General features: G+C 39.6%; 7 protein-coding genes across 9 annotated transcripts; 1 reads left to right on the forward strand and 6 right to left on the reverse strand.

Annotated features, from left to right (window-relative positions):
- Positions 1-34838: 34838 nt before the first annotated feature.
- On the reverse strand, positions 34839-45692 carry wdr3 (WD repeat domain 3). Its single transcript, XM_057336800.1, has 27 exons — positions 45591-45692; positions 45224-45413; positions 44692-44901; positions 44448-44566; positions 44174-44252; positions 43861-43956; positions 43593-43688; positions 43379-43480; positions 43175-43272; positions 42980-43081; positions 42651-42881; positions 42448-42541; positions 42091-42192; positions 41835-41920; positions 41602-41740; positions 40849-40905; positions 40650-40750; positions 40162-40273; positions 39783-39917; positions 38978-39028; positions 38832-38897; positions 38657-38749; positions 36998-37048; positions 36807-36850; positions 36589-36717; positions 36167-36260; positions 34839-36077 (listed from the first exon to the last, which is right to left on the reverse strand). Exons 2-27 carry the CDS (start codon positions 45395-45397, stop codon positions 35922-35924), a joined length of 2817 nt encoding a protein of 938 aa, XP_057192783.1. The 5' UTR covers positions 45398-45413; positions 45591-45692; the 3' UTR covers positions 34839-35921.
- A 450-nt stretch (positions 45693-46142) lies between these two features.
- On the forward strand, positions 46143-66741 carry gdap2 (ganglioside induced differentiation associated protein 2). 2 transcript variants are annotated; one of them, XM_057336442.1, is made up of 15 exons: positions 46143-46217; positions 46318-46356; positions 47837-48052; positions 48805-48944; positions 49113-49266; positions 49850-49938; positions 50083-50159; positions 50604-50763; positions 53115-53265; positions 54054-54130; positions 54973-55049; positions 56172-56311; positions 57823-57877; positions 60578-60721; positions 65424-66741. In XM_057336442.1, exons 3-15 carry the CDS (start codon positions 47856-47858, stop codon positions 65463-65465), a joined length of 1503 nt encoding a protein of 500 aa, XP_057192425.1. In that variant the 5' UTR covers positions 46143-46217; positions 46318-46356; positions 47837-47855; the 3' UTR covers positions 65466-66741. The 2 variants fall into 2 exon arrangements, with proteins under 2 accessions (XP_057192425.1, XP_057192424.1); XM_057336441.1 differs by having other exon boundaries at positions 46148-46356; positions 65424-66740.
- Positions 66742-70394: 3653 nt separating this feature from the next.
- Positions 70395-75882, reverse strand: tent5c (terminal nucleotidyltransferase 5C). 2 transcript variants are annotated; one of them, XM_057336810.1, is made up of 2 exons: positions 75822-75882; positions 70395-74534 (listed from the first exon to the last, which is right to left on the reverse strand). In XM_057336810.1, the coding sequence occupies exons 1-2, from the start codon at positions 75831-75833 to the stop codon at positions 73263-73265; spliced, it is 1284 nt and encodes a 427-aa protein (XP_057192793.1). In that variant the 5' UTR covers positions 75834-75882; the 3' UTR covers positions 70395-73262. The 2 variants fall into 2 exon arrangements, with proteins under 2 accessions (XP_057192793.1, XP_057192794.1); XM_057336811.1 differs by lacking the exon at positions 75822-75882 and adding an exon at positions 75513-75679.
- Positions 75883-82747: 6865 nt separating this feature from the next.
- man1a2 (mannosidase, alpha, class 1A, member 2) lies at positions 82748-189615 on the reverse strand. The gene is made up of 14 exons (XM_057335510.1): positions 188696-189615; positions 186729-187201; positions 154994-155252; positions 136040-136136; positions 108636-108754; positions 103184-103264; positions 93254-93348; positions 92442-92565; positions 92097-92190; positions 87324-87439; positions 87004-87223; positions 85966-86138; positions 83521-83636; positions 82748-83162 (listed from the first exon to the last, which is right to left on the reverse strand). Exons 2-14 carry the CDS (start codon positions 187037-187039, stop codon positions 83030-83032), a joined length of 1938 nt encoding a protein of 645 aa, XP_057191493.1. The 5' UTR covers positions 187040-187201; positions 188696-189615; the 3' UTR covers positions 82748-83029.
- A 4715-nt stretch (positions 189616-194330) lies between these two features.
- On the reverse strand, positions 194331-202381 carry trim45 (tripartite motif containing 45). Its single transcript, XM_057335511.1, has 6 exons — positions 201724-202381; positions 200696-201447; positions 197980-198109; positions 197641-197755; positions 197405-197531; positions 194331-197243 (listed from the first exon to the last, which is right to left on the reverse strand). The coding sequence occupies exons 1-6, from the start codon at positions 202185-202187 to the stop codon at positions 197092-197094; spliced, it is 1740 nt and encodes a 579-aa protein (XP_057191494.1). The 5' UTR covers positions 202188-202381; the 3' UTR covers positions 194331-197091.
- Positions 202382-207027: 4646 nt separating this feature from the next.
- On the reverse strand, positions 207028-210711 carry vtcn1 (V-set domain containing T cell activation inhibitor 1). Its single transcript, XM_057336325.1, has 5 exons — positions 210546-210711; positions 210353-210417; positions 209894-210250; positions 209392-209649; positions 207028-207896 (listed from the first exon to the last, which is right to left on the reverse strand). The coding sequence occupies exons 1-5, from the start codon at positions 210575-210577 to the stop codon at positions 207772-207774; spliced, it is 837 nt and encodes a 278-aa protein (XP_057192308.1). The 5' UTR covers positions 210578-210711; the 3' UTR covers positions 207028-207771.
- A 6341-nt stretch (positions 210712-217052) lies between these two features.
- parp4 (poly (ADP-ribose) polymerase family, member 4) lies at positions 217053-232853 on the reverse strand. The gene is given in 35 exon segments (XM_057336229.1): positions 217053-218144; positions 218223-218355; positions 218623-218725; positions 218821-218918; positions 219012-220491; positions 220639-220767; positions 220981-221076; positions 221203-221283; positions 221660-221740; positions 222565-222735; positions 222858-222957; positions 223054-223241; positions 223737-223807; positions 224057-224252; positions 224477-224614; positions 224712-224790; positions 227508-227551; positions 227662-227826; positions 227942-228028; positions 228111-228242; positions 228336-228478; positions 228912-229053; positions 229481-229664; positions 229787-229885; positions 230008-230139; positions 230236-230387; positions 230508-230666; positions 230747-230884; positions 230989-231147; positions 231244-231342; positions 231446-231524; positions 231643-231748; positions 231994-232192; positions 232293-232437; positions 232721-232853. Coding segments are annotated over 34 exon segments (5505 nt in total). The 5' UTR covers positions 232419-232437; positions 232721-232853; the 3' UTR covers positions 217053-218128.
- Positions 232854-259114: the final 26261 nt, after the last annotated feature.

The raw sequence follows: 259114 nt of genomic DNA on the forward strand, positions 1-259114 counted from the left end.
TTTTAACTCTCATGTTATAAATGCTTAATAAGTGTATTTATTCATTATTTATTTGATTCATTATTATCTTGATGTTGTTTGCAAAATGAGGCTGTCAGACGGGAGACTGTAGGGTGTTATGTTGGTTTTTCGTATGATTGTATATTTCATATCTTATGGCACTTTTCAAACCAGGTTGCTACCTGATCCGATTCGGATTGTCTTCCGGTGCCCTCCAGAATGCCTTCTGATCATGATCCTTATCCAAAGCAGTTTTTCCTGCTTACCAAGATCAATTCATCAAACTTTTGATCACTTTTTAACACTAAATGCACAAAGGTTGTCGTAAACTTAATTGTTTACGATGTTTTATTAATGATTAAATTACTTCACATAGTTAATCAAAACCAGAAAACATTTTACAACAGAATGCTTGCTCACAAGGCTACATCTCTGATGTGAATCATATATTTATAAGTATAGACAGCCCATGAAAGTGCACTTTAAAGAAAAGTGGATGCCTGTGAAGTATTCACATTTATTAAGTATTTATAACATGTGAGTTAAAAATGGCTCACTATTTGGCAGGTATTTCGTTTGAATCCCTTTTTATTTACGCAGATATATCTGCTTTATAATGCATTTGTAAATGCCTTATTAATCATTAATGAACACATTTACAAATGCTTTATAAAGGGAACCCTAATGTAAAGTGTTACCCATTTATTTATATCGTAGACAGTATAGACTGTTAGATGTCTGCTAAAGATCTGGGAAACATCTGCTGTGTAAAAACCTCTAGTAAACGTCTTTAAGATGTTTAAATCATAAACATCTTGAAGACATCTTCTAATTGTCTATATGACATCTGGCAGGAAAAACGTCTCGGAGACATACGGCAGATGAGCAAACAATCAAACAAATACATCTTGCAATAGACGTCTCTAAAATGTGTGTGTGCTGCTATCAGGGTTGTTTATACATTTTTCATGACAATATTCGGCCCCTTTGTAAAAGAGTCTGAAAACTTCTACAAAATCTACATAAATATGAAGGCCATACTATAGGTAATTTAAAACAAAAAGGACTTTGAAACAACACGTGCTTGAAGGGATATTTCACCCAAAAATGAAAGTTCTGTCATTCTCAAGTTGTTCTAAATCTGTATACATTTCTTTGTTCTGTTTAACACACACAAAAGAAACATATTTTGACAGATTGTGTTTTGGGTTAATAAAAAAATGTGAACGTGTGTGTTTTGTTGTCTTTCTGCAGCATGGGACGAATGTGCAGTCACCTCGCTCCGCGGCAACAAGAATCCCCGTGTCAAAAGGTATGAAAACAGGGAAAGCGGTTATAGGCCTGTCCACGACATCACGCTCTGAGAGCCAATCTATGAAAATTGAACTGAGGAAATCTGCGGTTTGCAGCTCTGTAACCGCAGGAGGAGGAAAGAGTTGAGATTGACTCATGCTAATGTACCACTGGAATCTTATAAAACACATCCATTCAATCATTCACGCTGAGCCTGCCACTTCTTAATTCAATCACATGATTCCTATTGTAAATATTACGTGTCATATCAATCTTTATGTACAGGTATTTACGTTCGGATCTCACATGAACGTGTTGCATCTCTGCACGTTTGTTTTCCTGCTCATTATCTCTAACCTTTGATCTTGTTTTCTTTGTGTTATATTTATTTTTTTCCATTTACAATTTCACTAATGTTTTATTTTGAAAAGCTGTTTGTGGAGGTTTCCAAATGGCTGAAAATGTAATTGTGTGATCCCACTAAATAAATCTTTTTCTGTCTTCAGAATACACAGATATCTTGTTATTTGGGCTTTTTGGGGTCGCCAACACATGCATCACAAGCACACACGTCATCATCTTATCAAAGGCATTGAATATTGATCAGGAAACCTCCATGACATGTGAATAACATTTAGAGCATGTGCCAACGATCATTCACAGACCAGAGGTATTTTACATTAGAGAACACAAAAGAAGATATTTTGAGAAATGTCTCTGTGGTTTTGTTTTCATGTAATGGACGTCAGTGGGATTCAGTTTGGCTTGGTAATCAACGTTCTTTAAAAGATCTTCTTTTGTGTTCTGCAGAAGAAAGTCATACAGGTTTGAAATCACACGAGGGTGAGCAAATGATGACAGGATTCTTGTTTTTGGTTGGACTGTCCCTTTAAATGATATCAACAGAAACGCTATTCATTTCCTTACAATTTAGAAACAGGTTTTCGTCTGTCTAGTTTTTCATAGCTAGTGCATTACTATAAAACATTTGTCTTTGTTTAAATGTGGTAACCTTTCAACTCAAACCAGAAACATTCCTTTAATGAAAAAGGTTTTGAAATGTTGCTTTGCAAAGGAGCCATCAGGAGAAATGTATGTCTGTCAGTGTGAGTAAACAAATGATAGAATGATCATTTTGGGGGGTGTAATGTTCATCTTAAACTCAACCGATTTGAGGATCAATCAGTCGAGATCAATGCGTCTCCTGAGATAGAAATGAAAAATGCAAACTTTCAAACCTGTGTGACATTCTCGAGCTGCTTTTGAATTCGTATGAATGAAAGCTTTTAGAAACGTGTTAAAAAGCAACTGGAGTCTTCACATGTGTTCACAGTTTTCCAAAAGTCAATGACGTGACGTGGCTAAGAATTTGGCACATGAATTTTACATTAGACTTCTTAAAACTTGTTCAGCATCTTGGTCATTCTTATATGTTACTGATGTTCTTGTGTATCATCATCAGCGGCTTTTTCATTCGATTAATTCCGTTTTCACCGCACTGCCAATAATGTGACTGTATTCATTTGCTAATCCACCCGTGTACAATAACACGCTCATGACAGCCTGCCGATGACATCACTCACCAGCGCTACAATTCTGAGAAAGCGCTCATAAAACCCTGCTGATATTTTCCCCGCTCGTGATTTTGGCTCCTCCGTTACATTTACACCGGTCTGAAAATGATTCTTTCCATGAAGTCAGCTGCTGGAGTTTAAGAGCTCATTGTGTCTCGGTGTGCTCACGTTCCCTGTTTTCATCCTCAGAGACTGTTGTGCTCCATGTGAATCGAGAGCCACGCTGAGATGTGTTCCAGCTTCACTATGATCCGGCTCGACAGAACGAACCGCTGGGAGAACATGAGATCCATCACACCTGTAGTTCGGTGGCATATGTGCATGTGTCCACAGCATACGATGATGATGCAGGAGAGTCGGCTTCAGAGTATTACAGGAGTAAAACAAGAAAGTGAACAGGATGTGGAATTGAGATTTGGAGAAAAAAGTGTCAACGTGAAAGGCTACAGTATGTTAGGAACGAGATGTTTTGTAAGGAAGGATTGAGACGTCAAGCTTTAATATTGTTAGACACGCTGGATGACATGCAACTACAGCTAAATTCACCGTGAAGTTCATTTGCTTTAAGTTTGCTACATTTTTTTAATCAAATGAATTTAAAAAGGGGTATGTTAATGGTAAACACATATAGAAGCTTTTACAAAACCTTTAATGCGTGAAAAAATACAACATCAGCATTGCTTTTTAAAACAAGAAATCTGATATCAAAAACATAAAAATACGTCACCAAACTTATCAGTTGAATAAAACATTTAAATTCTGAGTAACACTTTACATTAAGGTTCCCTTCATAAAGCATTTATAATTGTGTTCGTTAATGATTAATAAGTCATTTACAAATGCATTATAAAGCGGTTATAACTGCATAAGTATGAATGTATTTATTCATTATTTATTTGATTCATTATTATCTTGATGTTGTTTGCAAAATGAGGCTGTCAGACGGGAGACTGTAGGGTGTTATGTTGGTTACATTGTAATTTTTCCTACTATGGTAGTCAATGGTGGCCAAGAGCTGTTTGGTTACAAGCATTCTTCCAAAAATCTTTAAGAACAAAGACATTTATACAGATTTGGAACAACTCAAGGGTGAGTTAATGAAGACAGAATTTAAACTGCCCCTTTAGGTTTGCTAGTCCTGTCCTGTCATAATATTTTAGCAAATAAATTTGGTGACACTCAGGAGTTTCAGTACATGCTTCACAAAACGGGGGAGAATACAAAGGGTGACTGAACAAGAACCTTACAAATTGAAAGAGCCCCATGGAAGGAGAAAGGTGCCATGATATGACGTACTTTATCTGGCTACAGATTCATCTGTATCTGGCTATACAGATTCTTCTTCACTGCAGGATGCTAATGATCATATAAATATTAGTGAGAGGACCGTGGGCCGGTTACTGATGGTCACAAACCCATCTGAGAGTCTGGGGAACACATATTACTGATGATAGTCCCCACACACCAGAGCGGCTCCAAATCACTTGTGGGAGTCTGGGGTTCTATAGAATCCCAAAATGTGATTGAGCTCAGTGAGAATGACAGAACCTGTGGTGCATTTCGTTTTCTAATACTGATGCTGGCTGTCTCGGAGTTAAATTGGATCTCTCGTGCAGACATTTATTTTATCACACGCAGCCATTATTCAGAAGACATTGCCTACTGTAACTATTCACCCACACTTTACTTTGTAAGCTAATTAAACTCTTTCATTCGTTGCAGCATTGTTTCATTTTCTTCCTAGGTTTCTGTTTAATTTCCACAGATTTATTTGAATTCAGAATCTTGCAATTGAAAGTAGATTTTAGTGTAATTGTTATTGAAAGGAAATTAAATGTCAAACTTGAAATGTGTTGACGCGGTAGCCTATATTTTCAATAGATTAATATGAAGGAAATTCTCTAACTACACACACACATCAATCCTTTTGAGAGGTAAGAATGCTGGCAATGTACCAGCCCTGTGCATGTTATTGTTTTCATGTATGACATACCGATCTCCTCCATTAAGTCTTGTGTAAAAGCGGTTTCAGCCATGAACGGGTCACATTGTCTTTGTGATACTGTTTAAAATCACCATTCAAAGGGGAAGAGGGAATGTGATACCCGCCACATGCATTTTTTTGTCACAGAAACTGTTTTGGCAGGCCTGGGTTAACTTATGCGCTGTATGTGCCCTGATTTATGGGACACAGAAAGCAATGATGCCTCTCTGAAATTCATGTGCCCGCAAGGCTCTGGGCCGCTTTTATGTGCCACAGTGTGCAACTGTTGACCAGCTGTTTGGGAAGCTGCAGTTGTGTCCACAACATCACTTTGCCACAAAGAGGCTGTAGTTGTGTCAAGCAGACAGACATTTGCACAAACATCTCATACACGCCCACATTATAGAAGAGAAAGAGCTTTGAGGATGGGGGTGAAAAGAGGTCAGAGCTGTAATTCATATCTGCCGGTCCTTATTGATCATTAGTGGTTTGAACCTCATCTGATTTGTAAATGACCATGTGCTCATGGGAACTTCATGCAGTAAGAATCTCAGTGGAAGACTGCAACAAGATGAATGGAGATTTATGTCTCCAGTCTGCCAGTTGGAGAACATGATTAACTGAAATCCCTTCATCTTTTGCCAGTGTCTCAATCTTTTACTTTCCCAATGTTTCAGTGTGTTTTATAGGCATGAGAAATAATGGTACATAGCTTAATAGCTTATTGAAAAGCACTGTCCTGTGTGATAATTGTTATCACCTGACCCCGCCCCCATACCTGGCGTCACTGGCGCAAAAGCAAATCGTACGAATAAGATTGTACGAAGTCATAGAAATTATAACGTGGTCACAGACTTTGAGCATGCGAAATTCATTTGGACAGTGCTGCAAAAAATCAATGACTTATAATTGTACTTTATTTCTTAATATTAGCCTGTAATGTTATGTTATTGTTCAGATGCATAATAATAATAAAAACGGTGCCGCGAAAATGGGCAGGAACAATTCCTCCATCTTTTAAATAGGCTTGTTCGACTTGATGCAGCTCTTCGGCGCCGCATCAAGTCGAACAAGCCTAATGTCTGTACCGAGAGGTCACGTTGTGACGTTTTGACCTTTTATTGGTTTCACGCATTCACGTGACGTGAATTCGCAGGTCAGAGTTCACCAAACTTGAACTTTGCTACGCAATGAAATGCGAAATATCTTCAGACGGGCTTGCGTTTCTGGTCTGACGCATGCGTATGATTGGAAGTCAATCAAACCAAAAGTCTAGTGTGACCGCTGCCTTAGCCAAAATTAGCCACATCTTAAAGTACTTACGTTTTTGCCGTGAGATTGTGTTGTCAAATCGGGCATCAGCAGTTCTTGCCGTGTTTGTGTTTGGCAGTCTGGGATACCACTGCCACCATCACCTGTGTTATGGCTACAAGGGATACAGCTACCTACACTGGGCATGCGCACTTCAATATACCACATAATATAACCCTTAATTACAATTTTATTAGGTTTAGCGTTGGGGTAGGTGTAGGCATTGGCTAATACAATTTATTGAAATTTTATGGCAAGATTTCGCATCACTTCCGGCCGTAGCTGTATCCCTTCTAATACACATCACCTGCTGAATTCCTCTGCCCCTGCCCCCCTCACTCTCTCACTGAGCCACAGGTTGAGTTACACCAGATGTGGAGTCTTGCTGTTTGGAAGACTAATTGTTTTTCACTGCCGCAAGCTCATTGGTTTTTTTCACATGCGCATAAATGTATTTAACATTAGCTTTTGCTCTTCTTGTTCAGAAGTCCAGACTATGGCAGTCTAGAGGGGAGACTAGAGCTGACAGAGGAATGACTCGCTCACTTCAGTAGATGGAACATTTTCCTCTGCCAGGTTGGAGTGGAGCAAAGCCATAACCATGATAGATAGTCCCTGTGTGTGACTCTTTGTGAGTGTGCAAATTTTGTACCTGTTTGTTTGTGTACACGGCGTCCACGTACACACAAACACGTTCTGTTCCCGGTTGAATGTGCGCTTGTGGCCGTTTCAGACCATTTGTGATGCGGGGTGTGTAGCTTTGCGCTTTGCCGTGTGTGTGTATGCGCGTATGGGTCTCTCGGGCCGGGCCATAACGGTGATGGATGGTCCGTGTGTGTGGAGGCCGTTATTATTTGTTATGTGAGCGGGTGTGTGTGACAGCCGTTGTGGGCCGTACACCTGCTGTGCGAGCTGAGAGCCCGAGCGGGAGGAACAGCTGTATGCATTGATTTAGCGGCTCGCTCCGCGGTCTGCAGGAACAAATCAAGCAACAGCTAATAAAACCTGCCTTTATGATCACGCCCCAACTGCCCCCAAAACAACTGGCTACATCATGTGTTTCTCTAACACCCGCTATTCCTCAAAATTAAACCCTGGACCAAGGTGTCACTTCTGGCCTCGGCAGGTTAATGCGTTGGGTAATGAGTGTTTGTAGCTGATGTGAGACCGAGTGCAGGTTTTTAGTCATCTGCGTTCGCTGTCTTTGTTTTTTTTTTAATGTTTTGCAAAGTTTTGTAGTTTGTGAATGCAGTGGTTTATAGGCTATTTCAGTTCCAGCTGTCACTCAAGTAAAAAGTTTAATATTGAATCTTTAATTCCATCTTTAGTCTATAGTTTCATTTTAGATAGATTTCAGATTTTTCATGTTTGGTTTAATTGATAAATATATATTTTTTAGAAAATTATACACAGTTTATACCAGAATAACATTTTACTACAGGTTGTAGCCTATAACTGAAATCCTGAATTTTGAATGAATATATTTACTGATTCATTGAATGAATTGCTTGTTATTTTCGCAGATTGAAGACGATTCTAAAGCATTACATTATTGACACTGAAATAGCATTTATAGCGCCATCTCTGTTCCAAACATAAAATTGCAGGTTCTTTATGTTGGCTGAAGTCAAATGACATCAAACTGACATTTGCAAAATTGTACGGGACAGCTCAAATTATAAATAATTATTATAACTGCTGATCATTGCAAATCTAGGTCAAATGAGCAGACACCGATTTTTTTATAAACTTGTTTATTGACGTTTTTTTCCAAAAGGTTAAAGGACAGATTTCAGATTAAAATCACAAAAAGTAGCTTTAGGTAGTGCTTATACAGTAAGCCACGTTTTTTCTTCTTTGTACATAATTAATTTGAATACATGTACAGCCAACATGATGTTTTGACTTCAGAAGGTTCAATTGCAGGTGTTATTTTAAGAGCATATCTGAAGGGCATTGGCTTTCTGATAGTGTGTCTGTACACAGCTTTATGTATACGCTTTCTGGCCTGTGTTAGGCTGTGTGAATGTCAGGCAACAGTGGTTTCATTGTTAGTACCGCGAGCTATGATGTGCAGGCAGCAGAAAAAGGCATACCACCCGAATACCAGAAGATTGGACGTGGCTCCTGTTTCAGTGAAATCTACATTGGACACACACACAAAAACAAACCAGAGTGACACATGTAGTTAAAGCCAGGATGTTTGAGTGTCTGCACAACGCAAATCAACAGGACATGCTGCGTTTGAAATATCCTCACATTTTTAGGCCAGTTCACCAAAGCATTACACACACGTAAACATAACCGCACATGTACAAACATTGTTGCGGCCATTTGTTCATCTATCCCCACAATATCTACAGCCTGGTGACAACTGGTGATGTGCTGGTGCGATGCTGTCACAGCAGGATAACCAGAGGGTGAAGAACTTGGGCTCCTGTTAAATAGCCAGGGTGCTATACTGTCATAAGAACTGGAATATTTGACACACGGGGTGCTACAATGTCACAAGAACCACAATATTAAGAAGGTTGGGTGCGATATTATGATAGCCACTGGAGCATTGTGAAAGAAATCGCATGTTAAGCCTGCACAGGCCTCTAGTGCTTTGGTGTGAAGGTGTAAGGCTGGTAGACTGGCTGTGGCTTATTGAGCTTGACCAGTGGACAGGCTTGTTAGTAATACTGTGGGTAATGCCAGGGTAATACTAATGATATCACTCTTCACATCTGTTTTTGTTACTTATTGTTGCATAATTTTCTTTCTGAATTTGGATTATACTCTACTGAATTATTGCACTTTTACCAAATTTGCTCCTTCGTTCTTGTTGCTCATCTGATCAGTGTAAGCTATGTAAGCAACGCCAAGGTCATGAGTACAATTCCCTGAGAGCGAGTGGATGGAACTCTACTTTCTGAATGTGCAAGACACTTTAAATAAAAGTGTTTGTCAAAAGCACAAATGAACTTTAAATGTGACAGAATACTCCATATATATTTCAGGAGTGAAATATGGTGTGTGTATTGACTGTAATGTAATGTAGAATGCTCTTGACACTCCCTGAAACATTTGAGGTGGCTGTACAACAGTATAAAAGAAAAATTTGGTTAAAACTATGTTGCTGAGAGATCGACTCTGACAGCTCAGTCTCGCACACCGGCTGCCTGTGATATCTGTTTCAAAAGTCCCACAGGAAAGTTAGGACCTGATATGCTAAAATAATCATCCATCCTTCGGGGTGTGTGTGTATGAGAAGATTGTGTGAATGTATGTGTGTATTTTTAGAGTATAGCATGACCATTAGCACATGTGTGCATTCCTGTGTGTGTATTTGATGACTCTTAGCGTGTGCGTTTGTGTGCTGACCTACTGTCCTTACATGTATGTTCCTGTCCATTGACAGATATGGAAGTTAAGTCTAATACGTCAAGACCCATGCAGCATTTTATCTATCACAGTTGCATATGAAATGACTACCAGCTTTAATGGAGTGGAGCAGAGACTGCTCACAGGCCTCCCTACATGATCCTATTACCTATCCCATATTGTATAATATAATATAGTATAGTATAATGCACTTTATGTTTTATACTCCACTGAACACTGTAAACCATGATTCGCTATATACATAAGATCACTTTGCATAAGATCAGAACATAAGATCAGTAAAGCTCCTCTAATAAAAAGTTTAGAAATACCTTAGCCAAATTGGTGTTGTTATAATGCCTTAATTTATGTTTGCCCTAATGTTTGCAATAAAACAAATATAAACACTTAAAAATAATTATTAAAAATACTACTTAAAATATAATTATTTGAAAATATGCAAGATTTCTGATTCTTGACCAAAATTATACAATGAATTACACAAAAAAATCTTTGTTTCACTTACATTGTAATCTTAAACAAATTGCTAAAGATTTCATATAAACAATCAGACATTATTACCATTTTACTTTTAACCAGAGAAAAGTTTCTAGTCAGATGCACTACCCAGCCAGGAGGGCAGGTGGGCTACAACATGGAATGGCATCTCATAACTTAGAAAGTGTGTCAGTGAATGTCTTTCTTTTGATGTGAGCCGTGACATAGACAGCATAACAAACTGGGTCATTAGTACAGCACTTCGCTACACTAATTCATGCAATGAAGTTATTTCAGATCACTTTATTGAGGGAGCCAATGATATTTTTTAATATAGAACACTTCGGAAGATGTACAAAGCTGGTCTAGAATAACTTTTCCTGTTTCAGTTTCTTAACAGTAACGAAACGTTTGAACAAAATACCACCAACAGAACATTTATTATAACTGAATCAAAATGTTATATGAATTTTTGTCAATTTAGCTGTATATAAGATTTAAGCAGTAATAATAATTAAAAAATGAAGCCTTCTATAAGTACTTCAATGTTTACATCTTGCAAAGTGATCTATATGTTGAAATAAATGATAACACCCACTTTCACCAGTGAACAGCGTTTCTTGTGGTGGATCTGTGCAATTGCACAGCAATAAAAAATGTCAGGACCCGGGACTGAATCATACTTATGCCCATGGCAATTTAGGAACAGCCCTTAAATTATGCAAAAGGAAAAGGGCTGCCAGACAGAAAATTAAGGAGGAAAAAACTTTTCAAGTTGAAATATTCACTGGACACAACTTCTGGGCCCCAGACGTCCCTTTACGGGTCTAGTTTCCGGCTCATTTTTCCTGCATCAAGGAACTGTCTGCACCCGCATCCCACTCCCTAGTTTAATTATTGTACAGCAATTCATTTTAAGGATTCGATATACTGCGGGTTTCTCACTGATGTATAGTGCCGCTGTCAGGGCCCGGCTACAGGTATGAAGGCTGTCCGTCGGCATCCAGTGAACGTTCAGGGATCTGGCGGGGGCTCTTAAGTCAATTGCCATTTGTGGAAGCAATCAGCCTGTTTTACGCCTGTGACCTTCATGTATCCAAATGCTGTAAATATCCCAGCGGCCTTCGCGGAGGAGCAGAGAAGAGCACAAACACCGGCACAAAGCACCTTCCTATAGGCATAGACTAGCAGCCTCAAAAGAGAAAACATTGAATATTATTACAGGCCGAAAGGAAGCCACCATGTCTAATTTTCACACCTTCACTTGTTGTGTAAGATAGATTTGACTGGCAGTATTTCACTTTAAATCAAGGAACAGGTTAAAAATATTGAATAAACGACACCGCTTGTTTCAAAATGTACATTACAATGAGTGTAATATAAAAACACAGAGCTCTGTTAAAGCCATCAGCATATCTATTTTTATTTCTCTTGTAGTTAGATATGTTAGAGCAGCATTGGGGGAACTGGTCCTCTCATACATACAGATTTGGGTTACATGAGTTGCTGTGGTCCTGAGCAAGAATGGCAATTTAAAGAGCTCTGTGAGAGAATGTCTGGGAGAGGCTTAGTCAGGGCTGTGGTGAGTGGATGTGATACCTTACCACACAGGATGAGACCCGGTGTAAACTTTACAAGCATGTTTCTCTTTGTCATAGTCCAGCTTACTTTATCATCCTTTTGTGCTTTGTCTCTAATTAGCTGTCTTGTCATCAGCTCTTCCAGTCTCTAGCTATCACATATATAGTCTCTTTCTCTTGTTTTCATTTAATGCTTCCTGATATCATGCACTGAGAGACGGAGGGACACTGTAAAAAATATGTATGTATGAAGGAATTGTCCGTATTAAGTTTTTACAAGTTTATTTATCTGTATTTTAAATTTTGCACTGCATTGCGTTGTGTTTTAACATTAACGGAAATGTCCATAAAATAAAGGGATAAAGTACTGGCAGAAAATGTATTAATGAATTTCCCTGCTGGGGAAAAGCGTAAAATATTTTTTTGGGAAAGTAAACAATTCTTCTAAAGTATTTTACACCCAACTTGTGAATTTGCAGTTTTTTTCTGCATTTAAACATTTTTACTGCATTTCAAAAATACAAGAAAATTATGTAAAATAAAATTTGTAACGCTTTACTTTAAGGTTCCCTGAATAAAGCATTTGTAAATGTGTTCATTAATGATTAATAGGTCATTTACAAATGCATTATAAAGCAGTTATAACTGTGTAAATAAAAAGGGATTCTAACGAAATACCTGCCAAATAGTGAGCCATTTTAACTCACATGTTATAAATGCTTAATAAATGTGAATATTTCACAGGCATCCACTTTCCTTTTAAGTGCACTTTCATGGGCTGTCAATACTTCTAAATATATGATTCCACATCAGAGATGTAGCCTTGTGAGCATTCTGTTTCTACAATAAATAATAAATAAATGTTTTCTGGTTTCAATTAACTATTGGAAGTAATTGAATCGTTAATAAAACATCACGTTTACAACAACCTTTGTGCATTTAGTGTTAAAAAGTGATCAAAAGTTTGATGAATTTATCTTGGTAAGCAAGAAAAAACTGCTTTGGATAAGCATCATGATCTGAAGGCATTCTGGAGGGCACCATAAGACATTCGGAATCGGATCAGGTAAGCAACATGGTTTGAAAAGTGACATAAGATATGAAATATACAATAATAATAAAAACCAACATAACACCCTGCAGTCTCCCGTCTGACAGCCTATTTTGCAAACAACATCAACATAATAATTAATCTGCTTTTGAGTCAAATGAATAAATACACTCATTAAGCATTTATAACATGTGAGTTAAAAATGGCTCACTATTTGGCAGGAATTTCGTTAGAATCCCCTTTTTATTTATGCAGTTATAACTGCTTTATAATGCATTTGTAAATGACTTATTAATCATTAATGAACACATTTATAAATGCTTTATGAAGGGAACCGTAATGTAAAGTGTTAACATAAAATTTAATAAAAGTGTGCAGTATGCTGTCAGAAAAAGGTACTGTGAAGATACAATTTTCTTTCTAGTGAAACAAAACATTTAATTGTACCTTTAAATGTATGCAATAGGTACAACATGTTATGTTGTGTAGAGGTACAAAAAAAGAACTGGTTACCACTCCAGTGACTGCTATTGTACCTTAAAAAGTAGGCTACAGTTTTGTCCAAAAGTCTGAGACCACATAGAAATGACAAATATTAAATAAATGAAGAACAAATGTTCAGATTTACACCGTCCTTATTTAAATGTCAGTGAAACTTAGGTTTCATTACTCACATTGAAGCATTAGATGTGCAAATTTAATATATTCTGTCAGTTAAGGTGACAAAAGAACAAATTGTTTCGACAGGCTGAAATGCATGTGAAATGTTATCGTTTGTATTGTGTTAAATTACATACACGTAGGTCAAAACATTTACAGTATAGGACTGTTTAAAGTTAACCATAACCAAAGTTAAAATGTGCAAAACAAGTCACTAAAAAATTCTAAGATGGAGGGAACTGGAATTTTTACTGTGTGATTGTGATCTGCCGTAGACCAACATGCTTTCCACATGTATGGGAGTTATATTGGAGACTGTGTGTGTCCTACGTGTGTTCAAAGATTTGCAGAGGAGGGCAAAATAGTGTGTGCTTATGACAGCCAGGTTCCTGTCAGGATTCATATCACTCCACAGCCTTCAGTGGCACGCGTCTGTGCAGAGGTGAAGGCGTCTCTCACCAGCACATCTGGCCAGCAGGAGGGATCTTCCAATGTCCATTCTGCACACGCACAGGCACGCACGGCCAGACCGATTGTTTTGAAAACATACTATTAATCCATTACACATTTAGGGAATGTCATATATTACTTTGGACAGAGGTTAAGTGGGGTACTTGTCATACAAATCTAATGTGTTTTGACTTTTGAAATTTTCCTCAGGCCTATATAAGATAGAAAGTGTCACTAATGGGTTGTTGTTGTTGTTAAGAATGACTACATATCATATGCCCATTACTAGTTAACTGTTTTAAGACAATCTTCCTGACGGATGTGCACTTTTTATAATAGTTCCTAACTAGAGAAAAAAGGCTCTTTTGTTTCAGGACATAATGGCTTTAAACTCATTCGACCTATGACCTCTATAACACCGGCTCACGTCAGGCTGTGTTTGGATACGGAGACTGACAGAAAACAAATGTCCGTGGAAGTAAATGTAAATCATTTAAAGCTGACGAAAGCTGTGCGCTTTCGAGCGATGGAATGTCACAGAAGGCTCTGGAATGTTCTCAGATTTGAATCGATGCAATGAGACACTTAAGAAAGAGGCAGAAATCCAAACATGTAATCTTTGAATAAAAGAACAGAACGAGAGAATTTTACAGTGAATTCACGCAGACAGCTACCAGCACATGTAAGGCGACATTGAGCCAATTGAAGAAGCTGTAACAACTGCAGTTATCACTCACATACAGTTACAGTACACTATACCGGCTATAGCCAGTTTGAAGGAGCCGAGCAGATGTTTAATACGCAAGACTTTCACATGAAAGGTGAATTCAGAAATACAGAATGTAAGCTGTAAAGTAACAGGTTAGAAAGGCAAACATTATGTGGAGACATCAAGTGTTGGATAGTGTTTGAATGTTTTGAATGTTGGCAGTTGTTCTTAAGTTCCTCTTGTTTTAAACAGAATAATAATGCTCGGATCTTAATCTTTCTGATTCTTTCTAAGCTCATTCGTGCTCCCAGAATATTTATTTGCATTAAGCAATTATTTTCTGTTGCCCGTGAATGTATTGTATAGTCTGATTTATGTGCCCTGTTCTTATAGCATTCCCACATGCAGTTTCACTATTTTTAGCCCTTCGTTCTGTGGACAGTTACTTTGGACCCAAGCACCCTCTGATGCTGTCAGTCCAAATGATCTGTCAGGATCCGATGCCTGCAGACATCCTTGGGCGTGAGACAAAAACTTTCTGATAAGCTGTGAACAATGTTGTTGCACGTTAATGATCACTACTGCAGAAAGGTGACGGATGAGCTTACAGCTTTTTCCTCTCTCTCTTTTCCATAGTGATAAAACAGCCTTATTAACTTGGCCTGCTCACAAGGGTACAGTAATATGAGGAAGCAGAGATGCTATTATGTCTGACTCTGAACATGAGATAATATGGGGGATTGTTGACCAAATCTTTGTTGTTCTGGTTTGTGTGTAACACATGCTTGAGGCAAATCCTTATGTTTGGAAAGAGTGGCTAAAGTTTATTTATTTGATCGTTAATCATTTTAATCTGCGTAACATTTGACATTTATTTGTGGATTTTTTTTAGAAATGGTAATGAAAATCTAAGTTATACCTATTTTAGGCACAATATTTCATTAGGAAAAAATATTAAAGAAAAATATTTTGATAGTCCTGTATCTCTGTCATCCAGTAAAAATGTCATTTACTTATTTTCAAAGAAGCGTTCAGTCAAGGGAATGAATGAATTGAGAGTAAAAGTGCTCAATTTTCTCTTCTTCCACAGAAAGAGAAAACAGTCTGGGCCATAACTCTCACACACACGTATGTGAAGGCAGCCAGAGAGATGGATATATGAAATCAAAAGATGAGCTGCTGGACTCAGAGGAGAAAAGAACTTACGGAAAACTGTGATAACTGTAAAAAGCCAATCTCAAAGGTACAGGTGTTCCTCGGGCCAAAAATCACATAGTTATTGTAAATTATTAGAGGAACAAAATCTGTGCTGAATCATGAGTTAACGTCTCCAAAACCTTACTTAAATATATACAGTTGTCTTTTAAGTATATAGCTTTATTTATATATAACCTTTTATATGAGTCTTTACAAAATGCTTTACACCCTAAATGTACAGCGGAGGAAAAAAATTAAGAGACCCTTTTCATTTAATCAGATGTATTGTGGCCATTACAGTCCAGTGTTTGTTAAATTTCAATAAAATCAAACCTCAGGAGTGACATAAAGTCATCCAACAGCACTGTGAAAGACTGACAGCATGACAAAACTGATGAAAATCAAGGTTATCACATAAAAAAAGAATGTTTGAACTTTTCCTAAATACATGGACAAATATTACAGTTGTATTGCTTAAAAGAGAATATGAACTTGTTTTCTTTGCAGTATTTGAGGTCTGGAAGACTACTGGGCATCTCTTCTGTTATTTTCACCTGTTTCTCCAATTTTTGTTTTCTGCAAATACATGCAAAAACAAGAAGTCTATTTGAAATTTGGTAGAAATATTGTCAGTTGTTCAGAGAATGAAACGAAAATTATCATTTTACCTAAACACATAGTTAATTCAGAACAACTGAAAATAATTTTGAAATGGTCTCTTAATGTTTTTCAGCGGATGTAGGCCTATATTTAAAAAGTCATATTATGGAAATCCTCAACAGTCGTTGAAAGTATTTTTTTCTGCATGGATTACATCTATTTTTCTTTAGTTGTTTCATTTCTTATTGTATGAAACTGTTGTTTTCATACATTCATATGCATACACTTTATAAAATAACATTATAAAGTTTTAGAGAGTGAGCAACATTTATTTATGTTTTATATTCCAGTTTGAAACACATCTGTTTGAGACAAAATCTGACTTAGTTTATAGAGTCTCACGCAAAGAGTATTGTGCATTCATAACATCTTAAAGAATTACAGATATATAAACAAGTGAAAGCTCTGTGTCTCCGCTTTCTGCACTGCATGTGCTACTTTTACTGCCATGAAACCGCCAAACACTGTTAATCTGTGTATGAATGGGCAAAAGAAACTCTCCTTCGGCGTCAATGTGTATTAAAACCGTTTAGTGTTTGCCTTTTAATCTGCACATGGCTGTAAAATTTCTCAGGAAAATGTGATGATGGTTAAAGGGCCAGCTTTGTACAATGTTTGATGTTGTTGTTTTAAAGCAGTGGTTTAATGTCTATGTAGGCCGAACGTGATGTAGCTGTGCGTGGGAGTGCGTATATGGTTATGTACCGAGTCCTGAGGTGGTTTGTTTTCCCAGCTGTTAGGAGGGAAAATCCAATCCCATGTGACCTGTGTTTCTCCAGCTGTTCTCAGATCAGCCGCCCCAGTCGGGACCCTGATAAAAAGCTGTCTCGTATGAACGGGTTTGTTTCCTTCATAAGCAGGCTTATGTTCACCTCGCTCTGTGGAGAAGGAATTGATGGTTGCGCTGAGACTTCCTAGAGGAAGAGGGAAATGAGTCAAATACACAAATTTGATGAAAATGGAGTGGCTCAGAGATGACGCATTATTGTAAGCTAACCCGGAAGTAAGTGCCGCGCTGGTTTCCTGGCTCTCACTAAATCCTTGGTGTTTCGAGTCTGACGTCATCAGATCCGTGGGCGTGGCTTGTTGGTTTTGACTAAATCCTTGGTGTTTCAAGTCTTACGAAACCTTTACCCTAACCCACACCCTAACCCTAACCTTACTCTATCCATCTAAACTACATTTGAATGTTAAAATCGCCTAAAAAACACTGTTGCGCACTGTTGCGTGATGACGTCAGACTCAAAACACCAAGGATTTAGTGAGAGCCCTGGTTGTTCCTTCGAACCAAAAGCCGTCTGTGACTGAAACCGCTCCCTATCTCTCCTATATAGTGCACCATATTGGCTGTCCGCCATTTTGTAGTGGTGTCCGAAACCTGAGTGAACTACTTCATTCCCTACAAGAGTCACTCTTTTTTACCCACAATGTATTTTGATTTGAGTGTACATTCTATGTCTCGCTCACTCACTATTTCCCATGATACGTGACGATCGCTTGATTAGAATCGGCTGGATGAGAGTGACCGTTAATGCCACAAATGCACGTTTATACACTTGTGTTTGTTCTTGTTTGCAGTTATTTTCGTGTTTTTGAGAATAAACAGATTAAATGAATGTTATAGACAGTGGTGCTTTATTTTAAATATATTAAATAATTGTATTAAACATAATAAACATTAAAGTAAATAAACGTGGCAAACAGTTGTTTTGTTCTCTTTATTACTCATTTGTTTTATTGTTTTATTACTCTTTATCGCTCGATATCATCGTCACCACCACCAGTCCTCCGACAACTTTCTCAAACTTTATTACAAACGTGTTCCCTGGCAAGTAATTACTCCGTGAATGAATCCCCAACAATGATTTTAGACGTTATTTGTGAGATTTATATATTGCAGTAAACTTCTCTCTCTCTGCCTAAAAAAGAAGAGTGAATCATTTTACTTTGAGATCAAATTAAATTTATAGAAAAAATATTGGATGTCCAATATTGGATGTCCGATATTTTTGTTCTGCTGTTAGAATATTTTATTTTTGTGAAATAAATGTATTTTATTGCTACACTGTATTTTTTCTGCATTAAAATGTTTTAATTGCCTCAAGTCATTTCAACTTGCTATTTTACATTATTAAAAGTGCTTAATCGAATTCATCGAAATAACTTTTCCTTTTTAAGTTCCAACAATTCACCAATGACAAAAATTTAAAACAGTAAATTGAAATTGCTTTAAAATTAAGGCAGCAAAAGATTGTAGGTTTTTGGCTAAAAATAAATATTAATGACATAAATATTAACACAATTTCTGGCTGCAATACAAGATAAATCGTTCTACATAGGTGATCATAAAAAATGTAATAAAATAAAATAGTATGACAATTAAATATGTAATTATTTTTATGTATATTGAAAATTAATCCTTTAAAATTTAGTTGACAGCTTTCCTTTACAGTATAAACTATTTAACTGATCAGTTTCTATGTTCTAAATGTTTCTATACCAAAAGTTGGTACATTTATATATGTGTGTTATGAAAAAATGTAACTTCCCCTGATCTAAGTTGATCTTCATAGTTTTTTAGATTATCATTAGAATTTTCCATTTCAGGTATTTTTACAATGTACTGTACTGCAAAATAATGTTTCTTTGCTAACACTTTACAATACCTTTGTATTTGTTACTGTAAAAGAATTAGCTTACGCAAACTAAGCAATATAGTTTTATATCATATTGTTAATGTTGATGTTAATTAAATTGTTCATGTTAGGTCATTGTGCAATAACAGTTACACCTTGATTTTAAATGTGTATTAAAGCTAAAATGAACATGAACTGAGATTAATAAATGCTATGTGTTAGCTGATGCATTAGATATGTTAACAAATACAACCTATTGTAAAGTGTTACCATTTTCATTTATATGGTACTTTATATTTTATGTATTGTATAAATATAATGTTGAATTATCACAGGGCATTTCAAACAATTCAAACAATGATAAAAAACAGTATATACTGTATTACAGTACAGGCTATTTGGTTTAGATATTGTAGTGCAGAATGAGTATGCAGAAAAAAGCATCATAAAATGTGATATGGTGAAAGATGATGTACCCTTGAAAGTATACCTGTGAGGTTTTGACTGCTGTATGGAATATAATTCCTCCGGCTTTAAAGGGTTAGCGTGTTAGTGTGGCCTTTCCCATTTGGTCAAATGCATCTGTCAGCACAGCTATTACAATCCTCTCTGCCAGGGGAAAGGGAACAAGGCCAGTAACCTTGCAACCAACAGTGAACATTATTTTCCGCCTGCCACCCAAATTCATATTACTTTTAGAATTCATTTGTGGCCACATGTTTATATTTATGTATTTAATGCGAGCATGTGCATTGGTAATTCTATAGGTACCAAGTTAACACAAGTCTTGTTTTTTTCTGCTTTGACCCTTTAAGCTTACCACAATGTGATAATGCAACAATAGGTCCATATGTTGAGTGTGAAGATGTGTGACTGTTTATGTCGGTGAAAGTCCCTGAGGAGTGAAGGAGAGTGTTTATTTTGCTCCTCAACAAAGACGCCTTGTGGTACAGTTTGAAGCGCCACGTGGAGATTTGAGGAGGTTGCATTTTTTATTGAGCTCAACTCAACTCAACTCAACAATTTTCATTGTTACAAAGCAGCTGTACATGAGACATATTGACAAGCAAAACAATTAAAGTTATACCTGTAAAAACAAGAAAAAGGTGAAAACACAGAAGACAGACATACCCACATACAAAACACTCCACACACACAATATGCACACGTACTAACACACATAGACATAGACACACAGACGGACGCGCAGACGCGCACACACACACAGACAAGCACACGCACACACACACACAGACGGACACACACAGACGGGCACACACACAGACACACACGCACAGTGAAAGCACACATTTAAGATAAAGGCGAGAGAAACACAGGTCAAATATTAAACAGACTTTAAATTCCTATATGCGATATTAAGTATAACTTAAGAAAGTAGTAACTTTAAAATTCTAAATCTAATTCTAAAGCAGCCCCCCGGCCAGGCAAATAGTGCAAAACAGTATGCAAATAGGGCAAGGACCCCCAAAACTCCAATCGAGAAAAAAAACCTCAGGAGAACCCAGGCCCAACCAGGGGATTCCAGTTCCCCTCTGGCAAAAGCTGCTGCCTCTACACAAGCTCACAGCTTGCACAACAAGGCTAAATAAAAATAAATAAACTTACTAATAAAGTATATTATAGATTTAAGATTATCATTAATAATCTAATAGCATTTGAAATTTTGTAGTGAAGACGTGTCAAGTCGTGTGAAGTCCTTCTTTATCCAGCTCTATCATCTCAGCTCTTGTCAGGTCGCCGCTTCCCATTCTCCGCTCTACCATCAGGTCAGGCCATGAAGACGTGTCAGGTGACCGCGTCCTTCTTTATCCAGCTCTATCATCTCAGCTCTTGTCAGGTCGCCGCTTCCCATTCTCCGCTCTACCATCAGGTCTGGGCATGAACTGCATCCTGCTCACTGTGGTAACCTTGGAACAATGAGACAAGACTGGCTGAGAGTAGAGTAACAAGTACATCAGTGTTGTTGGAAGTGTTCCTGGTTCCAGGGAAGACTATTCCAAAGTTTAGGCGCTAGATAGGAAAAGGATCTACCACCTGCACTTCATTTTGAAATTCTAGGTATTACCAACTGACAGGAAGCCTGAGAGCGTAATGCACGTGAAGGACTGTAATACAAGAGGAGTTCAAGTACTGAGGAGCTAAACCATGTAGGGCTTTATAGGTAATAAGCAAGATTTTAAAGTTAACGCGATGCTTTATAGGTAACCAGTGCAAGGTTGACAGAACCGGGCTAATATATTCATACTTTTTTGTACATTTAAGAACTCGAACTGCCGCATTTTGGACCGGTTGGAGTTTTTGTAATAAGCCTGCAGGGCAACCACCTAACAGTGCATTACAGTAATCTAGTCTCGATGTCATGAATGCATGAATTAACTTCTCTGCATCTGAGATTGACAGCATATGACGTAGTTTAGATATATTCTTAAAATGGAAAAACGCAATTTTACAGGTGTTGGCGACAGGGCTCTCAAATGACAGATTACTATTGAATAGAACGCCAAGATTCTTAGCTGACGATGAGGGTTTTATGGAACATCCATCAATAGTTAAGCAGTATTCTTGGTTGTTACGTATGGCTGTTTTCGGTCCAATAAGTAACACTTCTGTTTTGGCCAAGTTCAGTAATAAAAAGTTGTTACTCATCCAGTTTTTTATATCAACTATTATTCGATGGAACTGCTGTGTTTCATGAGGCTTTGAAGAAATGTAAAGTTGAGTATCATCAGCATAACAGTGAGCGATAATAGAGACATGTTATAATACGTATGTGCCAGGAAGTACCAAATCAATTTAAAGATGCATGCGATCAAACTAACAATAGATACAATGATACAATACAACTTGAACTGAATTAAACTGTCTTGCTCAAGGGCACCTCAGTCGTTGCCCGCCTGTCCTGGGAATCAAACCGGCAACCTTCTGGTCACGAGTCCGACTCTCTTTTGTTAACATTAGTTAGCACCATGAACTAACATGAATTAGTTCATGTTAGTTAATGCATTTACTAATGTTAACAAATAAATAATATATAAATAAATAAAACATTGTAAAGTGCTAAATTTAATTGTTTTCTTATATTCCATAATGTATTAGACCTTATACAAAATAGATTGTGTGAAGAATGTGTATAAGATATTGTGCAGTTGTGTAGTGGAGATGGAAACTCAACAAAAACAGACTTTGAACAAAAAAAGTAAAAGTTTTTAATTTTAAATAAAAAATACTGCAGTTGACCACATTGACTGACTTTGAACTTTTTCAAGGTTTCAGCAGTCAACGGCTCAAGATGTGCATCATGACAAATTTATCTGAATATGCCTCAATATGCTAAAATGTTTTACATTTATTACAGATTTGGCTACTTTTATGAAAGGTAAAATGCGAAGATTAGATATAGCATTTTTTCATGAAGGCTTAAGCAGTTTTCACATTGCAAAAATACTTTTTATTCAATAATATCAGGGTTATCCATTTCTCTTTTACATCTTACAGACATTACACCCATTTTGACAAGTGTCATTCACAGGCCTATACCTACTTCATTCATTTATTTAATTATCAATGTCATTGTCACATAACAAAGATTATGATTGCTAAAGTTACATGTTGTTTTATTACTGGGGCAGTCCTGGTCTGTCACCTCAGCTGCCATTTTTTTTTACAGTGAAATACAGTAAAAAAAAATATTACAGAAAAGACTGCAGATTTACAAGAAAAACATGTAAACTTGTTTTACATGAAAAAAATATATTTTCATTTTTTTCTGTCATCCCAGTTTTTTGGGGGGGATTTTTTTACAGTGTTTTCACACCAAAAGCCATTTGTTTGGCTGTATGACACCGAAAACAAGAATGTCTTACTTTGCAAAAATAAATATTCTTGCATCATTTTTTTGACAGTGAAGAAATGCCTATCATCTTACAAAGACGGTAAAGCAGCTCGTGAGAAGTGTTGGTAAGAAGAGAAGAACACACTGACAGGCCCGTCAGACCAGCCTCTCACAAGCTTTAAGATTTTGAGTTAAATTTAGACGGAGGGATTGGATGTGCTCCTGGAGACATGCAGGCATGAACTGAGACAGTAGGGGAAATGAAGAGCTCTCCACTTGTTGGATCTTTCCAAACCCAAGCGTGTCTGTCCATGACGTGGCTGTTGGCACCTCAGAGCTTGGGCCACCATCATCTCACATCTTTCCTCCTCAAGCATGTCCAGCTTTTAGAGCCCTTGTTGGATGCTAAGTTCCATGTCTCTTCAAAAGAGCCACGGCAGATACAAGCTGCCACATAAATCAAACACCGTACACGGGCCCCCGGTAAGACAGACCTTACACTGTACACTGTGTGCAGTATGCTAAGTAAGTGTCTTTGCTTGTGTGGAAAAGTGAAGGTGAGCGCACTGTGCTAAAAATGTGTTTATTTAATACGTGTTTAATTGACATATTGCTTTCAAATAGCATCCGGGAACGAACAGTACTATCATGCACTGCCCCATTAACATTCTTGCCTTGTCATTTATCTCGAAGGTAAGACTACACCACACTGATTCAATAACAGGCTGGCGGAGAGGCAAAACATCGGAATAGCTGGTACAAGATGTACAGCTGGGCTTCTAGAATTTAAGTCATCATTAGAAGATGTTTTTAACTGTGGTGCATTGCTGCTGTTGCTGTCCCTCAAATCAGTGCCATAACCGATTCAGAACTCCAGCCAACAGATTGAGTCAACTACTGCAAAAAATCATTTACTTAATCTGTATCTTGTTTTCCAGTTGAAATATCTAAACATACTGAAAGCCAGATGAATTTCTTTGAGAAGCATAACATGTCAAGGCTTGCTTAATATCTTGAGTTAGGTTTACCGTTTTACATCATTAGTGAATATTTTTTGTTTTAAGCATAAACAAATATTTATGAAAAAATATTCTTAAAATAAGAAAAAAATAGGTATTTCCCCACATGGGAAAGGATGTTAAAAACATTCTCTAAAAATAAGTGTTTACTTTTCCCCTAGTAAGTTAAGGATGTTTTACTATTATATCATATTTATACAAACATTATTACCATTATTAATTTTGTTTATAATAATAGATGATTACTAATTTATATTTAATTGGTACATTAGTTATATTTAATTGTATTGCTAATATTAATAATATTTTATATTATTTTATATATTACATTTTTGATAGCCTGTGATGAAAAGCCCCCTTGTGGTTCAGGGTAAAACAGTGGTTTAAACCTAATGCCATCAGCTGTGGGTTTGGTGATTACATGAAATCATCATTGTCCCAAACTGCCTGGAGGTTTTAAATTGTATTTAGAGATCATGTCATTCAAACTCAGTGATTATGGCTAAGCTACATTCATGCCTTCCAGGTCATAAAAATGTCTCACCTCTGATCTTAAACGTGACACATGCAGCAACACTGGAGACTTCTGGCAGTAAAAGTGTGATCCTGGCCATGATTGTGCCCAGTCTGGGCTTCTGGACAAGTCATAAGCAAGGTTTTGCCTACGGTCTAATAAACATCACACTGGGATCTGAATGTTACTCGCTCATAGCAGCACCTGGAAATCAGTTTGTCAACAATTTGCCATTTGGCTAGAGCTTTTGAGATGTTTGCCAATGCTTTGACAGTTTGAGTAATTGTTAGTAGCTTGCTGATTGCATCAAATGGCCTCCTGATCGCATCAAACTTATTTGGGTGTGAAATAATTTTAGAAGGTCAATCAAATCTTCTAAATGATGGATCTAGATCTAGAGCTGATCTTTTCTCACTAGTATCGTATGTCTTGACTCAGTTCCTTTTGTGGTTCTCTTTTTGGTTGGCATGGCCATGAGATTAAGATCCAGCTGTCCTGGTGAACCTTATCGCACTTCAATATTCCGGTTTGTCGGAGAATGAAATAACTTTTCTGTCCCTGGTGGCAGTGTACGCAGCGGCTGGGACCACCTGACACTGGATCACCCCCATGGAATCCTGGGAATGGTGGTGTCCATTCTGCAGAGCCACACTGCAGGAGATCTGGCATCCCTGAATTGTGTTTATTTGTTGGCACCCTGTCGTGAAAATCTTCCCATCAACTGCATATTAATCTTGTCAGCGAATTTCTAAAGCTTTCTTCCTTTGCATCCACACCCCTCCCGGCTCAAGCCTCTGATGAATTTATGAACCTCTCCTCACCTCCTCACTCGTCTCAGCCTCACTTGTTGCTCCTCTGCCCTGTTCAAGTCAATACACGTGCTTACTCAAAAGTTCATACACATGTGCACATCCAGAAACCTACAGGCTTCTCTGGTTGCGTGTAGCTTACTGAGGTCACTAAATGATACAGTGAGAAGACACCTCTTAATCCTGCTAAGAGCCCATCTTCTGTTTCTGGCCAGTGGAGATTTATGATCTAACTGGAATTTGTGACTATTTTAAAAGCTAATTCATGTATGAATTTTAATTCTTAATTTGAATAATATGATTCGTACAAAAATGTACAGTTAAAAGGATCCTTGGGTATAGAGAGGTGTATGGCTTTATATATTAACAATGGCATTTTATAACTTTATAAATGTGAGATTAAAAAACAGTGTAACTGTCACAGTATTCATAAACCTTTTATTCGTAGGCTGCCATTTTTTTTTGCGGTTGCAACCTAAAGCTGTTCTCCATATATAACAGTAAAGACGTTTTCCATATATAACAGTAAAATATGATACATCAAACATAAGATCAGATATACAGTATAAGGGACAGTAGGTGGCGGTATGTCCTCTTGACCCAAGCCAGCCTGCCTGCCATAAAAGAAGAATGCGTTCAGTAAGCGTCTGTTCCGTGTAAACGTGCATTAAATCATAGTTTTAAACTACCGCCTTTAAGACATTTAAGACTCATGAGAATATACTGTTAAACACAATAATAAGATGCTTGCGGTTTGGTTATTTATTCTGTATTAGAGCACACGTGAATATTAGCCCCCATCAGCTAATGACAGAGAGTTGATAAATCAACATAAAAAAGTCAAAATCTGGATAAAATGCATTTTATAATGGCTAAAAACATCGTGTATATAATAAATTCGAAATGATTTTGGTTATTAATATGTATGTTTGTAAATTGTTTCTGACCAACAATATTAAAATGTATGAAAATACACCAAATAGCGTCTTTATTTTCTTTATTTATTATTTTAGCATTATATATATATATATATATATATATGTGACCCTGGACAACAAAACCAGTCTTATGGGTCAATTTTTCAAAATTGAGATTTTTACATAATCTGAAAGCTGAATAAACGTTCTATAGATATATGAGTTGTTAGAATAGGACAATATCTGGCTGAGATACAACCGTTTAAAACTCTGGAATCTGAGAGTGCAAAAAAAATCAAAATATTGAGAAAATCGCCTTTGAAGTTGTTAATCAGGGGCACTGTGGCAGACCATCCACTCACAAAAATAAAGTTTTTATATATTTAAGGTAGGAAATTTACAAAATAGCTTCATGGAACATGATCTTTACTTAATATCCTAATGATTTTGGGCATAAAAGAAAAATCGATAATTTTGACCCACACAATGTATTTTTGACTTTTACTAAAAATGTTCCCGTGCTACTTAAGACTGGTTTTGTGATCCAGGGTCACGTATATATATATATATGTGTGTGTGTGTATAACTGGTCCTACTCGCCCCGCTCTGCGCGGGCCTCGAACCGACGTCGGTACGGATGGGAGACGGGCGCTCTAACGAGGAGGCTAAAGACCGCAGTCTCTAGTGTCTGTCGCAGAGGTTTACACACTGCACAGCTCTTCACTAGCTGGCCTTCGTTACATATATATATATATTATCCTACAGCACTTATATTTACTGAAGAACTGATTAGTGTGTCGTCAAGTTTGGCTGCGTGTGTGTGCAACCAATTTACGTCATCGAAAAAGAACATGACGGCCTCCTTTTTAGGTTAAAATGAGTATTACATTTAGGTTTTGTTTAAAGAATAGAAAATATTTGATGTGTTTCTAGTCTGGTTTATAACGTCAAATGCTAGTAGTGTAAGGCTATACAAGGTATTAAGCCATACATCTCTCTATACACTGGGTTCCCTTTAACAGAAAAAAGCAATACGAAGCCCCTCCCCTAAACCTAACCGTAACTTTACAATAAGGTGTTATTTGTTAACAATTAGTTAGCGCATTAGCTAACATGAACTAACAATGAACAATTCTTCTACAGCATTTATTAATATTATTTCATGTTAATTTCAGCATTTACTAATACATTATTAAAATCAAACGTTAAATAAATGCTGAAAAACTAAATTGTTCATTGTTAGCTAATGTTAGCTAAGGCATTTACTAATGTTAACTAATAGCACATTGTAAAGTGTTACCAAATGTACAAATGAGATCATACTTACAACAACAAATTAGCTACGAAATTAGATAGTTGTGTTTTTATGAGATTGTGTTTATAATATTTTATAACATCAGCTTTGAAACATGTTTTTTTTTATTTCCTATTGGCAAAACATTAAGGAGTAATCTGAAAGTCTGAAACGTGCAGTATAGTAAGTAAAAAATGACAGATTTATCTTTTTTTAAATCAATCTAACAAAACTGAGGTTAACTTAAAGCACAAAACAAAATTATTTATTACTATTAAACATACTATTTATGGTTGTCACCATATCATATTTTCACTGCAGAATTATTGTGGACAAAATAATTTAAGTTAACAATATTGTTGCAATATCTTTTTAAAGGAATAAATAATGCTATAACTCAAATTCATCTTTAATTTAGTTTATTTTATGTTTTTTTATTTTGGCCGATCACATGTAAAACATGAATGTAGGCAGGTAAAGAGAGAAAGAGTTTGTAACCACTGTTATTCTTAAGTTAAACATTTTAAAGGGTATGAATAATGAATAATTTACAATATTATCATGTAGTTTTTGATTTTATGCTTACTGGTAAAACCAGCATATCTTGACACCCCTAATGGAGGCCAACTTGTAAAAAATATAAACATTTCCACCCTTAAACCACTAACAGTAGCTTCACAACCTAATTTGGTCTTTATATATTTTAGCATAGGATGAAAGTGTCCAGTTTAACTGCACCTTTTCTGTTGCTTCCCATCAAATTATCAGGTGCTTAATATTTGTGTTTAACAGGCTTTGGGTTGAACATGTGTGATGGGAATCAAGTTGCAGAGGTACTCATTTTAAGGGTCCAGTGAGAGCTGTAGTCAAGTGAAAGCAGAGCACGTCCCTCAGTACAGCAGTTAACACACATACTGCACCAGAGAAAACTTTTTTTAAAGTTTTATATATTCAGAAAATTACAGAAATTTTATACATAGATTGAGTTTTTAGTTGAAGGTTAAATGATGGTTGCTCTTCGGTTCTTTTTTTTGTATGGCCCATATATGGTGTTACAGCAAACAATTTACTGTGTAAACACCATGCAGTCTGGCTTGTAATACACCCTCCTGAACACTAAAATGACAGTCTGGGGAGTTAGTATGCCACTAACAACCAATCCCAAGCAAGGACCAGGGTTACTGAAGACGTTTAATACCTGTTCACCCTGGGACCCAGCTGCTTAGATTTACTGAGATGTTGAAATATGGGAAGAGGATATGGGTCTATCAGAATACACAGACGTACCATGATGGGTGTCACAGTAATGTCATACTTAGAAAGAGGGTCAGGGTGCTGAGAGAGAAAATATTATCGGCAAAAGGCCCCACACACTCACACTAGGGTTCTGAAAATGACAATTTATCATCATTGACATTAATCACCACATGTTGTTCCAAAATATGTTCTTTCTTTCACTGTTAAAACTGACGCTGTTGAAAAATGACAGCTGTAGTCCACATTTACATTTACTAAACAAAATATGCTATCTTGTGCAATGACATGAAGACATTTTGTGACAAGTGTGACTGACATGTGCAAAATCTTCTTAGAGCCTTCTTTAGGGCCACTGTATATTTTATTTCAAATGAAGAGTTGGTTTGCAAAAACAGATAACTCTTTTTTCACAAAGGTTTTACAAATCATGTTTGTATTGCAAGTAATGTCAATCAAATCGCATAATAAACTAACATAATAAAGCTCCGTTTTATCTGTTTTTTTTTTATAAACTCTTCAATTCTAAAATTCCCATCATTTCTCTTCTCCTTTCTGTTTTCCAGATTTTGGCCCATGCAGGACCTCAGTGAGGTGTGATCTTAAGTCTCTTTGAGCTTGAATCTTCATAAGAGAGGGCAGTTAAGTCTCTTTAGCACAGATGGTGGAAAGAGAAATCTCACTGAATAAATATTACAGCGTATGACAGTGTCCCAGTAAGATTCAAAATGGGGGTGAAATTAAATACTGGGTTCCACAATAAATACAGACTGTACTGTAAAATGTCAAATGGTTGATTTAAACCGTTTTCCTTTTATGAGGCATTGTAATAATGACACAACCAAAGAAAAAAAGCGATGGTGATGTAATTGAAGCATGCAAGACATTTTATTGCTTCGAGAGATTTATGGCCATGTGACACACGGGCCAGATACAACGTAACTCAAGACACCAAGAAAATGAGAGAAAGGCACCAAAACAGACGCCACTCGGAACCGCTTATCTTGCTGAACTGAATAGATCTTTGTTAACCTCTTGCTGACAAAACAACAAACGCACGTTTCAAAGAGATCGTATCTCTCTCCTTGGCTCTCTTCCTGCAAGTCTGGAGCAGATCTCTGGAGATCGGGCCTGGCTCTGTTTAGTCGGTGCTAAAAAGGTTATCTGTAACGTATGAAGGTGCTAAGCAGAGATCTTTCAGTGTGAGCATATGCCTCAGGGTGTGTGTGTGCGTGTGGGAAGGGTAAACCCTACGGTATGGGGACAAAATGTCCCCACAAAGATGGCAATATCCAAAATCCTTGTCCTGTGGGGACATTTTTTGGTCCCCATGAGGAAACAAGCTTATAAATCATACAGAATTAACTTTTTTGAAAATCTAGAAGAGCAGACAGTTGTGTGTGATTGTTAGGGGTAGGGAATATGATATACAGTTTGTACAGTATAAAAACCATTGCGTCTATGGAATGTCCCTATAAAATATGGAAACCCAACATGTGTGTGTGTGTGTGTGTGTGTGTGTGCGTGTGTGCATGTCTATCCTTGTTTGTGCAGTACTTCAGATGGGGGGGGTCTCTCCTAATAGTTTTATTAAATTAATCACATGAGTGAGAGATCAACCTTGGCCAGGGGGCTGCAGGAGGCCCGTCCTCCGTATCGCCACGGTGATGGCATGGCCATCGGAATTCCAGCGCTGAGCCATGAAGGAATAGACAACTTCAACAGGACCGTTCGTCCACACATGGGGAGAGAGAGAATCGGCGGTCCCGCTCTTTAACTTAATTAAACACTAATATGAAGCAGTCAGTGCATCTGCCTTTGTTGTAAGGGGCTGTTGGGAAGGTTCTGGGCCTCTTGGTGTGTGCTGATGCTGCGGTGTTGAGATGTTATTAGTGCAGGATTACACCAAACCCCAGGGCTCTCGGGGTTGCTCGCTTGGCTCTCAGAAGCGTGATGGCGGTGGAGGGGCCTCTGTGATGTGGGCCTGGCCGAGGTGTGATCACTGGCCAAAAGATTAGAGGGAGATCTACGTCTCAATCCTGTCGTGCTGACAGATGGAAGGGAAGTGGTGGACGAACCTTGAATCGTTCTACATTCACCTACTTTCTGGTATAAGACAATACGATCCTGAAAAGACCGCCATACGCTCTATGTCCTCACCTGGTTTCACCGATAGTTTGAGATTCAACCAGCATCACCACAAAGACCCATCCTCCGTATTGGTCTACAAGCAAGACCAAAACCAGACAAGCACTGAGCATCAAATACTAACTTGAACCTGCATGGAGATTCATTCAGGACGGCTGTCTGAAACATGAGAAAAGATGAACATTTTAGGCAGGTTGATGCGTATATATCCCTCGGTTTAACTTCACACCACGAATGTGGAATCTTTAGTGCTAATTTGAGAAAGTTTTACTGGGTAGTCTATGAAAATAAAGGCATGTGTTTGATGATTGACAGATCGCTCGCCGCTCTGGGTGGTCTTCGTGCCGCGAGCATGGGGGTGGGATGATTGTGACAGCTTGCATGCCTTTAAGACGTTTTTATTTTGTCCTCCTTCTTTAAAAAAAATAGAAGCAAACCTTAAAAGTACTGACCATGCAAGGCATGAATATCGCATCCCCAAAGGCAACTCTGACATGTGGAGCTCAGATCCCACATGTTACCAGTAAAGAAAAACCCTATAGTCTCTAATGAATCCAACCTTTCACTGACTTTTTTCTATAATTTGGTTTTTACGGCTCATTTTTGACATGGTTTACTTTCAATTCTTCACAGACCCGATAGATAGTCTCGTTGGCAATAAAAGACGTTTCTTGAAATGCCCTTTCTGAATGTTTACTGAATTTAAGCCTCACAAATATACTGATCCATACACAGATTCTTAGCTGTGACTGACATTGTCCTCTAATACTGTTTGGATGTCTCAGGCTTCCCTCACAAGGATGTTTACATAATCAGACCCTGGTGACCTGTCCAAACATCCAATAATTGGAGGTAATTACATCTGTTTCCAACAGCATACAAAATTCAAGCATATCGGTGGACAAAACAAAGAGATTCCCATGACAGGGGATCCCATTATCCACACTGATCCTCTCTTCAAAGTCACGGATGTTTGATTTTCGTTACCACACCTGTTGCAGGACAGCTGAACCCACCAGTGATATTCATAAGAGACAGGGACTAGTTGTCACACTTACTCAAGTGAATATAGGCTATATTAGGGTTTATTTTCCAATGCCGATTTTTATACAGGTTTATAGCTTGAAGTCTTGACTAAAAAAACGTTGCTGTCCTTCCGAACCCTCGGAAACCACTGAATGATTAAATCATGTGGGGTCAAAGTTGACAAGCACTTTTTGAAATTTTTTATTGGTTAGACATTTGCAAAAACCAAGTGACAAACATAAAGGGTGACTAATAATAATAATTTATACAAAATATGGAGAAATATACTGGCAGTAAAAAGTACTTTTCACAATTTTTTTACAGTACAGCAATTCTAAAACACAAAACTCAAAGACTATCTTGAAGAACAGAATTTGTATTCATACTTTTTCTGCAAAATTACAATTATTAAAATGCGACAACATTCTCAAATGACAACTTGCCCATCTTTAATTTGTTATACTTAACACATTTAGCATGTAGCCTATAAAGTTTCTGCATACATGATCTTAAAAGCCACAGGAGACATAAGCAATGTATAACACACAGCTGTGAGGGTCTCTATAGCGTTCAACCATTTTATTTTAGTGAGAAACAAGACAGTAAAGTCTTTTCTCACCATAGATCATTTGTTCTCTTAAGGTTTGTGCATCTGTAACTGAGCTCACATAGACATCTGAAACAATGTTTCAGGTCATTTGAGCTTTCAGGAACAACCCTGAATGATTCTCTTGAATATTTCTATAAGATTGACATTTATAGTGCGCGTACCTGACTTAAAGAGAAAGCCAGCCCTATAATTTTTGAAAAGTTGCTTTTACTTGGATCATTTTAGTTCTAAACTGTATTTATATACACTAATTGTGTTTTTAAAGCCCCATATTAGCCAGGCTATTTGTATTTATTTTTGTTTGGAAAACCTATTTGAACTGATTTAATTTAAGACAAAGTGGTGCTATATGATTTGCACTAAAGTTGTTGTCAATAAATGATTGCAGGGTTGCTTGTGCAGAACAGATTTATGTCTGGATATACAGTATTTAGGAAATGATGTAGATCCAACCTTTAAAAAACATGTCAATGACAGTTTGTATTCTTCACCCCGCTGTACTACCCACATCGTAAATCTTTAGAAATGTAAATCTTTAAAAGTTGTGTGCCATTTTAAAACTCTATTTCAGAACAAATCTGAACATTGTGCCTATAATCGATCTGTATTTATTTTCCTTCTTTAATTAGACAAATGAAGCACATTCCTCTATGGAAGTAGGAGCATTATTGTTGGGGGAGAATAAACAGAGAGCAGTCCAGAACAGATTGTAAAAGGGCAGAATAAACAGTGAACACTGAGTAAAGGATTGAATGTCTGTTTACAAGGCATATTATGACGTGCACGACTCTAAAATGACTAATTACATCAGCTGCGTGGATTTCTGCGAAAGAGCTCTTAAAAATGTCGGTGTGGGGGAAATCACGGTTCAAATGGAACTGACATAGCAATAGCCTATGGCAGTTTCAAAACCACAACCAGTGATCTTACCTTTGGTGAATCCATATAGCAGCCCAAATCAATGAGGGCCAATGTTGTTTGGTTACAAACGTTCTTCGGAATATCTTCTTTTGTGTTCTGCAGAAGAAAGAAAGCCGTACAGGTTTTAAATGACATTAGGATGAATAAATAGGTCAACTTTCCCTTGAATTCATTGAGCACAAGCATTGTACTGATTATTAGTAGATGGACTCAAACGCTGACAGAAACGTGGACTTTCTATGTTGATCTTATAAAAAAGGAAATCCTATCCAGTCACTCAGTAAAACATATCTCAGAAGAACATTTCTGCTTTTAACATATGGGTAGACGGACATGTCGCAGAGGTTTTAGAAAAGCAATGCTGCCACCCAGTGTTTCATTATGGCCATTTATTGTGACAGCGAAATATTCTTGTGCCTAGTTTTTAGGTATACACTATTACTAAACCAAGTCTGAACATTGTTAACATCTTGACAGCCTCCTTGAATTGATGAATGCAGTGGAACTAGCATCCTAAAGCAATGATTTTGTGTTTAGTACCGTAATAGAAATACAGTGCTTATTTTATAACCCAGAAGATGGTAGGCCAAAACTATCCAACGTGTTAAATGTTACATGTTAAATGGTTAAATGTTTAAACCTTATTGTGATGTGATCAAGGCAGTGTTGGGTGTAACTAGTTACTAAGTAATTAGTTACTGTAATTTAATTACTTTTCCCTTGAAAAGGTATAGTAAGGGATTACTCTTATTTTTTCTGTAATTTAATTAGTTACTTCTGATGTAATTGAACTAAATACTGTGTAATATATTCAATAGTGGAATTGACATCAAGTCTCCCTTTAAAATGCATGCTTTGATGTATCCTTCGCACATTTGTCAACTTTGGTCAGTTAATAAGAACAATTTATGTAGTTATTTATTATTTATTTGAATGAATTAAAAGAGCCGTTTCATGTCTATCCTTGAATCAATTCTAATCAAGGTTGATGTAGGATATAGAAAGTAATTAGTAATAAGTAATTAAATACTTTTTGGAGAGAGTAATTTGTACAGTAATCTAATTACACTATTGAATATGTAATTAGTAACTAGTAATGAATTACTTTTTCAGAGTAACGTACCCAACACTGGATCAAGGCTTTTGAATGTTAGTGACTGCAAAGTGTAGGCCTAATTTACATATTATAATTGAATTTGAATTTAAAATATATTATTTTGTCTCAACAAAAAATATAAATAAACACCAAGGCAATACATCAAGAAACACTTCACATGTACCTGCACACATCAGACTACCTCAAAACATTTGTTTTCTTCATAAAAATCATTATTTTCATTAAGGAGTGACACAATCACTGATTTCCAGTCAAAGTAATAAAGTAGAAAAAAGTTATGAGGTGAAAAATGGCCAGTAGATGTTTTAAATCAGCTAGATGACTCAAGTGTTGGAGAACTCTAGAGATGTCATAGACGTTTCATGAACACTCTCCATGCTGTGGATGTTATGAGGACTCTTTATTGCCATGAAAAATATCAGGCTCAATATTAAACAAAATTATTTCTGGACATAGTTTACAAAATTGATTCAGACCAGGATTGTTCTGCCTACAATTAAACGAGAGGTTAAGAGGTTAACCATAAATATCTATATTTCAAAGAATTCAAGTACATTTTATCACACCATTCAAACAAAATGGTGTACAGTTTACAGTGAAGGTAGCTACATGATTCATTTGAAATGCACATGCTCTATAAAACATGCCTGTGTATTATTAGCACGTCCTGTTAGAGGGGGATTAACGCAGAACGTGTTCTCTTGTGACCTTTTTCGGAGGAATTTTTAATATTGGTAGGTGTGACATTTATAGTTTTGAGAGCCGGACCGGGCTCATAAAATGCTGCAAGGCTTTTTACGACTTCATAAATACACACTTCATTTGCTTTTTTCATTGCTGCTGGGCTCAGATCTGAATAAAAGAGATCTGTTTCATTATTTTCATAACACTGATGATGGGGATGTTAACGCGCAGCAGGACAATAAAGTGCGAGAGGCAAGTGTGAATCTCTGCTAAGTCTCTGTGTCAGTGAAAGCAGTGAAATACAGTATGTGTTTGAATTAAGCCGCATCATTGTGAATTACGAATTCCACATATGCATGGGCTTGTAACTCTAAATTTAAGCAGGTTATGAGCTCAATAAAGTCTATGTGAATCTCCCACTGCTGCTCGGAGGTCAACATGGTCACTGCCGTACAGAAAGATTGAGCGAATTGAATTATTTTATCACTACAGAAAAGTCTTGTGTTTTTACAGGTTGACAATGATAGGTAGGATGAATGCCAGTGAAAATGATGTCTTCATGAAATATATTTTTATCAAAAGCATGACTAGCGATATTGGGCATTAACAAGGGGTGACGCAGGTAAATCCACAAAAGATTAGTTTGATCATATTTCAATGTTATAAAAAACAACATTCTCAGTCTTTAAATTCTAGGAAATTTGCCTTTATGGACTTCACACAGGTACAAATTACAAACAAACTTTTAAAACCTTTATGTCATTATGTCATTGTGACCTGCAGGTTTTATGTAAGGGTTAGAACAGCTCTTTCGCGTTTCTTTCTCTTCCTTTTCTTCTCCTCGAAATGGCCTGTGGCATCAGCAAAGAACATCACGTCCTCTTTGCTCTGGATCTCCCGCTGTAGGAACTGAAGGCCGGCGCTGTTAAAGCCCAGAACGTCCTGAATGGGCAGGAGGATAGAAGAGTTAGCTTACACGAGCTGAATGCGTAGACGGTGTGATCACAATAATAAAAGGAGGACACGCTGACCTTGATCTCTCGCACTTTGGAGATTGTGTTGGTTCTTAACTCATCAATGACAGTCAGCAGCATCTGATTACTGGTGATCTGACCAAAGTGCACTCTGGGAAATTATACATTAAAAACTATTAGTAAAGAGCAAAATCACAGGGGCCTTTGAAGATAATGTTTTTACTCAATGTCAATTCTGTGTTCATTATCAACATAATGTCTTTGATACACATTAAATGAACATAATAAAACTATCCAATAATGTTAGGATGGTTGAAACAGTCCGAGACCACTTGTAATTTACAATTATTAATTGCATCAAATTAAGGAAAGGTGTGCTTTAAAGAATCATTAAATTTAGTATTTATTAAGAGTATTATTTTATTAAATCTTAATGTGATAGTTGTATGAGGCTTATAAAAATGAATGTGCACGAGTACCTGAGTAGAAAGAAAAGACAGCGGCACACCAGCTCCACCTCCAGACCCTGCTGCACGTAGCTATTGAAGAGCTGCAACAGATCTGGAACATAATGAAACGGCAGCACCAGCAGAGACACTTCCAGCTCACTGTCAACAACAGAGATAGAGAGATGACGTGGTGGATAGATATATGAATGTGAAAAGAGGCTCTGATTGAGCCGAGGATGAGCTCTTACCTGGACCGGACCTTCTTTATCACTTCCAGAACATATCGAGAAGGCTGCAGAAATGACGACATGTATTTAGTAAAGTGTCTTGCATTTAAATTTTGCTTTTAGTAAGAGATTCATAATAAAAAAACAAAAATTTACTCTTTAAAGCTGCTTTTTATAAACCATATATCATGATTAAAAAAGAAAAACCTCACCGAGATATTTCCAAAAGCCATCAGTATGGGGTTGATCTTTGGAGGTGGTAACTGCAAAAAATAAAACTTTAGAAGTTCCAGGCCTGATACATAGTACTGTATATAGACGGTTTCACTGGACGCATACACTGGCCCAAAGTTAACTTCCGGTCTGTGTTCGGTTAAAATATAACCATGCATTTTACATTTAATTTATATTCATATTACACTGTATATTAATTCTAATAAATTAAATTAAAAGTACTCAACAGTCATTGATTCTTTGTGGAGGTCTACTTGGGCCCATTTCAGAAAGGAGGTTTAGTGAAAACTCTGAGTATATTAACCCTGAAATGAGGGAAACTCTGGGTTTTCCGTTTCAGAATGTGAGGTATGTCAAACCCGAGAAAGCGGGGTAACTCAAGCCCGTTTCTAAAGGAGAGGTAACTTATACTCACAGTCAGTAACCATAGTAACTTACTCTGTGAACCTAACCTGGTCGGGAGCAGGTTTTCTTTGGTAAACCCAGAGTTTTTTTCGATCTCCTCCCCCTTTTAAAGCGCAAGTGGTGTAACTCATTCATTCATTCATTAATACAGTCATTCATGGCACACATTTTGATCACACAGAGACCATCTCAGTGACTAATATGTCATACGTTCTTTTATAGAGGATACATGAAGAGGCTGCATTCATTCATTGGGATGTACTTTGATTTCAGCAATTTAGGACCCCAGTGGAATTTTGTCATTTCCCTGTGCATTTTTATTACAACTGTACCGTTTTTCTTTACAGTGAATTAGATATATCAAAATATATCTCATCCATCCTTACATCAATAACATCAGCCACCGTACGTGTATTACGTCAGAGCATAATTTTCTACAGACGATGAGAAATGACTTAATAAAGTGTATAAATAAAGTGCATGAATAAAGAAATTTATAAATGCAGACATGAAGCGATAAAGGTAATAAACAAGTAATTTTGACATGCAGCCATTCCAACTGAAATCTGCTCAGAGCAGGGTTCGAACCTGCGATCAGTCTAATTTTGCACGAGAGTCTGACGCCCTACAGGTGTCCTATACACCATGGCGTCTCATTTGCGTAACTAGAGCAGTCATGGCGAGTGAGAACATACGATTTTTTTTTTTTTTCTGTTGTTTCATTCATTTAATGATTAATTTGTTTGTTTATTGGTACATTTATCTATATATTAATTTAAACTTAAGTCATTTTTAGCACATCAGTAAATCCACTGTATGCAGAGCGGAAAGTGTGCCTCACTCTCAAGTGCTTTCTGCCGCCACGTTGCTTTTTTGGTGCCGTTGCCATGGTGAATCGTAATATCGGAGCTCCATTGATGATGGCTTTTTATAGTCGTGGTGCACATGCTTAACCCAGGGTAAGCCTACCCAGAGTAAACTGAACTAACTTAAATCAGCTGTTCTGAAACCAAAAACTCAAAGTTCTAATTTCTAAGTAAACCAACTCTGAGCTCAAGGTTCAACCTAGAGTTGGTTGAACCTCCTTATTGAAACGGGCCCCTGAACGTTTGCGCCACATAACGTTTGCTTATGTTTTTGCCGCTGAAACTGTCAAATAAAGCTGCATATCTGTCATTTCAGTTTTGGATGTTGTGTACATGTCTTATTCCAGTAATATATCACATTCACACCTTCTTCCCTGCAGCCTCACAAGTGTGTCTGTGCTCCTCCAGTCGTTTACTTTCCTCTCTATAAAGCTCTATAGACTCCATTATCCGCTCCGCCTGTAGAACAAGAACAGAGCTGTCAGTGCTCCATTGCTATAATAAGGATTAATTCTTTATCTCTGCAGTCCAGCAGATTTACAGCTTTGACTGTCTCAACGCTCTTCTTCCCAGCATGCTCTGCCTCTCCTTTAGTCTCGCCAGGGACCTGCAAGACACATGGATAACAATAAGACTACACAGAAACAAAGATGTGGCCGACTTTTTGGGTTTAACAGTGTTACTTACCACAGGTTCATCACCTTTGGCCAGGGACTCGTCAAATTCAGCTTCTCTCTCCTAAAAACAAAACAAAATCTGTTTCAACTGATTTATTTTAATGGTGTGTACAGCTGGGGGGGAATTAAGAGACCATTTAAAAATAATTTTCACTTTTTCTAAATTTACTATTTATAGGTATATGTTTAGGTAAAATGATCATTTTTGTTTGATAGTGGGAACTATCATCAATATTTGAAAATGAAAACTGGAGAAACAGGTCAAAATAACAGAAAAGATGCTCTGTAGTTTTTAAAACCTCAAATACTGCAAAGAAAACTAGTTTGTATTCACTTTTAAGCAATACAACAGTAATATTTTTACCTGTATTTAGGAAAGTTCAAAAAATGTTTTATGTAATAATCTGCATTTTTATCACAGTTTTCATGTGTCTTGTCATGCTGTCAGTCTTTTACATTGCTGTTGGATGACTTTGTCACTCCTGAGGTTTGATTCTGTTGAAATTATGCATACATAATGGGGGCACTTTTAAAATATGCTAATATTCTGGATCTTGATCTGAATATTAAAAATAAAATATATTCAGATCTTAATTAATGATTAATTTATTTTATTTAAAAAAATCTGTGTGTGTTTTATTTTAGAGTAACACTTTGATGTTACTCTTTGTTAATGCCTGTCCTACTTATATTACATGTTACTGTAATCTTAAAGGTACTAAGAATCTAATAATGTAATTCATCATGATTACTTATATAACCAAAAGCCAGATTTACTCTGTGCAATATTCTATAGAGGAAAACCAACCACTTACCATCTCCCTCTCTTCCTCCAGAATGATGGGCTCCCTCGTTCTGTCCCACAGTCTGAGGGACTTATCATGAGATGAGGTGACAACGTAGTCTCCACTGGGGCTGATGGCCAGGCACCATACCTCACGATGATGACCCTTAGAAACATCAAATCAGGAGTCAAATACTGGCAAGATCACAGAAAGTTGTCTAATGATTCCATATTTCCAATGAACCTTTGTAATTACATTGATTAGGACTTAAGTAAAACCAGACTGCAGCTTACGTAACACAAACATAACTCTCTATAAAGGCTACTTCCACCTTAACAACCTTTGGCAAACTCATTCAGGCAATGACAATATTACTACTGGTCAGAGTCCAACTATCAGAGATGATCACCTCCAACGTCTGGATGTGCTCAAATTTGTCGGCGTCCCACTGCTTGATCTTTCTGTCCTTCCCCGCAGTGAAGAACAGATGGGTTTTGGGTACAAACTGAAGAAACATGACACTAGAGAGAAAAGACAACAGTAAAAAAACATCAGATGACAAATAGCAACCATCTGGGCTGATGTCATCATCTCATTACAGCCCACAAGAACCAGAGAGTTGTCAACACTGTATACAGGTGACACCTGACTGAACACAGAAATCACTGCACTTGTCATCAGCCAAAACTGGATACATCATAACTTTCAATAACAATGTAACTGAAAACAACGCAGCAGCTGTGCGTCACTATCAGAATGAGCAGCGTGGAGTACATCATGAGAAAATATAAGGTCATCAGGACTATGGCCCTCCAGGAATGCCATTGACTTTGAGCAAGAAAGGTAAAAAGCACAACTCACATACTCTGGTAACTACAGGAGCACACTTTTTATTACCTGTCGTCATGTGCAAACATAGAGCGATGACAGTCTCCGAAATCCAAACCCCAGATCTTCACGTTTCTGTCTGCTGAGCCTGTGGCTATTAAAGTGCTGTCCTGCAGAAATGACACAGCAATCCACAAACACCAATTTAACAAACCTGCCATCAATCTAAAACACCTACAGGATGTGTAGTCTCAGGTAATACACTTACATGTGAAATGTCCAGGCACAGAACGGGCAGTTTGTGGCCATATAGTGAAAGGAAAAACTAGAAACAAATAAGAAAGAAGAAAACCATCACATTCATCATAAGTTACAGTTGTGTCTGGTTAACTTATTATATTATATTCCTTCGAAACACCCGTTTACATCATGTATTAACATCTATCTCATGTGATCCGATCACAAATTTAAGTGAGATATGTCATCATGCATTCATAGTCTTTAGAGATGCATTTGAGACATATTACTTCCAGGTTTAAACAGGGCCTGTGGGCATATAATATCCATTTTAACTAATGGTATGAAATTTAGTGGCACCTAGTGGTGAGGTAGGGAATTGCAACCAATGGCTCACTCCACCCCTTCCTTTCGAAGCAGTACTGTGGCTGACAGGACTAAGATGAGGTCATGTTTTCCCTTCTTTGCCAAAGAAGATGGCATATTTATGAAACGCGCTCTGTAGAGCAGTTTGACAGTTTAGGGCTACTGAAGAAACAACGTGGTGAATTCCTTTGTAAGGGGACCCGTGGTGTATGTACATAGAAATAGCTCATTCCAAGGTAATAAAAACATAACGCTTCATTATGTTAAGTCTTTAAACACCCCTAAAGTCATATTTGTGTTTATTATATTGCATTTCGATCAATAGATCCTCCAAAAACTACCCATTGTGGACCTTCAAGTATAAAAAAGACAACACCTTAAGTTAAATTAAATAATGTCTGCAGTGCTTGTGAATTACCTTTAGAGTATCCGTGTAAAATATTTTGACCGTACAGTCAAGTAGAGACACAGCCAGCAGTCTCTGGTCCGGGCTATAGCGCACACACAGCACATCCTCATCTAACTGCAGGGTACGCATGTGGTTCACCGTCAATCTCCTGTAGATCACAAAAAGCAATAATATATTAAAGCCAAGGAGACAACGATAGACTCAAAAGCTGGCCGAGAGCTCCTTTGTCTGTGAACACTCACTTGTTCTTCCCAGAATCTTGATTCTTTATCAGCTCAAAGTCCCAGAATTTCACGGTCTTGTCAGCACCCCCGGTTACAATCCCCCGCTGTACCAAACGACACACAAATCAAGTGAAAAAGGTCAGATGTGTTCACATAAACCTAAAATCCACATTGACAGTTTACGGAGCCTTTGGAATAGAGTCGGAAAGTCACAGTACAGAGATGGATGGTGTTTTGCAGAGATGAGTTGCTCGGTTTAAGATCAATATTTCACCTGATCTGGAGACAGACACATGGACCAGAGAGCTCCTTCATGGGCATCAGTTGTCTCGAGAAGGCTGCCTGAGGCCAGGTCAAAGATCTGAATCTTGCCACTCTGAGAAAACACACAACAAACACAATAAAGGCCCCCGAAGAAGTGAGAACTAAAAACTTTTCTAGTAAAGAATATGTTTTGTCTAGGACTAAAAAGTTTGTATTGGAGAATCATCGTGGTATCCAGGAAATCGTCTAATGTGGATAATCAAACTGGCATGTTTCATTTGATTACAAGCCGTGCATCAGCGTTTGATGTTAATTTTTGGCGAAACTTTTCCTTTATCACGTTAAGAAGTACATCAAACATATGTACCTTTGTTCCTAAGATGATCTGTCTGTCTCCAGGAACAAATAATGAGCAGAGAGCATATTCACATCCCATGGTACGGATGACCTGCAAGGTGGACCTGATAGAAGATACATTTTATCAGAAACTCAAAACCTATGAAGCCAAGCCAATGCATTCGTGTCTCTCAGTAAATTACAGATTATTTAGGATTGGGTGGCTTCACTCACCTGTTCCACACTTTAACAGTTTCTCCAGAGGCAGAAAGGATAGCTATGTTATCCGAGCTAAAAGCCAGCGTTCTAACATCTGTGCGATGACCGCTCAGCGTGAGCCGAGAGGTCTTAGTGCCGGTTGGATTCTTCTCTGTGGTCTTGATAGTGAAGGTCTCAACTGTGTTATTCTGCAGTAAGAGAGCAATCTTCATCTCTCCATTAGGAGAAAGAAGGCAATCCATTGACCTGTCAAATAAAATGTCATTTTTTTGTTTATTTGTCATGACAATTCAATTATCGGACTACTTTTGAATGATGTATTTACTGAATTCAGACAAACGGACCTGATTTTGGAGGAAGCTCTTATGTTTGCCAGTTTCTGGATCTCATCGGTCAGCTTTCGCTCCACTACCGGCTCAGGTACATCCTCTCCTCCTTCCTGAGACCTACAGAACATAAAGACCCACCAGATAATTATTCTTTATTAATAAAAGGATTGGGTCTTGTGTTTAGAACATTTTAAAGAGCCAGTCACTGACCTGGCTTTCTTCTTGGCTTTCTTTAGTTTTTTGTCTATCTTTTTCTGGATCTCCTCTTCGGAGAACACAGTAAAGACTTCAAGTGTAGCTTCTAGGCCCTGTGGAGATTTTTTTGAGCTACTGTATCAGAAGATTCAGGCTAAATTCCTCATCGCTGGTTTCACGAAAAATAATTGTGATTCAAAAAATATGAAATTTACGTACATGGCACGCCAGCACTTGAGCTTTGGCATCTGTAACCAAGGAAACAATCCTGTCTCTGGATTCCCTGAGAACAGAACCAGCTTTCTTACAGCTGACTATCCGCTGTAGACCGAAATCAGACCTTTGTTAAGCATTTGAGAAACACATTTTGCAACAAGTTTACTTTGCTATTACCGAAATGAATGTCACGAGAAGTGGACAAAGGAAATATGACCTCTTCTGAATCTTCATCAGGACCTTCTTCTTCCTCTTCATCATCTTCAAGAAGACTTTTGACTTTCTTTTCATGGGGTTCCCCAGCCAACTTGCCCTGTAAATAAATGTTAATGTCACTAAATTCATATTCGATATACTGACTGACATACAACGCATTGATTCAATGTATGTTTCATCTCAAGTGCCAAGAACCAGACAGTCAGAATGTAAGTCATAGTATAGGCCTACTGTAAATATTTGGCAGTTTACGTGTAAGATCTTATTACCTCTTCGATGTACTCAATATCCCATGCTCTGAGCTCACTGTCAGCAGACCCTGTGAGCAACCTGTTCTCTTGGTTCAGAACAACCATTCCCCAAACCTGCAGAGATTGAACAAAGAAGGCTGTATTTCTCCAGATATCTGGACAGTACTGCAATCACATTCTCCAAATATAAACATCGAAAATTCATTTTTATTGTAATATTAAACGTCGCTATAGCCCTGATTATTTTAATCAAAAACGTCCTAAACTTTTACTTATTTTAGCTATTAAAGTGACAAGAAAACACATTTCCATCAACAGCGATGCAAATTACCTCACTGCGATGTCCCACCATGGTCTTAAAACAGTGTTGTGTGCCCAAGTCCCACCACTTTACAAAAGTGTCCTTGGAGCTGTGGGAACATGACATACCCTGAATCAGACCAGGAGCTGCACAAACTTGCCAGTTAACACCCTGTTACTTAATGATCATGCAATGTGCTATAAAATGTTCTTTAGTATGGACATATTACATATTAAACGTTGATGTTCATGACAAAATAAAAATGTGGCTTCAAACTTTGGCATAAAATATACAGGTTGATTACCTTGTAATCAAAAGATTTTTGTTCTCCAAGAACAAAACTTGCGTGATGGCATCTTTGTGCCCTTTGAGTCTATACAAACCGGATTCATTGATGATATCCCACACAATCACATCTGTATCCTAGAAACAACAATAACACACTTATTAAATCTGACCATTCAAGTCAATTTCATTACCTGAAAACCAACACTGAACCACTAAAGTAGCAGTGCAGAATAAAGAGTGGGCTTTCATTTACGTCTCACCCTCGAGCCAGTGACAAGTCGAGCGCCCAGCGCATCATATTTAATGACGGAAACAGCTGATTTGTGTCCATTAAAGGAGATGTTGCTTTCCCCATTAAGCAGACTAAAGATCCGCACGCCTCCATCTTCATACCCCACTGCTATGTGTACACCATCAGGAGACGGGCACAGGTATGTCACCTCATGCTTTTTACCTTCAAGAATAAGAACCTGAGGAATGACAGAGGTGAAAATGGAGAGTTAGTGTAATGCTTTTATATATTGATGGCTATTGGCTACACTTTAATTTAATAGAAACTATAATGGTCTCTATTAAATAGTGTGTTGGGTTGTATTGGTTGAATGTTATCTGGAAACCACTATTAATAAATCTTATAAATCGATAAAATGCGTAAAACACACAAAATAAAATAATTTAAATGTTAACCGACGGATGGTTAATAAGGTGATTACTGACGGTAAAGGTATTTGTAAATAAAACGTTTGGATTTGTATTGTTTTTCAGCAGAGAAGTACAATGTTGTAGCTTTACCTTCTCAGCTTTGCGCACATCCCATATAAACACATGCTCGCAGGCACCAACAGCAACGTATCGACCCTTCTCACCACTCCTAAGGGTAACAAAAGCGATGTTGGACTTCTGACTGCCGATCACTCCGAACACAGCGCTCGCCACATAGCGCAGGTACTGCTTAGTCAACCCCATAGCAGGCCTGAAGTACCTAAGGACACAAATTAAGACTAAAAACAGGCACAACCCATGTCAATGCTATGCTGCACAGCAGCAACAACCCACATGTGCTTTGCTTTTATCATATGCACAAGCTGAGAGATGTGAGGTTAAAACCAAGTAATAAAGTTCAAAATCAGTTATTACGTTAATAAAAGAAGTTACATACGTGGTCGATGTTATTTATTTTGTTCTTTCAATCCTTTACATTAACACTTCTACGCACATTGAGAACTTCAACATGCTTTTTCTGTCACATGTGACACCGAGCTAAGGCGAATGTGGTAGATTGCCGAGTACATCTTCTCTAAATGAAGCAAATGCGGTTTTAGGATTTCTCTCTTGGCATTTGTATCAATTTTGTGTTAAAAACATATGATACAATTCTCATTTATTATTTCCAGTACATATGCGTTTTATTTATCTGCCTCTGTGCATTGTTTACGTACCATCGACTACTTTGGTCTATGAAGTCATGTGGCCGTTCATGCGGCAGAGGAAGTGTGTCGATATGTTTGAAATAAAAATAAATTTAAAATTATGCAATTTAATATTATGTTCGCTTTGCATACAAATTATTTAAATGGTTAATGTAGAACGTCGGATAAAATATATGATAGACGTGAAAATAGATGTGTGCGCTTTCTGCACAACGCGACTCCACAGCGACTGTCCCTTAAAGCAAACCCGGAAGTGATGATTTTTGATCTCGTGAATCAGCTGATCAGGAAGCTGACTGAGTGTTGCAAACAAGATGTGTTGACCACAAGCAACTAAAATCACTTTTTAACCAATGGTCGGTCCATTTAAAAGCGGAAGCTTGGGAATACAGCCGTGATCTTTTCCCTTTCTTTAACGTGAATATTTTTTCCTACTTGTCTTTTGTTGATGTATAGACAGGACTGATTAGCTGCACCAGTGGACGAGATCATCTGGTAGGTTTATGGTAGTTGTGATTGATGGCAGTTGTAATTGGTTTCATTTTTGCACATGTCGACATAGACATGGTGTGGCTAAAATTAGTATAGATCGCTGTACTTTTTTCTGTACTATGATCTGAACATGAACATTATATATATGTAATGTGTGTGTGTGTGTGTGTGAGAGACCCTGGACAACAAAACCAGTCTTATGTGTCCATTTTTCACAATTTATATTTTTAAATCAATAAATAAGCTTTCCATTGATATATGGTTTGTTAGGATAGGACAATATTTGACCGAGATGCAACTATTTAAAACTCTGGAATCTGAGGGTGCAAAAAATCTAAATATTGTGAAAATCGCATTTGAAGTTGTCCAAATGAAGTCCTTAGCGTAGCATAGGAAATTTACTAAATATCTTCATGGAACATGATCTTTATTTAATATCCTTATGATTTTTGGCATAAAAGAAAAATCGATCATTTTGACCCATAGGCCTACAATGTTTTTTTTGTTGGCTTTTGCCACGAATATTCCCATGCTACTGGTTTTGTGATCCAGGGTCACATATAATAATCGAGGTGAAGCATTTACCTTTACCAACACATCGTTATTGTTGTTGAAAGCTAATTTGGGGAATCAACCTTTACACCAACAGTTCATTTTAACTGAATATCTTATCTGTTCCTGGAGTTCTGTCTGGTTGGACTGATAAAGTTTCTCTGTTGTGTTTTAAAGTCAGTCAATTTTATAAAAACACAATTTCTCAGATCTTTAAATTGTGCCCGCCACATACATAAAGTATTGTAAAGTCTGAATTACTTTTATAATTGTAGTTATATTTTCTATAAAGCTTATGTTGTGGCTAGGGCCGTCAAACGATTAATCACGATTAATTGCATCCAGAATAAAAGTCTGTGTTTACATAATGTATGTCTGTGTACTGTGCATATTAATTTAGTATTTATAAACACATACATGTACACAAACGTGTATATATTTAGAAAATGTTTAAATTGATTTATTTATATTTTCCAATCATTCAAATTATATGTAAATGTTTATTAATATTAACATTTTATTTTTCTTAAATAAATGTGTCTGTTTTTATAAATACAAAATTAAAATGCACAGTACACAGACATACATTATGTAAACCCAAACTTTTATTCTGGATGCGATTAATCGTTTGACAGCCCTAGTGGCCTGTTAGGAGATTTTAATGCATTCATTCAAAAGCATCATAACAAATTAAAATCGTACATAAAAAAGTTTTATGAGTGGCCCATGGGTTTACAGAGTACATACTCCGTTACGTTCTGTTACATGAGATTTCTCTTTTTAACATAGTAGTCTTTTTTCTGCAATTCACTGCAGGCTGTCATTGTAATTAACTGCTGACATGTTTAATCTGATTTATGCGCCTTACTGTGTGCGGTTGTGTTATTGTTTTGATCTGACTCACTACAGCCCCTTTGTTTTGTCTTTTTAGATTACATCTAAAGCACAACATGGATCCCTTAGGAGCTCGTTCTCAGATCGTGGATGTCCAGAGCCTCCCCACGTGGGACCAGCCTCGGGGAATCCAGGATGAGGAGGATGGAGAGAACTGTTTTAGAGAGGATGATTGCAATTTGACCAATCAGATCAATTCTTTAACATCGCCTTTTGCTTTTAGACAAGACATCAACAGCAAGATTGTTCTCTTGTGAGTCTTCTTTACTTGACGACTTCTCTACTATGTTCTGCAGTTATTTAAGCCTTAATAGTCTAAGGTCCCCATCTGTTGTTAAAGATATGCTTTAAAAATATAACAGACAGGTCAAATGGCGTTGTTAAAATTGCAATGAATTCTGCTTAGTCATCTTTCATGCATTTCTTCGCACACTGAATTGTGAGATCATGTGTTGTGTATGATTGTGTAACATTTAACACCACTTGCAAGCAGCAGAATCTCATGCACGGTTTTTTCTATTTATGCCACATATAGTCATTCCCTCACGCATACAAATCCTCTTTATGCCACAGTCACATGACACTGTTTGGGAGGTCTGTATGAGTCTGACCAGTGTTTAAGGGCAGGGATTTGAACTCATGGTTTCTTTGTTATATAAAAGAGAAAGGTTATTGAACAGAAATTCTGTCCTTCTCCAAAAATGTAAATTTAAGGAGGAATTGAATTCAGCACTACATAAAGAGTTGTGTTTTTAGGATTTATTTAGTACATGGAGATTCATGTTGTGCGATTTATTTATGTCACAATAATGGAAATATCCTATAGCTTTCTTGTAGCCAGAAAGTTAAGGACGTGTTTGTATAGAAAAGATAAACGGAGAGAATGAAAAATAAAGTTAATTATGAAATGTTCTCTTATTTGTTCTCAAGCCACTTTTATAACTTAGCCTATATGAGGTTCTATGTATCTCATATGCTGAGTTACATTTTTTCTTTATTTTACAGTAATGGAGATGTGGCACTTTTAAACTGTACTGCAATCGTCAATACAAGTAATGAGATGCTAACAGACAAGAACCCAGTATCAAACAGCATTCACCGATACGCCGGGCCTGAGCTCAAGGACGAACTAATCAAACTGAAAGGTAGGGGGCACTAGCTGGCTACCATACAGAGGACTTTATTCTAACTAATCGTAAACAATTAATATTACTATTAGTGAATTCCTCTTTCCTGTTCTGAGTTTTGGAACAGATGTTATCGTCATTTTGTTTGAAGAGTTTCATGACGTGGGTGTGTGTATGTTATTCCAGGATGTCGGACGGGTGAGGCAAAAATAACAGAGGGCTTTAACTTGGCGGCACGCTTCATCATTCATACCGTTGGGCCCAAATATAAAGCCAAGTACAGGACAGCTGCGGAGAGTTCTCTGTACAGCTGCTACAGAAATGGCATGCAGCTCGCCAAGTAAGATGGACTTATGGAAGATGGTTGCACTGGATGCTAATTTTCTTATCGGTCACTAAGTTCAGATCACATATTAAAGCCATTCAGGTTGGCTTATTTTAGGGTCAACACCTGATTGGTTTAGCAATTCCCATAGCAACCGAGAAATTAGTAAAATAACAAGAACCTTCATGTGCAGTGTCTGATGATTATTAATGGTGATGTCTATTGATGATAAGAAGAGGCCGCATGTGCTTGTGTTTCTCTTTGACCTTGTGGGTGGTTTGTTGGAAATCCGTAGCTTTAAACTGGGAGGAAAGGGAATGATAGTAGATTGTCCAAATAAGATAGCCGTATGGTATCCTTATTTGTTATGTGCTCACTGTAAAAACACATCCCCATTTATCTGTCATTCGAGTTTACTGGGTGTGTCAGCAAGTGGTTTTGATATTTCAGTTATATGTCATCAAACAGGAACTACTGTCTGATGCTGTGTGAAAACCTTTATCGCAATCATTTCCTCTCATATATCTTTAAAATATTTACATATATTCAATTAAAATATTTTCAAATATATATTTGTGTTTTGTGTTTCTGTCCACAGAGAACATGGCATGGTGTCTGTAGGTTTTTGTGTGGTCAACACAGTAAAAAGAGCATATCCGCTGGAGGACGCCACGCATATAGCATTAAGTAATTTCCTTTTACTCATCTTTAATCTTGTGCTGTGAGTCAAGCACATGTGCAGATCTGTCCTTTCTTGTGAACTTCACAGGGATTCCACATATTCACTTTTCACTCATCAGAACGTGTTTTCCCCACTTTCTGTCTTTTCAGGGACTGTTCGTAGATTTCTGGAGAACCACGGTGAGAACATCGAGACTGTGGTGTTTGCTGTTACAGATGTCGAGGAGGTTCGCTTGCCGTTTCGTTTCGCTGTTTACGCAACAGCTTCCATCCTGTAACTCTACCATGTGCTCTCATTTTCTTATGAAACTCCCCTGTTTTTCCCTAAAGATCAACTTTGTTGTGTTTGTGGGTGAAACTGAGTTGTTTTTATGCTGAGGATGAGCTACAGTAATATTCATTGTAATACAGTATAATAAAGTTAGGGGATAGAAATATTAGAACAAAACCAGACTGGGCAAGAATTTGGTAAATGCTGCATTGACCCTGGATGTGCATTAAGGTGATAGTTCAGCCAAAAATGAAAATTCTGACATTATTGTATTGTAAAAATGTATACAGGTTTTGAACAATCTAAGGGTGAGTAAATAATGACAGAATTTTCATTTTTGCGTGAGCTATGGCTTTAAATCGTTCGAACACATTAAGTAATTCCTATGTCTGTTTTTCAGCCCTTGTATTTGAAGTTAATGCCGCTGTATTTCCCACGCTCAAAGAAAGAGGAGATGACCAGTCTTCCTTTCCTGCCCGCGGACATCGGCAATGCTGAGGGCGAGCCTGTTGTCCCGGAGAGACAGATCCGCATTGCAGAAAAGCCGGGAAATCTGGAGGGTGAGCTCAATATAATGCACATCTGATCTCAATTTTCAATGTTACATCTTTTCAGTGGATGTAATTCCGTCTTGAAGACCTCACTTGAAATAGCCCTCAGCCAAATAGCAGTTCATCCATTTGGGAAGCATTTGACTTGTATACAACAGAAACTGCAGTTGACACGTCTTCGAAGGATTTCATTAAATGTTTTATTTACTTCCTGCATTGTCATCACCACAGGGTTAAAGTTTGACTAGCTTGACCCTGTAATCCCCTGTATAAGCACTGAGGTGAACAGGCCTGTGTGAGAATGAAAGTACATTTGGATCCTCTGCTTGCCATGGCACTCAGACGGTTCTGTATATTTATTTGTTAGTGAGAGATTGAAATTGTATATTTGTATGAAGCCTGAATCGTTTGGACCGCGATCTGGCCGCGTTAAGGTGATCACCTCTCACTTGAGCTGTTGATCCAACTCAAACACACCGAGCATAAGCCAGGACCCGTATCAATAAACACTGCGCTGCCCTGCCTGCCTCTGAACGCTTTAATGCTTTAATCCAGGACATAGAAGGGCAGCCCAAGGTCTGTTACCCACTACTAAAACTCTTTCCATGTTCAGGTCGTTCATATTTCTACTTTATCAGTCTTGTTTTTGAGTGTCAGTTGATCCTTTTTCATAAGTGTGAACAAGGTTTGAAGGTTTATGCAGTTCACTCTATAATCAATCTATTATAACTTGTTTCCTTTGTCCATTTAAAGGGACAGTTCACCCAAAAATAATTATTCTGTCATTTACTCACCCTCGAGTTGTTCCAAATCAGTATAAATATATTTGTTCTGATGAACACAGAGAAAGATATCTGGAAGAATGCTTGTAACCAAACAGTTCTTGGCCACCATTGACCGCAATAGTAGGAACAATTACAAAGGTAGTCAAAAGTGACGCAGAACTGTTTGCTTTTCAACAGTGTTCAACAGACACTTCTTTCTGGTTACAAGCATTCCTCCGTCCAAATATCTTTCTCTGTGTTCATCAGAACAAAGAAATGCACATGTAAATTTTAATTTACATTTACATTTATGAATTTTTATTTTTGGTTGAACTGTTCCTTTAATTTCTGTTCTTAAAGGTATAGTTCACTCAAAAATTGAAAAAAATGTTTTTTTTCTTTTGTCATTTACTTACCCTCATGTCATTTCAAACCTGTATGACTTCTGCTGAACACAAAAGAAGATATTTTGAAGAACATTGGTAACCAAACAACTTATGGGCCCCATTGACTTCATTGTACAGACACAAAACCACTAAAACATTTCTCAAAATATCTTCCTTTGCGTTTATTCTCGCCACAATTAAATTGTCTATTATTCCAGTGGACTGACGGTATTAACTGAACTGCAGACGTGCATCCGTGTGACTGCATGTTGATATCGGGCGTACTGAGAAAGTCTTGCACATGTATATATTTGTGTTTTTCTAAACTGTTTGATCAGACCTTGGTATCATGGTACCTTTAGTTTGCTTGATATGACGCTAAGGATTTTCTTTGTCATGGATCTATTTGTGCAGTCATGTTTACATAAAATTTTGTATTTGGTTAGAATTAATCAAACAAATCATGTTTGTTCTACCACTGTTTGTTGATTGAACTTGTCCATTTTATGTGCCACCATAGCATTGCTCCTCCTCATGTCTTTTTCCAACACGTTACCGTCCATGACGCTAAAATTCTCCCGTAGTCCAGATACATTTCAGAAGCCTTACTAGACCGAGCGAGCCTGTAGATTGTTTAAGGGCCTTGTGTTACATTTATAACAACAACAGTATCTTCTCTGACCTAAGATAACCTTCAGGAAACAGCTGTGTGTAACCGAGTCATTGTAATGTCTCACTCTACTTTAATGTGTCCTGCTTGCAGCTGTATGTTTGCCTATAATCAGCTTGTTTAGTTGTTTCACTTTCCTTCGTGAGCGCTGGCTGAAGCTGAAGTATGAGGTAAATAAAGAAAGTTTGTTTGCCTGTTTGGACATCACTTTCCTTTTATTTATATTCAGAAATGGCCAATACTAGAGATCTGGCATAAAAATGTAAGCAGAAATAACAGGTTATGATGATGTGATCCATGTCTGACTGTAGATCACACAGCACTGAGGTTGGAGGTCAGGCCTTGTTGCTGTCTGAACCTGCTAATGTTCATTCCAAGCATGTGAGAGTAGACTGTACCGTTCATCGCAGCAAAATGCATTTGTGCCCGAGCACACTTATGGGCCGTTGCATTTTGGTTTTCTTCTCATATCCAGAGCTCAGTGTAGAGTGATAATACATGTTAATACATACACAAAAGTGATGTTCCTGTCATCTGTAGATGACTCTGGAGATGACTCGCTGGATTCAGACCTGGGGCTTGTGGGAAATCACGCCTTTGCTCGCATGGAAGGAGATGTGGATAAGCAGAGGAAACTCATCCTTCAGGGCCACGTGTCTGAGGCGGCCCAGCAGAAACAGCACCAAAGGAAGTAAGAATTCTAGTTGTCTTATGAGACCGTCGACTGTTCCACAAAATCAAACGTTTACCATAATGAATGTAACTGTTGTTGATGCTACTGGGAATTCATTGCTTAATATGGTATCTCCTTACAATAGAGTGTGTTTCACAACGCTTTTCTTGTAGTAACTAAATGGTATTTCATCATAAATTGTAAACTGTGATAACTGTAATCATTTTATGGGCAATTTTTATTTGATCTTTTTACAAACTTTACTATAGACTGTTTCAAAACAACAACGTAAACAAACGTTTATTTTTGATCACAAGCGAAATAAATAAAAAGTAAATTACATTAGCTAGCAAGTTAAAAGTATGTCTGACCAGTATTATTTGGGTTATCTGAAGCAGAACTTTTACTTGGCTTACTTAAATGTTAAATTCCATTCAACAAATTGTTTATTTAATATACAAAAAAATTAAACAAAGTGTTTATTTAATACTGTTATTAACCATACAATACAATAAAAAATAATATAAATGAAATAAAATATAAATTGTTATATTATTATCCACTAGCCAGACCGATCAACAAACACAGGCTGGAAGTTAACTTTGGGCCAGGAGCGTGCATCCGATGAAACCGTCTATAACAAACAAGAGAATTTATTTCCATAAATTAATTTCTGTTCATTACAGAAATGAGTATACAAACATTTTTGTTTATGTTTTGGGGTTTAGATTGAATACATATTCTTTACATTACTGTCTGCTGCTTAGATACTAAGTCTTATTTGTTTACTCTCTATTTTTCTGAAGCTATAACCGATGGCTGTGCAGAGCGCGGGCAGAGGATCTCTCAGACATAGCAGCATTAAAAGCATTATATCAAACCGGTCAGTGTTGTTGTGTGTTCTTGTATATAGCAGTGTGACGTCTGTTTTATCTCTCACATGTTTTCAACACATGCTCACATTTTGTCTCTGTATTTTTTTGTGCACATGTGGACTTTGCTTTCTCCATCTGTGTGTTTGCACTCTGGGCAGGAAACCTTTGTTCTGCCTCATTGAGCTGAACATCAGGGGGTTCTGTAATCCGTTTCTCTTGTTTCTGGATAAAAAATAGACACTACAGTAATGGTTGCTGTATCTTCAACCTCTTCTTGTTGTTGCATAGTTTTTGGATAGCTTTTGTCCTTTTGACCTCAATGGATACGTGTTATGTGCACCATAAAATGGATTATTATTGGAGCTATAATACATCTTTTACATTAATCTTCATTTCAGGAAATAAATTACCAATGTTGAATATAAGACACATTGTGTATTTTTTAGCCAAAGGGGGGCAGACTTTCTCCAGCTGTGCACCACAATAAGCTTTTTCAATGTGCCACGTGAGGATGAAATAAATAAAACGTTCATCCAGATGTTTCTTGTAATATGGTACAAATAGATATAGCCCACTCTTACATCTTTGCGAGAAGAGTTCATTAAACAGGGTGAGGTTGAAACATCTAATGAGTTCATCACACATGCTGTTTGATGTTGAATAAGGAAATGCATTGGGAGAAAGGTGCAAAGCATGTTGCTGACAGGCAACTGACCCCTTAATCCTGACCCAGCCTCAAAGTCTGGGCACACTGTCAGACGATATGCTGTGCACTCTTCTCCAGTGGGTGTGGATGAAAATGTCTTGATACAGTCCAGGTGTGCCATGATGCTTTCTTTCTCACACTCAGGTGTTGATAGATGTGGCAGGACGGTCATGGTTGTTGTCGGCAGGAATATTCCGGTTACAATCATTGATATGGAAAAGGTATAAAAGTAAATACACATTCATTTCGATTGAGGTTTATTTATATAAAATATAACAGCTTTAAACAAAAAATAATCATAAAAAGAGGAAAATATTAAATGTATAGATTAAATACAGAGAAGAATACAATACAATACATGGTATCATTGCAAAAAAAAATGTACTTTCATATTCCGTGTGTGGGAGTAATATTCAATATATTATATAGATATAGATACTTGCATCAACAATTTGGCATTTTAGACATTAAAAGAAGGTCTGTTATGTTTGAAAACACCAATTTCAAAACCTGCACATGTTTGTAAGCATTTTTTAAAATAAGAATCTCATTACCGCAACAGCCTCAAAATGTTCATTTCATAGCATGGTTTGTTAAAAAATAAGCTATGATGTCAACTTTTTATTAATCTTACCTAGTTAGACATTACTAAAGTATATTTTCTAGAAAAATATACATTAACATTTTTTTAAATGTGGAAAACTACCTGTTACGTAAATGATAACCAATATCTTTGTGTAAACAGTATACATTTTTTACTTCGAGAAATATAAAGAACATCTAAAACTAATCGATTCCTATGTTAAAGTGATGCTTTGTACGAGGTAAATTAAAACATATTATGCACTCAGATATAGCTGGGTGTGTTACGGTAATGAGATTTTCAGCAGAAAATGCTAAAAGAATTGTTTCCTATGTTAAAGTGATTCTTTGTACGAGGTGGCATAGCTGTATGTTGTACGTTAAATTAAAATATATTTTGCACTCATACATAGCTGGATGTGTTACGGTAATGAGATTTTACAAAAATAATTCATTCCTGTGTTAAGTGATTCTTTGTGTGAGGAAGAGAACAGAATGATCATTTTTGTGTTACTGAATTAAATGTTTTATTTTTTAAATCATTACTGCCATGATGTTTCAGTGGTTTCATGAGAATGCTCCACTCCGTTTTGTTTTGTCGTATTCAGAATTTCATAACAAACATAAACCATGTTTGAGTCAGATTAAGCCACAAATGTTGTACATTTTCACAAGATTTACCTGAATAAGTATTGAAAACATCTTTTGAGTAATATATAACAAAACTATCGGCAATGATCATTTCCATGTTTGTTTGTTAGGCCTTACTGTATTTCATCCATGTAATGGACCATATCACAGTGAAGGAGTATGTGATGGTGTATTTCCACACGCTCACCGGTGAACACAATCACTTGGACACAGACTTCCTCAAGAAGCTCTATGACATCGTGGATGCCAAGTAAGAACAATTTCTGTTTCGTCACAGCGAAACTGCAAACCACCCACATTTCTTCTTCTCTACGACCTTACAAAGATGACTTCACCCAGTTATAGTCTGTGAGCGCATAAATCTCTGACACGCATGGAAAATTTCATATAAATGCGTCATTAGTTTTTATGATCTGCTTTTGCCAAACAACACTATCTCCCTAAACCAAACGTAGCCAAAAAACATTACATGTGATATGCTATCGTTTGTGAAAGTCTGTGATTTGGTGTTCCGGTTCTTTGACAGCATCTGGAAGATTTATGAAGAGCAGCCGACCTTGCCTCACTGTCTGTTGTAGGTTGTGACAAGCTTGGAACGCACCATTCGAAGTACGGCCACACAATGCTGAGTCATATGTTTTACCTGCTCTGCTTTGGCACCCCACAGTATTGCTTTCCAAGTGGGTGCGAGATTGTGATGTTGCTTCTTTGGAAAGTAAAATGATATAGATTTCATTAATTATAGCATGCGGAGCATGTTGGGAAATTTCGAGGGGGATTTTGGTCATCAGGGTTAGAACATTGAGAGCGATTGCAATGGCCTTGACACCTTGTAAAACAGGGAAGAACCGAGGTCTCTGTGTTCTCCTGCATAGCCAAATAAGAATATGGCCAAACCACCACCATCACCACAACTAAAGCCCTACGAACAATGGATGTAGCGCCGTGGAACTAAATTTCAAAACATCACAAATGCATCTTAAGTATGTTCTTTAGATTGAACAGACCTTGCAGTTTTCCTGCCTTAGCGGAGGAGAGTGAGTCTTTGTTAAAAGTCATGTCCGTGGGAGGTGAGCGTGAGGTCATGTGTTCGGGGGACAACTCAGCGTGCAGGCAGAGGAAACCACAGTCTTGAAATAAAAAGCAGAAATGCTGTCCAGGTCCTGTCCCTCACACTTTCCGTACGTTGTGGAGATCGGTGACTCATAGATCTGAAAGCAAGGCCATTTTGTCTCGTGCCAGTTGTTATCAGGTATCACTAAGGCAGAGAACGAACAATAGAAATATGAACATACGAACATAATGCCACAGACAGGAGTGCAGGATTCTGTGATGTGTCTGTAAACAATCACAATCATGTGTACAACTAAGCAAGCCAATGATGTTATCACTCCCTATAACCCCTGCTCATGGTTTTGGAGCAGAACATCGTGGGAAAGAGGAGAGGTTGATGGATGTGTCCCTCACGCTTTTCAAACACCCCTCCGCTTCTGGCCAGCCAGTTGTCCAGATCTGTATTGTTGTGTGTTTTGTACGGCAGCGTGCGGCTTGGACGCATCCGGCCCATTGGACTCGATTCGCAGACTTGCTCGTTCCCAAAAAAACGCACGCTTGTGCACAAACTGCTTGAGTTTTCTTCCTAATGGATTTAATGTTATTGTTAATGCAATTATCCTTTCAAAGCCCAATGCGCTGGAGGAATTCACTATTTGTGTAATAAGTCATTCATTTTGTTGATATGCATTTTTCTTTGCGTTTTAGGTTTAAGAAAAACCTGAGAGCTTTCTACTTTGTTCACCCAACGTTCCGCTCCAAGGTAAATGGAATTCATCAACTCTCATTTGAGTCCATTAAAGTCAACGTTAGATGTTCATCTAGAATTGAGCGGCACCATGAAAGGTTTTCTTACAGAGATCCTACGGGCCCATGGTATAATTCACAGTCGTCAGCTTCGCGTGTTTTGCATCAGCTTAGGAAGGCCGCTTGTAATTGAATACGTTCAAACACATCTCCGAGAGCGCATTGAGATTCATAATGCGTCCGCACAAAGTGTGGCATAGTGTTCCACACAACCTATTCAGGTAATTGAAGTGCTTATGAGTACGTGTTGTCTTTGCCAGGCTTTGCTTTTATTCGACAATTATGCTCCGTGCTCTCCAAACGCCGAAGAACCCCTGCAATTAAGTGTCAGATAATTGTTTGTTTAAAAATGCATCCGTTTCACTCATAGAATGCTTGGCCATTGTAACATTCCCAGGTGTGAGTGGTGTTTGGGATTAGTCATTTGAATAAACGTTACCGAAGCTGAAAAGCTTTGGCGCTATAGTGTTGGCCGTAAACAGGGTAACAGTCGATTTGTGCATTGTACATTTAACAATTTTCTCTTTTTTTTAAATTGATCTCTTCATGGTGCATTTTCAAATTTTTTCTGCCCCATGAAAATAAGTCGTCCTGTCGACTAAGGAAGTTAACCAAAGCCTTATAGCAGCTGTTGGTTATTCTGTCTGACTTTCAGTGCCAATGGCCAATGTTTCTCGATTTTCGATTCCAAAGCAATGAAACACATTTGGGGTTCTATAACAAAAATGTTTTCATTAAAAGTGTGTTATATGTATCTGGCACTAGCAGGGTACAAATTGATGCCCCGTTATTTTACTGTAAATCAGTAAAGGCACCAATGGTCTGTACGCCAACCATTCAAATTAAAATCATACGACACTGGCTTTTTTACATAATCATTTTTGACATTTAATTCACTGTAATATAGAATGTTATATAATGTAATATAATAGAAAGAGACAACTTGAAAATGTACTACCTATAGGTATGCGTTTAGGTAAAATGATCATTTTTGTTTCATTCGTTAAATTACCAACAATCTTTCTAATAAATTTCAAATACATTATTTTTTCAAAATAAATCTATTTGCAGAACACGAAAACCAGAGAAACAGGTCAAAATAACAGAAAAGATGGTTTAAAAAAATATTGTAAGGCCGGTGCCAAGGTGTCCACACCAAAAGGGCGCCACATCCTGAGAAACACAGAGCTTCGCCCAATACAATGAACTCCCCACAGGGTTTGCATCTCCATCTCAGACAGCACACAACAATGAATGATTATTGCCAACTGGCACCTTCACATTTTATAAGAACAAAGAATCTTCATATGCATGTTTGGTGTCATTTGAAATGTTGGGACAATGGTCTCATTTCCATAGCAGTAGAGCAGATCATAACAGGTTTGAGGGTTTAAAGATATTCTGCACACTGTTGAGGGAGTTGTCTTCATGTAACTGCACATTTGTGGCCTGATCCGATCCAGGACAGAGTCCTTTACAATGTAAACTGTTGTTGTGTGGAGGAAGGGTATTTTGGTCTGGGTTTTTAAGGGAAGCTGGCATAATGTTCAGGGGGATTCTTACGAAGTTGAACCCCATAATGCTGTGTGTGCCGTTGGACACAGCACTATGTCTTTTTCCATTGCATCTTTTTCTACTGTCAGGTATGCATCTCGTAGATTAATCTTTGAGTATTTGATGTTTTGTTTTGTGTTCTCTGGATTGATTCTGTAATTGGCAAGAAACATTTACCTGACTAATAAATTGTCATGTTTGAATTTGTTCAAATGTTTGTTCAAATGTTGTCTGACCAATCTAAATAGGGTAAGTCTCAAACCTCTGGTTATTGTAATATTATTCTAACGAAGAGTACATAGGAAACAATGGCATGATTATATAAAGCTACCGTCAGAGGAAGTAAGATTGGTCTATTTATCTCTATGGAGTGGTCATGACCTCTGGTTGGAAATAATCGTTACTTTAATTAAGTTGTCATATGGGGACTAGATCAAATAATGCTTTAAAAATGAACCGTATAGGGACGGTCATCTGAGTATTACTAGTCATAGAACCTCTGGCAGTGACCAAGACTGACGAGTTTGTGATCGTGAGATCCACGTATAACGACCGGCGCGAGACTCTAAGCGACACTGAGAATCGGATGAACGAGTGTAATTTTGAATAAGGCAGAAGAATTAAACATTGACCCAAATTGCATGATTATTATCAAATACAAATAATATCATTCAACGAGGTTTCCCTCTTTATCTTTTGGAGTCAGATAAGATTACGCAATGTTAAACAATAATGTTAACAATAACAGCCCAGAGAGCCTGAAAGACAGAACGCACGCATGCCTTCGCCATGCCACTTGGACTCCGCCATTGGGCCAGTGGGTGGTTGGCGGTTCTTCTTCCCTAATATTTTTCACCACCTTACAATATTTTTTATGTGATTTTGATCAGTTTTCATGTGTCTTGTCATGATGTCAGTCTCTCACATTGCTGTTGGATAACTTTATGTCATGGCTGGATGACCTTATGCTTGATTTTGTTGAGACACTGGACTGGAATGGTCACAATACATCTAGAAATGCTGTTAAGCCGCTCTAAAATGTTTAGAAAAAGAGAAAGCTTTCACTTTAAGATTGCAACTTCTAAAGCTTTTTTTCTGTCAGGTGTCTACATGGTTTTTCACGACGTTCAGTGTATCAGGCCTGAAAGAGAAAGTCCATCACATAGAGAACCTGCAGCAGCTCTTCACCTGTATCTTGCCAGAACAGATCGACATCCCTCCTTTCGTCCTGGAGTATGACACACGGGTGAGTTTTCAAGCCTGGAATATACCTCAGTCTTGTCAAATCTCAATGAAACCCAGGTGTGTTGCCTTATTTACTCTAGGCTTCTGGCAAACTCTAAAGTGAACTCGGATGCTTCTCTGTAACAATCACAAATTAACAACACATCATCCGTGCACATGTTATGGTTTACAGATGACTAAAGAACACTCAATGTTGTTTCAAGTGAGAAAGCACATCTTTAATGATCTCACAACGACTTTATTTGTGGGTCTGTTTAGGGTAATTGTTCAGCTCCATTACATTCATTTTTAAAAGGCGTTTCTCAATGTTTAAGGTGCAACTGAACCAATTGTTGTGGCAATTTTATGCAATTCTGTTGCAAAATTCATTGGGGTGACTTGTATTTCAAGTACAGGGTGTCCCTGTATGACCTTTTCTTTAAATGCAGCTTTAGATATTTGTTTTATTTTTGCTAAAGCTTCTATATAAAATGTTTATTTATAGTTCTTAATGAGGTCCTTTTATATTTTGAGACGGGTTGTGTTTGGCTGGTGGAAAGGAGATTCTTTGGGTCAGCAGTTAAAAATAACTCTTAAGTATGGGTGGAGGAAATTCAGACTGAAAGAGCCTTCAGTCGTGAGAAATGAACCCGTCTGAGAACTCTGCTCAGACTCAACATGGAAAACAGCAGTTTATTCGCAAGATGACTCCACTTGTTTTGTGGTTTAGGGTGACAGTTTAAAGGAAACATTGAAGAAATATTAAGTTCATTTAGTTACGGGTGCATGTAAGGTACAATTATGGTTGTGGTTGTATGGCTTTGCAGAATGTCATAGTATCTCATATTTACCATTGCAGTGTTTTGTCTGGCCTTTCTACCCTCGATGCGCAGAACATTTTGGTCAAAAGATTATTGGCTGTTCCAACAAAATCACTCAGGAATGATTGATGTGCAGAAACTCAATACAAGATTTCTGCTTTAGCCAATGGTAAACCTTATTCTTCATTGTTAAGACCCAATGGGACTTGATGATATTCTTGAGCTCTTAGTTTTGTCACCATTTTTGTACCCACTGCACACGAGTGTGGGTGGTGTAAAAGCGTTTAGCGATTTAGGCTTGTAAAGCAGGGTGCTAGGAAATTATGGTATAGGTACTACCATAGATGGTGCTTGGGGGGTCCCGGATCCCCTTAAGAAAAAAAAAGAATTGTCCTGACACAATGTGATTTGTTTATCCAACATTAAATAATGACTTGATTTCCCATGATAAAAAATACTCATGTGTGCCTTTTTTAGTCTTGTGAGGCATTTACATGAGACAGGGTCTGACAGAAAAAGCTGTACTATCTATAAACACTCCCAAACAAGTTTTTGTTTGTTTTACAGCAGACTTAGCATAAATGCGTAAATTTATTCGGTTGGCCTTATTACACCCACATCTGTATATACAGTATAATGTGTTGCCATACGCTGCATCTTAAAGAAAGAATTGATCGTCATTAACTCTCATTCATGTAGAGTAAAACACAAGTGGAGCATTCAAGTGGCTTCAGTTTTTACATCTTTAGCTAATGCACACACCATTAATGGAGATACTTTATTGAACGCTCCTTTAATCTTGGAAGAGGTTTTATCTTTAAAGGGCTCTTGATCATGCCTGTGTCTACCAAAACATAACATAATATACTATACACAAAACTAATATTAGTTATGCTCCCAATTAATCATGTACATTGTGTCCATAATTGATTCCATAATTTTTTCGAGGCGTTTTTTGCTCGTGTTGTCCCTAAAAGGCTGAAACTGCATAGGAATACAGCTGCTCTTTCTGATCCATGTTAATGAAACGGCAAAGAGGGAGGCAAGGTGAAGTAGCTGTGAAGAATCGATCATGGCACTAATGTGTTAAATGGAAGCTCTTTCTCTTCGCAGCAGGTGCATGTCGTGGTGCACAGACTTAATTAAGAATACATTTTATCCAACAAGATGTGTGCGCATGCATTTGATTTGCATGAAAGACATTTTGTACTTGTGCTTTAATGTGTTAAGGCACACTGTGACATTTCAGCTGATTATCAGTAAACCAAAATTTAGTTTTTATTGATATTTCAGATTTGGTATTCATACCCATCCTATGTAAATGTAAAAGTCAGAATTCAACGTTATACTAAATGTCAAATGTTCGAAGACCTTCAGCTAAGTTTTTTCACCCTAGAAATGTGTCCCGTAATGAAATGTCTCATATGATTCAACTGGAAGCTTTAAAGCGGACCTATCATGCTATGTCATGCATTCTGACTTCTTTACAATGTTAAACGTGCTGGCTTCTCATGCTTAACATGGTCAACTTGTTAAAAAACGAGTTGGACGTATGACGTAGTATTTCTGTACTTGATACACTCCCCCAGCATTCCAAATTGTTTCGGAAAGTTTTTTCTAATTCTGGATCCCTGTGTCATCACAGGGATCCTATTCCTTTTATTGGCCAAAAGCAAGGCGAAGGCAGAAGAGCCCGCCCACGAGCCAACCGACTAGCAAGACCCGCTTACCATCAAGGTTATCTGCACTGCATCAAGATGGACTGCACTGCACTGCAGCTCGTTACTATTGCGATAGTGAAGTTTAGGTGTGTGTGTTTGTTCACAGCATTTCAGTGATGGATGTTATATAAACGGTGGATATAACGCTGGATTTGGAGATCGTTTGAAACTGATAGATGGCGCGGTCCCAGTGGTAAAAGATGCCGGACATGAACTGCACGCGTTAAGTGAAACTAAGTCATACATCTGTGTTTTGTTGGCAATCGGCGTGTACGTGCATAATGTACAAAACACGAAGGGATGATGTGATGTGTTGCTTGCTCATGCTGTAGTTCCATCCCACTCTCCCCACTAGTCCCACCTAGCAGCTCGTGTTTTTCCGGAAATAAACGTACAGCTGTATCTCTCTTTTAAATTTGATCAAACTAAATACTCTTTGAAGATACGACTTATGCAATACTGTATAGGCACTCAAGATTAATATGAGATTGTCAAAAAACTGCCTGTGATACGCGATCTTTAAGTTATTTGACTTATTTGAAATGTAGTTTAGCGTGACTCATAGTTTTATAGTTATAGTGCATAGTTTAGTTTCTTAAATGGTGACTTTTAATTTTGGAAACCCTCCTTGACTACCTTGCTCGAGTATTTCCTGTCATTCTTTGATTACACAGGAAGTTACCTAATGCAGTTGCACTTGGCTGTCTCATTTTGCCCATACGATTAGATGAGCTGCCGTGGCACAGTGACCTTAAATTATTCCACACAAACATTAACTATATTCTGCCTATAACATTTTATTTTTGACTTATGCATCTATTGTTAGGGGATTTTGCTTTTTTAATACATTTCCCGTGTTCCTTGTGTCTAGACTGTAGTAAATTGTTTCAGTCTTGAAATGAGTAGAATCTCCTTTTGTTTTGTATTTAACCTAAAGGTCCACTTCTGGTTCCTGCTAAATTCTCCTCAGCTTCAGGAAGTGAATTAACAAAATCGTGGAACAGAAAAGATGCACATGTCGCTATTGGAAACCTTGCATACGTTTTTCTCCAAGTATATCCTAGAAACCACAACCTTCACTAAATATTTGCATCCTTGTGGTTATTTAAAGAGAGGCCATTTGGCTAGAGGTCCATTTGTAGTTGATTTTCAATTTATCTTTGTGTTTAAGCACACGGCTGTATGTTGGTGTATCCTGGTCAGGGCCGGCCCGTGGCATAGGCGACATAGGGTGCAAAATAATGCAAAAATGCGACATGTCAACAGCTTCTTGCATCATGATGCTGATTAACTATGATTGATCATCTTAATGCATTAATTATGCATGTGTAACGGAGACCAGCTAGTGTGGTCTTTGCAGGGAAACTTCACTCCACAACTTCAAGAAATTACCTTATTACATATGATAGACTGTGGCCTTGTGGTTAAAGCGCCTCCTTCCCATTTGGGACTCATTGCCTGTTTTAAGTTCGAATCCCACTCGGAGCAGCTTGCTTATTTAGAACCATTTTACTGGTAACACTGACAGTGCGTGCTGTTTTTGACTGCTTTCAACTAAGTGAACTGCAAAAAGTGTTTACTGGCACAGTGACTAGGCCATGCCATTTATTTAACAAAATCCAAAACAATACAATAAGCTTTTATTTGTGTCCCTACAGCATTTGCTTGCGCATAGCTTTACAAAATGTTATGCATATGTTCTCATTGACCTTTATCTAAATAATAATAATAATCAAATATTTGTTTTATGAGCTCTATTTTTCAACTACAGTATTATTGAGAAAGTTTTTTTTTTCAAACAATGAGTACTTAATTAGAAACATTTTTATTACAAATATTTTTTAGTTGTTATTTACAGTATTTACTTCCTATTTATGTTGATCACAATTCATGTTATATTAAAATAAATATGAATTTTGCTTTTAAAAAAAGTTAATTTTCAGATATTTTTATTTATTTATTATGTATAGTAGGGGTGCAATCTAAAATCTTGCCTAGGGCACCAACAGAGGCTGGGCCGGCCCTGATCCTGGTCTAATAATGTGGTAAAAGTGGCCATTCAGCAATTCCTCATCAGCTTTTACAGCATTTAGTGCATGTCAGCTAGTCGGTGACCAAACGTAACTTTTACCACTGTTTGTTTATTCAACTGCGCTCATAAATGTCATCTTTGCTCCCTCAGGTTAACAGCCCATATTATACAGCTCACTCCTCAGGCCTGTGACGGTATCAGACAAACCCGGTAAAGAAGAGTTTGACAGGACCTGCCACTAAATGTTCATGCTCTAGGCAAACACACAACCCCGATGACCCGTCGATGTTGTTGGAGGCGTATCTCAGTCATTCCTGGGCGGCTGAGTTTTCTCTGTGACGCTTCGATCTTCTGTCTTTCAATAATGCTGTATAAACACAACCTGCTGAGACCTGCTGAACGTTCCACAGACTCGAAACCTTAATAGAAGGAACCGCCGGTCTGACTTAAGCTCTTTTAGGAAACTTCTGCAGACAGAGACTGAATTTGACAAAAATGCATAACAGATTATATTTTGTACAACACATGTATTGTGTATCTAGGTGAATAATTGCTGGAAATATTGTCATTTGTGCTGTTTTTGATTTTTCATGTCATGTTGTTCATCCATTAATCTCACAGCTATACTTTGCCACCTAAGTCTGTAATGTTTTGTTTTAATGCATTCCACGTTTTCTTGATTATTTGATTTTCCGCCGAAAATACATGTGCAACTTTATCTGAGGCATTAAACAAACTGTAAGATAGCTGTATGAAACTGTCAGTCAGAGTTGGTCTAGATCTCAGTTTCCCTTATCAGCACATATGAAGGACATCTGAGATATGAATTACTCTATTGTTTTCTTATTACAGTTATAATTCTGTGTAATTATTCTGTGATATCATTTATAGCAAAACTGATACCATGGTAACATAGTATCAGTTTATTTGCACTTTTTTTTTTTAGAAAAGATTCACTGAGATTTCTAAGTAACTGCCTTTTTACAAATTGTATGTTTACTCCGAAAAACTGGAGATGTTATCAAAATGGTACATCAGTGTTCATTTTGGCGGGTCTTTAAAACCTAAGGTACGCTAACATTTTAAAGAGCGCCAGGTTGTATTATATTCTAAACTATGAAAAAGATTTACATGCATGGCCAAAGTGAAGAACTGTAAATAGTTAATTGTAGATACTACTAATGCTGTCTATTACTATTCATTTTGGTTTGTTTAAGTTAGCCATTACTGAAACTGTGCAGGAATTGTGTTAAATTTTGTATCATTTTAAATTAACGAGATAAATCATGATAATGAAGAGCATATTTGAATAAAAGAAAATCTTGTAGAGGTATGTTATCATTAATTTTCGTTCGGTTCTTTTTAATAGCCACTATTTCCACATTTGTGTTGAAATGTGTTCAGTATATTTCATATGAAGACCGGTTTTAAAGTATTGTTCAGTACATTAGAAACTCCCCACATTTTTGTCTTTCTGTAATTTAGATTGTCTTTTATCATGCGTCATATATTTTAAAACACATTAAGGAAAACATATCAAATTCTGCTGTATTGATTTGTTCCATTGCACATAACAGATTAAAAAACAAGAGCTGCACATTGACAGTCATTGGGCGTGTGGAGTCAGAGCAGAGCGGCGGTTTACCGCAAGTGCTGTTTATCACATTTTTATGCATTAGATAGACCTCTAGCTAATTATTCTGCCATTATATAACCCTCACATCATTTAATTTACCAAAATCTGATCTGATCTTAACTGTTGATTTATGTGTTGCAGATGCAGATCATTCAGCTCTCATGTTCAAAATACCGTGGTGTTTTCTTATCATTAATTACTCCGGACATGCACCATGTGCAAAAAATGTGTACTGCTCCTTTTGAATCTAAATGATCTCGTTTTTTTCAGTCTATTTGCTGACATCGAAATTTATTGATGCGCTAACCAAAGCACTGCGGTGAAACATACCGAAAAAATCTGATGAAACCGAATGAAATGAAGCAGATCGACTGCAGCACAGTGATGAAATGAGAGAACGTATTGCTCGATGTCTTTTATCAGTGCTGGAACTGAAAATATGGCATTGATTATTACACCATCTGCTTATTGTACCCTACTGCTCTCCACAACACATTGCCTTGATGAAAATTCACGGAGGCAGAAGGGCACTGGGCAGTCACGTTGCCGTAAGTATTACAGCCAGTAGGGGGCAGCAATAGTCTCAAACATGGTTTTCTCATTGGCAAAAGACTCAAATGTTAGAAAATAACACGGATTTACTTGAAAAATGGATAATTGCAACAATACAAGTAAATGTGCAGAACAATTCGGTGTGAAGATGTACTGTATATTTAACGTAAATGTGAATAGGAAAACTTCAAGGAAGTGATGAGCAAACAGGCTGTTTCACTTTTACTGACTGGCATAATGCCTATGAGGTCGTAATTCAAAAGGGCAAAACGGATGTAATTTAAAAAAAAAAAACATTTTATAGGTGACGTTTCACCTATATGAAATATGAAGTTTTTTTTGTTAAAACTGAATAGCCTATCAATAACGTAATTTCGGGCACACATTGTAGTAAGGCTTTTACACAAGGTAAGATAACGCGACAAGTATGGAGACGTCTGAGCATGCGCCGCCTTGGACGCGCGCTCATCAAACAAGGGAAGCGCCAGATGAAAATGTGAGGCGCAATAGCATTTATGCTTCTAAGAAATTACAGACAGAGTTCACTCCCCCATACTCTCTGTCTCTCGTTCTCTGTTTCAGCCACAAGAACATCTGGCAACCCTCCCTCCAGCTCTCACCTGTTTCTCAGGACCTTGAGTTCCTATAAATGGCAATTCTTGAGAGATGTTGATGCACGTAGTTAGTGTTTGAGCAGCTTGGTTGTTTCCTGGACAGGAAAACAGTTTGCTTAAGCTGCTTGATTTCTCAGATAATTCGTGTTTTGCCACCTAGTCCTGCTGCTTATGTAACACCGCAAAAACATCCATTTAAACCCCCATCATCGGAGAATGGCGTGTTGTCTACTGAGAATGTCATGGGAATGTTTTATAAAGTTAAACGTGTCGTGTCACAAAGATAAGGTCACACACTTGCACGAATTCTGTTTGTTTCCTGGTTTAGCAAATATACACATTTACAGTAAAGTCTCTTTCGGGGAAACATAATTTTGTCTTTTGAAATTCCATTTAAAATATGTCTAACATTAACTTAAGCGACACACGGCTTGTTCTATGGGATTGTAGCTCCGCATCGCGCCACGTCCGGTATGGATAAAATGTAAAACTATAATGGGTTCTAACACTGGGTTCACACCAAACGCGAATTAAGCGTTTTGCGCGAGTAAATTACATAGTCAATGCAAATACGCGTATAGACGCGAAATCGCGGCAGGCGGTGTCTTCCGCGAAAGTTGAAAATATTTGTCAGATCGCGTCACTCACGCGAAAATAACGAATTTTTCCCGCGAGTAATAAAGAGCGTCGAACGCGCTTGTTCGCGTTTGGTGTGAACCCAGCATAATGCGTTCTAATGTCTCTTGTCGCGTCTCATCTCGCCGCATCCGGTGTAGACACGGTATTACACTTTAAGTGATTTGGATTTGAATTCAAATTAAACTGACGTACATTTTACATTTATGCATTTGGCAGACGCTTTGCGACTTACACTGCATGTACTATACATGTGTATTTGAGTATTTGCAATCCCTGGGATCGAACACTTGACCTTGGCGTTGCTAGCACCATGCTCTAACCCCTTGGCTACAGGAAAGACTTATAAAATGTAGTTGAAACGGTTTAAAATAGCTTTTTGTAAGTTTTACAAAAATAACTATTTTTAAAGTCTGTTTAATATCATTAATAATATAACAAGTTCAAAAGCTACCTTAAATTTTTTTGTTGAATGGACCCCACGAAAATTAAAGTCCCCGTGAACCGGAAGTTGCGATCGTTTTTACTTCCATATCTTGACGCATTTCCGAGTGAAGTGGAATTTCTAGTCTGAAAAATAGTGGGCGTGGCTTTCGTCTTTCTCTGCTATTTGACGATGTATAAAAACAGCCACTGCATTGTGAAATGGAACTGGCAGCAGACAGTTAAGGGGAGGGGTTATCGGATGCGCCGCCCAAGCCATCTAACGTACATAATTTAAGATGGATAGTCATTACAGGAAGGACGTGCATTATCAGATCTTAACTAGTTTATGAAGGCGCACAAATTTTAAAAAGAAAATTACCCACATTGATAAACTATTTACAATAAACACTGCTTTTTTTCTTGTAATATTGCATTCTAATTTTTTATTTCACTGGGACTTTAACTACACTTTTTTTGTGGTAGAAGTGAAGTAACCATGTTTTTTGGTGTGGTAAAACCATGGATAATTTTTGTAAGGGTGTGATTTTTTTAACCTAAAATAACTCGACAGAACTCTACAGTAGCATATAAGAAAACAAAACCGAAAAACATGCCAGAAAGCAAATAAAATTAAATGTTTAAAAAACACTAACAGGAAGGTTTGATGCATAGTTTATGTGTTGAATTGTATTAGCATCTGTAAAAAGACACTGGTTAGAGAATTATGCTATCTACGTCATACCACATGACAGCGCTTCAGAAAGAATTCAGATTTGTTTTACACTATACTTCCTGATAACCACAATACAATCTCACCATGAATGATGGAGGTCAAGTATCAAAGGTTTCCCATAAACAGATTTTTAATAGTCAAATATGCAATCATCCAAATAGAGATATCTTTAAAGAAAAAGGGTAACCGAATCTTTTACTTTTTACGCCATTGTATTGTCATATCAGTTTTACAAAGTGCTGCTTCAGGCCAGCACCAGAGACTGCTGATTCATACTTGTGCTTTTAAGGGAAATGGAGCAATGCAGCAGTGATGTACACCACAGGGCCCGAGAACCCTTGGGATTAAACACTTCAATGCACACAGATCATTCAAACACTTGACACTATCATTACTGGATCACACTGTAATAAAATGAGCCTTTAGACACCAGCACTAAACAGCTGACTATAAATTTGTGTACACGTATGCACACGCACACTTCAAATAGATAAATGAACAAAAGAGCATGAAAACAATTGGCTTTGAATACTTTATTTTCCTCCTTGATACACATTTTCCTTATTCTCAATTCCATCCAAAGGAAAATTATAGTGAGGTAAAAGTGCTGAGAAACAAAATGGCATAATAATGACAACCTACATCATAATCACCAAGCCGACATCAGAGTCGACATAAGAGGAACTACTTCAAAACAATATATAGTGCTTCTCATATACAGACTTATTCCATCTTTCACTTTTTCAAACTCACAATCATTACCATCCTCACAGAGATAAAACAAATAAATCACAAAAAAAAACGTAATCAAATTCTGCTGAAATCCACAACTCTTCTTGCAACATTGCAAAAGGACGTCAAAAAGCCCTCAGTAATCATTAAGACTTGCACTATAGACAAGCATGTCCAAATCCAAAAAACCTCCCCTGTGCTCGGTTACAGATGCATCCAGAACCACATTACAAAAGCTCCAACACCTTTGTCTACTCAAGAAAGAGGGAGTAACACTGGGGAATATGGAATTACAGCTGAAAGCAGGACAAAAAAAAAAAAAAGCACACACAAAACAAATTCAAAAAGCATGTTTTTCTATTTTCAACCCTCCCTTTTTGAGAATTATACCGTACACAGACTGTAAATGGTACACAGGCCAAGTCTCATCACACCAGACCGTGTCTATATGAAGCACATCTGGACAAGATAGAAATAAGCATACAGGCATGTTGGGGATTTTCATAAACGTGTTAAAAAAGGACAGATTAAGGTGAGTTTCTGTTGGCCAACAACTACAGATCTCATCAGTGCCCTAAGGGGGAAAAGATGAACCAGTGATGGTGAACGCCTTCCTAGTGACACTTGTTTACCTGTAACTGTAAATAGTAACACAATACATGTAGTTTGCAGCAAGTATGGCGATCACACAAATCCTCAAGATACCCTGTAGCCCTTTTCACTTCCTGACACCTCCCTGAGACCACTAACCTCGCGTTCTAGAAAAGAAACACTCAATTAGAGAATTACAAGACCGATAAAGTGCAATTCATTAACTGGGATATTAACTTAATTTGACCTTGAATATTACAAACTTTTTTCTGCACACTTTGGTTGGGAGTAAGAGGGTGACTCAGTGACATCATGACACAGAAAAACTGGAATGACTAACTAGGTTTGGGGGGACTAGACGTGATGGAGACCTGAGTGCGGAGGGATTAGCAAACAAACTACATTCTTATTCTCATCACAGCATGAGGTACAAGGCCTGCCCAGATGATGACAAAAAAGGCACCTGTGCTGCCGACTCAAGACATTGGTCCTCAAAAAATAAAATCCATTCCTGCTCAAGGGTGTAACCAGCCGAAAGGGGGTGTGTCCTTTCATCATGCTCTAAGAGTCTGTGTGACAGCAGATAAAAGATGGAATGTGGCTCTCGCGATTATCTACAGCATGTGCTTGTACAAGCAGAACCAGCAGGAGGGGAACTGGGAAGGGGGCAGCTGCAAGCCATTACGTAACACTAGCAGGGTACTAGTGTGGGCTAATGTTAAAAGAGGAACACATGACAGGTCAGGGGGAGGGCACATGAGAATAGCCAGCCATTCAATGTAATACTGTCCAACGCACAAACATAAATCACACTTTAACTGGTTCAATATAACTGACTACTCCTTTAAGCAAGACAGCAGACACCAAAGCCCAATAAAGATCAAGAGCAGCAACATCTTTTAGAGCCAAAACTGGAATGGAATCCACACAGAGGCGTGAGGGTTTCTGCAAAGGTTCCCCCCGGCTACAGCATTTCAATGACCAGAAAAGGGCGAGTCAGGAGCACGGCAGAGACAGTCGCCCCACTACAAATTCCATCCCACACGCTGTCCATTCAAGGCACATCCTGAGGTGCAGGGAGAGATAATTTTAGAGCAGGGTGACACCAGATGGCATGGCCGTAGAAGACTGTAGGTCTTGTTACAAAGTGCTGTGCTAAGTCTGTTAATGACTGCAAAAAGCTCAGGAGGGCTGATCCTCACGGATGGTCCTTGTATGGAGAACCCCAAGCGCTTCCCCTTCAAACGCACATGCACACATCAATGAGAGATTACGCCATCCTCTCTGTGGAAGATTTAACCATCATGTCCAACATTCATCAATTTAACAAACATGGCATTATAAAACTCACTCTTTTAGCTCTATGTGGGGGGAGGACAACCCGTCTTACTGTATGATGCAACTAATTTCAGTCTTGTAACAAGCTAGACTGAACAAAATTCACAAATAAGCCGTTTTTCAAATGTACAGTGGCACAGAAAATGATCTGCATACATTCACACAGCAAACCGAAGCACATTGCCATGAAAACGTGAAAAACATGATTCTGTTCACATTTCAGTTGAAGAGAACAAAAATAACTTTAGCTGCACACCAGTGTACCAAAAAACTCCTGATAACTTCAAGGCCTAAAGTACCTTCGTCACCTGTGCTCTATATCTTTCATGTCTTTTTGTTCCAAAATTTTCCTAAGTTTTTGTATATTTTTTTTCACCCCATTTCTAAGAACATTATTAATATTTTTTTGGCTTTTCTGCTTTTTTAAATGTAACATGATAAATACTTATTCTTTCCAATATCCATTTCCTTCATTTTTAGAGTTAGAGTATATTAAGGCACTACAGGAATTCTCTTCAATATGGAAAAATTAATCTCTCGGATCAGGGACAGAGATGAAAACAAAATCAAATCTGAAAACGTTGAATATTGAAGTAAAACAAAGGCAAACAAATGTACTTAATTCAAACACTAAAATATATCACTTTGGATCAGAAATGTCTTGCCACCTCTGTAGAAGGAATTTAAAAAAAGGAAAAGAAAACATTCATCGTTTTAAATATGCTTTATGCCTACAGAGGGAAATATCCATTTCGGCCGAATATCCTGCTTTCTGGCCAGCTTGCGTTTTGGATTTCAATGAACAAGCATAGTTTGGTCTCATAGTTACATGGCAACCAAGTTGGAATGGACTGGTTACAAGAGGCCACGTAGTAGTTGTTGAAGTTCAGGTCTCTGACATACGGAGCGGGCTGATAGTAGCAGGTGACACTGGACGCGTCAGGTATGGCATTCTGCTCCGCCAGCACCCGAAACGCCGTCAGTGAGATGAGGTTAAGTGTCTGCCGCCTCTCGTGTCCCATGAGGCACACTGTGCTCTCGTTCACAACCCGCCGCAGGATCATGAGGTAGTTGTACTTGTTCTTCTCCTCGCCGACAAAGTGGCTTTGCAAATAAGCCTCCAGTTTTCGCTGTTGCTCGCCAATGTCAGGAAAGTCAATAAAAAACCGTGAGCACATGTAGCGCTCCAGGGCCTTGAACTCCTCTTCGTCCGTGGGCCTGAAGTCCCTCACCAGGAGGTTGCAGTATTTCAGCAAACCCCCTCCCCGGATTTCCTCAGGTCTTTTGGTGGCAATAAGCTTGTTCTTGAGGTGGTCCAGAGCAACAGCAAAGTCGCCGTACACACTCTCCCCGACCACGGTGGGGTGGAAGTGCCGAGACATGGGGTTTTCTGAGATGTCATAATACGAGAGCACAGAGTCCAGGATGATCTGGAAAGAGTCTACACTGAACTCGAACTGCCTGCGGATCGAGTCCACAAATTTAAGTTCCACGTTGCGGCCATTGTTGTTGGATAAGGAGATGAGGGACCAGCGGTCCTGCTCCGTGTAGACTTTGACCAGCTTCTGGACATAGGCCTCCTTCAGGGTCATGGGAGTGATCTTCTCTTTGTTCACTCCCTCAGGCAGAAAGTCCAACAAAGTGCTCAAAACCACATCTTTGATGACCTGGAACTCCTCCTCCCGAGGAAGGTTCACCCTGAAGATCACGTCCAGGTCTTTGTAGCTCCAGCCAATGTCCTTTACCAGCACGTGGCTGGCTGTAGAACCATTCAGGCGAATGTCTTTCACTGTAATGCCCCTCAGCTCTAGGCGGTTTCTTACCCTCTGTACAATATCCTTCAGCCGGACCTCCAGGGTAGGAAAGTTGCCACGGCCATGAACCGGCACCGCCTCTGTTAGCACATCATTCAGGCGGCTCACTTGCTCCCAGGTAAGCACACTTTGAGACTCACTTTCACTGTTGGAGGAGGCTGAGGCCATGCTTTCCATTTTTGCAGTTTCCTGGGATACAACAGAAACACACAAAAAAAACACATTTTAGACCATGTATAATTATCAAAATGTTTTCAATCTTAACGTTAAAAAGCTTTAAACGTGTCAAACCGGTGACAATGTACAGATGTAAAAATGCTGTGCCTTAAATGAACTAAAACCAGATGGGCAACAGAGTCATTTAAAGATAAAGAAACGTAACATTAAACAGTTCACGCTCACTAGTAGCGGAAAAGTTAACAATGACTATCGGGCTTTCCAGAAGGCCAAACAAGCGCTCGAGAGCTCACAGCATTTACAAGGTTGTGCTGATCGAACACATGATTCATCAAAACCAGCTCAAACTTTAAAAAGACATCGTGGTACACAACGAGTCACTCAAAATGACTCCATATTAACCTAATTTTCGTTGGCTTAAAGATGCAGGTTCTCCACGCTCACGCGAAACTTAAATCGTTGAAAACTTTGTAAGTTACGTTAGAATCAACGCAGATAAATAAATACGCTCGAGAACTCGCAGCATTTATAAGGCTGTGCTGATCGAACACATGATTCATCAAAACCAGCTTAAACTTTAAAAAGACATCGTGGTACACGAGTCACTCAAAATGACTCCATATTAACCTGATTTTCGTTGGCTTAAAGATGCAGGTTCTCCACGCTCACGCGAAACTTAAATCGTTGAAAACTTTGTAAGTTACGTTAGAATAAACGCAGATAAACAAATACGCACGAACAAACGCCACGCTCCAAGCAATCGCAACGAGACATTTAACGTTAATCCGAATTAATTCATAAAACCCAATCATTCAAAAGAGAACGCACGTGATAGAACGACAGAGCCACGATGTACACTAGGACAAACAAGACAACATTTCTGAATTTAAGCCGAGTGCCGAACTGAAATGAAAACCCTCTTTATGCATTCATATCACACAACCAAACGCGCTTATTTGAAGTTATAAACAAGGAACAGCTTCGACCTACTGTTCTCAGTAAATCCACCTCAAGTGCTCAGCAACGTGGTAGGCACAAAGTAGGGGATGTCAAATGAGGTTTAGCAGCTACACCTTCATCCATCCGTACAGCAACACGCACAAAATGCCAGAGCTTCAGTTCTGAAGAGCTCACACGCGCGCGCCTCTTATAAGACGAAGAGCTACTAGCCAGAAACAACCAGATTCTCCAGACCTCCACTGCGCACTATTTTTCGCAAGCCTGGTCAGCAACACGTGGATTACGTATAAAAATATTTAATTGGTTTAAAAAGAACACATATATCCCCGTTGTACTTACCAACACTAACATACCAGCCTCTACAATATATGGACTGAGGATCTATAGAATTCAAAAACACACGGCGTTCTACTTGTAAGTATCAATGCGCCGCCGACGCTTGTGATTGGCTAAAGAGGTTTTTGTGTTGCCAGGTGACCGCAGGCACGTGGCGAATGTGACGTTCGAATTTTGCAAAGTGGCTGAAACGTAAAACTAACTAAAACAAGCGTATATCTATATATAACTTTTAAAGATAAGTTAAATTATTTCTGTCAGTACAGTGTCTGTTCATGAAATTTATTAGTTTAATTACCGTTTGTTGAGATTTTATTGACAATGACATATGGAAAACATATGGCAGATAAAAAGTATTGTTGCCTGATGAATGTCAATGACCTTAAATGCTGTTAAATACTTAAATAGTGTAAAATGCATTTATAATTATAATCATATATTAATATTACTTTACTTTAATATTACAGGTAAAACTTGTTATTCTACCCATGGGTTAATTATGCAAAAAAAATCCAAAATATGTTGTTCTTTAAAAAATCTAGGTTATTTTACGAATGTAGGTGTGCTGCAAAACAGTTTCCACACACAAGTCTTTTTTGTTAATAATAACTAAAAACATGCACAAATTAATACTATTCTTGTTTTTTTTAACAGTTAGATCTTTGAGATGCTCACTAATCATCTTTGCATCTTTACATGTGGTCTATAAAAAATTATTTACATGTGGTGAATTTGTGATTGGAAGGTTTGAGGGTGTAATGTAAGCACTTAAAAATGAATGATTGGGTGTAGGAGTAGTGCCTGGGGAAACTACAAGACCATAAAACTAACATAAGTACATGCTTCTGAGTAAATCAGACCCGGGGCAGCTTCCAGGGGATGTACGGGGAAATTTCTTACTGTTTGCTATTTCACCTTTCTTCTGTCTCTCAGACTGTCTTTATCAGTGAGGAGGATGTAAATTACGGTGCGAAACAGGACATTATTGCTTAATCGGATGTGAGAAAACACCAGGTTTATGTGATAGGTCTGAAACAGCATGACATTTGTGAATGACTAAGATAAAGAAACTGGATAGGAAAAACGTTCCTAACTGTTGTGTGTTAATCTAACATGACGTCAGTAACTTGCAGACAATTTCACTGCAATACCACATGTTACCCCCAATACATTTTTTACCCTGAAGAGAAAGTAAAATTCGACTTTCGCCTGAAGTAAAATACAGCAAAGAATGCTTGACATTCTCTTCAGTCTTTTGTGACAAGTGTACCATATTAAGATGTTGCTGCAAAGATTAAAATATTTATTAGGTGATAAACCAAAGTTTGTTCAAGCAGGATTATGTAGGCCTATTTACATAACACAAATTGGATGAAAGACGGGTGCTACTTAAGAGAATGAAAATGAGTTATGACAGTGTGTTTATATAACATTTAACAAGAAGGTTTATTTCCCTAACTCGTCTTTTTCTTAGTTGTTTTTAAGAACTTGCTGACCTTGTCAAAGATACACAAATTCTAAAGGAGAATATAATTCTAGCGCTCTTTCAAGAGTTTGTCACCACACAACACAAAATGGTCAGCTAAAGCAAAATTTTATTATTACTAATATTTCATTGTTTTATAGTAGATGTTTTTAATATTTAAAAAAACTCATGACAAATGCTATGATTTTCATGCCCAGATGGATATAATGGAATAGCCTAAATAAACTTCACAGAAAGAGCACTGAATTGAATAAAAATTAAGAGATGTTTTGTTCAAAGAGAATGCCATTCAGTTTGTGAGGAGGGGCAATGCCACCTGCTGCAGCTGGGCTCATTGCCAAGTGGAAATGACTCACTGTCAATGCCACGGATGGTTAACCTGCAGCCATTAACACATTAAACACACTGGAGGAGACGCACACACGCACATACGAGCCATTAACACATTAAACACTCCACTACGTTTGTGGACATCCACACAATTGTTTTTTTCCCCTTTCTATCAGCCTGATGACTCACAGTGACATTCATAATCCTCTCTTTCCCGTGACATCAGCAAGCCTCTTGGGATCTATTGATTAAAATTCTGAGCTCCCTGAAAGACAAAAACACGAAGCACAGGATCTCCTGCATCCATGGAGGGATTGTTGGGATGTATTTCAAGGAATGGATCACCCCAAAATAATAACTAAAAAATTGCCTTCGTTCCCTCACCCTCATGTCATTCTGAAACCACATTACTTTTTTCCTTATACCTGAGGAATTTGGACAAAATGGTCACACTGCTGCATGCAATAAAAGTATTTGCTGTCAAAAAATGACCTAAAAGCCCCCAAAACTGCATAATTATGTACTATGACAGTAGTATGACTCATATATTCATACATTATAAATACATATAATACCACTATGCGCATAAACATATTTGGTGTGTCACAATCACGTACGAGACAATCGGGAGACAACAACGCCATCAATGAAGTCAAACCTGACATACACGCTTCATTATTTCCTATTTTAATATATTAATGTAAAGAGATAATAATGAATAATTTTGGACATATACAGCTTTTGTATGACACTTGCCGTGCTTTTCATTTTTAGAGCCTGGGAGAAACAATGTAGACATACTGTGAGATTTCCTCTTTTCAGTTCATGGTTGATAAACATCATAGATAATAATTTTTTACTCTCAAAAAAGGTACCGTGACTCATGATATACAGTACAGTAAGCAGAGTGACCAAGTGACAAGGCTGTTTTGTACTGCAGTAACACAATAAAGCCTAACAATCACCATACAGTAAGTGAGACTCTGGGAAATACTATCGCTTCGGTCCCCTGGAGTGCCATTTACTTCCTTATAGATATTTACAGTCATGAAACGTGACATAGTTTCTTTATTTTTAGCTTTATTAGTAACTGTAGCTCATTATTTACAGAAACAGGATCGTTTGGCCTCTCGTTTCATTCTGCTCTCTCACCCTTCAAGACACGCAAAGCAAACAGCATTATTTGTTTTTTTAAAACAATATAGCCATTATAAAAAAATACTTTAAAGATGTCTATCCCAAGCAACAGCATGCAGTATATTCTGAACATGTGTAATTGATCTAAAACAACAATTATTGTAAAAATACGGTGAAAAAACATGTTTATCTTGAATGTTGAATTTTTTTAGTAAATATTGAAAATGGGTCTCACAAACATCAGTAGATTGATCACATTGTATAAATCACAATAAAGATCGTAGTTCTTTTTTTAATTTAGGACTGCCTTGAAGAAGCTGCATAGCATAACATATTTGATGAGAATTCAAAATAATAAATTTATGCAAAACGTTTGATTTTTAACGATGCATCTTAAATCTTTGAGCATCAACAACTGCTGGTAGGTTTTTGTGGGCAGGAGTCCATCAGTTGTCTTAAGTGGAAAATCTGGATGTCAACACCATTGACCACCAAGGGAAAGAGCTCAAATGTGTAGAGCATGCTGGGAAACAAAAACTTACAGTACCAGGAAAATTATGTCAGAAATACTGGACACTTTTACTCCTTATAATAAGCCAGAGACTTATAAGCAGAACTACATATTCAAGTACCATTTAAAAAAATATAGTGTCCCATTTGATCTAAAAACAATTGTTCATCAGCTCGAAGTAATGCAACATTAACTAGTAATACTCTCTCTCTCTCACTCTGTGCCTCTGTATAAATGGTTTGGTATTATTAGTACAAGTTGCCAATTGACCTACCTGGATCACAGTGACCTTGGCACGTTGTGTTGCTGTGCACACTTGCAGTGTGCCAGTTTCTCCAGCGTATCTCTCATTGCCTTCTAACAGAGTTGTTGAAACAGTGGCCTAACATGACCCTTAGCTAGTCCCCAAATTTGACAGGAACAATGATGATAATCCGTCTATAAAAAAATAAATGTAATATATTATTAAGTCTTTAAAGGTTCGGCCAATTGTTTACTGTTGACACATTTTCTGTTACTTGAAGACAGAAATGCAGAATTATACTAATGACATATTTACTTAAACCTAGCATTTACTAATAAGAAAATTATTGGTCACTAACAATAATGTTGGTATTACCATGCATTTCAGAAATGTACCATGATAATATTGTGGTATGTGGTAGAGACCAGGGACACTTTCAGGTACTAGGGAGCAACCATCACACTAAAGTTTAATTATATAAGATAATGACACTTAATGGGCATGTTAATTTTGAGAAAACAATCTGATAATTATGTCTCATAAAATTGTGTCTTGACAGCTGAAAGAATTATAAAACAAGTAACACAATGACTTCTTGTATTCAATTCAATATTGTGAATCTCAGTCTGTTAATGATACCTTTGGCACATTTGTTTGTCATATTAAAATATGACAGCTGCATCTATAGTGTTATGAAGGTAAATGTTAAAAACAGTTCTGGTCTTCCAGAAACATGTTAATACAATGACACATGCGTATGGTAACTATTCAGCACCATTTTATTACCGTTAAACACATCACTGTACCATGTCATACAGATACGGCACTACTTTGTAAATATTTGTATGTATATTCATTCATTTTAAGCATAGTCTCGTCACAGTTTACATCTACAAAAAATCACTGTCAGTCATTTAGCAATATGTATGTGGACAGAAATCAGTAAACAAGGAACTCTGAGGAACATCTGTTTAGCAGATGAGATGACAGGGTCAGATGACGTCAGCAGGGTTGCTGAAAAAGGGCAAAGGGCCCCGGTTGATGACCTCCTGAGTTCTGCTTTTGCCACCCGTCCATCCGGACCTGCTGCTGCTGTCAGACAAATCACCAAAGTGACAGAGGCAAACTGACAGCGGAAGACCACAAAACAAACAAACAAAAACATTCTGCATTCAAATCTGTTGTCTCTGCCAAAGAGAGAACAACAACATTGTCATGGGGTAAAGGGGTATTGTGTAATGCGCCAGGACCAGTTCACCACGACCTATATCAAAGTGTACTGCCAAGAGCCAAGGAGCGTGCGGGTCCTAAAACAAATATACTGTATGTAGACATGCTTCTTTAGATATAACTTTCCTTGGAAACACAATTTACGTCCTGATATCTTGGGACATTAAGATTTCTAATCCTCATGAACAGAACTGAATAGTAAAAATGGTCTTTAAATGCGCTAGTAAGACAAGACTTCTTTTATTCTGTTCACTTTTTGTAACATCTTTATTGAATTTGTGTAGCATTTTAAACATATATACAATTATTGTTTTTTTGTTCAGTAAAAATACAAATACAGAACACAGCTTGTCCAAACCCACCCAGCAACAACAGAGAAGAATGTTAGCCTGGGCTTCTCTTGTTATAAGTCAAAGCGATGTTACTGGGAGAAAGGAAAGCAATGAAACAGAACCAGCAATATACCACTGCTGCCATCTAGAGGAAAGGAGTTGTTTGGACATGATCAGAGTGATACAGAGTGAGAAGGTAAGAGCATGGAAATTGATGAAAGTATAGAAAATAAGCAACAGTGGAGGGAGGACCTAAAGCAAAAGGTTACGAACAGAAAGGCCCTTCAGTGGAGTCAATGACAGAGACACCCAACATCCATCCATTTGGTGCATAAACCAAAGGAGTGAAAGAGTTGTTCTCAAGCAGTTTCCTTCATAATCTGAGCATACATCATCTTAAAAAAATGTTTTCTTTTCATTCTCTGGTCTATTACATAAAATATTTTCGGACAAGGTTTGAAGATGTGCCATTCCCGACTAGGAAAAAAGTCTGAGCACGTTGTTAAAGTTACAGAATCCATAACCATTTTTATCAAGGTAAATGAAACAAAAATAGACAAGAAAGAAAACTGCTGCAGACTTTGTTGAATCAAACAAAATAACATGAATGCCCACTGTGTGCCAATGTATTTCAAACAACACACTCTGGGATCCTAATATGCAGCGCAAGAGTGTTTCCAGTTTGATGAATCCCACGACTGAAAACATCTGAGGGGTGTAAATCAGATTAAACCTTACGTAAAATATTCACATCTCTCTGCATTTGAATTTAATGATAACATGTCCAATTAAATGGAATGACAAGTCACAAAAAGGCTTTAGAAGTATCCCTTAATTTTAAACATCATTTTACAGATTTTATATTTTTTGGGGTTTCCTGGTTCATGGCACAGACAGTGTATTTTCTGAGCCCATGTATAAAAATCTTGATCTCTTGTTGGCTACGATGATTGTAAGAATCTGGTCTTTTTCAAGATAGTGACAACCTCATCAAATAAAAGTAAACAGTGAAAGTTGTCGGCATTAGCATCTAGAGCACATTTTAAAACTACTCTTGATATAAGTGTTACTGATTCAATGTCTTTTGTGATAAACCAAACCAAACACTGCACCTGTCCACCTTTAAAAGCCAAATGAATGACATTATTAACATGACTGATTCAGAATAGATGCAAAGAAAGTTGGGAATGAAAATGCAGATTCCTGGAATGAACAGATGATACAGGTAGAAGCTGATTCACAGGCAGCGACTGTTTAATAGCAGCAAATGTACTGTATGCAAATAACCAGACGGGTTTGGTTTATCCACTAACGTTAAACCAAAAGCACTACAACCTGATGGACATACAAACAGTGTGTGTTTGAGATACAACAGACTATTATGGGAGAAATCCTGGTAAAAGAGAAGAGGAAAGTTCATCCCTGGCTGCCTCTGGCCCAAATTGAACCTCAGCTGGAAAGTGATTTCACAGGAGGTCACATCCAACATCCGCTGTCTTCCAGAAGCCCAAAGCACTGCAGTTCCAGCTCAGAGAGCGAGTTTCTCCAAAAGGCAGTCTGTTCTGAGAGACATTTATCCCCCATTTTACTGTGATTTAGCACTGAGCTGATAACACAAAACGCTGCCAAAATGAGAATCGCACATCCATCCAGAAGGTCCGTTTTGTCAGCTAAACGATGGGATCATACCGATGTTGTTTGTTTGTCTCTGAGTCATGTGACCGAACGCTGTGAGCTGAATCAGCAGTATGTCCTTCAGAGAATATATGAGAGACGTAGATAAAGAGAGTCAAATCTGTTTGGGGCTCCTCCGTTCACTGCAGTCAGATCCTTTGCAGTCCAGGAGGAGGTTGTGGTACGTGGGGAAAGTTCTCTCCTCTCCTTCACCGTGGACACAAAAGGGGCGAGTGAGGGGGAGGGCGCCCCCTCGGAGAGTCCACTCTACCGCTGGGTCTCGCTGCCAGGCAGGGTGATGTTGCCCAGGTGCAGGACGGGCAGGGGGTGGGCCTCTGTGTTGAAGACCCAGTTCTCAAGAGGCAACAGCTCGTCGCTGGAGAAAAGTAGATACAGGTACCTACACATAAAGCAAAAATCACATCAGCCAAATACACTTACAAATTACAAGATGGACAGACTTAAAGACTTTAATAAACTGCACTGCCCAAATGCACCAGCAGGTGGAGGCAGTGTTCAATACGACAGACCTTAATGTCCATTTGACTCTACAAATCTTTGTTCAGCAGATAACTCAACTGTGCATTCTAATGCTCACCATGTGCTACATTGTCACCCTAACCATTACAGCACAAACACACCATTATTACATTGTTATTCCACGATTACAACCTAAGTACTAGTGTGATGGCCAAAAACAGTTGAAGTTACTATGGCAACGCAGCTTCAGCAGATGCAGTTTATGCAAAGAGCTTTACTTGAGAGTTTCAGCCAGGAAGAAGCTTTGCTGGACGTCATCGTAGGTGGGGTTGGACGAGTAGACGTCTTTCACGCCAGAGAATCCTCCACTAACCCGACAGTATTTATCAATGGCCTGTGGAGAGGATGAAGAAAGGGTTGTAAATTCACACTGCAATATAAAACATGCAGTTCTGGTAAAAAATAAACCTGTATGTATCCGGAAAAAAAAAAATTTTCCACTGAGATACAGTTAAAGATGTGCAAGGGGCGACAGATGTTTTCTGCTTAAGTAGATCGCATGTTTTTAATCTCAATCACATGCAACACTTACATCAGCAACAGCCAGACTGTCATTTTTACATCTCGATTAAACCGCACATTATCTTGTGGTTTCTAAAAGTTTACCAGCCAGCTGGCAACAAACTCCTTTATATTTACTCACCGAGCCAGCATTTGGCAAATGCTCATTTTGGCCCCGGTATACAACAACAACACAGGCTAGCAAAGATCCACAAAACAGATGCGCTATTCCGTGCTATAGCTCAGATAGATTGTCTGTATATCTGCAATATCAACAACAAAGCTTTTCTAATCCCCACTGCAAATCAATGTACAACTATACTGAAAATTACAGCGTTCCAGAAATAGAACGGGCTATATGAAGCGTCTCAATTTTTCTGGCGTTGTTCTCCAAGAACCAATATTGTTTCATTAGTGCTGCTCCAGCCTCTCCAAGCAGGACTTAAGGGGAGAGTGATGCAAGCCATCTGTGCCAGTAAAACACGGCATGATGTGCTCACTTTACCTGGAGCAGATCTGCTTTAAACAGCTGTGACGCTGTCGACTCATCTCGCATGGTTATAACACAACAGCAGCTGTGCCGCTCCTGCCTCCGATTAACCCATTCAGCGGAGATTTATAGACACTTATTCACCACAGATTCACCTTTAACTCAATCCAAGAGCTCTCAATTTACTAGCAGAAAAGTAGTTATTATAATACAGTGCCTTTGGGTTCAGCGTGGGGTTAAAAGCTTTTGTTCAAGAGCACGACAGTTATATTTCAAGGATGTTCAAAGATGTACACTGGCAGGATTTTATTTTTTCCCTTTCAATTTTAATATTTAAATGTGATTTTTTTATTTTAATTTAAATTTTTTACATTTCAATTTATTCTCTTTAAATTTAAATGTACATTTTCTTTTAATTTCAATTTTTAAAACATCTTTTTTTATTTAAATGTTAATATTTCAATTTCATTTTTAATATGAACATTTCAATATCAATATTTTAATTTTTCAATTTCAATTTTAATATTTCCTTTTTATTTTTATGTGAATTTATATATATATATATATTTTTTTAATTTCAATTGTAATATTTAAGTTTCCATTTTAATATTAACATTTTAAATTCAAATTAAAGTCAATTTTTATTTTTTATTTATATTACATTTTTACATTTCCATTTTAATATTTCAATTTTCAAAGATGTTCGCACTAAACCATCTCTTTGGATGTTTTAGCAAGCCAGTCAATCCAATCATCAAGACAACAAACTAAACAAAACAAAAACGACATTTGTTTACTGTAACCTCCAACTGACATTTCCGACGAGAGCCAAAAAGACATCTTAACAGATCCTTGAGCTAAACGCCTGAGACTTAACAGCTAACAGACACAATACTGTTTATCAAAGCCAAGAACAGAGCAAGAAACAAAAAGAAAATGGAGATGCTGAGAATCAGGAATGAAAGAGGAGCACAGACAAAGCTGAAGAAAGAGGCAGGACAGAAAATGATAAAGTTGGAAGAGAAGAGCAGATAGCGAACGCAGGAATTTGGGGGATGGGAGAACAAGTGAGCTTTAATCTGCCTTCTTCCACCTTTGACAAGAATTGGGAGAGTGAAAATGAAGGGAGAAGAGATGAATAGAGACGGATGAAGAGATGCAGAAATAGCACTGGCAACAAAAAAAGGTGGAGATGGAATGACTGGAACTAGAGGTGGATATCAAAGGGATGAGATATGAGTTTAGATACGCTGTGGAAACATTTGTCCAGCGCACACAGCCTGCCCTTATTCTGTCTGTGATGCGAGTCTGAACTCTGATGGCTGGAGATACTGTACCAGATCTGCGAGAATTGAGTTTTCGGTTTATGTAGGCAAGCATATTCAGAGTTAGGATGAAATATTAACAGGTATAAATAGAGTCAATATATTAGGGATTAGCGGGGTGGGATTAGATTAAGACATGATTTTATTTAAATTAGGATATTTAAGGGTCCTGTGTGTAATTTTGTGCGATAAACCCACACTTCGCTGGAGAAATGTGTTAAGAAGCACAAACACAGTACAACGCTGTTGTGGTGTAAACATACCGCCAAAATGCCTACAAAGTTTTCCATTTTTAGTTTATGTCGTACAGAGGGATGTGTGAGTGAGAGATGAAGAAAGATGCTGACCTGCACTGCCTCCCAGCCCCACTGCCTGTATTTGGGGTCGTGTGTGAACCTCCACATGTACCAGTACGTCTCGATGACCTCTGGTCTGAGAATGTAGTACTTCTCGTTCTGCCTCACGGCCACCGCCTCCAGACCGCTGTCGAATTTAAAGGCTTCTGGTCCGAGCTTCAGCACTGCAACAAAGCCAAAAAGTCGTGGATCTATCAGTCTGAGAGCTTGATGTGGCTGAGCGTTTCGATTAATCTCACTAGCCGGGTTTCCATCCAAAATTGCAAATTTATCTTATACGCAAAATTGGAATATCGCATAAAACATTTTCGAATAAGCACCGTTTCCATCCAACTAGTCAACCGTCACTTCCTAATAAACTGGCACTAAATATCAGTAAGAAAAGTAAGAGAAGCCACTTAATATAATAATTTTCATATATAATAAAACTTGCGCAATCCGACGATTACGAAACACAATAAATGCGTTGCTTTTGTGGATGCCTGCTGTTTGGGAAACACAGTCGTGACAGGTCTAAGAGGCAATTACAGAATACTTTGACGACTTTGCTCAGGCATTTAAGAATGACCATCACAACATTTCTCATGCTGTGTAACAAGATCAGTACTCTGGTTAGTCAGGTTATGCAGTCTCACAGTGCAGTTACGTAACTTTTTGGAGGAATTTATTCGGCAAATGCATTTCCATCTCCCATTATTCGCTTTAACCCTTTTTCGCAAAAAAGAAAAACCACCAAGCGAGCGTAAAAACGTGTTTGCGAATTAAGGGTTTTTAATTCGAAATTTGCCGTTTCCATTACTCGTTTCTGATGCGAAACTTCAAAATGCGAATAAAACCAGAGTGATGGAAACCCGCTTACAATCTCGTTATATTAAACAGAAACTGCTCATTCTCAAACTACTATGTGAGGTTACCATGGCAACGCGCTGCGAGATGTTTCTATTGTCATGAAGCTCAAAACAGATTTTATTCTTAGGCTGTCAATTGTGTCAATATTTCGAATCAATTTATCAGTCATTCTTCACTCACCAGTGCGATCGTAGCTTTCGTGGCAGGTGTGGGCGATCTCTGCTCCGAGCTGCAGATAGTGTCCAGCTTTATCATCCGGCGACCCATCAGCCCCCAGGGCAAACATGCCCCCAGCGAAGCAAGTCAGGTGACCCATCTTCCGCTCCAAATGGCCGTTCTTCCACTCCCCGATGAAAGTAAGACCGCCGTTTGACTTGCGGATGAGGTGACGCTCAATAGCCTGTTCGAGGAAAAGAGATAGTGGGGTGTGAAGGTTAACACAGACCCTGGTGCAGAGTGGAGAAACACTACAAGTTGTCATGGCAACCACAAGTTCTCACCTCAATGGCATCGTCGTAGGTCTTGCGAGCCTCTGTGTCGGTTTTGTCAGACATAAGCCAAGCTTTCAGCAGGTATTCATAAAAACTATCACCCAGCCCACCCACAGAGGTGTGATCTGCAGAACAAGACAAGAAAAACGAATAAACCCAGAGGTGAGAGATGTTGGTGGCACAGATTTGAACCTGGCGTGAAGGAAAAGAACTGTTCCTTTAAAACGGGTGGGTCAAAGAGCTTTGATATGACTCGAGTCCCAATCTCAAGTCATATTTATTTCTTTAGTTGTAAATCTAATGGCACATAATGTCTTTGTTGCACTTGGAAGGCAAATAAAACATTAAACACACATTAATTAGTACACCCATATTAATCTCGAACAATACCATAAATTAGGTGTCGGTTAACAAATCTCTCCTGATTATTCAGCTAGTCTAATTAAAATCACATTTTTACAATCTTAATACTGCATCAGTTCAACCGAAGCAAAGAAAAGCCAGCTGTGACTCTTGCTTGTTATTTTACCTGCTCAATTTTGTTTATTCTCTGTTCAAAGCTCAGTCTTTTAATGTCGCTATAAAAGTGCATTCAGCCTCGACACCGACCCTCATTACAATAAAAATGCGCTGAAGTGAGCATGTTTTTGCTTGCATTCATTCAGAGCGGACACACGCCAGCACACACCTAATCATTTATAAACACAACCATTGAGTGTGTGTTCCACTCTGACAGAGCTAATGACTCGGCGGACTGAGCGTGTGTAATGTGTGTGTGTTTGACAGGCCGGGAGTCATTTGTACTGGTAATGGCTTGTAATGGGGAACTACTACAAACCACGTCAACAATCTGTGTTTAGTTATCAGAGGGAGCTGCGGAGATTAGGACAGAAACGTTTAAGACATTGAGAGAAGCGTGACATACTGTATGAGGAGGGGAAGTAAGCTCGGGGCTTTGTGGTTTGCGTATGCATTTAGACATATGCAAGCTGTGGTGGTACGTGTTGTGTTGTGATGCCAGCCATCTGAATTCAAATATGCTTTACAACATCTCCAATTTAATAAAAGTGACAGAAAAAATAAAAGAAGATAATTACGTACACTAAAGGTCTTTGCCCATACAGTCCGAAATTTTCGTATGCGTTTTTTCGTATTTGGCTCTCGTTTGTATGCTGTCTCTGAATTGTTATAAAAGGCCACTCAAAATGCTTGATACGGATGAGAAAACGCAGAAAATCGAACCTGGTACGAATTTTTTATGACGGACGAAAATATCGGAGGCGGTGTGTAAATGTGATTGACACAACGTGAGGTCGTATTTATTTTTTAACGTGCGGAAATTTCGGACGCAAATTTCGGACTCAATGTGCTTATTGAGCACAATGGGCTTAAAGCTAAAAAAATTGAAGGTCACTTCATTCTTATTATTCATACATATTATTTTCCACATTTCTAAATAATAGTAAACTTAGAAAACGTACACAACTTTTTTCTGTCTAACTATGTTGTAACAATAACAAAACAAAACAGTTACATTTTAGAATCTTCAATGTAGCCTCCTAAAGTCTCTTAAACGGGTAGTGCAGCAAAAAATACGAATTCTGCCATAATTTATTCACCCTTATGTCGCTCAAACATCATTTTATGTTTATGACTCTTTCGTCTTTAAAACACAAATGAAGATATTTTGGTTTTGTGTCCATACAATGGAATTCAATGGGGGCCAATGTTGTTTGGTTACCAGTGCTCTTTAAAATATCTGCTTTTGTGTTGTGCAGAAGAAAGAAAGTCATACAGGTTTGGAATGACGTGAGGGTGAGTAAATGTCTTCAAAAATTATTTTATACATTTAAAGGTCCCGTGTATGAAATTTAGCGGCATCTAGCGGTGAGGTTGTGAATTGCAACCAACGGCTCACTCCATTACTCCCCCTCCCTTTTGAAGCACTACGGAGGCTGACACAGGACAAAGATGTCGTCACGTTTTCGCTTCTTTGCCGAAGGAGATATCATATTTACGAAACGCGCTCTGTAGAGCAGTTTGTCCATTTAGGGCTACTGTAGAAACAACATGACGAATTCCTTGCAAGGGGACCCGCAGATAGATATAGCTCATTCTAAAGTAATAAAACATAACAGTTCATTATGTAAGGTCTTTATACACCTCTGACGACATAGTTATGTATATTATATTGCATTTCTGTCAATAGATCCTTCAAAAATTACACATTGGACCATTAAAGTATATAAGGTATAAGGTGTTTTTCAGAGCAATCACAATGTGCTTTGACCTTCAAAACGTACATGTTTGAGTGGCATGAACAAGAAAGTTTGTTTAACCCATCTGAGAAACAGCCCGCAACCATGAAATTTTGGCAGGAGAACAGAAAGCGCAATGTGTGCAGAGCAGTCTATACTATATACAGTTTCATAGAGGGGCAAGGGAGGATCCCATTAGCACTGTCACAGTTCATATCTGTCGAGGCTAGCGAGATGTTGCGTGTTCAGCCCGCTGGGAAAGAGCTAGCACGGCGCAGGAGATGAGCTGCCAAAAGCCATTACAGACTTCTTCAGAGGAGATCGGAGGTGGAAGACAGATGCAGAGGTGATGGTTTTACACATGAGAGGTGTAAACACGCAAGTGACAGGCTAAAAACCGCATGCTTGGAATGGCTGGTTCATACACAGGGCAAGAGTTAAAAAATAGATGCAGCAGCGAGGCGAAAGAGTTCACGTTACGACAGATCCTTTAAATTTATCTCAGTATCTCTTTAAAGATGCATTTTATGCTAATGGATGTGAGGTACCGGCCTGATGGTGGCAAAACAGAGAAGCTCTTATGAATTATTCACAAGGAGAGAAAGAAACGGGGAAAGAGAAAATTGAGAAGTGATTTTCACAGTGTTGCTATGCGGTCTGCAGGTTGTTGCTGGGTTGTTTTGGGTGGGTGTTTACTGACCTTAGCCAAAAGAGTCCATCCATAAATCCCTATTGTTCCTATTTACACCTGATTTTAGGATGGATTTCAAGACTTCAGATTGCAAAAGGATCAGACATCAGGTGTGGATGCTGACAGCATGTCTGACAAGGTTACAACAACAGCGCAAGAGGAAAATAAATAGCACAGGAGGAGCAAAAGAAAAAGGAAGATAAAGAGAGATACACGAGGTGAGCATGTGCATGAGCAGAACAGAAAAGACAGCGGTAGAATTCATAATAAGAAGAAACTCTGTGATTAAGATGATGAATAAACAGCACATGCTGCTGCGCAATGAAAAGTGAAATAAAGTTAAGGAATTTGAAAGAAGGACTTCCATAAACCACCTGGGCCCTCATTTGACAGCCTCGCCTGGCACCACTGCCAGTCATCAGATGGCTGAATTTCACTTCTGCCAACCAGACGCAATTCCCTAGCGCTGTTTAAAATGAAATGCTTTTAAGGATTTTGAATAAAAAAGCAAGGTGAATACAATCAGAGATACAGGCAAGAAAGCTGTTGAGATGTTTTAACATTAGAAAGTGGGCACTTGGTTGAATGACAGGTTGAGCAGAAGATGATGTTGGGTGGGTGGGGGAGGAGACGGCCTGTCATTCATCATTCCGAAAACAGGTCTCTAATGCAACTTAATTATATTTTGGACACGCATACCCTCATACGGAACTGTGACATTTAGCGCGAGTGTTTGTTCGCAGTGGGTCGATTCAGATTTAGCCTTTGGAAGCGGAGCAGTAATTAAACCCTCATCTCTCTACGTAATTAAGACTTGGTTAAAACACACAGTGGAGTGTTTTCACTACACATAATTGCTAATTACATAAAAAGAAAGAAACGTCCTCGCATGGCATCATTATTAAAGCTCACTGATCAGTAAAGAGATGAAGATAATCTGCCATTCTGTCGTCGTTCACATTTATAGAATGCTAAACCCTGGCGGTGGAATTATGAAAATCATTTGTGTGCGCAAACAAAATTGATACAGCAGGCAGCACAGAATTTTTGGCTTCTTCATTTCGTTTGAGAACCTTTTACGATTAATAAGGACACCAAAAAATATTCCGGATCTATTTTCAGTCTAGCTTATTGATATACCATAATTATTGCAAATAGCTGTTCCAAATCCTCTTTGGACATTTTTGGCACACTCCTGATGTGAAAACTTCATAATCTAAGCCATCTAAGAAAGCTTGTTTTGGCCAAGGCAGCATCGCATATCCTATGACAGCATTTTATATATATACTCTTTTATTCAGAGTAAAAAGAGTATATTTACTCTTGTTCACTCCTTATAAATAGCTGTTTAAATAGTGAAATGAGTGGAGGCTTGGATCCCGAAACAGTATTCCTTATGTCACAACAAGCGTATTTCAGTCATACAGAACCGAGTTCTGTCTATTTAAATGGAGAAAGACAGATATCTCTTAAATCACTTGTAAGGTCTCAATAAAGCAACACATTCCTGACTAACACTTGAACATAGCATTGACTGTCCCATAAAAATTACGATGAAAAAAAAACACCTCTTCCAGTTGCAAAACTGTCTTGTCTAATCTGAGGACCTGTACCAAGCAGCTGTGACCCAGCTAGCAAAAAAATGACAGGACTCTTTGTTAATCACGCATAGAAATTGCTGGGTGGCCCTGCCCACTATGAACTGTGTTCATTGGACGAAAATGATGTTCCTCATATATACAAAAAAACAAAGCAAATGCATTCTTATTTGCCGATTGTTCAACAGTTTTGCATACAGTTAAAAATGACAAAAGGAAATAATTTGATACTCACGTTGGCCCCAGCGTCCCGTACGAGGGTTCAAATAATTGGGGTACAGCCCGTTGGGTCTGTCCATCTTAGCCAGCAGCTTGCGTATGTGCATTACCTAATGGATACAGAAAAACACATGTAATCCACAGAAAAATGGTTAAATAAAGTTATTAAACATACACAAATGAATTGATTACAAATTATCTGAAAAAACACTACCAGTGACAGTTATCATACATGCACTCTGTGTAGTTGCCATCCACATTATATATATAGTGCAGTCACATGTGTATATTCAACATCACAAATATCCCAAATTCTAAAAATGTGTTTTAAAATAATAGCAAACATCACACACATGCATACCTTCTGGTAGTAGGCAGGGTTTCCTGTCAGATATGTCAGGTGCACAAACTCCATGTGCAGAGTCCCAAACTCAGCCAGAATGCTGCTTCCAGCTGACGCCCAGCCCCAGTTCCGGCCCACACCACTGAAACAAACATGACATCTGTGTGTACACAATGTTCCAAACCAGCCTGCAGCAAACATCCGGCTTCATACATGAACCATGTGTAGACGATGAGGAATCACCGTGACCTGTTCCCTTCCCTTAAATAAATTCACTTCTACTCTTCTATCAAGCATAATATCCTCTGTTCCACTCCTGACTCATTTCCATTCACAACGTATCCAAAGCATTTACTTAGTCCTGTTTAGAGCATCTGGGTGTGTGTTGACTCCGAAAGCCTGCTCTACATGAATGAGGATTAATAAAACACAGTTGCTTTCCTTCCCTCAGGATTACAGACGCCCTGAAAAACACGGTGGTCCTGTCTGTTCCTGAGCAATTTCTTTTAAACGCCCAATTAATTCACAAAAGCCATGTCGGGTTCGATTTGACCCCCCTCCCATCCGTAACAAAAACCTTGATGCGTGTTCACAATGCGCAGATTCATTTGGCAATTTTCAGTTTATTCTAATGAAATTATGCAGAGTTAAACAAGAAGAAAGCCACTGGGGTCTTCACAGACACACAAGGTCCAAAAGAACCTTAATTCTGTTGAAATTATCAGTGGGAAAGTGTGTCGGAGAGAGAGAGAGAGAAATGAAAGAAACAAAAAAGACAAAGATGTGGGAATGAAAAGGTAGGTGTGTAGGGATGTAGAGATCTAACATACGTCTTCAGGTTGACCATGGCCCAGGGGATGCCTGTTGGGGTGTTGAAGGCAGGAAGCAGCTTTTCTGCCAGCTGGACAGCCTTCACCTTAAAAACCTGCCAGAGAAAGAGAGAGAAGAGAAATAAATAATGGAACACGTACAGTACAAAGCAAGACAAACAGAACGAATCAAGCCAGCAAAACTGCCAACTAGATTTTATATTCTTCTTTACTTTAGTAGACCTGCAAACTCAGAAGAGGTGAAAACGGTGACAGCCACACAACCGGGGATGGGGGGTTATTTGTGTTGGGTGCGGTGCGATGGGTCTGCGGGCATCCTCCCCATAAGAATTTGTCATTTTAACATGTAAATTATGCATTCTGTCACACCATGTTTGCTGTCACACCAACTGTCACACCAGCGTGGTCAAATTTTTGCTGGTCAAAGTTTATTTCTTCAGTCTTTTGGCCTGTTTTTCAAGTGCATCACATGACACTTATGGAGCAGAAGCTAATCACATGACGTATGACCTAGGTGAAGCTTATACGCAAATGAGACCCGTGCTGCTGGCATAATGAGTAGGAATGCGCACAGTAGGGGTGTCCCCGACTAAGGATTTACATAGTCGAATCAGAATTGTCGCGTCTTGCCTGATAGTCGAATCATACATGTGTGTGTGTGCACTTGGCATGTGGGGACGACACCAGGTGGTTAAGGGTACAGCGAAACATTGATGCACCAAGAAACAATCACACATTAATTTACAGAATTTGTTAAGAACAGAATATACCTTTATAATAATTAAAAATAAAAAACGAAATAAGCCAATGTGCAAAATAAATGTATTTAGGCAAAATGTCTGAAATGAAGGGGAACATCATTTTCAAAACACAAGCCACAAATAGTAAATTTAATAGACATTTTCCTTAAACATCACGTAACAATGCTGCGCCATACAATACTAGACCAGATCTCGCCTCAAAACTATTTTTAAAACTACTCGATAATAATGAATTATTTTTTACAAACGGAGGGAATACAGCACGTTCATTACCAATGAACTACCAATAAAGTTACTTTATATACTGCATGTCAAGGAGGAATACAATAAAGCATTTTACCATTTAAACAGTCAAAAAGTCCCTTCACCTTTTTTTCCTGAGCACTCTTTCTCCGTCCTCCTGACACGCACGCACTGACAAGCTCCAAAAGTCTGCGCCATGCTTGCTATATGCGGTGATTTTGGTTATTTTACTTTATTTTTTTTATTGTTTATCACGCAGCGCAAAGTTCAGTCTTACGTGCATTTAAAGAGAAGGTGTTAATTCATATTTAAATGCACTAACATTCAGTAAGTGACAAATGTTTGGAAACGGTGTACACATTCATTTGTGAGTCATCTGCGGGTGCGTGCGGAACGTGCTTCTCTATACCGGTCTCACAGCACAGAAGACGCGGAGAGACACGATTCTGTGCTGGGTCATAGCCAGACCTCACGCTCATATGCGCCGGGGGTTTCGGTACCCAACCCTAAAAATGTCCCATTCCTTTACATCATAAATAATATTTTTGGCGGCGCAGTGCGTGCCCGTCTGCTACGCCACTGCCCATATAACCAAAATGGCATGATCCCCATTGCATAACACCTCTGCGAAGATTCGACTGTGAGTTAGTCGAATCAGGCTCCTCCTATTGAAGCATCGGATCTTCGATGATTCGGGGTCACCCCTAGCGCACAGTATAATTTTTACTTTTACATTTTAATTTTAAGGCTACAGGAAAAAGAAGTGAAAAATAGGGATTTTGGTCAAATTTGAGATTTTCATAGAAAATAAGTACATTGCCCTCGTCTTGTGATCCCAATGCTCCACGTCGTAATTACAGCGAAGGGAACATGTTATTTCATGCATTCTGACTTCTTTACAGTGTTAAATGCGCTGGCTTCTCAACCTTAACATGGTCAACTTGTAAAAAAAACTAGTTGAATGTATGACGTAGTATTTCTGTGCTCGATTCAGGTTTGTACAGATTTCACAAAGTTTTTTTCAAACATGGATTCCCATTTCATAACACGGGTTCTTAGTCCCTTATTGGACAATTCTCCCGGAAAAGCATACCCACGCGTGTCAACCAGTCAGCGTGAGAAAGAGCACGCCCATCAATGCTGCTTCACTCAACATTTTATTTTGAATTTTCATTTTACAATTTCAATTTATTACATCAATGAAAAACATTGCATTATAGTAATGCAAAGGAGTGCAAAGGAGGATTTTCATGTAAATAACATCGCAATGCAAAACAACTTGGTCCCAAAGCTAGGCTTGACTGAGACGTGGTTGAAATATGAACTGGACAGGGTCTCAAGGTTTCATAAAATTCACGCTTTTGACTTTTCCTCTAAGAATCATATCACACATCGCATCAGAGAGAAACCAGCTGCGCATTCTCCCTCAAATAGTGAGAGATAGAGAGAGAGAAAAAGCACACGTGTTTATACACCAACTGTTGCAGAAAATCCAAGAAGCTGCAGTGAGGTTTGTTGCTCTCATAAAATTTGACTTAAAAACCTTTGCGGACAGCTGCAGCTTTACAAAAATACTGCAGTACATTAACCATCTTAACAGCAGAGCCTTTACAAAATAAAAGGAGAACATCTTTTGGTGGACAGAGCCAAATTCAGAACTCGTAAATGGATGGTTGATGTCTGAAAGAAAAGTAACTGAAAATTCTCACGAATTCACTTTCCTAATATGTTTCTGGTTTTATTGTGTACTTCAGTGCACAATATGAAATACTTTTCTTTTGTAAACTTTCTAGCAAAGCTGCATTCTGGTATAAAATGCTCACTTTTCATACAATTACAATAATTCCTGATGTATAAAATAAAATCCTGCGCTATATGTAAAGTGATAATATTAATAATATGAATTAATTAATAATTAATATTGACTTTGTTTCCAGTTTTACGATGACCCCATACACCTGTTATACCCATATCTTCAGTGAATAACTAATTTTCTATACACTTAGGAGTTCCACGCACATACCAGTGGCACACAAAAAGATCGACTTCACCCAAAGCAATAGTGCAATTATTATCTGATCTGTAGAGTAGATGTCAAGCATGCACCGATCAATAGTTCTCATTTTCCAGAGCTCCTCTGTGTCACCATCATTTCTTGGAGACTATCTGACTACAGCTCTGCAATCCCACTGGGTGCTTCTGTGCAGAAATGGCTGAAAAACGTCTCTTCCTTATGACTCAGAGAGAGACGGGCGTTTCGAAGTAGGGTAAGATCTGTTGCTCGTGTCAGAGCTGGAGTTGTGCAGTTGAGTATTGTTGTTTTTTTAGGGGAAGATACAATGAAGAGTGCAGAAAAAAGGCCTAATCTTTTTAGAGTTCATGCTGATGTTTCTATTTTCAGCCAGTCTAGCAGACGTTTACGCAGAGCCTATTAGAATGAGCTGAAACAGCATTCAGACAACAGAAATGCCACAATGCTGTGTTTACATGAAGGTCCAGCGAAATAAAACAACAATTTTGAAGAAAGGAAGACAAGGGAACAAAGAAAAAAAATGCTATTTGCACACCAGTGTATTTTATCGAGAAAATACAGTATGCTTTTATAAAACAACATGTGACGCCGTAGAAAAAAATCCATTCCATTCCAGTGTCTGCTGAATTTTAACAAAATCAAACATCAGGAGTAACAAGTCATCCAACAATGTGAAAGACTGACAGCAAGACGCAATGAAAACTGTGATAAAAATTTAGGTTATCACAATTTTTTTACTTTTCCCAAATACATGTAGAAATTTGACTGTTGACTTAAAAGTGAATATGAAGTATTCAGAACTTTGCAGTATTTGAGGTCTGAAAAAATATTTTTTAGTGCATTTTTTTCTGTTATTTCAGTTTACATTCTCTAAAATCAAAACAACATTTTTATTTGAAATTGGGGGAAAATATTTTCATTTTACCCAAACACATACTTGTAAAATAGTATATTTACAAAAACTGAAAATGGTCTTTGAAATGGCTGTATATATATATATATATATATCAACACAGGAAATAGTGGGGAGAGAAATGATTGACATATTGGAAAATGTCATAATTTGGATTGAATTTCAAAAATATTAAAGCCTGTTTGGTAGTTTTCTAAGATTCCACCAGACCGCAATGTTGCAAACAGCCAGTGCAATTTACATCTGGTACAGCAAAAAAAAAATGTACGGGAACAAAAAAAGAAGGTAGAGAAGACAGAAACAGAAAAAGTGAGCCGGACTGTGAGAGGAGCTAATTTAGGCTGAACGAGCGCTCCCCTCAGGATTACTCTCTGGACCGGTGTGTGTTTATGTGAGTGAGTGAATCTGTGTTATTCCCAGAATGCAGATCCCGACGCTGAAGTCTAATCTGGTTGATGCGGATCATAAGTGCCAGAGCTGATCCTGTTATTACACATATGAGGATCTAAGCCTGGACATTCCCTATGAAACCGCTTCTGAACTCCATACACACACACACACACACACACACACTAAGGTGCCCTCAGCCCGAAATGTTTCATAAACCTGTAATGGAGGCATATAAAAAGAGTATGGAGAACACATTGGAGATGGAGGGAATGAGTGTTTGTACAGAGGGTTTGGGGTTAATGTTGGATTTCTGTTCTCTCTCTCTTTCGCTGGCACTCGGTTTGTTTGTGCATCTGAAGCCTTTTATGACGAACCCCTCTTCCTTGTGTTTATTCTCTCTGTCCTCATGGCAACATTATCGGGGGCTGCCAATCAAGGCTGACACCAACACGGCCAATCCCACGCAAACGCATCCAATCAGACGGCAGCATCGGAGCAGACGTCTAATGAAGAAATTAGGATGCCGTCTGGGAGGATGTTTATGCGCTTTTAGCCGAGAGCGGCTCATATCCTCAAAGCAAATAGGGATCGTCAGTGCGTTTTTACATTTACATTTCAAACACATTTTCTGCCTTTATTTAAAATGATTTCTCCTGGTTTATAAATAAACCGCACAGCTTTAGAAGAGTATGCAAGAGATACAGAGTCTACATGGCATGGATATAAATAAGCATAAACACATTCCTCAGAACTCAGTGTTTACAGAGAATGGATTTTATATCTATTGCATAATTTAAAAATGCACAGTTGTATGCAAAAGTTTCAACCACGTAAGATGTTTCACAAAATAAATTGATCTTAAGATGGCCATTTTATGATATTTAATTCAGGTGCGTCAGTACAAAATATCAATGTTAAATAATAAATACAAACTATTCATAGCATTTATTTTTGAAAATATTACAGGATTTATAGGATTTGTTTTGAAACTTTACACAGTACTATCTATAGTATATTCTGCATAAAAAATGAATAAACATAAACTAACAATGAAAACAAAATTAACTATTACCAAGATTAATAAATGCTGCAAAAGTACTGTTTATTGATTTTTCACTGCATTAATGCTACATAATGCTTGTAGAATGCATCCAGAATGCAATTTGAGAACAAACGTAATGACCTTTAAATAGGCTTTATTCTCCTAAAATAAAACAAAGCCTTGGTTTAGTTTTCAGCTCGGACAGCATACGCTGTGTCTTATGTTACCTTCTGATGTGTGTGGCCAACAGAACTGCACCTGGGATGTCAAAACAAACAATTAATATCGCTGGTACAGCGCCAAAAACCAGCCGCTTATGTAATATTAACAGGTCATAAAACTCAAAAGCTACTTTCTGGCTATTCCCACAGTTTTCCTTGGACACCTTAAAAGTTTCTTATCTACCAACCAAGCAATACAGCGACACACCAAGAAAAAGGCCAGAGTGATTCGTACTCTAAAGGGGAATTCGACGGGTGACGGCACGACCAAAGTTTGTAGCACACCAAACATGCAGATAAGTAGCTGACAAACATTTTCTCATCCATCAAATCTCTGTCCTTATCCTGCCTCCGCTTGGGCCCGGGGCTGCGGTTCTGTTCTGCCTTTGATGAGATCTGTGTTTGACAACAGAAGAGTGTGCTGCTCCCTAATGTGACACCGCATATTCACTAGCACTGTGAAGATTATACAACAACAGGACAGCACATCTTCCGAGACTTCAGAGAGAGAGAGGAAGCCAGCTACTTCATTCTTACTGAGCATAATGTCTGAAGTAAACACCGTTTCCTCACCATCACTGCTCTAATAAATGTGCAAATAAAGATAAAGAACAAACATTTGCCTGTTGTGTTCGTTCACAGCCCATGATCTCATTCAGCTTGAAGTATTGAAATAAATCCTCCGTCAGCCCCGTGTTTGGGGAAAAGTACAGATTCACGCAGTAATTTGGCTGTTAAAGCTGAAGGAAACAAATGAGCCTGTCCTGTTTAATATCGGTTTAAATAAGAACGACCTAAATGTCTGAACATTTACAGTAGCAAGGAAAATAAATTTCACTTCATTTTCACAAAAAGATTTCACAGAAAGTATGTTTGGATTTATCTTATCTTATATGAGGGGAGAGACCCCCCTCATATGATTGTAAAGCACTTTGGGTGTACAGCAATCCACAGAAAAGCGCTATATAAATGCCTCATTCATTCATTCATCTTCCCAAAGGGTGAATGCACTGTGTAGACCCATTGGAAAAATTCTGTTAGACCTGACAGGAAGCGATTTAAATTGTTAAAAGAAAAAAACGAAAGAGAAAATGAGAAACAGAAAAAGCAAGATCAATAAAAAATGCAAGTTCCTATCAGAATTTATTAACAATTATTAAGGCCAGCCACTTTTACGATCATAAACTGAATCCAACTTTTCTGCTTGCTTGTTCAGACATAAGATGCCAAAGATCAGATGGCTTGAGGTGAACTACATAACAGAGCAGGAAAAGTTAAACTGCTGAAACGGAAAAGCCCCATTTTAATTTAAAGGTCTAAAAAAGAACAAATTGAGCAAATAAAAAAACATCGGCAATGCACAGAGAAACTCACAGTGCTCACATTCATCAGTCATGTGTCATGTGTCTCTCCTCTAATGATGACAGCTTGCTGAATGGACACCTTTGCTAAACTTTTTTTTACCATTCTCATCATCTCCATCTTCGTACTTTTCCAAAGCACAGTTGCTGACAAAAAAAGCCTAATTTTAGAGTTATTATCGTAATTTTATGAATCACCAAGGACCACCGTTTCAGACCTCTTCTTTACCGTTCTGCTAAAGAAACAATATCATCGACATACTGTGCATCACCAATATCACCTGCAGGAATACATTAACAACTAATTTTCAACTTAGAAAATAGCCTAATTTCCAAAATTCAGCCTAAAATAAAAATGGTGTCATTATTTGCTCAAGCTCTGCAGAACAGAAAGAACATTGGAAGAATGTCTGCAACCAACAGTTCTGGGGCACCATTGACCGCCGCAGTAGTTTTTTCCCTACTTAGTTAATGGTGCCCCAGAACTGTTTCGTTACAAACATTCTTCGAAAATATTGTTCTTCGTCTCCTGAAGAGCCTGAGGGTGATGACAAACGTTTCGATTTCCTTTAAGAGCAGAGATTCTCATCTGATTTACCTTCACAGATTTTACCCTGGACTGAGTCAACTAGTAGTGACACAACACTATCAAAATAGTCTGTGCAATCCTAACCAAAAGTATACCGAAAATATATTATTACAGTACAGTGAGCTTAACAGAAAAATAACTTTGCTCTTAAATTTTGATGGTTTTACGCCACTGACCATTATTCAGTCCACTTCTCAGGAATGAGCAGAATGAGATGCAGGTGAGAGGAGAGCTAGGGGCGTTTTCACACATAAGGGTTTGTTTCGGAACCTGGTGCGTTTTCTCTCTTGGTTCGATTCGTTTACGCATATGTGAACACGGCAATCGCGCTAGGATCCGCCCCAAAACAATCGCTCCGAGACCGCCTGAACAAGGTGGTCTCGACCCGATTGCAAACGAACTCTGGAGCGGTTCGCTAGACGTGTGAAAGCCATCCGACCCAACGGACCAACGAACCAGACTGTATCACAATGTATGATGGGTAATTATGTAAAGTTGCGTGACGCAAAAGGGATTGTTTTGCTAATGGCTCCCTGTAACAATGTTCAAAGTAAGGAAGGAAGGAGGCGGGAACCGGCGAACGTTAAACCAAACTTTTAATAAAACAAACAAACAACAAAACGAAAGTAAAGTGCTGACAGCTCCCTCACAGTCGACTGCCGGCCACACAAACACAATAAAACATAACATAAATCCAGGCCTGGTTCTCTCTCGTCCTTCTCCTCGCTCATTATCGGCCGGAAAATAAACAGATGCACTCTGACCAATCGAATGAGAGTTTACTCGCACGTGACTTTTATTAACAAAGTTTGGTCCGTTTGGAAATATTGCCTTGTGAATGCGAACCGAACTAAAATAAATTTAAATATTGTAGCGAATTAACCCCCGGTTTCGGAACAAAGCAATCGATACACAGGTGTGAAAACGCCCTAAGAAACAAGTTGAAATGAGATGCAGGAGAGGATGAAGAAAGAGAAGGCAATAGGATCAAACGCTTGTGGAGGAGAGGACAGAAAAGTAAACACCATCCATCACTGTGCAGGGGTTCTGCTGGAGCCACCTGACAGGCTGCAGTGAGAAGGATGGAGGATGTGCTCTTGCACAGGAGAGATAACCTACAGTGCTGATAGAAGAATAGACTTCTTTGTCTTCTTCAAATCAGCTTCTTCTGAGGAAACTTCACAACCTCCACTGCATCATTCAGGACACTACAGCACATGAGCTGTTTTTCATGTACTTCCATAGATCTTAAAATCTACTTTCTCTCCCTCATCACGTACTCCAAATTTCTGTCACACGGCTCACCGTAAATCTACCATCGAAGAGGTGTGACTTTTTATTCAATGACACTTGGCCCCACTCAATAATTACTGTTAATGTATACATTCCATTATACTTCATGTACATATATATATTTTTACATGTAATATATGTAAAGCAGCTTTGCAACAATGCAAAACTGTGAAAATCCCAATAGAAATAAATGGGAAAGGAAGGAATATACTTGCAGTACAAATAACTATATGCCAGCAACAACCAACCAACCAATTTAAGCAACACACATCTACATTATTTAGTGCATTAGGCCCTGTAGCAAAGGTTTAATAAAAAAGACCTCAGAATAAACAATGTGACCGCGCAGAGGACTAAGACATTAGGCATGTCAAAACACTTAACGGATGGAACAAAGGGTCACTAGGGGACAGAGACGCAGGCAGGGGACAGACAAGCGCAATGACTTAGTATGCAGGTGTGGAGAGTTGTGCGTCCAGTATCTTAACTCATCTAATGAAGTGTACGAAGCAGAGGAGAGGTCGTGCCGCATGGCTGCAGTTTAATTTCTTTGCATTTTCACCTTCAGACTAAGAGGAGAACATTGTGATATGAAATGGTAGAGATATGCAGCCCATTGATGGAGGAAAGAGAGAAGATGTCTGCCCTTCTCCATTAGTGTCTATAAGCAGATAAGGTGCTGGGGGAGTAATTAACATGGGCTGGAGAAAGAGATTTTTTCCTTTGAAAAGCCTGTTATTACTTCTCTGAACCAACAGCGCTGCCTGAAAACACACCAAATTTACATATAAATGGTACAAATATAAGATTCATTCATGAATAGTTCTTTTGATCAAGACTTTTTAATCAATCTGTTAAACCAGCTCACAAAACCACAAATCTGATTCAGTAGTTCTCAAGCCAACAACAATTCACAAATCTAAGCCAGGTTAACATGTCACAGTCTCATTTAGCACAGAACATTCTCTTCATCGTTTTTTTGTTAACAAATAAAGAAATGGGCCAGACAAATGGAACTAAACCATATCATACATGCAGCGAAGGAACACACAGACCAAAAAAGTTAATATGCAATGACAACAAACCTCCTGTCCAGATAGGTAATACGCAGCCAAAAGGCCTCCGATGAAGCGGATGTTGACCTCAAAGACAGATACTTCTGCATTCTGTAGAAACAGAAGGGAAAAAGAGATACAAATGAATTAAGAAGAAAAGGTTTAAACAAACAAAGCCGATAAACTACTATTCACGTTTGGAATCACTCTGAAATTGACTAAAGAAACATGCCACTGTTCAAAAAGCAAAGGTATTGAAAAACATGGTAAAAATGTTGTATTCTTCAAACTATTTTCATTAAAGAGAGGACCCTTAGGCATTCTGAAAGTCACTTTATTACATTATTCAGGTGAAATTTATAGCAATCTTCATGCATTTCTTATTAGATTATAGTGCATTTTACACAGAATGGAAAATTCTCTTCATGTTTGACAGTTTTAGGGCGTGTTCACCCTTGGCATCTTTAAAAAAAAAAAGGGGCAGAGTTGTGGTTACAAATAGCAGCCGAGGGCGTCTTTTGTTGCTATAACAACAGCTGCAACAGTAGCCGTCTATCTACCGGCAACTTCTCCATGGCTCCATCCGAAAGCTTAGGCAACAACCAATCAAAAGTTGTAAAAAAACTACAATACTAGTTTCTCGCTGGAAATGTAAATCAAAAGTTATTGAAATTGGAAATTAAACTTTAATTTATACAAAACTGTGCTCCAACCAGCAATTCGGCCGCCATTTAATTTTTTCGAGCTTGATCCTGCTCCACCAATCACCTCCCTCTCATGTTGTTCTTGTTGTTATGGAAACGACAGGTCTCGCTTGTCATTGGTCAGCTGTCACAAAGGTGCTTGATGTACAGTAGGGCTTTTTTGCAGAAAAGTTTAACTATTTTAACTTGAAAAGATGCTCTGACCTGCAGAAAAAGACACCGGCGGAGGCATTTAAAAAAGTGCTCAGGACTTTTTTGAAAACACGATTTACTCCATAGGATAATAATGTAAAGCAGACGCTGGTAGCTTCTAAAAAGACGCCAAGTATGAACATAGCCCTAGATGTGTTTTTTTTTTATCTAAACTGCCTATAAAGTCAGCATCTAAAAGTTTCCACAATGCTGATGATGAAACTGATGATGAAATTCAATGTATCTGCCGGCTGAACCCCAGTGACGCGTCTGTTCCTCAAACTCTAATGTCTTTTTGTTGTTGAGCTTCTCCCCGGTTTGTCCTTCTTAGATCAAGTTTGCTTTCTTTCTAGGCAGTAGGTGATGAAATAGCCCTCATTTCTTTAACTGGTAAATGTGCTTTCAACATTTAACATTTTTATGACAACTAAAAAACCCATCAGAAAGTGTAAACACTGTAAAAATATGCAGATTCTGACCAGCCAGCCAAAGCAATATTTGTATACAGGTTGACAGGTTTATACAAGGTGCCATAGAATGGAAACTGTATTTACCTAGGCATAGATGAATAATAAGAGGTCTGTACATGGAAATGACATATCGTGAGCCTCAAACACTATTGTTCCCTCCTTTTTGTGTAAATCGTAAACATGCAAAAGACCACTGAAAAAGAGGCCAACACCGACTGTGACGTTACAGTTGGGATGTACGCCCCCAACGTTGCATATACACGCCCATGTTATAGGCCAGCCAGACGTGAACAGCTGAATCATCGGAAGTTCTACAGGTATTGTGAGTAGGGTTGGGCGGTGTCTACCAAACTGGCATCGGACGATGTCTACATTATGAAGTGAGGCGCGTCTAGGCGCGAGCTGCGCAGAGACACATTTTCTTTATACAGCGCGAAGAGGGCAGTTATAAAGTCAGGCGTGTGTCATCTGTACAGTACAAGCTTCTCAGTTATAAACTCATGCGCGTCTTCTTTATACAACGCAAGCTGCGCAGCTTCTTTAAACAGTGCCAGCTGCACAGTTATAAAGTCTGACGCGTCTGATCGGTATCGTGAACGTTTATATGCCCCTTAAGCCTTTTTTATATTTGTTTACAATGCAATTTGAAGCACAGAGCAGCGTGAGTCACGTGACGAAAGTGAAAGGGACAGTTTTTCGAACCTGGCACAATATCAAGCAGGCTTCGCTAGGCGTTTTGATACTGATTTAAGAAGGGGGCAATTCCGACTATATTGCCATTAGAACCCCTGCAGCAAGCAGTAAGCAGTGATCTTATCCACTTCTTCCATTTCACGCCTGACAGTAGCGATCTGTTTGCTGTGTGAGCTAGTGGCATGAGAAAACAGAGAAACAGCCAATCAGAGCAGAGCTCAACATTAATATTCATGATCCTTCCAAATAAGGTAATAACAGACCTTTTCATTCTAGGGACAAATCCTGGGGTTGTAAATGGACATGTAAACCCGTTTCTGGATTATTTTGGCACTTAATAAAGCCACATACCTTCTATGTAGATATCAGAGAACAATTTAACATATTGTATCAATGAATTCTTTGGCACCTTTAAATACTTCACTTTTAAATGTACCAATGTTGTTTCTAACTACTAAATATAACATGCAATAACATTCTCATATAAACATAAATTTTACATCAGAATCAACTCAATAACCGCTTAAAATGCAGTGTGTGTATATTTATCAACGTCTAACATCTATATAGATGTTAACAAACAGCAACAACATAAACAAACGTTATGGCCCAAACTTAACTTCCAGTAGACCTCTGAAAAGAATCAATAACAACAGAGAAGATTATTTTATTACAATTGATATATAAACTAAAACATTAATATATATTAAATATAATACAAATAGTTATAAAGACTGATAAAAAAACACAGGGTGGAAGTTAACATCGGGCCAGCCGTGTGTGTCCAATGAAACCATCTATACATCTATCTTGTAAACCTCAACCTTCATTTGGTTAAAACAATGCTCTGCATGCCAACAAAAATCCCACATAACCAGCAATAAATCACACGAAAATACAAACCAAAAATCACTTATTCTTGATCAATGTAGCAAAGGAATGGTTTCAACCAACACAGCAAAACCACCTAAACAGAGGGAATTTACAAGGGATGGTTGTACAAGCTCCCTAAACCTTATTCAACCCTCTGACAATCCCATAATCCTCAATGCCTAAAACAGCACCTGTTTTTTTGTATGCTGCTCATGAATTATAAGCAGGTTTTCCCGTTCTGAAAATAAAGCATGTTACACTGAGTACGTTTAATTTGATAAGACAAGAACATGCTTTAAACAACCACTTTCACTTAGCATTCATTTCACATGTCTATTACTTCTGACAGAAGTGAACGTGAACCAGATTAATATAGATATGACCGTTCCCTGACCAAGGTACATTAATACAGTTTTTGGTTTAACAGCTGCGATTAATGCTGATAGCAGACAGCCTCATCCATCATCACAACAGAAGCAGGGACAGAGAGAGAGACCGAGCGAGAGAGAGACAGAGACTGAGCGAGAGAGATAAAGAAGTATGAAAAAGGGAATAAGCGGGTCTAGGAAATCCTAAACATAACAGTATGTTATTACCCAGTTTTTAACATACAAAAGGTGTTGCAGCTCTTTTCAACCGACTAAAACTAGACAATCTAGTTTTAAGTTTATTTATAAAATGACGATAACAGGTTCAACACACCAATACTTCGTGCTTTATATCTCTACTGTCTTCAATGTTATCAACCAAGGAGATCTAAAATACATAGCTCTCCACTATCTTAGCTCATTCAGGTCACTCTATAGGCTCAAAGGCTATGCCTTACACACCGACTTTGCAACTAGTCATGCAGAGGAAATGCGTGTATCAGGCACTTTGTGTCCACCTCAATCATCGCATTATGTGACGTATCAGAAATGATTTTATGACAAATGTACACCGTCAAACTCAACTAGAAGACATATGACACTGTGTCTAGTGACAATAAAAATGGAAAAAATAAAAATAATAAAAAAATGAACTGAACAACAAAGCATTCACATTTCTTGCGTCTGTGATGTGGCACCCTGTACCTGCCTGAAGGTAAAAGTTGATACCCAACTATAGTGGTGATATCTCTGTAGTAGATTTTAGTTCCTTATTAGAACGCTTTATGAAATAGATATACGCTTTCCTCAGTAGTCAGAGCATGGCACTAGCAACGCCAAAGTCATGGGTTTGATCCCAGGGATTGCACATACTCAGAAGCAAATGTATAGTATATGCAATGTAAGTCGCTCTGGATAAAAGCGCCTGCCAAGTGCATAAATGTAAATGTAGGGCTGAGAAAATGAAACGCATATTAGGAGTCTATTTAAAAGTGAAGCGTTTCATTGAGCCAATAGCATCAACAATTAGAACTGAAAAATAATGACTTTTAAACAGCTTTCAAACATCATTCATGCTTTTTTTTAACCTACCAAGATATTATGACTGATATATTTTTTTACAATTCTGAGAGCAAATAAGGCAGTACACTCTGAAAAACCAACAACATAAATTTGCAGACAATTAATAATCTCAATCTTCAAAGAAAGTAAATACAGTAGTGTACCGCTGATGTACGCTATTGCATGAACAGTTTACATGATTATTCCAAAATAAAATCGTCTATATAGATGGCCATACATGCAGACCTGCTTTGTTGCCTTATTATGAAAAGCAACAGCAGGGTGAGGAATTATTCTGTGGATAAACATAAACTGTCTTCCGTCGCCAAATCTTCTAAAAGACGCAGAGGCTGAGAGCAGAATAAAGGCTCTCCATATCTGATGGAAAAACAGCCGATAGGGAAATGGAGAGAAACTGGAGAGGAAGAAATCCCATTAACGGGTCAGGATGTGAATGCAGACACAGAGGGAGAGCAGGAGACACTGGGCCTCTGGGGCCACTCGCCCGCCCTGCTTCATTCTCTGACTTCTCTTTTGTCTGCCATTTTTTCCTCAACATCACCGGCTAATTCTAGAGGCACAGCTCTGCCGGTTCACATTGTTTCCATGGCGCCAGTCCTGTCTCCTGGATACCGCGATGTGTCACATCTATTAGTTTCTCAACAAACGTTATTCCTCAGAGCGCCACCACGATCTGATCAAAAACGGAGAGTCACGTACGGGGTGTCAAACTATTGTTATTACAGCTGAGTCAGTTGTCTGCCAAAATAAGCTGCTTACCACTGTGAAACAACAGCGTCCTGAGAAATAACTGTGTCTATAAACAAGAACAGACAGACTTGCCTCTAAACCTCTAAAACACGTCTCCAGGTGCTACATCATCTAAAAGAAAACAAAGGGGGGCTTATCCAAAGTTTTCAGAATAATTATTTGATTTTAACACAACCTCAACTACCAAAAGGTTGTGAACATTCCTTCGTAAAGAAATGAGGATCACATTAAATAAATTATTGATAAATAATAAATATTGATGTATAACAGTATCAGCTACAGCATCTTGTCCACCTTTGGAATTTTTGGTGAGCTTGTGTAAGCACTCCTATCACTCTGGTCCACTTACCACACTAAAATCCAGGTTTTGTTCGATCCACTCTTGGCCGTCCTTAAACTCGTCATGGAGGCCCATAATGTAGAGGGTGTCCAGGGCGTCTACTATGGTAGCCCCCATCTGGGAATTACCTGCAAAGAGATTAAAGATATAAAAACTTAGCGAATACTTATGTATTACAGTAACTACCAAACAAGCAGGGTCCATATGCACGTATAGCCAAGTCAATATTTTATATACTTTAAGTGAACTTGTACATGGCAAATAAATGCACAAGCATTGCTGACCCCAGCCAGTGGGAGGCACCATAGACCACAAAGTTTAAGCTTGGGTGTGCGATGACATCACAATAGCCCCAGAATGCACGTCACCCTGAGACACAACTTGAGTGTGTGGCATGTTTAACCTTGACAACAAGGATACAAGTCTGTGGACTCACACAAGCATGTCCATGATGGCTTGAGTTTTACAGACGTCCAGGCCTTCATTATGATACTGACAGCACTATCACACGCTCATCCTTTCCACTCAATTTCCCCACAAACTAGAGGAGGAGAGGCGATGGTCTCTATTAATGCACCCTGTCCATCTTCATGTAAGAGTCGAACAGTATCAATTTGAGCGAAATGGTAGAAAGGGAAATAACCTTAATGAAGATTTGAATCTCAGTGTTTAGAAAAAGTAGAAAACTGAGTATGGCAGACGCGTGTGTGGCACCGTTCCCGTTCAATTTGTGAGAGCTGCAGTGTTATCATAATAATTAATGTCAAGAGCTCTAAATCACTCTAAAAATACCCAGAAGCCCTCTCAGATCTTTTCAAGTGCCAAGATTGCCGTCTCTGTTAACCCAGCAGCACCTAGATCGGACGCACACCTTTAGCAAGATTTCTGTTTCTCATCCGGCATTTTACAAGGCCTACAGTCAGTCCAATCCCTTTATGTCAATTCTGACTATACCGTCTTTTCTTTTTATTGCCATCTTTTTATTCTTAACTATGGTTCCCTATCGATACTTCACTCGCACTGCGTAGCAGGATGCTATTGGGAAAACTCCTTTTTCTCCAATGACTGAAGCTTTTTTCCAATAACACAGTGAAACTGCATGGCCATAAACCAATGGCAACGAAGCTGCACGAACCTATGGCGATGGAGCCCGCCAATGGGGGCGGGGCTTATGGCTATATAAGCAGACACATCGCTGCAGTGTCCTCAGATCTCTTCTCTTTCAGGAACGACTCTACCTTCGCTACTCGAGACTGACTGATTCGCCGTCGAAAAGCATCTACAGTGGATTCGACCTCCTGCTCAGCAGCTTCGCTATTCAGCAGCGCCGGTCTTTTCCCTGCCGCCATCCGGCGACTCTAGAAGAGCAAATTTTCTTGAGCAAATTTCCTGCGGCGTAGTTTCAAATACCGTGCCATACCTGTCACTCTTGCTGGGGTTTCCTGCACGCTGCTGATAGCCACGGCGAGTGCATCTCATGCTTGGGGGTTTCCCACGCCGAAGACACACTCATTGCGAGAGCATGAGACTCTCCTCTCTGCGCTCGCGGATTGCTTTCTTTTCAGAGAGCGAATCCGCTCCTCGTGACCTCCCGCTTTCTTCCTCGCAAGAGGTTGTGAGAAAAAAGCAGCGGGGTAGAGGATCCAAGCACTCGGATAAGAGCGGGCTCAGGCTGTGACTGCGTGCCTCGACTTCTCCCAACCTGACCAGCGTCCCTTGGCCGCCGCCAGTGATATGGTCTTGTTGGCGCAAGCGAATTCGGGGAAAATGACAGTATGTCGTTAGCAGCTTCAGACACGGAGAAGCTGTCGAGCTCATCATTTGACACCGCCCCTTTGCTGTCTACAGAGCACAGCGAGGCCAAGCCAGGTGTAGACACCAAGCTCTATCGGGTACTCACCAAGGCTGTGGAGGAGCTGGGCGTGGAGTGGTCTTCTCCGGAAGAACCCGCTCGCGGCCGCCTGGATGAGTGGTTCCTGCCGGGGCACCATCAAGCCCCTCGTCAGCGGACTTCACCATTCTTTCCAGAAGTTCACAAGGAACTTACCAGGTCATGGCACACCCCCTATTCGGCTCGTCTACAACCCTCTTCTTCCTCCACTCTCACCTCGATTGACGGCGCAGAAGAAAAAGGTTACGAGAGGCTGCCTTTCCTCGATGAGTCTGTGGGCGCACACCTGTGTCAGACCACTGCCATTGGATAGACGGTGAAAGTAGCCCACCCGTCTGAGCGTGTGCTACTGATCTCGCTCCAAGCGCCACCAAGGCGGCAGGCGATAGGCAGATCCATGGCCAGTAGCGTGGTGCTCGAGCGCCACTTATGGCTGACGCTCACGGAGATGAAGGAAGCTGACAAGGTTCCTGTAGCAAAGCTCACTAAAACGGGAAGGAAGGAGGCGGGAACCGGCGAACATTTAACAATAAACTTTAATAAAAAATAAACAAACAATAATATGGAAGTAAAAGGCCGGCAGCCCCTCACAGACGACTGCTGGCCACACAAACATAAACACAAAACTTAACATTTCCGGGCCCAGTCCTCTCTCCTCGGCAGTCCCATCGCTCGTCCTCTTATGCTCCCGAGCTCCCCCATGAGGCATGCAGGACCAGTGCGCGTACAGCTGATACTCATTATCACTCACGCCACCGGCCCCGCCTTCCTGCCCCACGGCTCTCGTCCCGCCTTCCTCGCTACATGCCTCCATCGCCCATCACAGGCCGGGGGTACCACCGCGCCTGTGCTTACTCCCCCACAGGGGCCCCTCCTTGAGAGCCCCAGCGCCTGGGGGTATGCACCGACGAGACGAGAGAATGGAGCCGGGAGCACCCCGAGCGACAGGGACAAGAGAGGGGAGAGAGGGAAAAAAAATAGTCTGGTTCCCTGACACGCTGTTGTTCGGTCCTCAGCCCAGCCGAGAGGCTCTTCCTCGCGGTGCTATGCGGTGGTGCGGGACGCTCCGGGGTAGGGATGTAACGATTCACCGTGAGCCGGTTGAAAATCGGTTATAATGAGCGACGATTCAAATCGGTTGAGGCTTGAACTGAATCGCAATACATTTTTTGAACAGCAGGGGCTGCTATTTTCACTGCAAACCTAAACGTGGATGCTGATATTTCTTAAATGCAAAAAAATCCAAGAAAAGCACAGACAGTATTAGTTTGTTTATATTAAAGAGACTTTTTCTATTATTAATTTGTTATAAAATTGCAGTTTAGTTTTGTTATTTGAAATAAAACATTATTTTATCATACAAAGAAACGTGAAGCATTTAAGAAATAATGCAAGGGACGTTGTTCATTTCTAATTGGTTTCAACTCATTTTTTCAAAATAAATCGTGAGTAAATCGTGAATAAATCGCATCGTGAGATCAGAATCGTGAATCGCATCGCATCGCATCGTGAGCTGAGTGAATCGTTACATCCCTACTCCGGGGCGACCCGATCCTCCTCCGTCTCCTGGCGGCCGGCGATGGCTTCCCCCCGAAGGCAGCCGGCAGCGAGTTGTCCGTTCCCTGCTCTTCCCCCTTTTCCCGGTGGACAGCAGCAGGCTCCGGCCCACGGCAAACGGCCTGAACTCCTCCGCTCCCTTCTCTATGGCCGCCACCCCACCTCGGCCCAGGAGCACGGCAGCGAGGTCTTCGTCCCCCGTCAAGCTCTCTCTCTCCGGCACCACCGCTTCGGGCAGCCGCTGGCGGACGTCCTTTGTCTGCGCTGCCCAACTCGCTCGGCGGCGAGGGCTCTTTGACAGCATGTCCTTCCTTCCTCCCGGGTTTTGGCACCAATGTGACGCGGTTCAACAATACTGGAAGAAAGGAGTCGGGGTCGGCGTGGCTGGGAAACCGAGGTCAGACTTTATTAACAACAAATCTTAATGGTGCTGCTGCACCGTAACAAAATACTGTAAACTTCTTCAGTAAGCACTCTCAATACTCCAGTCCTGGACGCAACATCTCAGCGGCTTCTTCTCAGACACTTTCTCGGTTCCCAGCCGGTCTCTCTCTCTGCCTCCCGTCTCTGGTTGTCCGGCTTTTAACCGTCTCCTCGCCAATTACTACAATGAGAAGCAGGTGTTTTTAATATGCGCTTGATCTGCTTATTCACTGTTCTTCTCCCGCCTCTCCCTCTCGGTGCAGACCGTGCTGAACAAAGCCCCCCTTGCCACAGTTCCCTTCCTCGACGCTCCGATCTCTCCCACGGGCCTCTTTGGACCCGCGGTGGAGAGCTTCGCAGAATGCTTCAAGGCTGCGCAGAAGTCTTCGCAGGCCATGAAACACTTCCTGCTGAAACGACCAGGCTCCAAGTCCTCATCTACCCGGCCTAAGCCAGCGCCTACACAGCAGCCAGTGAGAATCACTCCCCCTGCTACGCAGACGGCGCCGAAAGCAGAAACCCGCCAGCAATCCCGCTCTGGAAAACGCTTCCCTCACCCTCAACGCCAGGGACCCCGGCCCAAGATCACGCTGGACCCTGCGCCTCAGGCTCCGCCCTGAGACTCAGGTGAGGAAGAGGAAGGAACCAGGTCTCGCCGCAGCTGGACCTCCCTCCAAACGAGCTCTATTCAGCGCCCAAGCACCCCGTTCTGTTGTCATGTTGTAAATGTTGGGCCCGTTCTAGCGCCCGCCCTGCAACCCGCTGTTTTAGCGGAAAAAATTATAAAACACAAACTTTGACAGAAAAAGAGCAATTTTCCTCTTACCACAGGAATCAAACCCCCAACAGGCGGTTTGCCCCCACAAAACATTCAACCCCTTGCCACACAGGCCGAGGCCTGGCAGGCCATCCCCGGGGTATCGGATTGGGTTCTGGGGATAATAGCAAGAGGCTATACACTTCAGTTCGCTCGCAGGCCTCCGCGTTTTCGCGCACATCCTGCGCACAGAGGTGAAGAACTTACTGGGGAAAGGAGCCATAGAGACGGTTCCCCCAGCCCAGGCCGAGTCAGGCTTCTACAGCCGCTATTTTCTCATGCCAAAGAAGGATGGCGGTCTCCGCACCATCCTCGATCTCAGACTTCTGAACCGCGCCCTCATGAAACTGCGTTTCAGAATGATCACTCAAACAGATCCTCTCGCAAATATGCCCAGGGAACTGGTTCTTCTCCCTGCATCTGAAAGACGCATACTTCCACATCCAGATAGCCCCCCATCACAGACGATTCTTGAGATTCGCCTACGAAGGGGCTGCTTATCAATACACAGTCCTACCGTTCGGGCTGTCCCTAGCTCCTCGCACTTTCACGAAATGCATGGACTTTGCTCTTTCCCCTCTCAGACGGAAGGCAATGCGCGTTCTGAACTACCTCGACGACTGGCTCGTTCTAGCACAGTCAGAGGATGAGCTACGGTCCCACAGGTCCCTTCTCCTCAGCCACTTAGAATGCCTGGGGCTCAGGATCAACTTCGCCAAGAGCGCTCTTTCTCCCAGTCAAAGAAATTCGTTCCTAGGAGCGGTCTTCGACTCTACTCGAATGACAGCCAGGCTGGTGACAGAACGCGCACTGGCCATTCAGAGACTCGCAACTAGTGTTGTCACGATACTGGAATTTCTAACTTCGATTCAATACCTAAAAAAATATCGATATTCGATACCATTTTCGATACCACAGGGAATAAACTGCCATAGCAATAAGGCCCCAACAAGCAATAGCAATATAAGCCTTTTTAATTTTTATTTGAAGTTAAATTGAACAAGACTAGACAATGAGGTATATATTTTTACATTATTTATTAATTGTTAATCTAATGTTAATTTTACGAATACATTTACTATTTAAAATCAAAGTTGTATTTGTCAGTATTAATGGACCAGACCCTGTTGAAAAAACCAGCCTATGCTGGTTTGGTATGTTTTGATGCTGGTTTGCTGGTTTGTGCTGGTTTAAACTGTTCATGTGCTGGTTTAAGATGGTCATATGCTGATTTAAGATGGTTCTTAGCTGGTTTAAGATCAAACCAGCATCGATCAAAACATACCTTACCCAACCTATACTGGATTTTTCAACAGGGGAGCTTACATAAATAGTTGTATTTTTTAACTAACATTTAAAAGAGATTAATAAATACTTGAACAAATGTATTGCTCATTCATTGTTCGTTAATGTTAGTTAATAGCCTACATTTTTATTTGGCTAAATTGGCTTTTATTCACATAGGCCCATACTGTAATCATTGATCAGCGCACATATAGACAGAAACGCAAACTTAAACGCAAGAACTGTTGCAGAGACTCCGCACTGGACATCTTTCTAACATTAACAACTTTTAACCGGAGCGAATGAGACGAGTGGATGAAATCATTGAACAGCGCACATACATAGAGCGCTATGGTAAACACTGGAGTGCAAACGTGTATCACACGCGAGAACTGTTGCGGAGACTTTACTCGCACCAGCATTATTTCAAACATCAAATTAACCGGAGCGAACGAGACAAGTGGATGAAATCATTGATGAGCGCACATAAAGACAGAAACGCGTGCATTAAACATGAGAACTGTTGCGGAGACTCTGTACTAACATAAACAACATATAACCAGGGCGAATAAAACGAGTGGATAAAATTATTGATCAGCGCACATACATGGATCGCTATGGTAAACACGGGAAGCATAACGAGCGTGCACCACGCCAGATGTGTTACTGAGACTGGCCATCTTTTCTAACATAAACACGATTTAACTGCCACAAACGAGTCAAGTATGTGAGAGGAGGCGGGGCTCTGTTGTTATGCGTTCACGTGCAGTGTGTGTTAACTCACTGTCGGAAAAGAGAAAGAGAGCGGGAGAGCACAGCTGATATCCATACGTGGGACATGGGTATTGGAACCGTTTCAGATTCTTCAGTATCGATACTTATAGAAATATCGATATTTTTGACAACACTACTCGCAACCTCTTTCGAGCTTGGGATTTCAAGCCCCTTCAAGGCGTTTCAGAGAATGCTGGGTTTCAGACTCAGTCTCATGGCCTCTGCATCTCCAGTACTGCAGTTAGGCATCCTTCACATACGGCCGCTTCAGTACGCTTACACGTCCGAGTGGATCGAGTCTACCTCGCCGCCCTAGCTCCTTGGAGGAATCCACTCTGGCTAGAGCAGGGGGTGCCCTTGGGCACCACATGCAGAAGGATGGTTGTCACGACAGATGCCTCCACACTTGGTCCAATCGGCTCCTCTATGCTTTCCCCCCGATCCCCCCTCTCATATCACAGCCGATTAGGAGGATCAGAGATCAGGCGCACAAAGTGCTGTTCGTAGCCCCACTCTGGACGAACCAGCTTTGGATCGCGGACCTGTCTCGGCTGCTAGTGGCAGCCCGTGGCTTATTCCCCTGAGACGAGTCCTCCTCTCTCAGGCAGGCAACACGATCTGGCACCCCCAGCCTGAGCTGTGGGCTCTGCACCTCTGGCCTCTCGATGGGAGCCTACGGTCCTCCCGGAGAGTGTCATGAATACTATCTCTCAGGCTAGAGCGCCATCCACGAGACGACTCTATAACCTTAAGTGGTCTGTCTTTACCGCCTGGTGTGCAGCCCGCGGCACAAACCCGGAATCTTGCGATGTATCATTGATACTGTCCTTCCTGCAGGAGCTGTTGGAAAAGGGTCGTTCCCCTTCCACGCTCAAGGTCTATGTGGCAGCCATTTCGGCTTCCCACGCCCCTATAGCAGGCCAAACGGTGGGAAAGAACAACCTCGTTATTCATTTCTTAAAGGAGTCCAGGCGGCTCTGCCCTCCTCGCCCCTCTACTATCCCTGTATGGGATCTTCCCACGGTGTTGAGAGCTCTGAAAAGCTCTCCCTTTGAACCTCTGCAGTCTGTGGACCTAAAAACAGCTCTGCTGCTAGCGCTGGCATCGGTTAAACGCATGGGCGATTTACAGGCGCTCTCGGTGAGCCCTGCCTGTCTTGAATTTGGGCCTGACAACTCAAACCGAGACATGGCTACGTACCGAAGGTGCTCTCTACCCCGGTTACGGCACAGGTAGAGATGCTTTCTGCGCTCCCCTCCTCCGAGCAGGACCCGGAGTTAAACCTGCTTGCACTGAAGGTTTACATTCCGGGGTAGTCTTGAGTTATCGTTCCTCTTGTAGCACGGCGGGATTGTATTGGTTCCCCATAGCGTCCTGCTACACAATACTCATTCCTGTATCTCAGGGAACCGAGGTTACGTAAGTAACTGAATACGTTTTTCGTCTAAGATTTGAAAATCTGGAAGGGAACGTTTGATAAGACAGCTATTTTTGAAAAGAATTCTCTTTATAAAATGGTCGAAACTGACATGGGATCTGGCATTTTTGACACCTGGCATATGGACATGCCAGCTTAGCATTCAACATATGCACATATTTAATAGTGCTAAGAATATAACAGTTCAACACACAATCACTTCGACAATTAATAATGCAAATATACATCGTCTTGTATTACATACATTCATTCATTTTCCAGTTTACTCCTATTTCTTTTTTCCTCATCTCAATTCTCTTTTATTTTGTGTGTGTAAAGCTGCTTTGCAAATAATACCATAAATTAGAATTAAATAAAAAGGGATAGTTCAGCCAAAAAATAACATTTTCATTGTTTACTCTCCCTCGTGTCATTCCAAACCTTTATAATACAAAACAAGATATTCTGAAGAACAGCCCCCATTGACTTTCACTGTACTGACACAAAACCACTGAGACATTTCTCAAAATATCTTCTTTTGTGTTCCACAGAAGAAAGAGTCATGTACAGGTTTTAAAGTGATACTTCACCCAAAAATATCTGTCATCATTTACTCACCTTCGAGTTGTTCCAAATCTGAATAAATGTATTTGTTCTGATGAACACAGAGAAAGATATTTGGAATAATGCTTATAACCAGATTTTGGTTACTACTATAATACATGCTGCATATCATAAGGTCGAGCTAGTATCAACATTTTTTTAATGAATATCTCACAGCTTTCTATTATTTACATCTCACTGACTGAGGTTCACCTATTGTATATTCTTTTGATGACAGTCAGAGAAGTCACAATGCAGGACACTTTCAAACTTCATAGCAAAGACAAATAATTCCCCAATGGTGAACCTGTCTATACAATCAAATTTTACCCTTTACAATTTGTCTCGCGACAGCAAAATCATTGGCATAATAACACGTGAGCACCAGGCGATGGATCCTCAATACCTCATCTGTGTGTTCACCTCAAACCAACAATCATCATTCGCATAGTCCCTAGTCTCGCATAGTCAACTTATTTTATACACTTTCTTTGGCCAAGGCCCGCCCAAGAGGCCATATGACTGACAGGTAAGCAACCAATCAGGTTTCGTTTTGTGCCGTGTCATGTTTAGAGGCGTGGTAATGTCCCCACAACAACAGACCGGCATGAAACAAGTCAATCATAGAAAAAAACAGCATTGAAAATCAAAGACAACGGAGAAAAAGCAGTAAGTCAGTCATTTGTTCACGAACGTTGCAAAAGTGTAGCAAAACCTCTTAGCAAAACACTGAGTAAATCGGTATGAAACGTATATAGACTTTGTTTACAAACCTTCAAAGAATCTAAAACTAACAAACATAGTCATGGACACGACTCCTCAGACAAAGCGGAATTTACAATTGTGCTGGAGGAGTTTGTTGGCAAGCTTTATGACACAAGTTTGGCGATCTGCACGTCTTGCCGAAGTGTACTAATGAAGTACAGTTGCGCTTCCAAAGAAGTTGTACGACTGAAATTGCATATAAATGACATGTGCAGTAAGACCAGGCAGAAACGATGCGCACCATCACAACAGCCAACACAACAGCAGAAGAAGAGCCTATGCCGTGAACTGCGCATACCTTTGAGAATACAATATTTAGCTGATCTTAATTAATGCTCATTGTCACACAGCTTTTCTTCCTCAATCACACGTCTGCGTTTTGTTTCCGGGCGGATCGAAAATAAACACGACATTCGCGTATCCCGGAAATCCGGTATAATTCTATCAATCATATGACGACTTCGACATTCCAGAAGAGTTTCCAGTTAAGTGTGCCATATGCATCAGACGTTTATGGTCCGTGGGTGTGATGTCTGAGGCTGAGACTGAGACTACATAGTCCGACCTGGAAACCAGGTCGCCTCATACTGAATGAATTTTGATTGGCATTTACACAGCCTGACATTCTAGATGCCAAACTTTGCTTGAGTAAATCAAATTGGACTCTGAAAACTAACGTGGGGAATACCAGTGGCAGTCCTCCTTTCTCTCTCCCTGCTTCCTGTAATCCATCTCTCGATTCACTCTCTCTAATTTTGTGGCGTCTGTGCCAGTTTCATTTGGCGATAGACTGAGCTTGCTCTAAAGGGAACGCACACATTGCCAGCTGGTAGATTTCCTTTTCCAAATTTAGTTTTTCTTCAGATTCTTTAGGTTGAGAGTAAACCAGAGTAGAGGTTTTCACGGGTTGATAGAACACAGGCCTGTGATTGTAACTGAATAAACTGACTTACCAAAAAAGGAACAGAAACTGCCAAAAGTGTGACTCATTCGACTTTCACCGCCTGCTCCTGGTCAAGGGCACAGAGTGGGGGAAAGAGAGGCGGTATAGCCAAACACAGTTTACAGCTAAAGGTTTAATAGTGTCCAGTAATTCTGCAAACACTGATCACTCATTAAAATGACCTTCAGAAGTGTATGTGTGAGAGAGAACAGACAGAAATAAAACACAAGGAAATATTCTTTGCTTTTTGGTGCCTAGAGGTTTCATCAACTAGCCAATTAGTTATGCCATTAAAGCACCGGCAATGTGGAATAGTCACAAATCGCATGAAAAATCTCTCTGTGCACATGCAATATCTTTGCATAATAACATGATAATAATATATATATATATATATATAAGTAAAAGCATTTTATATTACAAGGTTACAAAGCACATTCAAAGCAAACCGTGCTGCAAGCACTGCTAATATCTATTTGATACTATTTGAAGCCTCAAAAACTACAAACAATCGGAATATGACTGATAAAACAAGTCTATTATTATAATATAAACCATGCAACACGTGTGAGTTTCGTATTCTAGAGAAACAACAACTTTACCTCAAATTGTGTGGTTTGAGGAAAGGTGTCCCATCAACATAACCACGTAATGGCGATGACTTATTAAATCCTATTATTACACGGCTCGTTGGAATGCTTGATTCTGATTGGCCAGTCGACATTTGCAGGTTCGTTATTCCCAGATAACAACCTCTCAAAACTAATAACACACGGTAACCCGGACGCAACAAATAATCTTGACAGGTATTTTTGACAAATTAAATATAAATATGTCTTTTAATAACATATATGAAATTATATTTACAAATGATTAAACCAAATTGAATGTTCGTGACATTTGAACGTCGTTTCTTACCTTAAAACAGCTTTTCCTCGCGGAAGGTCAGCATTCAGTAAAAATGAGCTAATAAAATAATTCAAATTCACATTTCATGTCCAGTTTTTAGCCGTGTAATAAGCGGGATAATGTACAAGCAGCCGGCTGTTATCGCGAAATAAGCCCCTTCAGTGTGATTACAAGACCGTCCGCTTCGCGTAGGGTCCTGATCACACTGTCGGGGCTTATTTCTGCGATAACAACCGACTGCCTGTACATTATCCCTTACTTATGTTATTACACTCTAAAGATTCTAATCTTGGCTGACAGGATAATGTAGTACTACATTATACAGGGGTGTAACGGTTCAAATTACTCACGGTTCGGTTTGTGTCACGGTTATAGGTTCACGGTTTCGGTTCGGTTTGTGCTATGTTCAGGGAAAAGGGACTACTGACAAATAAAAATAAGAACAAATAATCAAGCTACAAGTAACAGCACCAATAAAACAACAGAGCAAAGCAGAAAATGAAATAAGATACCGTATATATACCTTTTAAGGTAGAAATGGATTAAAGTAATCAAATAAAACATAACATTGCATATGTACAAATTAAATAAAGATGAATCATAATTTAAGTTACAGAAGCTATTGAGTCACAGGCAGAGAGTGGTTTCCTTGACTTTTAACAGACAGCAGGAATAAGCTGCTGTCGCTTTAAGAGGAATGCAACAGATCCAGTACACTGAAACTGTAGACATGCGTTGTTTTTCGTCCGTTTAATTAAGACATAACCTACTATGTTTGTTAAGATACTCGACAAGAGTATGGGATTACTTTTGTGTCAATAAAAATGAATGCAAACTTTAAAAAAACGAACAAAAATATACAATGAGGAAGAAAAAAACACTTTGATAATGAAAACAATAAACTCAATTGCAAGAATGTGACATAATTTTCAAATAAACTGCTATTTTTCTTAACAATTTTCTAAGTTTCTTTTTCACAAATAATAGTTTTGAATTCACTGGTAGATTTTTCATATGCGCTTTTCGAGTTTTCGTTTACCCTTCTCAAGATTTTGTTCGCCTTTCTGGCACAAACCTCACGTGTGGGCGGGACTTATGGACACTTTACTCATTGGTTAGTGAGATTTGGATTGACAGCTCCCTGACCAGGAAGTCGATACTGTGCAGCGGATCAGAGAGCAATCTGCTTGTAGTTTTCTGTATTGTATTGTTTTAGTGTTTGTAATTAAATTACTTTCTTATTTTGTTAGTATATTAGCATGGTTGCCAACTTTCATGCACTTAAAAGTAGGACACGCTTCCAGGCTCTATCAAGCCGTAACAACAAGCCAACGTCGAGCAAATACAGGATAGTATTTCATATTCACATGCAACTTTACATGGGTTTAGAGGCAGTCTATAATTTATAATTACAATGATATCAGGAAAACGAGATGCCTAGTGAGTTTTGAGGAGATATACAATAAAGTGTTATGCTTCAAGTTCATATTTAGAGTTTATAGATTATAATCATGGTGGCATTTTATGTATTGTTTCTATCTTTAAATGTTTGTATATATTTTAAGAAGTCTCTCTTCTGCTTTTATGTAGGTGTGTAAATACATAATGAAATTGTTGTTTGCAAGAGGCAGACTAAATTAATAAAACATTCTAAAGGCCTCTAATTGTGACAAGTCACCCTCAGGTACATTTATGTAACCGAGATAATAAAATCGCTAAAAGTTTCTCTGTACAGTAACTATGCAGCAATGTTTTCATTTAGCACGTTAATTTCTCACAACCCAATAATCTGTAATGTGTCGTTATTGGATGTTATAATGCAAGTTGATTGTTCCTTTTTAAGAAAATAATCTTAATAGTCCATAAAATAATACCTGACAAAAAAAAATAAAGCACACAATGAAAGAGCTAAGTAAAGACAGAATTGCTACTGTACAGGAATAAAACTTTTAGCGATTTTCTTTATTATCTGAATTACATTCATTTACCTGAGGGTGAGGAGGACGATGATGAGGACGCTTGGATCCACAGGACTTACCAACTTCAAATACCAATTACTAATATACTAACTAAATAAGAAAGTAGTTTTAAGTACAAACAATAAAGATAACAGCATGCAGATCGTTCTCTAAAATTCGTTGCACTGTACTGTCTTCAGTATCGACTTCCTTGTCAGGGAGCTATCAATCAAAAACTCACTAGCCAATCAGCGTAAAGCGGCCATAAGCCCCGCCCAAACGCGAGGTTTGTGCCAGAAAGGTGAACGAAAACTTGAGAAGCGTAAACGAAAACTCGAAAAGCGCAAATGAAAAATCTAGCAGCGAATTCAAAACTATTATTTGCAAAAACGAAACTTAGAAAATTGTTAAGAAAAATAGCAGTTTATTTGAAAATCATGTCACATTCTTGCAATTGAGTTTATTGTTTTTGAATGAGTTTAGTTTAAACAGCAACATGTGCTGTTCAGGTCTCGCCTGCACTCGCCCGAGCACTCACAACACCCGGGTGATGAAAGCATAAATTACTGGTCGTATTACAGCATACATCAATCCTATTGAAATTTGTCTACGTTATTTGATTTGTTGTAGGTATTAAATGTGTATCCATTGACAAACATACATTAGCTGAACTTTGTCAGTCTGTTTTACGCATTATAATTTCTAACGAACCATATTATAAATGCGTCGTCAGATTTAAGATGAGCCGCGGTCCAACGCCGAACCGTTGGTGGAGAACCGTGCAGTTCAACATTTTACCGAGAACCGTTACACCCCTATAATGTACGCTATCATCATTTTTTAATTGCTCCTAAGCTTTAGACCACTTGTCACTAGAGTAAAAAAATTGTGAGGATTCATAGACAAACCCAGACCCCCAGAAAGACCTCCAATTAAAGTCCACGTATCAAATAGCTCCAAATTTACCCTAAGCATCTTCAAACTACAAAGCATGAAGCCTAATTGCTTGTGGCTCAATTCTATACACAGCATCTCTAAAGGAATTCTTTATGATGGCCAATTTGTTCTCCATAAAGTGCACCAAGACCTTGCACATAAAAAATCCTGTGCAATTTCCACAAATGACCCATGAGGCCGAAAGCAAAACACTGAACTCTGAATAAGTCAATGGTCGAGCCAGTGAACATGGCCCCTTTGATAGACTGTTTAGATCTGTCTGATACGAGCAAATCATGTACGGAAATGAGAGGTCTGAATCTGATGCTGGGTCAACCGGTGTGGGTGAAACTAAGTGTGTGCGTGCATTCTTTGGGTTGTCATCTCATACGCCACACGTGTTAGATATTGCATACTTTTCCAGGACGGACAACTTGCCTTTTCCCCAAGACACATCACTTTGCTGATTCTCTCGAAATGAAAATCCAACATTAATTTCAAGCTTGAGTGCCGTTAACGCTCAGGATATTAGATTAACTTTTTAAGGTCACAAACTTATTTCTGCATTTCCCAAGAGAAATGTGAGAAGCAAGTGAAGCAGAACGAGATTCATGCTATATATTCTAGATACAGTAAACGCTCAGAAGTGATCAACCTCCATCATCCCACCTGCCCAGTTGGGTTAACGCCCAAAGCCACAGTCCATAGATGCCAACGCGGTCTGTACTTTTGACTGGAAGCCTTTGGCAACTTAATGCATTTTCTTTTATTTCGTCCAGTCGTACGGCCATTACTTATCCTTTCAGACTCTACTCCGGCGCTACTGGAGTGTGACCGGAGATGTGAGTACTGCAAATGAAACTAGAGGCTCTGTGGATCTTTGAGCGCACAGTCACAAAGGCAGCGAGATTTGGTAAATATTGAGAGACCACTGGAGCGCTTGAGAGTGTGTTCGAGTGCGTACTGTGAATTTGCAGTGGATGAGAAGGTCTCTAGTTTATTAGAAGTGAAAACATCTCTCAACTGTTTCCCCGAACGGCATTTTCCCCCAATCCAGACTTGTGAACAGTTAATGCTATTAGCCTGATTTGTTAAAACATAGCAGAATAAGCCATGTTTTTAAATGCACTTTAAATGAAATTTTCGCTTAAATATGCACCAGTCCTGACCCCAGTTGGCTATGCAAACAAAAAAACTGAAAGTCTATATACACATTCTCTTATAACGTCAGAGTTTATTTTTTGAAACTGAAACATGGCTACTGTTTGCCTGCACTTTGTCAATAGTGTACATACACTAACAAAGGGGTTCCCAAAGTAGGGGTCGGGACCCCTGGAAGGGGTCGCAAGGCCACGAGGGTGGGGTCGCAAGATGAGAAAATCATTTATTATTATTATTAGGAATAACTTATTTAATTAACAAGTGTAACAAAATATACAAATATTAGTTAAGTTAAAAATAAAACCATGCAAATAAAAAGTCATCAGCCTTTGGAATTTCCTCTGCCTCGATCGTGACCCCTGAGGTGATTACGTCACATTAGAATCCGCATTAGGTTAGGTGCAGCAAGTCATACAGCACCACGTTAAACATTCATATCTGCAAGCAGATTATTTTTCAGGCTTTAAGATATTTGTATTTGTCGAAATTAAACGTTGGTTAATATCGACCAAAGACAACACAAGGGGCACAGTTGCGCGCAATGTTTGTATACTTTACCCACCTCCGAGGATAGTGAGGGTTTCGAGTCACTGTTATTTTGGGGGTCGTGGGCTGAAAAGTTTGGGAACCCCTGCACATTTACACAATCATGGTCCACATGCATTCGACTCGCAAGGGCACGCTTGTGTCTGTCTGTTCCTTATGATCTCCCAATAAATATCTGCACAGACATCAACGGCTGCATCCTCCTCTGCTTTTATATCTCTGCTCTGTTTGTAATTTGGTGTTTGGTGTGTGCCACGCTCGCTGTCAATCACTGTAAGTGGCTGATGAATATTTACTGAGGAGCAGCACTTTGATGAATTGCTGTAGTGGTGATGCTGAAAGAAACGAGTGATCTCTCAGACACACACAGAGTCATGCAACACTTTAAAGCACGCTGCTGCAGAGACGCACGGGGAATGCCATTTCTTCGGATGGTGCGACAGTGACGGAGCTGGTACGCTGCGCCTTTCGTTTTCCCTCCCTCAATCTTCTGTTGCTTTTTCCGCTCCCTCTTTAGTCTTTTTGTTTCTGGGTCTCAGTCTCAAAGGCCTACGTGAATTCCTGGCGGGCTGCGCGGAACCAAATCAGCATGATTTCCCACCTGCGCTTGGCATGTTCCCATCTATTAAAAATTTAATCCCCTGGGAAAAGCAGCAGGGACTGAGCTGGAATGAGTCAGTCAGTTGGGAAGGATTGGGTGTTTGTCAAAGCTCTTTAAAATCTGGAAACTTGAAGTTGGTTATGGTGATACACAGTGTGATTTTCTTTTCAATAACACAAGGCAGACTCTAGGTATAAGCAACAGTCAACTGTGCAATAACTGTTGCTGATGTCAGTCAGATTATACGGTACACATCTTGGCTGATACTTTAGTCAAAAGATTGGAAATCAGATGTTTTAAAGGGATAGTTCACCTAAAAATGAAAATTCGGACATGAAATAAGTACCCTCAAATTGCCCCAAACCTGTATAAATTTCTTTGGCACCATTGACTACCATAGTAGGAAACATTTTTAGGATAATCTGACGGGTAGGATGAAATTTCAGGACACCTGCAACATTTTTCTACTGCATAAAAGCTTTATGGTTTATATACGCGCTTCACCTGATGAAAGAAGTCACTGCAACACTGGTTTGTGCGCGTGGCGCGCCTGTGTGTGTGTGCACGCGTGCGTGTTTGTTTGGCACTTGGCGGGTCCGGAACGAATTCCCTCCCGGTCCGTATCTGCAGATAGATCGTCTGCACAATGTCGCATGAAGTCAAACACACCCGATATTATCAGACATCGCGATGATTTTAAAGTCGATTGTCGATAATTTTTTTAAACACATCACCCAGCCCTATTTTCAATCCCCCAAAACGAACAACCAAAACGCAAAAAGAACAGTGTGTAGTTTAAAACGTGCTGTAAACGGCCGCTTAAACACACACGCACGTTCATCATCAATGTTCTTTCACGGATTCTTTACAAAAGAACAATAATAAAAGACAAAGCAGGACCATAACTTTAAACATCTAACACTGTCAGAACTCGTTGCACCAATTCATTGCAAACGCAAAGAATCTGCCATCTGCAATCATGTCACACTTGGCACTCCAAAAATGCCAATTTCCCTCTACGATGAAAGAAATATTTTACAATGCACAAAGATGCAGGAATTAATCCTGCTTAAATTGAGCAGGAAGAAAATAATAAAATCACGGCACAGTGTGCACGCTTCTAAACTCAAAGTAAACTCAAAGTGACCACTAAACAGAACAAGAAATAAGTCGCTTTAGATTGGGTTATGGGCCCTCCCTCTGCACGCCTGCCCTAAATGCTTTAGACTGAACCGTGAATCTGCTAGAAGCCGCAGACAGCGGTGGGCTTCAGGAAAATGTAGCTGTGCAGGCAGATATGACGAATGTGTTGGTCACACACATGATGCAAGACACGTATGCACACTTACAGTCTGATTTATGAGTGTGTGCCTTGCGTGTGACACTTATAGGCTACATTTTGCACATATTAATTTACACACTGTGAGTTCTATTCTAAAAGAATCCATCAGCACGCCTCAGATGCCACAGCTGGCACGGCCTAACTTATTGGATGCGTTTGCTGATCGCAGGGAATTGTATATTGGCTGGGAACTAGGCTCGAATGCAATTTGCCGGTTTTATACAGCTTTACTGAATAATGTGGCCCTCATATGGCATGCGTAAGCAGCACAGCTCTACTCCTCCACACATACTCATAACACATGAGCATCGGTTTTATTTCATTTGCTCAATTGTTAGCCGTTTCTGTCCCACACAGCGCTTACGCATACAATCCAAAACAACCACTATACACAAAAACGGCAAAACAAATCTCCATTTAAAGGACACTTGCGTACTACAGTGTCTGATCTACACAAATCTATACAGTATCTATAATTAAATTTGTATTATAGAAAGCAAATTAAAAATGAATTGCATTATGGATGCTCTTTCAACAAAGGGCTAAAGGCTTAGGCTTAGCTGGACATTTCAGGCAGAATGAACCAAACTGTTTTGCATTAAAGGTTTTGTATCCATAATACACTTTACTGGTCAACTGAATTGTGCTTATTTCAAACAACGAATTAATGGAAACAGGAAAAAAAAGAAGTGATACATAAACATTGACAATAAAACTGATACATACACAATACCAAAATATTAAACTTAAAGTTTGGTTTGTTTCCTTTCTTTATATCTTATACCCATTTAAAACAAGCTTGGCATGATTTACACTGGATACAGACAGAATACTTTCAACACAACCAAGAAAAGCCTCAACTCTGGTGTCAAAATCTTTGTGTTGATGTGCATTCAGGTTTAGGTCCCCAACGGGATATAAAAACATGTCCGCACGCACGCACTCAACAAACTCAATTTTGGTCCCCACAGTGACACGAGTCCCCATGTGTTGGTGTGCGTTCAGGTTTATGTCCCCATCAGGATAAAAACACACACACACACACACACACACACACACGCACACACACACACATACACACACAGAGACACACACACAGAGACAGCACTAAACTGACATGCTGCGAAGCAGTGTATACTTCCCCATGTCCTCAAACAGAAAAATCACACGCGTCATTAAGAAAATATTAACCACCTAGGGAACACAATTTCATGGGCAGCACTGAGATGCATATATAATTGCAGATTTTGGCGAGGCTGGTGGCTGATGGGAATTAAGCAAATGAGGTCATAAATACAGGAAATGAATGGAGAAGTCAAAAGCGCTAGCTGAATGAGGCAACCTTCGCTCATTTGAATCAGTTTTCTTGACACAATTCTCTTAAACAGCTGTTTTCCTGGTCTCTCATTATTCCTTATTCTCCGGCCCCAGGACCAACATCTGCATCCTGAATGTGATCTGTATTTCTTGTGCATGCTCTAACAGTTGCTGTTTTGGGTGTGCCCTGTAATTCACAAAACTTTAAATATATGCAAATGAGCAGTGTCACAATGGGAAGACTACCAATAGGAGTGGAGACATGATGTAATGCATCGTGCACTGCTGCAAATTATATACAAATGCATTCCTTCCCAAAACAATTAGGAAACTGATGCCTTGTCAAAATATAAATCCACATATTTAATTGGCAAAATATCTCAAGCGTGATCAGATTTTCTAAAGCTATGGTTAGTTTTGCAGCCCTGCAACAACAGAGCACCCAGGAATTACAACAGGAACACCTGCCAGAAGCAAAACAGAGCATTTCATCGCTAATGTACACATTTTAAAAGACTTGCAATAACACCATATTTTATTATATATCAATATTTTTATTATTGTCATGAATATACATATTACTATACATTTTTTCTTTCATTTTTGTATTTAGGCAAAGAGCTTAGTTCTTGTTATCTTATATGACTCATTCAGACCCTGTGCTTCTATGGAAACAGACATGAGGGACAAAAATGACCTATTTATTGACAGCGGCCGAGCGACTGACATGCAGAGGATCCTCATCTGATTGGCTGAAGACTGGTTTGTATTGATTAACAAGAGCGCTGATTAAAGACTATGCGGTCTGGGTGCACTGCCTACTACAAGTCAGCAGACCCATCCTGAACTCAGTTAGCCCTGCCGTTGCTATGGAAACAACACTGGACGACGGCACGACGGCCACAATGGTCCATCTCTGGCTGCATGTTGAGAGCTGTGCATGAGCTAAAACCTACATTCGACTATCTCTCTGTTCACACATTAGCACGGGATTAAACAACTTCCAGTTTAACCTGTGAAGGGTTCGCGCTGAGGTTAAGCCCAATCAGTTAATTTAGTCGTGCAGAGGAGCAAAGTAATAAAAACACAAAATCTGACTCCTTAGAAAAACGGGAAAAACTCTGACTAATAAAAACCTTTTATGCTGTAGTCCCGAGGATTTATATATTACAGTCTAAAGTACTAAATTAAAGGAGAATCCTAGAATAGCACGTAGACTCTGCATTTTATTCTAGTATTGCATCATTCTATGCATCGAAGTGGCAGCTGGATTACGTGATTTAACTCTGGGGTCAGGTTCAAGCACACTCCCAGTAAACAGGGTGTTTGTCAATGTTTACAGATCAAAACTGCTTACTAACCAGCAGAGGTGGGTAGAGTAGCCAAAATCTTTACTCAAGTAAAAGTACAAGTAACTAGAGAAAATGTTACTCAAGTAAAAGTAAAAGTCACTATTTTAAAATTTACTTGAGTAAAAGTAAAAAGGTATGCAATGAAAAAACTACTCAAGTAGCTAGTTACTTAGTTACTTTGCCTACTACATAAAATTAATATTAACGCCAATATTTTAATATTACATTTTAATCAATATTTTTAATTATCATAAGCAGATATTGCAATATACTAGAGCAGGGGTCACTAACTAGCGGACTCCGGTCCGGATGCGGACCGCGAGATGCATCCGTCCGGACCTCAAAGCCTTTTGACATAATAAATAAATGAAATAAATAGTCTGTCCCGGTGTTCTGCCAATTTATGCATCCCTATCAAATTTTGCTACCTCCATACAAAACAGGACTAACCCCTCCCCCAACCCAACTCTTACACCTAAATAACCCCTCCCCCAACCCAATCACAACACGAGGGTAGCACAAATTTATGGGTAGCATAAATTGTCAGAACACCGGCTCTCTTCTCTCGTCGAGACGTCGACGTCTGAACGTGGCAACAGTGCGCATTATGTTAACTGTCCGTGGCGCCGTAGGACCCAAACTGCTACTGAGCGGACCTTGATGTGCCTGGTATAAATTTGATTGCATTATAAAATAATGTTAGGCTGCACAGCGCGTAGACAGATGTAACTGTCAGTGACTGAAAAACAATGTCCTTTTCAAAAGTTAGAAAAGTTGACGCTGAAAACCATGTTTTCCGAGATGAATGGGTCGAGAGATTTGCATTTATTCTTCCTGCATCGAGATGCACGAGACCGGTTTGTCTCATTTGCTCGGAGTCTGTCGCGGTTGTCAAAAGTGGAAACCTTAAACGGCATTATGAAATTAGACAGAGACACTTTGAAGAAACTGTCCGAGGTAAGGACACGGAAAATATATGAGCTCAAAGCCCAGTAGTAGCGATCTACATGAGTCCTCCCTCACTCACTTACCGCCCAACAACGAGCGAATGTTCGGCTAAGAATACAGTGGATCTTAGGAAAACATAACAAGCCCTTTACTGATGGTAAAATAGTAAAAGAGTGAATGGAGCCTGCGTGTGAAACACTTTTAGAAGGAAAATAAAGACATGAACTAAAAGAAAATATTAAACTAACCCCCCTTTCAGCTGCAACAGCCACAAGAAGAGCTGAAATGTTATCAGATGATGATCAGTCGCAACTTGATGTTGCTATTTGTTCATCTCAATTCAGCAGAAAACAACACTTTAATTTTCTTTTAAAGTTGATAATGTTGAAATGAATGTATGTTCAATGCAGGTGTAGAGATTATGGCATTTTGCACATTTTCCTTCATTATATTGTTGTCAGACATTGTTATGCCGTTGTATAGATATGAAAAGACATGTTTATTTTTTTGGTCTGCCAAAAACCATCAATTCATGATTTTAGGTATTTAATTGTCCGGACCTCGACTGGCAAGAAGGGTTTGTTTACTGGACCTCAAGCAATTTTAGTTGAAGACTCCTGTACTAGAGAGACTAAAGAATAGACAAACACAGAAGAGACAAGCATTTCTGTAAATTTCATCTAGTCCTGATGTCAATGTAGTTTACACAACTTATTTAGAATAATAGACATGTCAAACTAAAGTGAACCTGCAGAGTTTTGCGTTTAAAATGCATGAACTAAACTCAGAGCATTTCCTAAAATGATCTAGAACATCTGCAGTGCTATCTTAAATGAAATACACACTTTTGAACAAAGCTCATGTTTTCTCGTGCTGTGTCACGTGTGTGTTGTGAAACGCTCTTACTTGTAAACAAACAGTAAACAGTGAACCACACGCCCATCAACAAGTTTTCTTCCTTCTGTTCTTCAAATGTATATTTCTGCAAGCCCACGTCTCTGTGACTGACAGGTAACGCGCATGTTGCTGTGTCTGACGAACAGGTCGCGCGGGTGCGCGCATATGGCGGGAATTTATCATTGCAAACAATATGACACATTTGCAGTTTTGATTGTATAGATATAGATTAATATCCACTTCATCCAACGCTCTTTGTGTTCTGCGTGTTCTTAAGTTTCGCGCTACGAGGAGTGAGTAATCCTGATTCAGATGATTCAGATCGTGCTGCGAACAGAACAAATCATTTGAACTGATTCATTAGACTATTCAAATGGTTTTGCCCATTGTTCAATTAATGCTTTCAAAAGAATCGACTCAAAAGAATCGATCACTCGGGAATGCCCGTAAAAAAATGTACTGGCCATATTTTTAAATAAATCATGAAATACATTCCATTAATTTGATGAAAAATACATTACCGTGCAAAAGGGTCACTAACTCATTTTCTCTATTGATATTTTCAACCACATTTTCGAATAACAGTAAACTTTTAAAAACCATAGAATAACTTAGCCATAACTTAACTTAATTTAACCATGGGAATTATTTTGTTACTAAAGAAAATTAAAAATAAATCAAAACGTTTTATTTTAGCATGTTCAAAATAGCCACAAAATTTCCAAGAAATGTAGGCTATTCTATCTTGGTATATTGTCAACCATCTCTTGAGGTCTCACCCTGAGATGCTTTTTAAACATCTATGCTGGACTGATCACAAGATCCCTTTTGAAATTTAGTTGCATCTAGCGGCTAATTCTGCGTTCACACCAAACGCAAATCAAGAAATTTGCGCAAGTAAATTACATATAAAGTCAATGTAAAGATGCAAATAGACACGCCGGGTGACATAAATGACGTGAATCGGGCAGCGCGATTGTGTGTCAATTAGTGTTGTCAAAAGTACCGGTACTTCGGGTCCAAGTCGGTACCTAAAAATAAAAAAGTTGTCGGTACCTAATTTTCACAAGACCCGGTAGTACCGACGTACCGGGTCAACCGGGTACTGATGCTCTGTCTGACAGGTTGTTAGTCGGAAACTTTTTATAGACGCAATAAGACGTGATGAGCGGATAAGCGCGGCTCCGATCCACAAGAGATGCGCACAGAAATACTTCAGATTCAAGTCATATCACGAAGAAAACGAACAGAGTTTTGTGGTGAAACGAGGAAGCATCCGGATTTAAGTTAACAAGTTCAAGCCGTAAGTTTCAAATTATGTTCGCGTTTGCATTATGAATGTTGTATCATATGTTAAGTTAAAGGTTCCCTGTTTGCGTGTTAATTTGTTAGCGCCAATGCTAGTCAAGTGTACTTATTAACCATTTAATGCTTTTATAACTGTAATGGAGTAAAATTAATGGGAGGACAGGGTGGGGTTTACAGTACCTAGTATTTTATTTAGGCCTATCTGCAATCTATGTGCTAGAAAACTAGCATACTAACTGTATGACTAGCAATGTGTATGTCTTGGATAGATAACTCTATTAGGTTTAAAAAGCCACATTTAAACTAAAGAAAAATATATCTGTTGCATTTATTATTTTAATATACAGTTACCTTAATGCAAGTAATCTTGTGTAAATGCAGTATAAAAACTGATGTTTGTTTTAATATTGCATTTAATGCATGTTTGTTCAGTCAGTTGACTTACTGAAGTTTATTCTATTTGTCTTATACAGCAGCAGACTGAGGAGGTTGTTCATCAGCATGAAAGACCCCAGAGAGCACACAACAGTTTCAGCAACAATTAACTTATACTTCATGTATACAAAATGGCATTGCTTTCTATACATTTATATTAACAATGAGCTTTATTCATAAAATTGTGTTTCAATTAGCATGTACTTGTGTTTTGCTTTGGTACCGAAATTGGTACCGAGAACCGTGGAATTTTACTGGTATTGGTACCGACTACTGAAATGTTGGTACCGTGACAACACTAGTGTCAATCGAGTCTTCCGCTCAAGTTGGAAAATAGAAAAAGTTGAAAAAAGAGCTCATTGACACCTAATGTTTGACATGTCCGGACGCGTGAAGACACTCCCCTTTGTGCGAAAATAACAAACTATTCTTGCGAGTAATAAAGAGAGAGGAACGCAATGCTTCGCATTTTGTGTGACATAAGATGTCATCACGTTTTCGTTTCTTTGCTGAAGATGACATATTTACGAAATGCGCTATGTAGAGCAGTTTGTCCGTTTAGGGGTACTGTAGAAACATAACAACATGGCGAATTCCATGCAAGGGGACCCGCAGTGTATGTAGATAGAATATGTAAGGTACGGTAATAAAATCATAACGCTTCATTATGTAAGGTCTTTATACACCTCTGAAGGTGTATATTATATAGCATTTCTGTCAACAGAAATAACACACTGGACCTTTAACATATTTTACTAATTACTATTTTAATTTGACCTTTTTACTTAAGTCCAAATCTCACAAGAACACTAAGAAAAGTATCATCCCTGTCTCTAAAGCAATCCCTTCTAAATAACCTCCACAAAAACGAAAGCTAATAGATAATCATAAAAAAGATATTTAGATAGAATCACTAACTGATCGTAGCAACCGAATAGTCAGTTATGGCACAACTAGTGAACCCCAACAGTCAACAGACTGTCAGCAACATGAGCTTGTCCATTAATAATGGCTCTATAAATAGTTTAGGCATCATGCTAGCCAACATAAACAAACCGGGCTTCAATTTCATAACGCAAAAGCTTCTCCTATTCTGATGACTCAGGGGAAATAATCAAACAAAGTGACAACAATTAACCTGAAACTGTAATCTCACATCTTAAACTTCATTCAGGTATTCATGTCAATAAGCTTTTGTCAACACCATTCAATTTATACATGGGGGGAAATATGAAAGATCTCATCAGTTTAAAGGTGACGTGTGTAATTTGTTTGGTGTTGGAAATATATTTTTACATCATTGTAATATGCAGACACATACTTGTTTGTCCAACCAATCTCCGATGGGAGGAGGTTTGTGATTCTAGTAATGCAGAAACAGTGCAGTGCCATTAAAGTTCATTTAGAAGATCAATTTGACAAACAGCATTAGCTCGGAAATGTAAAATTCCCCACATTTATGCTCAGCCAGCAACGCAAACAATTCACACAACGCAAACAAAAGTTTATCAAGCAGTCGGAGCTGATAGCCTTGTGGTTAGTGCTCTGACATATGGCATAGGGTTGCACGGTGTACCGATGCTACGGTAGCATCGCGATGCTAAAGCTTCAAAATACCCGCGATGCCTCTCTATTTTTGAAACTGTAGTATCGTAGTACCGTAGTTAATGTTGCATATGCGCATTAATATTTATTTGAACACTTACATCTGCCTTTTTGCGGTGTTTATCTCCGAAATGAATGTGTGTTTTGAATGTCTCGGACAAGTTAATGATTCAAATTGGCAATTTGAACGAGTTGGTTAAATGATTCACTAACTCAGTGGAAAATTGACGCCACCTACTGGCCGCTTTAGTTCTGCATTTAAAGTAAGCCTAATATTTCCCTTTATAAAGACTGCTGTATCAATTAAATTTGTCCAACATATGAATTAGTTCCTAAGTGAAAAATGATCTAGTGTACTTTAGTATTTACTACAGTAAACTACTAAAACTCATAGATACTAGTGTTTTTGAGTCTTATCATAGTAAATACTTAAGTATACTACAGTATTTATAGTATTTACAAATGACTAAATGTAAATGTATTTGCTACAATTGATCCAATTACTACCGTTAATACAACAACATATTCTAGTGCAAAGTATAATACAGTTAGTTTACTATAGTAAATACAAAATGTTTAATCTAAATCTGTGTTTTTTGTATAGATTTGAATTATATGGCACAGCACCGTGATACTACTTGGTATCGAGATACTTCAGCTGGTATAGTATCGTAAGACATGTTTATGGTACCGTGACAACCCTAATATGGCGTTGTTGCGCTGCGGGCGACCCAAGTTCGACTCCGCCTCATGGTCCTTTCCCGATCCCACCCCCTCTATCTCCCACTTTGTTTCCTGTCCTCTTACTGTTACTGTACAAATAAAGGCAAAAATGCCCCCCCCAAAAAAAAGTTCAAGCGTCTTTGAAAACCGGTCAAATGTCTTCTACACTCTCCAGAACAGACGGCAGCACAGTGTTCTGCCAACAGCTGGGTGGGATGGAGGACGAGTTTTAAGAGGGTATCTCAAAGAAAAGCCTCTGAAGAACACGGCAAAGCATATCTGAGGAGTCATGCAGCAGCATCTCCATTCCCCACCAGTTTCTCTCTCTCAAACACACATACACACACAGATCAATGCAGGCGTGGCTGAGGAGACGCTTCATTCCACATGGAGTTTGAGGTAGAGACAGAAAGAGGCTTATTAAATATGAAAGTGAAATGTGAAAGACACTTCAGCACACCGCACTGCAGCATGCAGTCTTTCTTATTCTCCCTTATTCTTCCACCCTCTCTCTCCTCATCCCTTTGTTCTTCTGGGTTCTTAAAGGGAGAATGAATTAAACCTGTGCCTCATCCAACATCTTGGCCAGCTTGTGAGAAACAACATTTATGGTCGAAAATGTACACCTGAACAATAAGAACAGCAAAGCTGCAATCTGAACCTTGTCACACACACACAACAATTGGGTTGAGCCACACCATTACACACCACACACAAACATCACTGAAATTATTACAGGTGCCAAATTGTGCATGAGCACATCTCAACGTTCAAGAGCAAACAGAAGTGGATGAATATTGTCATGCGAGTCTGTCCTCACCGTCCTTGGCAGAATAATCCAGCGAGAGCATGTATTTACATGTAAATGAGACACCAACATGCATATTTGCTCTTTACTTACCGAAGATATTGGTGGAATGTCCTTTCTTGGCAATGGGTTTGACTTCATTGTGGCCCCAGCCGTATTGCCTGTAGCTGTCCCATGCGTGTTTCATCATCTAGAGGTAAAGAAAGGAGAGGACGTAAGCCTTGGCCATACGAAATGCTTTGGTTCCAGCTAATTAATATCTGCATTAGATGTAGTAATAATATCTTTGTGATATCATCTTTAAAGAGGCCCGAAAAGAACTACCGATTGATGTAACTACCAACATGAAAGCCCAAATGAAGCTGTTTGCTCCGATAACAACGCATCAGAGCTTTATAATGCACAACATCTTTGATGTCAGATATAAAGCATTCGCAGCCGAGATGCTGCTACCCAGAAGCCCCCGCTGTGGCCGTGACCCTGTCTGCTGCACTGTCATTCTCCTTTCAGGTCACTGGCCAGCAGCACTCTGTCGATGTATCTTCACTCTGTGCATGCGCTTCTCTTTTTTCCCCCACTAGGGAAAGATGAATGGACACAGTGTGTCTGCGTCTGTATGTGTGTCTTTGTTTCAAGATGTGTCTCGAGGCGACCTCTCTCCGAGCTGCCTCTCTTACTCTCTTCCATTAAACCACTGGCAGAGATTCAGCTTTGAGCCACTCCACATTTAGACATGTCTTCAAATATTACCACAGCAGAGTGAGTAAGTACTCACAACAAGTGTACAGAGTTTGCGTGCGCCTACATAGACAGCTGCTTTGTGTAGGAATCATTCACATAGGATGTGAGAAGTTAACGTTACTGTACATACTGAAGAAACTTGCGTCCCCAGATGCAAACATAAATTGAAAATATAAGGTCAAAATGCAGAGAATGCAAGAACACATCTGCATCACGCAACCTGATGTTGTAGGGGTGAAACGATAAATACAGTATATCAAAAGTGATTTTTCAAAATTGAGATTTTTACATAATCTGAAAGCTGACTGGCATTAGCTACGTTTCCATCCACCTATTTTTATGCGCATTTTGGACTATCGCATAAAAAAACCTTGGATGGAAACGCCAAGATGCGCATAAATTTTGAAAATGAGTAGGATAAACGTTTTATCTGATAAGAAAAAATGTGCATAGACTACGATGGAAAAGCATTTACCGAATAAATTACAGCATGCGTTTCAAAAAAGTCATTTGATTTTGCGCCAACAGATCACGTGATAACAAAAATGGCGGAAAGTGACAGGTATGTTTGGGTGGACGAAGAGGACCGAACATTTTTAAATGTCATACATGACAAAGAAGTAACGACCATTCTTGATGGAAAACATCAGTGGAACATGCAAATCTTCCAAGAAGTGCAAGCGGAGATGATTCAAAAAGGATTTGACAAACCGTGGACTACTTTGCGAAATAAATGGAAGAGCCTTAAGCAAAAGTACATGGCTCTGAGACGCGAGTAATTTATCATATACGACAAAAGGCCCACAGTGGCTTCTCCTAAACGCAGGAACTTCCATTTTTCTTTTTGAAATTTGGCGCCAGTTTATCAGGAAGTGACGATTTTGTTCTCTATGACTCATTGGATGGAAACGGTGCTTTATTCGCAAATGCTTTAAATATTCCAGTTTTGCGCATAAATTTAATTTGCATCTTTGGATGGAAACATGGCTATTGATGTATGGTGTGTTAGGTTAGGACAATATTTGGCCAAGATTCAACTATTTAAAACTCTGTAAACTGAGGGTGCAAAACACTCACAAAATCGCCTTTGAAGTTGTTAATCAGAGGCGCTGTAGCAGGCTGTTGCTAAGAAGAAACTTGTTCGTTTTAACTAGGGCTGTCAATAGATAAAAAATTTAATTGCGATTAATCGCACCCTTTTCGTGTGATTAACAGTGATTAATTGCACACATATAGTGAATTTCACATTTTATCTATTTAGAAAGTTCAATTGACATTATATATTTGGCTGCACATTTGTGAGTAATATGTGACAATATAAATATATAATTCACAGACACATACTATAGCTACTTATTTAAATTATATATAAACATTGATTTGTTTTAATATTTTAGATTTTTCTTAAATATACACAAACCAAAATTTATTCAGATACCTTTAACATTTCTCACATTATCACAGCTTATTCGCTATAGTTTAGAAAATCTAATAAAATAGGACAAGAACTCGAGAGTTAATCTTTGTCAATTTCATATTGATAATGCCAAATAACTTTGCTAAAAAGATCCTGTGTTCAATGAACAACACGGATGCAGTAAGCCGAAGTTGCTATCGAAGCTTAATGGATGTTCTGCACAAGCCGTCAAAAACTGACGTAATCAGAGAAGAATTGCCACTCTAGAGAGGAAGCACATTTTCAAATGACTAAAAGTTACAAAGACAATTTTAACTTGCATGAATGAATTGGTTTTACAACAAAACTAGTGAGCTAAAAAAAAAAAGTAAATAGGGTCCATTTTGATTCATGGGACTTGAAGTGTTGCTATAGACTGCCATCCTTCATTATTTTCCTCTGCTCTCAGCCTAGATAGAAAAAACCCAGTAGGGAACTCAGCCAACGAAAAGACGTCAATAATTTCATTTTGTTCTCGACTTCCAATCTTTCCATGACACGCTGTGCACACAAAAGATTAGGATTTACCACAATGCAATCTTTCCTGCAGCTTTCCTAAGGCTGACCGCTGATTAGGCTGATTGTTAAACACATTTACGGTAGAGGAATTAACTACAGGCCCCCAACGCTCAATCCCCTCATCGTAAGTTTTCAGACCACGTCTCCAAGCACATTTACAATCGCAGACTCTTGCCTCATTTTAATGCTTCTGATATCTTGATCAGTCCAACGTTTCCACTAAATGATCTCAAAGAGCTGCAAAGTCCATGAATCTCTCTTCCTTCCCTCTAAACTTCCACTTGATCATCTGTAACTTTCAATCGCTCTCATGTTTTATTCATGGCCTGTTCAGGGTCGTTCTGACTGTCAATTAACAGTTGTTTTGACTAAGTGGAGGCCTTGTGAAGCGTTGAGAGCACAGTCTGTCTAACACAGAGGGAACTTAAGCCGCCTGTTAAATTGAGCTGGGCTTTTTACCAGCCTATAAAAAAAACTATCAAACCAGTTCTTGACACTGTGCGCATCTGTCGCTATTCAAATCACAATATCACCCTGTGGACCTTTATAATGAAAATGTGTGTCTTAAAAGGATAGTTCACCCCCAAAATCATTAATCATGTCATTTAAAACCTGCATGAGACATGAGATATTTTGAGAAATGTCTCTGTGGTTTTGTGTCCATACTAAGGTTGGGCGATGTCTATCTAATTGGCATCGGATGATGTCTACAGTGAAACATCGCGATGGACGATGACATCGCCCTGAGGCATTATAAAGTGAGGTACGTCTAATTGATTAATTGGATCTGTCTTTATGGATAGCTAGCTGTATTCATGTCAATTCCCGATCATCTCCTCCTTCCCATCAATCGAAAAAGCACATTGTACAGAGAACAAAGAGCAATAGATGAGCCTTGTCGGGTCTTTCTGCTCGACCACTTGAAGGATGGGGCCCGTCCATTGTGCATTTCAATTACCATCAAGCTGCCAGAACACTTGTTTGAACAGCGATCAGTGCACATATCAGCCCTGTAGGCGGATCGGTTATGCCAGACAGGCCCCGTTTCCAGACTACATAAAAGTGAGGGTGCAAGAGACAAATGAGTTCATTTTCTCAGAAACTGTAAGCAGTAACAATGCATCTTTTCCCTGAGGGCCCAGTCACCTTTCCTGAAGCCGTTCCTCTGATTTCAGCGCTCAAATATGATTTTTCTTATTATCATAGGCCTTTTATTTTTAGAGTGCATGATTGCCAGGGAGCAGCGAAGCACTTGGGCGTGTTACAAGGGGCTCGCTGATGGTTTTTACACTGAACGCTGGGTGTAAAGCGTACGGAGGAGATCCTTTTAGAGCACGTCGCTCTGTCTGGAAGGATTCCTAGAGCAGAGACAAAGCCAACTCTAGAGAGGAGAGAGAGAAATAAAAGAAAGAATACAATAAGCCTCTAAAAATATAAATGGAGAAGGGGAACAGAGAATGGAAAAAACAAGTGTGGTTGTGCCAGCTCAATATATGGTTGCTTTCACGCTGCAGCTTTTGTTTGGCATAAAATTTTGAGTAAGCTCGTGTTTGTTTAGGTGCTGTTTTCCCCACTCAGATTCACTGATGTGACCAACTAAATAAACGGAATCAAAGCCTGATCCAGGCTTTTTGGTTTGTCAAGACTTCAGTACAGGTCCCAAATGTTAAAAAACACAATCCTGACCAACTAACCTGATGGTGTAGAATTTACGTGTTATAGTATGATGCATTTTTCACAGCTGCTTGACAATGCCAAAATTATCTTTAGTGAACAGCATGCAGTCTCATTGAATCTCACTGGTTCTTGCACATCTTGTGACTTGTCCTGGGATATTTCATCACAAATGTGAGAACCAACTTACCTATTTTGAGTTACTTATTCCTTTAAAGTTGCAATGAATTAAAACTAAAGCTCAACACATATAAAGGGCAATGTCCCCATCAGGGATTACATTAAGCCAGGACCAGGCCTTAGGTAAATTAGGACATTTAAGTAGTGTTTACAAACATGCCCTACAAAAACATTACAGGTGTGCATCTTGAGACAAAACAGTGGCACTAACAAGATACAGTATGTCAGTTTTACAATGTGCCAGTGCAAGTTATTTTCAGTTAAAGTGTGTAATTTTTTATAGGACCTATTGACAGAAGTGCAATGTAATATACATAACTATGTCTTCAGATGTGTATAAAGAAAGACCTTACATAATTACGTTTTTATAACTTTAGAATGAGGTATTTCTATCTACATACACTGCGGGTCACCTTGCATAGAATTCGCCATGTTGTTTCTACAGTAACCCTAAACGGACAAACTGCTCTACAGAGCATGTTGGGTAAATATGTTATCTCCTTCGGCAAAGAAGCAAAAACGTGACAATGTCATTGTCCTGTGTCAGCCGCCGTAGTGCTTCGAAAGGGAGGGGCGAGCAGTGGAGTGAGTCGCTGGTTGCAATTCGCAACCTCACTACTACTGTATATATTTATTACCGCAGTGCTGGAAGATACAGCTTTTAGAACAACCAAGACCAAACACGTAACAATGCCCTCTACGGAGTTACATTAATTAGTATTAAACCCCCATCAGGCATTTGTGGTGCATTCATAAATCTCTCTATGCAGAGAAACTGTGTCGAATCCACACAGAGGTCAAATAATAACGCTGCTGCCACTCTGAGAGTACGTGACAGTATGACCACAACTGGCAGTTGCCTCTGGTCACTGTGATTCTGTCTGAACTCCTCCCATTCTGTCTAAGATCTGCAAGTTATAGTGCTATAACTTTACACCGGCCATACAGACAGACTTCCATCTCACCCGCATTAATTATGTGACAATGGAATAGAGGCCAACAGAGGTAATAAATTGCCTTTAAGAGCAGTCTGACACAAAGACTGGGGAGAGAGAGCCTTTAGGCAAACAAAAAAGTCACACCCTGACATTACTGCACTACGATTTGATAAGTTAATATTCACCTAACATTCAACTAATTCAGTTGGTGTTCAAGTCCCCAGTGTTAAAAAAGCGTACTCTTTCGAGTGCTAAAAGCAAATTTTTACAGCATGGTATTCAAATGAATAGTTAGTCATCGGTCATCAGAAGTCTGCGGTAGTGCGTAAGTCTGCTATTTACCCTGTTACCTTGTCTTAACTGTCGAACTGGACTGTTCCCTGTTGTTAGTTAAGATTATTTGATCTTGTTTATTTAATTATTCGTTAACTGATTGCTAAGGTGTTAACGTTTTTGTTCTGTTGGGTTGTGTAACTGTGTTACTGAAGTCACTGAAGTACTGAAGTTTCCGTTAGCCGCTCGTTACGGCTAGACATTATAATTTTGCTCTAAAAAGCACAGAGCTAGTTGATCGCTGTTTGATCCATGATCCATTCAAGTCATTCAGGCTTTGTTTTGCTAATTGAGAAGGCGTGTTCCAGCTGTATTCTGTTCGTGCTAATCTCAACACATAGTTAAGCAGTGCGCCAGCCCTCGTGTTCCGCCCTCCTTGTGTGAAGACCGACGAGAGTAAAGACCTGCGACTCTACCTGCGCGACTCCTCAGAGCGAAGACACCGGCAAGGCACATCAGTATATTTAACATTCCTTTGCTTTCATTTAATTGTATACTAACATCATGTGTTTCCAGTTTATTCCTGTACTCCACCGCAGACAGTGTTCTCACCCAAGACGCAAGGCATGACGCGCTCACTCACACGTGCGTCCCATTCACACATCTCCCTTCTACACCTCTGTCTCTCTCTATGGGTCTCTGGAATTGCCAGTCAGCTGTGAACAAGACTGACTTCATCCATGCGTTTGCCAGCCAGTCTGACATTCACATTCTAGGTCTTACTGACACATGGATTCGTCCTGAAGACTCAGCCACACCCGCTGCTCTCTCCACAAACTACTACTCCTCTCATTCTCCCTGCCAAACTGGAAGAGGAGTAGGCACAGGTTTGCTTATCAACAATAATTGGAAATATTCCACACTATCTTGCCTATGCAACAACTATTCATTTGAATACCATGCTGTTAATATCCCTTTTCCCACTCAGCTCAATGTTGTTGTAGTTTACCGCCCCCCCCCCCAGGTCCTCTTCACAACTTCATTGAAGAGTTAGATGTGCTGCTCTCATCATTCCCGGAGGATGGCAGCCCTCTTGTAGTCTTTGGGGACTTCAACATCCACCTGGAGAAACCCTATGCTTCTGACTTCCACACCCTCACCGCCTCGTTCGATCTCACGTGCCTCGCCACAGCCTGTACTCACAGATCAGGAAACCAGCTTGATCTCATCTACACCCGTAACTTCTCCACAGATAACATTAAAGTCACACCTCTTCACATTTCTGACCACTTCTTCATCACTTTCAACATGCTCCTTCCTACATGCACTACACCAACACACCACCACCCGTTTATTTTAGAAGGAACCTTCGCTCTCTCTCCCCTAGCACCCTCTCTGCTAAAGTGACATCCTCTCTTCCCTCCAACATTGCATCTCTAGATGTTGACACTGCCACCGACACCTTATGCTCAACACTTACATCCTATCTAGATAACCTTTGTCCTCTGGCCTCCAGATCAGCTCGCGCCACCCCCTCCTGCCCCTGGCTGTCTGACATCCTCCGTGAACAAACGGAGTACACTCAGAGCTGCTGAAAGGAAATGGCACAAGACCAAGAAACCTGCTGACCTAAGGGACTACCTACTCTCCTCTTTCTCTGCTAGTGTTACCACAGCCAAAACGTCTTTCTATACCACCAAGGTGAGCAATGCACCTAACACTCGGCAGCTTTTCAAGACATTTAACTCTCTTCTTTGCCCCCCTCCTCCCCCGCCCACTTTATCTTTGACTTTTTGGCTGTATTTTTCACTAAAAACATCATCCATCAGCAAACAAATCTCAGCACCTCAGACCTCAGTACACACTACCCTCACTTCAAACATTGAACTCTCCTCTTTCACCCCCACTGACTGACACTGAAGTCACCAGACTTCTCTCCAGCCACCCCACCACCTGTCCCCTTAACCCAATCCCCTCCCATCTCCTTCAGGCCATATCCAGCACACTCACACCTGCACTCACACACATCATCAAACACCTCCCTGCTCACTGGAACTTTTCCATCCACATTCAAACAGGCCCAGGTCACACCCCTACTTAAGAAACCCACATTAGACCCCTCTACTACCGACAGTTACAGACCTGTCTCTCTCCTCCCACTTATTGCAAAAACACTTGAAAGGGCAGATTTCAACCAGGTGTCTTCCTACCTATCCCAGAACAAACTACTGGATGACAAGTAGTCTGGCTTCAAAACAAACCACTCCACTGAGACTGCACTGCTATCGGTCGCAGAAGCACTGCGGCTAGCCAAGGTGGAATCAAAATCCTCAGTCCTGATTCTGCTAGACCTATCTGCAGCGTTTGACACTGTCAATCACCAGATACTGCTAGCAACCCTGTCATCTCTAGGAATCTCAGCCTCTCCTCTCCGCTGGTTCATATCCTACCTCTCCGGCAGATCCTTCAGGGTGTCATGGAGGGGCTCGCTATCCACTGCTCACCACATGATCACTGGGGTCCCTCAGGGATCGGTGCTTGGACCGCTGTTTTTTTCCATCTACACGACATCCTTGGGACCCATCATACGGGCACACGGCTTCTCATATCACTGTTACGCTGATGACACCCAGATCTACATCTCCTTTCATCCAGACGATACCACTGTAGCAGCTGGCATTACAGCCTGCCTAGAAGACATCTCAGCTTGGATGAAAGAGCATCACCTCCAGCTGAACCCTGCCAAGACGGAACTACTTGTGTTTCCGGCACACCCCACGGTACAACACGATCTCACCATCCAACTTAGCAATACCACAATCACTCCTTCCAAAACAGTCAGGAACCTCGGAGTCATATTTGATGAACAGCTGTCCTTCAATGATCACATTGCAAAGACAACGCGGTCATGCCGATATGCCTTATTCAACATTAGAAAGATTAGACCCTATCTCACTGAGCATGCGGCACAACTCCTTGTCCAGGCCCTGGTAATCTCAAGGTTGGACTACTTCAATGCTCTCCTTGCTGGTCTTTCTCCAAAGGCTACCAAACCACTCCAGCTGGTTTAGAAAGCAGCAGCACGCCTCGTCTTCCAACAGCCCAAAAGGGCTCACGTGACACCCCTTTTCATCTCTCTCCACTGGCTACCGGTTGAAGCCCGTATCAGATTCAAGTCACTAATGCTTGCCTACAGGACTATCACTGGATCTGCACCGGCATTTTTTCACCCTCCTACACTCCTACAACCCATCAAGATCCCTGCGTTCAGCATACCAGCGGCGTCTTGTATTGCCTTCCCCTAAGGGGCTGTGTCCACCGAGGCGCATTTACGCGGCTGAAAACACCCGCTGCAGGCGCAGCGTTCTGCCCAAAGTTGAGCATTTTTCAACTCTGGGCACCCGGTCGAACGCCGGCACTGATCGTGGGAAAAACGCATAGCACCAGCGCTGAGCGCAGAAAAAAACGTCTCTGTGGACACAGCCTCTAAGGGCAGTAAACCGCTTACCCGTTCATTCTCATTCACAACTCCTTCCTGGTGGAACATTCTTCCTAACTCGGTCCGGTCAACCACATCTCTCACAACATTAAAAAAACTACTTAAAACCCATCTTTTCTGTGAATACCTGACAGACAAATGAAAAAAAAAACTCTCTAACCCTCTAACACTAACCCTCTCTCTTTCTCTCAACAGGTAGTGGTCTAGCTTTTGTTGAAACCAGTAACTTTGTATTGGCACCTATTGTATCATAAACTCTATGTAAGTCGCTTTGGATAAGAATTACACATAAATGTAAAGTCAGGTGATTTCTTGTGCTTTGCTCTCATGTAATGTGGGATATAATGTTAGCTGTGTCTTGTTCCATAACGTATATGAAGGCAGCATTTAAAGGCATCATGGGAACGCTCACACAAAGCCTGTTCCAAAAAATATGTTAATTATGCTTTAATCCTTTTAAGATATTGGTAGTAGGTATTGTGGGCCAATTCTAGGTTAGCACTGCATGTATTTTTAAACACACTGGAATTTTCCATCCCACAATACATTGTGGTGAGCTTGGTTAAATATATAATTGTGAACACAAAGAATAGGTACAAATATAATTCAATAAATACTAGCATAAACATTTTTTTGTGTTTTGCATTTATGCCTCCTGGGCAATTCAGAGTTATGGATGCGACATTTCAGTCAACTTGAAATATGTTTTCTTTACCATCTGTTAATATGGTTAATAATAACCCCTGATGAGTCCAGACATCAGAAAAAGATCAGTTTAAGCTCAGGTTTTCTATTCTAAAAGATGGAAAAATTCATGACTTATGCATGGGGCATAAAAAGACGCACCTTTTTGAGAGACAACGTACTTTGTAGAATTTCTGTGAATTAAAATGTACAAACCAGAAGCAATAATATGCAACAATTTGAAGAAGGGATGGCTCTTTACAGAACATAATTTTTTTATTTGGATGTAACAATTTTGTTATGGATGTGACAATTCACTTACCTGACCATGGAAAACTTTGCTTTAAAATCACAAAAAGGCTTTAAAAACTTCGAGGCTTGAAATGGGTATTTAAACAACCAAATATTGACATCTGACCTACCAGTATAACAAAAACCTTTCCCATGTGCTTCACGTGGGGAGCACTACCTGCATGAAGCATTAAGTTGCTGCCTATGTTCTGCATTGAACTCATTTATGATGTTTCATTTCAGTAAGACTGCTGCCATTACACTGATCTGCACATGTTGGCAGAATGCAGCTTGCTAGGTTCTGGAACAGAGTTGTTGTGTCAAGCAGATGATCCTTACATTTCACTTACTTTCTGTGACAGCTCTACACAAAAGCAGAATTCTTGCCTAAGTGACCTTGACTGCTGTGCACACATTCGCCTTTTCCCCATATCATCTTCTGAACATATGCGCAACTATGAACCTGCCTTCTGATGCTCTTCAGGTATCAGGCACCCTGCAGTGCTCACACCGACCTTGCCAACAATACTAACAATAACAGAGAAGCAAAGAACTTGCATTCTCACAGCAACCATAATCGTTGGCTAATTGGTCTGATGGGAAGTGAACCAGCTCTGACAACGTGTGTGGCTAAACGCTACTATTCGAGGGTCAGACACACTCTCCCAATTTAAATCTAGATTAAAGACACATCTTTTCAGCCAAGCATTCACTTAATGCATAATATGCAAAATAAATAAGCAAATTAAATAAAAAAATTAATGAACAGCAGCTACGCTAATTATACTCTTTCTGCCTTCCTCCCCTGCCTCAGGACACCCATCCCGAGGTAGGGAGAGATTACACCAGGCCCAGATGAACGTCATATGCCCATCCCTAACAAGAGATTACGCCAGCTCCATCTGAACATCCCGTGCCATCCTCCTGCGAGAGCCTGAGGACTGACTGACCATCCCAGCTCAGGCAATTCCATCCCCAACCAAGAGCAAAGACAGACTATTTGTCACATTAATGCTAAAATTACAATACTTAGTATTTGATGCTATGTTAAGATATATATTTGATGACATCACATGACAGCAGTTTGAAGTTATAACTGCACTCAGTTACATTATGCCACCTAAACAGTTTCAACAAATGAAATTTCCTAAATCACAACTAATAAGCTCTCCTTATTTTTCAAAAACATTTACTCAGTAACTTTTAATCAAAGTCACTGAGTGCAGCTGTGACACATCAGTGGGGAGACTGGTTTCTCCTGAGGTTTTTTTCTCCATTTATTTATCATTGGAGTTTGGGTTCCCCGCCACAGGGTCGTGTTTGGCTTGCTCAACGGGAGACTGCATTTATTAGATATTATTTACTATAATGATCTTGCTTGTTATATAAACACCATGCACTGTGCTGTGTTTTACCTTTTCTGTGTTTTTCTTATTTTCTCCTGTAAAGCTGCTTTGGAAAAACACACAATGTGAAAAGCGCTATATAAATAAAATGCAGGTGCCAAGAGTTGCTGTCCAGAACTATTCAATCTTCTTTCTAAATCTTTCCAAAGGTGAATTTCTGAATGAAACTGGTTACTTTTAGTTTATATAATGAAAGTTAATAGGGACCAGGGCTGGCAAGCTCCTCTTTTGAAGTCATGTGATAAGGAATAGACTGCAACATTCAGACCAGGTCCGTGAAAAGGATCAATCAATTCACAAAATAAATCAAATTTAATACACTGACTCATTCAACAAATTGAACAACTGTACACTGCTATTCAACAAATTGAACACTGCTGCTAATGGGTGTCTGGCATATCATACTATACTGTATACTTTGACCCGGCAGATCGCTAACAGACCAAGCAAATCTACTGGGAAGAAATACACGCTGAACCCTGACAGAAGTCACACATACACTGTGAATAAACCCTGTAATGTTTGAGTGCTATGGAGGAATGAACTGCCTGTCTTGAGGGCCCCTCAGACAAATCAATATACTTGTAAGCTTATCATTGAGTATTATAAGTAACTAGATTTAGAGAACTGTGTCAAAATGAGACTTCTGGAAGCCTATGGAGAACTGAAAGTTTATGGAGTTTATGGAACTGAAACACTAGGTTGGGTTAAATCACTTGAAATGCAAAGGTAGAAAACATATCATCAGTAAAGCACACTGAAAGAGAAAGCGGGAGAGATGCAACACCAAACGGACTTCACAACCTCCTATTCCTACCATTTTCATTTATGCATTTGGCAGACGCTTTTATCCAAAGCGACTTACATTGCATTGTACTACACATTTGTTTCTGACTATGTGCAATCCCCTGGGATCAAACCCATGACCTTGGCGTTGTTAGCGCTATGCTCTAACCACTGAGCCACTTTGTTGTTCCCCCTCCCCTCTCCCTTGTTGGTTATTTTTATTGACTCACCACAACCCAAGTGTTATGTTTGCTTGTCTGCCCCTGATTTTGTTTTCCATGTTTTGTTGGTTCTTGTCACTGTCACAGTCTATCTTGTCCTGTTCGTCTCCTTGAGGAGCGTCAGGGTATCGCTCCTTAAGGCGGGGGTTCTGTCATGATTCTGCCTCATCATATCATGTATTTCTTGGTCTTGTGGCAGAATCTTGGCAGGATCCCTTGTTTCATGTGGAGAGAGACAGTTTTGGTCCGCCATACTCTCTCTCTCCAAGTCTCGTCTCTGCTCCCGCACTTTCATCTCATTATTGCTTGTTAATTAGTTCATGCCCCACACCTGTCCTTTCTTGATTTGCCTTCCTTTATATAGTCCTCATGTTTCATTGTCCTGTGTTCGGTCATTGTGTTCGCTGCGTGTATTCATGTTGTGCTTACCGTCTCCTCATGCTTGTGTTCCTGTTGTGGATTCCCCAGTCTCATCGTAGTAAGTGTTGAGTTTAGTTCATGTCTATTGTTGGTTAGTCTAGTGTTTAGTTAGTCTTTGTCTCTGTTTATCCATGGTTACTGTTTTACCCCCACGTGGGTTCTTGTTTTGTGTTTTATCATTTGAATAAAGTCTTGTGTTAACCCCTTCATCCCCGCTGCCTGCAATTGGGTTCTTCCCCACCTGTTTCATGACATGTGCTGCCCTCTCAGGTACCTTCTTGTGACCAGACAGGAAGCACAGCATGCTATCTACAGTACAGTGTGTTTGCATCAAAGACAATCCACACTTGGCCATTTCTCAATTCCAAGAATGCAAAGAACGGATTCGGATGGATGCGCTGCAATGACTTTTGGGACTTCAGGCGGGTTTGGGTTTGCATACGATGCATCCTTGATATCAAGAACACATCCGAGTACTTCCATGCGCTCTCTGTTGTGTTCTTGAGTACTGGAACAGGACCTTTGATGGTTAATGATGACGTAGAGCGAGAACACAAGATTGCTGAATGCAAATTGAGAAACAGCCATTGAGACAAGCTCAATGATGCAAAAATTCGAAATGACAGAAAATTTTGATTTTGAATTTTTGCATTAGACAGCAATACCAGCACACAGTCTTTGTTGAAGCAAGCAAGGTGAGCTATTATAGCAACAGAGAATTTTTGGAGGCATTATGAGAGCATCTTTCCCAGTTGGCCTGCAACAGCTAAATGAAGTTAGCACTGTGCTAAATCAGCTAAAGCTCTGACGAAAGACAACAAATACAATCAAAAGGTAAGAGGTCAATTTGGTCTGTTAGCATGTGCGTGTGTTTGATACAAGCTAAATCTGGTGTGTTAACGGTTGGCGTGTAAGTGTGAGAGAAAGTGTCAGCATTTTGTGTGTATGTGTAAGATAGTGTGTGAGCATTTTGTGTGTAAGTTTAAGATAAATCTAGTAAATCTGTTAGCATTTTGTGTGTGCGTATAAGGCAAAGAGAGATAAATCTACTGAATTTGTGACAACTGTGCATGTATGGAGATGAGAAAAAACATTTAAGGGATAGTTTCCCTAAAATTGAAAATCATGTCATGACTTTCTTTCTTCTGCAGAACACAAAAAAATATATATTTTGAAGATATATTTGAACACCAGCGGTACCGATTCACTTCAATTGTGCAGACACAAAACCAATGCAAGTGAATGGGTACCCCTGTTGTCCAGTTACCAACGTTCAAAATATATTCTTTTGTGTTTTGCAGAAGAAACAAAGTCATACACGTTTGAAATGACAAGTAAATTATGACAGAATCTTCATTTTTGGGTGAACTATCTCTTTAATGTAAGCAGTTTTTGATGGTAAAGCACAAGCTATGTCCAACACGAAAACACCTAAGCAAATGCATAGAGAGAGAGGTCTGCTTTAGTAAAACAGCTCTTCTGTGTGGTTCTGAAATACACTAAACATGCAATATACAAACTGTCCAGTTTACATCATATTTCACTGACAGAAAAGTGGCAGGACACACACGCATCAAGAATTAAAAAACAGGGTTAAGCCTCGAGTGAACAGCAGATGGCCCTGCTGTGAGGCATCATTTGCCTTATAGCTGTTTTCTGTCCTGTAAAGCAGGGGTCTTCAACGTTTTTTGGGGCAAGGACCCCTTAGATGAGAGATGCATGGAGCAGGGACCCCCTTATACTAAATGTGTAATCAGTAATCACCCTGGTTAATGGCACAAAGACTATTCTAGTGGAGATACGGGTTTTCTCTGGATGCGAAAAAAATCATTGCAGATTTTACGCATTCTGTTGTAACAGCAGGCCGTTTCATTAAGTGTTATTCTTTTTTTTCTTCCGCTTCTCTGTGTGTTGCAGAACACACCGCTATTTTATAATTCTGAGCTCTGTTGTCTTTCTCGTGGATCAGCATTGTCGTGGCTGTTACCCATAAATTCACAAGTTTTTTCTGCAGAGGATCATATCAGACTAAGGAGAGCAACATGCAACGAATCCGCGTTATTTTTGGCACAACATGTTTGAGGTGCACCATCAGTACACGGTGCGTGTTTTGTTTATTTTTAACACGTATGATAGTTTTGTCAGAGTTTACAATGCAGATGAAGTGTGGTATCATTTTCCTCTCAAATTAGTGCTTAGTAGGGATGTAAAGATTCACTCAGCTCACGATGCGATGCGATTCACGATTCTGAACTCACGATGCGATTTATTCACAATTTACTTACGATTTATTTTGAAAAAATGAGTTGAAACCAATTAGAAATGAACAATGTCCCTTGCATTATTTCTTAAATGCTTCACGTTTCTTTGTATGATAAAATAATGTTTTATTTCAAATAACAAAACTAAACTGCAATTTTATAACAAATTAATAATAGAAAAAGTCTCTTTAATATAAACAAACTAATACTGTCTGTGCTTTTCTTGGATTTTTTTGCATTTAAGAAATATCAGAATCCACGTTTAGGTTTGCAGTGAAAATAGCGGCCCCTGCTGTTCAAAAAATGTATTGCGATTCAGTTCAAGCCTCAACTGATTTGAATCGTCACTCATTATAACCGATTTTCAACCGGCTCACGGTGAATCGTTACATCCCTAGTGCTTAGCTTTAACAAATTTTAACAAAAGTTCAGAAATATATGAGAATGCACTTTATTTACACGCATTTCCTTTCATGCGTACTCTGAACTTATTGGAAGGGAGACGATGAAGCAAATGTAACGTTAACTTACTTCTATTGCTTCTGCTGCCTGAATGGATGTTTTTGTTCGCACGCAGGTTAAAATTGCAATAAGCGGGAGCTTCAATGAGTCCGCGCGGCCGTGCACGTGCGCCGCTTAAAGAGAACATTGGTTGTAATATTTCTGTACCCATGCTTTACATATTTAACAAAAAAGTTGCCTGTGAGTAAACAGTAATTTGCGGACCCTTTGCAGTTCCACCGTGGACCCCCTAGGGGCCGCGGACCCCCAGTTGAAAACCCATGCTGTAAGGAATTCAATAAAAAGTCTCTAATCTGTAGAGGAGATCGAAAAAGATGCTTAATGTCCACATTGTCTGGCGTCTCCCCCTATACCGTTGTGACTAGCTGGCATGCCATAAGATTCTGCAGGTTATAAAGAGCTAGAATGAAGCAGATGGCACTGCCCACTGTTGATTCAAATGAGTTTTTTATGTTACCACTATTTAAAAGCTCCAACAATACATTTGCCTCAGCTTTAAACCAAACGACACTCATTACTTCTGGAACGTTACTTTCACTACCAATTACACACAAAAATGTAATTCCTAAAAGCACCAAAATGACGCAAAAGAAAAATACATTTATTTCCAGTTTGAAGGGTTCATTAGAGGCAAGCAGCAATTAAAATAGTAGCGAGCCAATGGAACATTACTGCTAACAGTACTGACTCATCATCTGCAGCCCACAGGCCGTTAAGCTTTATGTAAGAGGTCATAAAGTGTCATTCCCAAGCAAAACATGATCACAAACATTAAACAACTAGATTTTTACATTTGAGGAAAATGTGAGTAGTGCTAAACTCACAAAGTAGCACAAAGTGCTAGTGGTTGGTTGAATGGGGCACCGCAATGTGCATGCAAATGTATTCTGAGTGGTTGCTGGAGCATTTTGAAAGTCAAGAGTCTCTGATATTTGGTCATTAGTGTCTGTACCACAAATTGAGTTACTTGCTAGAATTTAAACACTGGAATCTGAACACGTCTCTAAATCTAAGTAATAGTGATGCTCGCTTGGCAAACATAACTAATAACAGGTTTCCCATCCCCTTCAGCTTCATTTAAGAACAGATCGACATGTGTCAGTTTTGCTTCACAAAATGGTCTGTTGTACATCTGGAACAGTCGAAAACTGCATTACGCCAGCAATAGTCATAGTGTTCTTAAGACATTCTGTTCCCAGTCAGGCACAAATCTCTCAGTGGGAGTAATTATAAAGTTATTGTCATTCAAGATAGGATCCCATTTTCAAAAGATGACAATTATACCTGAAGAGAACCCGCTTTTGTTTCTCATGCAACACAGATGAAATGGGCCAAAACTGTTCAAATTCAAAATTTATGAAGTAATCAACTGAGAAAGAAACTAATACAATTTCAAGCCATCTCAAACCAAAGAAAGAAAGGGTGAGTTTACACTTGGCATTAACATGCGATCTCGGTGATCCGAACAAGCAGATCGGATCTTCAGACAATCAGGACACAGCGCGTTTACACTTGTCAACAAGTGGCTTCCACATCTGGATAACTGATCAGATCTCTATAGTTTCCCGCCCATTATTTTAATAAGCCTGCAATTTAAAAATAGCCCCGGTGCAGGGAAATTTCACAAAACACGTATAACGGGGAGGATGAGCATGTTACAGATTTGATACGCAGCCATGTTGAACTCGAGGCAGCGGTGGGAAGTAAACCGCGGTTAAAACGATTAATTATCTTATATGTAAAGTATAAGCAGAGGACGTTTGTAAAATGACACAAGCTTTTGTACTTGAGCTGTGGCGGGTTTCACTAGCGCGCACACACACAGACTCTAACGGTGTTTTTAAACACATCATTTGTTTATTCATGTCACAGACACATAAAATAATCACATAAGTAGGCCGAAGTTCCTATGATCAAAAGCGACCACTTACATCGTTCTCGTCTATTTGGGTTGGTTCGGCTGAAAGTGACAGCGCGTCGTTTCTTTGGTCTGCGCCCTAAATAGCGTGCTTACTGACATCAGCTATTAGCAACACTATACAATCTTGTTTCTGTGTGTAAATGATATACGGTGTATTCAGAGCTCCGTTTCAAGCTGCCCGTCTGCCGCTTAATCTGTCTTCCGGGGACGGTACTTTCAAGTCAGATCCGTGGGCATGGCTTGTTGGTTTTGACTAAATCTTTGGTGTTTCAAGTCTTACGAAACCTTTACCCTAACCCACACCCTAACCCTAACCTTACTCTAACCATCTAAACTACCTATGATTGTTAAAATTGATGAAAAAACACGTTAGGGTGATGACGTCAGACTCGAAACACAAAGGATTTAGTGAGAGCCGTACGAGACACAAGCGGCAGCAGCCCTTGGGGAACCGGAGAGTTGATTACGCCATATAGGCTACAGTAAACACACACACGTATGTTAGAAACAAGCTGGTATAGTGTTGACATTCGTGTCTGTGACATGAAAATAAACAAATGATGCGTTTTAAGCTGGCGCTGTGTGTGCGAGTCAACGCCATTCATGGCAGTCACAAATACAGCGATGATACAGCTGAAGTGGTCAAGTAAAACATCTCGTGTGATTTGACATAAATCCTCTGTAGGTTAAAGTATCCATGATAATTTTGTGGGAAAATGAACGACTGTGCAACGTTCGTGAGCAAGAGTAAACTTTCCGCTGCATTTGTCAGCTGCTCCGCAGTCTGACAGGTTTCGGACAGACGAGAGAATAATGATAGCGGGGTGGGTTTTCTGTGAAATTGTACCTGTAAATGTAGATAAACTGTCTGGATTGCGCTTACATTACACTGAGATCCGATCACAATGCGTCCTCGACTACCTCTGGATCAGGACACGCTGATCGGATGACATTCCGATCAGAAGCGCGTTTACACTTGTCTTTTCAATGTGTATGTGGACAACATCCAGATACAGGTCGCATGTTAATGCCAAGTGTAAACGCACCCAAAGAAAGAAGAAAGAAAGAAAGAAAGAAAGAAAGAAAGAAAGAAAGAAAGAAAGAAAGAAAGAAAGAAAGAAAGAAAGAAAGAAAGAAAGAAAGAAAGAAAGAAAGAAAGAAACTATCTAAAGCAAAAAAGGCAGTGGCTAATGTTATATACTCAAACACAAGCAAATTAACCTTTTTGAGGCATGACAACACACACTCCTCTCACCTCTCTGATTTTATCCCTCTTTTCCTTGTTATCAGGGTCCCCTGGGTCACCATCGTTGACCCCCACAAGTTTGGGCATGGGTACTGGTGGCAGTGGTTTTGGCCCGTCTTTCTTCTTCAGGTCCTCAGCCACCTTGGTCTTCTCTGTCTGGATCTCCGCCTTCAGCTCCTCTTTGGACTTTCTGAGCTTCTCCTTGGCTTCCTGCAGCGCTCGCTCGTGATCCGCTCGGATCTTGTCACGAAGGCTCTCCTCCTCCTCTCTGCAGGGGTACAATGAAATATTAGGTCAGCAAGGACTACCTCAAATAAAAAAATATTTTTAAAAAATATATAATAATACATGAGGCTGACAGCTCATTGCTAAGAGTCACACGCAGTGATCACAGATGTTGCAAAAAAATCAAGATACTGCCAAGAACTCAGTTCTCAAAGCAATTTCATAATTGTTTTAAACATGTTAATGAAGTGAACCCAACCTACAACAAATTCAATAGAGAATGCCAAAAGCAGAGAGGATGCAAATCTCATGTCTTCATTACACAACATTTTCAAACACGTATAGCTTTAGTTTTCATCAATCTTCAGTCAAAGTGAACAAAAATGTGAAGATTTTATTTTACTGCAAGGACACTTATCAGATTTAATAAAATGCACGGCAACAAAAACAGAATATCTTTGTATAATCTCCTGCAATGTCGCTGTCGAATCTACAGATCTGAAGTCTAGGAACATGGGTTTGAATCCATCAGAGCTCTTACTGAATTAACATTTGACTCTCTTACTGAACCGCAAGTCATTACTTTCATTCAAGTCTGACCTGAAACAAACCGAAAAGTTACATAATAATATTTGCTTTTTTCCTATGAACATAGGACAAATTAGGGGGCAGAGGAACACTTTCCCGAGCCATACACAGATCATATACTGTACATATACATACACACAAATAAGGGTGGAGACCGAAGATCAAGGCTTGTGAATCAACAGGGCAAACTATACTACAGAGGGAGCAGTAGTGGATTGTAAAGAAAAGAGGTCAGGTGGATACAGTGACACAAACAGTGATATGCTGAGACGACATGGGTTATCTCACAGCAGTTCACCAATTGTTCACAGTCTAAAAATGTTTGCCATGTGACAGTCAGACTCGGTGGGGAAGTCATAACCTGGAAATAAAACTACTAAGTGAATCTCACTCAGTTATAGTGTACCTATTGCTCATTCATTATGCCACTAAAAACCGACACCCCCTGAACTACATTGGGTTAAAACTAAATAAAGGTGCTGTGTGTATTTTTTTGGAGAATCTATTGACAGAAATGCAATATAATATACAGTACATAACTATGTCTTCAGAGGTGTATAAAGGCCTTACATAATAAAGCATTATGCTTTTATAACCATAGAATGAGCTATTTCTATCTACATACTAGAGCTGGGCGATTTGGCCTAAAATCAATATTTCGATTAATTGAACATTTGCTCTCGATTACATTTACATTTAGTCATTTAGCAGACACTTTTATCCAAAGCAACTTACAAAGAGTTTAGGGAGCAATAAGCGATATGTCATTCAGAAGTAATAATACAATAGGTGCCAATACAAAGTTACTGGTTTCAACAAAAGCTAGACCACTACCTGTTGAGAGAAAGAGAGAGGGTTAGTGTTAGAGAGGTTTTTTTTTTCTTTTCATTTGTCTGTCAAGTATTCACAGAATAGATGGGTTTTAAGTAGTTTTTTGAATGTTGTGAGAGATGTGGTTGACCGGACCGAGTTAGGAAGAATGTTCCACCAGTAAGGAGTTGTGAATGAGAATGAGCGGGAAAGCGATTTACTGCCCTTATGGGAAGGCAATACAAGACACCGCTGGTTTGCTGAACACAGGGATCTTGATGGGGTGTAGGAGTGTAGGAGGGTGTGAAAGTATGCCGGTGCAGATCCAGTGATAGTCCTGTAGGCAAGCATTAGTGACTTGAATCTGATACAGGCTTCAACCGGTAGCCAGTGGAGGGAGATGAAAGGGGTGTCACGTGAGCCCTTTTGGGCTGTTGGAAGATGAGGCATGCTGCTGCATTCTGAACCAGCTGAAGCGGTTTGACAGCCTTTGCAGGAAGACCAGCAAGGAGAGCATTGCAGTAGTCCAACCTTGAGATTACCAGGGCCTGGACAAGGAGTTGTGCCGCATGCTCAGTGAGATAGGGTCTAACCTTTCTAATGTTGAATAAGGCATATCGGCATGACCGCGTTGTCTTTTCAATGTGATCATTGAAGGACAGCTGTTCATCAAATATGACTCCGAGGTTCCTGACTGTTTTGGGAGGAGTGATTGTGGTATTGCCAAGTTGGATGGTGAGATCGTGTTGCACCGTGGGGTGTGAAGGAAACACGAGTAGTTCTGTCTTGGCAGGGTTCAGCTGGAGGTGATGCTCTTTCATCCAAGCTGAGATGTTTTTTAGGCAGGCTGTACTGCGAGCTGCTACAGTGGTATCGTCTGGGTGCACTATGAATGAGATGTAGATCTGGGTGTCGTCAGCATAACAGTGATACGAGAAGCCGTGTGCCCGTATGATGGGTCCCAAGGATCAGAATCAGAAGAGCTTTATTGCCAAGTGTGCTTGCACACACAAGGAATTTACTTTGGTGTTGGAAGCTTCTAGTACAGATATTCAACACAATGACAATACAATATAATACGATTTACAGTCTAAAAGATTCTAAAATATACATATATAAAATAAATACTATTTTTACAGAAAATGGGGGATAATAACATATAAAAGACATTGTACAGGGTAGTATATAGTAGAATATACATATTAACAGATTGTATGTACACTTGTGCAAATGGATAGTGTAGTAAGTAGAGGTGGTGTTATACATGTGGAAATAAAATATAGATATAATAAGGCACTATAGTGCACACTATAGGAGTAGTGGAAGTGGAATATTGCTCTTAAGGAGCAGTTATCTGTTTAGGAGGGAGATTGCCTGGGGGAAGAAGCTGCTTCTGTGTCTGGAAGTCCTGGTGTTTGGTGCTCTAAAGCGCCGGCCAGAGGGCAACAGTTCAAAAAGTTTGTGTGCTGGGTGTGTGGAGTCAATGATAATGTTTCTTGCCCTGTTTTTCACTCTGGAATCGTACAGGTCCTGAAGTGTGGGCAGAGGAGCACCAATAATTTTCTCAGCACTACGAACTGTCCGTTGTAGTCTTCGTAGGTCTGATTTGGTGGCCGAGCCATACCAAACAGTAATTGAAGTGCACAGAACAGATTCGATGACCACTGAGTAGAACTGGGTCAGTAGCTCCTGTGGTAGGTTGAACTTCCTCAATTGACGGAGGAAGTATAACCTCTGCTGGGCCTTCTTTACAATGGAGTCTATGTGGGACTCCCACTTCAGGTCCTGAGAGATGGTGGAGCCCAGGAACCTGAATGACTCCACAGTATCCACAGTGCTGTCCAGGATGGTGAGGGGAGGAAGTGATGGAGGGTTCCTTCTGAAATCCACTATCATCTCCACTGTCTTGAATGCATTCAGCTCTAGGTTGTTTTGACTACACCAGGCAGCCAGCTGAGCAACCTCCTTTCTGTAGGCAGATTCATCACCGTCTTGAATAAGGCCAATGACTGTGGTGTCATCTGCAAACTTCAGGAGTTTGACAGAAGGGTCTGTAGAGGTGCATTCGTTTGTGTAGAGTGAATATAGCAGTGGAGAAAGAACACATCCTTGAGGAGCTCCGGTGCTGATGGTACATGTGCTGGATTTAAATTTTCCCAACCTCACTAGCTGCTGCCTGTTCGACAGGAAGTTAATAATCCACTGACAGGTAGAGGTTGGCACAGAGAGCTGGGTAAGCTTGGGCAGGAGGAGGTCTGGGATTATGGTGTTGAAGGCCGAGCTGAAGTCTACAAACAGGATCCTGACGTAAGTCCCTGGTCTGTCTAGGTGTTGTAGGATGTAATGCAGTCCCATGTTTACTGCATCGTCCACAGACCTGTTTGCTCGGTAAGCAAACTGGAGGGGATCAAGAAGTGGTCTGGTGATGTCCTTCAGGTGGGCCAGTACAAGTCTCTCAAATGACTTCATGACCACAGATGTTAAAGCAACAGGCCTGTAGTCATTAAGTCCAGAGATTTTGGGTTTCTTCTGTACAGGGATGATGGTGGAGCGTTTGAAGCATGAAGGGACTTCACACTGCTCCAAAGATCTGTTAAAAATATTAGTGAAGATGGGCGACAGCTGCTCCGCACAGACTTTCAGGCAGGAGGGTGAGACATTGTCTGGGCCTGGTGCTTTTCTGATCTTTTGTTTGCGGAAAAGCTGGCAAACATCCTCTTCGCAGATCTTAAGTGCAGGTTGAATGTCAAGAGGAGGTGTTAATGGTATAGCAGAGATAGGGTCAGGGCGGGTGTGAAGGGTGAGACTCTGCATTTCAAAACGACAATAGAAGTCGTTCAGGTCGTCAGCCAGTCGTTGATTACCCATAGACTGAGGGGATAATGGCTTGTAGTTGGTAATGTCTTTCAGGCCTTTCCACACTGATGCAGGGTCGTTGGCTGAAAACTGGTTCTTCAGCTTTTCAGAGTAGCTTCTCTTAGCTGCTCTTATCTCCTTTGTCAGTGTGTTTTTGGCCTGATTATACAAGACTTTGTCCCCACTTCTGTAAGCATCTTCTTTGGCCTGACGAAGCTGTCTCAGTTTCATTGTAAACCATGGTTTGTCATTGTTGTATGTTAAGCGAGTCCTGGTGGGAATACACATGTCCTCACAGAAGCTGATGTAGGATGTCACTGTGTCAGTTAACTCATCCAGATCAGTGGCTGCAGCTTCAAAGACACTCCAATCCGTGCAGTCGAAACAGGCTTGTAAGGCCCGCTCTGTTTCGCTGCTCCATCTCTTTGCTGTTCTTGCTACAGGCTTGGCAGATTTAAGCTTCTGTCTGTAGGTCGGAAGAAGATGAACCAGGCAATGATCAGAGAGACCCAGAGCTGCTCTGGGAACAGAGTGGTATGCATCCCGTATTGTGGTGTAACAGTGATCCAGAATGTTGCTATCTCTGGTGGGGCATGTGATATGCTGCCTGTACTTTGGCAGCTCACGGGAGAGGTTTGCTATGTTAAAGTCCCCAATAATAACAATAAGAGAATCCGGGTGTTGCTGCTCCGTGTCAGTGATGTAATCCGCCAGTTCTTGCAGCGCCGCAAGCATGTGGAGGAATGTAAACATTCACGAGAATAAACGAGGAAAACTCGCGTGGCGAATAAAAAGGTTTGCAGTTGATAGAGAACGCTTCTAAGTACGAAAAGCACATCTTCTTCAGTGTTATTATATCTCTGCACCAACCTTCGTTTATATGAAAACATAATCCACCACCACGCGTCTTCCCTGTTGACTCGGCAATGCGATCCGCTCTGAACAGCTGAAAACCCGGCAGATGTAACGCGCTATCCGGTATGGTGTCATTGAGCCATGTTTCTGTGAAACACAGCGCAGCAGAGTTGGAAAAATCTTTGTTTGTCCTGGTGAGTAAGAGAAGTGAATTTCGTCCGTTTTGTTGGTAAGGGAGCGGACATTCGCCAGGTGTATACTCGGCAGCGGGGTCCTAAATCCGCGTCGTCGGAGTCTGACGAGCGCACCCGCTCGCTTTCCCCACTTGCGTCTTTTAGAGCGTTTGTATAGAGCTGCCGCTCCTCTGAGTAAAATGTCCAGTAAGACGTCTGAATTTTAAAAATTAGGAAAAAGATTGACAGAAGGGCATTGCTTAATGTTAAGCAATTCGTCCCTGGTAAAAGTGATTAAAGAAGAGTAGCTCAAAACAGGAAAAACAAACAAAAAAGACATAAGTACTAGAGCACTCCAAACCGAGGCAGCCATCCGCGGCGCCATCTTGGATCTATCTAAGGATGGCATCTAAGGATGTCATGTAGATGGAAAAAAGAAGCAGTCCAAGCACCGATCCCTGAGGGACCCCAGTGATCATGTGGTGAGCAGTGGATAGCGAGCCCCTCCATGACACCCTGAAGGATCTGCCGGAGAGGTAGGATTTGAACCAGCGGAGAGGAGATGCCGAGATTCCTAGAGATGACAGGGTTGCTAGCAGTATCTGGTGATTGACAGTGTCAAACGCTGCAGACAGGTCTAGCAGAATCAGGACAGAGGATTTAGATTCCACCTTGGCTAGCCATAGTGCTTCTGTGACTGATATTGAACGATACGATTATTGAACGATTATTTTGTTTTTGTTTATTATAGGGGTGGGAATCTTTTGGTACCACAGGGTCATGATTCAATTAAAAATCGATTCACGATTTTTCGATTTTTAATAACGATTCTCAAAATTAGATGTGATACTGTATATGTTTATCCCCTTAACTGGCGCCGTCCCGTATCCGGGACAGCTGATTTACTTAAAGATTTTGCATGTGAATTCTTATCTTATTGTGAAAAACATTATATTGTTGGAAAGTCTCTAGAAAACATATTTCAACACCGTTTTATAGAATAATGTGTGTAGGAAGAGTAATTGCTTCTTTTTTTAAAAGAGTGGGCTTAAAAATGTTTATGTCCTTTCCCTTCTCACAGTATAGTTTCATACAAATGTATTGTTTTTATTTTGTTTCTGTGCTTGTGTATTTTTTATTGTGTCTGTTAATTGGAAAAGTAAAATTAAGCATCTCAATGTCTGTTGTGGTCAAATTTCAGATCAAGTGTTAAAACCAATGGAAAGCATATGGGCCCCCTAGTGGATTTTTGCAATATTGGAGCTAAAAAACTCACAGACACACCAAATTGGATATATCAAGACCAAATTTGATAGAACAATTGGTGATCCTTGAGACTTTGACTTATGAAATTTTGGGGCTGATCCATAATTATTTTAAATGTATTTTTTATGAAAGAAAAACAAAGCTTTTATTACAATAAATTAGGGCTGGACAATATTTCAATAACAATAACTATCGCGATAGAATTAATTTCAATAACAATGATATGGTTTTTAAACACATTTTCGATATTTCAATATCATTACACGTCCGGGTCTGAGCCCTCGCTCTGCTCCGCGGCTAGCCCCTGTATAAATCTCTAGTTTAAGCCCGTGTTCACACTTAACTTCTTTTTTGAGAAAAAAAGGTTGGCCAAGGCGCTTTTTTAGTAAAAAAAACGCTGGCAGCGTTTGGTTACAAACAGCAGCCAAGCGCCATGACTTCGTCGTCAGCGTCTGTGCACGAAGGCAGCCCAGAGAATCAGATAGGCAGCGTAACGGAAGTCTATTTGAATTACAAACAGTGTCTTTGCATTAACTAATCACATATTTAAAAACTACAATACTAATTTCTCGCTAGAAATGCAATCAGAAGTTGTTGAAAGTGAAAATTAAACTTACATTTATACAAAACTATGCTCCAACGGGCGTTTCGACCGCCATTTTATTTTTTCGAGCTGGAGCTTTCTCGACCAATCACGTTCCTCGCATGTTGTTATGGAAACGACAGGTCTCTGTCATTAGTTAGCTGGGGAAAAGGAGATTGACGTGGGCGTTTTTTTTCAGAAAAGTTGAACTTTTTTCAACCTCTAAAGACACTCTGAGCTGCAGAAAAAGATGCCGGAGCTGGCGTTTAAAAAAGCGCTCAGGACATTTTTGAAAACACGGTTTACTCCATAGGATTATAATGTAAAACAGACGCTAGCAGCTTCAAAAAAGAAGTCAAGTGTAAACACGGGCTAAGTTTAATATTGATAATTTTTGTCCATATATTCATTTACAAAACGGATCTGCAACTTACTAATGCTTGCTTTCGGAAAATAAACACGAGTTTAAACAAGTTTAAACAGTTCTCAATGTCAATTTCGAGGACAGAATGGCAAATTTCGTAGTTTTTTATAGCTAACTGAAGCACACTGTAGGGCCTTTAAAAGACACTGACACGAATGAAAACGGTTCTTAATGTCAGCTTGCAGGAGAGCATGGCAGATCTTGTATAAAGTTTTGACAAAAAAAAAAATGGAAATACAATCATACATAAAATTCAGTGGACGTTGATAATTGAAAATTATTAATTTTGAAGAACAAGTCGAAAGAAAAAAGTGTCAAGTAATGGGAGGCCTGTGCCCCTGTAGAGCTTTGAAAATATGCCAATGAAATAAAGCACATTTGAAGTTATGCAATTATGCTTTGAAGCACATTTAGAAAAGTTATTCTCAATTTTATTGGTAAACATGATTCTAATATTTGAAACTTACACAAGGTAAGGGCACAGTCCTATACAAAAATATTTTATTCTAATAATCATATGTAGCTTTGCACACTGCTGGCATCTAGAATGATTCTGACCAGCATTGTATTGTTCATATCAGAGGGCTCTCTCAACTTCTAGCTTACATTTTACTTTTTGTAATACTACTATTACTACATTTTATTTATAGGCGCCTTACTGACACTCAAGGTCACCGTACAGCAAACAGTCAACAATAACAACAATCATCATTAAAGACAATTAATAAAGGCTAAATACAAGTTTAAGTGCAGCAGATGATCTGAGAGTGCGAGTCGGAGTGTAATTGCAAAGGAGTTCTGCTAAGCAGGGAGGAGCCAAATTATTGAGTGCTTTATAAGCAAGGAGAAGGATTTTAAAGTTAATTCGATATTTAACCGGAAGCCAATGCAGGTGTTGTAATGTGGGAGTAATGCTCGGTTATAGTAGTCCAACAGATAATTCGTAATTATAATATTGTTTATATCGTTATCGGAATTATATCGTATTGACCGAAATGCATGAATATATTTCAATATCAATTTTGGCCATATCGTCCAGCCCTACAATAAACATAGCAAATCACTTACATTGTTTTTGTGATTTCTTTTTTTTTAGCAATAATCTGCTAATTTTCTTCTTTCAAAAAAAGAATTCATGAGTTACAACCATTTTAGTGCCAACAGTGGGTTTTCACATGTAGGCTTAAAAAGGGCTTGCGCCAGTGAAGAGGTTAGATTTTATTCCATTTTGCTGGAATGATGGCATTCGATGTGAGTCTTTACGTTTAGTGTTCTCAAATTACTTCACCTTCGCTTTACAAATCTTGCATATTGCATACGTCTTGTCAAGCTCCTTCTTACCATAGAGTTGATCAAATGCGAAGTATTTCCAAAAACTTGCCCTCGCTAAAAATGGGACGGGGTGTATTTCTTTTAGCCCCACCATCGTTGTTGCTGAGCTTAAGGTGTGCGGTCTCTCGACTGTGCGGGTGCCGCACCGCTCTCGCAAAAAAGTTCTGCCTTTTTTGTTCAGACAACATCACCAATATTATTTTAACTAGAAAATCGATTTTTGGAAATCTGTGAATCGATAAGAATTGCTAGAGGACTGAATCGCGATTCATACTGTATGTAAATCAATTTTTTCACCCACCCCTAGTTTATTATTCACTGACAAGGTTTGTAGTGTAAATATGCCCAACTAAAGGTGGGGTATTTTTTCTAATGAAACATTTCGTATCTCATGTTATTTTTAGATAATCAAAGAAAATGCAAAGTATTTATGGTTGCTTATTGAACATTTCGAATAATAGACATCTTTGTGTTATTTTTTGGAAACATTTTCTCTGCCACTGAAGACAGGAGAACAAACGCAACACAAATCAGCAAATCATCTGTCTGCATGTGTCGTGACAAATCCGGTGTACTTTAGGACCCTGCCTGGAGACACCAGTCCTGCCGCGAACTGTCACATGAAAGAAACAGACGGAGTTTTTAATAGTTGAACGGAGCTTAAAACTCATCAGTCTGTCTAAAGAAATATGTAGTAAATGTGTTTCAGTATATCTATATTTCTCACAATATGCACATTTTTGGACTAAAAGTCTTGTGATTACTAAACGGGAGCAGACCTGGAAGAATGTCTCGTAAAAACTGTACCTGTCTTTAACGCATATTACATAAACACAGAGTATTTGATTTCCATTTGAATCGGGTCATTTAAAAGTAGACATTTTAAGCTTTCTTTAGACATACGTTTCATGTTTGTGTGATAAGTATTTGCAAAGTTTTGGATCAGTGACGCATTTCAGACATTATGTATGTGAGCGGAGTGGAGACGGCTGATAACGCGCCCTGTTTATTTTCTTTATTTTACAAAATAACAACGCTTTGATATTATTGTAAGCGTACACACGTAAAAGTAGACAACTTACAGTTTCTAATAATGTCTTACGTATGCCATATTTTAAGTCTCTTTTGCTCTGATAAGAAAAAAATGAAGCATAGCGGCACGCGTCAACATGGATATTAAAGGGAAAGTAATCGAAATAACAGACATTGAAAAATTACATGGGTTAGAGCTTCTTAATGTCGGTTTCGATTAATCGCCCAGCCCTACTACATACACTGCGGGGACCCTTACATGGAATTCTCCATGTTGTTTCTACAGTAGCCCTAAACAGACAAACTACTGAGTGTGTTTCGCCTTCGGCAAAGCGTAAACATGCCAACATCTTAAACTGGTGTCAGCCACCGTAGTTCTTCGAAAGGAAGGGGTGGAGTGAGCCGTTGGTTGCAATTCGCAACCCCACCAGCTAAATTTCATACACTGGACCTTTAACTCATGTTTTAACAACAATTACTGACAATATTTTGTATTATAGTGCCTCATTATCTTAGGAGGTATATATACTGTAGACATTAACATTGTACTTCAGTCTTTCCAGGATAAGAACAGTAATCAATGGAAAGTAATACTGATGTGCTGATATGTGCATTTTGTTAAATACTAGTTTGCAAACGGCGGCATGCGTGAGGTGGAAAGATGTGGGCACTAATGGTTCCTTTCATTGGTAAGAGAGCAAAGTGCGCTATTAATGACAGTAAACAACAACAAACCGCATGCATTAGAGCATGTCTACAGTAACGCTCTACTATAATGGATTCCCCTACAAATCTCAGCCTGCAAACACTCGCCCCCTCTCACTTCTCTCTCTCTCAAAGCTGCAGTAAACACTGATTTCATGGAAGCCTCATAACGTCAAACATGCAATTTGGAGCATGTCAACATTTGTTTGAATCAATTAATCCAACTAATACAAAGTCAGAACTGGGCAAATCAAAGTGTGGCTGCATTAACACGCTCAGCTCAACCCATTGCGTACGGTACTACTTTTCATGAGTAACTTCATTTTTCCACCTATTATGTGATCCCACCTACAACATCCCACCAAGCTATATGTGTGATACTCTTTGGAATATAATGTTGCCATTAGATAAGCTCCTTCTACAAATCTTCACATCCAGCAAACATTAAATCATACCTGTCAACATTTGGGCACCAAAATCCAGGAGACCCGCGACGGGGCGGGGAGGGGGGGATGTGATGTGGGTTGCGGAGGTGTTGTGCCAGACAAATAAGGCACCCCTCTGTTATAAATCTTTTAATTACTTTATATCTAACATTCATGTCAAATTATTACATGTAAATCAATATACGTCTTCAGAATAATAAGACAGACAGTTTAATGCAGCTCACAGGGCCATGAATTCATGAATGGTATATCTGCAAGGTATCATTTTATTGTAATATTTACATTTTGCCGGAGATCTCAACGTCAGACATGAAATACATCTAAACGCAGTTTAAAAAGTTCGAACAGTTTGTCCCTTTACGCATCCCATAGTTCAGTTGTTTGTTTATTAGTTAGCAGAATGTTTTTATTTTTTATTTACATGGATAGATGGATTTACCAGTGTTTGCATATTGCAGTATTATTTGCAAGAACCGCTTATGGTCACAGTATGGGAAATATTAGAAAATCTCTGCAGAACACAACACTCGTTTCATAACACGTTTTTTTTTGTAAAGGCATAGAAAGTGTAACAACAACAGCTACTGTGGTGTTAAAATATGATATCGGTGTCACTAGTCTAATTAGGCAGACTTCCAAAAACACCGTTAAAAAATAAATATGACCTCACATTGTGTCAATCTTACACGAAGTAGTACACAATCTTACTTCTTAATCTGCTGTATTTAAAGCGATATTTCAGAGGCAAAAAAATGTCCCCATGTTTTACTCACCCTCAAGGCATCCTGACTGAATATGACTTTCTTCTTAAAGAATAATGGATTCAGAGTTATAATACCACGTATCAATTTCTTCCAAGCAGTAGAATGGGGGCAATTTTTTGAAGCTCCAAAAAGTGCATCCATCAATCAAAGAACTGCTTGACACAGCTCCGTGGTCTTAACAAAGGTCTTCTGAGGCGAATCGATGCATTTGTTTAAGAGAAATATCCATATTGACAGCGCTATTAACGATAATGTCTAGCATCCGTTATCCCTCGGCTGCGCATGAACCAGAGGCTTTTTTTTCCGGCAAATGACGGTGACGAAAGCTCCCGCACAGAGGAGATGGTATCCTATTGGAACAAAACCAAAAATTACGCGTTCGTCACCAGAACTTTCGATACGCCTGCGTCATTTGCGGGAAAAACAAGCCTCAGGTTTACGCACAGCCGAGGGATAACGAAACGTTTCCCAAAACCTGTCACTGTTTAGACTTAAGATCATGAACATATTCCTGTAAATATGCACAGTTTGTTAGCCAGACGGACGAGCTGGGTGCTCTGCACGGGACTAATACACAAATATTGGTAAAATAAACACTCTTTTAATGTATGTGTGTATAATGATTTTGTCATACGACGTGGCAATTCGCAGAAGTGACTGTCATTTAACATACAGCACTAATGAGTCGTGTTTTATTACTATTATGTACTTGTTTTAAGCCTGACAGCAGAATACGTAAATAAGAATGGCTTTACTGGGCACTTAAAATACAAATAAGTTACAGTTCTAAAGAATAGAAGCCAACGTACCAACACTAGTCTGACTCTGAGAGCAAACGTGAATCGATTCTGAATCAAATCGTGAGGGACCAAACGATTCACACCCCTAATTGTAATGGCTGAAATAACATTGTTGTTGGATAATAGACACAATATTCCACTGCCATAGTAACAGAAGACTGAGAAATTCAACCGAACTTGCCAGTGTGATGAGACAATCAAGCATTAATCTTATTACACCCTCCATGAGCAGGTGTTTAGACATCTCAGCTTCCATCAATCAGTTTTGTGTGTTTAAACCAAACACAAACTAACACAATCATATCCACCTACCCCAGCTATGCCTTCATGAAATCTTTGCTGCCACCTGACTGAAATCTTAGCATTGCACATACCAGTCATCCTCAATTGGTGGACCGCGGGCCGGGTCCAGACCTTTGCTTCGTTTCATCCGGACCACGAGACATAGCCTAATAAACCATTTAAAACATTTGACTACTTTAAAACATTTGCACTGAGCACCAAAACAACCAGACACAAAAACAGCTTCTTCCCTCAGGCCATCTACCTCTTGAACAGTTAAATGTTTTTACACACCGTGCAATTAATAACTCGTGCAATAATAATTAAGTGCAATATTAATTATATCCTCCAGATAATACACTATCTATTTTTATACAACTTTTTCTGTAAATTATATTTCATTCATTCTGCTTTATATAGCACATAGCTTGTACTACAATAGTCTTTCTTATTTTTTACTTGTAGATATCTACATACATACATAGCTTTACACTATATCTTTATCTTATGTTTATTGTATTGTATTTCTTAATTTTTTTATACCCATAGGCCCTTATTTAAATCATTGTGTACTGTATTCTATTGTGTTATGGTCTCTGTGTACTGTTGTTGCTGTTTCTGTGTTCTGGATGCTCCTGTCACCAAAACAAATTCCTTGTATGTGCAAACATACTTGGCAATAAAGCTCTTTCTGATTCTGATTTCTGACTATTTCGGTTGTTTAAATTGAGTCACGTCTACGCAACGGAGAATCACATCACAAGCGTAAGTAATTGATCTTTTGCCGCTATATCCTCTAATATCTAGCGCCAAGCCGCCAAACGCATTTTAACCCTTTCTGCTCAGCAGACACGTCCTTATTTTAACAACAGTAGTGCAGACACGCAGAGCAGGTAAACGGACACACAACAGTAAACTAAATGCAGAGGATCTGTCAGTCTGTTTACTGTTTGCTATATGTCTTCAACCTTTCAACCAGATTTGTGATATTTTATGAACCATAACATTTTTATCTATATTTATCATTAGCATTATTGATCAGAATGTAAACATTTGTGACCCTGTGAAAACCCAGGCTAAAGTCTCATAATCTAATTAATTATTAGATAACAAGCATCAAAGATTAATTTCAAGCATTAATTTCACTAAGATTTCAATCTTTAAAATGGCATTATTCAGTCAATATTGAAGATATTTTTGCTATATTTTCACAGAATATTCTGTAGGATGATTTTATGTAGAAAACAGTAAAAAGACTTTTGCTGGGTTTTCACAAGCAGGGTCACATTTAATAATGAACAACATTCTAACTTGGAAAGTATAGTTCTGGTCTGAATGGCATAGAAAGTCTAATTTAGTAAGTACATTTGTTTTCTGTTTATGATGAGAGCATTTTAATTGTTACATTTTACATTTGTTGTTTGTATGTCAGTAGTTTTTTATTTATAAATATTAATTATCAGACTTCTCTTAAGAGGGCATTCCCCTAAAGCCACAGAGCCTACAATACATACAGTACATACTGTGGAAATTCAAGTGGGCTAAATTGAGTAGATATTTATTTATTTTCAAAAAACATATTGTCTGGACCTCAGTTTAGAAAAAAATATAAAGACCGGACCTCTTGGAACTTTAATTGAATACCCCTGCACTATACTGACCATTGTGTACTAATGGGGTATATGCATACGGGTCGTGTATGGGATTATGTACTTTCGCTAAAATCTCAGCCAGGCTGTTACATCTGGCGCCACAGGGAACAATGGCATTTCACTTCAGGATGCACATAGGATTACGATCAACAACGTCTAATTATTCAAACACTTCACCAGACATTGTCAACCAAAAAGGAGAAGCACTTCAGGCAACCCGCTTCAAGGTACATCAACAAATATGAAAAAAAGCAAAGTGAACTTTTGCACTTACTAGAGGTATGATCACAGAGGTACTTAACAATACTCATCCGTAGTGCTGTTGGTTCACAGAAATTTGAACGTTTTCTTACTAAGAGCGGAAGTGACCTAGCTGGCTGAGATTTTAGCCGAAGTATCGTCCCATGTGCATATACCCCATTCAGGAGTCCAGGACCACTTTCCAAGCTTTTATCTCCAGTGTGTGGATCGCCGAGTGTAAAACAGGTTCTCATCCGAGTATCAGCAAATTAATTCTGAATGCCTCAGAGACCCAATCTGTCTCAGACAGCCCTATTCCTCAGCCCCATCATTAAGTTTTGATCAGGATTCATTTTCTGCCTTGCTCACATACAGAGAGACAGATAGAGATAAAGAGCAAAGGAAACACAGAATGAAGATAAAGCGGACAGAAATCTGAAGTATTTAATTCTCTTATCAAAAAGAGGATCATCTTAAAGGGATGCTGCAACGGTGTGTCATGCATTCTGACTTCTTTACAATGTTAAACGTGCTCTTCTCATTCTTAACATGGTCAACTTGTCAAAAAACGAGTTGGGCGTATTACGCAGTATTTCTGTGCTCGATACACTCCCCCAGCGAACGTACAGGTTTCGGAAAGTTTTTTTCGAACATAAAACTGTTTCGTAACAATTTTCTTAGTCCCTTATTGAACAATTCTCCCGGAAAAGCATGCGGCAGCAAGGAGAGCAGGAGAAGGAGCATGCGCAGACGTCACTTTCACTTGTGTGCAGGAGAGAGAGCATATGTTCGCGAAGTTCAGGTGTTTGTTTGTTCACTGCATTTGGGTGATGAATGTTATATAAACGGTGGATATAACACTGGATTTGGAGATCGTTTGAAACTGATATATGGAGCCGTCCCAGCACTAAAAGATGCCAGACATGAACCGCATGCAGTGAGTGAAACTGATGTCTGTGTTTTGTTGGCAACGGGTGCGCACGTGCTTTAGTTCAGCCTACCCCTCCCCCCGCACGCACTGTATGCTTTCGGAAAAAATCGTAAAGCTGTATCTATCTTTTATAAATGTGATCAAACAAATACTCTTCGAAGATACGAAGTATGCAATACTACTCTATAGGTACTCAAGATTAATATGAGATTGACAGAAACCGCTTGTGTTAGGGCCGCTTTAAAGGGATAGTTCACCCCCAAAATGGACTCTTCTGCAGAACACAAAATATTTTTTGAAGTTGGTAACCAAAAAACACGGCCCCCTTTGACTTCCATTATAAGACACATTTCTCAAAATATCTTCTTTTGTGTTCCACAGAGGCAAGCATAAAATACACGTTTTGAACGATATCAAGATGAATTACCAAATGTTTATTTTTATGTGAACCATCCTTTCAACCAGGGGTCTTCAACCGGGGGTGGAACTGCAAGGGGTCCGCTAATTACCGTTTACTCACAGGCAACATTTCATATGTGTTTAAAATCAAAGAAACGCGCACCGTGTACTGATGGTGCACGTCAAACAAGTTGCCCCGAAAATAACGCGGGCTCGTTGCATGTTGCTCTCCTTAGTCTGATATGATGTTCTGCAGAAAAAAACTTGTGTTAATTTTCATGTAACAGCCGCGACAATGCTGATCCACGAGAAAGACAACGGAGCTCAGAATTATAAAATATCGCTGTGTTCTGCAACACACAGAGAAGCGGAAGAAAAAAAAAAGAATGACACTTAATAAAACGGCCTGATTTTATAACAGAATGCAGAAAATCTGCACTAATTTCTTTCGCATCCAGAGACAACCCCTACCTCCACTAGAATAGTCTTTGTGCCATTAACCAGGGTCAGCCATCTCATTGAAGCCTTGATAAAAACTAAGGTTCAAATAAATGTTTAATTGTCCATCTCACAGTAAAATGAAAATGTTTGATGCTGCAAATCCCTTAAAATACTCAAGCAAAAAACAAAACCAATACACAGAAAAGTATTTAGCCTATGTGCAACAATAACATAATAGTGCTAATGTAATGTCTTAACATAATATTGCTGTGACAATAGGGTTGGTTCTATTTAAATAGCTCAGTTTACACATTTAGTATAAGGGGGTCCCTGGTCCATGCATCTCTCATCTAAGAGGTCCTTGCACCGAAAAACGTTGAAGACCCCTGCTTTCAACTCACCCACTGATAAAACAGCCTATAACATGTGGTCTAAGTTACCATGGAACACAGTACAGATCCACAGCGCTCGCAAATGTTCACCTGCATGCACAGTGCACACACACGCAAACCCCTTGAGAACAGAGCTCATTTTGAACCGAAGCCCACCTACACCTGCGGAGCCACGTGGCTGCTGGCCTATTTCACAGAGACGAGAAGAAATAAGGTCAGCAACTAATATTTTCAATACATAGCTTAGGAAGAGCCCTCTTCCTCCCCCTCCCCCATCTTTCCATTTCTTGCTCCATCTTGCCTTTTGAGAGTTCAAAGACACAACGCTGTGTGGCGGGTTCTCTCTGTATCATTCTCAGCCTGAAGCTTCTCCGGGGAATAGCAGCCTCCCGGTATCAAATGATGCATACAGGTCTGACTACTAACTTAAAGTGGGCAGCACTTGAGGAAAGCGAAGACTCTCTTTATTCCTTCCTACATTTTTCATGTCTCTTCTTAAAAACAAATCCTTCTTCTGACTTCCATGTTTTTTCTTCAGGTCCTTTTTGATTTGAGACTGCCACATGGGGATGGACAATCGTGTAGGGGATTCTCACAGACATTTTATCACAAAAGTAGATGTCGGCCTGTGAGAAGATCAAAAAGTGGGTTAGTAAAGACCACACCATCACTAACCCTTACTGCAGGGCTTATTGATTGGTGTCTGGATGGCCAAATGCGGGCCGTCAATTTTTATGTGGCCCCTCTCATTGATTTTGATCAAACTATGCTGCTGACGATACAGAGCTTTGTTGTACAAAGTTTGAAAAGTATTTACAGGGAAATTGGAGGCGGCCGCCTCCGTCAAATTTCGTGCCGCCTCAGTCTCTCGCCAAAATTATGTTGGGTGTCTTCACAAAAAATACTGCGTGTATTCTGACAACAGACTGTCATTTGTAACTGCAAAGGAGGAGCTGTTTTGTTATCAGCCCAGTGAGGCGCTGAAGAGTTGCAGTACAAGAGCTAATAGAAGCTGTATAGGGAGCCGCAGAGATGACGCGTTTTTGTAGGCCAACCCGGAAGTTTGCGCTGCAGAGGTTCCCTCGACCGAAAGCCTATGCATTTTTCCCATAGACTTTTGGAAGATCGCTAAGAATAAGTTCTGTGATTAACAAAGGTTTATGATGTTTACACGTTTGTCCATCAAAATCTATCTGTCTTGTGTCAATTTTTTTATTGTTGTTCATTCTCTTCCTTGCTTACTCCAGCTTTAATCCTCCTAGTAGCATGGCCATGTAAACTAACAGTACTGTTTAAAGTGTTGACAAAATGTTATATGCTCTCCTATTTGTAAGTAGCTTGGATAAAAGCGTATGCCAAATGAATAAATGTATGTAAATATAAGATAATCTTTACAAATTGACACTACATTTGTTCCTTTTGAAGTCAAAGTACAATCGCCAGAAGTAAAAAGCTAACATGATGCTGGAGGGTTTTGTGACACAGAATAAAACGTGAAAATATTTAGAGGTTTGTTAACCACAGACCTTATTTCAGGCGATTTACCAAAAACCCATTAAAAAAACCAACAGACTTTGTGGCAATGGAACCGGAAGTTAAAATGCTACGTCATCTCTGCGGCTCCCTATTAGCTGCGTTTCACGGCTTTTCAAGTGAATACTTTTTGTTTTGCATCCAAGTACGTTCAATTTCTTAAAAGGTTTCTTAAATTAACGTGGCATACATCATTGTATATTGTTTTAAGCTGTGCAGTTGGCTCGTTGAATCAGCGTTACACGGCGTCCTAACCAAACGTGACGCAGCGACACGTGATAAAAGGTATCTTTTCCATGTTAATAAGAGGTTTTGTCCCAAGCAGGCTGACAGCTCCGCCCACACAACGATCTCATTCGATATACTGTAAGTTCTGCACCTCATGAATATTACACCCAAACATGGATGAGGACAGTCTATATACATTTGATTACATAAGTTTAGATTCTGAAATTATAGCATAGCGTCCGGTGAGGCATCACTGAAGTCATGAGAACAGGACGCATCTCTCTGCATGTGCACTCTTCAGCTGCAGCGTGAGAGGGTGCGTGGACAGAGAAAAACTGTTCTGATTGGATGTGTTTTGTGATTGATTGTCGCATCCCGCCCCTTTTTCGCGTTCGGTATGGACAAACAAATTGCTTATCGCAGGAATATCATCGCGTCGTGTTTGGTTAGGATGCGGTGTTATACTATACACAGCGAGTTCGCCATTATGCGCGCATATTGCGATTAGAAAGACTTGCAAACAAATAACTCCTTTGAACCGATTAGTTTAAACTGTTGAAACTAGGGGTCGACCGATATGTGTTTTTCAGGGCCGATGTCGATTATTACAGATCAAGTAGACCGATAACCGATATTTTGAACCGATATATACTGTATGTCTGGTGTATAAATGAAAAATATGTTTAAAATTAAGAATAACAAGAGCTCTGACAAAAACTTTGCCTAAAAGCCATGGTTACTACACGTTTACTATAGTAACACCATGGTAAACAGTAAGGACAAAAAGAAACAATACTCGTCAGAAAGAATGCGCTCCACTTGATGCAGTCTTTACAATGAAACCGTTTATCCTCGGAGTTGTGATCTTTTTAAACGGAATGTAAACCTTTCCTCTTTCTTTTCGCAACGAAACACACAGCGTCTCCATGACATGGCTGCGGCGGCGACGATACAATGAGATTTACAAGTACGCCCACCTTACTTGCGAATAGATTTGGGCAGTCTTAATCAAGACATACCACAAACTGACGTTGATTTGTGGGGGTGTGGTTACACGAGGTGTTTCAGGCAGGTCTGGGTGAGCATTCGCTTTTAGATAGAATGCATCATTTGTTCCGACACTTTAATTTTTGCAATTTTACGTGTCTAATACATGCAAGGGAACACTCTAAAAAGTTTTACTGCCACTTACTCAATTTTTTTGGTGAAACAATTTACACAAAAAAAATTGAGTAAATGTTAAAGCTGTGAAATCAATGAATTATACTGTTTAAATTGAGTAAATGCATGTAAAAAATTTAAGTATATCTGAGTAACTCTATTATTTTATATGTAAAATAAAATTGAGTAGATCTACTCAATTTTATTTTACATATGAAATAATTGAGTTACTCAAATTTACTTAAATTTTTTACTTGCATTTAATCAAGTGCACCACATATAAGATCATAAATAGTTTTAATAACGCCAGGTTGGTAGTCCAAAGTCTATCTGTACTCCCGGGTTTCTTCCCACATCTGTGTCGCTTTCGATTTCAACATGGTGGCGGAAGGCGGAGTGACGTTACGTTAACGTTATTGAGCTGAACCCCGCATGTCTAGTTGCTGGACCACGGTTAACGTTACACAGGACGTTATACATTTAAATATCCTGGCTGTATTAATATTTGTCGGTTGAAATAAATACACAGTGATTCAAACGGTACTAACGTTACCCATTCCAAAAATAGTCACTGGTACTAGCTAACATACAAACGGATGCGCCAACATTTAGAAAACTAACTCACTGTTGTGTAACTTATACACGAACATACCGTCAAAGTTTAATGAGCTTTAAGTTTGCCAACATATGCAGTATTAGCTGACTACTTACCAGGATTTGCAAGAGAAGTCTTTTAAGTTAACGTTAGGTGGCTCTCTCGTTTAGCGTGGCTCTCGATTAGCCGCGAGTAGAATCAAGGTTTCTTTGTATTTTACATCAGTTTAAAAAAAGACAATTGATAGTAAATGCTTAATATATAACTATTGAATATAAAATTACAAACATAAGTATGATTAGATGACTAAATGTTACTTACCAAGATTTCCGAGGAGTGCCGAAGTCTGGTTAGAATTGTCGCTGAGGAAAGCAGACATGATGCTCACGTGATCACTTTAGCTGTGAATTTTACTCAATTTAATCAGTTGACGTTAAAAACAGAGACAATTGGTAGGAATTACTTAACAATTATAATTTTTAAAACTGATCAGTTCAAGTAAATAATCCTCAAATATTTCTATCAGAATTCACCAAAATATTAAGCGTATATTAAAAATATTATTTGTTAGTTAAATACTTATTTATTTTCATTAAATAAACTAGAATAATATATGTACATTTTAGAAAAATTAACTGTTTGGTTTTTAATCGATTTTTTTAACATGTCCCACTGAAAAAAATCACTTAAATGATGTTAAAAGATTTTTTTAAGTTAATATAGCTGTTTATTTTTGTGATATTTACTAAGCCACTGAATTATTTTTTAGAGTGCAACTTATAACACACAGAAGACAAAGAAAAACACGTATTCGTGCTATATGACACCTTTAATATGTAAAGTGTTTGGTTAAGCCACTTAAACGGCACCACCTATGCCTCATTTTGAGCCATGAAAAACCCTCAAAGAAATATGAGGTCTATATTTAGAGAAGACTAATGTGTTTGCACTTTTTCAAGCCGTAATGTAACTATTAGGGCTGTAGCTATCGATTATTTTAGTAATCGAGCATTCTACCAATTATTCCATCGATTAATCGAGTATTCGGATAATACATACTTATGAGAGCAATACTAAATATACAAGAGAAAATAAGACAGGTCTTTTAAAATGAACAACTAATTTGTTTCCTTTTTAGAAAAATTAACATATTTATTGCTGAAATTGCATACATTAATATCTGTGAAAACTGAACCCCTTTACATTACCGTACATTCCATTGCCATATTACATTCAAAATGCAATATAATACAAGTATATAAATAAGAAACATGAATAAAAATAGAAAGACAGACTATGACCGAATTCAAAAACTTAAGACTTTCCTGGAGGACATAGGCAGATACCGTATCCAGACAGGACTATTTTTCCCCGAAGAGGCTTAGTAAATGAGTGTTTCACAGATGTAATTGTAATTTCAATCCTGTCCGAAGATAACACGTCTGTGTTTTTTCCGGCACAATTATGGAACAAATTACTTTGCTAACTTCACCTTCCGTTGAGAAATCTAATGTGATTTTGTGATTGTAAATATTATATTTTCTTAATGCTTATCCTCATTCATTTTGACCTTTATCGAATACCGTCACTAAACCCAATTATCTCATTATGTGCAAATCTTCCACTGCATGGTGCACCTTCATTATGGACTTAGACATTTTAGCCAATTTTCTGGGTAAAATAACAGTTGGTGGTTCAAGTACTGCCTGCTGGCATCCAATCTAATGTAAAAATAAATTGAAACCAATTGAGTCTGACTGCGACTAGAAGCGGCGCCAGGCATACTCTTAATTAATTTTATCCTTTAATTATAAACTGTACATAGTAAATAATATGATTTTTTATCGGTTTCATGTGTCCAGATGACGCCCATATCCAGACAATAAATATCTTATGAATAATACATAACAGAAAATGATTACTGTGCACAGTTGCTGATTATTCAAGGAAACGCATTTATTGCGTTTAGGTTTCTGCAAAAAACTGTGCGCTTTGTGCAAGCGCATGTAAAGGTCACTGGTACTCATTCAAGCTGGCAAGGCAGAAACCAACAAGGGGGAAGACCCAGGTAACCCAGTGCATAGACTGATCCTGCACGTCACACTGACAGGAATAACAAGACACGAACTGGCGCGGATCACAGTGCCCCCAGGGGCAGAGGTGGATCAGACAGAGAGCTTGTGCTCGGCACCAGAGCTTGTGGCCAGGATGAGCTCTATGGGTCATGAGTAAAAGCAGATGGGCAGCAGCACCAATAAACATGATTCATTATTAATGAACAACAGTGACTCTGCTTCTTCGGATTTATCAAGACTGACTTACAGTTTAGGCAAAAACAGATGGAGCTTTTGGGACGAGGAAGCGACTGACTTAATGTCTCAAAGAAGTATGTTTGTACACAAACGGAACCCACTATTCTTTTAAAATTGAACAATGAAAGCTTGTTTAATAATTTGACTCGACTATCTTTCCGAAGAGCATTTCGCATTAAGTATCTTTTAAAATGACTTCAAAAATAATTGTGCCTCCCAACCTCCAGTGAGCAAACAAAAGGCATGGACAAAAAATCCTTAAAGATATTTATGGAGGATAAGAAACAAAATTGGAAAGTAGCTATGATTCAGCCCTTTTCACTTTGGCTAGCAGGCAAATATTCAAACAAATTTAAACAAACATAAATTGAATTACACCATGTCTACACCCGTCGCGCCACGCCCAGTGTGGACAAAATGTAAAATTATAATGGGTTCTAATGCTTTTCTAATGTCTTTTGTCTTGTCATGTCGCTCCGGTCGCGTGCGGTGTCGACACGGTGTTAGGGTTACAGGTACTTCAGGGACGATGTGGGAGATCGGCGGAAAAACTAAACAGAAAGAAAAAATACAGCTGTGGCAACACAGTGAGGCAAAGCATACGAATCATCACGGTACCTCGTACAATGTTTAAACACAGTACAACACTTTTTAAAGAACAAGTACCAGTACTGATATATTTTTTTCTGGTACTCGTCGATACCGATGACTGTACCTTTTCACAACACAGTGAGACTAATAAAAATAGAATAGCTTCATAATTACACACAACTTCACCTTAAACACATTATGAAAAAATAAATCATTTTATGTGCTCGTCACAAACTTTCGGAGAAAATTTCACAACAAATTTCAGTCAGTTCTGTCAGTTATGTCACAAGAGGTATCGGTCTTTGGTATCGGTTAGGCATGGGCCGGTATGAGATTTTGACGGTATGATAACCTTTGCCAAATGTGTCACGGTTTCACGGTATTGCAATTACAACACTAAATTGTGTTATTTTCAAATGTCTGCATATACAAACAACAACTTTTCAACTGGACACAAATACATTTGATTTTTAACCAACATTCATATAACATATATGTCAGATAAAAATAAAGCCTTAAAATTATAATATTCTTTCAGAAAATGTATTTTTGTCATAGCCCATATATTAGGCCTAAAAATCAAACATTGCATTACATGACTTAATTATGTATTTTTGTGTAAACACAGCTCATACCTTAGAAAAGGTATCACAGAAAATTTTTGTGGTTTTGAAACCTTGACTCTTTCAAACCTTGGTATACCTTGAAACTGGTATTCAGCCCATGCCTAGTATCGGTGCATTTTTAAGAGTACGAGTACATGAGCTTAGTTTTGGGCCTGAAAGGGCTATCGGTGCATCCCTAATATGTACATAATTTCTTGTCAGGTGGGGGGGCACCAGAAGTTTTATAGATTTTTTAATAGGTTTAATGGGCAATCGAACACCTGACATGAGGTAAATAAATGTTTCATCTAATGTAACACTATAATGAATGAAAGTACTTGGATAAAATACTCTCCCAAAAGTCCATGACCTGCTAGCCACTGCTAACCTATCCTATCCCTTCCACTGTGTAAAGCTAATGTTTTTTTTTACTGGACATCGGAAACAACTCTCGCTGTCAAATGTGCTGCTGTATGTTCCTGTTTGGGTAATAATATCCTTAATAGCAGACTAAGAAAAAGGCATAACATGCCATTTACGACAAAGCCTATCTGATGGGAAAAACGAAACAAGGAATATGCAATGCAGTGTTTCCCCTAGGTTTACGGCTTGGAGGGTGCTGCGGTCTCTAATTTTTTTGCGGCAGAGATCCGGACAATACTTTTTTTAATAAATAATGTTAAATCAATCAATCTAATGTTTTATCAGGCCATTTACTTTATATTCTGATAGCCACAGTCTGTATGAAACATAGAAGGTCTGGTAACTGAGAAAATGTGTTGTAGGCTCTGGTGCTGAAGCGAAGTCCCAGTGGTCTATTTTAATATTTAAAAAAACTACTGACAACAAAATGTAACAACTGAAATAAATATATCATGAGCAGGAGTACTTACAAAGTTACTAACAGCCTATCCATGCCATTTATACTAGAACTGATTCTAAATATTCTTTCCAATTAAAACATGATTCACAATGAAATGCTCTTAACATGCTGATTATTTATGCAATTAATATCATAAATGCTATATGTAGATACCAGACGTTATGTTTTATAATCTGTCACAAACCTATATAGAAAACAGTAAACTGACTGACAGCTAAAAATACTTTAATACTGCTGCATTTTCGTTTACTTAAGCGTTACAGAAAAAGTGTCCACTCCACTTATTTACCTGCTCTTGGTGTCTGCAGGTCTTTAATGCGACGTGTCTTTGACGGGAGAAGCAGCGGTCACAGAGCGGATAGATATTAGAGGATATAGCGGCAAAATATAATCAACGTAAATGTCCCTGAGTGCACGTGATGTGTACATCTCAGTTATGTAGACATGCTGTTTTTTTAATGGTTCATTGTGTCTTGCGGTCCGGATGGAACGAAGGATAAACTGGGTGAAAACCTGTCATCCGGTGGTAACTAGACTGTTGCTTGTCAGGGGGCAGGGCATGCGTATTTTCACCGCCCTGGGAGCGTTTAAAAACGCAATTTTTTATCTGCTTTTCAGTTGGTTGACGCGACATATTTTCCCACACGCGCTCTCTGTCCACTGGTGAAAGTGTGCTTACCTGTGTATGTGCACGCACGTGTCTGTGTGTGTGTGTGTGCGCGCGCGCATCGGGTTGGAACTCGATACAGAGAGCAGAGGAGAATTGTAAAGGCGCGACCACGTAGAACCAGAAATGACATGCTGCCATGTAAATAAGATAAATAACATAATGCTATTTAGTTTGTTTAGTATGAGAACAAGGTGAGACATGCTATATAGGTAACCTTAAATTACTTCTCGTGATCTAACGCTACATAAAAAATAACTTGACCTTCAAGGGGGGCGGGAGGTGCCGTTGGAGGGGCGGGATACACTGCAATGAGAGCACATACTGAACATTATAAATATATGCAACTACCTCTTAAATGTCAGGCCAATTTACAATATAGCATATGTACGTGGCATCACATTAAACAGCATTACAATGACAGGTTAAGATGAATCACATGATTATCCTGAACGCTGGGAACTTAGTGGTTGGCTGTGTGGTCACGTCCAGCGGCAGACAGGATCCCATTCACAGGCAAACCTCTTCAAAAACAGATCATCTGTCTCTTACACTTGTTGTGTAAATAAACAGCCAAAACGCATAAAAAGTTTTCCATTTTTAGTTGAAAACAGTCTCGTGTAGAATACATCACAGAGACTTGGATAGGATGTTAACTCTTGACCCAGATCTGCATGCAAGATCTTAGAAACTGCCTAACAACACCCTAGCAACCCCCTAGAATACCCTAGCAACTGCAAAGCAATGTGCTAAAAACCACTCAGAACACTTAAGTACCCACAAAGCTTGGCAAAAGCCCATAACATCCAAACATACACAACACACTGAAAATAGTGCCATCATTCAAATGAGCCCCACCCACATTTTCCTAAGCTTTCCCTTCAGGACCAACAAACAAGAAAACTGGCTTACAGTTAGGGCTGTAGCTATCGATTAATTTAGTAATCGAGCATTCTACCAATTACTCCATCGATTAATCGAGTATTCAGATAATATGTACTTTTTCTATTAAAGAGCAATACTAAATATACAAGAGAAAATAAGTCAGGTCTCTTAAACACACACACACACACTGTTTGTCGCAGTCTCGCGGTTGTCAGAGAAGAAATGAAAACCGGTAGATTTTTCTGTAATTTATTCTGCAACGTCTTTTGTGTTTACATAACTTGTCCAGAGTTTTGCGGGCTGTGCGTCAGTAATCATGGTCCGTGGGGAAACGCGGTGCTCCGTGTGTACTGTAGTTAAATGGATTAAACAAAGCCTTGACTCAAAAAATTGCCTCAATTTTTTAATTCGAATTACTCGAGTTACTCAAGGAATCGTTCCAGCCCTATTTACAAGAGGTGCACCGATTGACCGGCAAGAGATCGGAATCGGCCGGTTTTTCGTATGATCGGCCCGACCGGTGACCGGCCGATCAGTCTCACGTCTCGCCGATTCCAAGCCGATCTTGTTTCCCGTGATGCGGGCACTCAAGGCCGCAAGTAAACATGTAAACGTCGCGCACACAGCCTGTCTTTCACGGCTCGTTTATACTCGCATGTGGGTCCACCGGACCGCGAGTCTCAGCTGACTGACGCGCATCTCTCATATCCGCTGACTGCACGCGCGTGCACACGCACCATGTACTGTACACACTGTAGTTCATCTCTCGCTGTTCCGTCTACATGGGGTATGTATGCCAACAGTGATGCTATTAGCATCATGCTAAACTCTGACACATGCTAAACTCATGTTGAAGTCGTTCACTCTGTGTAAAACAAACGTAAATTCCATTCAACCTGATTCCTTGTCTTACGTTAAAACTGTGGTAACTTCACCTAGGTAAAATGACATTCAACACGACTTCTACTTGTTTTAAAAAATACAAAATATAAAAAATAAACCAATATATGTGATATATATCTGATTGATTTCTTTACTAACACAAAAAACTGCAAATACATATACATCTTTAGAGTAGAATTCACTCATAAGATTTTTAACCTTTTTATTGAAGTTGCAGCAAAAATCAACCCACTTCTTTTAATACTACAGACACAAGATAAAGACAATTTATTTTACATTTCAGAAAAAATGAAATAAATAAAGCAATGTTAGTTTCATAAACAGAAACAGACAAGAATAAAGTTGAAGTATTTTATTGTTATCTTAGACTTTTGTGAGATGAGTACAAAAATGAAAAAGGTAAATTAAGTGACATGTTTAGTTATATTTTATTATTTGTACTTCTTTTCAGTCACAGAGTTATTCAATTTAAGAGTTGTTTGGGAAAGAGAAGATTCTGTAATTTAATGCAGCTTGGAGAACTGCATTTAGGGAAATTTGGGGAAATTGTAATGTTCAATCATTTATTCAATGAAAATAAAAAAAAATGTGTATTGAAGAAAAGTTAATATGGTTTTATATACAGTATACTGTCAATTATAGTTTGTGGATAGAAAATCGGAATCGGCAGGTTTCACTTGTAATAAAATCGGAAATCGGAATCAGCAAAGAAAATTGCAATCAGTGCATCTCTACTATTTACAGTTAAACATTAATCAGCTCAGTCTAATGCATTCCTCCTTTCTCAGTGACTGTTTAACTCTACCTTAGAGACAACAGTGATATAAAACTGAAAATATCAATGTCATTTGAAGAAGTTAACATTTCATCAGCTAGTCACAGCTTGGTGAGTTTATTTTCTTTTTTTTATATTCTGCCTAACATTTTCAGGACGGTATATTCAGTCACACTAATACATCTGAGACGGAGTCAGCATTTGCTAAATGAGAGTCATTTCCAGAAGCGGTGGAAGCATGATGAGCAGAGAAAGACAGACAACGAGCAGTTATTTCAAATGTTTCCATCAATGCATTGCAAAACTGTTTATGGTAGTGGATGATGTCCCAGAACTGAAAATTGCTAACATTCTTCTAAATATCATTCTCTGTGTTCATTGGAACAAATAAATGTATACAGGTTTGAAACAACCTGAGGGAAAATGATGACAGATTTTTCATTTTTGGATGAACTATCCCGTTAAACAACAACTCCCCAGATGACTTATTCAAGTGTCAATTTTAACCAGGTATTGAAACGTCATTCACAAAGTCCCAACCACGGAGTCCTTTCAGATACTAAAAACAGTGTTGAATTCTCAGCCCTGTAACACATTCTCGCCTTGTTTAAATACGTCCCACTAAATTCAGTTATTCCTAAAATATTTCCACAGAAAATTTTTAAAAAGTGCAGCCTTGTTGCTCTCAAAGGAATAGGGTACCGCAGGGAAAACGTATTTTTGTATGCAAAACCCAGAAGTGAGTTAGCATTTTGGCACTTCCAGTTCCATAGCAAATGTTTTTTTCGATGGGTTTTTGGTTTAATATGACATAACACACCAGTTAACCCACTTGTGATTTTTTTAAAAAGTTTTATCGTGTCTTAAAAACAACAGTTGCTACTAGGACTGTCACGATTATTAAATAATCGTCTCATTGTGATTATTTGGCCTCATCGCGATGGTTTCAGATCATCGCAATTATTGCACATCTCTATAGAAGACACTAAGGGAGCTGTAGCGCCTGCATATTACATAGTTTAGTGTATTTATTGTAACTAAAGCATTGTAATACTTGTAAAATGTACCACCACAACACAATAAAAACTAAAGCATATACCATAAAAATAACCTGCAGTACAATTTAATATTATTTAAGCTAATCTCAGTGTGAAAACCAGTCTACCAAAATTTCATTAACATAGAAGTCAAATTTTATTTTAGTCTTGTAAGTGAGAAAAAAACAGACTAGAAGCATTTCTATGAGTGATAGCATTTTAATGGTGGCTTCACTCCTGATCAATTTACTTGATTTACAAGTATTTGGCGGTTGTATTATTGACAGGTAAAAGCCTAAACCTTAAATTATATGATAAACCAATATTTTCCGATGTATTTCCAAGAAAAAAAACATTTTTTTATATTCAGAACAATATGGTTGTTTCAAAGCTGAATCAAAAATGTATGAGAATTAAATGTCAAAGCTCTAAAACAGACAATTAATCGCCATAATCGCCAAAGCCCTAAAACAGACAATTAATCGTCACAATCGCAATGATTTACTAGACAATTAATCGTCAGCCAAATTTCATAATCGTTACAGCCCTATTTGCTACATACATACTTTGGCAGAGACATTAATCGTCACAACGCATAAAAAACTAACAAAAATGCAAAATGGACACAAATCTCTTAAAACGTGGATAGGGATTAATTCATGGAGCAATTATTACCCGGGGAACACATTTTTATTAAAGTTTGAAAAAGTTGTCAGAGGCTTGTTTGTAACGACACTGATATCGAGCGACCGTAGTGTAGTCTGTATACAGCCTCATGTAAGCTGTACTTCTGCCGATTGCACTTATGCTTCAAAAATAGCAAATATTGCATTAATTTATACAGGTTATCTTGGTACACAAAATGTGTAAGTATCATAAACCTTTGTTAATCACAGAGCTCATTTTTTGCAATCTTCCTAAAGTCTATGGGAAAAATCCATTGGCTTTTGGTTGAGGGAACCAAAACGCGCTAACTTCCACCATCGCTGCACCACTCTATTAACCTGCTCTGGTCTTCATACGACACATACTTCACCTGAGCCTGACATTTTTTTATTTCTGTATTTCCCAACACACATCACACTATTGTTTGCACCAATACAGTTCCCACACTTTTTCTTTCATTTTTTATTTTTGTTACTTGTACTGGGAAGAAATAAATCATCCCAATCACAAGTAAGTAGCACCTCACTAATCGATTGCTTGTTTCTAAAAGGGATACTTCAGCCAAAAATGAAAATTCTGTCATCATTTACTCACCTTCGAGTTGTTCCAAATCTGTATAATTTTTTTGTTCTGATGAACATAGAGAAAGATATTTGGAAGAATGCTTATAGACAGATTTTCCCCCTCATTGACTACCATAGTAGGAAAAAAATACAATGGTTGTCAAAAGTGGCCCAGAACTGTTTGCTGTCCAACATTCTTCAAAATGTTTTCTTTTGTGTTCAACAGAACAAAAAATGATAAAGTCATTTTTCCTACTATGGTAGTCAATGGGGGGCAAGATCTGTTTGGTTATAAGCATTCTTCCAAATATCTTTCTCTGTGTTCATCAGAACAAAGAAATTTATACAGATTTGGAACAACTCGAAGGGGAGTAAATGATGACTGAGTTTTCATTATCAGGTGAAGTATGCCTTTAAGACTGAAAGTATGAGGTGGAACTCAATGGGAAAGACACAAGCAACACTTACTGACAAAGAGGCAGAAACACTCAATGAATTGAGGTCCACAGTCTAAAGAAAGAAACACATGACCACACAGAGAGCCAAACCACTGCTTGTGTGACTACAACCGGCTCAGGAGAAAAGCCATTTATGATTTTATAAGTATTGCCTTGGGGAGAATAGAAAGGATAAAAACATCAATCGCTGAATAAGTAAAACACACAATACGGGGCAATTTTACTGTATTTTCCTAAATAATACTAAAGGGATGCCTATATACTGTATGTGTAGGAGTATTTTGATTCTCTGCATTGTAACTTTTGTTTTTTTCAAGTAGTTTTAAAGCTTCAGGATTGTAGGTTTGAATTGGTCAAAAGAAAGAACACAATAAAATATTTTAGGCTTAAAATCCAGGTTCAGTGCCACTGAAAAAGTATGAAAAACCCTTTCGAATCAGTTTAGGTCAGAGAGTCATTGACAAAAGCACTGACACTCTGTGAATAGCCTGTTCACACTGCCTACATCTTCATGTGTGCTCGGCCTGAAACGTATATTTGAGACTATTTGAGAGCAGCTTGGATTCTTTTTAGATTAACACTTGTTCAGCGTAAACAGATTTATTGCCACATACAAACACACACACAAACCAATGAAACATGATATATGACAGAGGAGACTGAAAAGCCCATCTTTGGACACTCACCTGTGTCGATACTCATCGTGCGCCCCCACACCGTGTATTACTTGTCTGCCGCTGTGCCTCGTCTCCTTCTCTGCCTCGATGTGCGGTATCAACACGTCCTCCAAACCGAAGTCAAACCGCTTGTGTTTGGAATTGTCCGGCAGGAAGAAAAACGCTCCAAAGCACAATGTGATGAAGGCACTGAGGATGAGGAGGAGTATGAACTTTTCTGAGAGCCGTAAGGTGGCTCTATGGTGGGGGAATGAGGAGGCACCTGGCGAGAGGGTGGGTATCCTACGTCCCGAGAGTGGCAAAAGAGCCGGCGTGGTCATATTTTGATAATAAGAACTGGAATATGGCGGGATAAGCGTCAAGGCTTTGGTTTTGCGTCTGCAACACTATCTCATTGTGGTGAACACGAGCTTGCTGCTGAACGTCTGTTCTTCTAGAAAGTGAAGTTGTTCCGCAGATCAGAAGAACTGATTCCTCTTAGTCTGAAAATGGAAAGGAAAGACAATTTTAGATATGGACTGTCATGTGGCGTTCAACAGAAGCTTGCTATTAAATGAGCTTCAGTTTCCATGGCGATTGTGTTAAGCAGCGGAAATGACAAGGCTCTAAACTTTATTGTGGAAAAGTTCAGTAATCCAAATTAATTTGTTAAATGATCAAGAATTTTATTTAATAACACACCTGCCATAAATTAGGGCTGTGCAAAAATATCGATACATGTAACTATCGCAATATTTTTTTTTTCGATAGTGTATCGATAGTGATACCTATATTTTTTAAAATATCGATCTTTTTTTTTAAATCATGTCGTATACATAAGGCCAAAAGTAAGTGGAAGCGAGCATGGCGAAAAATATAAGAACGCTTGGAGCTCTCAGAGCTGATGTGTGGGTGTGCTTTGGTTTTCAAAATAAGTAATGGAGTAATGAGTTATATAAAATAATGCTGTTTGTAGGTTTCGCAAGTCATGACACAAGTCACTTGGCTACTGCAGTGCATTAGGCAAAAAGTTTATTAAGAAAAGTAACAATGACATTTATTGTGCTTTCACGGATGTGACACCAGCACATTTACAGCACGGATGAACCAGGGGTTTTATACTGCCCATGTTCATTGTTTTAACTGTAATGCACCACAACAGCCAAGTGACTTGCGTGAACCACCTTATTCCCCTGTGCTACCCACTTGAGGGGCGCAATCCACAGTTTGAGAACCCAAACCTCTGATCTTAAGGTCCATGCATCGAACATCATGGCCACTCTGCAGAGGTAAGGGACAGAAAACCCCCGGTGGTGCACAGCAGGTTGTATTTCTAGCTCTACTTTTTACACTTTATATTTAAAGTATTGCAATATATCGCAAATGTGTATCGTATCGAAATACATAACAATATATTGTATCGTGACCCATCTATCGTGATATGTATCGTATCGGGAGGCACTTGCCAATACACAGCCTTACCATAAATAAGAACCACAGGATTTAAGTTAAAACCTATCAACGGTTTACATTTAGAAGTCATGCACCGGGATGTTAAGCTTAGCAGAAATACTGACATTAGGTCAATTGGTTAAAAATCATTTAAAATCAAATATAAAATCATTTTCTTTTGTTTTTGCTCTTGCTCGGACCATTAGCTTCTGGCGGTGCTCTGCAATTCATGTCAAACAGGTACCTCAGAGTCAAACATGCACAAAGAAAACCAGCTGATTTGTTTAAGCACTGAATTAGGGACATGCATATCGTATTAACAATAATCTTGTGCGCCAACGATATACATACACAATATGACGCGGTAGTTTTACGAGACAGACATTTGATGTTCTCATTACAATGTGACACCTGTACAATGGTTTTTAAAAGGCTTACAGCAAACCAGCAGGAGGTGCTCGTTTCAAAATTAAGTTTCATTCAGTCGCAGTTTTCACACACGTATGTGGATAAACGTGTCAGTAAAATCAAATGTGAATACATACCGTGCGGGTCTTTTTATCATTCTGATCCATGATCCTCGATTTGATGCAAACGCTTCTTGATGTCAAGGCGGGTTGGGTCGAGTCGTAATCGTCACGATAAATGGCGAGTCCGCCCTCGCCGCCCGTCACGCGTATTATTTATCTCAAACTAGCTACACACTGATCATTTATCGATACAAAATCAGCTTGAGAGGGCAAATGAGAAACATAAGATCACTAAACACAACGAAATCGGACAGAGGATAATGACTGATCGATAATGTTACAGTACTGTAAGTATTCTCTCCGCTCGTTCGTTTATGTTGAAGGTAAAAGTTTCCGTTACATTAAAGAGCAAATACCGTAGAGACGGTATTCAGCACAGGCCCGATCTGCTTAATGCCGTGGCAGCGTCTCTCAACCGGAGACGGCTAACATTAACGTTATCCAGAGCCAAACTGACCAGCCGATACAATAATGAAAATAAAATTGGTTAATCGCAACTACTGGCTGTAAGTTACACACTATGGACAGCGTTAATTTCCTCTACATAATGCGCTATTTTAGTAATATATTAAGCCGGCCTCTGCCGGACGTGTGCTGCGCCTTTTTTCCTCCAGTAAAGGCATTTAGCTGGCAGCCGTGTAGCGGACCGATCGCGTCCTGCCACCGCCGCATCACCTTGTCGGTGCCTCGGGATAAATCGGCGCCATGGACCATAAATCCGCAATTAATGCCCGAAAGAACAAGTTGGCAAGTTCATGTTAATGTCCCTGCCTCGGTAGACTGAATCCTTCGCGATTAACACCGCCTCCTGTATATCTTCGTTCGCCGTTATTTCTGTAGCCGTGTGCGCCGCCAGGCTCCAATATCCAGGATGTTGTTACTGCAACAGATACTCCTCCTCTCAGTCCAACGACATCCAGTCAGCGGCCGTTTGGTAAAGCCAGGGAGCGTCGCGCATGTACGAGTATTGTTCTTCAACGTAAAGTAAACGGTAATGGCAAGGTTGAATAACTTTAACCTTTCGAAATGTCAACACATAAAACAATTATAATATAATACACTTAAATAATACATATACATATACAAATAATACATATTCAAAAGTATACAAAAATGCAAAAATTATTTAACAGCTGTAATGTAGGTAACTACCTGTAACACTGTGTCTAGTGACCGGCGCAACGCGACCCGACAAAAGACATTAGAAACGCATTAGAACCCATTATCATTTTAAATTTTGTCCACGCAGGATGACCTGTCGCATTTTTATTTTGAAGTATTGAAGCATTATGTAATTTTGTAATTTTCAAAACTTATAAACAATAAAAATGAATTTAGTATATTTCTGTTGTTTTTATAAAGTGTTTAGTTTGTCGAAAATGTTTATTTGCTTCACTACTTTATCCAGTGAACCAAGCAAACACAGAACGTTCTCCTAATATTTGTTTTGGGTTCCGAATCCGATTGGCTATTTTTATTTATGTATTCATTTATAATAATGTTCTGGTAACCAAACACTAACATTCTCGAAAACTAAAAAAATAGCTGAAGAGCAAAACGTTTCTGTTTTTGTAAACTTAAATATGCATGATTTGTTTGTAATTTTGAGCTGTTTACGACAACAACAAAAAAACACTCCAACCTCAAAAAGTTGCAATAATTAATGACTGCATGCCTGAAATTATTTCAAAAAATTATTATTGGATAAATATTAGATGTATTGGTTTTGTTGCCAAATATTTAGGTTCGACCTGCAGGTAAAACCTTTTGTTAAAGACTTTGTTGTTTTAAAACATAAACTTATGATTTTTTAAGCAATTCAACATATTAAATCTTGATCAACTTTCAATCTTAGCAGTTGACTGCAAAGAAACAAATGTCTCCATTAAAGGACATGTTCACATTCTGCTGAGCGACAGAAAAATTAGACCATTTAGATCAGCCTGTGACTTAGTCCTTGAGCTGTCATAAGTGTAGTTCTTTTCTCCTGATTTACAAATGATTTAACCAACCAACAGCAGAAAGTGTCAATCCTGTTGAAGGGTATGGAAAAATTATGTGAGTCATGCTCAAGAAGTCAGCAGCAAATGGACTGGACATGCTATCACTCAGCTTAAGAGGCACACATCTGACTGTCAGGCAGAGAAGTTCCGCTCTGCTAGGTTTTCTCAGTTTTCTACAAGAATATGGCATGGATCACTGGCTATAAGGAAAAACATCATAAACCTCACACAGTGAACCCTGGATTAACAATAAACATAATTCACCACTTTGGTCAGCAGCTGTATCACCCTGTAGCCCAAGACTGGTTTCCCTCTGGAGCTAAGCAGGGCTGAGCCTGGTCAGTACCTGGATGGGAGACCTGCTGGCAAATCTAGGTTGCTGATGGAAGAGGTGTTAGTGAGACCAGCAGGGGGTGCTCACCCTGTGGTCTGTGTGGATCCTAATGCCCCAGTATAGTAATAGGGACACTGTACTGTCAAAAAGCACAGTCCTTCAGATGAGATGTTAAACCGAGGTCCTGACTCTCTGTGGTCATTAAAAATCCCAGGATGTCCTTTGAATAAGAGTAGGGGTGTAACCCCGGCATCCTGGCCAAATTTGCCCATTTGCCTCTATACATCATGGCCTCCTAATCATCCCCATAAGTACCAATTGGTTTCGTAACTCTGTCTCCTCTCCACCAATAAGCTGGTGTGTGGTGGGCGTTCTGGCACAATATGGCTGCTGTCGCATCATCCAGGTGGATGCTGCACATTGGTGGTGGTTGAGGAGATTCCCCCTTCAATGTAAAGCACTTTGAGTGCCCAGAAAAGTGCTATATGTAACAAATTATTATTATAAAGAAGAAAAATAACGATACAGTGAAAAGAGAAAGGACGGGTGATTGAAAGTTTTATCTCTTCCTTAAAAACAGTTAACTAATTCTCCAACAAGCTTGTATAATGAGCCAGGATGTGTTCAAAGCCTTTGAAGGTTGGTATAGTGAAAGATGACAGTTTAAACCCAGCATGCAAATGAATGCGATAGAGCTTCAACCTTGAGAAGTCCAGACAAGGACGAGTTGATTGCCTCTGCAGTACCAAAGTGTCTGTCGATTGCATATTCTGTCACCAATAATGTAGATAAAGGTGTCTGTGTCTGACATTGTAGTTAATGAAGTGACACAGTACTACTGCCAAGCAAGAGGAAATCAAGGAGTGTGGAGGTTCAAAACAGTGCAGAAAAAGACCCGGAGACTGAGGGGAGTTCTACAGCAGTGACAGAAAATAAAGGATCGTTTTATCAGTTGTACCTACCATAAATTTGAGTTGAACACTAGCAGTAATCAACATGAGTCATAAACACCAGATTTTGAACTATAATTGTAATATTTATTACAGTGTAATCTAAGATATGTGCAAATGAGTCACCAAATGGGGTGTGCACTACAGCAGCGTTACATAACAACTTACATAGCTGACTTTGTAGTTCATTTTTTGCAAACATTTGTCCATAACAGCACTGTACTATTGTTTTTCTCCTCATCTTAGTTCTGGTGTTTTACAGTCATAATAATAGAGGACACTGCCGTAACAAAGGGACTAACTGACAGGTTTGGTTCATAGAATCCAAAATATCAATTACAACACAAACAAAGAATAGAAATGTAAATTAACATTCTCCATGTCCCTTTCATTAGGTAAATTCCAGTCTCTTCAATTGCGCAAGTGAGCATCTCTCGCACTGTTACTAAAAATATCTGAGGTGCCCAAAGGGGACCAAACACTATGTTATGCAAGTTGTCCTGGAAACCACATTTTGCCTGGTGAATGAATTATTGACAAACTGCTAATGTTAACTAATCCGACTGAATAATTCAGTCTCGACACAGTGCCAGATTCAAAAATATCTGCAGCACATTTTATTCTCGCTTTAAGTGATCACATTGATGTGATGAAGGTTTTAGCCTGGGTTGTGATGCACTGTCACAACAATCTGCTCTCTGTATTCGACTTGACATGCTGACGAAGGCTGAAGAACAGTTCTCACCTTGCTAAGAATTGATGGAGTAATAGACGCAGGTGAAGAACACAGTTCAAAGCAGTCACATACTAATGGATGTAACAAAAGGAAAGAGTGTGTGCACCAGATAACTGGAAGCAATTTGTAAAAAGACATGTGGAGGGGGGAAAAGAAAGTGTCTGCTGAAATGAATATGTGTTGGAACATAAGTGTGAATGATAAATGAAGTTGAGATAAAGAGAAGAGACTGCAGAGGTTAAAACGCTGCCAAAAAACACAATGTGCTATACACAGACAGATGACAAATGAAATGAAAGACAGGATGAGAACAGAGAAGCAGCCGAATGACTGAACGCATCCAATAGACATTATAGTGAGCGGCTCTTACCCCATGAGGATTATGTAAAGATGTACACAGGAAAAGCGCACACCAAGGAATACAAGGTTGTGGCAAACACACAACCAATTTAAATATGTCGTCATTAGCAACTTCTTTTGGATAATAAATGAGTGAGCGTTTATGTCGTGTTTATGTTGGAAGCAAGTTAACCACATTACTATTAGACAAGAACATGACTCAGCATGATTTCTTTACATTTGTTGGCACACGCATTAGGCCTGCACCAGAATATAGGCCTATATTTTGTGTTTTTATTGTGAATAGGCCCTCATTCTAGATGTGTTACCCAGGTTGCGGTAACAATGTGATAGACCTTCCACACCTGTTCACTTTAGAAACAACTTTACACTCGGTGGGCCACAGCTCAGATATTTTTTTCTGTTTGAAGCACCAGATGGAAACAGCGACACTGTGTGAATTCATGTATTCACTTGACCGGTTTACAATTGAATTCCTGCTACAAATCACTACTGCCATCTAGTGCTACACAGAGATACCCAGTGTCTGGGACTAAACGCTCCTTTTCGGGCAGTATTTATGCTTTAAGTAATACTAACATAAAGATATGTAATATTATATGATTGAATATTAATTTAAAATCCTTACATTAAAGTAAATGCTTACATTGAATTTAATCGTATAAGAAGGTTAAACTAGGTGGTGGTCAAGTCCATACTCTGCAGAAAATCAAGAACCTGTCTTTATACGTAGCACCTAAACTCTGGAATAGCCTTCCCGATACTATTCGAGGGTCAGACACACTCTCCCAATTTAAATCTAGATTAAAGACACATCTTTTCAGCCAAGCATTCACTTAATACATAGTTAATGAACAGCGGCTATGCTAATTATTCTCTTTCTACCCTCGCCGGGAGAGATTCCGCCAGGACCAGATGAACGTCATATGCCCATCCCCAACTAGAGATTACGCCAGCTACATCTGAAAATCCCGTGCCATCCTCCTGCCAGAGCCTGCGGACTGACTGACCATCCCAGCTCCATCCAAGGCAATTCCATCACCACCCAAGAGAAAAGCGACCATCTGACCATCCCAGCTCAGACAATTCCATCCCCAACCAAGAGCAAAGACGGACTACTTGTCACATTAATGCTAAATTTACAATACTTGATATTTAATGCTAAACTTACATCACATGACAGCAGTTCTGAATAAACTGCACTCAGTGACTGTGATTGGAGGTTGCTGGGTGGGTGTTTGTGGGGAGTGGGGGGGGGGGGGTTGTTGGTTGTGGTTTTGGGCATTTCATTTGTTGGGACTGTGTGGGTCTGGTTGGTCTTGGTTTGTGGTCGATGTCGGACAACAGAGGAATAAAGTTAATTTATGCCATTACTATTTTTCCCTGGTTGTTCCTCTGTTGTCAGGCTTCCTGGGTCGCGGCTGGTGGGCTCTCCCTGTTCTTCGTGGACATTTGCTCGGTGGCTTTTGGTCGGGGTCACTGAGAGCAGCTATGACACGTCAGAGGAGATCTGGCCCTCCTGGTTGAGCCTGGTTTCTCCCGAGGTTTTTTTTCTCCATTTATTCATCATTGGAGTTTGGGTTCCTCGCCACAGCAGAGCAGTGCAGTGTTGGCTTGCTCACCGGGAGACTGCATTTATTTATTTAATTATTTTATTTATTCATTTATTTATTAGAATGATCTTACTTGGTCTATAAACACCATGCACTGTGCTGTGTTTTACCTTTCTGTGTTTTTCTGTTTTTCTTATTTGCTCCTGGAAAGCTGCTTTGGAACAACGTACATTGTGAAAAGCGCTATATAAATAAAATTGAATTGAATTTATCATACCCAAGCAGCTTTAATAGCAGGTGTCAGTCATAGATTTTACAATACACAGTATACACACAGTAAAGAAGATTACACTGTGAACATAATAAAACATGCTTATAATTAGAGAAGTGCCACTATTGCAAGTGGGGAGGTAAGTGTTGTTTGAGCGGAGGTACCAGGATTGCACATAAAGACTGCTGACAATTAAAATGAAATGATTCATAGATGCATAAAATACTAAAGCAGTCTTTTGAACAGAGTCACGCAAACATATTGACCATTATAGTGTTGGAACGATGCTGTTACAGGACATTGTTCATATCCATAATGTTGTGCAATATCAAAAACATGCTAATTATAATACAGTATAGGAATAATAACAAAATGACACAGATCCAACTGATCTTAAATCAGTTCTTAGTAATGCTTACAATACTGATACAAAAATGTTTTCTGATGTTTTAGGCACAGTGTAGGTTCAATTAAACATTCCAATTATCAAATGCTATTAATATTTTATTGCTGTAAATGCAAATGAGCACAAAGATTAGGCACCATTGAAACATTTAAAGAAACAGTTCACCCTCAAGTTGTTCCAAATCTGTATAATTTCTTTGTTCTGAAGCCGCCTTTTCACTGCACAAATTCGCCCCCTAGTGGCAGTCGTGAGGAACTTTCAGTTTGAACGCAAACCCACGCCAACACGGGAGAGAAGCTTATTCCAAAGCAGCGCGAGAGCTTTCATTCTCCCAATATCTGCCATCGTAAAATATATAAATGATTGCAAACAATAAACTGCTATGCATATATGACAAAAGAGTGCCAGTGTTTTGTAAGGAACAATATGGAGACTAAGATTAAAAACAACAACATATAAATATTAAATTAATAATTTGTTAATGATCAATAACCAATCATCTTTAAAGGACTCGCGTGTTACTGACAAAGTTAAACAAAAAAAGTAGTAATAATTTTCAGTTCACATACGGTAATTTGATTGGAGTACACTGAAATACATCACTTCCGGTTGGCGAGTCGTATGCGGTCTAGTCGCTCAAGTTCAATTTTTTGAAATTCCGAAATTTTCGCATCTGTAGATGGTCGTCACCCCATGCAGACGCTCTGCGACACTCCAGAGCAAATTAATGACTTCCGTTCATTCTTTGTTCTGTTGAACACAAAATAAGATATTTTGAAGAATGTAGGAAAGCAAACCGTTCTGGGGAACTTTTTCCTACTATGTAGTTAATGGTGGCCAAGAACAGTTCGGTAACAAGCATTCTTGCAAATATCATTTTCTGTCTTCATCAGAACAAACTCGAGGGTAAGTGATGGCAGAATTTTTATTTTTGGGTAAACTGTCCCTTTAATTACATGAAATATTGAGTAAGAAGTTGTTTTTAGGTTTATACTGTATTTATAAAAAGGAAACATAGAAGAAGGTATAACAAAGACCTAATAAACAAAAAAAGTGCTTCACAATGCCATAAAAGAGGCATTTGTGACTGAATGGATCCATAAAGGGCCTACTAATTCATCAGAACAAAGAAATTTATACAGATTTGGAACAACTCGAAGATGAGTAAATGATGACAGAATTTAAATCTTTGGGTGACGTATCCCTTTAACATCCAAATAAACTTTATTTAGATTATAAAAAGAAATAAATGGTTCTTATACGAACCTTTGAGTGAAAGGTTCTTTGGGAGGAATTAAAAACTGCTGGCATGTATTCATAAACATTAAAGAGCGTGTTAAATGGCTGGTATAAAAGACAAAAAGCTATTTAAACTCTCCTAAAGCAACAAGTCTATATAATAGAATACACAAAACCCTTTAATAACACTTCAATGTTTCACGCTCCATTCCAGTCGATGGTGTAGCCGCACCAGCAACTCGTTCGCCATCCACCATAAAACTAGAAGTGTTCACAATGTGGGAGGGGTTTCGCTGTTGGTCCTTGACCAAATGTCTGTGTTGCGTTGTGTAGTGTGCGTGCGTGCTACTACAACAAGAAGATGAAGGATGACAAGAAACCTTGTTGTGTAGTGTAAGCGCCATAGCAATTCAAGTAGTCCCGTAGTGTCAGCCTGGCTTTAGTGTATGTTAAGCAAAGGTATGTTTATATGGTGAATTTGTTGGCTGGTTGATAGTGTTTAGAGTGTGCAAATAGCTTATGGTAAAATGTTATTCTCTTTTCTAAAAAGGACACCTGCTCAGATCTCCACTGTCTTGAGGTGTCCATGAGGAGAGACTGCACCAAGGTTATGCAGAATACACTCAGACTCCTCCAGCACACTTCCACAGCATGACCAGTGGGGCTTACCAGGGTGTCCTTTATGTCCATGTCCACAACCCTGAAACCCACCTGTGTAGATAAAATACATTTGATTTGATGGAATGAACCATTAGGCTCGGCTGACACCCTCACACTGTCTTTAACAGAAACAACTCATCATCAGCCATTACAAATGTTTGACACAAACTGGTGTTTTAGATAATAACTTATCATCGGACGCTCTACTGTACCTGGCATGGTCCCAGCACAGCCACAGCGCACCTCTTTAGCACCCCCACTAGAGCAGAAAGAGCAACAATGGAATATGCCACGGTGACGTCTGAACTTTCTTTTCACATTTAGCACAAAAGGTGAACCCTAGAAAGCATGTTTTGTTGGAATGTCAGTCCCTGCATTAGCAAATTCTTAAATAAACCATCAACATGTTATTATTATAAATATCAGCAAAAACGGTTAAACTTGTTACCTGGACATGCTGAGCTTTAACACAGACCCACACAGAGTAGACTCCTGGTTCAGGTGGTGTGTATGAGATACTATAGGAGCCATCACTTTTATCAACCACAGCCGCCTCCACAGTGCTTTAATGTTATAGTGGGGAAAACACAATCATGACACAATGTATCAAAAGAAAGACTACTTCACATTTGTCTAGTTAATAATGTTTCTGATATTATGCCCACATATCACAGATTAAATTAGTTTTATGCTTTAGAAATGTGAAGATTTTAATAGAGTACTATGACACAGTTGTCATGTTCTGACTGGCACACATTTAAAGCATGATGGTGTTTATTATACTCACCAGCCCTTCCTCTCCTTGTGAACAATGCTGACCAGCACAGGGTCTCCACCTCTGCCCATCTGCTCTCCGGAGGAATCCCTGCACACCAGAGTGAACTCCCCTTGCTGACCTTCATGACCCCGCTCCACGCCTGTGAGTTATTTCCACAGATCACACACATGGCCTATACACCAGGGCTAGTCAACTGGCGGCCCGCCAATCATCTTTACCTGGCCCGCCTTAACATTTCAAAAAAGTGGAGAGACTTTAAGAATGGTGTGCTTTAAGAAATGCACGTCCTGAGACGCCACATATTTGAAAGGCCAAAACGCTGCTACATTCAATACGAAAGTAATTCCCGCGGCTCATAACGATTGACATCTTATAAAGGGATTTGATCGGTCTGTTCAAGAAACTTGATGTTATTAGCAACATTATAATCGGCAATCCACAGCCACAGGCAGTCAGTTTGCACACGCGAAAAGTCGCGTACAAAAACGCGTCTAGTGCCCTTGAAAGTAACTGCAGTACACCAAGTGAACTGTTGTCTCAGATAAGGGAAAAACTATGTTGTTTTTATTACTGCATTCATTATGTATGAACAGCTATATTTACGAAAAATAGCTGTTCATCTCCCTCCAGAACTTGCTCTTCAAATGATCTGCCCTTCTAAGTGCGTGGGGCACATGAATGTGATTGGAATTTACCCGAAGATGAAATAATAGCGCTCAGTTTCTTGCACAGGTCAACTGATTCGCTTTATAAGACACCAGTTTAACGTCAAGGGGCAGGGATTATTTTTTTGCTGAATGTATTACCGTTTTTGACTTTTATTAATTTGACTTTAATTAATTTAACCAAATACCTTCATAAATATGACGATTATATGACCTATAAGTAACAGCAACAAAAACATTATAAAAGGAACAAAATGCAATAAATAACAGAAATACAAGATAACAAAATACTGAAACAGACATTTTTTTCTCATGAGAGCCAAAATTAATAGTAGGACATCCATTAAAACTGTCATGTCTTTTTGAAGATCCTTAAATTAAATTTAGAATACAGAAAGGACTTTACACAAAGGTTTTTATAGTTTACTAAAACTATTAAGACATTTCTGTTAACTGAATTAAAAATAAATTGAATTCCAAATAAAAAAATATTATATATAAAAAAATGAAAATTAGAAATGTTGCCCTGGCAATAAACTAAAAGAAGTTTAAAAATTATTAACTGAAAATAAAAAACACTAAACTAAAACAGAGATAAAAATAAATTCTTCTTTTTATGTTGCTATGTAAGAATTAATATACAGGTGCTGGTCATATAATTAGAATATCATCAAAAAGTTGATTTATTTCACTAATTCCATTCAAAAAGTGAAACTTGTATATTATATTCATTCATTACACACAGACTGATATATTTCAAATGTTTATTTCTTTTAATTTGATGATTATAACTGACAACTAATGAAAATCCCAAATTCAGTATCTCAGAAAATTAGAATATTACTTAAGACCAATACAAAGAAATGAGTTTTAGAAATCTTGGCCAACTGAAAAGTATGAAAATGAAAAGTATGAGCATGTACAGCACTCAATACTTAGTTGGGGCTCCTTTTGCCTGAATTACTGCAGCAATGCGGCGTGGCATGGAGTCGATCAGTCTGTGGCACTGCTCAGGTGTTATGAGAGGCCAGGTTGCTCTGATAGTGGCCTTCAGCTCTTCTGCATTGTTGGGTCTGGCATATCGCATCTTCCTCTTCACAATACCCCATAGATTTTCTATGGGGTTAAGGTCAGGCGAGTTTGCTGGCCAATTAAGAACATACTGAATACTGATACTGAATTTGAGATTTTCATTAGTTGTCAGTTATAATCATCAAAATTAAAAGAAATAAACATTTGAAATATATCAGTCTGTGTGTAATGAATGAATATAATATACAAGTTTCACTTTTTGAATGGAATTAGTGAAATAAATCAACTTTTTGATGATATTTTAATTATATGACCAGCACCTGTAAGTAAAATAACGAAGACTCGACAAAATTAATAAAAAGTCACCTTAAAAATTGTAAAATAAAGGCTAATTTAAAAAACCTGGTTTACACTAACAAAAGGAGGTATTGTCAATAAAAGCAACATGACCATCCGCTATCATTGTAACCTGTAAACCTATTGAAAACAGCACTACCAAACACAGTTAGTCAGCCTTGCAAATAACAGTACATGCTTGCTATTTATAATTGGTAAGAAAATGTGCTTGTGGCTTGCTGGGACAGAGCGGACATGACCAAAGGGCACTCTAGCACCACCAATAAAAACGTCTCCATGGCAACCAGGAATGTCGTCTGCTGCTTATCCCAATGTCACACCCTGGGCTTTCTGGTGTGTGCACTTGTAAGTTTGTGGATGTGTAAGGGGGAAAGAAGGAATCGAATATCTCACATTTTAACTTTCAGATCCTGTCTCTTTAAACAAACATTTAATCTGAACTGTAGTTTATCTGAGGAATGTGCATTGAACCGTCGTGTTTGACAAACAGAGTTTAGAATTTCACAAAGGAGTCAGCAAACACTTGTAGAGTATGTGGTCACGTTTAAAACTGACCCAGTTCTGAAGGAAAATACTTTTTAGAAAAAGCCTTAGAAAAAGACAATAAAAGTACTGACAGCTTTAGTTATATCAGTCTCCCTACATGTGTCATCCCAGTACCCTGCTCTCACCTTCACCCTGGATGATGCACTTGCTGGGATCCACAGCCTTGGCATGTAGGACTCCTACCACAGGAAACCCCTCCACCTCCCCAGCACTCCCCTGAGGGAGGAAACAGATGCTGCTGGCATTGTCTTGGACAACCATCAAGGGGTGTGGGTCAAATCCTGATTCCGCTAGGTTCATCAGTCTCCTCATAGTAACCCCCTTAGCACTGAGGATTTCTGCATCTGAACCGCACGTGAGCAAGCGTTCTGCGAAGTCCACCCCGCCACGGACGTCAGACAGGGACTGCTGCAACTGAGCTTTCTGCAGATGCAGCTGGTTTCTGCGCTGCAACCTCAAGTCTTCCAGTGAACGCAGCAGAGAGCGGCAATGCGCCTCCACAGCGCTGGCGTAGCTCCGAGCAAATGCCCGAATCTCGCCCGCCAACGTGTCGGTCCGCACCTGCAAGGCCTCTTGGGATATGTCAACACGTCTCAAAGTTTCCTCCAAATGAGTGAGCCGAGGTCTTAAGCTCCTGACAACCACATCTCTGATGCGATCTCCATGGTGACTGATGACCTCATGGGCGGGGCTGCAGTGGTGGTCACGGTGAAAGGTGGCAGCACACTCCAGGCACACGGTGAGGTCACAGGGCTCGCAGAAGAGACGTAACTCCTGGCCGGGATGAAGAGAGCACAGGACGGGTCTAGTGAGACGACCCTGAGATTTTAGCTCCTGGAGACTTTGGATGGAGTGAGATGAGGTCCGGTTCTGCCTCCTGGACAAAGAGTGAAGCCACGGATGTAACATTCAAATAACATTTAGCCTTTGCCCACATTTCTATATGACTGTGCTGTCTGAATGTCATGGTGCTTTTATTTAGGACTTCACGATATACATTTACCTGTTTTTATATTAATTAGCTGCGAAATTAGTTATAAAACCACAGAAGAACGTAAAATAACATTGCTTTAGAAACGTATATAAATAAAAACAAGAACGAACTAAATTAAGACCGAAAAAATAAAAGTGCAGACATGCAACGCAAACTCACCTGTGTGCCTGACTGCAGAAGTCGCAGAGATTGACGCAGCACACCTCGCAACGCTTCTCCGCATCACCGTCGCTGCACAAGTCGCACAAAACGCTTTTTTCTAACAACAGGGTCTCTGCGAAAACCTCGTCCAGCGCAAGGTGGTCAGTGGTCAGCCCATCTATTCCCGACAGCGGCAGGTCCACCTCTGAATCGCACTCGGGACACAGAACTGTGGCGGAGTCTCGTCTGCCCGTCTCGTCTTCAGGCGTGAGTCGATCCCCGTTCACGCGCACAGCAAACGGCTCGAGCTGTCGAACGCAATCCGCACAAAACGTGTGCAGGCACGGAAGAAGTTTAGGGTCTCGAAACATCCGATTACAGACCCGACAGACCGCTTTGGATGCCTTTCCAGCGTCCCCATTAGTCCGAATGGTGCTTTTATTCAAGTCTTTATGAATCGATTGCTTTTTTTCAAGCGACATCGTAGACTTTTTCTGAAGATGTAACGAAATAGATCTAAGTTAACTTAACTGCTCTTAACTTTTAAACGTTCTTTACAAAACTCAGCATTGCTATCAGAAAACCTCTACTTTAAGTTAGCATACCAGTACAGCAACGTTTTTGTTTCCATAAAAAAAAAAGACTCACAGAATCAAAGTTTGCAGGTTAGTTAACTTTTTCGTTCATGTTATTTGAGAACTTGTGTCACTGACCAATCAAAATACGAGATCACGTTTAGGGGCGTGGCTTGAAACATGACCTATTCGAAGAGTGTAAAGACGTACCCACGCCTGTAAAGCGTAGAAAGAATATAAGCATCGCCATCTGCTGGCTCGACAGATTAAGACACAAGCGCAAACAACAGACATTTACCCGGTTTCACAGACAAGGCTTAAGGCTATGGAGGACTAAACCTGCAAAAATTATAAATAAATAAATGTATAAATAAATAAATATATAAACGAATAAATGTAATAATATGAAAATAAATAAAGGAATGAATGGTTTGATAAAACAAAATAATTCGTTTTAGCTATTATTGATCTTAGCTTTAACTTTTCTTTTCATTTTTTAAATTGATTTATTATTTTTTGTGTCCATATTTTTTCTTTTTTATTATTATTTTTTTATTATTTTAGATTATTTTATTTATCATTTCCTTTTATTTTTTTACATTTATTTATACGTTTATTTATTTTTATATTTATTTATTATCGCATGTATTTATTTCCACTTTTATTTATTTATTCTTGAATTTATTCTTACTTTTCTGTGTCTTGTATGATAATTAGATGGGTTGGTCTTGCCTACTATTGGTTCAGCGTAGATTGAAGCGTTTGATCGATTACTCTTGACTTGTTTTGGACTAACGTCACGTCACTCACTGATCGTTTGCTTCGTGTATAACGTTAAGAACTATGGCGGGCGCACAATTAGCTAGAGAGTTACAGCATTTAGCCAATGAAGTCGATAACCATGCATCAAATGACTATGTGTCATTTAGATTAGTTGCGTTTATTGATGTTTTATTACAGATTGACGGGAGATAAATGACAAAGTTCTTCCTCAGTTGTTAGCCTCTTTGCAGCACATTCAAAGTCTGTGCGAGTCAGAGGGTGCTATGGTGGTGTTACAGTTCAACTGGTGAAAATCATAAAGCACAAAATGTAATAAGGTTTAACTCACAGATGAGCTTGTAAACCGAAGTCGCAAGCTGAACGCTTTGTCAAAGTGATAGTTATAAGCAGCCTTTCGGTTAGAAAAAGCGTAAAGATTTAATGTAACATATAATATGTAAATGAATTGAGACATAGTGAACTTAAGTCACAGTTAACACGGTAGTAATGAGCATCGTTCTTTCACTACAGGGGCCATCAAATGGAAACCATTCCTTCTAAAAAGACGTGGTTACTAAACGGTACTCAGTAAACTACATTTCCATAAGAGATAAATAACACAGAGGTCACAAAGTTAAGAACGGGCATATTCCCTTGATTCATCCAGCTGCATATTGTTGTGTGACATCTTGATATTATTGCAAAGATCCGCAGCAGCTAGCATTGCGAAATAGCTTAGTGTGATTGTTACCGTAGTGACACAGCTGCCTCGCTTTATTCTGATGGGTACGAATCCCGTGTCAAATCGCTTTATTTATTTTTTCACCTCGCTTCAGCCGTTACGGGCGATCATACCAATAATTTGCAATCTTAACAAGAATGTCAAAATCATGTAACAAGAAAGTCTGTGTTTATTAGAATCTTACTGGATCTATGGTTGGCTTGAATCTTGTTAAATCTGCCAAGCCTGTAGCAAGAACAGCAAAGAGATGGAGCAGCGAAACAGAGCGGGCCTTACAAGCCTGTTTCGACTGCACGGATTGGAGTGTCTTTGAAGCTGCAGCCACTGATCTGGATGAGTTAACTGACACAGTGACATCCTACATAGCTTCTGTGAGGACATGTGTATTCCCACCAGGACTCGCTTAACATACAACAATGACAAACCATGGTTTACAATGAAACTGAGACAGCTTCGTCAGGCCAAAGAAGATGCTTACAGAAGTGGGGACAAAGTCTTGTATAATCAGGCCAAAAACACACTGACAAAGGAGATAAGAGCAGCTAAGAGAAGCTACTCTGAAAAGCTGAAGAACCAGTTTTCAGCCAACGACCCTGCATCAGTGTGGAAAGGCCTGAAAGACATTACCAACTACAAGCCATCATCCCCTCCAGTCTATGGGTAATCAACGACTGGCTGACGACCTGAACGACTTCTATTGTCTTTTGAAATGCAGAGTCTCACCCTTCACACCCGCCCTGACCCTATCTCTGCTATACCATTAACACCTCCTCTTGACACTCAACCTGCACTTAAGATCTGCGAAGAGGATGTTTGCCAGCTTTTCCGCAAACAAAAGTATCAGAAAAGCACCAGGCCCAGACAATGTCTCACCCTCCTGCCTGAAAGTCTGTGCGGAGCAGCTGTCGCCCATCTTCACTAATATTTTTAACAGATCTTTGGAGCAGTGTGAAGTCCCTTCATGCTTCAAACGCTCCACCATCATCCCTGTACAGAAGAAACCCAAAATATCTGGACTTAATGACTACAGGCCTGTTGCTTTAACATCTGTGGTCATGAAGTCATTTGAGAGACTTGTACTGGCCCACCTGAAGGACATCACCAGACCACTTCTTGATCCCCTCCAGTTTGCTTACCGAGCAAACAGGTCTGTGGACGATGCAGTAAACATGGGACTGCATTACATCCTACAACACCTAGACAGACCAGGGACTTACGTCAGGATCCTGTTTGTAGACTTCAGCTCGGCCTTCAACACCATAATCCCAGACCTCCTCCTGCCCAAGCTTACCCAGCTCTCTGTGCCAACCTCTACCTGTCAGTGGATTATTAACTTCCTGTCGAACAGGCAGCAGCTAGTGAGGTTGGGAAAATTTAAATCCAGCACATGTACCATCAGCACCGGAGCTCCTCAAGGATGTGTTCTTTCTCCACTGCTATATTCACTCTACACAAACGAATGCACCTCTACAGACCCTTCTGTCAAACTCCTGAAGTTTGCAGATGACACCACAGTCATTGGCCTTATTCAAGACGGTGATGAATCTGCCTACAGAAAGGAGGTTGCTCAGCTGGCTGCCTGGTGTAGTCAAAACAACCTAGAGCTGAATGCATTCAAGACAGTGGAGATGATAGTGGATTTCAGAAGGAACCCTCCATCACTTCCTCCCCTCACCATCCTGGACAGCACTGTGGATACTGTGGAGTCATTCAGGTTCCTGGGCTCCACCATCTCTCAGGACCTGAAGTGGGAGTCCCACATAGACTCCATTGTAAAGAAGGCCCAGCAGAGGTTATACTTCCTCCGTCAATTGAGGAAGTTCAACCTACCACAGGAGCTACTGACCCAGTTCTACTCAGTGGTCATCGAATCTGTTCTGTGCACTTCAATTACTGTTTGGTATGGCTCGGCCACCAAATCAGACCTACGAAGACTACAACGGACAGTTCGTAGTGCTGAGAAAATTATTGGTGCTCCTCTGCCCACACTTCAGGACCTGTACGATTCCAGAGTGAAAAACAGGGCAAGAAAAATCATCATTGACTCCACACACCCAGCACACAAACTCTTTGATCTGCTGCCCTCTGGCCGGCGCTTTAGAGCACCAAACACCAGGACTTCCAGACACAGAAGCAGCTTCTTCCCCCAGGCAATCTCCCTCCTAAACAGATAACTGCTCCTTAAGAGCAATATTCCACTTCCACTACTCCTATAGTGTGCACTATAGTGCCTTATTATATCTACATCTTATGTATACATGCATATAACACTACCTCTACTTACTAAATTATCCATTTGCACAAGTGTACATACAATATGTTTATTCTACTATATACTACCCTGTACAATGTCTCTTATATGTTATTATCCCCCATTTTCTGTAAAATAGTCTTTATTTTATATATGCACAATTTAGAATCTTTTAGACTGTAAATCGTATTATATTGTATTGTCATTGTGTTGAATGTCTGTACTAGAAGCTTCCAACACCAAAGAAAATTCCTTGTGTGTGCAAGCACACTTGGCAATAAAGCTCTTCTGATTCTGATTCTGATTCTGATTAATATCAAGTCGTCTTGTGCTTTCAGAATCGACGAATCTGCTGAGGTCGTTCATGCACCTCTTTGGCAGAGGACCTGTAACCGGAACTTGGTCACCACCTTAGCACCCCCTGACTCGCACAGATTTTGAAGAACTTTGTCATTTATCTCGCCGTCAATCTGTAATAAAACACCAATAAGCGCACCTAATCTAAATGACACACAGTCATTTGATGCATGGTTATCGACTTCATTGGCTAAATGCTGTAACTCTCTAGCTAATTGAGCGCCCGCCATAGTTACTTAACGTTATACACGAAGCAAACGATCAGTGAGTGACGTGACGTTAGTCCAAAACAAGTCAAGAGTAATCGATCAAACGCTTCAATCTACGCTGAACCAATAGTAGGCAAGACCAACCCATCTAATTATCATACAAGACACAGAAAAGTAAGAATAAATTCAAGAATAAATAAATAAAAGTGGAAATAAATACATGCGATAATAAATAAATATAAAAATAAATAAATGTAAAAATAAAAGGAAATGATAAATAAAATCTAAAAATAAATAATAATAATAAAAAAATAATAATAAAAAATGGACACAAAAAATAATAAATCAATTTAAAAAATGAAAAGAAAAGTTAAAGCTAAGATCAATAATAGCTAAAACGAATTATTTTGTTTTATCAAACCATTCATTCCTTTATTTATTTTCATATTATTACATTTATTCGTTTATATATTTATTTATTTATACATTTATTTATTTATAATTTTTGCAGGTTTAGTCCTCCATATAAGGCTAGTCCCAGACTAAAATGAATGTGTGACCTGTCTTAACCGAATATAACTTGCCCAGAAATATCTTAAAATATATTAGTGCCATGTTTTGTCTCAAGATGCACACCATTAATGTATTCTTCTAAGGCATTTTTATAAAAGCGACATAAATATCTTAATTCAACTAAGGCATATTCCTGGTTTAAGTTAAGCTGTGAAACCGGGCCTAAGTTGTTCCCAAGCTTCTCTATTTACATAAAAAACACTGACACTTTAAAAATGATACTTTACACTGACACTTTATCACTTAACACTTTAAACTACTGTAACATTATCATTACATGCACTGCATCATTATACTGAGTTAGTTGTTTTTATAGCATACAGGGTTTCATATTCATACTGTAAATTGACTTGCTATTTTATATTGTTTACATTTAGGGTTTGTCCATTATTGTTTGTTGCCATTTTACCAGTTCACCTACTTATTGATACAATTGTTTACACAGTATATAGTAGCTACATTTCTCAAAGCTATCTCAAACATTGCTTTCAAATGACTCGCACAGCCATCAAATGCACGGATACAATAAATACCCATTAGGCAACCATTACACAAAAACAATATGAAACTCTTACAATGGGCTTGTTGATTTGACCATCAACCAATCACTATACAGTCTAGAACAAAGTGAAGAAGTATCACTGCTAACAGCACATGCAAGGATAATACTTTTGTAGATGCACCACTAAAAATGAAGTACGTCCTCCCCGTCACTTTGTTGTCTGAAAATGAATAATCACATGAAAATGCTGAATCAATTAACTGCATAGTGTTGTCATTAGTTTAAATCAATTTAAATGTCTCATACAGAATGTTGTTTTAGGCTATTTGCTGTGTTAATAGCTTTGAGTAAATATTATGACAATGGATGAGTCCTGGGGCCCGTTTCAGAAAGGAGGTTTAGTGAAAACTCTGAGTATATTAACCCTGAAATGAGGGAAACTCTGGGTTTTCCATTTCAGAATGTGAGGTATGTCAAACCTGAGAACGCGGGGGTAACTCAAGCCCGTTTCTAAAAGAGAGGTAACTTACACTCAGAGTCTGTTACCGTAGTAACTTAATCTGTGAGCCTAACCTGGTCGGGAGCAGGTTTTCTTTGGTTAACCCAGAGTTTCTTTCGATCTCCTCCCCTTTTTAAAGCGTAAGTGGTGTAACTCATTCATTAATAAAGTCATTCATGGCACACATTTTGATCACACACTCATTGACTAAAATGTCATATGTGCTTTTATAGAGGATCCTGTATGTGAAGAGGCTGCATTAATTCATAGGGATGTACTTTGATTTCAGGAGAGCAATTTAGGACCCCAGTGGAATTTTGTCATTTCCCTGTGCATTTTTATTAAAACTGTACCAATTTTCTTTACAGTGAATTAGATATATCAAAATACATCTCATCCATCCTTACATCAATAACATCAGCCATCGTGGCCGTGTATTACATCAGAGCAGATTCTTTACCTTACATTTTCTCACAAATGGTAGTTTTCTATGGAGGATAAGAAATTACTTAAGTGTATAAATAAAGTGCATGAATAAAGAAATGAATAAATACAGACATAAATGCAGAAATGAAGCGATAAGGGTAATTAAAAAATAATTTATACGTGCAGTCATTCCTACCCAAATCTGCTCTGAGCAAGATTCGAACGGATGATCAGTCAAACGAAAGTCTGACACCCTAACAAGTGTCCTATACACCATGACGTCTCACACACTCATCACTAGAGCACTGATGGGAAGTGAGAACATAAGATTTTTTTATTATTTATTTTTATTCATTCATTTACTGATTAATTTATTTGTTTATTGGTACATTTATTCATTTATTAATTTAAACTTCATTCATTTTCAGCACATTAGTAAATCCACTGTGCAGAGCGGAAAGTGTGCCTCGCTCTCAAGCGCTTTCTGCCGCCATGTTGTTGTTTTTTGGTGCCGTTGCCATGGTGAATCGTAATATTGGAGCTCCATTGAGCATGGCTTGACATAATCGTTGTGCAAGTGCTTAACTCAAGCTTAACTTGAGTTGATGGAACTAACTCAAATCAGCTGTTCTGAAACCAAAAACTCAAAAGTTTCGCATCTCGGTGTAAATCAACTCAGAGTTCACATTTTAACTCTGTGTTGGTTGAACCTCTTATTGAAACTGGGCCCAGGTGTTCTTAGCAATTAGTATCAACTTTACATTATTTTCTGTCAACAAGATTTATTTACCTTTGACAGTTGCCTCCGCAACAGCTTTCACCACATTGTTTTGTATAACACAGGTGTAGGTGTCGTCAGCTTTTACTGGTGCTTTCAGGACACTGACAACTCGTGTGATCCCAACAGAGTTGTTGCTGTATTGACTGCTGCTGTTTAAAAGCTGTCCACTCTGACTTGACCAGGTAACCTCAGGTTGGGGAAACCATCTCTGAGCCTCAGCAGTTAAAGAACCATTTGTCTGTATGGTAAATGTGGGAGCTGAAAAAGCTGGAAAGTGAACACAGAAGTGTTATTTCCATTCACTGTGAAACAAACTAAAAAGTTTGGATCAAAATGTTGATATTTTCCATACAATCAAAAATACATAATAATCATTGGCTGTCATGTTATGTTATGTTGTGTTGACTAGGCAGTAGGCAGCTAGTTTTATCTTAGGAATTCATTGTAGTTTTTAATTTTGTACTATTTTTTAAGATCTGATTTAAATGAATAAAAGAGGTTGCCTTCTCACCAGCCACTCTAAGATTAACGTTGACCGTTCCTGAGATTTTTGCCGCACTGACGCTACAGCGATACACACCCTCATCTCCCAACTTCACATTTCTCAGGAATAAAGAAGCGTTGCCTTTAGAAATATAATTTTGGAACAGTAGAGCTCTGTTTTTGAACTGTGCGTTCTGACCCTGAAGTTGAGCTGCTTTGTTCTTGTATTGATAGACCACCCCTCTAAGGCCATCCTTTAACCAAGTGATTGACACATCATCAAGCTTCCCACTGCCGCTCATAAGAAACTTGCAATCCAGCACCACGTCTTGTCCAAGATCCCCCACAGTAGAAGGAGTACTGGTCTCAACCGTACCTTGGGACACTTGGAAAATCACACACATAAACATTTAGTGCATTACACAACATATGATGTCATTGCGTTTATTAGGCATGCACTATTATCACGCTTTCATTGTTTACTAACCTGAAAATGCAATAGCTAAAATTAAAATGATGAGTCCGGAGATTAAAATGATAAGGAAAATCATACTGCAAAAAATAAAATGATTCAATTAGGATTCAATACAATATTAACAATATTAAATTAGCAGCATATTTTTACAATACGGTTCCAAACTGTAGGAAATTTCTTTCTAAAGAGGTGTGCATTAACCTACCTCCCGAAGATTATTTGTCCAATTGAAGCCATTCTTCTAATCAGTTTCTATTTTAAGCAGTATTAATAAATCGATCTAACACTAAGCATCTCCAGCATCTCTGTAGACAGCAATAAATCAATATGTTCAGGTGGAAGCACATTTTCAAATCCCCTAAGACTTCAACATACAGTTCAACAGAACCTCAACAACTCCTTCTGTCAATATTGCCTCTAGGTGTGTCCTGACACAACTAATATTTGTTGCAAGAGTTCACTTGCAAAAACAGATTCAAATGTCAAAAAATATGTTTTTATTGTTCTATCCAAGTAATAAAAACGGCAGTTGTTTTGATTAAGTAATGTAAAAATAACACAATAAAACAATAAAAACATGATAACATAATAAAAAACATGATTTTTGAAAATATCTGTTATCTGTTTTTGCTAATAAACTCTTCATTTGCCATTACAAACTGGATCACTGAAAATGAGAAAATATTATTTAATTCAAAATGCTTACAATTTAAAAATAATGTGTTTTGGGTTATGACAAATCGTCATAACCCAAACATTTCTCATCTTCATTTCACACACTACATTGGACACATTTTCGTTAAAAGTGCTGTTCTAAAGTACATTTTTGAAATTTAAAATGTCTATAATCTTCTTAAGATCATATTGGACCCTCCAATAAGTATCTCGGTGGCAGCTCAAAAAAGGTTTTAGCACCATTGAAGAGTAGACAAGTTTTCATCCTGTATTATTTGTTTAATTTTATCAATCTAATCTGATATTATAAACCAAACTTGATGTTAATGTTAAAACCATTTAACAGATACAGTATGTTTTAATAGAAAGAGCACTCATGTCTGCAGCTCATGCACATGCTTATCAGTGTAATAGGTTTTCAGTATAAACAGAGGTTTAAGAACCTCTGTATGCAATATATTACTTTGTCTTCCTATGTTTAGTTTGTCACTGTACTGTTATGCACTTTATGAATCTGGTCCACGTTTTTTTTATTTAATTTTCAAATAATCAGCCACCTTCTGTTATTTTTGGTTGTATGTAAATTTATTAATTTATTGCAGTCATTGTTAACTCCATTAAAGTATAAAACAATAGTGAGCACACCTCAAACACAAACAAAAATACACACACACATGTAACGAACGAGACACTGTAAAGAGTTGAGAATCCAAGTGCAGGTTGTTTAATAACAACCAATCGGCAAACAATCCAAAACGGCAGGCAAAACGTAATCAAGGGCAGGCAGATAAATCCATAAAGCATGAGACAGTCCAACCAAACGACAAAACGAGGGTAATCCAAAAGAGCAAATCCAATAAACAGGCACAATGGTCATAACAAGAATCCTGGACATGAACACGAACAATGGCAATGAACAATGAAACGCTCGGTATGCAGATATACTGACAATACTTAAGGCATGGCTTAAATACAGACAAACAGAGAGGGGTCTGGCTGCAGCCGATGGGGCGAGTGGAGCTCCACTCTCGAACAGGAAATACGTCACCTCCACTCAATAATAAAGAAGGGGCAAAATGGTGCCGCTGAGCTCTCCGAAGTTCGAACTTTCAAGGACCAAGGCGGATTGAGCTTGGGCACAGGCCACGGTGGTGCAGGCTGCGGACCTGGGCCTAGGTGCAGAGGCGTCCCTGGGCTGTGGTGCAGAGGCGGACCTGGCCATGGTGCAGAGCAGGAAGCCTGGGCGTGGCAGGCAGGGCTGGACGACATGGAGGTGCAGGCAGAGCTGCCATCTTGACTGAGGCACCTGGCACAGAAGAGTCCTGAGCATCCATTTTGTCAGCGACCTCTGGAGCGGAAGAGAAGTGCACAGTCCAGACACACCAGAAAGCTGCAGCCACAACCGACAGACCTGACTCCGGTGACAGGACCTAAGGAACAGATGTCTCTGGGACCACCGGACTTCGGACCACCAGCGAAGTGACCATAATGGTGGGAAGTTCTGGACCGGCGGCTATCTTGCGAGCGGGCTCTCGACTTGCGGCCATCTTGAGAGCAGGCTCTGGACTGGCGACCATCTTGAGTGAAGACTCTGGCATGGTGGTCATCTTGGTTGATGAGTGAGGCTGGGTGGCCATGATGACTGGAGATTCTGGCTTGGCGGCCATGACGGCTGAAGACTCTGGCTTGGCGGCCATGACGTGAACATATCCAGACATGAGAGCTATATGGCATGAGTAGATTTCTGTGTGGCAGACACTGTGGGCTTGCAGATACCTCATCAGCCAATCGGTCATGGTCCTGCCTCCTTGTTCATGATTTTCCGGTCTAGTGGCAGGATCGTGACAGATCCCTTGTGTTTAGTTTAGAGAGAGACATGACATTGTTTATTTTGACCTGCCATGCTCTCTCTCTGGTCTCGTCATTGGCCCCGCCCCCTCGTTCTCTCGTTCAGCTTTCCCTGAGTGTTCCATTACCTACACCTGTCCCTTGTTAATTATCCTTTGTTTGTCTCCCTATAAAATGCCCTGATGTTCATTGTCCTGTGCTCGTTCGTTGTGCTAACCTGTGTGCTTGTATGCCCTTGCTTTATCTGCTTGTCATCCTAGCTTGTGAATTGTCAAGTCAAGTAAGTCTTAGTAGTGTTTAGTTATAGTTTATGTCAAGTGTTTCCCAGTTAAAGGAACAATACGGCATTTTTAGGAGGATCTATTGACAGAAATACAATATAATATACAAAACTATTTCTTCAGAGGTGCATAAAGACCTTACGTAATGCACCATTAAGTTTGTAATACCTTAGAATAAGCTGTTTATATCTACATTCAGAGCAGCCCTACATACATTGAATTCGCCGCCACGTTATGTACATCCGAATCAAAGCAACCTCCTCGGGGTGATTTTTAGACGATCTTTCTCTCCAACGTCTCTCTCTGCTGGAAAGTATCTCCATAGATATCTGTGAGTATATCTGCTAAAAGCCTTAGTACTGCGGGTCCTAACGCGTCTCTGCTGGAAAATCTTTATAATATTAACACAGGTCCTAGCTCCTGCCTGACTTTTATCCTTCTTTTTAAACTTAAAATCCACAAACCTTTTATTTTATGTAATACATAAGTCATAACTCTTTCCAAAGTCTTTCTAATGCCCGCAAATCTTCTTCCTGTGTCAACATGAGAACGACATCTTTTTGTACTGTGGTGGCCACCATCGTGTTTGGACTGAGTGATTTGTGGCAAATCTATAATACAACGCTAGTGGCCGCTGTTAATCAAGAACTGCGCCTTTAAGTGCAGTTTTAGTCAGTCTATGTTCAGTCGTGTTTGAGTTGTTTCCTGTAGTCTGGAGTTACCCCATCGTGGGTTTTTGTTTAGTTTTGTTTCTTTGTATTTGAATAAATCTTGTTAACCCCTTCACCGCCTGCCTGCACTTGGGTTCTTCCTCTCAAATCCTGACACAATCCCACATTAAAAGGTGAACCACTAAGCAACAGGGCATGATCAAAGTACTGTTCCATTAAAGCCAAAAATGGCATCTGCATTCACTCTAATAACATGCATATGTTTGGAGTTTATACTAACACAAATGAATGTCTGTGTTGTTATGAAAACCACCTTGTTTTATCCATGTATGTGTCATGCATTATGAAATGTATGGCAGATCTGTTTGAGATCATACTTTTTTCAGCCAGCCATGATTTTCAGTATTGTATAATTCAGTCATAGTGAAACTAAGCCACTGGCTCTAACATAAGAAGGGGAAGTTCTCTTTAAAACCAAAACATTTTTATTGCAATATGATCAATTATGTCTTTATTTGGATTTGAATGCCCATATTGTTATTTAATCTAGAATGTATTGTTTTGTTGTATTTCTTTGTTGAAATTGGTGAATTCCATTTCTCCAGGCCATTGGAACATGTCTACTGACAGATTTTGAGGTAGAGCAATTCCGTGAAAATGTCAACCTTAACACGAAAAAAAATAGTTTTTACCAGCGGTTTTTACTATGGTAACAGCACAGATTTTAACATTTGGTGGTTCAAATACCCATGTGAGATCTCTCTTCAAATTTGAAAAGCATTTGTTTTATTTTTAGTGCATGATTTTTCATAGTCAGGTAAGTGCCATTTTCAGGATTGTCACATCCATAACGCAACATATTCCTCATAAATGGACACATGAAAATGAATATAAAGTAACTATTTTATGTTCTATAAAGAGGCATCCCTTCTCCATTCATTGGGTATTATTGCTTCAGGATTGTGCATTTTATTTGATAGAAATCCTACAAAGTTTATCGTCTGCCAAAAACCGCGTCCTTTTTTTGTCACATCCATAACGCATGTTTATTTCCCTTTTTTTAAATATACATTTTTTTCATAGACTGACAGTTTTTAATGTTTAGACTCTATCAAGAAGGGTTCAGTAAAATATAAACAGATGGTTCAATATAATCATAACAAATTCATTCTCTGAGCATTTTTATGTCACGTCCATAACGCAAAATGTCACGTCCATAACGCTGGAATTGCCCGGTACAGCTTTTTAACTTCTTTGCATGTACAGGTACCTCTTTAATATCTGTAGTGGAGAGTTGTGAAAGAATATAGTACATATTTTTTAACAAAACTATGAGCAAACATAAAGGTTTGCCTGAACATGGAACAAAAAGTCATTACCAGACTTGACAGCTACATTCTGTATTTATTTGTGCATCACTTCAGTTGGTAGGAATTGATTGGGGGTATCCATGTTGATGGTAAGTGGTCTTATAATTGCTGTACAGTTGTCTTGTTGTGTGCTAACCACACAAAAACATTTCTTAATATAGTTTTGGTTTTGTATTTCTGTATGCACGCTGTTATGCTCTCAAGGCCATTTGATTCTGCTTTGGTAAGTTTGCATCCATTTATGGTTATTTGTTAAGCAAGAAGGACTGAGAACACCATCAAAAGAATTAAAAAATGATTCAGATGTTCAGTTGCTATCTTTAATCAGTCTGACAAACAATCAGAAAGTGGTAGTGCTATCAGTTAATTCAGGCATTTCCTCTGACAAGGTATGATATTGATAACTATATTTTTGGTTAAAACCTCCATAATGTGCATTTCCAGTATGCATGCAGTATATACAAATAAAATAATGCACGCCTAAAAACATTGTAATGTCCGTCACTTTCCACAGTCAAATCCCACAGCCAGTTGCCCAAGAAAGAAAACTAGCAAAACCAGATGAAACAGAAGTCATTCCACCTGAGTCAGAAGTCATTGAGATTACCCAAACACCAAGAATCTCTCTGTATGTAGACGACATCTTTATGTATTACTTGACTATTGTTTGTTTATGTATACTTTTTTTGTTTAAGTGTTTATGAGCAGCACTTGATTAATTACATTATTATTGGAATTTCTTATATTACACAAAGGATTCAGCGGTCATGAGAAATATTCATCTGGCCTGTGAGTGGGTGGAGGAGAACCAACGCCACTTTGCTGGGAAGATTGAACTGCCAAAGATTTTAAGAATGAAGGAGGATGATGCCTTGTTGGCTATCACAATTTGTGACTTTAAACACATTATATGAAGGTGACATGGACGAAGAAGAAATCCAGGCTCCTTTCTTATTCACTTTTCAGAGACTAGAGGACATGGAATTTGCAGGAAATACGAGACAAAAGAAATATCCGTGTGTCTTCTTCAATCCTGACTTGTGAATATTGTGGGATGTTGTAAATATCGTTTTGTTTTTGTAATATAACATTAAAATTCTGTGTGAAAATAAGTGTTGTGTTCTTGAAATATATTTTGTAGCCTATTATATTGTTATATATTATTATATTAAAGCTATGTTCTCACGGTACTTTGGTGTAATACGCCGATCGCTCTGCGCAGCACCGAGCGAAGTCTAACATAGCTAATTTCTAAAGATCGGAAGAGATTATGATGTTTCTTTTTACGGCACAAAAGAGCACAAATCGAGCACCACCCGTGCCACCTGTTTGGGGCGATTTAAACGACATTGGGTGGAAAGTGACGTCACTGACCCAAAATTCTTCTTGTTATATCTCGGTAAGGAAAGTAGTTACAAAGTTTGTCTTAATGGCACAAACGAATGGCACCTATTTGAAAAGAGTTGGACGACATGGGGTGGAGAGTGACGTCACACAGCCAAGAAAAAGAATGTTTAATATCTTGAAGGCCAAACCAGCACAAACGTTCATTTTTGCGGCACAAATCAGCACAAATGAGTGGTATAGTTTTGGTGACAATTTATTTATATGGGGTGCCAACCTCACCTATACTGTAGGTGCTCACTAACAGATTTAGTATCTGTAAGTGCTGTAATTGTTTGTGTGATCACTATAGAAGGTTGTGACAGAACCAAATTATCTCTGCTGCATAGCTTCATTTCTCCAGTTGCTAAATATGTTAATGTAGTGATTTCTTCTATTTCTGGCGCTATGGCATTTCTGTGCTGTTTTGGAGATGTTAGCATGTCTCTAATAGGATCGGTCTTATTAACTCACTGTCATTCAATTCAATTCAATGTAATTTTATTTTATAGTGCTTTTACAATTTGCATCAAAGCAGCTATACAAAAAACCAAAACCAAGATAATCAAAAGTTGAACACACACGCACACAAAAACAATGAAAAATCTGATAAACCTTAAAAGTAATATAGAAATTGTCATGCATTGCAACACATTTCTTCTCACTTTTCGTGTTTCGTCCATTTTCTCTGCTGCTAAAGAAACTCAAGTCTCTTAAAAGTCCTCCTCGCTACTCCTACAATTTTGGCCCTTAAGAGCTCTTTTAAGGGTTAAGATGCTTTATGAATTATTTTTTTCTTTACCAAGTTCTTTTCTGTATTTCTAAGGGGAAACGCTAATTTTCTTATAATTTTGTCACTAGAAGCAACTCTTTGCGCTAAGATTTTTCACGAATAAGGGCCCTGGTCTCCATGGTCCTAGTAATCGGTATTTATCGGTGTTCCAAAAAGCCATTTTGAAGACAAGGTTAACTATAACGATTAAGGGCTATGCCTGCTCCTGGCTTATTTTATATACTGTCTGAGAAACCATCTGGCTGCTATGGCTTGATCTACTCTTTGTGATGTATTTACATGTACATGAACACTATCATTTGCTGAAAGCAATAGAGTATGGAATAACCCAGTCATACAAACACTACACCAGATCTACAAGCACAAATGAAACTGCAGTGAAAACAGCAAAGGAAAATATTTCTAGCAAACAGTGAAATAAAATGACAGGGTAAATAAAAATGCAACAGAAATAAAATTCTGGAGTAAACTATTCTTTAAAATATTGTTTATGGCTCTGTAGAATCACAGACAATCTTCTACACATTGCAAACTTTTGAAACAACAAATGAATGAAATAAAATAATGTATGTGTTCAGTTACTAAACCACCCACAAACCCACACGTCTCTCTAGAACAGGTATAAGTGGAGAGTACGGGAGGGGTGAATCACAGCCCAGTAACTGACGTGTGGATGATTCCCAATCCCAGCCAAACTCCAGCCTGCTGCACACACATGGATACTGTCTGTCTGCCCAACAAGCCCAGTCCACTGCTTTCTTCACAGACTACCAGTGCACAGGCCTGCATGGAAAAACATTAAGAATCTAAAAAAAGAGCAGATATAGTTCATGAGAATGCATGTGTGCTCTGTGCTCTTACCTCGGGCCCTGTGACTCTTTCAGACTGAAGAGAGACTGAAGCAGCTCTCCCTCTGCTAACTTCTTCACTCGAATCAGCTGCAGCACCAACAGAGTGGCCACCAGTCTCAGAATATCTGCAAGAGCCTTTGCACCTGACAGATGAAACATAGTTTATTAACTGCTATTTGACTGATAAAAGCAGTGGTGAAATTTCTCTCGTCAGGATAAGGACAAAGATAAATGAGGACAAAGCTTTATACGGTAGAGCTCTAAGCAGTCATGGCCACATCAACAGGGTATTTTGTCGACTGCTTGGTGTCTGATTCAACACAGTGGTCTAAGATGTCTATCTAGCACACTGTGTTAACACTGCTATTATTTCAGGCATTTTAAGTAGTATAACAAAATAGTTTTCTTACCCAAGGAACAAATGCCTTTCTCCTTAAGGAAGACATTGGCAAAAAAGTCAATGTCCAGGTTGAGGAAGCTACTCAGCCTCCCAGTACAGTCCCAGTATCCATCCTATGTCCAGACAGAAAGCATACAATAATAATAAGTTCATTTAATTTAATGTCTCTGTATTGCTTAGCACATTAAAAACTAAATACTGTATGTACCTCATGTTGAAGCTGAAACAGCTCTTCCCAGGCGGTCTGAGGTAATCTGCATCCTTCTTTCATGGCTGGTTTATTTTTTCGTTTTTTAAAAGCCAGGACTGCAGATTAATGACAAATGAGACATATGATGAACAGGCGTTTTTAGTCCAGCTTTAAACTTATCTACCTCTACATCAATGTGGTTAACTTACCAGGTGCAGTTGACCGGCTGTGTTCTTCAACACTGCACTCCAATGAAGCAATATCTGATGAAGATATGATTTTAGGGCCTAATAAATCAAGGGCACGCGGAGAAGCCTCTGACCTTTCGAAGTAACCAAGACCTTTCAATGCAGCATATGATGAAAGAAGGGAGGAGGAAGGAGGAGAAGGAGGATGGGGACGAGAAGAAACGGCACCCTGCATTTCGAAAGGTAAACAAGGGGGGACCGGTCTCATCCTTCTAGAGCTACAGTACCCCATCCCCATGACGGAATCTGTTGAGATGGAATCCATGAGACAAGCCTCAAAGAGTTCAACTGGAGGAGAAGACGTACAGGCAGCAAGCAGAGGTGAAGACCCAAAGAGAGAAGACTTGAGGACAGGAGTTGGACCAGAAGCTCCAAGGTTAGGAGGCAGAGGAGGAGCCCGAAAGACAGGAGGCGGAGGAGGAGCCCCAGGGAGAGGTTGAGCCACGTGGCAAGGAACCAGATGCGTAAACCCTGGTGAAGGAGGCGGAGGATGAGCCCCAAAAACAGGAGCTGCAGCCCATGACAAAGGAGGCGGAGCCGCAAAGACTGTAGCTGGAGGAGCTGCCCCTAAGAATGGAGGCGGAGGAGGAGCCGCAAAGACTGTAGCTGGAGGAGCTGTCCCTAAGAATGGAGGCGGAGGAGGAGCCGCAAAGACTGTAGCTGGAGGAGCTGCCCCTAAGAATGGAGGCGGAGGAGGAGCCGCAAAGACTGTAGCTGGAGGAGCTGTCCCTAAGAATGGAGGCGGAGGAGGAGCCGCAAAGACTGGAGCTGGAGGAGCTGTCCCTAAGAATGGAGGCGGAGGAGGAGCCGTAAAGACTGGAGCTGGAGGAGCTGCCCCTGAGAAAAGCATGTGAAGTGAAGCCCCAAAGCCCATAGGTGCAAGAGGAGCCCCAAAGAGAGGAGCTGGAGCTGAACTAAAATATGAATCCCTAGACAAAACAGGAGGGGCAGCAGGAAGAGAATTAGCAGGAGGCAGTGAGGAGTCGATCTGGGTCACAGGTGGAGACGGAGACCTCGGGATAAAGCCTCTGGCACCGAAACCTCTAGCATGGCTTCTTTTTTTAAAAATAGGCCTTGAACAAACCATACTGTCAGGCATTGATTCTTTTGTCCGTTCTTTGTAAACAGCATCACAGATTCCCACTGATTGTGGAACAATTTTGATGTCACTTGAAGGAGTTGTTACCACAAACATGCTCTTCCGATAAGGCTGTATCTGAGGCTCAAATATTCTCATTTCGCCCATTTTTTGAGCAGGACGAGAGGAAAGATACACATCCTCAAAAAGAGCAGATGGGGGAGGAGGCGGCTCAAAATCATTAGAGACATCTGCATAAATATCAGCATCGTATAAATTTGCCATTTCACAATCTATATTATCTTCCTTGTCCTTGGAACATTCCATATCAAAAGCCCCGCTAACAAACTCCTCTGACCCTCCCTGAAAAACAAAATAAAAGTATTTTAATTGCATTGTGGTTAAACCTGAATATTTTCAGATTTGATGTAGAATTGCTACATTTATAATACTGTATAAAACAATACATTCCACAATCATGTTGTTTTAAAGCCGTATTGTTAGTTATACCACTTCTCCATCCAAACTCTCAGCTGTCTGCTCCTTCTGAGTCCATCTCATATATGGCAGAATATCCACATTTTCTTCTTGTATTAGTTTAGAAATATCTGTGAACCCAGTGTCGAGCTGATTCTGGTCCTACATAGAGAAAATAGAGTCATATAGTTTAATGCTAGGTAAGACTAAAACTCTGGCTAACATCAGCAGTCAAATGTGTCAAAATTTAAAATGCGATTTTCAGTGTACATGTGAACTGTATTTGATTGTGAAAGTGAATGTTTCATTTGATTTTACAATGTGTTTTAGCATCAAAGATCTAAGCACATTATCTTAAAGCAAAAATATTTTTACCCTCTCTTCGATAGCGACAAAGCTGGTGAACTGGGACAAGACGGAGAACTCTTTACTGAGTTCAGTGATGTAAGACTTCAGCTCAGCCTTCTTCCCCTGATAAAGAGATAAAAAAGCCAAAGTTCATCTCTTATCAAAAGTTCCAATCATCCTATAAAAAAAATAAAAAAAAAAATTAATAAAAAAAACCGGCTGTCAGAGTTTACTAAACAAATACCGTACCTCATGTTCTGCCTCACTGTCTCCGAGTATGCCATCCTCATAGTCTCTGATGATCGCTCTGGCTGTTAACTTGTGAAGGAACTACACACCCCAAATCAATAAAATTAAGATCATAAACAATTTATGGTATTGATGATTATATAAAGCAGAGATGCACAAATAAATCAGCAAATATGTCAGTATCAGTAGTTTAAAAACAGCAAATGATCAGGGCCGATATATCCTGTCAATCAAAAGTGACAAAAATGCAGTGAATTAAGAAACATCACCAGTTAAGAAACATTTGATGTGCAATATTAATAGTCATATGAATTAATAACATTTAGAAAGTTAAGAAATATTTATTAAATCTTCAGAATCTGTATCGGCAGATATTACTCTGAATAATCGTCTATCCATGGAGAAATTTACTATTGGTGCATCTCTAATATGAATTATTTAAGATGCTTAAACTTACAGTTCCTTTAGTCTTTTGAAGTTCTGTGGTGGACACCATCGTTTTGATTTCCTGTCCACTCAGATCACCAAACATTGTGGCCTAAAGGAGATGATATCACACCATTCAAAAAATACATCATATGACAATAATTGTTTTTCATTGTTTGATGTTATCTGATATACAGTACATCTTGACAATTATATATTTTACATAAAAAGAAGTAAAAGTCTGACGTCTTCGTCAACCGCTGTAGACATGAAAACTGAAATGTTTTAATTTAAGAGCTAAAACTGTAAGAAAATAATACATAATATGTTTTTTTATATGCTTTGTCACTAAATAAACACAACTGTATTGCAATGTTTTCATTTATATGAACTAATATAAACCATAATAGTAATAAAATGCAGAAACTTCACTTTAAGATTTTGTAATCGATTAACTGAACAGAATTCATCTTTTTGTGTTTTTGTTTCCAGTGCCTTCTCATTTTAACACCTTCATACAAGTAACAAACAAGAAAGAACCATGAAATTAGTCTAATGACAGTCTTTATAATCATTAAAGGGGTCTTAACCAAAACTCACCCTCATGTCATTCCACACCAGCATGACTTATGCAGAAACAAAAGAAGATATTCTGAAGAATGTTGGTAACCAAACAACACTGGAGGCCATTAACTTCCATTGTATGAACACAAAACCACTAAAACATTTCTCAAAATATCTTTATTTGTGTTTCAAAGAAGAAAGAGGTTTTGAATGACATGAGGGTGAATTAATGAAACCAGAACTTTTATTTTTGGGTGAACTAAATCTTTTATATTGCCAGCAAGATCATAGCAATATTGTGAATGTTCAATACCCCCAAAGTCCATAAAAACTAAACTAACATCTGCACACCATCAGATCATCAGCGCTTACCTGAGTGCAGTGCGGCACAAAGCCGTACACCAGTGTGTGACAGTCACTGAAGAGAGCGTGAAGCTGTGAGGGAGCTTGAACAGGAGGGGGCGCTGTGGGATTAAACTGCTGCCATTTCACTGCCACTGATCTGCAGCCTGGAGACTCCACACGCTGAAGCTGAGCTCGCACCTGAAAAAGTTTTATTTTTAAACAACAGCCCTAGAGTGCCTATGAGACCAACGTAAGCAAGCTTAAATAGCACTCATTAAATTAAACAGTAAGCAATGATACATGAAGATAGTGTGATTCACCTTCTCAGCCCAAGTGTGTTTCATCTTTGTGTCAAAAATTTCATACGTTCCACCCCCTGCTTGAGCCAGCGCTCTGAGCATATGACGATTAGCTGTCAAGCTAGACAAAAATATTTTGTTTCATTTGAGAGACATTATGAAGGGAGGAGAACATTCTCATTCTTTTAATATGAACTAAAAGACTCTATAGGCAGACCCGAGGCCGCAGGTGAACACCCGTGTGTGACGGGAGTTCTCTCGGACCAGCTGGAGGGTCAGAGGCTGATTCTGAACATGTCCATCAGAGAGCAGCAGGATGTTCCTCATGCCCTGTGACGGAGGCAGCAGACTCAGACTCCTCAGAGGTCTCCACAGCTCGGTGCTGCCACCCACTCCGTCAGACTGCTGTTAATAAAGATGTCAGAAATGCAATGACACACAAAGAACTTAAAATTCAGCAAATATGGGTGATTAAACCAAGAGCTCAAGGTTTGGCTGGCTGGCATCTCACAAAAATTAACCATACCTTTGTTATAGTAATTGTAGTTTCCATGTTTTTTGATGGATTAATTACCATTTGGCATAGTTTTACTACAAATACTGTGGTTAAACTACGGTTACTGTGGCAAAACAGTTCATTTGTAGTTACCGTGGCTTAAGTGAAGTGTTGTTTTATTTATAATAAAATCATTTTTTACTCATTTTTCATGCAGCTGTAGAGTAATTTGTCACATGACATTTACAGCTCAGGTAACTGGCTCAAAATAAAAGTGAATATGGCAGGATTTAAGTGAAGATAAAGCAAGCAGCGATTTTCTCCTAACAGAAGAAAAATCTTCAAAATTTGCTTCCTTTCCAAACCAATGGCACAAAAGACGTTTTTAACAGTTTTAAACTCACCATAATGAACTTTCTGGCTGATTCAAAGGTATCTGCTAAGAGCACTGGTGCAGGAAACGCCACCTTGTAATCTAAAAAAAACACCCACATTAGAAATAACACAAATTAATATCTCAGTGTTAATTTACTTTGAACTGAAGAACCACCATGTTGTTCCTCACCAGTAATATTTTCCTATGAGGAACACATTACAAATAAACGAGGAAATAAAATACATAATATTCCGCACATGACACAATTACCAATAAAATCATAACAATAGCAGAGTTAAAGTAAAAAAAAGCAATCCGAACTGAACGGCAGACTGACTGAGCACTAACCAGTGCCAAATGAGATGATGTTGATCTTCATTGAGCGATCGAGAGAGTTGAGCACTTGAAGAGCAATCCTGCGAGCGTTCAGCATGGCGTCTCCCCGCATTGACTCTGAGGTGTCCAGGACGATGACCACATCACTCACGCTGGATGAATCTTCAGAGCTGGACGTAAAGTCTGGATAAAACACCAGCATGCAGGCCTGAAGGGATCATTGTGTGCATAGGAACAGAGAGGGATGATAGCAGAGGTGAAGATGAAGATAACCAAGAAGCAGGAAAAACAAATGTGATTGATCAATGGCTGCTATTCACCTGTCAATCATTCAATGCACCAGAACAAGTGTTGTAAAATATAGCAAGAACCATCCAGGAATGTCTACAGTGTTTTTAAACTTGGCCCTTTGACCATCTTTGATTTCTGTACCTGACTGTCTTTGTCTGGATGGTTCTCCACCCACATCCTGGGCATGTGGATCTTAGAAAGACTGAAGGTCAACTGGAGCCCATCAGGTCCAAGAGTTTGTCCCGGCAATGTACTGACCACAGCCTTACAGTCTGTCCTCTGAGTGGGGTAGAAAAAGAATACTGTTAAAATCTATTCTAATCTAGTGAATAGTACTGTTTTTAAAAGAATGCAATAAAAAGCATTTAGTAATAACCTTGGTTTTGATGAGGTGTGAAGACTCTAAGTTGATGATCTCATATGGCATTTCAATGGACACACACAGAGAGAACTCCCTGAAGAAAGAGATGGAAAGAGTCATTTAAAGAATAGTGAAAATATAGATCAAGAGGGGGTTGGGTTAATTCGTAAACATGGGCTGTTATCTAGTACAAGGGTTTTCAAACAGGGGCCCTTGAAAATTTCAGAGAAAAAAGACAAAGCAAAAATAGTAAAAGTCAACTAAACATCATTATTGCTTCATTTCAAGTATCTTCTTTTTGCTACATGCGTAGTTTTCAGAATTGCTTATATTTGTAACTTTTTAGAGGGTTTTATTCATTACAGTTCTTTTATCACACATTATTAGTAGTTCAAAAACAATATGTTATATTTATAATATCACATTTACTATTTATATAATACAGTTCAAATGTTTCTTTATACATAAAAAGGTATGCATTTTTGGAAGGGGGTCCCTCATAGGCATAGCTAAACATTTGAGCTGGGGGGGCAGACTGGTCAGTGGATCTAGTCTAAACGGTGTTTCGTTTCGCACTGCTGGAGCTAGTCGATTCACGCTTGCGTCGCAGCTCAGTACACAGCAAAAATTCATTTCTTCTGGGTGAGAACAAAACCTTGAATTAAGTTTTAGGTTTTTATTCAGCACTGAATTCAATATTGCTATTCTTGCCACGCTGGCAGATGCTTGTTTTAAATACAAATTCACTTAAATTTGATATTCTTTCTAAAAACAAAACTTATTTTCTTAAGTCATTTGCTAATCAAGAAAATGCACTTTGACTTAAGAATTTGTACTGGAAAACAAGAACAAAATAAATGTTTTATAGGCGGTGTGTTTATGCGGAGGCGACACCACATTCGGCTTTCCTCCAGCTTGTTCTCTAGCGCCGGCTTACAGAAACATAATTTGGTGTTAATAAATTAATAGATATTATTAACATTATATCTAAAACAAGTAAACTATAAAGTAAACTTGTGGGAAAGTAAACTATAAAGTAAATGTTGCGGTCATAAAAGTTTGACAAATAGCCTATGGCAGGAGGTGCAATTGATTACCAAATGCTTTAAAGATATTGTTTTTGTACTGTAATTACCAAAATGTCACAACTGTTTATCATAAACAGATCAAATTCTGATGCATTATAAATCATAATAAATTAAGTTTGTCAACATTTAAAAAAACTGTCATGGTCATGGCTTGGTCATGGCTTTACCTGTTTGCTTAAAAAAATTCACAGAAAATGGAAAAGATACACAATCCAATGATACTTTAAAATACAGATATGAATTTTTTAAGAATGAAAAATCAATACAATTAAACAGCATTATTATAGAAAACATTTGATTACATTTAGATTACATATAGATTTACATTTAGATTACATATAGATTTATCAAGAAATTGGATATTTTATCAGACTGCGAAAGATGGATAGTTATTTAGTGTTAGCTTTGTATGTAACTGTGTTGAAAATCTGTGATAATGGGATCACGTAAATAAATGAATAAATATTATGTTTCAGGGAAAAGAGCGATGAACCTTTGTTGCACCCTTACGTGCAAAGTTCATTTGTCAATGGAACGTCAACAAACCAGAAAAATCTGCGATCTCAGTTTCTAAAGGGGATTTTTACCTTGATTTTCATCAAAAATAAACAATGGGAAAGCAAATAATAAATACTGTTAATATTCATTTTGTAATGCATTTACAGTAGTTATTGCATGTTACACATCACCGCAATGCTCTGATTTCAATTGTATAACAGAACTATAAAGCAACCTTGTCAAATAAACGTTACAGTCTTGTAAGATTTGGTGAATTTTTACCTCCAATTTGGACTTTTTTTAAACAAACGTTTAAACAAAGGTTTTGCCTCAAACATAAATACGCAGTAGGGAAAGAGCATTAACACATTATAAACAGATGTATTTTGTATTAAACGTAAATGTTAACATAAATAATTGTAAAACCTTTAGAACAGAGATGCAATTATACAACAGTTCTCACTGGTTCTCGAATATGATTGGCTGATAGCCGAGAGATATTCCACCAGGATCATCACGGGAACTGACCGTTGAACCGCTTCACTGACTGTTTGTATCACTCCGCCACTAAACTAACTCGGACCAGTGTTGCCAGATTGGGCGGGGTCCCCTACCCACCACATCTCCCCTCCCCCCGCTAGCTCTGCCCATGGGGTCCCTCACAAAAGGTTCATCATATTTGGGGGTCCTTGGCATCATAAAGTTTGAAAACACCTGATCTAGAACATGGCACTTCCATGATGCAGAACAAACGCAGTATTTACAGCATGCAAATGATATGTGTTGCCCAAATTTGTAATATTTCTTTAGTTCAAAATGTATATAAGAGCAATTAGTACTATAGGTGCATTATATTCTTAGTGACTTCCTCTTAAAGTGATAGTTCACCCAAAAATGAAAATTCCATCATCATTCACTTGCCCTCTATAGTCATTTCAAACTTGTATGACTTTATTTCTTCTGAAGGACACAAAAGAAGATATTTTGAAGAATGTTGGTGACCATACAACGGCAATACCTATTGACTTTGGTTTAGGTTTCGTGTCTGTACAATAGAAATGAATGGGTACCACCGTTGTTCGGTTACCAACATTCTTCAAAATATCTTCTGTGTTCTGCTGCAAAAAAAGAAACTCATACAGGTTTTAAATGCGTAAATGAGAATTTTCATTTTTGGGTGAACCATCTCTTTCATTTCTTCCACAGTATGAGATTCTTACTGTACCCCTCTGACTGAAGCTCGGTCACAGAAACCTTCTCAACAGTTGTCTGAAAAACAACACAATTTCCATTGTTTTATTCCTTTATAGTAATTATAACCTGAAAATTCACATTTCACATGTATGCATTTGAAGAATTAAAGTTGAACTGTGTCATACCTGAGTTCTCTGATTGAGAGCGGCACTCTGTTGCCACGGTGCTACGCTGCCCGGCAGAGAGAAGATAATAGAGCCGCCTTTCACAACCAGCTCAGTGATGAAGGTCACTTTGATCAAAACTGTTGCTCCTGGAGGAAGGTTCCCCACACTGATAGTAAATACATCCTGTATCACATAAACATACACACTTCAAGACACCATCCGAGTGAGGACAAGGGTCTAATAGACCATAATAGGTTAATACCTACTACAGAGTCTATGGATATATGACGCAACTCACAGGTGCATCCTGATCCATTAGATATGCTCCATGGCCCTTCTCTATCGCCTGTCTGTACTCCTTACGGGCCTGTTCTTTTTCCTTTACCTGTGGGAGGAAGAAAAAATTGGATGAGAAACCAAGCACAAAGGTTTGAATTGAAAGCATTTGACAGATTCTGAATAAGCACCTTTCCGATCACATGCTTTCCGTTGATAAAAGCTTCGAATCCACACACTGCTGCCGTTTCCTCCAGTGGAAAGACGTATTTCGCTTCAATGGGAACTACACTCTGATTTGTGTAGGTCTGGAAAACGATGACCTGGTGACACAGAAGAGAAAGTAAATTGGAAATTACAATCCAATACTCTGTTTATGCAACGTGTCAAATGTGACACCCACTGCTGTCACTGACCTGACACAGCAGGTCCATCAGCTTGCACCTCACATGGACAGCCTTCAGGGGAAGTGTCTGTCCACTGCTGTCCAGAAGACCCGCGGTCATCTCCTCCAGAGGGTTTTTAGTGCACTCCAGACCTGCACTGTCATCACTAGACACTGGAGAAAAACATCCACACAAAATGATTTATGATTTAGATAGAAAGAATATCAGCTGTTCCTGTGGCATGATCTGTCGGACCATGGCATTTAAGTCCTTAGTTCTCTAAAATATACTTAAAGGGATAGTTCACTTGAAAGTTAAACTTCTTTTATCATTTGTTCACCTTCATGTCGTTCCAAACCTGTATGACTTTCTTGCTTCTTCAGAAAACAAAAGAAGATATTTTGTAGAATGTTGGTAACCAAGCAACACTGCCCCCTATTGACCTCCCCTGTATGAACACAAACCACTGAAACATTTCTCAAAATATCTTCTTTTGCGTTTCAGTCATATACAGGTTTTGAAACACATGAGGGTAAACAAAAGACGACAAAATGTTTATTTTTGGGTGAACTATCCCTAAACGATGGACATATTTTGCTCACTCACAGATGTCACATGTTCTTTCCGTGGGCTCCTCAGAGGTGTCGATATGAGGCTGAAACTCTGTTAGCTGGTCCTCCTTTAAAGTGTACTGCACTACATACTTAAGTTGGATCTGGTCTGTGTTATATACAACATACTCATCATCCTGTCAACACACACAAACGCAAAGGTTACACAGCATCCCGTAAGCAGATCATTGAATCTAGGCATGAAACGGAAATCTCAATGGTGTTGTCTTCCGAATTGTGACGTATATCAGAATATAACAGCATCTGGAATGAGAAAAATGTAGGACGGGACTTGATTTCATCCTTTGGGAATTGATTGGATTGTTGGAGGTTGAAAGCATGGCCAGTCAGTATAGTCCTGCCCTCGAGCCGAGACATACTGTATGTCATGTCAAGAAGAGATGTAATTTGGAGAGGAAGTTTATGATTTGCATTCAAAATGATGAGGGCACATGAATTAATAAAAAACAATAATAATACACACTGTAATAAAAAATAAGAATTGTCGTTTTTGGCAATTTTTGAAATTTCATGGTGACTAAGTAAATCGACCAGGAAAAGCACCTCAAAGTCCGAAGGCGTTTTTGAGGTGCGGCAGACACCATGTACACTGTGGTAACCCTCAGGAGCAGAGGTCAAAGTGGTGTCTCTTTTCAGCAGGTCTTTGCACTGTCCCAGAGCCACGTCACACACCAACAGCAGCCGAGAGCCGTTGGTTGAGCTGGGCTTGGAGTATTTAACACTAGTCCTGTGAAACAGAAAAGAAGATTAAAAACTACAAATAAAGGTTGGTAACAACATAAAGGTAAGTAAATGAAGACAAATATTTATTTAGCATGAACCGTTTCTTTAAGGATATCAACCACTGACATTAAAGAGTCACTGAAGTAGATTCCCCCTCCGAGATTCCCTATATCTGTCCTCTCAATACCGTGTTGTTCCACTCCGACCCTGGGCAGCAGCAGACCTCTAAATAGAAACACATATGCGTAACATGCATTCATTGTTTTAACACATGCAGTGTTAAAAACAGATCTGATTTTTTTGTTATCTGGAGTGGAAAAGTGCGGTTTTTAAAAAAGCACTCTTACCTTGACAATATTCCTACAAAACTGCTAGAACTAGTAGAGTGGAGGAGGGGCTTAATGTTGCCAAGCTTCTCCCTAAACATCTGAAGCTCCACCCCCCGGCTAACACGCAATATCTGCTGAATCTGAATAGGCCTGTTGTAGATACAAAATGAACCACATTATTAATAAACAACATGTTAATAAACCATGTTTAAAAGTCCATAAAAATGGAACATCGTGTGATAATACTTGTCTCGAAGAAGTTGAGAGACAACAGTGAACTCAGGGTTTTCTGATGGGACCACATCAATGCTGCATCGCAGGGCACGATACTTTCCCAGAGAGGACGGCAAGGGGCTTCTTAGAGTGGCCTCACTCACATTGAGAATATCTCGGATCAGCTAGAATATTTATATTAGTGACATTAGTCAAATATTGTAGAAAATGACTGAAGTACTAGCATGAATCTAAGCCTTGGACAGAACTAGTTGAGTAGTGAGAATGAATCTAATGTGTTATACCTGACAAAGGTCTAGTTTCTGAGACACAAGCTTGCTTTAGGAAGGAGGGTCAGCCATTCGGAGGGGTAGAAGAGTGTTGACCTCCTCTAGCAGGGTCTTGACTTTAGCCTCATCTTCAGTCATTTGTGCCTGCAGTAGCAATCCCTCCACCCTGCTCACCTGCAACACCACAGATATGTCAAATACAACAGTAAAAATACTACATCACTGGCCATGCAGTTATCTAAGCCCATTCTTACATCATTAAGGCTGATGCTGGAAACAGGGACAGTCAGGATATTGCTAAGGGAACCGAGAGCTTCGGTCCAAACCAGCTCCACAAAGACGCCCACTTCCTGTGTTAACGTGCAGCAGTTCAGCCTTTCCTCCAGAAGAAGCTGCCCAAAAAAGCGTGGATTCAGATTCTGCACTCACTTACAGTATCATGAAAACACAGATAGTGAGTGGTCTTTAGAAACATCATAAAGAGGATTCGGTTAACCTGTTTCAAGCTGTAGGATGCCAAATGTTCAGCCTCAGGGGGGATTGTGGATATCTGTGTGAACCACTGAACCTTCTTTTCTTTCATCAGCATCAAATAGGCTTCCACAGCATCTTCAGAAGTGCTGCAGAACACAACCTTGTCCCGAACTGCTTTGTTCTATTGCAAGAGAGTAAATCACCACAAAACTTCGCAACTAATGCTTCAGATGGTTGCAATACAATCACGATGCAAAAGATATGGAGATGACCAAACCTCAGTTTCAAGCCAGATGTAACACAAGACACGATACTGCTGGCCCATTCTTCCTTTGGCACTCTGCAGCTCCAAAACTGCCACCGCCTTTGAGTTAACCTGCCATAGACAATCAAAAGGTGACAGGTGTAAAAACACACATTAAAACTAACGCTGTTGTGGTGGGTTTAAGAATCTGTGGGAAAATGTAGCATGAACATACCTTCTCTAAAAACAAATACTTGGCAACTTGAAAGTGTGAGGGAAATTTAGGCAGGTCATGGTCATCTTCTTTGTAAACTCTGCAGGGGGGAAATAAAAACGTATGGCAAACAGATAAACTAGCATGTCAACATGGAACGAGTATAGAAAAGTTGTTGAGCAATATAAGTTATACATCTACAGAACAGAAGAGCTCACCTGAACCTCACGGGACGAGGTCCGCCCTTCTCAAGCATCTTAGTCCCAGGTTGAGGCTGATCTTTGGCACACTCTTTTGCTGGTATCTGAGTTGACACTTTTACCTCTTTAGGTGAACAACAATGTTGTTTTAACACTACTTCTAGCATTGTCAAGTGCACTTCTCAACAAAAACACGCAGAACAATACACACCCATTCTTAGCAAACACAACTAATCTGGCTTTCATGCCAACAATAAACCCTTCCATTAGGCCCATCCCTGTTTTACTCCTTTTACATGAAATCCCAGGTAAAGAATTGCCCAAAACAGTTGACTTATGTCTTATCTAAAGAACATTACAGAGCCATACCTGGATGATGTAGAAAAGTTGTTTCAAAGTTGGGATTTGTCAGCGGGGTCACAATATGCTCTGTGACAGGCAGGAGATGTCTTTTATCCAGACAACTCCATATATATTGGATCCCAACCACTGGGATCTTCAGCTTCTGAATGCTCTTCTGTCTGTTACTGCTTAACTCATCCACATTGTTTGTGACCACAAACGTGGTCTGCAGAAGATAAAGACAAGGCCTTTAATCTATTGATCTGCATAGATTCGTTAACTTTGTTTTACAGAAACAGTTTTGAGATTGTTAATAGAATACACACCTGTTTGTTGATCACATAGGCAATGTTTCCTCCATTATCCAGAAGAGCTAATCTCAGCTTCTTCTTCTCTTTAAAAGGTAAACCCTTTACATCTAACAGCACGATGCAGTTTTCAAACACTGCCATAACACCAGCAGAGACTGAACTGCAGAGAGAAATGTGCATCCAATGAAGTGCTACATAACAAACACATGATGAAGTCCATAAAAATAGACTGTGGTGCACATTCCTCCGCCTATTCCTGAAAACATTTCGATCGTTGATTAATCACAAATGTCTTTATTTATAGTACATATACTGACATGGTTTAAGGACATCAGGAATGCTCGTGTCTGCATTTGCTACAGACATACACAACTTATCAAGTCGTTGTAGCGTTAGTTACAATGTCAAGAGAAGGGAAATAAATGGACGAAATGACATCTTACCGTGAGTAAAGTTAGAGTCGTGTGACAAACGTGGATTTTAAAATAATCATGAAAAAGTCATATCCCGACTGGGTAAAGTTCGGTAGCTGGAAACACTTCCTGGCATACGGTAAGAACACGCCCCCTTTATGCTATAAAAACATTAGACGAGCGCCATCCAGCGGTCGAAACCGACACTATAAAGTTTTAGCTACCACTGTAAAATCCAGTAAATATCATTATGTCTTAAAATAAGAAATAATCTTTCAGTTGATTGTAAGCGTTAAACTGTCTTGGTGAGAATTTGGCATAATTTGTACTTTCATAGTTCAAGAAGCAGGCTTGTCCCACATTTACAGTGCAAAATACCCTGCTGAGGAAAACAAACCATCACTTTTGTATTTAATAGTTTTAATATTAATTGTATTATTTAATATAAAACAACGTGATGTATACGATGGTGTTGGGTATTGAATCCTATCATGCATACAGTTTTGTAATGGTTGCATGGTAGCCTAAGATGAATTTTAGCAGGGGGCATTAAACAGCCTTGTTCCTCATTTACCCAGTAGTCTGCTTTTCTTTCTGAAACAGCTCAATATCAAGGGTGCGAAAGGTTTTTATTGACTCTAACACGAGACAAAGGTCAAACACTCACATAACATTAACAGTATAGAAGGCATCACAGAAATGCATCCAAGCTAGTGACTCAACACAAGGAATAATACAGTTGAACATTTTAGAAACAAATTAAATGGAAGAAACAAAAAAAAACGTGTCAACTTATCTTCCACATATCAAACAGGGCATATATTTTATTCAGTTCCTCCAGTACAGGTATATATTCTACTTTTTTGTAAACGTAAGTTCGTAAGGGTTTTGTCAACAATTTTTTGTTATGACAGACACGAACCAAAAATAGGCATCATAAATATTGTTCTAGTTTTAAGAGTTAAATCTGTCTCATGAGTCACGTGACCTAGTGTACATGCACGTGACTACAGTAATGGGGCGCTGCACCTCAACGAAGCGAGGCTTGTGTCATGTGTAAACGTATGGTTCCTCCCTTTCCTTTGCAACATCCACTGAGCAGGCGAGGAAGCGGATATTTACAACACCGTGTCATGCATGCGTGTGTGCTGAGCTGCAGAGATTCCTCTCAAGGTTCTTTACTGTATCAACACTATTTTATGGGTCCTCTTAAGCGTATGCAAATATGGCTCGGTATTCATTTTTTTCCACTTACGTACTCAGAAATGTGCCCATCAGGACAGGCATTATCGTAATGGCCATGGTTATCTTCTTCAAATTAGTGTTTACATGCCCTTGCACAACTCCCGAGTGTCGTAGTCGAGGTGCCAATAAACACAACACTGCAGATCAATTGAATCCTAAAGTCGATTAGTTTATTGACAGTGTTCCCAGTGGCGTGCTGCCACCACGCCACACTATTAGCCTGCCCCGTACCTCTGCACATGCGCAGATATATACTCGACAGGGTTGCCACTACTTAACAAAACCACTATCATTACACCGAGGAAACACTTCTGTACTGTTGGCTTTACCTGTCCCTACCGATCTGCATAATGTTTTTTGTAATGATCCCCATCGACAATAGGATTTTAAAGATTTGCAGATGTTACGTTTGCAAATGTTGCGTTGGCGGGCAGAGAAGATGCTGTAAATGTGAGTGTTGTAATACATTTGAGTGTTGCTGTTGCGCGGGTGGTTACTGTTATCATCCTGAAAGTTGTGGACAGGAAGGATGGTATTACTGTGGTATGATATGGAAACATCTGCTTCATGTCTTTTATGCGGGATCGCTGTGGATAGTTGTTGCGTTTATCGACGGGGATTGGTACGTGTGCATAAGAACTGTTCGTGTGAACGATACCGGGGTGCAAATTGCATGCAAGGATTTACCTACTCCAGAGGAAGCAAAGATGCTCAGAAAATATGACAGTGAATCTCGGGTAAGTGACATTTGCAGCCTTTTATGAATATTCTGTATAGTATGTAATCAATGTATCCGTAATTGAATGCTTACTGTTGAGTTATTATAATTTTATTTTTTTGTCATTACAGGTCATATAGGTTTTTAATGTAACAATTTGGTTTCACATTTTTTTAAGAATGTCTGCATCATTCATTAGGTTACACAGACTTGTGAAGGTTAACATCATTGTTTACAGCATTATATTCAAAGACTAAAAGCATTGTGAAAATGAACCCATTGTCACAACAACAACAACAATAATGTTCTACATTTACAAAAGAAACATAACTTATCAATATAAACAATGCCAAAATAATATAAAAGTAAATTAATGTCATTCTAAAATATTTTTTAAGATGTGATTCAAAAATGCGTGTGGATTTGCTTCCCTGTTAGCTTGGAGATAATTCCATAACAAAGGCCTTGGGCCGGTTGCAAAAAGCACCTTAAGTGTAATTTTCCCTTAAGTGTGTCCTTAAGTATACCTTAAGTTTTACTTAAGTTATTCTCCTATTGTCTTAGCTAAAGGAAAATCACCCCTTAAGTGTCATACTTAAGGGAAAAACTTAAGGTGCTTTATGCAACCGGGCCCTTATCTAATAAATAAAAAATAATCATAATAAATAAATCATGCATTTTATAATGACCTAAAAGAGAAATACTTCATCTTTATATTTTCAATATTCTATCCTTATTTTAAACTGTCTATTACGCTACACCTTTATTTTTTGGGGGGGGTCTAAGATGCATTAACAATGTTTATTTTTTAAATTTAATATTGATTTCTTTCCAACATTTTCAGTGTGTCCTTAAACTTTTAGCCCCATTTCCCATTGCATCCATCTTTATTTTGCTATTATGTTGTTACTGACCAGTCGTTTTCATTATATTTGATCTGTTTCTTTCTTCTAGGTAATTGGACTAATTCTTATTCTAGGCCTTTCATTTGCATTGATGATAAACTCATCTCTCATGACCCGATGGAAGCCATATTATAAATCTCTCTTTGAGGTTTATCTGGAGCAGGAGACTTCAGCCATTCTGGAAGACAGACTACATGAAAAAGCTGCGGAGAGAGCCAAGTGTATCACTGAGCGTTCACTGAGAAACATTCAAAATCAACATGTGAACACTACACAGAGTGATGGCCAACATGTTCATTATCAACAGTTAGAGAACACCGAAGAGGACATATGGCATCATATATCAAACCCAGCTTTACATTTAATAGGTTCTACCAGTGAGTTCCCATGAGAACTGTACAGAGAACGCAAAACATTTTTTACCTGCTGTGCGTGTGTTCACTACTCTCTGGATGGGTTAAAAGCAGAGGTCACATTTCGGGTATGGGTATATCTGACAAATAGGTCACTTCACTTCAATATGTTTTGATTTTAATACAATGTATAACAATTCACAAAGTTGAAAAAACTGTATAAAAGTAATGCTAAACTTAGCATTAGTCTCAAAGAACAGAACATGTCTGTATTTCTGAAGGTTGTTTTATAATATACTTTATATAATGTTTAAAACACTACCAAGCATTTCTGAAAATGGTGCTCTTTTCCAACTTTGGGGTTACAGACATTTAGATGACATTTACACAAAAGCACTTATAACAATTAAAGGCCTCTAGAACAGATCCTGTTAATATGTTTATACCATTAAAAAAACTTAAATAAGCTTTTCTAGTGTTTTCATCAACTGCAAAAGAGATGAATATACTGAAATGTTCTCTTCCAACGAGAAGTCAAAAACATTATTTTATTTTTTGAAGATATTTAGACATGGCTGAATGGTTAGATAGATTTGGCAGAATAGTTTTAAGTTTAAACCTTAAACAGTCCTGAGAATTTTTTTAAACGTTGTAATATCGCAGTATGTGTTATTGGAAATAGGTTTAATTCCTAACGATTTTTTAGAACAGAGAACCTTAGCCTGTAGCTCCTATAATCCGCCACCAGATGTTCCCCTTCACCCAAGTATTAGTTCTGCTGCTTATTTCCTGTTATTTCCTGCTTATTTGCTTACTTCATAAATACCTTTGAGGAGACGGCCTGTTTAACTGCATTTCTTGGAATTTTTGGTCATCATGTTAATAGTTGTTTTAATAGTAATGCAAATTGTGGAATCTTGTTTTGTTTGCTTGATGATGGTGTAATTGGCTAAATAAGCCACTAGTGACAGCTTGCTGTTTAAGGCGTTTGTGAGCAGTAAACTGTCACCATTTTGTGCCTTTAAACCACTTTTATTTATTTTTTATTTATCCTTTATTTTACCAGGATAGTCCCATTGAGATACAAAATCTCTTCTTCCAGGGAGTCCTGGCCACTTAAAGCGGTTTGTACTTGTTTTAAGTGTTCTGAAATTATGAATAAATTGTTAAATGTGTTTAATTGTTTATTTTTGCTTTCTGTACAGTAATTTATATATCATTATTATTAATGAATTAGATATATATTGAGAACTCATGCTTGACAGGCACCACCCACACACACTGTGACATATTCAAACAAACACAAAAAAAGTGGAACTGTAACATCTGTTTCATGCTTTTGATGAAATAAAAACTCATTATGGCTTCACAAGAACAAGCAGTGATCAAGTGTTGACTGCTGGTGATTTTTGCGTCCTCAAGCCCACGTCTCAATTTGAAACTTGCCAGCAAAACCGCAACAAGAAAAAATCTGTTCATCTTTCACAACCAACATATGATCCTCTCTGCGATTAAGTTTCCTCAGTTATCTGCCTACTCTTGGTTTCGGGCTATTCCCTGAGAGCGCATTTCCTGGTTTTCTACACCACCTCCCACAACTCTAAATACATCTTTGGTGACATTTTGACAAGTTATTCTCCTCTTTCTGTTTAAATTGCACATTCATATAGGGTCGAAGTGGACATTGAACCATCCAGCATCTGTGTCTTTATTTATTTGTATTGTGAGAAAGCCCCAGATGCATTCTCACCTATCTAATATCTTTATCCTCCTAATGGCCTTTCATCTGACTTGGATCTGATTTGAGTTCCCTGTGTTTGTTATTTGTAGGGAGGTAAAGACTAGAGAGACACAAGGGATATGCAAGTGAACGCAGGGGCGTAGCTACATGGTGGCCATGGGTGGCCACGGCTACCCCTGAATGATGGATGGCCACCTTTCTTTCTACCTCTGTTGTGCGAAGCAGTTTTAAGATGTGTGTCGGAGTTTACGGAGTGCTGCGCAGATCATTTAGCGTATGCACTGAAAGTACGCGAGAACATTACTCTTGAGTTAATATGATGTCATACGCTGACGCACTGACGCAAACAGTCTGAGCGCTATAGCTGAACAGCTGCTAACCGCTTCGTGACAGTGTACTGTCTGTGTACCATGGAAGTTCATCATCGCGAGCAGAAGGATCAGGTCAGTAAAATCAGTCTTGTTACATTTTCGCAAAAATTTAAGTTGGGGTACAGCAATGTTTATTTTCTATAAAAAATGCTAACTGCAAATGATAGCTAGCAAATTATTTTAAAATAATGTTAGCACATGAAAGCATTGCAAATAAATTGTTTACGTTTGTGTATGTTTTTGACCAGCAAACTATGTGTAATGAAGAATTGGTGTAAAAGAATTTCTATCTGTAAGGATTTTTTGGTCACCCTAATAGAATCACTGGGTCTTACCTGGCCCCCTCAAAAAAAAAAGTTCTGGCTACGCCCGTGAGTAAACGAATGATTTTCATTTATTTGCAGTTTTCAATATACATGCAAAAGAAAAAGGTGTTCATACGAGCTCTCCAAAAATAAAAATGTTGTTGTCATTTCCAACCTGCATGACTGTCTTTGTTCTGCAGAACACAAAGGAAGATATTTTAAAGAATGTTGGTAACCGAACAACGGCAATACCAATAGACTTGCATTGGTTTTGTGTCTGTGCAATAGAAATGAATGGGTTTTCAAAATTCAAAATATCTTCTGTGTTCTGCAGAAAAAAGAAATCCATGTGCAGAAAAAAAGCCAAAAGAGAGTGTGCAAATGACAGAATTTTCATTCTTGGGTGAATCACTTACACCGTGTCTACACTGGACGCGACAAGACAATACAATGCATTAGAATCCATTATAATTGTATATTTTGTCCACACTGGATGTGGTGCGGCACCACGCGACAATCCCATTACAACAAGCCGTGTCGTATCGCGCCGCGTCCGGTGTAAATACGTGTCACGGAACATGGGAGAAGAACCCAATTGCAGGCAGCAGTAAAGGGGTTAACAAAACTTTAACAAATGAAACACCCACGAGGGGGAAAGACAAAACTGATAAACAGGAAAACAGGATAAACGGGACGAAGACTAACTGACACTAAACTGAACTAAAACAACACTTGACATAAACTAAACTCAAACACTTACTAAGACTTGATGGGACAATCCAAACAGGACCATGAACTTGGGAGAGACAGGTAGCCAGGGTACATCAACACATAGAACGCAGCAAGACACACCAAACACAATGACAGAACACAGGACAATGAAACATGAGGGCATTAAATAGGAAAGACAAACGAGGGATAATTACACAGGGCAGGTGAGGGTAATGAAACACAGACGGGAAGCAATACGTGAAACGAGAGGGGTGGGGCCAATGACAAGATACGAGAAAACACATGAGAAGTAAAAACATAGACAACTCATGGTTTTCTCACATAAAACATAAGGCTTTGTCATGGCTCTGCCGCAGGACCAAGAAAAACATGACTAAATGAAGCAGAGCCATGACAATACGGTGTTAGATGTTTTCATACGACTAAGCAAGTAACTATCACGAATCAAATGGACAGCAAAACCAGACAAATACTGTACACATGCACAAGAGAATAACAAATGAAAGAATGTACATTGCAGTCGGGCCTATCAGGACTCTTCTATAAGCCTTCAGGGTGTTATAAAAACACCAGATCGATTGTGTGTAGTGTAAATTCAATAGAACACAGATCAATAAAATGCAGCAATACCAAAATACAAGAATGAAAAAAAAACAATGCCTATGTTTGTGTGTATGTTGAAACAACCCGTACCTCAGTATCTCCAATTATAAAGCAGTTTATCTTGTTTCTCATTTGTCATGTATTTTAACATGCATACAAGTCTCAGATTCATGTTTTGTGAGTGGGCAATATACTGTAGATTATATATAATTCAGTATTCAGTCCCTGACATCAGAAAGATGTCTGTGTATGTTTAAGTGTCAGGTTCCCCCTCATTCTTTAAACATATCCACTTTGAAAACCTAGAGAACGAGAGAGAACGGTTGACCTGTTAGCCAGCACAGCTGTTTACACATCACAATGTACATTCAGACAGAGCAAATTAGCTTTTCAATGGGCAATTGTGAGTAAAAATAGTCGTTGTATTTGTTCAACAAATGAAAACACAGCTATGTTTTTTAGTTTTATTTTTTCTCCTCCATACTTATTTTTGTGTGTGTTGAAATAATAATAACGTTATTTTCTCGGCTATAGAAAGAGGGAATGAAATGCATATGTCTTGGGAAATGGTGCCTTTTTGTGTCCGCCGTTCACCAGGGGGAAAGTTCTTTTTTTAATCCTCTATTGTTGGAGACAGAAAGGGTTGAGATAAATAAAATTGAAACTGACTTTGGCATAAATAAATAAAAACTCATCTGGTTCTTGGTGGAATATATAGGCAGAAGGGAGACAAAGAAAGTCTTTGCATTCTTAAATTTAGACTTTTTGCCATTGAAGGGTATATGCACCTTTTTATATTTATGCATTTTGCAGACACTTTACACAAATTATTAATTGTTATAACAATAACAACTGAATAGCTCGTGCATATCGTCACTGTCCTTCTAAAACCTCTGATGTCCAAACTTGTGGTTTTCAGGAAATGGAAAAACACTGTACCCTTTAAATGATTAAATACAGTGTTGACAAGCACCTTTTAATACGTTTTATTGGTTAGATATTTGCAAAACTCAGTGATAAACATAAAGAGTGAGTAATAACACTGATTTATAGCACAAAATAAAAAAAATGAAATATGGAGATACAAGGATTCAGAAGGACAGCAGTGATATCAAGCATGCGCTGGCTTAACCAGTGGTATAAGTTTTAGGCAGGACCTGTCAGCAGACGAGTGTTTTTATAGTTTTCTTTTTTCATTTCGGTTCAATGTTGATAGTAGTGCAAAGTTTCACCTTTTAAGAATCTCTTTTCTATTTGTAATCCATCTCTGCTTTTGCTCATGCATGTTTTACATTGCCACAGTAAAATACTGTAAATAGCATCTATATTTCACTTTGTAGCATAAACTTCACAGCATACAAATTCACAGCTCATCTGAAAGACATTCATTATATGCCAGATCATGTGTCAGATAATTTATGCTGATCCAGCTCTGCATTTGAGAACACTGTGCTCAGTGAAAACAAAGTAACAGGCAGCTGTACCAATCAACACTTGGTCATCAAAGAGAATTCACAACTGTGTTTCAATCGAGCCTGTCGTGAGTCAAATGTTATTATGGTTTGGCCAGAGATAAAGCCAAAAATAGTATGAATGCATTACAGCTATACCAACAAACACAGAAACAAGAAATGTTGATAATAATAACAGGCCTTGTTGTATTTTGAACAATAGGCTAATGATGAACTTTAAGTCTAAAAGTAATATTTACTTTTACTTTTAATAATATCTACTTAAAAAAAACTAACCCTCTCTCTTTCTCTTAACAGGTATTGTTCTGGCTTTTGTGGAAACTAGTAACTTGGTATTAGCACCTGTTGTATTATTGCTGTCATGATACAAACACGGTAGACTCAGATGCGGGTGAATCAGTACACTTTATTGAGATCAATGAAAACAACGCAAAAATGTCCGTCGTGCCACCGGCAGAAGATAGTCACAGGAGGGTGCTCGGTCCGGTGCAAAGATCCGCGACGAAAAGACGCGGCACCCGTGAAGCAGGAGCCGCCGAGCGTGACTGGACGGTGGATGTGCGGAGGGAGTGGTCGGGGTCCAGGAGCGCTGCGGGACAGAGAGCAAGGACTAACAAAAAATAAACAAAACTGGAGACAAAGTAAACTGACTACGAGGAGCCACGAAAAACGGAAAAACGAGACGAGCAAAACTAGGACTAGGACTAGGACTAGGACTAGGACTAGGACTAGGACAAAGGCTTCTACGGTACTGGACACGCCAGCACCGGGGCAGTCAGAAAAGATGATTGTAACAAGTACGGTCTGACACCAGACGAGAGGACGAAAGGGGATAAATAGGAAGGTCTACAAATACGGAATAAGCTACAGGTGTGAAGAAAACACAAGAACAGGGGTGAGTACTAATTAGAAAAGGAGCTACAGGTGAGAGTGATGAGAGCCAATGAGTGGGGAAATCCTGACAGGGAAACACGAGGGCGGAGCGAATGACGCAGACACCGAACACGTGGAGAGCTGTCAAACGGCACTCCACATGTTCGACAAAACAAAACACAAACCACGCAAGACACAGACCCCAAGAAGGCCGGGATCGCAACAGTACCCCCCCCCAGAAGCGCTCACTGAGCGCTTAGGGAGGGGGCTCACCTCGTCTCCGGTGGAAGTCCACGACCAACGACCTATCCAGAACGTCACGAGACGGCACCCAACACCTCTCCTCAGCGCCATATCCCTCCCAGTCCACCAAGTACTGGAAGCCCCTGCCATGGCGACGAACGTCAAGAAGTCTCCTGACGGTGTACGCCGGGGACCCGTCCACCAACCGTGGGGGAGGGGGGACGGGACGACTGCTGGCAGGGTTGAGATGAGACGTGACAGCTGGTTTAACCCTGGAAACATGAAAGACAGGGTGAACTCGACCAAGATTATGGGGAAGCTTGAGCCAGACGGCCACCGGATTAACCACCTTCATGATGCGGTACGGCCCAATGAACCTGGGGGCCAACTTCTTGGAGGGCGCCCGGAGAGGCAGGTCCTTGGTAGAAAGCCATACCCGCTGACCACAAACATAGGGCGGAGGAGAGATCCGGTGACGATCGGCCGCTGCTTTGGTTCTCTGGGAGGTTCGGGCCAGAACCCCTCTGGCTCTCGTCCAGGTGCGGCGACAGCGCCGGACGAAGGCCAGAGCAGAGGGAACCGCAGCCTCGGGTTCCTGGGAGGGAAACAGGNAAATTGGCGAATGAAATTTGCATGCCGGACTCCGCCCCCGGATATCCGGGTATAAAAGGGAGACGGCGTTCTGCATTCATTCACCTTTTGTTCTTCGGAGCCTTCACACTGATCGACTTCGAGACTTCAAACTCTATGCCGAATTACTGCTGGAATCTTATGACGTGGTGCAGCGGACTGTCCCTTCCTGCAGCGACTTCCCCTGGGCGTCTCGGCAGTTCCAGAAGTGTTTGAGTTTTTTTCTCTAAAAGAGCAAATTTCTCCAGCTTGGCATGTCCCGCTGTTCTCATGGGTGCAACACACTCATCGGGGAGGGGGACGGACACGATGTCTGCTTCCAGTACGCTGGGGCAGACGTTGTGGATACGTCCTGCCCACACTGCGGGCGGTTGACGATTCAGACGTTGCGTCACGGGTGGCTGTGTTCCCACGGGACTCAGCCACCACATTGTCTGCTCCCCGTTCCGTGACGGCAGGACTACGGCCCTGCCATCCGCTACGGCAAGCAGCGAGGGTGATATGAGGATCACTGTGAGCGTTAATCCGCCAGCCACTGGCTCACGGACCGTTCGCACCTTGTCTCGCTCGTCTGACCGTTCCCCAGGAGACGGTCCCACCGTCTTGTTCCTCAACCACGTATTCGGAAACGGTGCGTGATGATGAGATGTCCGTTGCAGCATCGGAGGGCGACTTACTGTCATCCGACTCCGGCGATTCCTCGGAGCTCCCTCCCTTGGGGGGGTCGAGCCCAGGAAGAAGCGGACTTCAAAATGTCAGCCATGCTTTCCCGGGCCGCCATGAGCGTTGGGTTGCAGTGCCCGCACTGCCTCTCCCAGCGCTCGCAGCTGGTTACATGGTGCCTCGGGCTTGAGCGCGGCTCCAGGCCGCGCCCGCCCCAAGTGCCGGTGTTTACGTCCCCCAGGTGGAGTGTGCCGCCGTGGTGCACTCGTGCCCACAGGCGGCGGCCACCTGGGGGGCTCGACCTAGACTCCCATCCAAAGCATGTAGGGTCTTGGCATCTCTTGTGTCGACAGCTTACATTGCTACGGGCCAAGCTGCCTCCTCTCTCCACGCTATGGCTCCTGCCAGGCCAAGGCATTGAGAGAGTTCCACGAGGGTAAGACCGACCCAGCACTTATGCAGGAACTCCGCGCCGCCACCGCCCTCGCTCTATGGGTGACCAAGGTGACCGCGCAGGCCCTGGGTCGGGCGATGTCCACACTTGTGGGTCCATGAGAGACACCTCTGGCCGAACCTTGCACAGATGAGTAATGCCGAGAAGGTCCGCTTTCTCGACATACCCATCTCGCAAGCGGGGGGGGCTGTCCTGGCCAGGGTCACCACCCCTCTGGAAAGCGATCGTGCTCGTCCCTCTGGCCGAGATGTTCAACGGTTCTGCAGCCCATACTTCATCGTCCCCAAAAAGGGGGGTTGCTAGATCTGCATACCCTGAACAGGCACCTACTCAAGCTGCCGTTCAGGATGCTCACGCAGAAGCGCATCCTGGCGTCTACCAGATGTCAAGATGGGTTCATGGCAATTGACCTGAAGGACGCTTACTTTCATGTCTCGTTTTTGAGGGCAAGCATATCAGTACAGAGTCCTCCCTTTCGGTCTGTCCCTGTCCCCACGAGTCTTCACGAAGATAGTGGAAGCCGCCCTCCCTCCCCTCGGGGAGAGAGGTGTGCGGGTACTAACTATCTCGACGACTGGCTCATCTGGGCACACTCGCGAGATCTGTTGTGTACACACAGGGACCTACTGCTCCGGCACCTAGATCGGTTGGGACCACAGGTCAACTGAAAAAAGAGCAAGCTCTCCCCTGTGCAGAGCATCCTCTTTCTCGGTATGGAGACTCTGTCTCCATGACAGCGTGACTGATTCAGAGCACCCTCAGTCAGTGTTGAACTGCCTGAAACACTTCAGGCAGTCAGCGGTCCCCCTGAAACTTTCAGAGGCTCCTGGGCACATGGCATCCTTGGTGGGGGCGGTCCCCCTCGGGTCGATGCACATGTGACCGCTCCAACACTGGCTACAGAGTCGGGTTCCCTGGAGAGCGTGGCACATCGGCAGCAGGCAGATGGTCATCACGCCTTTCTGCCGACTCACCCTGACCCCCTGGTCTTCAATGACTTTCTTGCGGACAGGGTCCCCCTAGGGCAGGTGTCAAGGCACGTCCTGGTGACGACAAATGCCTCCCTGCAGGGTTGGGGTGCCGTGTACAATGGGCACGCAGTGTCGGGGCGGTGGACGGGCCCCCGCCTGCGTTGGCATATCTGCCAAGAGTTGTTGGCTGTGCTACTTGCACTGAAGAGGTTGCAACCTCTCATGCAGGGCAAGTACGTGCTGGTCCGGTCAGGACAGCACAGCTGCCGTGGTGTATATCAATCGTCAGGTGGCATTCGCTCACGGCAGCCAACACGACTCGCCCGACGCCTCCTCCTCTGGAGTCAGCAGGTGATCAGCTCCCTGCAAGCAACACACATCCCAGGCGACCTGAACCAGACAGCCGATGCGCTCTCTCGTCAGTCAAAGCCTCGCGGAGAGTGGCGACTCCATCCAGCTCATATGCGAGCAGTTCGGCCAGGCGCAGGTGGACCTGTTTGCCTCCCCGAACCCCTCCCATTGCCCGCTTTGGTACTCCCTGACCGAGGGACCCCTTGGCACGGATACCCTAGCGCACAGCTGGCCGTGGGGTAAGCGGAAGTACGCCTTCCCCCCAGTGAGCCTCATTGCACAGGTCTTGTGCAAGGCCAGGGAAGAGGAGCATCAAGTGGTACTATTTGCGCTCTATTGGCCCAACCGGACTTGGTTCTCGGAGCCAAGGCTCTTGACAACAACTCCCCCCTGGCCGATCCCCCTGGCAAAGGACCTGCTTTTCCAGGGGAAGGGGCAGGTTACGGCATCACAGGCAGACGCCTGGAACTTCCATTGACCTTTTCTAAACTAGTCAGAAGTTGATAGGTTCTCAAGAGCGAACCCCATCTGTCTGTTCTTCACCCAGTGGGGGAAGAAGGGAGGCTAAAATAGCACGCTGACCCACCTATAGGAAAAAGGGGGGAAGGTGCTTTCGCAGGCGTACGCCCTACCGGCTGCCGGTCCTACATGTTGCCATGGCTGTAGAACCTCGTGAAGGTGTTGGGCGAATCCCAACCCGCAGCTCTGCAGATGTCTGCCAGAGAGGCGCCCTGAGCCAGTGCCCAGGAGGAGGCTATACCCCGGGTGGAGTGAGCTCTCACTGCCAGTGGGCATGGGCAATCCTGGGATCGGTACGCCGTCGTGACGGCGTCCACAATCCAGTGCGCCAATCTCTGTTTGGAGACAGCTCTCCCCTTCTGCTAACCTCCAAAACAGACAAAGAGCTGATCAGAGCTCCTGAAGCTCTGCATGTGGTCTAAGTAGAGGCGCAGTGCGCGTACTGGACACAACACGGAAGGGGTTGGGTCTTCCTCCCCGGTGGGGAGTGCCTGCAAGTTCACCACCTGGTCACGAAAGGGAGTGGTGGGAACTTTGGGCACGTAACGTGAGAATCACCGGGCCCGAATTCTAGGCAATCAGGGGACACAGAGAATGCTTGTAGGTCCCCTACCCTCTTGATGGAGGCGAGCGCCATCAAGGTCCCAAGAGGGTACGGAGTGCGGATGAGGCGGATTCTGCCTTCTCGCGCCCCTTAGGAACCTGATGACCAGGTCGTGCTGTCCCAGAAACTTCCCAGCAACTGGGTTGTGATGAGCGGCAATGGCGGCTACATACACTTTCAGTGTGGAAGGGGAGAGGTTAGTCTCAAGTCTCTCTTGTAGAAAGGACAGCACGTTCCCGATCGAGCAACTCCGCGGCTCTTCACTTTGAGAAGAGCACCAGGATGAGAAGAGGTGCCACTTATAGGCGTATAGCCGCCTAGTGGCCGGGCCCTAGCCTGAGTGATGGTCTCAACCACCGCAGGGGGTAGGCCACTCAGGATCTCCTCGACCCGTCCAGGGGCCAGACATGGAGGGTCCAGAGGTCTGGCCTGGGATGCCATAACGTGCCCTTCCCCTGAGAGAGCAGGTCCTCCGTCAGAGGAATCGGCCAGGGGGGAGTTGTTGTCAAGAGCATTAGCTCTGAGAACCAAGTCCGGTTGGGCCAGTATGGCGCAACTAGTAAAACTTGATGCTCCTCTTCCCTGACCTTGCACAGGATCTGTGTGCAATGAGGCTCACTGGGGGGAAGGAGTACTTCCGCTTGTCCCGCGGCCAGCTGTGTGCTAGAGCATCTGTGCCAGGGGAGCCTCGGACAGGGAGTACCATAGCGGGCAATGGGTGGTGTCCAGGGAGGCGAACAGGTCTACCTGAGCCTGTCCAAACTGCACCCAAATGAGCTGGACTGCGCAGGGGTGGAGTCGCCACTCTCCGCGAGGCATCAACTGACGAGAGAGCACGTCGGCTGTCTGGTTCAGGTCACCTGGGATATATGTGGCTTGCAAGGAGCGGATCACCTGCTGAATCCACAAGAGGAGGCATTGGGCGAGTCGTGTTAACTGCCATGAGCGAATGCCACCCTGGTGGTTGATATACGCTACGGCAGTTGTGCTGTCCGACCGGATCAGCAAGTGCTTGTCCTGCACGAGAGTTGGTAGCCTCTTCACTGCAAGTAGCACATCCAACAACTCTAGGCAGTTGATATGCCAGCGCAGGCGGGGGCCCGTCCATCGCCCCGACACTGCGTGCCCATTGCACACGGCACCCCAACCCTGCAGGGAGGCATCTGTCGTCACCACGACGTGCCTCGTAACCTGCCCGAGAGGGACCCCTGTCCGTAAAAAGGTCATTGACGACCATGGGGTTAGGGTGCGTCGGCAGAGACGCGTAATGACCATACACCTGCTGCCGGTGTGCCACGCTCTCCAGGGAACTCGGCTCTGTAGCCAGTGTTGGAGCGGTCTCATGTGCATCAACCCGAGGGGTATCACCCCCACCGAGGATGCCATGTGTCCCAGGAGCCTCTGAAATTGTTTCAGGGGTACCGCTGACTGCTTGAAATGTTCCAGGCAGTTCAACACTGACTGAGCGCGCTCTGTAGTCAGTCGCGCTGTCATGGAGACAGAGTTGAGTTCCATACCAAGAAAAAGGATGCTCTGCACGGGGGAGAGCTCGAAAGTGAACCATAAGAACGGGCGATGACGAGGGAGAATCGAGACATGAAAGTAAGTGTCCTTCAGGTCGATTGCCATGATCCAATCCTGACCTCTGATAGATGTCAGGATGCGCTTCTGCATGAGCATCCTGAACGGCAGCCTGTGCAGGTGCCTGTTCAGGGTACGCAGATCTAGAATGGGGTGCAACCCCCCGTCCTTTTTGGGGACGATGAAGTACGGGCTGTAAAACCTGTTGAACAGACGGCTAGAGGGACGAGCTCGATCTCTTCCTTCGCCAGAAGGGTGGCGACCTCGGCCCGAAGCACGGGAGCATCCGTGCCTCTGACTGAGGTTGAGAGGATGCCCCGAAACCTGGGCGGGCATCTGGCGAATTGGATCGTTTCCTGTAGCCACCGTGACGGTATGGGAAGCTCGAGCCAAGCTCCCAGGGACCGAGACAGGGGGACTAAGGGTACGATCTGCTTCATCGATCCCCCGGGGGGTGGTTCGATGGCTGGCAGTGCGGATCCCTCGCCGTGGGGGGGCCCCCGGGGAGGAGATCGGCTCTGCTGGTTTTCCTCCCTGGCGATGCAGCTCCACGCACCGTCGATTTGAGAGTGCTGAGGGCTGCAGTGTATGTTCACCATTGCGTCTTGCCGAACACCGTCGTGTAGAGGGTGGTAGCGGATGTGAGAAACACCCGTGGAGATTGGAAACTCTTTTTGTGAGAAATTGGGCGCTAGGCCCACGGAGCTGATGTTGAAACAGGGCAGGAACCGCCCCGGATCAACCGACTAGCGATGTTATGGCTGGGGTCGGGCCCGATGATGTTGATCCCCCTGGGGTCTTCCCGTCAGGGCCGCTTCTTCTGCGACGGTTGCTGACGGGGTGGCGGTCTCCTCTTCGACGTCCTCTTCCGGGGGACCGCCTGGTTAGGGGGCGCCGGAGCCGGAGCTGGCGTCGGAGAGGGCCGGGGCTGCTGGGGAGCAGACGCCGCTCGGGATCTCGAAGGCCTGTAGGCGGCCGAGTCGCGGCGGGGTAGAATGTGGCTGATCGCCTCCGTCTGCTTCTTCACTGTTGAGAACTGTTGTGAAAAGTCCTCGACAGTGTCGCCGAACAGCCCACCTTGCGCGATGGGTGCATCGAGAAAGCGAACTTTCTCGGCGTCACTCATCTGCGCCAGGTTGAGCCAGAGATGCCTCTCCTGGACCACAAGTGTGGACATCGCCCGACCCAGGGTCCGCGCGGTCACCTTGGTCACCCGTAGGGTGAGGTCGGTGGCGGTGCGGAGTTCCTGCATCAACCCTGGGTCGGTCTTACCCTCGTGGAGCTCTTTCAATGCCTTGGCCTGGTGGACCTGCAGGATGGCCATGGCGTGGAGAGAGGAGGCAGCTTGGCCCGCAGCACTGTAGGCCTTCGACACCAGAGATGCCGAAGTCCTACATGCCTTGGACGGGAGTCTAGGTCGACTTCTCCAGGTGGCCGCCGTCTGCGGGCACAGGTGCACCGCGACTGCACGTTCCACCTGGGGCATGTCGACATAGCCTCTAGCTGCCCCGCCATCGAGGGAAGAAAGGGCGACGGAACTGGTTTGACGTGAACGAGCCGAAAAAGGTGCGTTCCAGGTCTTACACAGTTCCGCATGCACTTCCGGGAAGAATGTAACTGGGGTTGGGCGCGGCTTGGAGTCGCGCTCAGAGACCAGGTACCATGTGTCCAGCCGCGAGCGTTGGGGAAGAGGCGGTGCAGTGCACTGCAGCCCAATGCTCACAGCGGCCCGGGAAAGCATGGTTGACATCTCGATATCTGCTTCTTCCTGAGCTCGACCCCCTGGGAGGGAGGGAGCTGCAAGGAATCGTCGGGATCGGATGCCAGCAAATTGCCCTCTGATGCTGCGGTCGACACCCCTCTCATCATCACGCACCGTTTCCGAATGCGTGACTGAGGATTCAGATGGTATGGAACCGCCTTGTAGGGAACGGTCGGACGAGCGAGACGGGGTGCGAGCAGTCTGCGAGTGCTTGGCTGACGGGTTTACGCTCGCAATAGTCGCCACATCACCCTCGCTGCTCACCTTGGCAGACGGCAGGGTCTTAGCCACTGCCGTCACGGCACGAGAAGCAAACGAGGTGGTGGTTGGTTCTCGGGAGAAGACAGCCACCCGTGACCGCAACGTCTGGATCGCCATCTGCCCGCAGTGCGGGCAAGATGTGTCCACGAAGGCTGCCTCAGCATGCTGGAGACCCAAACACTTGAGGCAGACATCGTGTCCGTCCCCCTCCTCGATGAGGGTATCGCACCCACGAGAACAGTGGGAGATGCCACGCTGGAGAAATTTTGCTCTTTTAGAATCTCAGGACACCTCTGGAACCACCAAGACGCCCAGGGGAAATCGCTGCAGGAAGGGACAGTCCGCTGCACCACGTCGTAAGAATCCGGCAGTTTAGTAGAGATCTTGTAGTCTCGAAACTTGTAAGTCATGAGCGAAGGCTCCGAAGAACAAAAGGTGAATGAATGCAGCACGCCGTCTCCCTTTGATACCCGGATATCCGGGGACAGAGTCCGGCATGCCAATTTCATTGGCCTTTTCTAAACTAGTCAGAAGCTGATAGGTTCTCAAGGACGAACCCCATCTGTCGGTTCGACACAACGTCGAGAGACCGACAGAAAGGGAACTGTGAACACAGACATGTGGAGTGATACAACCCATGAACCATCCCAGTGTTTTTTCTTCTGATACCAGTGCATGACGATAAAACACAACAAAATTCTACACACTCTTGCTCTCCAATATACTTTTTAATCTCACCACAAACATGACATTTGGAGCAGGATGCTCATTGGTATTTAAGCCACGCAGTATTATCTAAACATTAGATGCTTGCATCATACCCTCTGTCACCTTGTAGATGTCAGGCAATTGAAAATGCTCTGTGATGTTTATGTATACGTGTGTGGGCTTTCCTATTTTTAGATCAGACAAATATTTACTCTCAAAAAAAAAATTCTGTCATGATTTACTCAACCTCAAGTTGTTCCAAACCTGTTTAAATGTCTTTTTTTTTCAAATGAAAATAAAGATATTTGGAAGAATATTAGCAACTGAGACTCCTGGTGCACCATTGACTACAATAGGAAAAAAAGTTGTATAATTTTTTTGTTCTGTTTTGAACACAAAAAATATTTTTTGAAGAATTTAGAAAAACAAACGGTTCTGGCCTGGGTCACCTTTGACAATGGTAGTCAATGGTGCCCCAGAAATCTCAGTTGCTAACAGTCTTCCTAATATCTTTCTTTTTATCAGAAAACCTGTTAAATTCTGTCCACTAAAAAACATGAAAAACATTCAACAATCAACGCAGATGATCTTTCTAACATTTCAACAATGACTCTTGTTATTTATCTTTTAATTGCTTGTGGACCTGTTGACATCCAAAGGTTGCAAGTTCCACTTTGATGAATAATGAATGTTTTTGTTCTGTAAAGAATTCATAAACAGTCATTTCCAAGAGATCGGGACTCCAAAATCACTAACAATGCCTTTACAATATCTTTAAGTGTCTGGCTAATGCAAACTTCATGAGGCCTATGAATGAAAGAATACCTGCTTGTCAATAATATGTGAGGTTACATGATGCAGAGATTGCCTGTGGTTCAGAAAGCAGAGCCACAAGATTGAAGAGGACAGACTCAGGGTATTAGGTGTGGGCTTTTTGTGCATTAGGCTGTAAAAAGCCTATTGTCAGTGGTACTCAAGGGTCTGTGAATACCAGAGGTAAAGGTTTAATGGAGATAGTGTCAACACTATCATTTATGGAGGGATTTGCTTTGTACTGATGGCCCATTATTGCTAGAATTCATTGAGTTACATTAGGTGATACTAGATTTCAATTGAACTCGGTGGTTAGACTGCACCTAGCATGTCTTTTATGTCTCTACATCCATTTAGACTACTTAGCATGCCCATCTTATTTCCAAGCAGGTCTTATCAGTTTTATCATTGCTAGTCTATGATCATTATGAAGCAATGGAAGGTGTAATGAGCTGTCTTATATGAGTTAATGGAACATTGTAAACGGGGCATAAAACATTATATAGGGAGTCATTGTGACTTCAGAACATGTTGTTAGAGCAGTATGGAGAATTGTGGGATAGTTTTTGGATGTGCCCAGAACCCTACCACCTTGCATATTCACAAATTTGCATGAGTTACCTCTAATTTGATTGGCCAGGTGGAGTTCCAAGAGTGCTGATATTTCGCACTTTGTATTAGTTTAGTTGTCTGTGTTTCAGACCAGAGTTGTGAAGTGGGAAGATAAGTTTGCCTGGAGCGAGAGGGGGGTTTTCTGAAAAAAAACAAAGCAGTCAAAGCAACTGTGTTTTTCCTTATTTCAGGATTGCTTAGAGTGAAGTACAGGTAAACGCTCTGTTTTATACCTTATTAGTGATTTAGAGAGCCTGGGTTTGTGTTCATCTTTAGGTATTCATTGATACTGGTAAAGTGTTTATATACAGAGTTACTATGGCTTGTATTTGGAATTACTATGGCAGGAAAAGTAGGTCATCTATACATATGGATGTTATTCTTTGATGTTTATCGATGCAAAATGTTTTATTCTTTGTCTGACTTACATTGTTCTTGCATTGTAATGCCTATGTACCAGTACAAAAATAAGTACCCTTAATAAGAAAACTCCTCATGTTTGTTTTATTAAAGGGATATTTCACCGAAAAATGAAAATTCTTTCATAATTTGTTCACTCATCATTTATTATTGGGGACCAAATTGGCCCCACTAAAGCGGGGTTAATTGTATCACGGATGTTTTACATAGTTACACAGGGTTGAGCGATTTGTGCTTTCAGTCTTTTTCTCTCATTGCCAGATGTCAATCATCTGTGAGTTTTTGAAAAGTTTTGATGTCTTTTCACAGAGATATTAGACAAAGAGTGTTTTGGCAGCATGAAAGTAAATTTCTACATCATATGGGCCCTATCATACATCAGCCTGACACAGTTTTCATTTACACGTCCTGCGCCACATTAAATAGCAAATGCATTTGCGCCCATTCGTGCGCCCATGGGCGTGCTGGTTTGAAAGAGAGGTGTGTTCAGGCGCATTGTTGGCACGTTGCTATTTTGAGACTGCACCATAGACCAACTGAAACCTGGTCGAAAGTCAACGGTGTTACAGTATTACAACTAACCCAACTGTGTGAAAATGTATACAAGACAATGAGATGAAAACAGTGTAAATTCCATTAATCGAAAGCATAATTAATAAGAAATAACAATATTAGCGAGAGTAATTTACAATTGTGATTTTTTTGTTATAATTGCAGCATTTTCTCATTGATTGATCTACCCATATGTATAATAGAAGGAAGGTTAGATGAGGGATGGCTGCATGATAGATGTGGAGATATCTGTATATTAAAGACAGATGTACAAACAATATCCACCTTTTTACTACATAATATTGAGTTATCTTTTATGTGTTTAAACAGAATTTTCTAGCAGGTGTTACAATGAACCCTTTATCTGTTACAATGAACCCCACCCATGGGGTAAATTGTAACGTTGTCATTTTTGCTGTAATTGTGCAAGAACGGTTCAAACTTTAAGTGTTCATTTGTAGCAGAGACGTGTATGCTGCTTGTGTAATCTGATTAATCAAGATCAAATATTTAAGTAATTGAGCAAAAACCAAAAAGCATTATGTTGTGCCCCGCTCTCCCCTATACTTAAGATACTTAATTATAATTTTAAGTATAGATCACCATTAAAAGACTGAGTACAAGATTTGATAAAATGTTAAATGTTTTCTTATTTTCTTGTTGCTTTGTATAAAAGTATTGGCTAAACTATGTAAATGTACATATAGGTCAAATATATAAAATATTTTTAGTATAAGTATAATTTTAAATATATTACTGTACATAAAAAGTAGACTGAAAAAATACTTTATTTTAGAGGCCGTTTACACGAGGCCGTTTTCAACTAAAAACGGAAAATTTACATTTAAATTGGCTGTTCATTTACACAACTGCGTTTTGGAGTACTGAAAACGCAGGCACGTAGGGTTTCTTTATAGCACAACAGCGCCATCCACTGGCCTGGCATGCATAATACAGAGTTTTTACTCGTTTTCCCATGTAAATGCAGATCGTTTTGATAACGCCGTCGTGTGTACGTGAAACTTTGCAAAAATGCAAAGGAAAATTTTTCCATTTTTCATAGTGTAAACGTACTCTTAGTTTAAAAGGAGTAAACTAACACACTTGAATAAACTTTTATGTATGGGTAGACAGTGCTTATTATATCAGAACTTATATCCATCTGCTTAAAAGTCTGTATTCATAAATATTACAGATCCCTTAACCTTACTTACTTAGCATGTAAAAACACAGAGCAGTACTCCAGATATGTCGAAAGATGTAGAGTGATAGTATTCATGAAAAGTTGAATGAGAGAGAGAGAGAGAGAGAGAGAGAGAGAGAGAGAGAGAGAGAGAGAGAGAGAGAGAGAGAGAGAGTATCTCTAAAGACAGCACATGCACAAGAGTGTGAAATCAAAGCTCATCTTATTTCAGGGCTCCGATCTCTGATTTTCAGGTTTTTTCTCACATATTGCCTTTTCTCCTCTCCTATCCTCTCCTCATCCATCTCATCTCACCTTTATTCCATATATTTTCTCTCATATATTCACTCATTCTCTCTCCAATTCCAATTTCGTTCTATCTTATTTATCCCCTTCAAGCAGAACTATAATAGTGTTCGCATATTATTTGCATTATAGAAACCAATTTAACACATATATTTTGTGAATTAAAATCTGCTTTGTTTTTATACTAGAAAACAAAAGTGCTGCAATTGAAAGCTGTCTGAAACACTGCCGTCTGTATCTAAAATTTCAAGAGCGAATGGTAATATGCAAAAGCCTTTGCGAAATCTGTTCTATTGCATAATGTTCTGCTGTCTCCACAGTGTATTTACAGAAGGTCTATAAAAAGATCTTTTTCTCTCCTTCACACCTGCATCTACAAATTAACACAGGTCATTATCGCTTATCTTTCTTTTCTGTTTCTTTCTGCACTTTTTCTTCATTCTCCTCCTTTCCAGAAAAAGCTCTCTCGGTTTCCATCTACATGTTGGGTGTTTTTCTTCATGTTAACCTCCTGTCACGGCTCTGCCTTATCTTGTCATGGTTTTCTTGGTCTTGTGGCAGAGCCGTGACAAAGCCTTTGGTTTTGTGAGAGAAAACCATGGGGTGTTTATCTTTTGACACTCCATGTGTTTTCTCGTGTCTCATGTTTCTTTGTCCTGTGCTCGTGGATTGTACGTGTACCTTGCGTTCTGTATGTGTATGTGCCTTGTCTTCTCGTGGTTCCCGTTCCTTGGCTTATAAATTGACTGTGGATTCCCTTGCCTTGTTTTGTGACATTGTGTCGTAAGTTTGTTTTGTTATTTTCGAGTTTTGCCCCATCGTGGGAAGTCTTTTGTTTGTATTCTTGTTTTGTTACCGTGTCCGTTTTTTCCCCATTGTGGGTTTTTTGGTTTCCTGTTTATCGTGTTTATTATTTAATAAAAGTCTTTGTTTACCCCTGCATTCCAGCTGCCTGCACTTGGGTTCTCCTCACTGCCATTCGTGACACCTCCCTTTCGCTCACAAACCTTCTCACGAAAATGCCCATATGGAAGGAGAATTGAGATGAGCTGGGGAAGCGCCATTCATGAGAATCAGATTTCTTAAATCTTTTACAAAAACATTCTAACATCCCCCGAGACACAGCTTGCTAGTGAAGTGAAAAATCACACAAAACTGTATATGGAATGATGCTAAAAAGTAGTCCGTAGGTTTCAGTGTTTGTGCATTGACATTGCCCTTGTTCTATCTACCTGGTGATCCAAAAAAGCATTCCAAAAATGTCAAACATGTGTAACTGCTTGGTAATACGATTCAAATCAAAGTGTGATCATGTTTTAAGTTTTTTACCTTTGTTCCAAATATAATAACCCCAGCAGTACAGTAAAGACCATTTTGTGCATCTTTTACTTCTAACCATTGTTTGTTCTACTATTATAATAATAATAATAATTATTATTATTAATAGCCACCGTGTCTTTGCACCATTACTTACCAAGTTGAATCTTCTGTCAACAGCATAGACATAATGAAGGCCACAGACAGGGAGTCACAGGTTAAATTTATGGTCGCTAAAAATGGCACATGCACAGAGATCATCATTTCAAGGTACATAAAAGTGATGATGTACAGTACTAAAAATGGCCAATTTGGTTACTATATAATAAATCTTCCCAAACTTCAGAGCGATTCGGGCCTCCAAATATAAACCAAAAACCTTAGGGCACTCAAATTCTTTGTTGTCCTGGTGGCAAAGAATATAATAATAGAATGCAAATGTATACAGTAATACTGCATAATATTTTCAAATGACTTTAAAATGTGTGACAGAAGCTACATAGTCAGTTCAAAATGTTATTTATTTTTTATTCAGTTCAACCCTTATGCGGTCTTCAAGGTCTTTCTGACCCGCAAATGACGTTTGCTAAAATAAAAAATGGCAAATGGCATTTTTGTCCAAATAGCATGAAACTTTGTACGGTGGTCAATAGTTTCTAGATCTACAAATAAAAAAATAAAATGGAATGATATCTTGATTTTATGTTAGTGAAATAAAAAGTCACACTTATGGTCTTCGGGGTCTCTGGAGACCCCACTTAGAAAATGGACAAATTCATCCTCAAAATTATAAACAATGCAGAACACGCATAGACAGAAATGAAGTGGCACACTTCCAACAATGCAAAAAAACATCTACAATGCAAATTGATCATGCTCACACATGCACACACACAGAGAGAGAGAGAGAGAGAGAGAGAGAGAGAGAGAGAGAGAGAGAGAGAGAGGGAGAGAGATGAAAGGATGAGACAAAACAATTTAGCACAAACACACACAGTTCTCTTACAGTTAGTATAACTAATATTTAGATTAAATTTGTAGAATTATATGGAAACAGATGATTGAAATAAATGATAAACTCTAAAGACTCCAACTTTTCTCTTTTTAACATCTTGTTCAGGTTTGATTCTAACCATAATGTAATTATTGAAAAACTGAATTTTTTTTAGAAAAAAAAAGCTAAACTTTGACAAAGTCATTTTTATTGTTATAATTGTGAATTCATAATATGTATGAATAATATGAATCTAATCTATAATATGAACCCAACTGAAAAAACTGAAAAGATATCTTTCAGTTGGTCTAATGGCACATAGCAAATGGAGCTATGCAGCAATCTACTGGTAAAAGTGATAATTTTTTACTTTTAAAACTGCATTACATCCATAAGATGGGCAAAAATCTTACACTAAACCATGTCAAATTATCCATGTAATCCTCATAAATGAAAGTTAGAAATGTGGGTCTTTTATAAAGTGAATTTTACACAAAAACCTGTTTTTGTATATAAACATTAAAAAAAAATGTTTTAAATTTATTTATATACATTTTAAAAATATCACAAATCTTCCAGAAACTGCACAAATGGAAGTAAAAACATTAATTAACAGAGAAAAATGACCTTTTGCCTGGGGTCTCTAGAGTCCCCAAAGACCATGAGTGTACACCCCAAACGAAGACCACATAAGGGTTAAAGGTCGAGTGTTTGAAATTTAGCAACATTTCCACTGTAAAAAATTCTGCCGTAATTTGACGGTAAAACACTGGCAGCAGGGTTTCCAGCTGCGTACCATAATTTTATGGTTTCCCTAATTTACGGCTTTCTGTAAATTAACGGTAAAGTACTGGTAGAAGGGTTTCCAGCTGAGTACCGTAATTTTACAGTTTTATTTAATACATATTTTCAGTAAATTAACGGTAAAAAACTGGCAACAGGGTTTCTGAATGAATGCTTTTTATTTAACTAAATTAAACAACAGACTGGCAAAGATGAGAAGAGGAACCATAAAATTACCAAACAGATATTGTGCAAAAAGGACTAAGTCTATAGACATATTTAAACAGTTTACAATTTATTATTATTTCTCCAAAAACAGATATTGTGCAAAAAGAACAGTCTATAGACATATCAAAAAACATCTAAAACAATAAAAAACTTGAAATTCATTGATTTAATAAAGATTGAACAGGCAAAGAACATTCCACCATCTGTGACCAACTCCACATGCAGGTCTGGTAGTCTGAAAGATAAACATAGAAAAAATACTTTAAGCAGAGTGTCTAAAGCAGGGATCTCCAACCCTGCTCCTGGAAAGCTACAGTCTTGTCCAAAAACACACACTGATATTAAAGGCATTGTGTTTATGATGTACTTTAAATGTAAAGTTTTGAAAGGGGGTTTATGTATAATAAACAATAATGATTTGTATTATTTTGTATATATTTTTTTAACACGTTTGGATGTAGTTTTAGTGTTTCTTTTTCCTTGCCTCACCCCAGAACTTGCGGCACCAGTGCCACCCCTCTAAAATATGGGATCAGAATTGTTGCAATATTCTGAATAAATAAACTATGATCCGCAAATAAATATATAGAGTTTCACAAACATTTTTTAAATCCACATATGCACAAAAAGCTAACCATAAATATATGTTAGACGTTCCACAAAAATAAATAGAATTCACAAATAAATACAATGAGATTTGAAAATAAAAAATATTTACAAATTTATTTCAATGGCATTTATTTGTAGATCACTTTCTGCACATTTGTGGATCGCTTTCTGCACATTTGTGAAGGCGGGACGAGAGCCGTGAGGGAACGGTGCGAGGCCGGTGACGCGAGTGATTATGAGTGTCAGCTACACGTTGCACCGGTCTCGCATCTCTCACGGAGGAGCGGAAGCATAAAACGACGAGCGACAGGAGTGTACGACGAGAGAGGACCAGGCCTGGACATTGTGTTAAGTTTTATTTATGTTTGTGTTGGCCGGCAGTTGACCATGAGGTAGCTGTCGGCCCTTTACTTTCGTTTTGTTTATTGTTTATTTTATTATTAAAAGTTGGTTATCGTTCGCCGTTTCCCGCCTCCTTCCTTCCTTACTTTGAACAGTATTACAGGTAGAAATGAGAAAATACCACAAGCCAAGTTCACATA

This window comes from Triplophysa rosa, linkage group LG6 (genome assembly GCF_024868665.1).
Source record: "Triplophysa rosa linkage group LG6, Trosa_1v2, whole genome shotgun sequence".
NCBI classification, from domain to species: Eukaryota; Metazoa; Chordata; class Actinopteri; order Cypriniformes; family Nemacheilidae; genus Triplophysa; species Triplophysa rosa.

Coding starts and splice junctions, on each gene's coding strand:
- wdr3 (XM_057336800.1), bottom strand. CDS start 45,397: ATGGGGTTGACTAAGCAGTACCTGCGCTATGTGGCGAGCGCTGTGTTC. Junction 44,253..44,447: donor AAAAATCTTTTGATTACAAG/GTAATCAACCTG, acceptor ATGTTCCCACAG/CTCCAAGGACACTTTTGTAA. Junction 39,029..39,782: donor TGGAGGAAGAGAGGGAGATG/GTAAGTGGTTGG, acceptor TTTTGTTTTTAG/GAGAGAGAAGCTGAATTTGA.
- gdap2 (XM_057336442.1), top strand. CDS start 47,856: ATGGATCCCTTAGGAGCTCGTTCTCAGATCGTGGATGTCCAGAGCCTC. Junction 48,053..48,804: donor AACAGCAAGATTGTTCTCTT/GTGAGTCTTCTT, acceptor TTTATTTTACAG/TAATGGAGATGTGGCACTTT. Junction 50,160..50,603: donor CTGTTACAGATGTCGAGGAG/GTTCGCTTGCCG, acceptor TCTGTTTTTCAG/CCCTTGTATTTGAAGTTAAT.
- man1a2 (XM_057335510.1), bottom strand. CDS start 187,039: ATGACCACGCCGGCTCTTTTGCCACTCTCGGGACGTAGGATACCCACC. Junction 103,265..108,635: donor AAAACCTGGATTTTAGTGTG/GTAAGTGGACCA, acceptor CTGTTTCTACAG/AATGCAGAAGTATCTGTCTT. Junction 87,440..92,096: donor TACGGGACGCTGGGGCCAAC/GTGAGTATCAAA, acceptor CTTGTTCTGCAG/ATCACACCTCTGTGGGTGGG.
- trim45 (XM_057335511.1), bottom strand. CDS start 202,187: ATGTCGCTTGAAAAAAAGCAATCGATTCATAAAGACTTGAATAAAAGC. Junction 197,756..197,979: donor CACAAGGAGAGGAAGGGCTG/GTGAGTATAATA, acceptor ATAACATTAAAG/CACTGTGGAGGCGGCTGTGG. Junction 197,532..197,640: donor TTAAAGCTCAGCATGTCCAG/GTAACAAGTTTA, acceptor CATGCTTTCTAG/GGTTCACCTTTTGTGCTAAA.
- vtcn1 (XM_057336325.1), bottom strand. CDS start 210,577: ATGGCTTCAATTGGACAAATAATCTTCGGGAG. Junction 210,251..210,352: donor TTTAGCTATTGCATTTTCAG/GTTAGTAAACAA, acceptor TGATTTTCCAAG/TGTCCCAAGGTACGGTTGAG. Junction 207,897..209,391: donor TGCGGAGGCAACTGTCAAAG/GTAAATAAATCT, acceptor ATTCATTTTCAG/ACAACAAAGTGACGGGGAGG.